This window comes from Pseudophryne corroboree, chromosome 10, assembly GCF_028390025.1.
Source record: "Pseudophryne corroboree isolate aPseCor3 chromosome 10, aPseCor3.hap2, whole genome shotgun sequence".
Classification (NCBI taxonomy): domain Eukaryota; kingdom Metazoa; phylum Chordata; class Amphibia; order Anura; family Myobatrachidae; genus Pseudophryne; species Pseudophryne corroboree.
The window spans coordinates 313,076,649-313,365,006 of NC_086453.1; the positions used below are offsets into that span (position 1 = coordinate 313,076,649).

The 288,358-nt window shown below is 48.2% G+C and overlaps 1 protein-coding gene and 1 pseudogene across 2 annotated transcripts; one reads left to right on the forward strand and one right to left on the reverse strand.

The window, feature by feature from the left end:
- Window positions 1-35,940: 35,940 nt before the first annotated feature.
- DDX6 (DEAD-box helicase 6) lies at window positions 35,941-133,270 on the reverse strand. 2 transcript variants are annotated; one of them, XM_063943486.1, is made up of 14 exons: window positions 133,128-133,270; window positions 103,863-104,338; window positions 79,544-79,607; window positions 63,304-63,408; window positions 63,088-63,217; window positions 62,789-62,935; window positions 61,938-62,032; window positions 44,456-44,578; window positions 42,815-42,943; window positions 41,799-41,915; window positions 40,827-40,890; window positions 40,627-40,728; window positions 40,258-40,434; window positions 35,941-39,503 (listed from the first exon to the last, which is right to left on the reverse strand). In XM_063943486.1, the coding sequence occupies exons 2-13, from the start codon at window positions 104,057-104,059 to the stop codon at window positions 40,265-40,267; spliced, it is 1,443 nt and encodes a 480-aa protein (XP_063799556.1). In that variant the 5' UTR covers window positions 104,060-104,338; window positions 133,128-133,270; the 3' UTR covers window positions 35,941-39,503; window positions 40,258-40,264. The 2 variants fall into 2 exon arrangements, with proteins under 2 accessions (XP_063799556.1, XP_063799555.1); XM_063943485.1 differs by lacking the exon at window positions 133,128-133,270 and adding an exon at window positions 132,818-133,073.
- Window positions 133,271-278,736: 145,466 nt separating this feature from the next.
- LOC134968432 (5S ribosomal RNA) lies at window positions 278,737-278,854 on the forward strand (annotated as a pseudogene).
- The last annotated feature ends 9,504 nt before the right edge of the window (window positions 278,855-288,358 follow it).

The following is a 288,358-nucleotide window of genomic DNA, read 5'->3' on the forward strand; positions in this document are numbered from 1 at the left end:
GTGTATGCTGGCTCCTCCCTCTATGCCCCTGCTTCCAGACTCAGTCTAGAAACTGTGCCGAAGGAGACTGACAAAGGATTTAAAAAAAAAAAAACACCTAGTGGTGAGATTCCAACCGGCACACACAAACAATCGGGAAAGCCATGCTAACCATAACTTGAACAGGAACCGCAACAGCTGAACCAACAATACTGAACCAAGTAACAGTGCAGGAAAACATGAAGCACTGGACGGGAGCCCAGTATCCTCTACAGACTATGAGAAAAGGATTTACTGGTCGGTAAGTAAAATCCTATTTCTCTGACGTCCTAAAGTGGATGCTGGGACTCCGTAAGGACCATGGGGAATAGCGGCTCCGCAGGAGACTGGGCACAACTAAAGAAAGCTTTAGGACTACCTGGTGTGCACTGGCTCCTCCCACTATGACCCTCCTCCAGACCTCAGTTAGAATCTTGTGCCCGGCTGAGCTGGATGCACACTAGGGGCTCTCCTGAGCTCCTAGAAAAGAAAGTATACTTTTAGGTTTTTTATTTTCAGTGAGATCTGCTGGCAACAGACTCACTGCTACGAGGAACTAAGGGGAGAAGAAGCGAACCTACCTGCTTGCAGCTAGCTTGGGCTTCTTAGGCTACTGGACACCATTAGCTCCAGAGGGATCGAACACAGGCCCAGCCTCGGTCGTCCGGTCCCGGAGCCGCGCCGCCGTCCCCCTTACAGAGCCAGAAGCAAGAAGATGGTCCTGGAAATCGGCGGCAGAAGACTTCGGTCTTCAACAAGGTAGCGCACAGCACTGCAGCTGTGCGCCATTGCTCCTCATGCACACCTCACACTCCGGTCACTGATGGGTGCAGGGCGCTGGGGGGGGGGGGGCCCTGAGCAGCAATATTAAACACCTTGCTGGCATAAAACTCACATAATATAGTCTTAGAGGCTATATATGTGAAAAATACCCCTGCCAGATATCCATAAAAAAGCGTGAGAAGTCCGCAGAAAAAGGGGCGGAGCTATCTCCCTCAGCACACTGGCGCCATTTTTCCCTCACAGCTCCGCTGGAAGGATCGCTCCCAGGCTCTCCCCTGCAGTTTCAAGACTACAAAGGGTAAAAAAGAGAGGGGGGGGGCACTAAATTTAGACGCAGTAGTATACATATAAGCAGCTATAAGGGAAAATCACTCAGTTATAGTGTTAATCCCTGTGTTATATAGCGCTCTGGTGTGTGCTGGCATACTCTCTCTCTGTCTCCCCAAAGGGCTTTGTGGGGTCCTGTCCTCAGTCAGAGCATTCCCTGTGTGTGTGCGGTGTGTCGGTACGGCTGTGTCGACATGTTTGATGAGGAGGCTTATGCGGAGGCGGAGTAGATGCCGATAAATGTGATGTCACCCCCTGCGGGGCCGACACCTGAGTGGATGGACTTGTGGAAGGAATTACGTGAAAGTGTCAACTCCTTACATAAAAGGTTTGACGACATAGCAGATGTGGGACAGCCGGCTTCTCAGCTCGTGCCTGCCCAACTGTCTCAAAAGCCATCAGGGGCTCTAAAACGCCCGCTACCTCAGATGGTAGACACAGATGTCGACACGGATACTGAATCCAGTGTCGACGACGATGAGACTAATGTAACTTCCAATAGGGCCACACGTTACATGATTGAGGCAATTAAAAATGTGTTGCACATTTCTGATGTTACCCCAGGTACCACAAAAAAGGGTATTATGTTTGGGGAGAAAAAACTACCAGTGGTTTTTCCCCCATCTGATGAATTAAATGAGGTGTGTGAAGAAGCGTGGGCTTCCCCCGATAAGAAACTGGTAATTTCTAAAAAGTTACTAATGGCGTACCCTTTCCCGCCAGAGGATAGGTCACGTTGGGAAACATCCCCTAGGGTGGATAAAGCGCTCACACGCCTGTCAAAGAAGGTGGCACTACCGTCTCCGGATACGGCCGCCCTGAAGGAGCCTGCTGATAGGAAGCAGGAGGCTATCCTGAAGTCTGTATATACACACTCAGGTATTATTTTAAGACCGGCTATTGCTTCAGCATGGATGTGCAGTGCTGCAGCTGCGTGGTCAGATTCCCTGTCGGAAAATATTGATACCCTTGACAGGGACACTATATTGCTAACCATAGAGCATATTAAAGACGCAGTCTTATACATGAGAGATGCACATAGGGATATTTGCCGGCTGGCATCTAAAATAAGTGCTTTGTCCATTTCTGCCAGGAGAGGGTTATGGACTCGGCAGTGGACAGGGGATGCAGATTCTAAAAGGCATATGGAAGTTTTGCCTTATAAAGGTGGGGATGGTCTCTCGGACCTCGTTTCCACAGCGACAGCTGGGAAGTCAGCTTTTCTACCCCATGTTCCCTCACAGCCAAAGAAAGCACCGTATTATCAGGTACAGTCCTTTCGGCCCCAAAAAGGCAAGCGGGTTAAAGGCGCGTCCTTTCTGCCCAGAGGCAGAGGTAGAGGGAAAAAGCTGCAGCATACAGCCAGTTCCCAGGAACAAAAGTCCTCCCCCGTTTCCTCTAAATCCACCGCATGACGCTGGGGCTCCACAGGCGGAGCCAGGTACGGTGGGGGCCCGTCTCAAGAACTTCAGCAATCAGTGGGCTCGCTCACGGGTAGATCCCTGGATTCTTCAAGTGGTATCTCAGGGGTACAAGCTGGAATTCGAGACGTCTCCCCCTCGCCGTTTCCTCAAATCTGCCTTGCCAACAACTCCCTCAGACAGGGAGGCTGTGCTAGAGGCAATTCACAAGCTGTATTCCCAGCAGGTAATAGTCAAGGTGCCCCTCCTTCAACAAGGACGGGGTTACTATTCCACAATGTTTGTGGTACCGAAACCGGACGGTTCGGTGAGACCCATTTTAAATTTGAAATCCTTGAACACTTATATAAAAAAAATTCAAGTTCAAGATGGAATCGCTCAGGGCGGTTATTTCAAGCCTGGACGAGGGGGATTACATGGTATCACTGGACATCAAGGATGCTTACCTGCATGTCCCCATTTACCATCCTCACCAGGAGTACCTCAGATTTGTGGTACAGGATTGTCATTACCAATTCCAGACGTTGCCGTTTGGTCTGTCCACGGCACCGAGGGTATTTACCAAGGTAATGGCCGAAATGATGATACTCCTTCGAAAAAAGGGAGTTTTAATTATCCCGTACTTGGACGATCTCCTGATAAAGGCGAGGTCCAGGGAGCAGTTGTTGGTCGGGGTAGCACTATCTCGGGAGGTGCTACAACAGCACGGTTGGATTCTAAATATTCCAAATTCACAGCTGGTCCCTACGACACTTCTACTGTTCCTGGGGATGGTTCTGGACACAGAACAGAAAAAAGTGTTTCTCCCGGAGGAGAAAGCCAAGGAGCTGTCATCTCTAGTCAGAGGCCTCCTGAAACCAAAACAGGTGTCGGTGCATCACTGCACGCGAGTCCTGGGAAAAATAGTAGCTTCCTACGAAGCAATCCCATTCGGCAGGTTCCATGCAAGGACCTTTCAGTGGGACCTGTTGGACAAGTGGTCCGGATCGCATCTTCAGATGCATCGGCTGATAACCCTGTCTCCAAGGACCAGGGTGTCTCTGCTGTGGTGGCTGCAGAGTGCTCATCTTCAAGAGGGCCGCAGATTCGGCATACAGGACTGGGTCCTGGTGACCACGGATGACAGCCTTCGAGGCTGGGGGGCAGTCACACAGGGAAGAAACTTCCAGGGACTATGGTCAAGTCAGGAGACTTCCCTACACATAAATATTCTGGAACTGAGGGCCATTTACAATGCCCTAAGTCAGGCAAGACCCCTGCTTCAAAACCAGCCGGTACTGATTCAGTCAGACAACGTCACGGCAGTCGCCCATGTAAACCGACAGGGCGGCACAAGAAGCAGGATGGCGATGGCAGACGCCACAAGGATTCTCCGATGGGCGGAAAATCACGTGTTAGCACTGTCAGCAGTGTTCATTCCGGGAGTGGACAACTGGGAAGCAAACTTCCTCAGCAGGCACGACCTCCACCCGGGAGAGTGGGGACTTCATCCAGAAGTCTTCCAGCTGATTGTGAACCGTTGGGAACGGCCACAGGTGGACATGATGGCGTCCCGCCTAAACAAAAAGCTAGAAAGATATTGCGCCAGGTCGAGAGACCCTCAGGCAATAGCTGTGGACGCTCTAGTGACACCGTGGGTGTACCAGTCGGTTTATGTGTTCCCTCCTCTTCCTCTCATACCCAAGGTACTGAGGATAATAAGAAAAAGAGGAGTAAGAACTATACTCATTGTTCCGGATTGGCCAAGAAGAGCTTGGTACCCGGAACTTCAAGAACTGATCTCAGAGGACCCATGGCCTCTGCCGCTCAGACAGGACCTGCTGCAGCAGGGGCCCTGTCTGTTCCAAGACTTACCGCGGCTGCGTTTGACGGCATGGCGGTTGAACGCCGGATCCTGAAGGAAAAGGGCATTCCGGAGGAAGTCATCCCTACGCTGATTAAAGCTAGGAAAGAAGTGACCGCAAACCATTATCACCGCATATGGCGAAAATATGTTGCGTGGTGTGAGGCCAGGAAGGCCCCAACGGAAGAATTTCAGCTGGGCCGTTTTCTGCACTTCCTACAGTCAGGGGTGACTATGGGCCTAAAATTGGGTTCCATTAAGGTCCAGATTTCGGCTCTGTCGATTTTCTTCCAGAAAGAACTGGCTTCACTGCCTGAAGTTCAGACATTTGTTAAGGGAGTGCTGCATATTCAGCCCCCTTTTGTGCCTCCAGTGGCACCTTGGGATCTCAACGTGGTGTTGGATTTCCTAAAGTCGCATTGGTTTGAGCCACTTAAAACCGTGGATTTGAAATATCTCACGTGGAAAGTGGTCATGCTGTTAGCCTTGGCTTCGGCCAGGCGTGTGTCAGAATTGGCGGCTTTGTCATGTAAAAGCCCTTATCTGATTTTCCATATGGATAGGGCAGAATTGAGGACTCGTCCCCAGTTTCTCCCTAAGGTGGTATCAGCTTTTCATTTGAACCAACCTATTGTAGTGCCTGCGGCTACTAAAGGCTTGGAGGATTCCAAGTTGTTGGACGTAGTCAGGGCCCTGAAAATTTATGTTTCCAGGACAGCTAGTGTCAGGAAAACTGACTCGCTATTTATCCTGTATGCACCCAACAAGCTGGGTGCTCCTGCTTCAAAGCAGACTATTGCTCGCTGGATCTGTAGTACGATTCAGCTTGCACATTCTGCGGCTGGACTGCCGCATCCTAGATCAGTGAAAGCCCATTCCACGAGGAAGGTGGGCTCTTCTTGGGCGGCTGCCCGAGGGGTCTCGGCTTTACAACTTTGCCGAGCACCTACTTGGTCGGGGTCAAACACATTTGCAAAATTCTACAAGTTTGATACCCTGGCTGGGGAGGACCTAGAGTTTGCTCCTTCGGTGCTGCAGAGTTATCCGCACTCTCCCGCCCGTTTGGGAGCTTTGGTATAATCCCCATGGTCCTTACGGAGTCCCAGCATCCACTTAGGACGTCAGAGAAAATAAGATTTTACTCACCGGTAAATCTATTTCTCGTAGTCCGTAGTGGATGCTGGGCGCCCATCCCAAGTGCGGATTGTCTGCAATACTTGTATATAGTTATTGTTTAACTAAAGGGTTATTGTTGAGCCATCTGTTGAGAGGCTCAGTTATATTTCATACTGTTAACTGGGTATAGTATCACGAGTTATACGGTGTGATTGGTGTGGCTGGTATGAGTCTTACCCGGGATTCAAAATCCTTCCTTATTGTGTCAGCTCTTCCGGGCACAGTATCCTAACTGAGGTCTGGAGGAGGGTCATAGTGGGAGGAGCCAGTGCACACCAGGTAGTCCTAAAGCTTTCTTTAGTTGTGCCCAGTCTCCTGCGGAGCCGCTATTCCCCATGGTCCTTACGGAGTCTCAGCATCCACTACGGACTACGAGAAATAGATTTACTGGTGAGTAAAATCTTATTTTTCTCTTTCATTCTAGAGGATACTGGGGTTCACATTAGTACCATGGGAATGTACCAAAGCTCCCAAACCGGGTGGGAGAGTGCTGAGGTTACTGCAGAACTGATTGACCAAACTGAAGGTCCTCAGCGGCTAAAGTATCGAACTTGTAGAACTTAACAAACGTGTTCAAACCTGACCAAGTAGCTGTGCGGCGGAGCTGTAAAGCCGAGACACCCCGGGCAGCCGCCCAGGAAGAACCCACCGACCTAGTAGAGTGGGCTTGTACAGATCTTGGAACTGGCAAACCTCCCACAGAATAAACATGCTGGATAGTAAGCCTGATCCAGCGAGCAATAGACTGGTTTGAAGCAGGACACCCAATTTTATTGGGATCATAAAGAACAAACAGCGAATCAGATTTTCTGTGACGAGCTGTCCGCTTCACATAGATCTTCAAATCCCTCACATCCAAGGACTTTGAAGTAGCAGAGGTGTCGGTAACCACCAGAACCACAGTAGGTTAGTTGATATGAAACGCAGACACCATCTTTGGAAGAAATTGCTGACAATTTCTGAGTTCAGCTCTATCTTCATGAAAAATCAAATAGGGGCTTTTGTGAGACAACGCCCCCCAGCTCCGACACAGCCAAGGCCAACAGTGTGACGACCTTCCACGTAAGAAACTTGACATCAACGTCCCGTAAAGCCTCAAATCATTCCGATTGCAGGAACTGCAACACTATGCTGAGATACCAAGGTGCCGTTGGAGGCATAAAGGGCGGTTGGATGTGCAGAACACCCTTCAAAAATGTCAACCTCCGGGAGAGAAGCCAATTGTTTCTGGAAGAAAATGGATAAGGCTGAAATCTGGACTTTTAAAAGGAGCCCAAACGTAGGCCCACATCCACTCCTGACCACAGAAAAAGGAGAAAACGTCCCAGTTGAAATTCTACTGCAGGAAATTTCCAGGTCTCACACCAAGAGATGTATTTTTTCCAAATACGGTGGTAATGTTTAGACGTTACCCCCTTTCTGGCTTAGATCAAGGTTGGAATAACCCTATCCGGGATCCCTTTCCGGGCTAGAATTTGATGTTCAACCTCCATGCCATCAAACGTAGCCGCGGTAAGTCATGATAGACGAACGGCCCCTGTTGTAGAAGATCCTCGCGAAGAGGTAGAGGCCACGGGTCCTCTAGGAGCATCTCCAGTAGATCCACGTTCCAGGCCGTTGGCAGTCCGGAGCAATGAGAATAGCTTGAACCTTTTCCCTTTTTATTCTTTTGAGAATTCTTGGGATCAATGGAAGTGGTGGAAACACGTACACCACCTGGTAGTCCCATGGAGTCACCAGAGTGTCCACCGCCACTGCTTGTGGGTCTCTCAACCTGGAACAATAATGCTTGAGCTTCTTTTTGAGATGAGAGGCCATCATGTCGATTTGTGGAATTCCCCACAGACGTGTCAAGCACCAGAACACCTCCGGGTGCAGGCCCCACTCCGCTGGGTGGAGGTTGTGTCTGCTGAGGAAGTCCGTTTCCCAGTTGTCCACTCCCATAATGAAGGCTACCGACAACGCCACAGCATGCCATTCTGCCCAGAGGAGAATCCTTGTTACCTCTGACATTGCTGCTCTGCTCTTCGTTACGCCCTGACGGTTTATGTACGTTACCGCCGTCACATTGTCCGACTGACCCTGAATTGCATGATCCTGAAGATGTGATGCCTGTAGCAGGGCGTTGTATATGGACCTTCGTTCCAGAATGTTGATCGGAAGAATGGTTTCCTGACCACCATTTTCCTTGGAACTATTCCCCTTGGGAATAGCTAACCCCTACCTTTGATGCTTGCGTCTGTGGTTAGCAGAATCCAATTTTGAATCCCGAACCTTCGGCCCTTGTCAGGTGAGAAGTCTGAAGCCACCACCAAATAGAAATCCTGGCTTTTGGCGACAGACGTATCCTCTGGTGCATGTGAAGATGCAATCCGGACCATTTGTCCAACAGATCCAGCTGGAAGGGCCTTGCGTGAAACCTTCCGTATTGCAGTGCCTCGTAAGAGGCTATCATCTTCCCCAGGAGGCGAATGCATAGATGCACCGATATCCGGGTCGGTCTTAGAACATCCCGCACCATCGACTGAATTACCAATGCCTTTTCCAATGGAAGGAATACCTTCTGTGCCTCTGTATAATATCCAGAATCATCCCCAGGAATGGAAACCTCTGTGTTGGTTCCAGGTGAGATTTTGGCAGGTTCAGAATCCACAAGTGATCCTGGAGTAGTCGTGTTGAGATGCCAATGTTGTCTAACAACCTCTCCCTGGATGGTGCTTTAATCAGCAGATCGTCCAAGTACAGTATTATGTTCACTCCTTGCTTGCGGAGGAGAAACATCTCTGCCATTACCTTGGTGAACACCCTCGGTGCCGTGGAGAGCAGGGTCTGGAACTGGTAGTGACAGCCCTGTAATGCAAACCTTCGATAAGCCTGATGAGACGGCCAAATCGGAATATGAAGGTACGCATCCTTGATATCCAGAGACACTAGGAATTCCCCTCCTCCAGACCTGAGATCACCGCACTCAGAGACTCCATAATGAATTTGAACACTCGTAAATACGGTTTCAACGACTTGAGGATCAAAAAATAGGATTATAATACCTACCGGTAAATCCTTTTCTCTTAGTCCGTAGAGGATGCTTCAAGAACCATGGGGTATAGACGGGATCCGCAGGAGACATGGGCACACTATAAGACTTTGAATGGCTGTGAACTGGCTCCTCCCTCTATGCCCCTCCTCCAGACACCAGTTATAGGAACTGTGCCCAGGGAGATGGACATTTCGAGGAAAAGGATTTATTTAATTATTTTAAACTAAGGTGAGATACATACCAGCTCACACCACTAACACGCCGTACAACATGGCATTCAACAAAAACGCATGCAACGGCATGACCAACAACAGTCACAGATTGACTGAACTCAACCCAACATGAGCGTAACTATAACCAAACTGCAAATACAGCCCGCACTGAGACGGGCGCCCAGCATCCTATACGGACTAAGAGAAAAGGATTTACCAGTAGGTATTAAAATCCTATTTTCTCATACGTACTAGAGGATGCTGGCGATGCTCCAAGAACCATGGGGTTTATACCAAAGTTCTAGAACGGGCGGGAGAGTGCAAATGACTCTGCAGCACCAATTGACCAAACAAGAGGTCCTCCTCAGCCAGGGTATCAAACTTGTAAAACTTTGCAAAGGTGTTTGAACCCGACCAAGTAGCAGCTCGGCAAAGTTGTAACGCCGAGACTCCCTGGGCAGCCGCCCAGGATGAGCCCACCTTTCTGGTGGTATGGCCTTTCATCGATTTCGGTAACGGCAATCCTGCCGTAGAATGAGCCTGCTGAATTGTATTAGAAAACCAGTGCGCAATAGTCTGCTTAGAAGCAGGAGCCCCAATCTTGTTGGGAGCCCACATGACAAACAGAGCCTCTGTTTTCCTAATCTGCGCCGTTCTGGCGACATAGATCTTCAAAGCTCTGACCACATCGAGAGACTTTGACTCCGCCAAGGCATCAGTAGCCACTGGCACCACAATTGGCTGGTTAACATGAAATGATGAAACCACTTTTGGCAGAAATTGCTGACGAGTTCTCAACTCCGCTCTATCAGCATGGAAAATCAAAAAGGGGCTTTTGTGAGACAAAGCCGCCAACTCAGACACTCGCCTTGCAGACGCCAAGGCCAATAACATGACCACTTTCCAAGTAAGAAATTTGAACTCAACCTTGCGCAAAGGTTCAAACCAATGTGACTGCAAGAATTGCAACACCACATTAAGGTCCCATGGTGCCACTGGTGGCACAAAGGGAGGTTGGATGTGCAGCACGCCTTTTACGAAGGTCTGAACTTCTGGAAGGGAAGCCAATTCTTTTTGGAAAAAAATCGACAAGGCCGAAATCTGTACTTTAATAGAGCCTAACTTTAGGCCCGCATCCACACCTGCTTGTAGGAAATGGAGCAAACGCCCCAGGTGAAATTCTTCCATAGGAGCCTTCTTGGATTCACACCAAGACACATATTTTCTCCAAATACAGTGGTAATGCTTTGCAGTTACTTCTTTTCTAGCCTGAAGAAGTGTAGGAATGACTTCACTGGGAATACCCTTTCAGGCTAGGATTTGGCGTTCAACCGCCACGCCGTCAAATGCAGCCGCGGTAAGTCCTGATACACGCACGGCCCCTGTTGTAACAGGTCCTCCCGAAGAGGAAGAGGCCAGGGATCTTCTATGAGCAACTCCTGAAGATCTGGATACCAGGCCCATCTTTGCCAATCCGGAACAATGAGGATCACCTGAACCCTTGTTCTTCTTATAATTTTTATCACCTTTGGAATGAGTGGAAGTGGAGGGAACACATAGACCGACTGAAACACCCACGGTGTCACTAGGGCGTCAACCGCTATCACTTGAGGGTCCCTTGACCTGGAACAATATGTCTGAAGTTTCTTGTTGAGGCGGGACGCCATCATGTCCACTTGAGGAACTCTCCAATGACTTATCACTTCTGCAAAGACCTCTTGATGAAGACCCCACTCTCCTGGATGGAGAGCGTGCCTGCTGAGGAAGTCTGCTTCCCAGTTGTCCACTCCCGGAATGAAGCCCGCTGACAGAGTGCTGGCATGTCTTTCCGCAAAGCAAGAATCTTCATGGCCTCGGCCATCGCCGCTCTGCTCTTTGTTCCGTCTTGGTGGTTTATGTATGCCACTGCTGTCACGTCTGACTGAATCAAAACCGGCAGACCTCGAAGATGTTCTGCTTACAGTATGCCTTTGTAGATGGCTCTTAATTCCAGAATGTTTATGTGTAGACAAGCTTCCTGGCTTGACCACTTTCCCTGAAAGTTTCTTCCCTGTGTGACTGCTCCCCAGCCTCGGAGGCTTGCATCTGTGGTCACCAGGATCCAATCCTGAATCCCGAACCTGCGTTCCTCCAGAAGGTGAGAACTATGCAGCCACCACAGAAGGGAAATTCTGGTCCTGGGAGATAGAATTATTTACCGGTGCATGTCCAGGTGAGACCCGGACCACTGGTCCAGCAGGTTCCAATGAAACACCCTGGCATGGAACCTGCCATACGGAATGGCCTCGTAGGCTGCCACCATCTTCCCCAGCAACCGAGTGCAGTGAAGAACTGACACCTTTGCCGGTTTCAGAATCTGTTTTACCATGTTCTGTATTTACAGAGCTTTTTCCACTGGAAGAAAAACGCTCTGCAATTCTGTATCCAGAATCATACCCAGGAACGACAGCCGTGTCGTTGGATCAAACTGTGATTTTGGCAAATTTAGGAGCCAACCGTGTTGTTGCAGAATCGTCAGTGAAAGGGCAACATTCTTCAACAATTGCTCCTTGGACCTTGCCTTTATGAGGAGATCATCCAAGTACGGGATAATTGTGATTCCCTGCTTGCGCAGGAGAACCATAATTTCCGCCATTACTTTGGTGAAAATCCTCGGAGCCGTGGACAGACCAAACGGCAACGTCTGAAATTGGTAATGACAATCCTGCACAGCAAACCTCAGGTAAGCCTGATGTGGAGGATATATGGGGACATATAAGTATGCATCTTTTATGTCGACCGACACCATAAAATCCCCCTCCTCCAGACTGGAGATCACTGCTTGTAGAGACTCCATCTTGAACTTGAATTTCTTTAGAAAGAAATTGAGGGATTTTAGGTTTAGAATTGGTCTGACTGAGCCATCCGGCTTCGGGACCACGAACAGGCTCGAATAAAAACCTTCCCCCTGTTGAGACGGGGGTACCGTGACAATCCCTTGATTTTGACACAACTTTAGTATCGCAGTTCTTACCATCTCCCTTTCTGGAAGAGAAGCTGGCAAGGCACGTCTTGAAACTCTAACTTATACCCCTGGGTTACTATGTCTACTATCCAGGGATCCAGGTCCGAGTGCACCCAGACCTGACTGAAGAGTTTGAGACGTGCCCCCACTGGTGCGGACTCTCGCAGAGCAGCCCCAGCATCATGCGGTGGATTTGGTAGAAGCCGGAGAGGACTTCTGCTCCTGGGAACTTGCCACAGCCTGTGACCTTTTTCCCCGACCTCTCCCCCTCGCAGCAAGGAAGGAGGACCCACGTCCTTTTTTTAATCTATTGGGCCGAAAGGACTGCATCTGATAGTGAGGCGATTTCTTCTGCTGTGCAGGAACATAAGGTAAAAATGAAGACTTACCCGCGGTAGCCGTAGACACCAGGTCAGTGGGGCCGTCGCCAAACAAAACCCTACCGTTTAATGGTAGAGCCTCCATCGCCTTCTTAGAGTCAGCATCAGCATTCCATTGATGTAACCACAACGCTCTCCTTGCTGAGTCCGCCATGGCATTGGCCCTTGAACCCAAAAGGCCAATATCCCTTAGAGCTTCTTTTAAATATGCTGCAGCGTCCCCGATGTGACCCAGAGTCAAAAGTACACTATCCCTGTCTAGGGAATCTACCTCAGATGACAAGTTATCTGCCCACTTTTCAATAGCGCTACTCACCCATGCCGCAGCAACGGCAGGCCTGAGTAGCGACCCTGTAGTGACATAAATGGATTTTAGTGTATTTTCCTGCTTACGATCCGCAGGATCCTTTTGGGCTGCCGTGTCAGGGGATGGAAGCGCCACCTTTTAGGATAGACGCGATAAAGCTTTGTCCACCGTGGGGATGGACTCCCACCTTTTCCTGTCCCCAGAGGGGATCGGATATGCCACTGGAATTCTTTTGGGAACCTGAATCTTTTTGTCAGGATTTTCCCAAGCCTTTTCAAAAAGTGTGTTCAGTTCATGAGAGGGAGGAAACATTGCCTCAGGTTTCTTTCCTTTATACATACAGACCCTAGTATCGGGGACAGCAGGGTCCTCAGTGATATGTAGTACGTCTTTTATCACCACAATCATGTACTGAATACTCTTAGCCAGTTTTGGATGTAATCTGGCATCACTATAGTTGACACTGGAATCAGAGTCCGTGTCGGTATCTGTATCTACTATCTGGGAAAATGCACATTTCTGTGACCCCGAAGGGGTCTGGGTCTGTGACAAAGCATCTTCCATGGATTTCCTCCATGTTTGGTTCTTAAACTCAGATTTATCAAATCTCTTAGTCAACTTAGTCACGTTTAAAACACTCAACATATTCACCCAATCATCCGTCGGCGGTGCTGACACGGTCACTCTCACAGCATTTTCTATCCCCACTCCAGCCTCCTCCTGGGAAGAGCATTCAGCCTCAGACATGTCGACACACACGTACCGACACCCACAACCAGACTGGGGCTATAGGAGACAGACCCACAATAAAGCCTAAAACAAAACAAAAGTACATTAACTGCTGAAAAAGCGCCTCAGCAGAAGATTGACATAAGATTAAAGTGTGTATTAAAAACCCATTTCAGAAATCCTGCGCTAGCCAGACAACTATGGGGTATATGCAATTGCGGTCGAATTCCCGAAATTGTCGAAAAACTGGACTTTTTCGCCCAAAAAAAAAAAAAATCGACAATGCAATTCAGTACTTTCCGTCAAAAAAAACGGACTTTCAAAATTCGACTTTTTGAAATTCGACATTTGTCAAATTCGACATTTCTGCAATGGTACAAATGCAGCAATTCGCCAAAAGTATATTCTATTGAAGTTTGGAAATTCGACAACAGTGCTTTTAGACAGTATATTCGTCATTTTCAATCCGCCACACTTTGGTGGGGGAATCTAATAAAAAAAATTTAAAACATGTTTTTTTTGGTGTTTTTTTTTATTGGTAATAGCATATCTATTTATATTAGAAGGGATTAGGTACTTGGTTTGTCTATTTTGGAGGCACAAGTATTATTTATATATTTATAAAAATATTATTATTTTTTTAAATGGAATGGTAAAATCCCGAAAAAAAATGGCGTGGGGTCCCCCCTCCAAAGCATAATCAGCCTCGGGCTCTTCGAGCCGGTCCTGGTTCTAAAAATCCGGGGGGGAAAATGACAGGGGATCCCCCGTTTTTTTAAAACCAGCACCGGGCTCTGCGCCAGGTGCTGGTGCAAAAAATACGGGGGACAAAAAGCGTAGGGGTCCCCCGTATTTTTTACATCAGCATCGGGCTCCACTAGCTGGACAGATAATGCCACAGCCGGGGGTCACTTTTATACAGCGCCCTGCGGCCGTGGCATTAAATATCCAACTAGTCACCCCTGGCTGGGGTACCCTGGGGGAGTGGGGACCCCTTCAATCAAGGGGTCCCCCCCCCAGCCACCCAAGGGCCAGGGGTGAAGCCCGAGGCTGTCCCCCCCATCCAAGGGCTGCGGATGGGGGGCTGATAGCCTTGAGAAATTTGAAAGAATATTGTTTTTTCCAGTAGTACTACAAGTCCCAGCAAGCCTCCCCCGCAAGCTGGTACTTGGAGAACCACAAGTACCAGCATGCGGGAGTGTAGTTCTACTGGAAAAAAATACCTAAATAAAAACAGGACACGCACACCGTGATAGTAAAACTTTATTACACACATGTCGACACACATACTTACCTATGTTCACACGCCGACCTCTGTCCACTTGTCCAAGTAGAATCCACGTGTACCTGTGAATAAAATTATACTCACCTCAATCCAGTGTCCAGATTATAATCCTCGTACTTGGCAAAACAACAAAACGAACACCCGGACCAAACGGACTGAAAGGGGTCCCATGTTTACACATGGGACCCCTTTCCACGAATGCCGGGACCCCACGTAATTGCTGTCACAGAAGGTCCCTTCAGCCAATCAGGAAGCGCTACTTCGTGGCACTCACCTGATTGGCTGTATGCGCGTCTACTGTCAGACAGCGCATCGCACAGCTCCCTCCATTAGTTTCAATGGTGGGAACTTTGCGGGTAGCAGTGGGGTTACCCGCGGTCAGCCGCTGACCGCGGGTGACCTCACCGCTGACGCAAAGTTCCCACCATTGAATATAATGGAGACTTTGCGATGCGCTGTCTGACAGCTCAGACGCGCATACAGCCAATCAGCAGAGTGCCAGGACGTTGCGCTCGCTGATTGGCTGAAGAGACCTTTCTGTGACAGCAGTCACGGGGGGGTCTCTGCATTCGGGGAAAGGGGTCCCATGGGACCCCTTTCAGTCCGTTTGGTTCGGGTGTTCGTTTTTTTTTTTTGCCAAGTACAAGGATTATTTTAAAAGATCCGGACACTGGATTGAGGTGAGTATAATTTTTTTCACAGGTACCCCGGATTCTTCAGTGACGAGGGGGGCATGGCAGTCGGCGGGTCAACATAGGTAAGTATGTATGTGTCGGCATGTATGAAATAAAGTTTTACTTTCATGGTGTGTGTCTCCTGTTTTTATTTGGGTATTTTTTTTCCAGTAGAACTACAGGTACCAGGGACTTGTAGTACTACTGGAAAAAACAATATTCTTTCAAATTTCTCAAGGCTATCAGCCCCCCATCCGCAGCCCTTGGATGGGGGGGGGGGACAGCCTCGGGCTTCACCCCTGGCCCTTGGGTGGCTGGGGGGGACCCCTTGATTGAAGGGGTCCCCACTCCCCCAGGGTACCCCGGCCAGGGGTGACTAGTTGGATATTTAATGCCACAGCCGCAGGGCGCTGTATAAAAGTGACCCCCGGCTGTGGCATTATCTGTCCAACTAGTGGAGCCCGATGCTGGTGTAAAAAATACGGGGGACCCCTATTCTTTTTGTCCCCCGTATTTTAACCCGAGGCTGGTTATGCTTTGGAGGGGGGACCCCACGCAATTTTTTTTCGGGTTTTTTCCAGTTTTTAGAAAATCGGATCAAAATCCGTCAAATCGGCCGTTTTTCGACAGCGGGACTGTCGAATCCGTTTTTTATTGAATATGGTAAATTTCGGCACCCACTTGCCGGAATTTGACGGTCGAATTGTGTCGAATTAAAAAACGGGCGAAAAATTGCCGCGATTCGCCGCTAATTGCATATACCCCTACGTGTAATATTGTGTGGCAAAGAATTAACAAGAGAAAAAGGAGGCTGCGCTGAATTTCAGAAATATATTATATAGAGAGAGCCAACGTGTCAGTTATAAAATAAACAGATTTATTGAGAAACTGTAGAATGTAATGACATTAAAAACAATAAAACATGAATAAATATTGCTTGGTCACTTGTCTCAAAGTGTAAACACAATTTAAGGACTTATATCATGTGGCAGCTGTAGTGTGTAATGCTGAAGTCCGTGTTCCGTAGCTGGAAATGAGTGCTGCTGGTTATGCACAGCAGTGAACAAAAGGTGCAATTATTGAGCTCCAGTAGTAGATTGAATGTGTGTGGCCAGTGAACATTCAGTAATTGGTACCTCTCCGATGGGCTGGTATCCACAATAAAGCCTGTAAGAGGGACACACAGAGAGTTCTGCCATCTCACACCCAGCGCCTATCCCGGTACTGAGGCCAGTAAAGTGACTGCCCAGACCTGTTAGCGCTTTTTATATAAATCAATCAGCACCAAATTACTTGCCCCCCCCCCCCCCCCCGTTTTTCACCCTGTTACTTGTACAGCAGTGTGGAGGACAGGGCCAGCGTCTCTGCAGCTTCTGAGGAGAGAAAATGGCGCTGGTCAGAGCTGTGCGGCTAAGCCCCGCCCACTACATGGCGCGCTTCAGCCCCGCTCAAATTATGTTTATACTGGCGGGGGTCCCTTAACTAGTGCCCGGAGCACTGTTACCACTCATGCCAGTCTGATTTGAGGTCTCATGCTGCCCAGGGTGTCCCCCCTGCGCCCTGTAGTGCTGTGATATGTGTGAGAGCATGGCGCGCAGCGCGGCCGCTGTGCGGTACCTCTTCTGCCGTCATTGAAGTCTTCTGTTATTTTCATACTCACCCGGCTTCTATCTTCCGGCTTTGTGAGGGGGTGACGGCGCGGCTCCAGGAACAAGCAGCTAGGCGTACCGTAGTGATCGAACCCTCTGGAGCTAATGGTGTCCAGTAGCCTAAGAAGCAGGGCCCTTGAACTCTTAAGAAGTAGGTCTGCTTCTCTCCCCTCACTCCCACGATGCAGGGAGCCTGTAGCCAGCAGGTCCCCCTGAAAATAACAAACCTAAATAAAGTCTTTTTCTGAGAAACTCTGGAGAGCTCCTCAGTGTGCATCCAGTCTCACTGGGCACAGAATCTAACTGGAGTCTGGAGGAGGGGCATAGAGGGAGGAGCCAGTTCACACCCATTCAAAGTCTTATAGTGTGCCCATGTCTCCTGTGGATCCCGTCTATACCCCATGGTTCTTGAAGCATCCCCAGCATCCTCTAGGACGTATGAGAAAATAGGATTTTAATACCTATCGGTAAATCCTACAGGCACCACAATAGGTTGGTTCATGTGAAACGATGAAACCACCTTAGGCAGAAATTGTTGACGAGTTCTCAATTCCGCTCTGTCCACATGGAAAATCAGATAGTGGCTTTTGTGAGACAAAGCCGCCAATTCGGACACCTGCCTTGCAGACGCGAAGGCCAATAGCATGACTACTTTCCAAGTGAGAAATTTCAACTCAACCTTTTGTAAAGGTTCAAACCAATGTGACGTAAGGAACTGTAACACCACGTTAAGGTCCCATGGTGCCACTGGGGGCACAAAGGGAGGTTGGATGCGCAGCACACCCTTCACAAAAGTCTGTACTTCTGGAAGTGAGGCCAATTCCCTTTGAAAGAAAATTGATAAGGTCGAAACCTGCACTTTAATGAAGCCTAACTTCAGGCCCGCATCCACACCTGCTTGCAAATAGTGGAGAAAACGACCCAGCTGAAATTCTTCCGTAGGAGCCTTCTTGGATTCACACCAAGACACATATTTTCTCCAAATACGGTGATAATGCTTCGCCGTTACCTCCTTTCTAGCTTTAAGTAGAGCGGGGATAACTTCCCCCGGAATACCCTTTCTAGGTGGATTTGGCGTTCAACCGCCATGCCGTCAAACGCAACTGCGGTAAGTCCTGGAACACGCACGGCCCCTGCTGTAATAGGTCCTCTCTTAGAGGAAGAGGCCAGGGATCTCCTGTGAGTAATTCCTGAAGATCCGGATACCAGGCCCTCCGTGGCCAATCTGGAACAACGAGTATCGCCTGAATTCTTGTTCTTCTTATGATCCTTATCACCTTTGGGATGAGTGGAAGTGGAGGGAACACATAGACCGACTGAAACACCCACGGTGTCACCAGTGCGTCCACTGCTATTACTTGAGGGTCCCTCGACCTGGAACAATATGTCTGAAGCTTCTTGTTGAGGCGAGACACCATCATGTCTATTTGAGGAAGTCCCCAACGACTTGTCACTTCTGCAAAGACCTCTTGATGAAGACCCCACTCTCCTGGATGGAGATCGTGTCTGCTGAGGAAATCTGCTTCCCAGTTGTCCACTCCTGGAATGAAGACCGCTGACAGAGCGCTTGCATGTTTTTCAGCCCAGCGAAGAATCTTGGTGGCCTCCACCATCGCCGCTCTACTCTTTGTTCCGCCCTGGCGGTTTATGTGTGCCACGGCTGTAATGTTATCCGACTGAATCAGGACGGGCAGGTCGCGAAGAAGATGTTCCGCTTGCTGAAGGCCGTTGTAGATGGCCCTTAACTCCAGCACGTTTATGTGCAGACAAGCTTCCTGACTTGACCATTTTCCCTGGAAATTTTGTCCCTGTGTGACTGCTCCCCAACCCTCGGAGACTCGCTTTCGTGGTCACCAAAACCCAATCCTGGATCCCGAACCTGCGACCCTCTAGAAGGTGAGAACTTTGGGGCCACCACAGGAGAGAAACCCTGGCCCTGAGGGACAGGCTTATCTTCCCGGGAATGTGCAGATGGGACCCGGACCACTTGTTCAGCAGGTCCCACTGAAAAGTTCTTGCATGGAATCTGCCAAACTGAATGGCCTCGTAGGCCGCCACCATTTTCCCCAGCACTCGAGTGCAGTGATGAATCGACACTCTTGGCAGTTTCAGAAGTTCCTTGACCATGTTCTGGAGTTCCTGAGCCTTTTCCAACGGGAGAAAGATCCTCTGCAGTTCCGTGTCCAGAATCATGCCCAAAAACGACAACCGAGTTGTCGGAATCAACTACGACTTTGGTAAATTTAGGAGCCAGCCATGTTGTTGCAGCACCTTCAGGGAGAGCGCAACGTTTTTTAGTAACTGCTCCTTTGATCTCGCCTTTATCAGGAGATCGTCCAAGTATGGGATAATTGTGACCCCTTGCTTGCGCAGGATCACCATCATTTCCGCCATTACTTTGGTGAAAATCCTCGGGGCCGTGGAAAGACCAAACGGCAACGTCTGAAATTGGTAGTGACAATCCTGAACAGCGAACCTCAGGAACGCCTGATGAGGAGGCTATATGGGGACATGTAGGTATGCATCCTTTATGTCGACTGACACCATAAAATCCCCCCCTCCCCTCCAGACTGGAGATCACAGCTCGGAGAGATTCCATCTTGAATTTGAATCTTTTTAAATACAGGTTGAGGGATTTTAAGTTCAGAATTCGTCTGACCGAGCCATCCGGCTTCGGGACCACGAACAGGGTTGAATAAAACCCTTTCCCTTGTTGTAACGGGGGAACCGAGACAATGACTTGCTGTTGACACAGCTTTTGTATTGCAGCACACACTACCTCTCTCTCTGGTCTAGAAACTGGTAAGGCCGATTTGAAAAATCGGTGTGGAGGCACGTCTTGGAACTCCAGTTTGTATCCCTGGGTCACAATTTCCAGCACCCAAGGATCCAGGCCCGAGCGAACCCAGACTTGACCGAAGAGCTGAAGACGTGCCCCCACCGGTGCGGACTCCCGCAGCGGAGCCCCAGCGTCATGCGGTGGATTTGGTAGAAGCCGGGGAGGACTTCTGCTCCTGGGACCTTGCCACAGCCGGCAATCTTTTTCCTCTTCCCTTACCTCTGGCCGCGAGGAATGAAGATCCACATCCTTTCCTGAATTTATGAGACCGAAAGGACTGCATTTGGTATTGAGGCGTTTTCTTTTGCTGTGGAGGGACAAAAGGCAAAAAAGAAGACTTACCCGCGGTAGCTGTAGAAACCAGGTCCGCGAGGCCCCCACCAAACAAAACTTCACCTTTGAAGGGCAGAGCCTCCATAGCCTTTTTAGAGTCATCATCACCATTCCATTGATGAGTCCACAATGCCCTCCTAGCCGAGATTGCCATGATATTGGCCCTTGATCCCAAGAGGCCAATATCTCTCGCCGCCTCCCTTAGATATATATGTCAGATGTCAAGTTATCTGCCCACCTTTCAATAGCGCTACTCACCCATGCCGATGCCACGGCCGGCCTGAGCAGCGTACCCATAGGAACATAAATAGATTTTAAGGTAGTTTCCTGCTTACTAACCTGCGAGGGAAAAGGATACGCCATAGCAATTCTCCTGGGAATCTGCAGTCTCTTGTCAGGAGACTCCCAAGCTTTTTCAAAAAGAGCGTTCAGTTCGTGAGAGGGAGAAAACATGACCTCAGGTTTCTTTTCCTTAAACATACAGACCCTTGTGTCAGGGACAGTGGGGTCTTCTGTGATATGTAACACATCTTTAATTGCCACAATCATGTACTGAATATTCTTAGCCACATTAGGATGTAACTTGGCATCATTATAGTCGACACTGGAGTCGGAATCCGTGTCGGTATCTGTGTCTGGTATCTGGGTAAATGAACGTTTTTGTGACCCTGAGGGGGTCTGAGATTGTAACAAAACATCTCCCATGGATTGTCTCCATGCTTGGTTCTGAGACTCAGAATTGTCTATCCTCTTATGCAATAAAGCCACACTTGCATTTAAAACACTCCACATATCTACCCAATCAGCAGTCGGCAGGTCCGACGGAGTCACTCCCACATTCTGTTCAGCTCCCACACCAGCCTCCTCCTGGGAAGAGCCTTCTACCTCAGACATGTCGACACACGCGTACCGACACCCCCAACACACTGGGCTATGGGGATAGACCCACAGTAAGGTCCTTCAGAGAGACAGAAAAGGAGTTTGCCAGCTCACACCCAGCGCCTCACCGGTCTGAAAAAATTAAATAATGCCCCAGACCTGTAAGCGCTTTTATACCAAGTAATCAACACCAAATTCTCGTGCCCCCTCCCCTCGTTTCGTGCACCCTGTTACTTGTGTACAGCAGTGAAGGGCCAGGAGCAGAGTCTCTGCAGCAAGCTGTGGAGAAAATGGCGCTGGTTAGAGCTGAAGGAGGAAGCCCCGCCCCCTACATGGCGCGCTTCAGTCCCGCTTTTTATTTATACTGGCGGGGGTCTGTATACATTGCCTATGCAATGTATACTGTCATACCAGTCTCAAAAGCGAAGTTTTATTGCTGCCCAGGGCGCCCCCCCCCCTTCGCCCTGCACCCATATAGTGCCGCTTGTGTGAGGGAGCAATGGCGCGCTGCGCGGTACCTCAGGAAGATCTGAAGTCTTCTGCTGCCTTTGAAGTCTTCTTGCTTCTACTACTCACCCAGCTTCTCTCTTCAGGCTCTGTGAGGGGGACGGCGGCGCGGCTCCGGGAACAAGCAGCTAGGTGCACCAAGTGATCAGACCCTCTGGAGCTAATAGTGTCCAGTAGCCTAAGAAGCAGAGCCTTTGAACTCACAGAAGTAGGTCTGCTTCTCTCCCCTCAGTCCCACGAAGCAGGGAGCCTGTTGCCAGCAGTGCTCCCTGAAAATAATAAACCTAACAAAAGTATTTTTTAGAAAAACTCAGTAGAGCTCCCCTAGTGTGCAACCAGTCTCCTCTGGGCACAGAATCTAGAGGGAGGAGCCAGTTCACACCCATTTAAAGTCTTAAAGTGCCCATGTCTCCTGCGGATCCCGTCTAGACCCCATAGTCCTTTTGGAGTCCCCAGCATCCTCTAGGATGAAGGAGAAATAGGATTTTAATACCTACCGGTAAATCCTTTTCTCCTAGTCCTTAGAGGATGCTGGGGTCCACTTCAGTACCATGGGGGGTATAGACGGTTCCGCAGGAGCCATGGGCACTTTAAGACTTTTCAAGGGTGTAAACTGGCTCCTCCCTCTATGCCCCTCCTCCAGACCTCAGTTATAGGAACTGTGCCCAGGGAGACGGACATTGAGGAAAGGATTTACTTTTATACTAATGGTGAGATTCATACCAGCTCACACCTCAACCATGCTGCACAACATGGCATTCAACATGACACACGCCAACAGGCATGAACCATTTACAGCAACATGCTGAAAACAAATGAAACACAACTTGTGTAACTATAAAGAACAAATTGCAGGTAAAGTACGCACTGGGTCGGGTGCCGAGCATACTCTACGAACTAGGAGAAAAGGATTTACCGGTAGGTATTAAAATCCTATTTTCTCATATGTCCTAGAGGATGCTGGGGTCCACTTCTGTACCATAGGGTTATACCAAAGCTCCAGTATGGGCGGGAGAGTGCGGATGACCCTGCAGTACCGATTGACCGAACTTGAGGTACTCATTGGCCAAGGTGTCAAACTTATAAAATTTAGCAAATGTGTTTGACCCTGACCAAGTAGCTGCTCGGCAAAGTTGTAAAGCCGAGACGGCCTGGGCAGCCGTCCAGGATTAGCCCACTTTCCTAGTAGAATGAGCCTTCACCGACTTCGGTACTGGCAAGCCTGCCGTAGAATGAGCGTGCTGAATTGTCCCTCTGATCCAGCTCGCAATAGTCTTCTTAGAAGCAGAACACCCAATCTTGTTGGGAGCATACAGGACAAACAGAGCCTCTGTTTTCCGTAATCGAGCTGTTCTTTAAAGCTCTAACCACATCTAGAGACTGTGACTCAGTGAAAGTGTCAGTAGCTACTGGCACCACAATAGGTTGGTTTATGTGGAAGGACAAAACCACCTTTGGAAGAAATTGTTGACGAGTTCTGAACTCTGCCCTATCTTCATGGAAGATCAGGTAAGGGCTCTTGTGAGACAAGGCCCCCAACTCAGACACCCGCCTTGCGGATGCCAAGGTCAAAAGCATCACCACTTTCCAAGTGAGAAACTTCAATTCTATCTCCTGCAGAGGTTCAAACCAATCCGATTGAAGGAACTGCAACACCACATTAAGGTCCCATGGTGCCACTGGAGGCACAAATGGAGGCTGGATGTGCAGAACCCCTTTCACGAATGTCTGAACTTCTTGAAAGGAGGCCAATTGTTTTTGAAAGAAAACTGATAAGGCTGAAATCTGGACCTTGATTGACCCCAATCTTAGGCCCGCATCCACACCAGCCTGCAGAAAATGGAGAAAACGTCCCAACTGAAACTCTTCCGTAGGAGCCTTCTTGGATTCACACCAAGACACATAGTTTCTCCAAATACGGTCGTAATGTTTAGACGTTACTCCTTTCCTGGCCTGAATAAGAGTGAGGATGACTTCCTTGGGAATACCCTTTCGGGCTAGGACCCGACGCTCAACAGCCATGCCGTCAAACGTAGCCACGGTAAGTTTTGATACACACACGGCCCCTGCTGTAGTAGGTCCTCTCGAGGAGGAAGAGGCCGAGAATCTTCTATGAGCAACTGCTGAAGATCTGGATACCAAGCCCTCCTTGGCCAGTCTGGGGCAATGAAGATTGCTCAAACTCTTGTTCTTAGTATTTTGAGAACTTTTGGAATCAGTGGAAGTGGAGAGAAAACATATACCGACCGAAACACCCACTGGGTCACCAGTGCATCCAATGCTATTGCTTGAGGGTCTCTCGACCTGGAACAATATCTCTGAAGCTTCTTGTTTAGACGAGATGCCATCATGTCTACTTGAGGAACTCCCCAAAGACTTGTCACCTCTGTGAAGACTTCTTGGTGGAGGCCCCACTCTCCTGGATGGAGATCGTGTTTGCTGAGGAAGTCTGCTTCCCAGTTGTCCACTCCCGGAATGAAAATTGCTGACAGAGCTCTAACATGTCTTTCTGCCCAGAGGAGAATCCTTGTCACCTCTGCCATTGCCGCTCTGCTTTTCGTTCCGCCTTGCCTGTTTATGTACGCGACTGCTGTTACATTGTCCGACTGGATCTGCACGGGATCTTGAAGATGTACCACTTGTAGAATGCCGTTGTAAATGGCTCTCAATTCCAGAACGTTTATGTGAAGGCAGGCTTCCTGACTTGACCATTTTCCTTGGAAGCTTTCCCCCTGTGTGACAGCTCCCCAGCCTCAGAGACTTGCATCCGTGATTATTAGGACCCAGTCGTGAATCCCAAACCTGCGTCCCTCTAGTAGGTGAGAACTGTGTAGCCACCACAGGAGCGAAATTCTGGCTTTGGGGGACAGGATTATTTTCCGGTGCATGTGTAGGTGGGATCCGGACCACTTGTCCAACAGGTCCCACTGGAATACTCTGGCATGAAATTGGCCAAACTGTATGGCCTCAAAGGCCGCTACCATTTTCCCCAACAACCGAATTGACACGCTTGTTGGTTTCAATATTTATTTGACCATTTTCTGGATTTCCAGTGCCTTTTCCACTGGAAGAAATACTCTCCGTACTTCTGTGTCCAGAATCATCCCTAAAAAGGACAATCTTGTCGTCGGTTCCAACTGCGACTTTTGAAAATTCATTATCCAACCGTGTTGTTGGAGTATTGACAGGGAGAGTGCGATGTTCTGCATCAACTGTTCCCTGGATCTCGCTTTTTTTATCAGATCGTCCAGATAAGGAATTATATTGACTCCTTTTTAACGAAGGAGGACCATCATCTCCGCCATCACCTTGGTGAATACCCTCGGTGCCGTGGAGAGTCCGAACGGCAACGTCTAAATCTGGTAATGGCAATCCTGTACTGCGAATCTCAGATAAGCTTGGTAAGAAGGATAAATGGGAACATGCAAGTAAGCATCTTTTATGTCTACTGACACCATGAAGTCCCCCTCTTCCAGACTGGAAATCACTACCCTCAGGGATTCCAACTTGAACTTGAACCTTTTCAGGTAGAGATTCAGATAAATCGGTCTGACCGAGCCGTCCGGTTTCGGAACTACGAAGAGGCTTGAATAAAAAACCTTCTCCTTACTGTGCTAAGGGTACCAGGACAATGACCTGATCCTGACAATTTTTGAATTGCCGTTGTTACTGCCTCTCTTCCCGAAAAAGAAGCTGGCAAGGTCAATTTAAAAAAATCGGCATGGGGGGGGACGTCTTGAAACTCTAGTTTGTACCCATGGGACACTATTTGTAAGACCCATTGGTCCAGGCCAGATTAAATCCAGATTTGGCTGAAAAGTTTCAGACGTGCTCCCACCCGAGCGGACTCCCGCAAGGGAGCCCCAGTGTTATGCTGCAGATTTGGCAGAAGGGGTGGACTTCTGCTCCTGCGATACTGGAGACGCTGCAGATTTCTTTCCTTTTCCCCTTCCCCTACCTGCAAAAAAGGGGGGAACCTTTGGCCTTTTTGTATTTGTTGGGCCGAAAGGACTGTATGTGAGAGTGATGTGTCTTCTTCGTCGGTGTAGGAGCATAAGGCACGAATGTCGACTTACCTGCGGTAATCGCCGAGACTAACGCATCCAGCCCATCACCAAACAAGGCCTCACCTTTATACAGGAGAGCCTCCATATTTATTTTGGAATCTGCATCAGCATTCCACTGGCGAATCCACAACGCTCTCCGAGCCAATACTGCCATGGTAGCGGTTCTTGATCCCAAGAAACCAATATATTTCATGGTTTCTAGTACGTTCGCAGCAGCGTCTTTGATATGACCTAATGTTAGGAGTATCTCGTCTCCATCTATTGTGTCAATGTCTAATGACAAGTTGTCTGACCACTTTTCAATAGCACTACTCACCCACTCACAGACAATGGTAGGCCTGAGTAGTGTCCCATTGGCCACATCAATAGATCACCTCACTCACTTGCGGTCTGTTGGCTCCTTAAGTGAAGCCATTCCAGGCGCAGGGAGAAACAACTTTTCTCTTTTATGACAGGGCCCTGTCTAAAATGCGGGCGACGCCCACCTTTTTTGGAAAAATGTAAGCTGCCTGAATTCCTTTTGGGGATCTGAAATTTCTTTTCAGGTTATATCAGACTCCCTCCAAGAGACTGTTCAACTCGTGAGGTGGAGGGAAAATTACATTACTTCTTTACTAAAGTAAACCCTCTCCTTGTGGTAAAAGAGGGGGCTTCGTAACTTCTAACACCTCCTTTATAGCTAAAACATGTTTTGAATGCTTTTTGCCAACTTAGGACCTATTCCCCTGGAATCACTAATGTCGACACAGGAATCAGAGTCCATGTTGGTATCAGTTTGTACTACTTGTTTGTATGTGACCCAGAGGGTGGATGAAAGGCAGAACTATTAAAAAATAACTTCTTCAACAGATTATTTTGTTTTCTGTATGAGATTCAGTCCAACCTCTTACTGATAGGATTCACACTATCATGTAACCTTTCACCCAGTCAGGCTCTTGGTGTCATATTACACCTGTCTCTCTAACATGGCTCCCACACAGGAAGAGCTCCCTGCCACAGACATGTCACACACGTGCACAACCACACCACAGACTTATAGGGGACAGACCCACAGTAAAATCTGTCAGAGGGACACAGACAGGATATGCCAGTTCACAACCCAGCGCCAGTAAGACAATGTCTGTGAACACAAAATGCCCACTGACATGCAGTGTTTATTATACTAATCACACAATTATATAGCACCAAATTCACTGTGGCCCCCCCGTTTTGCACCCTGATACTTGTTCAGTAGTGTAGGAGGACCAGCGTTGTCTCTGCAGCCTGAGGAGAGAGAAAATGGAGCTGAGCAGTGTGCTGGCTGACTGAGGAAGCTCCAATCTTCAATGGTGTGTTTCTCCTCAGCTTTTAGGAGGTAATTTTTTTATACTGGCGGGGGTAGGACTGTGCCTCAGCAACTTATGCCCCTTATTTATGCCAGTTTCCATAGGTTTCATGCAGCCCCCCCCCCCCCCCAGTGCCTGTGTATGTGTGGGCAACATGGCGCACTGCGCTCCTGCCAGCCGCGCGGTACCTTTAGTCGTCACTTTCTTGATTGAAGATCTGTCTTCTAACACTCACCTGTCTTCTGACTCTGAACTCCCCGGAGCCCAGCACCACCTATTTTGACTAACTTTTCTTGAGATATGGACTATGTGTGCTTACGATTTTTGGCTTATGTGAGATGTCATTGACATGTGAGATGAACTAGATAGTACACCAATCTAGCAAGGATTGACTTGCCAGCACTGTCTATCTTTTCTTTCGATGCCGACCTGGCGTGACCGCAAGGCGACTTTCACCTTGCGATCTGCACTAACTTTTCTTGCGATTTTGACTATATAGTCAAAATCGAAAGAAAATATCTCACCGTGTGTACACACCCTAAGACAACATCCCCCTTAGATAAGGAATCTAACCCCTCAATCAGGTTACCTGACCATTTTGCAATGGCTTTACTGATCCACACACATGCAATAGTGGGTCTCTGGGCCACCCCAGGAGCTGTGTACAATGATTTGAGTGTAGGCTCAATTTTACGACCAGCAGTGTCTTTCAGGGAGGCTGCGCCAGGAGCAGGCAATATAATTTTACATGACAGCCTACAGACTGATGCGTCCACTATCGGTGGATTTTCCCATTTTTTCCTATCCTCCATAGGAAGAGATGAGAGCAACCTTTAAGGGATCTGAAACTTATCAGGATTAACCCATGGTTCTGCAAACAGGGTATTCGATTCCTTTGACGCAGGAAAAGTTATTGAGGACTTTTTTTTACATTAAAATAAGATTCCTCACAGTCCTCTGACACCTTATCAGGAATATGCAGAACATCTGATAGCCCCTATAAGAACCTCTATTCTCTGTGACAGAGCTGCATCCCCCCCTTCTGAGTCCACCTCCCCCTCCTCCATGTCTGACCTGTCAGCGTCAGACTGCATGATATATGCCAGAGATCGTTTTTGCGGACAAATGGGAGGGGCTTTAGATGCTGTTTTGGGGACTGAGTCTCTGTTCATAAACTCATCCAGTCTCTTATTGCGGGACAATTTTGTAGAAAGTTGAGATCATGCCCTTGAGAATTAACCCATTCCGGTTCAGCCCCGCTAGTCTGTGAACCCCGAGTACCCAGTAGTGAGCCCCCTGGTGAAGAGGAACACTCTGCAGTACAAGACACTCTTTGCCTGACAAAATGAAACAGCACGCACAGAGGAAAGGTTAAGCACAATTAACCAACAAAGCTGTTCAGGGACACCGATGCTTGGAGCCAGCCCACACCGCGCCCTTATCGCTGATGCCAAGCTTAGCATGGTCGCAGACTAAGTACCCTGATAGGGGACTTAGTACACTAGTAATCGCTCCTCCCCTGCTATGACCCCCCTGGTATCGCTGAGGTGATTTGGAGTCACACTGGAGGAACTGCACATCCCTGTCAGCCAGCATGTGTGTCCACTGCAGAGGGAAAATGGCGCTGGTGAGCTGCTGGATCCTCTCAGTGAACTCCCTTTCAATGGCGTGCGCTCTTCCCGCTTTTTTTTTATTTTTATACTGGCTGAGGAATCTAGTGCTTAAAATGGAGAAAACCGTTTTAAGGCTGTTGTGCCAGTATGGGTACTGTGTACGGAGATTCATGCCGCCCCGTTTAGAAGCAGTGCGTCTCCGTACCCTCATGCCACCGTAATGGCCGGCACCCCGCTAGCTGGGACGCCGGCTCAGTACTCACCACTCTTCTGGCTGTTAGGGGTGGCGGCGTGCTGCGGGATTGTACGCTTGCCGTGATGGGCTTGTGAATAGGTCCCTCAGGAGCTCAGTGTCCTGTCAGCGGGTAAAGTAAAGGGACCATTACCCCTTCAAGAGGTTGGGTCCCCCCCCATTTTCTAAGTTGAGTCTGGTAGGAGGGGCATGGAGAGGAGCCAGCCCACACTATCAAATTCTTAAAGTGCCCATGGCTCCTAGTGGACCAGTCTATAGCCCATGGTACTAAATAGACCCCAGTATCCTCTAGGACGCAAGAAAAATAAAATGTATTAACTTTCTGTACACAGGCATTTTTTTTGGTGGTGATTTAGAAGTCATCGTTCAAAATGTGTTACGAGCACCGCGTAGAGTATTTTCTGCCATTTCTCATTCCTGAACGTGCAAGCAACAGAAAAAAATAGGGATTTTTGTTTACTTACCGTAAAATCTCTTTCTCTGATTCCATCTGGGGGACGCTGCGCACTTACTAATGGGTTAGAGTGTGTGGGAAGGGAGTTTGGCACAGAACCTATAGAAATCAACTCCTCCCCCCTAACCCCTCCCATCTACATCCTGTTCAGGAATTACCTCAGTTAACGTTTAGCAAAGCCGAAAGAGGCAGAACAGACCATAACCAATAAACTAGATAAAAAGACGGGAGGGATCGCAGCGTCCCCCAGATGGAATCAGAGAAAGAGATTTTACGGTAAGTAAACAAAAATCCCTATTTCTCTTTCATCCATCTGGGGGACGCTGCGCACTTACTGATGGGATTTCCCAAAGCAAGCTAATTAGAGGAGGGAGAACCAGACGGCATAGCTGTCTGTAAAATTTGACGCCCATAGAGGCAGTCTCCAAACCAAAAGTATGAAAATGGTAAAACTTTGTGAAAATATGCACAGACGACCAGGTCGTCACTCTGCACAACTGCTCAACAGATACACCTCTGTGAACAGTCCAGGAGGCTCCAACAGCCCTAGTTCAATGAGCTCTCAGAGGTCCAGGAACAGGAACAGTATAAGGTACATAGGCCTGCCGAATAGCAGAGGTCATCGAACAAGCCACTGTGTTCTTAGAGGCCGGTCAGCCACATCTGGATGCAATCAATCAAAATCAAAATATCTGTACGGCGAATAGACGCCATACGAGACAATAAATGTGTAAGGTCTTAACAACTTCCAATAATGCCAAATGACTATCCTCTCCGGAAGAATTTGGAACAAACGCCGGAAGTACAATGTCCCGATTCAGGTGGAAAACCGACACAATCTTTGGCAAAAAAAAGAAGGTTTCGTACGCAAGACCACTCGCTCATCATGAAAAAACAAAAACAAAGCGCCGCTAACTCTGAAGAGAAAGCGCCGCTAACTCTGAAAAATTTCTGTCCAAATTAATGGCTAAAAGAAAAACCACCTTAAGAGTAAGGAACCGCAATTCTACAGATTCCAGTGGTTCAAACGTAACTTCTGAAAAGCCTTAAGAACTAACTTTAAATCCAGGGAGGAACCGGAAGAACAAACGGAGGGTGAAACCTAAGCACCTCGTGAAGGAACGTCTAGGTGAGAGAGCCAAAGATGTTGCCCTTTAAAGGGAAGAAAGATGAAGAACATTAGTCAGACCATCCTGAAGGTAAGACAACAGGCGAGATAAGCGAAAGATGTTCGGCGACAACCCACGTTCTTCACCCCAAGCAATATAGATATGCCATACCCCGTGAGAAATTAGAGAAGTGACTGGTTTCCTAGCTTGGAGCATAGTGCTCACCACCAGTAGAGATGAGCCTTTATTTCTTAGAATGCTAGATTCAAGAACCATACCGTCAAAGTCAGACGATTTAAATTGTGGTGGCGACAAGGTGCTTGTAGAATAAAATCTGGTCGCAGATGTAGACGGAACGGTTTCTTGGTCACCCTGCTGTGCAGAAGAGTGTACCACTGGCGACGAGGCCAGGCCGGAGTCACGAGAATGACCGGTAGACCTTCTCTCCAGATGCGCTGAAGTAGGTGTGGGAGTAGAGGAATTGGCGGGAACACATCCCAGTTGAAAACACTGTGGAGATGTCAAAGCATCGATCAGTGCTGACTTATGATCCTGATCTCGTGAGCCGTACAGAGGTAGTTTTCTATTGAGACGAGATGTCTGCAGGTCATTGTCGGAAGTACCCCACAGCGACATCAGGGTAAGAAAGGCCTCTTGAGGAAGCTCCTCTTCCGCCATATGGACCACCTGACGGCGTAAGAAATCTGCTTCCCAGTTTTCCACTCCCGGGATGCGAACTGCGGAGATGGTCGTAACCCAATGTTCCGCCCACTGGAGAATATGGGAGACTTCAGTCACAACTTTTTAGCTTCGACTTCAGCCTTGTCTGTTTATGTAAGCTATCGCCTTGGAGTTGTCTGATTGAAATCGTACTGGATGACCCCAAGCGCTGATTCATAACTGAAGCAGACTATACCGGAGTGCTTTCAATTCCAAAATGTTGATTGGCCCCGTCAATACCTGGCTGTGCCAGAGGCCCTGGAAGTGCTGAAATTGAAACACCGCCCCCCAACCCGTGAGGCTGGCATCTGTGGTGACCGTCATCCAAGACCAAATTGTGAATGGCACCCCCTTGGTCAGACTGTGGCTGTAAAGTCACCAATGTAGAGACTGATGAGTCTGAACTGACAAATGGAACAATTGCAAGTCCAGATGTAGTCCCATTTGAGTCCAACAGATGAGAATCTGAGCCTGAAGGGGTGAAGCATGTAATCTGGCATATGGCACTGCCTCGGTTGCCACCATCTTTCCCAACAGCAGCATACATCTGAGAACTTGAACCCATCGGCAATTGTAACAGGGATCTGATTGTGGATTGTAGATCCTGAACATTGTCCTGAGGAACTTTCTGGCTTGTGTCAAACAAGACACCTAGAAAAAAACCATCTTTTGAGAGGGAAGCAGCGAAGATTTTTGGGAAATTCACTATCCACGTGAATGAATGTAGGGTGTTTGTTGTGAGCTTCAATTGCTGGTGAAGAAGTGTCTGTGATGGAGAAAATTTCTAGTCTTGCCCGGATTTGAACACGGGATGTACACATTGCAGACGGACACTGTAACCACTATGCCACCGCTGACCACTCTTCAGCAACAGGTCATCTAAGTAAGGAGTAATGTTGACTCCCTGAGACCTGAGTATCACAGCTATGCGGGCCATGAGTTTCATAAACACCCAAGGGCCTATGGATGGGCCGAACGGGAGATCTCAGAAGATCTGGTGACCTGTCCAAATGGGAACATGTAGGTATGCGTCCTTTATGTATAAGGAAGTAAAAAATTCAGCCGGTTCCATGGAGGCGATGATTTAACGAATGGATTCCATTTTGAATTTCTGTACAGAGAGATACAGATTTAGGCATTTTAGATTTAAAATGGGCCGAAACGAACCGTCCGGTTTGTTAAAAAGAAAAAGACTTGAGTAAAAGCCCTGACTCTGTTGTTTGGGAACTGGAAGAATTACTCTGTAGTATAAAAGCGCGGAAGTTGCGTTAGGAGGGATCGCATGGGAGATAAATGGGACTGGTTCCTCGAGGTCCCAACATATATCTTCGGAATCCGACCCGTCACCCACCGATCTTGTTTTAACAACGGTCATACTTTCCTGAACTGAAGTAACCGAGCCCCAACCACCAAAGATCCCTCCGGAGGACCCGGACAATCCTGCAGCAGGCTTGTTGGTAGGTGTAAGGCTGGTTTATATTCTTCTTGGGCTCTGAGGGTGATTCGAACCCGGGTCTGTCTGTTTGCAGATAGGGGCCTTAGCCTCCTGAGCCACTCGGCTCCACTCTACGAGATGACTGGGTTCCTCTGCCTCAGAATGGTCCTCCGCATGGAAATTGTGAAGAGGCCCGAACGACCTGGAGAATTCACCTAGCTTTAGTACGAAAGGTCCGAAACTTTGTTTGATTCGGTTTCTGAGGAGCAGAACAACCGGAAGAAAGGGCTATTGTCCCCCAGTGTATTGATTTTTGTAAGTTCCGAGCCAAAGAGAAACCCTCCTTCAAAAGAGAACAGCTGTTAAAGTCTGCTTTGAATGCGAGACAGTTTTTTTTTTTTTTTTTAACTAATTGTATAGCTTTGGATGGGTCGTCCGGTTGCATTTCAGACACCCCTGTGCAAGCCAAACATCTACGCTGTAAGGACCCAAGCTCCGGCGGGAATTGGACATAGAGAAATATCAAATAAGGCGAATATGGATTTAAGATTTGCCCATGTCTCCCTATCTGTAGGATCCCTCAAGGTCTCCTGGCTGCACCAAAGGATTAACCTTTGCTATCGCCAGATGTTGTAATAGGGGCATCTACCATCGGAGCTGTTTTCCAGGATCTTGTATCCTCTTCTGCACAGGGATACCGAAATCTCAATTAATTTATTTTGTAGGAATTTGAATAAGGAGAGTCTGGCTTCAGCCAGGCCTCTATTAAATCTCTGCAAAATGCGTATATGGAAGGAGTTCGACGTATGACATGTATCAATAATTTGACTCCTGAGCTTGTAGAGGATTCTTGAGCTGAGTCAGAGAGACACCTGCCCATCTTTCTTGCTGTAACATCAACCACATTCCTGGCCCACAGAGGTATTAACAGATCTACAGAACTACCCCGCTGCTCCGTCACAGGTGTTTTAGAGCATGCATTACAGAGGGGACCTGGATCCGTGTTAGCTCTTACAAGTGTGGAGCCGCACTGTGAAACAGGCCAAATAAACAACTGAGCCTGCTTCTTTTGGTAAATGTGTCCGGCTTATTGCCATAAATAATTCTTACAATTAGCTAATAGTAACCCAAATAGTAGTGAAAAATGCAATAGAGAAGTAAGTAGAAATCCCCTCTAATAAATGCCTTGTAAACATATGAACTCCCCTGTAGAAATAACAGGGTGAGTAAATGAATAACAGTGACTCCCCAAAAATAAATTAAGTGACTGTCACTGCACTACAGGCTATATAATTAAGTAACTATAAACAAGCACAGGTTAACTATAATACTTGCTGTGAGCCAATCCTGGCTGGGATCTCCAGTGTGCTGTGTTCCCGTATTATGCTGTATGCTGCGCAGCATCTCCCGCTGTGTAACTCTACCACAAGCGTGGAGAAGATGGCGCCGGTAAATCACGCCCGCCTAACAAGGAAAATGGAGGCAGACCGTTACTAACTAGTCGAGCGGGGAGAACAAGGCGGGAAGCGCTGACTTCTCCTTCTGTAACACTGCTACGGCTAGCCGTCCAAATCCACTTCAACAAGGGGACCTTCTTCCTCCCTCTGTATTGGGAGCGTGGCTCCTAATAAGGTACAGGCGGGAGCGGAAAGAGTTTACATCTCCGTCAGAACCGCTCTGTCTGTATAAGATCCCGCTGCCTCACCTCTGTGTACAGCAGCGGTAAATCACCGTGGCAGCGTGTCTCATGTAAGCGGTCTCTGTCAGACCGCATCTCCCATGCTTAACATACAGTCGCCAGCGGAGGGGAGGGGGGGGGACTAAACAGACAGCATTTGTATAAATATTAATGCAAGTAATTTAATAGTCCAACTCTGCCCAGGCAGGTTGTGGCTGTCCTACCTGAATAGTGCCTCCTCGGATCTCTGCCCGGAAGAAAACAGAAAAAGCCCCAGTGACCTCAGTATGGTGGCTTCCCAGAGGCTATTTAGAGTGGGAAATCTGGCTTAAACAGCCTCCTCTAGCTAACCCCACTCTACCTATACTTGTCACCTGTAAACAGGGACTAAGTATCCAACAAAACTCAAATAAAAGGAAAAGAAAACCTAACTAAAAACTATAGGCATAGAAACTGTGCCTGTACTCCTCAGGCACAAAACTAAAACTGAGGTAATTCCTGAACAGGATGTAGATGGGAGGGGTTAGAGGGGGGAGGAGTTGATTTCTATAGGTTCTGTGCCAAACTCCCTTCCCACACACTCTAACCCATTAGTAAGTGCGCAGCGTCCCCCAGATGGATGAAAGAGAAATACCCGTTTTACTAAACGCAGGTGGTGACCATCCCAAGTATAAAAACTGGTCTATACTCCTAGAACAGTCATGCATTCAAATAGCAGAGCATTGTAAACAGTGTTAAGTTTGTTTAACTTTCAGGGAAATGCAATAACTTATAATACTATGGTTCGGGCCGCTGAATGCAATCAATAACCCCTGCGATGTGTACTCTAGTTGCATATTGACGCAGACACGCTATGCGCACGATACAGCGACACGTGTGCCTGAATACACCTCTATACCCAAACAAGAATGGAATGCAACACCAGTTGTATATGTCATGTTGTGGTCCAACGCAGCAACAAATATTTACTAAAAATGATATACACAGAAATAAAACAATATCACAGAGAAGAGCTACAACCAATAGTACATATGTTTGTTCGCCTGCGCCTCCCGGATCCGGTCCTGTCAGTCTGAGCAAGATGACCTTCAGAGTATTAGACAGAAGCCAGCCAGGAGGCCTTGCTTTTATACCATGGTCCAAAACACAATACAAAGGGAACTGTAAGCTCTTCTTCTATAGGTCAAGGGGCAGGTCATTTACAGTACATGAGGGGGTCATAGGTTGGTTTGAATAGGTGGGCGATGCTTGGTCCAGGTGTACTTGCAGAGGTCCGCCACTGGGTTCCTGCCGAATATCACGAGTACAGTAATTTCAGTAAGTTATGAATATTGTATTCCTGCGCATATGTATGCACAGGAGCATGCTATAATCTGCAAACTGCGATCGGAATGTAGCCCTTGAAATACTTTACATCTGGATACCAAACACTTTTATGTCCTAACCTAGTTCTGTCCCCTCACATTCTGTAAAGCTGAATCTCTCGGTTGTTCCATTTCTAAGTAAATGTAACTTGCTGGTGTGGTGTGTGTAAATTATGCACTATGTGGATGAAATAAAAGATATGTCTTTATGGCTTTTCTATGCGAATGCTACCGTATTTACTCATACCACGCGCTAATACGCAGGGCTTCGTGAGCCAATGTACGCAGCGTACGGGTATGCACGCACGGCAGACCACGCGCACAGAGTCCACTCTGTGTGATGTTTGCACGTGGTAAGTGTAATATTTTCAACTTCGACAACAGTGTATGATGTATATATGCCAGGGTTCTAAACAAATCAAAAATTTTACAAAAATATAGGCATGGTCTTCAGCTGCCTATTATGAAAGTCCAGAAAATTAGGTAAAAATATATAAAAAAAAAGTCAACACAAATAAGTGATTTCCAGTGGGATTTTATTAGGATGAACAAAACAAACCGAACAATCCAGATTGTACCATTTCTCTCATACATATCTGACTGATATTACAGTCCCAATCAATGACATGGAAGGAAATAAAAACAAAAAACTTCCCACTGGGCCATTTTCAAATGACGTTCAAGATGAAAGCAGCTTAGTCGCCCCACTGTCACCATTGTATTCACTTCCACTGCACAAACTTGGTGGCTGCAACTAAGCTGTCGCCTACATAGGTGTGTAGGCTAGAAAATGGCATCATGAACCTTTTAGTGCACCAGTCTCAGGGACTACAGCATCATAAGGTTACGTTGCTAAGATCAGGGTAGTCAAACATCTGTCTGCAAACAGACACTGCACTGCTTTGCATCATGGTAATAGTTTGACATCCAAACTGTTATTTCCCCCCCACCCCCAATTTAAGGATACAAACTAATGTTGTACCAACCCCCCTCTTCTTGGCCCATTTAGATCTGCCATTAAACATACAAGAAACACCTTTGTTTTTCTAGAAATAAACCTAATTTAGGAAACTGTCTCCCACGCCTTCCTGTGGGAATAGAAAAAGGTACTCCATGAAATAAAAATACTGTATCCAGTGCAGTCTCTCACTTAGCTGGGGAAACTGCAGTCTTCATCAAGGAACAAAAATATACTCATTTTCAGATTAGAGATATTACTTATGGAATTGATCCCAGTATGTTCAACGGCAGATGCTAACCCTACCCAACCCCTTAAAACAATGGAACAGAATGAGATGTTGAACCCGTTTCATGCCAGAGGCACTCACCAACTCCCGTTCCTCTGACATAAAACAGTAATACCGGATATATTTGTCTGCTTTCTAAAGCAGCTTTAAGTAATTTTTAAATTTGTGCAAAAGGAAAGATGCTCCCATCTCATTCTTAAAAAAATAAGTGTAAACATGTATCCTTGTTCCCATACCCAATTTGGAGAAAAACCAGAATAAGTCACATGAAATATTCAGGCTGTACTTCGAGCATTCCAGTAACACTGTTTTAGGAAGCTCCGCTGGCAGCTCCGGAGACACCTATATAAAGTCCTGCCAGCATTTTCAGTCATTCACTTCACTAGCAGATATGATAGGCCAAATTTTGGAAGACTGCTATTCAAATGAACTAAGCCAAGTAGGCATTTTGTACATAAGGGGCAAAAATATTATATTTAGGTATTTTTAGAGCATCTTTCAGTTTGCCTTTATGATAATTCTTAAACACCTGCACCGCACCTAGACAAAGGTAGCCAATTCTAAAATGGCTGCCAATATATTGCCATAGTCCTCAATAGGTGAAACCCTTGTGTGCAAATGGAGGAGTGTAGAGATCAGTACCTCCAGTGTATAGGGTCTTAGTTTATACAAGGGTGAGGGGAAGGGGGAAAAAAAAAAAAAAAAAAGTGTTCATAGGAGGATCATGAATGTAGCACCAGCACAGCACTGCCGTTCAGAGTTGCAGTGGTACATAATTGCACTATGGCAGGTGCAGCTTGGATAGAACTGGGCAAGAGTTTATTGCACCATGATCCAAACATAAGAGAAAATATTTAAGAGCAATACCTTCAGTAGCAGAGCAATAGAGCAGGTCTCTGTTAAATAGAATTAAATAATTCACCCCATTAACAAAAAAAACAAAACAAAAAAAGCCAATTGTGCTCTTGCACTACTGAAGTTTCAGATTTTGAGAATGTCTTACACAGCAGCTGTACATACAAGCCTGTGGTTCTACGTGCACCTGGATGTGCAATACTAAAGGCCAGATCCACTTCCAGCACAAATCTTTAACCAAGGAATGGGGGGATACACCACTATGGCAAGCTGAGGCACAATGTGCCATTTGTATAGAATACTGCACGCTCCAGGTGACTTAAGTTGTAGGGACAATTAAACTAAATGAACTAGTGATGGCTCCTCACTCATTTTGCCTGTAGATAAGGCCAAGCATCTAGCATACTGGGAGAGGGTCAGTTCAAAGCAACACTTACAGAAACAAGCGTTTCCATTAATGGGTGATGTACAACATTCTATCTTTAGTGACTGAAGAGCTTGCCAACCCATCATTTGTTTGTTTCTTTTACACTTCTTTAAATTCAAGGTCTTATGAAGTTATTGGGCTGAGAATCACTTCATATGACCAACTGAAGGGGGGCAGGAGAAACATATATTTTACAATAATTTTTTTTTTGCTCTTTACCACCCCCTTTTTAGACTGCTATTCTGTAATGTGTTGCTACAAACTGAACCTCTCTCAACTTTAGCTGCGATCCTAACCAAACAGAAACCTTCAGCAAACCATCATTAAAGAAACTAAAACAAAAAATACCCCCTTTTTTCCCACCCCCAAACAAAAATATTTACATTTTTTTTGTACAAGTATACACATCAAATTCCTTAGAATTACCCCCATTACCCCTCATGCAAGGGACACTTTTGTAAGAGGGGGCATGGCTTTGGAATACGTCTGAACAAAGGTTGCTGAAAATTGTTAATTAAAAAAAAAAAAAAAAGTAGAACACCTTAGTGTTTTTCTGGAAACAAATATCACTCAAACCAGCAACTGCCACCCAGATGGGGAGAATTAGAAGGAAAAAAAAAAAAAAAAAAAAGAAAAAAAAAATGTCTGGAACTTGCACTTAAGCCTCCCAAATTTTCTGACACTGGCTCTTTTTTGCTTGTGTAATTACAGTTATACATATTTACAAACTATGGGAACCCCCGAAGTTGCAATCATTTGCATTCCAGATGAAAAATAATAAAAGGAAATAATGTACATATGGAAGCGTTTCACAGCTAGCAGTTTCAATTTAAAAAGCACCAGCTTTAGTGACTTGCAGATTTACATGTGGTTTAAAAACAAAAATTAAGCAAGGGTGTGAATCTATTGTTTCTCATCTTATTAGGGCTGCAGTGGAAAAAATCTTGAATGGTCTTGTAGCATAAGGCACTTCGCACAAGTAAAATAGTTTGCTTTATGGGAAAAAAAAAAAAATCACATCATTAAGACATGAACTCCATACTGCCACAAGAGGACGCACAGGAATAATGATATAAGCTAGCATTGTACTGCTTGCAACTTTCTAATAGAAGGGACAGCCATAAACAGAGTATTGCACTGCTGACTCCGTTGCAGAAAAAAAAATAAAAAAATATGAAAAACCATAGCCCAATAGTGCAAGGGTCCTCAAGAGAGTTGGTTAGAAGTCTCCAGTATGCTTGCTGCCTTCTCCCATGGGAATAAAATGTGAGAAAGCAATTAAGTGCAACTACAGTACATAAAATCCTGTGACTGCACAGGGAAACCAGTTGGGGTTCAGTAATTATTTGAGATGCGGGGCACGGTGTGGAAAAAAAAAAAAGTTTTGAGGGAGGCAAAAAACGTGCACATCCTTAGGCTTCAAACTATGCTGGTCAGTGTTCCAGAAGGCAGAACATATAAAAATGAAGGGAGGCAGGCAAGTAGGGGAGAGAAACCCTCATCGAGAAAATTATGCATTGTCAGGATCTTATCTTCTGGGGGTCGTTGAAAGCCTGAAAAAGAAAGGAATCCTATCAAATCAACCAAATTAAAACTCAAAGCATATATTCATAAAAACATTAGCAGCCGTGCAAGAGAGGAAGGGAGTAAAGGTTTAAGGGTTCGGGGGAGATTAAATTTTCAATTGAGATCGTCGCCTGTTCTCCTGTCAATTGATGCTGTTTATTGCGCCCATTAGTGCCTGGTTTAGCCACATAAAGCAGCTACACTAATAGGCGCGATCACAAAGTGTTTGGGTGCCCAAACGGGTCACTCTTCTCGCATTTCAGCTTCCCAGCAAGGGGAGAGACGGATGGCTGCAAGCTGAAATATGTCCCCGTGGCTCAGCACACCAGAACAGAGCAACAATTGAATTGCTCCGTTGGGCATCATCTAGTGGCGGCCGCAGGGTGAAAATTGATTTCCCCTATATAAAAACTATACATATTAAAACCTTCTATGAAGGAAAGTGCCCTGCTCCTCCTACATCAACCAGTCTATGAGTTTTTATGCTCGTCAAATACACATCTGGTAATTGCTTCCAATATGAGACTCATGCCCAATAAACAAATGTGATCATCTTCCAACCACATTTATAAGCCATATTTATAGGAGTGGCCATGCTGTAGTAATCCAGGACAAGCGGGGAGAGGGGGTTATCATGTGTAACAAGGATACAAAGATTTTGAAATTAAGAAACACTCTGGAGATAGGAGGTAAGGGCAGGAAAGGAGAAAAGAAAGGAGCTATGAAGCACAAGGTACTGACATTCAGATTAATGCTTCTCTCCGGATTCGCTGTGATATTCTGCCACGTATAAGCTTTTATCGATGCTGCTGGGGATGGGCTTGATCTCTGTTCCCAGCTGTTCTTCAATACTTTTAAGGTTAAATCTGTCGTCGTAAGTGATCAGGTTTATGGCAAGGCCAAGGTGGCCAAAGCGACCTGTAAGACAGGAAGGAAAACGTTTAGACATGCACCGTTAAGAACACACAGTAATACTACTTTCAAACATCCAGCATGTGTTTGTGGCCTGTAACCCATAATCCAAGCCTGGAAAGGCTCTACATAACCAGGTTCCACAGAAGGGTAGATGTAGGTCTGCTGGGTGAGAGACTAGCATTTTAGGAGGTTTACCTGATCTGCCTATACGATGTAGATAGGTCTCTGCCAGCTTTGGAAAGTCAAAGTTTATCACCACATTCACAGCTTGGATATCAATACCACGGGTAAACAAATCTACGGTGAAGAAAAAAAAAAGAAAAGAAAAAAAAAAAACTCAGCTTGTGAGAGACACAGAGTGCAGTAGAGAACAGGATGCAGGAGAGGACTCTTACCAGTGCAAACAAGGTTACGGCACAAGCCATTTCTGAAATCGTGGAACACTCTGTTCCTGTGCTCCTGTAAACAAAATAAGTTCATCTTGTTTTAACCACTTTCAAGAATAAAAAGTATGGATCTGATTTTTAAATTAATCCACATTAAGGGCCTTAATGCAATTCTGTGCCTCTATCACAAAAGATGCTATAACGATTCACTGACACTTATTGGTATTTCAATTACAATCTATCCAGCCCTAAACAAACATCAAACTTTCAGCCAAAGCTGGTTGACCCTTTGTTCCATCACCAACTTAGGCTGTGCCCAGCATTACATTCTAGGTTAATGGAACAGAGGTAAAGGCAATTACTTAGGACAGGAATTTGCTCAGGCTCCAAAGGCAACACATTACTCTGCACATCCTCATGCCAAACGCCAGCACCCATGTAAGATGCAGGATACTAAAGTGCAATATTTAAGGAGGAAATGCTCAAGTGTGCACTTTCCTTGGGGGGTGGAAACTGTACTGATACCGGCATATCACCTGCCCCTTGTTAAAAAGTTGCAGCAGCATTCAGAGTAGGGGAGGCAATTGCCTATCAAGGATTCATAATTGATGGTTTTTAGCCAATGTCAAATACTTTTGCCATCGATGGGGAGAACCAGATTGTGTCCCTCCATCAATGGCACAGAATAACCCACTTTATTTTTATACAAAGTGTCGGGACACTGAGCTCCATTCTTCTTGCATAAAAATTTTGCACTGAAAATCAGATCCTTTGCAGAGCGGATCACGCTGTGTTTTTCCCCTCCTCTGGAAAAACCAGTTAGGTTTTCAGTTTTCGTGGAAAACCTTGTCACACCAGCCACATTTGGCCTTAGTCTGAAGTTAGGTAATGACTTAGGTGCAGTGTCAGAAGTGTCCATTTTCCGGAAAACCATTAAAAGTCAGTTACGCAGGACTATTAACCAGTTTACACTGTACTAACCTGTCTCATCTTTGCATGTATATAGAAGCAGGAATAACCCAATTGAGAGATTTTCTTGGCCAAAAGCTCCACCCGCTGAGAGGAGTTGCAGAATATTATTGATTGATTTATCTGGAGCTGGAAATAAAAATGTACAACCCTTAAACCAAGAACAAATATGCTATGTCACAGATTTTAAAGCCATCCACAGTATTCCCTTCATCATACTGGTTCTTACTTTGCCCTAGTCCAAACGGTCACAATTTAGATGTGCATTTGTAATCTGTTTAAGCAAATCTGTTTTATCCATACAACTGCGTAACACTAGATTTACGGGGAGACTACATGCAAGATACACCACATCTGGTGGTAAAACATTTTCTTCGTATCACTTTACTGTAACACATTGTAGGTGTATGGGAACAGGACAGTATTTCAATAAAATACTAGTGATGCTTAAAGCAGAAGGCGCTTTCCGCAATTTGCAGTAATGCTGATAATTGTTAGCACCTCCTAGCCACCTACTACTGAAGCACTACATGTCACATTGGCTACAGCAATTTTATCACAATTTCCAGGCAAACTTTAACACAAGTAAGCAAGGGATTCCCCATTCTTTGCTTAGTAGGTACAATATAGTGCATGTCTATTGTCATGAAAGTAGCATAGTATAAACTAATTCTGAAAGTTACAAAAAGGTTTAAAACCAAGCTTCTTCGGGTGTCTGATATAGGAATCTTACCAACAAGAACTGCCAGGTTATACTGCATTTGTAATGTTAAGTGCCTATTAGACAAGAAAGTGAACAGAATACAAAAGCTACTGAAGTTGCAGAGTGTCAACAGGAAACATGTTAAAGTTACCTTCTAAATGCTTTTGAACATACATTCACACTTTCCCTTGCAGTACTAATAAGCAAATTTCCGAGCCTCACGTACTAATAAGCAAATTTCCGAGCCTCACGAAAGATGTTATCAGATGTTATGAAGTGAAACTGTAGAATGTGTGACTACAGGAAAGACTGCAGTGATACTTACCCTTGAGAAGAGTGTGTTTAGGCAGTGAACTTTTTGCCTCTCTGTTACATAGGCATAGTATTGCGTTACTCCCTTCAGTGTGAGCTCCTCCATCAGGTTAATTTCATATGGTTTTTGCAAGTGAGAGGACTAAACAAATAATGAAAGTTAAAAAAAAAAAAAATTACTGAAGAATTTTATAAACTAAAGTTTACATTTTATATGTACAAGAGCTGTTTAAGTAAAACCCCTAAAATGTTGCCAACTGCAATCTGCCATCTAACAGCAAGCACAGCATAGAAAGGCGGCTTACCATACTATCCCCTTAAACTGGGTCACTCACGAATTACACAGGTTCTGTGGCTGATGAAAACCAGGTGAAATGCAGGCTTGAATTAAGCCAGCCACAGAACCCGTGCAATTCATGAATTTACAGGTTTATAAAGATCATATGGTAAGCTTAGGCTTAGAGCCTTAACCACTTACCTAGCTAATATTTAATTGAATAAGGTTAAGACCATTATATTCTATAACAATTGTACAGGTTGAGTCTCCCTTATCCAAAATGCTTGGGACCAGAGGTATTTTGGATATGGGATTTTTCCGTATTTTGGAATAATTGCCTAACATAATGAGATATCATGGTGATGGGACCTAAATCTAAGCACAGAATGCATTTATGTTACATATACACCTTATACACACAGCCTGAAGGTAATTTTAGCCAATATTTTTATAACTTTGTGCATTAAACAAAGTGTGTCTACATTCACACAGTTCATTTATGTTTCATATACACCTCATATACACAGCCTGAGGGTCATTCAATACAATATTTTTAATAACTTTGTGTATTAAACAAAGTTTGTGTACATTGAGCCATCAAAAAACAAAGGTTTCACTATCTCACTCTCACTCAAAAAAGTCCGTATTTCGGAATATTCCGTATTTCGGAATATTTGGATATGGGATACTCAACCTGTATTTAATTTAACATAATTTTTTTTTAGAATCATCGATTAAAACATTGATGGGCGAAATGATACGATACTCAAACCAACATTTTCCCAGCAGCTGGTTCTTTATGCAGTCGCAGGGTGTACACCAGCAAAGTAAGGAGGACCTCCATTACATTTCCCCAGCAGATGCTAATATCTGCAGCCACAGAGTGAGGGGCGCCCCTTGGCTGCCCGATCAGCTGTGATTGGCAGCACAGCAGAAACTGGGGGAGGAAACCAGGTAGACGAGGGACGTCCCTCAGAGTGGCAGCTGCTGGAAGAACTCTTCCAGCAGCTGTACAGCTGGCTGATGGGTTGAATCAGATGCGACCATGTCAGGGAAATCCCAAGCCTGGTGAGGTTGCATCAGATGCAACCAGGTCACACAAGTGGTTAAATATGGTGGTAGTTTAAGTGTTTGCTGCAGTTTTATTTCTTCCACACCGACTGCAAGTTCTGTAGGCCAAAGTTTCGAAATAGATTCACCTGTACATTTAGATTATATTGAAGTGAGGGACTGTGAAGTTAGTCTACAGGAAAACAATGCATAACCAAGGAATTAAAACTTTTAATATACTGAAGTGCTTGTACTGAAAGATTCCTGAAGATTTGTTAAGAATCAGGTCATAGCATTCCTGCATTAGACAGGAGGCAAAAATCTTACCATAAACTTCTGTACACTAAGTGGAAACGTGGCTGAATAAAGGAGAATCTGTCGGTTTTTAGGTAGCGTAATAATTATGTCCTCCATTATCTGCACAAAATCTTGAGACAGCAGTTTATCCGCCTGCAATACAGTAAAGAGATGTATTTTAGTCAGCAGTTATCAGATGTGGTGACACAACGAAAAACGTTCTGATTGAAACAGATAAGTTAAACCTGCAAGAAAAAGTTTCAGTATTAATACCAATCAATGCTGGCAGAGCAGTTGCCACAGAGCACAGAAGGTTTTATGTACTTATTATATTGGTTATGTACCACTTTGAAATCAGTCTGTTCTACTTACACAGGGGATATAATGGTCGCCCGGCACAATTGTTTATCAAAAGCGCCATGTCGGACCGCCCATGAGTGTCCCACAGAACACGTAGAATTGGCTGTAACCGTACTCAGAACTGCTAGGTCAGCTAGTGTATAAGCCTGTGAAACAGTCATACAAAGCCAACAAGCCAAAGTTTGTTTGTTAGCAAGCCAACCCCTCGCGAAATAGAGCGCATCATATTTTCTGAAGGAGCTGGTACGATCCACATAAATCCAAAAAGCACGGACCACATCCAGGGACGAGTCACCTGCATATAGGTCGGGGGATTGTAATGGCAAAACCACAACCTTTGTTACGATGGAACCTGGATACCACTTTAGGAAGATAGTCAGCACGGGTTCGGAGGACAGCTGTCCAGATGAAAAATTAAAAAAAGGGAGTGCGATGTCAAATATTCCACAGGCAGAGGCAGTAGCAAGGAGGAAACGTGCTTTCGCTGTCAGCCACTTAAGGTCTACGTGAGAATCCACCGTAGGGAACACCTCCCACTTAGCACACTATCCAGCTGGGAGAGGATAAAAAGATTAAAGTCTTTTGGAAGCTGGAACCATTTGCTAGGAGTAAGCCATGCTTCATGCATGAGTTCAGTAAGCTGATCAGACTGAGGGAATTCAGCTTTAACCACCTTTTGCCATTTAAATACCAGAGCCTTAGTCGCCGGTTCCTCATACTCTGTCAAAATCGATTTAACTGCAGTCCACGGTAGAATGTCGTTCCTCCTCCCCAGATGAGGATTCAGGGAGACATCTGCATCATCAACTTTCTCAGATGACGCGTCAGAATCTAAAAACTGCGTAGACTGAGGATGGCACAACCCACATATGCGCTTTGGCTGCTAACTGCTTGTCATCCTGCAACATTTGCTGAAAGGCAGCAGATATCTAAGCTAGATTCGGAACAGAGTGGGAAAAAGCATTCATCCATGATGGATGTATAGTGGGAACGGACAACGCAGGTTGCAACTGCTGTGGAAACCCCATTGTAGGAGGGGAAGTGGGAGCTGACAGGCGGTCTACTAGCAGCATTATGACCTGAGAGAAGGACACCCAAGGTGGTTCCTGGACAGAGGCTGGGGAGGTGGGTTATAACAATTAGCACACAGACCATCTTGCACAGGATCCTGAGAGGATAAGCCAGCTGAACAGGATCTGCAGGTAACCACACAGAAGTCCCAGTTTCCTTATTACCTATGCCTTTGGAAGACATGGTAATAGCAGTACAATAAGCACACAGTAAGTATATAGCTAAAAAAATGCAATGCGACAACCCTCACGAATACAAGTAAATGTGAGGCACTGTTGAACCCCTATACACCAGGTATTTTGGGTTAAGAAAGGGGTAAGCATGTATAGATATAACCGACAGTAGAAAGTCAAACCATATACACAGAGCTAGCGCAAGTCACATGAGCGTGCTATTGGAGCACCAGTGGTGCCCCCCGTGATCACTGGACCACTTATCAGTGTTGCGACACCGGCAGGAGGTTAACTGAGCCGCAGCACGGGCATCCTGCAGGGCACCTAGCGCTGCCTGCTCTGAAGAAAGTTGTACTAAAATTTAAAAAAAAATAAAAATAAAGCTTGGGGATGGTAAATCTTTTTCTATAAGTCCGTAGAGGATGTTGGGGACACCAAAAGAACCATGGGATATAGACTGATCTGCAGGAGACATGGGCACTTTAAGACTTTCAAAGGGGGCGTGACCTGGCTCCTCCCTCTATATCCCTCCCCAGACTGCGTTTGGAACTGTGCACGGAGAGATGGACAATTTTGAGGAAAGGAATGAACAAAGTGAGCATCATACCAGCTCACGCCATAAACATGTCGAACATGGCATTCAACTGAACACATGCCAACGGACATGAACAAAACTCAGCAACAAGCTGAAGAAACCAAAACACAACCTGTGTGTAACCAGAACTAAACTGCAGACACAGTACGCACTGGGACGGGCGTCCAACACCCTCTACGGATTTATAGAAAAGGATTTACCGGTAGGTATTAAAATCCTGTTTTCTATTATGTCCTTGAGGATGTTGGGGACACCAAAAGAACCATGGGATTATACCAAAGCTCTATAATGGGCAGGAGAGTGCAGATGACTCTGCAGCACCGATTGACCAAACTTTAGGTCTTCATCGGCCAAGGTATCAAACTTGTAAAACTTCGCAAACATGTTCGACACCGACCAAGTAGCAGCTCGGCAAAGTTGTAATGCCGAGACACCCCGGGCAGCCACCCAGGACGAGCCCACCTTCCTAGTGGAATGGGCTTTTACAGATTTAGGTAACTGCAAACTTGCCGAGGAATGAGCCTGCTGAATCGTGTGACATATCCAGCGGGCAATGGTCTGCTTGGAAGCAGGATACCCAAGTTTATTGGGGAGCATATAGCAGACACAGACACTCTGTTTTTTTAACTGGAGCCGTTCTGGCAACGTCAATTTTCAAAGCTCTGACGACATCCAGATACTTTTCCTCAGCCAAAGTGCCAGTAGCCACTGGCACCACAATAGGTTGGTTAATATGAAAAGAGGAAACAACCTTTGGCAGAAATTGTTGCAGAGTTCTCAATTCTGCCCTATCTTCATGGAAGATCAAATAAGGGATCTTGTGAGACAAGGCCGCCAATTCAGACACTCGCCTTGCGGATGCCAATACTAACAAAATGACAACCTTCCAAGTGAGGAATTTCAACTCCACTTTACTTAAAGACTCAAACCAATGTGATTTTAGGAATGTCAAAACCACATTAAGGTCCCAAGGTGCCACAAAAGGAGGTTGGATGTGCAGGACCCCTTTTACAAAGGTCTGCACCTCAGGAAGTGAGGCCAATTGTTTCTGAAAGAAAATTGACAAAGCAGAAATCTGCACTTTTATGGAGCCTAATTTAAGGCCCACATCCACTCCATTTTGTAGAAAATGGAGAAAACATCCAAGGTCAAACTTCTCCACTGGAGCTTTCTTGGACTCGCACCAGGAAACATATTTCCTCCAAATACAGTGATAGTGTTTCGACGTGACACCCTTCCTAGCAAGGATAAGAGTGGGGATGACTTCATCGGGAATACCCTTACGGGTTAAAATCTGGTGTTCAACCGCCATGCCGTCAAACGTACCCGCTGTAAGTCTTGATAGACGAACGGCCCCTGCCGCAGCAGATCCTCGCGAAGAGGAAGAGGCCATGGATCTTCGACTAACAACTCCTGAAGATCCGGGTACCAAATTCTCCATGGCCAGTCTGGAACTACAAGGAGCGCTGGAATCTGATTTTCTTAGGATGCTCAGAACCTTTGGAATGAGAGGAAGCGGAGGGAAAACGTACACCGACGGATACACCCAAGGTGACGTCAGTGCATCCACTGCCGCCGCCTGAGGGTCCCTGGACCGGGAACAATACTTTAGTAGTTTTTTTGTTGTGGCGGGACGCCATCATGTCTATGTGGTGAACCCCCCATAGATTCGTTAGTAGGGAGAAGACCTTGTGATGGAGGCTCCACTCTCCTGGATGTAGATAGTGTCTGCTGAGGAAGTCTGCTTCCCAGTTGTCCACTCCCGGAAGGAAAATTGCAGACAGAGCGCTTACTCGAGTCTCTGCCCAGCGAAGAATCTTTGTGGCGTCTGCCATTGCTGTTCTGCTCTTTGTGCCGCCTTGGCGGTTTATGTACGCTACTGCTGTCACCTTGTCCGAGTGGATCAGGACAGGCCGGTTTCGAAGAAGATGCTCCGCTTGTAGAAGGCAGTTGTAAATGGCCCTCAACTCCAGCACGTTTATGTGAAGAAGAGTATCCTGACTTGACCATCTTCCTTGGAAGGTCACCCCTTGTGTGACTGCTCCCCAACCCCGGAGACTTGCATCAATGGTCACTAGGATCCAGAATCTGCGTCCGTCTAAGAGGAGAGCAGTGTAGCCACCACAGGAGTGAGATCCTGGTGTTGGGGGATAGAACTATCCTCCGGTGCATATGAAGGTGGGATCTGGACCATTTGTCCAACAGGTCCCACTGAAACACTCGGAACCATGCCGCCATCATCTTCCCTAGCAATCGAATGCATTGATGAATGGAGACAGTTGGTGGTTTCAGAATGAGTTTTACCAAACTCTGAATTTCCAGTGCTTTCTCCGGAGGGAGGAACACTCAGCTGGACCATGTCCAGAATGATACCCAAAAATGCCAACCGGGTTGTTGGAATTAAGTGTGATTTCGGCAGGTTCAAGAGCCAGCCGTGCTGTTGTAGAAGCGACAGACAGTGCAATGTCCTCTACCAGTTTTTCCTTGGACCTCGCCTTTATCAGGAGATTGTCCAAGTACGGGATAATTGTAACTCCTCTTTCTGAGGAGAACCATCATTTCTACCATGACTTTTGTGAAAATCCTCGGAGCCGTGGCTAGGCCACACGGCAACGTCTGAAATTGGTAATGAGTATCCTGGATTGCAAACCAGAGATAACTCTGATGAGGGGGATAAATGGGAACATGAAGGTAGGCATCCTTTATGTCCAAAGACACCATGAATTCCCCCTCCTCCAGGCTGGAGATCACCACTCGGAGACTCCATCTTGAATTTGAATTTCTTTAGGAAAAAATTGAGAGATTTTAGGTTGAGGATTGGTCGCACCGAGCCATCCGGCTTCGGCACTACAAATAGGCTTGAATAAAACCCTTCCCCTTATTGCGCCCGGGGGATCAGGATCACAACCTGATTTTGACATAATTTTTGTATTGCACCACAGACTAGAGCTCTGTCTGGAAGCGAAACTGGTAAGGGTGATTTGAAAAAACGGCGGCGGGGGGGGGGTCTTGAAATTCCAGTTAGTACCCTTTGGTCACAATTCGTAACACCCAAGGGTCCATGTACGAGCGAATCCAAACCGGACTGAAAAGCCTTAGATGTGCCCCCACCGGTGCGGTCTCCTGTAGGGGAGACCCGGCGTCATGCGGTGGATTTGGCGGAAGCCGGGGAGGACTTCTGCTCTTGTGAACTCGAGGAAGCGGGAGTTCTCTTGCCCCTTCCTCTACCTCTGGTAGCGAGGAAGAAGTTACCTCGGACTTTTCTATATTTGTTGGGCCGAAAGGACTGCATTTCATAGTGCGGTTTCTTCTGTTGCGCAGGAGCATTAGGTAAATAAGTAGACTTACCCACAGTGGCCGCTGATACTAAATCAGTAAGGCCGTTACCAAACAGTTCCCCACCCTTAAAGGGAAGGGACTCAATGTTTTTCTTGGAATCCGCGTCAGCATTCCATTGACGAGTCCATAGCGCACGCCTAGCCGCAATAGACATAGCATTAGCCTTAGCCCCCAGGAGGCCAGCATCTCTTGCAGCCTCTTTCAAGTATGCAGCCGCGTCCCTGATATAACCAAGCGTCACTAGGATGCTATCCCTATCCAGAGTATCTAAATCAGCAGATAAACTTTCAGCCCATTTTTCAATGGCGCTACTAACCCACGCTGACGCAATAAGCAGTCTAAGCTGCGTCCCCGTGGTAGTAAATATAGCTTTTAAAGTACCCTCCTGCTTACGATCAGCCGGCTCCTTAAGAGTCGTCGACTGAGCTGCAGGGAGCACTACCTGTTTTGACAAGCGTGCTAGGGCTTTGTCTACTGTGGGTGGTGTTTCCCACTTATCCCCATCAGCTGCGGAAAAGGGGTATACCACCTTGATCCTATTAGGGATGAGAAATATCTTATCAGGTGTATTCCTAATGCCATCAAAAAGGTCATTTAGTTCAAAACAAGGAGGAAAAGAAACAGAGCGTCTCATTTCCTTATAAAAAAGGACCCTCGTTTCTGGTGTAAATACGTAATGTGTCTTTGACAGCCACAATCATATATTGAATACTCTTAGCCAATTTAGGATCTAATCTGGAATCAGCATAATCGGCACCAGTATCAGAGTCCGTGTCGGTATCTGTGTCATCTAATTGGTCAACACCACGTTTCAGTGACCCTTGTAATAAAGAGTCATCTACTGATTTCTTCCAAATCTGCAGTTGAGTCAGATTCAGTAAACTTTTGATTTAACAGTGTAACATTAGCATTTAAAGCATTTAAAGCAGTTAACCAATCAGCCGTCGGCTTTGCCGACAGGACCCCCAAAACATTTGGCGTCCCCAATAAATTATCCCCCTGAGAGGAAAATTCTGCCTCAGACATGTCTCCCAAACAGCACCCAAAGAAAAGCCTGTGAGGGAACAAAAGGAAAGGAGCCAGCTCACACCCCAGCGCCAAAGTGCAGGTCTGAAAACGTCCTCAAGTGTCACAGAGCTGCAGCGCTATATATCTGTATAGAAATAATCTGCCCCCCCTCGTTTTTATAGCCCCTGGTACTTGTCTGCTGTGAGGAAGGACCAGCGCTGCTGCTTGGAGGAGGAAATGGCGCCGAGTGAGCCTGGAGGAAGAAGCCCCGCCCCCAACATGGCGCGCTTCTTCCCGCTTATTTTTACATGTTTATCCTGGTGGGGGTTTGCGGGCAATGCCAGTCTGGGAGCCTGGCGCGCACTGAGCAAATTATGCTGCGAGGTACCTCTATATGCCGTCTTTGTTGAAGAGAAGATGTCTTTTCCTCACATACTCACCTGTCTTCTGACTTCTGGCTTGAAGAGGGGGGACGGCAAGCTGTGGGAGTGAGCATCCAGGAGAGCCCGGCGTTCATCTCCCCTCAGGAGCTGAAAGCATCCAGTCAGCAGCAGCAGAGCCCTGAAACTCATTAGAAGTGGGTCTAGACTGCTCTCCCTTCTTTCCCACAAAGCAGGGAGTCTGTAGCCAGCAGATCTCCCCAAAATAAAAAACCTAACATTAAGTCTTTTCAGAGAAACTCTAAGAGCTCCCCCGAGTGCCTCCATCTCGCAGAGCACATTTTCTAAACTGAGTCTGGGGAGGGATATAGAGGGAGGAGCCAGGTCACGCCCCCTTTGAAAGTCTTAAAGTGCCCATGTCTCCTGCGGGTCCGTCTATATCCCATGGTTCTTTTGGTGTCCCCAACATCCTCAAGGACGTAATAGAAAAGGTGCATATGACTACTGCCAGCACCAAACAAAAACGGTCTGGCTTTTGGCTGGGGGCTGGTTGTATAGTGGAGGAGGGTGTATAGGGAAGGAGGGACCAAAGCATCCTGGGACTACAGAGCTTTGACTGTTTGGTGACCGGTCCTCACCAATCACCTACACCTCACGGTAGTCCCCGTGGAGACTATGGACCCTGAAGAAAATAATTACCTGATCAAACAGACAATTAGACAGTATATGCCCAAAACATTAGCTATGGTCACAATACGCTTTTCCTTCATAATCAAAGGACCACTGAAGCCCAAAACAAAGTTCAGATTGAAGCATGAAGGTACTATGTTTATTTACCTTTAAAACAAAGGTATACAGAAATGTCACTATACTACAAGTCGTTGAATCCTCACAAACCTCTTCAGGACAAGAAAATGTGACCTGTCAAAAGCAGATTCTGCAGTCATTAGCATTTAAATAACTGGCCTTGTGTATGATTCGAGCTATTCTCCCAATGCCCACAGCAGCAATGCCTTGTGCCCAAAGACCACTTTGCCAATAAGAGTAATGGCTATATGCAAGGAATGTAACGAGTTGTAGTTTTCTGTGCAGTGAAGCTCGGAAAGCACATGACTAGCTTGTTCTACTAGTCACAGCACATAACAGGCTTCCTTGTAGTAGCTAGGAGTAGTTATAAGGTAGTTATCACTCAGCATATTGCTTCAGTCAGTCACCTGGCTCCCATGTTAGTCACTTCAGTGAGCAACCTTTACAAACAAAGCAGACAAATGTTTTTAGGTTGCCATTCTTGCAGTTAGCTGGATGAACAAAACCAGCCAGATTAAAAAGATTATAAAGTCTCAAATGAAACCACAATAAGATGTTCGCAAACAAGGCCAGAGCTCATGATAACCCTTGTTTAATTAAGTAGATTAAATGCTCAACAGAAACCAGTTTACAAGTTATTGCTCAAGTTTTTCCAGGATTAAAATAAGATTTTACTACCGGTAAATCTATTTCTCGTAGTCCGTAGTGGATGCTGGGGACTCCGTAAGGACCATGGGGAATAGGCGGGCTCTGCAGGAGACAGGGCACTTTAAGAAAGAATTTGGATACTGGTGTGCTCTGGCTCCTCCCTCTGTCCCTCCTCCAGACCTCCGTTAGAGAAACTGTGCCCGGAAGAGCTGACAGTACAAGGAAAGGATTTTGGAATCCAGGGCAAGACTCATACCAGCCACACCAATCACACCGTATAACTTGTGATAAACTTACCCAGTTAACAGTATGAACAACAACAGAGCATCAGATCAACCCTGATGCAACTATAACAGAACCCTTATTTAAGCAATAACTATATACAAGCATTGCAGAAGAAGTTCGCACTTGGGACGGGCGCCCAGCATCCACTACGGACTACGAGAAATAGATTTACCGGTAAGTAAAATCTTATTTTCTCTAACGTCCTAGTGGATGCTGGGGACTCCGTAAGACCATGGGGATTATACCAAAGCTCCCAAACGGGCGGGAGAGTGCGGATGACTCCGCAGCACCGTATGAGCAAACACAAGGTCCTCCTCAGCCAGGGTATCAAACCTGTAGAACTTTGCAAAAGTGTTTGAACCCGACCAAGTAGCTGCTCGGCAAAGCTGTAATGCCGAGACCCCTCGGGCAGCCGCCCAAGAGCCCACCTTCCTTGTGGAATGGGCTTTTACTGATTTTGGCAGCGGCAATCCAGCCACAGAATGAGCCTGCTGAATCGTGTTACAGATCCAGCGAGCAATAGTTTGCTTTGAAGCAGGAGCACCCAGCTTGTTGGGTGCATACAGGATAAACAGCGACTCAGTTTTCCTGACTCTAGCCGTTCTGGCCACATAAACCTTCAAAGCCCTGACGGCGGCATCTTGACCGCATCCCCATCTAGTAACTCGGAATCCTCCAAGTCACGAGTAGCCACAGGCACCACAATAGGTTGGTTCATATGAAAAGATGACACCACTTTTGGCAGAAATTGCGGACGGGTCAGCAATTCTGCCCTGTCCATATGGAAAACCAGATAGGGGCTTTTATGTGACAAAGCCGCTAATTCTGACACACGCCTAGCTGAAGCTAAGGCTAATAGCATGACCACCTTCCACGTGAGAAATTTTAACTCCACGGTTTTAAGTGGCTCAAACCAGTGTGACTTCAGGAAACAACACCACGTTAAGATCCCAAGGTGCCACTGGAGGCACAAAAGGGGGCTGAATATACAGCACTCCCTTTACAAACATCTGAACTTCAGGTAGAGAAGCCAGTTCTTTTTGAAAGAAAATGGATAGGGCCGAAATCTGGACCTTAATGGAACCCAATTTTAGGCCCAAAGTCACTCCCGACTGTAGGAAGTAAAGGAAACTACCCAGCTGGAATTCCTCCGTAGGGGCATTCCTGTCCTCACACCAAGCAACATATTTTCGCCATATACGGTGATAATGTTTAGCAGTCACGTCCTTCCTAGCCTTTATCAGCGTAGGAATAACCTCATCCGGAATGCCTTTTTCTGCTAGGATAGGATCCGGCGTTCAACCGCCATGCCGTCAAACGCAGCCGCGGTAAGTCTTGGAACAGACAGGGCCCCTGTTGCAACAAGTCCTGTCTTAGAGGCAGAAGCCATGGGTCCTCTGTGAGCATTTCATGCAGCTCTGGAAACCAAGTCCTTCTTGGCCAATCCGGAACAATGAGTATTGTTCTCACTCTTCTTCTGATGATTCTCAGCCCCTTGGGTATGAGAGGAAGAGGAGGAAATACATAGACCGACTGGAACACCCACGGTGTCACTAGTGCGTCTACAGCCATCGCCTGAGGGTCTCTCGACCTGGCACAATACCTCTTTAGCTTTTTGTTGAGGCGGGATGCCATCATGTCTACTTGTGGCAGTTCCCACCGACTTGCAATCTGCATGAAGACTTCTTGATGAAGTCCCCACTCTCCCGGATGGAGGTCGTGCCTGCTGAGGAAGTCTGCTTCCCAGTTGTCCACTCCCGGAATGAACACTGCTGACAGTGCTCTTACGTGATTCTCCGCACAGCGAAGAATTCTGGTGGCTTCCGCCATCGCCACCCTGCTCTTTGTGCCGCCTTGGCGGTTTACATGAGCCACTGTGGTGATGTTGTCTGACTGAATCAGCACCGATCGGTCGCGAAGCAGGGTCTCCGCTTGACGTAGGGCGTTGTATATGGCCCTTAGTTCCAGGATATTGATGTCTCCTGACTTGACCACAGACCTTGGAAATTTCTTCCGTGTGACTGCTCCCCACCCTCGGAGGCTTGCATCCGTGGTCACCAGGACCCAGTGTCCTGAATGCCGAATCTGCGGCCCTCGAGGAGGTGAGCACTCTGCAGCCACCACAGGAGAGACACCCTGGCCCTGGGGGATAGGGTGATCAGCCGATGCATTTGTAGATGTGAACCGGACCACTTATCCAACCCATTGAAAGGTCCTCGCATGGAACCAGCCGAAGGGAATGGCCTCGTATGATGCCACCATCTTTCCCAGGACTCGCGTGCAGTGATGCACCAACACCTGTTTTGGTTTTAATAGGTCTCTGACCAGTGTCATGAGCTCCTGAGCCTTCTCCATCGGGAGATAAACCCTCTTCTGGCCTGTGTCCAGAATCATGCCCAGGAAGGGCAGACGAGTCGTAGGAATCAACTGCGACTTTGGAATATTTAGAATCCAGCCGTGCTGTTGTAACACTTCCCGAGAGCGTGCTACGCTGATCAGCAACTGCTCTCTGGACCTCGCCTTTATGAGGAGATCGTCCAAGTATAGGATAATTGTGACTCCTTGCCGTCGCAGGAGCATCATCATTTCCACCATTACCTTGGTAAATATTCTCGGTGCCGTGGAGAGACCAAACGGCAACGTCTGGAATTGGTAATGACAATCCTGTACCACAAATCTGAGGTACTCCTGATGAGGTGGATAAATGGGGACATGAAGGTAAGCATCCTTTATGTCCAGAGACACCATAAAATCCCCCCTTCCAGGCTTGCGATGACCGCTCTGAGCGATTCCATCTTGAACTTGAACCTTTTCAGGTATATGTTCAGGGATTTTAAATTCAATATGGGTCTGACCGAACCGTCCGGTTTCGGTAGCACAAACATGGTCGAATAGTAACCCCTTCCTTGTTGAAGGAGGGGAACCTTGACCACCATCTGCTGAAGATACAATTTGTGAAGTGCAGCTAACACTATTTCCCTCTCTAAGGGGGAAGCTGGCAGGGCCGATTTGAGGTAACGGTGAGGGGGCATCTCTTCGAATTCCAGCTTGTATCCCTGAGACACAATCTCTATAGCCCAGGGATCCACCTGGGAGTGAACCCACTTGTGGCTGAAATTTCGGAGACGCGCCCCCACCGGGCCTAGCTCCACCTGTGGAGCCCCAGCGTCATGCGGCGGATTTAGTGGAAGCCAGGGAGGACTTCTGTTCCTGGGAACTAGCTGTATTGTGCAGCTTCTTTCCTCTACCCCTGCCTCTGGCAAGAAAGGACGCACCTCGGACTTTCTTGCCTTTTTGTGATCGAAAGGACTGCATCTGGTAATACGGTGCTTTCTTAGGTTGTGAGGGAACATATGGTAAAAAATTTGACTTTCCAGCCGTAGCTGTGGAGACCAGGTCCGAGAGACCCTCCCCAAACAACTCCTCACCCTTGAAAGGTAAAACCTCCATGTGCCTTTTTGAGTCGGCATCGCCTGTCCATTGCCGAGTCCACAGGACCCTTCTGGCAGAAATCGACATTGCATTTATTCTAGAGCCTAGTAGGCTAATGTCTCTTTGAGCATCTCTCATATACAGGACAGCGTCTTTTATATGCCCCAGGGTCAGCAATATAGTATCCTTGTCCAAGGTATCAAGTTCCTCAGATAAGGTATCTGTCCATGCTGCTACAGCACTACACATCCAGGCCGACGCAATCGCCTGCCTTAGTAAGGTACCTGAATGTGTATAAATGGACTTCAGGGTACCCTCCTGCTTTCTATCCGCAGCATCTTTTAGGGTGGCCGTATCCTGTGACGGCAGGGCTACCCTCTAGGGCTACCCTCTTGGATAAGCGTGTTAAAGCTTTGTCTACCCTAGGGGAGGATTCCCAGCGTAACCTGTCAGTTGGCGGGAAAGGATACGCCATAAGAATCCGTTTGGAAATCTGCAGTTTTTTATCTGGAGATTCCCAAGCCTTTACACATAACTCATTTAGCTCATGTGAAGGGGGAAAGGTCACCTCTTGCCTTTTTTCCCCATACATATAAACCCTCTCGTCAGGGACTGGGGTTTCCTCTGTGATGTGCAACACATCCTTCATTGCTATAATCATATAACGGATGGCTTTAGCCAATTTAGGCTGTAACTTTGCATCATCGCAATCGACACTGGAGTCAGAATCCGTGTCGTTATCTGTGTCAACAATTTGGGATAGTGGGCGATTCTGAGACCCTGACGGCCTCTGCGACATAGGATCAGGCATGGGCTGAGACCCCGGCTGTCCTAAGGCTTCAGCTTTATCCAACCTTTTATGCAAGGAAGTAACATTATCATTTAAAACCTTCCACATATCCATCCAATCGGGTGTCGGCGGCGACCCCACATTCATTTGGTCCCGCTCTGCTTCCACATAGCCTTCCTCGTCAAACATGCCGACACACCACACACACACAGGGGATGTTCTTTTTGAAGACCGTTCCCCCACAAGGCCTTTTGGAGAGACAGAGTATGCCAGCACACACCCCAGCGCTATATGTCCCAGGAATCACACAGTAACTTTGTGTTAACCCAGTAGCTGCTGTATATACTGTTTTTGCACCTAATTTATGTGCCCCCCCCCCCCCCCCTCTCTTTTTACCCTCTTCTACCGTGTTTCTGCAGGGGAGAGCCTGGGGAGCATCCTCTCAGCGGAGCTGTGGAGAGAAAATGGCGCTGGTGAGTGCTGAGGAAGAAGCCCCGCCCCCTCAGCGGCGGACTTCTGTCCCGCGTTTCTGTGTAAAAATATGGCGGGGGCCCATGCATCTATACAGTGCCGAACTGTATATATGCCCACTTTTGCCAAGAGGTCTCTAATAGCTGCCCAGGGCACCCCCCCCTGCGTCCTGCACCCTACAGTGACCGGAGTATGCGGGTGTAGTGTGGGAGCAATGGCGCACAGCTGCAGTGCTGTGCGCTACCTCAGTATGAAGACTGGAGTCTTCTGCCGCCGATTTCGAAGTCTTCTTGCTTCTTTCACCGGCTTCTGTCTTCCGGCTCTGCGAGGGGGACGGCGGCGCGGCTCCGGGATCGGACGACAAAGGGTGAGATCCTGTGTACGATCCCTCTGGAGCTAATGGTGTCCAGTAGCCTAAGAAGCAGGACCTATCTTCAGTGAGTAGGGCTGCTTCTCTCCCCTCAGTCCCACGTAGCAGAGAGTCTGTTGCCAGCAGATCTCTCTGAAAATAAAAAAACCTAACAAAATACTTTCTTTTATAGCAAGCTCAGGAGAGCTCACTAAGTTGCACCCAGCTCGTCCGGGCACAGATTCAAACGGAGGTCTGGAGGAGGGACAGAGGGAGGAGCCAGAGCACACCAGTATCCAAATTCTTTCTTAAAGTGCCCTGTCTCCTGCAGCGCCCGTCTATTCCCCATGGTCCTTACGGAGTCCCCAGCATCCACTAGGATGTTAGAGAAAATAAAATATAAAAAAAGTTGCACCAATTGTACATAAGGAACACGTCTGCGGCAAGTCTTGTATATTAGGCTATTATAGAATTTAGGACTTATGGAAAACTAAAAGTCTGCATTGTTCCTTTACCATTTGAAAAAACGTAAAATCTTCCTGGTGGGGGGTTGCAGAAAATGCCATCTTCATCCAATTACGCAGCTCAACTATGTGAGGGTGTGGCCGTCTGCTTATTAGCACTTAGCAGCAGCCCTCCCCAGAAAACAACAAAACCCAAAACATGTTTCTTATAACAAATGGCACAGTTCAGGGTTTTCCATTTGTTCGTTTTCAGCAGTTTCCCTAAAGTCAGATCAATAATCCTAAAAAAAACAAAACCCAACAAGCTATAACAATATAATGGAATACAATGTTATCCAAGCCTTGGATAAGACTCTACCACCGTGCTACAGTAGAGCAAGTAAATTGCTAGTAAAAACTGGATAAAATCAGTGTCTGAATGTGGACTAACAGGGACATGTACTAAGCAGTGATAAAAGTGGAGACGTGAGCCAGTGGAGAAGTGCCCATGGCAACCAATCAGCTGCTCTGTATACTTATAGTTGTGAGAGGCAGAGAGGTTCTTGCATTAGGAGGTGCAGGCCCTGACATGCCATATGGAGCATCATGGGGTTGCTCTAAGGTAGGTAGCTCTTAGCTTCGATATATTTAAGTAAGGAGCCATTATCATGTGGCTCCTTGCTGGTTAATCATAGACCCAGATTGGGGTAATGGAGGTGAGGGGTGTGGTGCCTCTGGACTGGCTGACTTTAGTGTGGCATACCTTTACATTCTATTAACACTTTTCACATACCAATTTCTTTAACACTATTTCTCCATTTTAATTGCATCTCATTTTTGTATCACCTTTATAGCTTCGGCTTCCTAACACTAATTTATTAACACTATAGTTTTTTCACTGGAATGCTGTCCTGGGCTTTCTGGCTTATGCTGGTGCTTTGGGGTGCCACACCCTGCACCTAGATATAATGCTAGGGACCCCAAATATACAAAGACGCCTTGATGCGGCTTTGGAGCTTATTCATACATTTGCACAAATATATGTAACCGAGATCTCTGAATTCTAATATTGTGTGGGATTTACATCTGGTTACTGTTATCATTCAGTGTGCTGGGGGAAACAAAATGCCTTTTTTTTTTCTTGCTTAGAAATACCCCTCCCTTTCAAGCACCTGAATGATATCACTAAGCCAAATGGGCATCTGCCACACTATATATACTTTTATAGTATGCAAATTACAAATGTTAGGTCAATGGTGATTGGTTGCCACAGGAAACTTCTCCACTGGCTCACTTCTCCCCTTTTATCACTGCTTAATACATTCCCACTTAATTACAGCAACTAACATACTGCAGTCAACGAACACTTCCATTATTTCCTGTAAACATGACAGCGCTGCACCAGTCTTAAAAGATGCACTCGCTTGTTTGCAGGGGGGTGGGGTGGAATTGTGCTGGGCATGGGCGTCCCTCTGCATGTCAGAGGAAAGTGTTGTAGGTGTGCGTTTTTTCCGCACTTCTACAACCCATGCTGAATTAGGCCCATAATGTACAAGGTACTTGGGATTGTGTTTTGGCATGGCCAAGTCAGTCATGTGCTAAATGGGGCTATTTGGTGCGAGTTGAGGATCAGTGTATGTGGACACATTCATGTGACTGAGCAACTGTGGTGATACAGAAGCCTCTTGTCACCCCATTTTTTTTTTTTACAGTCTTAAGAAAGTGCAGAACAACGATCACTGAAGGTAATTGCTACATCAGATGGAAATTCCATGGAAGACAGAGCTACCCCCCACAAACACTAGCTGACTTCTTGTTCTTAAGCAGAAAAGTTCCACCTTGTGGATTAACTGTGATGCTGTTATGTCCACATCCTACAGAACCAAATACCACAGGCACCTTTAGTTCAGTCCAACACATGATCTTGGGAGTTACTGGCATCTCTGTTGAGTGTAAGAATCCATCTAGCTTCTGGAACAATATATTTGTACATGACCTGTTTCACTTCAGTTTTCAGGCACTGAAAATATCAAGGGGCCGATTTAGGAGTTATTTGTGGCCGCCACCATATGGCACCCAAAAGCAACAATTCACTCAATGCACCCAGCAGCCATGGAGGACAGGCAGCTGAAGTGGCAAATTAAGACAACCAGAATAACTGAACCCCCTCTTCCCCCCCCCCCACAAGACGGAAAGCATGAATGACTCCCCTCTAGTCTCGAAACCTTCAAGTGTTCTCTGAAAACTCACCTCTTCAGGCAAGCGCCTCAAATTCCAGACCCACCCGCATAACCGTCAATGCCTCCCTATCTCATTACATCCCCTCTGCACAGTGCACACAACCTCACATTTTATCTTTCTTCACTTTCACACCCTCCATATGACCATATCATACAGCCCATTAAGAACCTTTGCAATATGGTGCACTATTATGCAATAGGCAGCATCTGTGTATAAATGCCTTATTCCTTATAGATTGTAAACTTGCGAGCAGGGTCCTCCTACTTGTCTGTCTTTACCCAGTTTTGTTCTATTACTGTTGTTCTAACTGTAAAGTGCAACAAAATATGATGCGCTATATAAGAAACTTAATAAATAAATCTTACATGACCTCTGGGATGGCCAGTGGTTAATTAGCCATGGGAGAGACCTTTATCTCTACCTCCTGAGCAGTGAGAAGAAGTGTGAAAAGACAGGTTTAGGTGCCCAAATGGGATTTTGGGAGCACTAACCAGGCCTTTAGACTGGATTAGCCACTATTTACAGCTAAACCCAGTCTATTTGGGCGCTTTAAAAGTAATGGTAGGCCAATCAGAGCAATAAATTGAAGTGCTCTGATGGGCGCCCCAAAAAATATTTATACTACCCAAGAAACCAAAACCCCATAATGGAGAGGTGGGTCTCCACAAAACCAAATCCTTAAAAAGTTGTCCTGACCACTTACCCGTTTCATTGTTAGTCCTAGACTCCTCTTAACAAGCCCATGCAGACTACCAGGCTCTGCACAAAAGCTGGTGGAGTCCATACAAAGTCTAAAGACACTCAGATAAGGAGTTTATTACTGAGACTTCAGCAGAGGTGGTGGAACATGTCCCTCATTGACCCCATGGATGTATGCAGTGAACTGTAATCTCAGTAAGACACAGCCAAAGATTTATCCCATGTTGGTTCTGCCGAACCAGCAACAAAATCTGCAGGCATACACAGGATCTGCAATCATCTTAACACTGCACACAAGGTGCTTGAATGCGACTGTTGGAAGCAGTCTCACCAACTTCATTCTCCAGAAAGATCTACACATACAGAGGTGAAAGTGTTGTTACTAACACATAACATGTTCAAAGATCCATGCAATAGTTACCTCATCCAAAACCATCATCTGAATGTGGTCTACTTTAGCTACGCCTTTTTTTATAAGATCCAGAATTCTCCCGGGGGTTGCAATCACCACATGAACTACAAAAGGAAAGTAGTGTTAGAAGACGTCTTCAAGCAGCACATTATTATGGGGGAAGGGGAAATAAAAGGTTATATACTACAACACCTAGCTCCACAATCATTACCAGCAGTCCAGCCAAGTATTTATAGGGGGCATTTCAATTCTTACATAGGAATTCAGCTGCTGGCCAATTACTCCCAGAGACTGCCATCAATTTCCATTATTCTCTACTTAGAACAGTCTACACATCTTTGGTAAATTCCTACAAAAACAATATTTTACAGCTGTATTTCATTACAAGCCATTGTTTTACTTTGCTTACCATAAGCAATCTCAATTCAGTTTTAGAAAATTATAATCCTCACAACACAATAGTACTGGGCCAATGTCAAGGGATGTGATCTATTTGGGGCAGGTCTAGACACAAGGAGGAATGTAAACCAAGAGAAGGCAGGTAGGAAATACCCCTCCTTCCCTAACTCTGCTCAGGGTATGTACACAGCGGTCAGAGACTAAGATAGGCATATTGCATTACACTTATCTATGATTAATAAACCTTTGTTATAATCCCTTAAGATAAAGGAAAACACAGTAACTGCGTCATTTTGAAGGATGTTATTTTCATATAAAATGTATAATCATTATGTATATATTGTCACTAAGAGAAACAAATAAAGGAACATTCACAAACATCTGACTCCAGTATAACTTGCTAAATATAGTATCACACGTTAACCCAAAGCTAACATTTTAAGCTGAAAGAAAACTATTACCTGTATCATCCAGCCTCATTATATCATCTCTCAGGTTGGTGCCTCCCGTTGTTGCCATGACTTTAACCCCACCCATGTGCTTGCTGACTTGGATGCAGATCTGACTGACCTGAAGTGCAAGCTCTCGAGTGGGTACAATCACCATTGCTGTAGACAGAGCAGGAATGAAAACACAGATTAAAGTATTACATGGCACAAAACCAGTCTGGAGAATAATGTTTTTGTAGCTCTCTACAACATGCACTTCTGTTTAGTAAGTCGCAACTTGTTCACGAAACACTACTGTGACCGTTCCTAACCTTGTATGCAGTCCTTCTTTAGGTCAAGCCGTTCAAGTAAGGGAATGAGGTAGGCTCCACTCTTGCCAGTTCCATTCTTTGCTCTAGCCAAGATATCCCTACCAGACAATGCAATGGGAATGCTTTCCTCCTGTAGAGGAGATTGGCAGAAACAAAACACGCTGTAATAAAAGTGGTGCATTCAGCTTTCTGTGGGGAGAGGGGTTTATAACCTACCTGAATTGGAGATGGTTTTTCCCATCCCATTTCAAAAATTCCCATGAGCAGCTCTCTTTTTAGACAGTAATCTTCAAACTCATTGCCTTTTGTTGAGGTGACATCCTGTAGGGAACACGGAGAGTCAACAAGTGAAAACCATGCAGCTGCACATGGCCAGCCAATGAGAAGTCGGACCAACCAGCAGAATGATGGCTGGCAGTTCGCAAACTCATCTTAATAGGCTTCTCTCAAAAGAAAGTTTTTAAACCAATTGTGAAAGGGCTCTAAACTGCTAATTTACCTTCTTGTAACCAATTTAAAAGCCACGTAATTTTTTTTTTTAAAGCAAATAAATTTTAGCACCAAACTTAAAAAAACAAACAAAAAAAAAAAAAAAACACGAGATTTATGGTAAGAACTTACCGTTGTTAAATCTTTCTGCGAGGTACACTGGGTTCCACAGGGAATAACATTGGGGTGTAGAGTAGGATCTTGATCGGAGGCACCAACAGGCTCAAAGCTTTGACTGTTCCCAGAATGCATAGCACCATCTCCTCTATAACCCCGCCTCCGTGCACAGGAGCTCAGTTTTGTTAACCAGTCCAATGCAGTAGCAGGTAAAAGACGACAACCATTAGTAGCCATGTACACCACATTCTCACGACAGGAGAAGGTATCAGCGGCTAATGCCATACAAACCCAAAGAAGCCAAGTGAGTCAGGGTGGGCGCCCTGTGGAACCCAGTGTACCTCGCAGAAAGATTTAACGGTAAGTTCTTACCATAAATCTCCTTTTCTGCAGCGGGGTACACTGGGTTCCACAGGGAACATCGGGGATGTCCTAAAGCAGTTCAAGGGAGGGGACGCACTGTAGCGGGCGTAAGAACCTGATGTCCAAAGGAAGCATCCAGGGAGGCGGATGTATTGAAGGCATAGAACCTTAAGAATGTGTTCACCGAGGACCACGTAGCCGCCTTGCGCAATTGTTCAGCGGACGCACCACGGCAGGCCGCCCAAGAAGGTCCAGACCGAGTAGAATGGGCCTTGATAGTAGCAGGAACTGGACGACCAGCCTGTACATAAGCATGTGCAATCACCATTCTAATCCATATGGCCAGGGTCTGCTTGTGAGCAGGCCAGCCACGTTTGTGAAAGCCAAACCGTACAAAGAGAATCAGACTTCCTAATGGGAGCTGTCCTCTTTACATAGATACGGAGAGCCCGTACCACATCCAAAGACCGCTCTCTGGAAGACAATTCAGGAGAGACAAAGGCCGGAACCACAATCTCCTGATTAAGGTGGAAAGACGACACCACCTTAGGTAGGTATCCGGGACGTGTCCTAAGAACCGCCTGGTCACGGTGAAAAATCAGATAGGGGGACCTACAAGACAAGGCACCCAAATCAGACACCCGTCTAGCAGAGGCAATAGCCAGTAGAAACCATACCTTAAGAGAAAGCCATTTAAGGTCTGCTGATTCAAGAGGCTCAAATGGAGACCCTTGTAATGCCTCCAGAACCACCGACAAATCCCAAGGAGCCACAGGCGGGACGTAAGGAGGTTGAATCCGTAACACACCCTGAGTGAATGTATGATCAGGGAGAGTTGCAATTTTTCTCTGAAACCAAACAGACAAGGCAGAAATATGACCCTTGATGGAGGCCAGACGAAGGCCCAAGTCCAGGCCCTGTTGCAGAAAGGCCAAAAGTTTGGCCGTACTAAACTTGTAAGCATCATGATTGTTAGATGCACACCAAGCAAAGTAAGAATTCCAGACCCTATGATAAATCAGAGCAGAAGCTGGTTTCCAGGCCTTCAACATAGTTTGAATGACCGCCTCAGAAAAAACCTTTGGCCCTCAGGACCGAAGCTTCAAGAGCCACGCCGTCAAAGCCAACCGGGCCAAATCCAGATATACACAAGGGCCCTGAACGAGGAGATCCGGGCGCTGCGGAAGTAGAAGGGGGCACTCTATCGAGAGACCCTGAAGGTCTGAGAACCAATGCAGTCTGGGCCAATCAGAAGCAGGAGTCCTCCTCCTTGCTTGAACTTCCTTATTACCCTGGGCAGAAGTGACACCGGAGGGAACACGTAGGGCGGCTGAAAGTTCCATGGAATTGCCAGTGCGTCCACGAACGCTGCTTGAGGATCATTTGTTCTTGCTCAGAAGACCGGAACCTTGCAATTGTGTCGAGACGCCATCAGGTCTACATCTGGGAGACCCCACTTGTCCACTAGGAGTTGAAATACTTCTGGATGGAGGCTCCACTCTCCGGCGTGTACGTCCTGATGACTGAGGAAGTTCGCTTTCCAGTTTAGGACCCCCGGAATGAACACTGCCAATATGGCCGGTAGATGGCGTTCTGCCCACTGAAGAATCCTTGATACTTCCCTCATTGCCATGCGGCTTTGAGTGCCGCCTTGATGATTTATGTACGCCACTGTTGTGGCGTTGTCCGAATGTATTTGAACAGGTCTGTTCTGTAGTAAATGCTGGGCCAAGTTCAGTGCTTTGAACACTGCCCGCAGTTCCAGAATGTTTATATCGGGAGGAGAGACTCCTCCCTGGTCCACCGACCCTGAAGGAAGTGTTGCCCCAACCTCTCAGACTGGCATACGTCGACAGAAGGACCCAGTTGGAGATCCAGAGAGGACGACCCCTGCTCAAACGCTGGTCCTGCAGCCACCAACTCGGTGACAGACGGACCTCCGGAGATAAGGAGATCATGTGAGACCCGAGTCGGTGAGGCAGGCCATCCCACTTAGCAAGAATCAGTTTCTGCAGAGGGCGGGAATGGAATGGAGCGTACGCCACCATGTCGAAAGCAGACACCATGAGACCTAGTACTTGCATTGCCAAGTGTATCGACACTTGCGGATGAGATAGGAAGCATTGAATCCTGTCCTGAAGTTTCAGGACCTTCTCCTGAAACAAGAACAACCGCTGGTTGTGAATGTCCAACAACGCCCCCAGGTGCACCATGCTCTGAGCAGGGAACGGGGAAGATTTCTTCCAGTTGATGAGCCACCCATGGGCTTGCAGAAAATGGAGCGTCAAATCCAGATGACGAAGGAGAATTTCTGGGGAATTTGCTAGGATTAACAAGTCCAGATACGGGAAGATCCTGACCCCTTGACGGCGGAGTACAGCCGCCATGACCTTCGTGAAGACTCGCGGAGCCGTGGTCAAACCAAAAAGGTAAAGCCCGAAATTGATAATGGAGGTTGCCCACAGCAAACCTCAGGTACTGCTGATGTGACATTGCAATAGGAATATGCAGGTAAGCATCCTGTATGTCCAGGGAGACCATATAGTGCCCAGGCTCCAAGGCTAGACCAATAGAGCGAAGAGTTTCCATACGAAACTTGGAGACTCACCAATTTGTTCAAGGACTTGAGTTTGCGAATGGGCCGAGAGGACCAATTCGGTTTTCGGGACTAGGAACAGCAGTGAATAGTACCCCTTTCCTCTCTGAGCCAAAAGGCACCTGTACTACCACTCCTGTATCCAGGAGGGACGTACCACTGAAGAGTTTTTGCCTTCACTTGATCCGAAGGGACGTCTGTCAGACAAAATCGATGAGGGGGACGATTCTTGAAGTATATGGCGTAACCTCGAGCGACGACTTCCCGTACCCAGGTGTCGGAAGTGGTCTTCAACCATTCCTGGGTAGACCCTAGAAGTCGGCCTCCCACCCTGGGATCCCCGCCCCGTCATGCAGCAGGCTTGTCAGTTTTGGAAGCTGGCTGACAGGCACGTTTAGGTTTGGGCTTAGTGGTTTTGGAAGTGCGAGCCTGTTTCGGGTACGCCTGACCTTTTGCTTTACCTGAAGGACGAAAGGAAGTACTCTTAGCCTTCGGCACCAAAAGGAGCAGTACTAGGTAGACACGCTGTTTTAGCAGAAGCTAAGTCAGCCACTATTTTGTTGAGGTCCTCTCCAAAAAGAATGTCCCTTAAAAAGGGAGCACCTCCAGGGTTTTCTTAGAGTCCAGATCCACAGACCAGGACCATAACCATAGAATCCGGCGAGCAAAAATGGACGTAGAAGCTGCATTGGCCGCCAGAATACTGGCGTCAGAAGCCGCCTCCTTAATGTAATGAGAGGCTGTAACAATATACGACAGACATTGTCTAGCATTATCAGACAAGTTGGAAGTCAGCTCCGCTTCCACCTCCTGAGCCCACACTTCAATAGCTTCTGCACCCAAGTAGCTGCAATAGTGGGCCGATGCACAGCTCCTGCTAGGGTGTAAATCGCCTTTAAGCAACCCTCCACACGCTTATCCGTCGGCTCTTTCAGAGAAGTGATGGTAGTTACGGGTAGAGCTGAGGAAACCACCAGCCACGCCATTTGCGAATCCACAGGCGGGGGGCGTTTCCCAATTTTTACTTAGCTACGCAGCGTGGGGATAGCGAGCCAGCATTTTCTTGTGAGGTGTGAATTTCCCAGGATTCCAGACATATGTCAACTAAATGGTCAGAGTGAGGCAAAACTTGTTTAACAACCTTCTGACGTTTAAATCTGTCCGGTTTCTTATACCCCTTTTCCACTACCTTTAAAAACACGGATAAATGCGCGGGGGCGGGCATTTACCAGTGTTTTTTTCCTAGTGGAAAAGGGTACCACTGCAAATTCCCGGATCAAGTGATCCGGGAATCCTACCCGGGTAGCTTGCCGGATTGAACAAGTGTTTAACCCAGTAAGCTGTGTAGTGTGAACTGGAGCAGTGTCGATGCGACACAGCTCCCGTTCACAGTGAATGGAAGAGTGGCGCTGGGAGATCATGTGATCTTCCAGCACCTCCCCTGCCATGTCAGCAGCAGCGTCACCAACCCAGCAATATGCCAGGTTGGTGAGCGCTGTGGGAAAGGGGGCTGTAGCACGGGTCGCAGCCGTGTCAGGCTCCCGGCTGCGACCCGTGCTACAGATGGAAAAGGGGTATTAGAGGTAGCATCAGGCTCTGGGTCATCAGTAATTTGAAAAAATTAGTCCGATAGCCTCCAGTAAGTCAGGAACATCCACCTGTGAGACAGATACCCCACCAGAAGTATCTGGATCGTATCTGTGGGATCAGTATACACGCCATCCTCAGACGAGGTGTCTGGGACGTGGGTGGATTGTGAGGAAGTAATGGCCCGCTTAGAGGACCCCTTGGTCTTAGGTGGGCAAGAGATAGATTTCTGTTTTGTCAGTGATTGGGTCAATTGCTGTAACTGAGTGGACAGGTGATCTGCCCATGGTGGATTAACCACCGGGACAATATGCAGTTGTACCGGCATATGAGGTCCCATAAGGGGCGCAAGTCTAGTTACCAGCATACTTAACGTGGAGAAAGTAGCCCAAGGTGGGTCATTATGAACCCCCGTTGCTATGGTCCCACTGGGGGGTAGGGAACCCCCAGAACCTGAACCCTCTGCTGCTATGTTTTCCTCTAACGTGTCCGCAGCATCACCACCACACAATGCGGGATCAGCCACAGCCCCGTCGCCCTTTGTAGCTGACATACCTGTAAGCTCAAATCACGGGCAACACAGTACAATGTCAGCAGTTTTATACCTTATCAAGAATCACCTGTGCAGTGTATTAGCACAAACAGAATTCAAGAGGTATATGGTGACTGAAAACACAGAAAAATACTCCAGTATATCCTGTGAAACTCCCATATTAAATAATAGCCCTGCCGCACTTAGACCCCTCAGGGTACAGAATATAGGGATAGCAATCGGAGTGAGATACACGGAATGGAAGTCACGCAGCCGCTATATATGCACACACACAGTCACATGTACAATGCAGAAAATAAGAATTTACTTGCCGATAATTCTATTTCTCGGAGTCCGTAGTGGATGCTGGGGTTCCTGAAAGGACCATGGGGAATAGCGGCTCCGCAGGAGACAGGACACAAAAAGTAAAGCTTTTCCAGATCAGGTGGTGTGCACTGGCTCCTCCCCCCATGACCCTCCTCCAGACTCCAGTTAGGTACTGTGCCCGGACGAGCGTACACAATAAGGGAGGATCTTGAATCCCGGGTAAGACTCATACCAGCCACACCAATCACACCGTACAACTTGTGATCTAAACCCAGTTAACAGTATGATAACAGAGGAGCCTCTGAAAGATGGCTCCCTAAACAATAACCCGAATTAGTTAACAATAACTATGTACAAGTATTGCAGATAATCCGCACTTGGGATGGGCGCCCAGCATCCACTACGGACTCCGAGAAAAAGAATTATCGGTAAGTAAATTCTTATTTTCTCTATCGTCCTAGTGGATGCTGGGGTTCCTGAAAGGACCATGGGGATTATACCAAAGCTCCCAAACGGGCGGGAGAGTGCGGATGACTCTGCAGCACCGAATGAGAGAACTCCAGGTCCTCTTTTGCCAGGGTATCAAATTTGTAGAATTTTACAAACGTGTTCTCCCCTGACCACGTAGCTGCTCGGCAGAGTTGTAATGCCGAGACCCCTCGGGCAGCCGCCCAAGATGAGCCCACCTTCCTTGTGGAACGGGCCTTAACAGATTTAGGCTGTGGCAGGCCTGTCACAGAATGTGCAAGTTGAATTGTGTTACAAATCCAACGAGCAATCGACTGCTTAGAAGCAGGCGCACCCAACTTGTTGGGTGCATACAGTATAAACAGCGAGTCAGATTTTCTGACTCCAGCCGTCCTTGAAATGTATATTTTTAAAGCTCTGACAACGTCCAACAACTTGGAGTCCTCCAAGTCGCTTGTAGCCGCAGGCACTACAATAGGCTGGTTCAGGTGAAACGCTGATACCACCTTAGGGAGAAAATGCGGACGCGTCCACAGCTCTGCCCTATCCGAATGGAAAATTAAATAAGGGCTTTTATAAGATAAAGCCGCCAGTTCAGATACTCTCCTGGCGGAAGCCAGGGCCAGTAACATAGTCACTTTCCATGTGAGATATTTCAAATCCACATTTTTTTAGTGGTTCAAACCAATGGGATTTGAGGAAATCTAAAACTACATTTAGATCCCACGGTGCCACCGGAGGCACCACAGGAGGCTGTATATGCAGTACTCCTTTGACAAAAGTCTGGACCTCAGGGACTGAGGCCAATTCTTTTTGGAAGAATATTGACAGGGCCGAAATTTGAACCTTAATAGATCCCAATTTGAGACCCATAGACAATCCTGATTGCAGGAAATGTAGGAAACGACCCAGTTGAAATTCCTCCGTCGGAGCACTCAGAACCTCGCACCACGCAACATATTTCCGCCAAATGCGGTGATAATGCTTCGCGGTGACTTCCTTTCTTGCCTTAATCAAGGTAGGAATGACTTCTTCTGGAATGCCTTTTCCTTTTAGGATCTGGCGTTCAACCGCCATGCCGTCAAACGCAGCCGCGGTAAGTCTTGAAAGAGGCAGGGACCCTGTTGAAGCAGGTCCCTTCTCAGAGGTAGAGGCCACGGATCGTCCGTGACCATCTCTTGAAGTTCCGGGTACCAAGACCTTCTTGGCCAATCCGGAGCCACTAGTATCGTTCTTACTCCGCTTTGCCGTATGATTCTCAATACCTTTGGTATGAGAGGCAGAGGAGGAAACACATACACCGACTGGTACACCCAAGGTGTTACCAGCGCGTCCACAGCTATTGCCTGCGGATCTCTTGACCTGGCGCAATACCTGTCCAGTTTTTTGTTGAGGCGAGACGCCATCATGTCCACCATTGGTCTTTCCCAACGGTTTATTAGCATGTGGAAAACTTCTGGATGAAGTCCCCACTCTCCCGGGTGAAGATCGTGTCTGCTGAGGAAGTCTGCTTCCCAGTTGTCCACGCCCGGGATGAACACTGCTGACAGTGCTATCACGTGATTCTCCGCCCAGCGAAGGATCCTGGCAGCTTCTGCCATTGCACTCCTGCTTCTTGTGCCGCCCTGTCTGTTTACATGGGCGACTGCCGTGATGTTGTCCGACTGGATCAACACCGGTCTTCCTTGAAGCAGAGGTTCCGCCTGGCTTAGAGCATTGTAGATTGCTCTTAGTTCCAGAATGTTTATGTGAAGAGACTTTTCCAGGCTCGACCACACTCCCTGGAAGTTTCTTCCTTGTGTGACTGCTCCCCAGCCTCTCAGGCTGGCGTCCGTGGTCACCAGGATCCAATCCTGTATGCCGAATCTGCGGCCCTCCAATAGATGAGCCCTCTGCAACCACCACAGAAGAGATACCCTTGTCCTTGGAGACAGGGTTATCCGCAGGTGCATCTGAAGATGCGACCCTGACCATTTGTCCAACAGATCCCTTTGGAAAATTCTTGCATGGAATCTGCCGAATGGAATTGCTTCGTAAGAAGCCACCATTTTTCCCAGGACTCTTGTGCATTGATGTACAGACACCTTTCCTGGTTTTAGGAGGTTCCTGACCAGGTCGGATAACTCCTTGGCTTTTTCCTCGGGAAGAAAAACCTTTTTCTGAACCGTGTCCAGAATCATCCCTAGGAACAGCAGACGAGTTGTCGGCATTAATTGGGATTTTGGAATATTCAGAATCCATCCGTGCTGCTTTAGCACCTCTTGAGATAGTGCTAATCCCATCTCTAGCTGTTCTCTGGACCTTGCCCTTATTAGGAGATCGTCCAAGTATGGGATAATTAATACGCCTTTTCTTCGAAGAAGAATCATCATCTCGGCCATTACCTTTGTAAAGACCCGAGGTGCCGTGGACAAACCAATTGGCAGCGTCTGAAACTGATAGTGACAGTTTTGTACAACGAACCTGAGGTACCCCTGGTGTGAGGGGTAAATTGGAACGTGGAGATACGCATCCTTGATGTCCAAGGATACCATAAAGTCCCCTTCTTCCAGGTTCGCTATCACTGCTCTGAGTGACTCCATCTTGAACTTGAACTTCTTTATGTACAGGTTCAAGGACTTCAGATTTAGAATAGGCCTTACCGAGCCATCCGGCTTCGGTACCACAAATAGAGTGGAATAATACCCCTTCCCTTGTTGTAGAAGAGGTACCTTGACTATCACCTGCTGAGAGTACAGCTTGTGAATGGCTTCCAAAACCGTCTCCCTTTCGGAGGGGGACGTTGGTAAAGCAGACTTCAGGAAACTAAAATTAAAAAGAAGACCTTGGCGCACCGCGAGTGAAAGGAAAAGTCAGAAAGGAATGGTCAGACTATTAATTGCTTTATTTGCACATTTAAGATATTTATGGTAGTAAAATCAAAATAAAAACAAAATAAAAATAGCACGTTTTATCTAAACATTATCTAATGCACACAACAATATGATAATAACAATCTATTGTTTTTTATGGATGGTGGAATCAGTGTGTCAATACCTAAACTCGTCCCAAAAAGGGGTGTAGGGAAAAAGTCCCGAGACCTGCTTATCCCATGTAGATGAATGTCCTTTTAGGAAAGCAATTATGAAATTTAGAGGTCTTCCTATAATAATATGTCACCGTGTATTGCCTCGTCCCAGCTGTATTGCTTATTAGCTGATGGATCTCCTGGGAGGATCACGATTTTATGCACCCTTATCCACTGCAACTATTTGTGCTGTATCGGGACCTCCCGGCACTCTGCCTTATTCCACGCCACACATGTGAGTTTAGTGCTTATCGTGTAACAGTACCTCTGTGTCGGGAGTGCCCAGGGTTCTCCGTTTCCTCCTTTCCCGGGTCCGTACCTGTGGGACCTCCGGTGGGGCCGGACAGCCGATTCCCAGAGCTCCGATACCGCTTGTATCGTCTGGCCCGCAAGCGTGGAACGCAGGCCAGTCGCTTCCGGTTTCGCGGCTTCCGGGGTACACGTCTTGTTCAGCAGATCAGTGGCAAGAGGAATGTGCTCCAGTTCCTAAGGTTGACGTCCAATAATCCAACGCGTTTCTCCCGTTTAGGGCTTCGTCAGGGATGGATTGCTTGTAGAAATGGGTGCCTTAAGTACCCGGTGCTTCCCAGTGATTGGACTTCTTAATTGTAGTCCCATTTAACTCCTTGTTTGCCGGAGTAAAATCCGTCATTATATTCAATGACTAAATTCAACTTATCAGATTTATAAAATTAAATTAAAAATATATAAAATATTATATAAAATATTCATTACAATTTCAAGATTAATAATAACTAATGTTAGGAAGTGTCTGACCAGTAAAAGTAAGAGAAAAGAGAGATGAAAAGACAAGGGGAAGAAGAAAGAGGGGGAGGGGGGGATGGTTTTGTCCCTTCGTTTTATATACATGAGGGCGGAGCCATGCTCTATTTAGGTCTATTATAACAGTCGTCTGGACAGAATTTTTTTTTTTTTTTTTTTTAATCCAGAAAACTTGCTAAATCGAAGTCGATATTTAGACCTTTTGGGGTGATGGTATCTATTTGGTAGATCCATTTCGCTTCTTCCTTTGATATTTGGGCCACTGTGTCCCCACCTCTCCAGTTGTTACTTATTTTCTTTATGCCAATAAATCTTAGACATGTGGGATCACTATTGTGATTATTTGCAAAGTGTATTGGGACGCTGTGGGTTTCCATTTTGTTTCTAATATTTCTGATGTGCTCAGAAATACGGTTCTTCAAGGGCCTGATGGTTCGTCCTACATACTGTAATCCACACGGACATTCTAGAAGGTACACTACTCCTTTTGTATCACACGTTATCTCCTCTTCTATTTTAAATTCTTTTTTATTTGACCTAGAACAGAAAGTGGGAATGTTCTTGGTGCTGGTGTGGTTGGTGATTTTACAATTTTACAATTCCCACTTTCTGTTCTAGGTCAAATAAAAAAGAATCAGCACATCAGAAATATTAGAAACAAAATGGAAACCCACAGCGTCCCAATACACTTTGCAAATAATCACAATAGTGATCCCACATGTCTAAGATTTATTGGCATAAAGAAAATAAGTAACAACTGGAGAGGTGGGGACACAGTGGCCCAAATATCAAAGGAAGAAGCGAAATGGATCTACCAAATAGATACCATCACCCCAAAAGGTCTAAATATCGACTTCGATTTAGCAAGTTTTCTGGATTAAAAAAAAAAAAAAATTCTGTCCAGACGACTGTTATAATAGACCTAAATAGAGCATGGCTCCGCCCTCATGTATATAAAACGAAGGGACAAAACCATCCCCCCCTCCCCCTCTTTCTTCTTCCCCTTGTCTTTTCATCTCTCTTTTCTCTTACTTTTACTGGTCAGACACTTCCTAACATTAGTTATTATTAATCTTGAAATTGTAATGAATATTTTATATAATATTTTATATATTATTTTTAATTTAATTTTATAAATCTGATAAGTTGAATTTAGTCATTGAATATAATGACGGATTTTACTCCGGCAAACAAGGAGTTAAATGGGACTACAATTAAGAAGTCCAATCACTGGGAAGCACCGGGTACTTAAGGCACCCATTTCTACAAGCAATCCATCCCTGACGAAGCCCTAAACGGGAGAAACGCGTTGGATTATTGGACGTCAACCTTAGGAACTGGAGCACATTCCTCTTGCCACTGATCTGCTGAACAAGACGTGTACCCCGGAAGCCGCGAAACCGGAAGCGACTGGCCTGCGTTCCACGCTTGCGGGCCAGACGATACAAGCGGTATCGGAGCTCTGGGAATCGGCTGTCCGGCCCCACCGGAGGTCCCACAGGTACGGACCCGGGAAAGGAGGAAACGGAGAACCCTGGGCACTCCCGACACAGAGGTACTGTTACACGATAAGCACTAAACTCACATGTGTGGCGTGGAATAAGGCAGAGTGCCGGGAGGTCCCGATACAGCACAAATAGTTGCAGTGGATAAGGGTGCATAAAATCGTGATCCTCCCAGGAGATCCATCAGCTAATAAGCAATACAGCTGGGACGAGGCAATACACGGTGACATATTATTATAGGAAGACCTCTAAATTTCATAATTGCTTTCCTAAAAGGACAATCATCTACATGGGATAAGCAGGTCTCGGGACTTTTTCCCTACACCCCTTTTTGGGACGAGTTTAGGTATTGACACACTGATTCCACCATCCATAAAAAACAATAGATTGTTATTATCATATTGTTGTGTGCATTAGATAATGTTTAGATAAAACGTGCTATTTTTATTTTGTTTTTATTTTGATTTTACTACCATAAATATCTTAAATGTGCAAATAAAGCAATTAATAGTCTGACCATTCCTTTCTGACTTTTCCTTTCACTCGCGGTGCGCCAAGGTCTTCTTTTTAATTTTTGACTCAGTCCATACTAGTAAGGGTACTAGTTCACCTATTGGCTGCACCACTTTCCTACCTGGCTGTAACAGCCTTCTCCTATACCCTCTTTATTTCTCCTTTCTTCCACTTTTTCTCCCATGCAAAAGAGGTCGCGCAGGTAGTACTTGTCTTTACAGACTTCAGGAAACGGCGAGGTGGATCTGTCTCTAATTCCAACCTGTACCCCTGAGATATTATCTGCAGGATCCAGGGATCTACCTGCGAGTGAGCCCACTGCGCGCTGTAATTTTTGAGACGACCGCCCACCGTCCCCGCTTGAGAAGCCCCAGCGTCATGCTGAGGCTTTTGTAGAAGCCGGGGAGGGCTTCTGTTCCCGGGAAGGAGCTGCCTGTTGCTGTCTCTTCCCTCGACCTCTGCCTCGTGGCAGATATGAATAGCCCTTTGCTCTCTTATTTTTAAAGGAACGAAAAGGCTGCGGTTGAAAAGTCGGTGTCTTTTTCTGTTGGGGAGTGACTTGAGGTAGAAAGGTGGATTTCCCGGCTGTAGCCGTGGCCACCAAATCTGATAGACCGACTCCAAATAACTCCTCCCCTTTATACGGCAAAACTTCCATATGCCTTTTTGAATCCGCATCGCCTGTCCACTGTCGCGTCCATAAAGCTCTTCTGGCCGAAATGGACATAGCACTTACCCGTGATGCCAGTGTGCAGATATCCCTCTGTGCATCACGCATATAAAGAAATGCATCCTTTATTTGTTCTAACGACAGTAAAATATTGTCCCTGTCCAGGGTATCAATATTTTCAATCAGGGACTCTGACCAAACTACCCCAGCACTGCACATCCAGGCAGTCGCTATAGCTGGTCGTAGTATAACACCTGCATGTGTGTATATACTTTTTTGGATATTTTCCATCCTCCTATCTGATGGATCTTTAAGTGCGGCCGTCTCAGGAGAGGGTAACGCCACTTGTTTAGATAAGCGTGTTAGCGCCTTGTCCACCCTAGGAGGTGTTTCCCAGCGCTCCCTAACCTCTGGCGGGAAAGGGTATAATGCCAATAATTTCTTTGAAATTATCAGCTTTTTATCAGGGGCAACCCACGCTTCATCACACACGTCATTTAATTCTTCTGATTCAGGAAAAACTATAGGTAGTTTTTTCACACCCCACATAATACCCTGTTTAGTGGTACCTGTAGTATCAGCTAAAAGTAACGCCTCCTTCATTGCCAAAATCATATAACGTGTGGCCCTACTGGAAAATACGGTTGATTCGTCACCGTCACCACTGGAATCAGTGCCTGTGTCTGGGTCTGTGTCGACCGACTGAGGCAAAGGGCGTTTCACAGCCCCTGACGGTGTTTGAGGCGCCTGGACAGGCACTAATTGATTGTCCGGCCGCCTCATGTCGTCAAACGACTGCTTAAGCGAGTTGACGCTATCCCGTAATTCCACAAATAAAGGCATCCATTCTGGTGTCGACCCCCTAGGAGGTGACATCCCCATATTTGGCAATTGCTCCGCCTCCACACCAATATCGTCCTCATACATGTCGACACACACGTACCGACACACAGCAGACACACAGGGAATGCTCTACACGAAGACAGGACCCACTAGCCCTTTGGGGAGACAGAGGGAGAGTCTGCCAGCACACACCAAAAAAGCGCTATATATGACAGGGATAGCCTTATAATAAGTGCTCCCTTATAGCTGCTTTATATATATCAAAATATTGCCATTAAATTTGCCCCCCCTCTCTGTTTTACCCTGTTTCTGTAGTGCAGTGCAGGGGAGAGACCTGGGAGCCGTCCTGACCAGCGGAGCTGTGAGAGGAAATGGCGCCGTGTGCTGAGGAGATAGGCCCCGCCCCTTTTCCGGCGGGCTCGTCTCCCGCTATTTTGTGAATCCAGGCAGGGGTTAAATATCTCCATATAGCCTCTGGGGGCTATATGTGAGGTATTTTTAGCCTTTTAATAGGTTTTCATTTGCCTCCCAGGGCGCCCCCCCCCAGCGCCCTGCACCCTCAGTGACTGCGTGTGAAGTGTGCTGAGAGGAAAATGGCGCACAGCTGCAGTGCTGTGCGCTACCTTTAGAAGACTGCAGGAGTCTTCAGCCGCCGATTCTGGACCTCTTACTTCAGCATCTGCAAGGGGGCCGGCGGCGCGGCTCCGGTGACCATCCAGGCTGTACCTGTGATCGTCCCTCTGGAGCTGATGTCCAGTAGCCAAGAAGCCAATCCATCCTGCACGCAGGTGAGTTCACTTCTTCTCCCCTCTGTCCCTCGTTGCAGTGATCCTGTTGCCAGCAGGAATCCCTGTAAAATAAAAAACCTAAGCTAAACTTTCTCTAAGCAGCTCTTTATGAGAGCCACCTAGAATTGCACCCTTCTCGGCCGGGCACAAAAATCTAACTGGAGTCTGGAGGAGGGTCATGGAGGGAGGAGCCAGTGCACACCACCTGATCTGGAAAAGCTTTACTTTTTGTGCCCTGTCTCCTGCGGAGCCGCTATTCCCCATGGTCCTTTCAGGAACCCCAGCATCCACTAGGACGATAGAGAAATTATGACATGCAATAAAACTGCACTGGACTAGCAATACAAAGTAATACTAAGTACAGCTATACAATCAATAGATATATCAATGCACAGTAAAACACTGGATGTATATCACAGGGAACTCGTACTACATAACCCTGACTAAAAGCAGTTTCCTTAACTAACAGTGTCAGACATGTAGAATACTTAAGTGTCTTGTAAAAAGCACAGCGCTGACATGCAGGCGGCTTTACAGAGGAGGATTTGCCCAAGTAGTCCCAGTATCAGCTCAGCATGTGAAAATGGCGCCCAAACGCTGACAGGGAGTGAGGGGGGAGAGAGATGCAGCTCCAGGGTGGGAACATTTAATATAAATGGCGCCCTGGGGCAGGGGCTACAGGTCAGAGCCTTATCCCCTTGCTGGACTTCACCACCGGGTACTGTGGGCCATATAACAAACGTTTTTTGCCAAAACCAACCTGTGCCCTTGCGGTCTAGTGGTGTACCTGTACTGCCAGTGTCCACGTCAGCACGCGCGGCCCGCCTCCCACGCCGGATCGCTTTTTCCAGCGGGTCCCACCTGGGGAACCCTCTTACCTCCTCAGAGTGCGTCCACGCGATCCTGGAGACTGCGGTGGTGTGTGCGCCTGTATGTTGAAACCAGAGCCTCCGCTGTAAGTACCTAACAGCCAGGGCGCGGGAGTATACAGCGCCGCTGGGGGAGGAGATGGAGCTGCAGCAGGAGATGTCCGACTGACATCTAGCACTTAGTGTTCTCTGCTGCAGCCCTTGAACTCATCAATTTTCATTTAAAAAAGCTCTTCTGAGGGCTACTTGGAGCAGCCCTGCCTGCACTGCAGGCACAAACTACAAAACTGAGCAGTGCACGGAGGCGGGGTTATAGAGGAGGTGGCGCTATGCATTCTGGGAACAGTCAAAGCTTTTAGCCTGTTGGTGCCTCGGATCAAGATCCTACTTTACACCCCAATGTTATTCCCTGTGGTAGCCAGTGTATCCCACTGCAGAAAAAATCCAATGGGGTGACGCAAGTATAATTTTGGGTCCATATTAGTTTTTGAGCAAACAATTTTTAAACTTGTAGCTCAGAATAATAGCTTGTCCCACTCAGTCAGTGATAACTGAATACACTAAAAGGCTAAATCTTGGTCCCTCACTATACCTGCTCAAATACGGCTTTAAAGGATACATACGTCGCTACAGCTCACTCATTCGAATATCCCATGCACGCTACACAATTGTTGCTCCGATCAGGTGCAAGTGCCACGGGTGCCCACATGAGGATGTGCGTAAAGTCTGACTTAGGCAGCTGTATCTGCATTAAGCATCTAGACACTATTTGGTCACAGCAAAGAGCACACAGCTACTCACGCCCAGTTGGCAAAAGAACCGAATATCATTTGTCACTTTAGACAGGAGATTGGGTATGCAAAAGCAATGGAATTTTCCTCTAAATCAGCAACATCTCTACTTTGTAGGCATTAGAAACAGAAGGAAGCCATATATTACCGAAGTCTTGATTCGAAGATCTTTTGGAGGGAGCTTTAAGGTCTTCTTCCAGTCATCACCAGGTCTACAAGCAAAGAACACTGACATAAAACCACAAGTAATGCCAGAAATTTTGGTCTTAATGCACCACAACGTTCCAGGTTTTAGGTATATCCATGGCTCTGCACAGATGGTTAAATCAAACTGACCGAGGTGCTAATTAAGCCACCTGTTACCAAGCTTGAATATACTTGAAACCTGGACCGTTGGGGTGTCTTGAGGACCACGTTTGAGAACCACCGAGACAGTTCTTGCAAAAGTAGCAGTAGGATCTCATGTTGTCAACACTGACACAAAGTTCTAATAAGAATTAACTTACCGATAATTCTATTTCTCATAGTCCGTAGTGGATGCTGGGGACTCCGTAAGGACCATGGGGAATAGCGGCTCCGCAGGAGACTGGGCACATCTAAAGAAAGCTTTAGGACTATCTGGTGTGCACTGGCTCCTCCCCCTATGACCCTCCTCCAAGCCTCAGTTAGGATACTGTGCCCGGACGAGCGTACACAATAAGGAAGGATTTTGAATCCCGGGTAAGACTCATACCAGCCACACCAATCACACCGTATAACCTGTGATCTGAACCCAGTTAACAGCATGATAACAGAGGAGCCTCTGAAAGATGGCTCAACAATAATAACCCGATTTTTGTAACAATAACTATGTACAAGTATTGCAGACAATCCGCACTTGGGATGGGCGCCCAGCATCCACTACGGACTATGAGAAATAGAATTATCGGTAAGTAAATTCTTATTTTCTCTAACGTCCTAAGTGGATGCTGGGGACTCCGTAAGGACCATGGGGATTATACCAAAGCTCCCAAACGGGCGGGAGAGTGCGGATGACTCTGCAGCACCGAATGAGAGAACTCCAGGTCCTCCTCAGCCAGGATATCAATTTTGTATAATTTTACAAACGCATTTGCTCCTGACCAAGTAGCTGCTCGGCAAAGTTGTAAAGCAGAGACCCCTCGGGCAGCCGCCCAAGATGAGCCCACCTTCCTTGTGGAGTGGGCATTTACAGATTTTTGGCTGTGGCAGGCCTGCCACAGAATGTGCAAGCTGAATTGTACTACAAATCCAACGAGCAATAGTCTGCTTAGAAGCAGGAGCACCCAGCTTGTTGGGTGCATACAGGATAAACAGCGAGTCAGATTTCCTGACTCCAGCCCTCCTGGAAACATATTTTCAGGGCCCTGACAACGTCTAGCAACTTGGAGTCCTCCAAGTCCCTAGTAGCCGCAGGCACCACAAATAGGTTGGTTCAGGTGAAACGCTGAAACCACCTTAGGGAGAAACTGAGGACGAGTCCTCAATTCCGCCCTGTCCGAATGGAACATCAGATAAGGGCTTTTTCAGGATAAAGCCGCCAATTCTGACACGCGCCTGGCCCAGGCCAGGGCCAACAGCATGACCACTTTCCATGTGAGATATTTTAACTCCACAGATTTAAGTGGTTCAAACCAATGTGACTTTTGGAACCCAAAACTACATTGAGATCCCAAAGTGCCACTGGAGGCACAAAAGGAGGCTGTATATGCAGTACCCCTTTTACAAACGTCTGAACTTCAGGGACTGAAGCTAGTTCTTTTTTGGAAGAAAATTGACAGGGCCGAAATTTGAACCTTAATGGACCCCAATTTCAGGCCCATAGACACTCCTGTTTGCAGGAAATGTAGGAATCAACCCAGTTGAATTTCCACCGTCGGGCCTTACTGGCCTCGCACCACGCAACATATTTTCGCCAATTGCGGTGATAATGTTTTTGCGGTTACATCCTTCCTGGCTTTGATCAGGATAGGGATGACTTCATCCGGAATGCCTTTTTTCCTTCAGGATCCGGCGTTCAACCGCCATGCCGTCAAACGCAGCCGCGGTAAGTCTTGGAACAGACAGGGTCCTTGCTGGAGCAGGTCCCTTCTTAGAGGTAGAGGCCACGGATCCTCCGTGAGCATCTCTTGAAGTTCCGGTTACCAAATCCTTCTTGGCCAATCCGGAGCCACGAATATAGAGCTTACTCCTCTCCATCTTATCAATCTCAGTACCTTGGGTATGAGAGGCAGAGGAGGGAACACATACCCTGACTGGTACACCCACGGTGTTACCAGAGCGTCTACAGCTATTGCCTGAGGGTCCCTGGACCTGGCGCAATACCTGTCGAGTTTTTCCCAACGGTTTATAATCATGTGGAAGACTTCTGGGTGAAGTCCCCACTCTCCCGGGTGGAGGTCGTGCTGAGGAAGTCTGCTTCCCAGTTGTCCACTCCCAGAATGAATACTGCTGACAGTGCTATCACATGATTTTCCGCCCAGCGAAGAATCCTTGCAGCTTCTGCCATTGCCCTCCTGCTTCTTGTGCCACCCTGTCTGTTTACGTGGGTGACTGCCGTGATGTTGTCCGACTGGATCAATACCGGCTGACCTTGAAGCAGAGGTCTTGCTAAGCTTAGAGCATTGTAAATGTCCCTTAGCTTCAGGATATTTATGTGAAGTGATGTCTCCAGGCTTGACCATAAGTCCTGGATATTCCTTCCCTGTGTGACTGCTCCCCAGCCTCGAGCACTCTGCAACCACCACAGGAGGGACACCCTTGTCCTTGGTGACAGGGTTATCCGCTGATGCATCTGAAGATGCGACCCGGACCATTTGTCCAGCAGGTCCCACTGGAAAGTTCTTGCGTGGAATCTGCCGAATGGGATTGCTTCGTAGGAAGCCACCATTTTACCCAGAACCCTTGTGCATTGATGCACTGAGACTTGGCTCGGTTTTAGGAGGTTCCTGACTAGCTTGGATAACTCCCTGGCTTTCTCCTCCGGGAGAAACACCTTTTTCTGGACTGTGTCCAGGATCATCCCTAGGAACAGCAGACAAGTCGTCGGAACCAGCTGCGATTTTGGAATATTGAGAATCCAACCGTGCTGCAGCAACACTACCTGAGATAGTGCTACACCGACCTCCAACTGTTCCCTGGATCTTACCCTTATCAGGGAATCGTCCAAGTAAGGGATAACTAAAATTCCCTTCCTTTGAAGGAATATCATCATTTCGGCCATTACCTTGGTAAAGACCCGGGGTGCCGTGGACCATCCATACGGCAGCGTCTGAACTGATAGTGACAGTTCTGTACCATAAACCTGAGGTACCCTTGGTGAGAAGGGTAAATTTTGACATGAAGGTAAGCATCCTTGATGTCCCGAGACATCATGTAGTCCCCTTCTTCCAGGTTCGCAATCACTGCTCTGAGAGACTCAATCTTGAATTTGAACCTCTGTATGTAAGTGTTCAAAGATTTTAGATTTAGAATCGGTCTCACCGAGCCGTCCGGCTTCGGTACCACAACAGTGTGGAATAATACCCCGTTCCCTGTTGCAGGAGGGGTACCTTGATTATCACCTGCTGGGAATACAGCTTGTGAATGGCTTCCAAAACTGTCTCCCTGTCAGAAGGAGACATCGGTAAAGCCGACTTTAGGAAACGGCGAGGGGGAGACGTCTCGAATTCTAATTTGTACCCCTGAGATATCACCTGAAGGATCCAGGGGTCTACTTGCGAGTGAGCCCACTGCGCGCTGAAATTCATTGAGACGGGCCCCCCCACCGTGCCTGATTCTGCTTGTAAAGCCCCAGCGTATACTGAGGGCTTGGCAGAGGCGAGAGAGGGTTTCTGTTCCTGGGAACTGGCCGATTTCTGCAGCCTTTTTCCTCTCCCTCTGTCACGGGGCAGAAATGAGTAACCTTTTGCCCGCTTATCCACGAAAAGACTGCGCCTGATAATACGGCGTCTTCTCATGTTGAGAGGCGACCTGGGGTACAAACGTGGATTTCCCAGCTGTTGCCGTGGCCACCAGGTCTGAAAGACCGACCCCAAATAACTCCTCCCCTTAATAAGGCAATACTTCCAAATGCCGTTTGGAATACGCATCACCTGACCACTGACGTGTCCATAACCCTCTACTGGTAGATATGGACAACGCACTTAGACTTGATGCCAGTCGGCAAATATTCCGCTGTGCATCACGCATATATAGAAATGCATCTTTCAAATGCTCTATAGGCAAAAATATACTGTCCCTATATAGGGTATCAATATTTATAGTCAGGGAATCCGACCACGCCAACCCAGCACTGCACATCCAGGCTGAGGCGATTGCTGGTCGCAGTATAACACCAGTATGTGTGTAAATACATTTTAGGATACCCTCCTGCTTTCTATCAGCAGGATCCTTAAGGGCGGCCATCTCAGGAGAGGATAGAACCCTTACAAGCGTGTGAGCGCTTTATCCACCCTAGGGGGTGTTTCCCAACGCACCCTAACCTCTGGCGGGAAAGGATATAATGCCAATAACATTTTAGAAATTATCAGTTGTTATCGGGGGAAACCTACGCATCATCACACACCTCATTTAATTTCTCAGATTCAGGAAAACTACAGGTAGTTTTTCCTCACCGAACATAATACCCCTTTTTGGTGGTACTCGTATTATCAGAAATGTGTAAAACATTTTTCATTGCCTCAATCATGTAACGTGTGGCCCTACTGGAAGTCACATTTGTCTCTTCACCGTCGACACTGGAGTCAGTATCCGTGTCGGCGTCTATATCTGCCATCTGAGGTAACGGGCGCTTTAGAGCCCCTGACGGCCTATGAGATGTCTGGACAGGCACAAGCTGAGTAGCCGGCTGTCTCATGTCAACCACTGTCTTTTATACAGAGCTGACACATAATTCCTTCCAACAGTTCATCCACTCAGGTGTCGACCCCCTAGGGGGTGACATCACTATTACAGGCAATCTGCTCCGTCTCCACATCATTTTTCTCCTCCTACATGTCGACACAGAAGTACCGACATACAGCACACACACAGGGAATGCTCTGATAGAGGACAGGACCCACTAGCCCTTTGGGGAGACAGAGGGAGAGTTTGCCAGCACACACCAGAGCGCTATATATATATATATATATATATATATATATATATATATATATATATATATATATATATATATATATATATATATATATATATATATATATATATATATATATATATATATATATATATATATATATATATATACACAGGGATAACCTTATATAAGTGTTTTTCCCCTTATAGCTGCTGTATAGTTTATATACTGCGCCTAATTTGTGCCCCCCTCTCTTTTTTAACCCTTTCTGTAGTGTAGTGACTGCAGGGGAGAGCCAGGGAGCTTCCCTCCAACGGAGCTGTGAGGGAAAATGGCGCCAGTGTGCTGAGGAGATAAGGCCGCCGAGAAGGGGGCGGAGCCTATCACCCTTTTTTTATGTATTTTGGCAGGGGTTAAATGCATCCATATAGCCCAGGAGCTATATGTGATGCATTTTTTTGCCATCCAAGGTGTTTATTATTGCGTCTCAGGGCGCCCCCCCCAGCGCCCTGCACCCTCAGTGACCGGAGTGTGAAGTGTGCTGAGAGCAATGGCGCACAGCTGCAGTGCTGTGCGCTACCTTGTTGAAGACAGGACGTCTTCTGCCACCGATTTTCCGGACCTCTTCTGCCTTCTGGCTCTGTAAGGGGGCCGGCGGCGCGGCTCTGGGACCCATCCAAGCTGGGCCTGTGATCGTCCCTCTGGAGCTAATGTCCAGTAGCCTAAGAAGCCCAATCCACTCTGCACGCAGGTGAGTTCGCTTCTTCTCCCCTTAGTCCCTCGATGCAGTGAGCCTGTTGCCAGCAGGTCTCACTGAAAATAAAAAACCTAAACTAAAACTTTCACTAAGAAGCTCAGGAGAGCCCCTAGTGTGCACCCTTCTCGTTCGGGCACAGAGATCTAACTGAGGCTTGGAGGAGGGTCATAGGGGGAGGAGCCAGTGCACACCAGATAGTCCTAAAGCTTTCTTTAGATGTGCCCAGTCTCCTGCGGAGCCGCTATTCCCCATGGTCCTTACGGAGTCCCCAGCATCCACTTAGGACGTTAGAGAAAAATAAGAATTTACTTACCGATAATTCTATTTCTCATAGTCCGTAGTGGATGCTGGGGACTCCGTCAGGACCATGGGGAATAGCGGGCTCCGCAGGAGACAGGGCACATCTAAAAAAGCTTTTAGGTCACATGGTGCGTACTGGCTCCTCCCCCCATGACCCTCCTCCAAGCCTCAGTTAGGTACTGTGCCCGGACGAGCGTACACAATAAGGAAGGATCTTGAATCCCGGGTAAGACTCATACCAGCCACACCAATCACACCGTACAACTTGTGATCTGAACCCAGTTAACAGTATGATAACAAAACGAAGTAGCCTCTGAAAAGATGGCTCACAACAACAGTAATAACCCGATTTTGTAACAATAACTATGTACAAGCATTGCAGACAATCCGCACTTGGGATGGGCGCCCAGCATCCACTACGGACTATGAGAAATAGAATTATCGGTAAGTAAATTCTTATTTTCTCTAACGTCCTAGTGGATGCTGGGGACTCCGTCAGGACCATGGGGATTATACCAAAGCTCCCAAACGGGCGGGAGAGTGCGGATGACTCTGCAGCACCGAATGAGAAAACTCCAGGTCCTCTTTAGCCAGAGTATCAAATTTGTAAAATTTTACAAACGTGTTCTCCCCTGACCACGTAGCTGCTCGGCAAAGTTGTAATGCCGAGACCCCTCGGGCAGCCGCCCAAGATGAGCCCACCTTCCTTGTGGAGTGGGCCTTTACAGATTTAGGCTGTGGCACGCCTGCCACAGAATGTGCAAGTTGGATTGTGCTACAGATCCAACGTGCAATCGTCTGTTTAGACGCAGGAGCACCCATCTTGTTGGGTGCATACAATGTAAACAACGAGTCAGATTTTCTGACTCCAGCTGTCCTTGAAATATATATTTTTAATGCTCTGACAACGTCCAGTAACTTGGAGTCCTCCAAGTCGCTAGTAGCCGCAGGCACCACAATAGGCTGGTTCAAGTGAAATGCCGAAACCACCTTAGGGAGAAATTGAGGACGTGTCCTCAATTCTGCCCTGTCCGAATGGAATATCAGATATGGGCTCTTGTATGACAAAGCTGCCAACTCTGAAACTCTCCTGGCTGAAGCCAGGGCCAACAGCATGGTTACCTTCCATGTAAGGTATTTTAATTCTACCGATTTTAACGGCTCAAACCAATGAGATTTGAGAAAATTTAGAACCACGTTCAAATCCCACGGTGCCACTGGAGGCACTATTGGGGGTTGTATATGTAGTACACCTTTGACAAAAGTTTGTACTTCAGGCACTGACGCCAATTCCTTCTGGAAGAAAATTGATAAGGCCGAAATTTGAACTTTAATGGACCCCAATTTTAGGCCCATAGACAATCCTGCTTGCAGGAAATGTAAGAATCGACCCAATTGAAATTCTTCCGTTGGAGCCTTCTTGGCCTCATACCACGCAACATATTTCCGCCAAATGTGGTGATAATGTTGTACAGTCACTTCCTTTCTAGCCTTAATCAAGGTAGGAATAACTTCCTCTGGAATGCCCTTTTCTTTTAGAATCCGGCGTTCAACCGCCATGCCGTCAAATGCAGACGCGGTAAGTCTTGGAACATACAAGGTCCCTGCTGAAGCAGATCCCTTCTTAGAGGTAGAGGCCACGGATCCTCCGTGAGCATCTCTTGAAGTTCCGGATACCAAGTTCTTCTTGGCCAGTCCGGAGCCACCAGTATTGTTCTTACTCCTCTTTTCCGTATAATTCTCAGTACCTTTGGTATGAGAGGCAGAGGAGGGAACACATACACTGACTGGTACACCCACGGTGTTACCAGAGCGTCCACAGCTATTGCCTGAGGGTCTCTTGACGTGGCGCAATACCTGTCCAATTTTTTGTTGAGGCGAGACGCCATCATGTCCACCTTTGGTTTTTCCCAACGGTTCACAATCATGTGGAAAACTTCTGGATGAAGTCCCCACTCTCCCGGGTGAAGGTCGTGTCTGCTGAGGAAATCTGCTTCCCAGTTGTCCACTCCCGGGATGAACACTGCTGACAGTGCTATGACATGATTCTCCGCCCAGCGCAGAATCCTTGCAGCTTCTGCCATTGCACTCCTGCTTCTCGTGCCGCCTTGTCGGTTTACGTGGGCGACTGCCGTGATGTTGTCGGACTGGATCAACACCGGCTGACCCTGAAGCAGCGGTTTTGCCAGACTTAGAGCATTGTAGATCGCTCTTAGCTCCAGTATATTTATGTGAAGAGACGTCTCCAGGTTTGACCACACGCCCTGGAAGTTTCTTCCCTTTGTGACTGCTCCCCAACCTCGTAGGCTGGCATCCGTAGTCACCAGGACCCAGTCCTGTATGCCGAATCTGCGGCCCACTAACAGATGGGCAGTCTGCAACCACCACAGGAGAGACAACCTTGTTCTCGGTGACAGTGTTATCCGCTGATGCATGTGTAGATGCGATCCGGACCATTTGTCCAGCAGATCCCACTGAAATGTCCGTGCATGGAATCTGCCGAATGGAATCGCTTCGTACGAAGCCACCATCTTTCCCAGGACTCTTGTGCATTGATGTACTGACACAGTTCCTGGTTTTAGGAGGTTCCTGACAAGTTCGGATAACTCCCTTGCTTTCTCTTCCGGGAGAAATACCTTTTTCTGAACCGTGTCCAGAATCATACCCAGGAACAGCAGATGCGTTGTCGGGGTCAATTGAGATTTTGGAAGATTTAGAATCCACCCGTGTTGCTGAAGCACTACTTGTGTTAGCGCCACACCGACTTCCAGCTGTTCTCTGGACTTTGCCCTTATCAGGAGATCGTCCAAGTAAGGGATAATTAATACGCCTTTTCTTCGTAGAAGAACCATCATTTCGGTCATTACCTTGGTAAAGACCCGAGGGGCCGTGGACAAACCAAACGGCAGCGTTTGAAACTGATAATGACAGTCTTGTATCACGAACCTGAGATACCCTTGGTGTGAGGGGTAAATCGGGACATGTAGATAAGCATCTTTTATGTCCAAGGACACCATGAAGTCTCCTTCTTCCAGATTCGCTATCACTGCCCTGAGTGACTCCATCTTGAACTTGAATTTCTGTATGTACAGGTTCAAGGATTTCAGATTTAGAATAGGCCTTACCGAACCGTCCGGTTTCGGTACCACAAATAGAGTGGAATAATACCCCTTTCCCTGTTGTAGGAGGGGTACCTTGACTATCACCTGCTGAGAATACAGCTTGTGAATGGCTTCCAAAACCGACGTCCTTTCTGAGGGAGACGTTGGTAAAGCAGACTTTAGGAACCGGCGAGGGGGAAACCTTTCGAACTCCAGCATGTAACCCTGAGATATTATCTGCAGGACCCACGGGTCCACTTGTGAGTGAGCCCATTGATTGCTGAAAATCTTGAGTCGACCCCCCACCGTTCCTGAGTCCGCTTGTAAAGCCCCAGCGTCATGCTGATGGCTTTGTAGAAGCCGGGGCGGGCTTCTGTTCCTGGGCAGGGGCTGCGTGCTGCCCTTTCTTACCCTTTCCTCTGCCTCTCGGCAGATAAGACTGTCCTTTTGGTCGCTTTTTATAGGAGCGAAAGGACTGCGGCTGAAAAGACGGTGTCTTTTTCTGTTGTGAAGGGGTCTGAGGTAAAAAGGTGGATTTGCCGGCAGTTGCCGTGGTCACCAGGTCCGAAAGACCGACCCCAAACAATTCCTCTCCTTTATATGGCAATACTTCCATATGCCTCTTGGAATCCGCATCACCTGACCACTGTCGCGTCCATAAACTTCTTCTGGCAGATATGGACATCGCGCTTACTCTTGATGCTAGAGTACAAACATCCCTCTGAGCATCTCGCATATAAAGAAAAGCATCCTTTAATTGCTCTAGAGTCAATAAAATACTGTCCCTATCCAGGGTCTCAATATTTTCAGTCAGAGAATCCAACCACACTACCCCAGCACTGCACATCCAGGCTGAGGCTATTGCCGGTCGCAGTATAACACCAGTATGTGCGTATATACTCTTCAGTGTAGTTTCCAGCCTCCTATCTGCTGGATCCTTGAGGGCGGCCGTATCAGGAGACGGCAACGCCACTTGCTTTGATAAACGTGTGAGCGCCTTATCCACCCTAGGGGGTGTTTCCCAGCGTGCCCTAACCTCTGGTGGGAAAGGGTATAATGCCAATAACTTCTTTGAAATTAGCAATTTTCTATCGGGGGTAACCCACGCTTTATCACACACATCATTCAATTCCTCTGATTCTGGGAAAAATACAGGTAGTTTTTTCACCCCCCACATAATACCCCTTTTTGAGGTACCAGCAGTATCAGAGATCTGCAACGCCTCCTTCATTGCCGTGATCATAACACGTGTGGCCCTATTGGAAAATACGTTTGTTTCTTCACCGTCGACACTAGATTCATCTGTATCGGTACCCGTGTCGACTGAGGTAAAGGACGTTTTACAGCCCCTGACGGTGTCTGAGACGCCCGAACCGGTACTAACTGGTTTGCCGGGCGTCTTATTTCGTCAACTGACTTTTGTAGTGTGCTGACATTATCACGTAATTCCATAACTAAAGCCATCCATTCCGGTGTCGACTCCCTAGGGGGTGACATTACCATCATCGGCAATTGCTCTGCCTCCACACCAACATCGTCCTCATACATGTCGACACACACGTACCGACACACAGCAGCCACACAGGGAATGCTCTAATCGAAGACAGGACCCCTTAGCCCTTTGGGGAGACAGAGGGAGAGTTTGCCAGCACACACCAAAAGCGCTATAAAATAAGATTTTACTTACCGATAAATCTATTTCTCAGAGTCTGTAGTGGATGCTGGGGTTCCTGAAAGGACCATGGGGAATAGCGGCTCCGCAGGAGACAGGGCACAAAAAGTAAAGCTTTTCCAGATCAGGTGGTGTGCACTGGCTCCTCCCCCTATGACCCTCCTCCAGACTCCAGTTAGGTACTGTGCCCGGACGAGCGTACACAATAAGGGAGGATTTTGAATCCCGGGTAAGACTCATACCAGCCACACCAATCACACCGTACAACTTGTGATCTAAACCCAGTTAACAGTATGATAACAGCGGAGCCTCTGAAAGATGGCTTCCTTCAACAATAACCCGAATTAGTTAACAATAACTATGTACAATTATTGCAGATAATCCGCACTTGGGATGGGCGCCCAGCATCCACTACGGACTCCGAGAAATAGATTTATCGGTAAGTAAAATCTTATTTTCTCTATCGTCCTAGTGGATGCTGGGGTTCCTGAAAGGACCATGGGGATTATACCAAAGCTCCCAAACGGGCGGGAGAGTGCGGATGACTCTGCAGCACCGAATGAGAGAACTCCAGGTCCTCCTTAGCCAGAGTATCAAATTTGTAAAATTTTACAAACGTGTTCTCCCCTGACCACGTAGCTGCTCGGCAGAGTTGTAATGCCGAGACCCCTCGGGCAGCCGCCCAAGATGAGCCCACCTTCCTTGTGGAGTGGGCCTTTACAGATTTAGGCTGTGGCAGGCCTGCCACAGAATGTGCAAGTTGGATTGTGCTACAGATCCAACGAGCAATCGTCTGCTTAGACGCAGGAGCACCCATCTTGTTGGGTGCATACAATATAAACAACGAGTCAGATTTTCTGACTCCAGCTGTCCTTGCAATATATATTTTTAATGCTCTGTAACTTTGAGTTACAACTTTGAGTCCTCCAAGTCACTTGTAGCCGCAGGCACTACAATAGGCTGGTTCAGATGAAATGCTGACACCACCTTAGGGAGAAAATGCGGACGAGTCCGCAGTTCTGCCCTGTCCGAATGGAAAATCAGATATGGGCTTTTGTAAGATAAAGCTGCCAGTTCTGACACTCTCCTGGCCGAAGCCAGGGCTAGAAGCATGGTCACTTTCCATGTGAGATATTTCAAATCCACCTTCTTTAGTGGTTCAAACCAATGAGATTTTAGGAAGTCCAAAACCACATTGAGATCCCACGGTGCCACTGGAGGCACCACAGGAGGCTGTATATGCAGCACTCCCTTAACAAAGGTCTGGACTTCAGGGACTGAAGCCAATTCTTTTTGAAAGAAAATCGACAGGGCCGAAATTTGAACCTTAATAGATCCCAATTTGAGACCCATAGACAATCCTGATTGCAGGAAATGTAGGAATCGACCCAGTTGAAATTCCTCCGTCGGAGCACTCCGATCTTCGCACCACGCAACATATTTTCGCCAAATTCGGTGATAATGTTGCACGGTTACTTCCTTCCTTGCTTTAATCAAAGTAGGAATGACTTCTTCCGGCATGCCTTTTTCCTTTAGGATCCGGCGTTCAACCGCCATGCCGTCAAACGCCGCCGCGGTAAGTCTTGAAACAGACAGGGACCCTGCTGAAGCAAGTCCCTCCTTAGAGGTAGAGGCCACGGATCTTCCGTGATCATCTCTTGAAGTTCCGGGTACCAAGTCCTTCTTGGCCAAACCGGAACCACTAGTATCGTTCTCACGCCTCTTTGCCGTATAATTCTCAATACTTTTGGTATGAGAGGCAGAGGAGGAAACACATACACCGACTGGTACACCCAAGGCGTTACCAGCGCGTCCACAGCTATTGCCTGCGGATCTCTTGACCTGGCGCAATACCTGCCCAGTTGAAGTCCCCACTCTCCCGGGTGAAGATCGTGTCTGCTGAGGAAGTCTGCTTCCCAGTTGTCCACTCCCGGGATGAACACTGCTGACAGTGCTATCACATGATTCTCTGCCCAGCGAAGAATCCTTGCAGCTTCTGCCATTGCACTCCTGCTTCTTGTGCCGCCCTGTCTGTTCACATGGGCGACTGCCGTGATGTTGTCCGACTGGATCAACACCGGTTTTCCTTGAAGCAGAGGTTCTGCCTGGCTTAGAGCATTGTATATTGCTCTTAGTTCCAGAATGTTTATGTGAAGAGACGTTTCCAGGCTCGTCCATACTCCCTGGAAGTTTCTTCCTTGTGTGACTGCTCCCCAGCCTCTCAGGCTGGCGTCCGTGGTCACCAGGATCCAATCCTGTATGCCGAATCTGCGGCCCTCCAATAGATGAGGACTCTGCAACCACCACAGAAGAGACACCCTTGTCCTTGGAGACAGGGTTATCCGTAGGTGCATCTGAAGATGCGACCCTGACCATTTGTCCAACAGATCCCTTACCCTTGTCCTTGGAGACAGGGTTATCCGTAGGTGCATCTGAAGATGCGACCCTGACCATTTGTCCAACAGATCCCTTTGGAAAATTCTTGCGTGGAATCTGCCGAATGGAATTGCTTCGTAAGAAGCCACCATTTTTCCCAGGACTCTTGTGCATTGATGTACAGACACCTTTCCTGGTTTTAGGAGGTTCCTGACAAGCTCGGATAACTCCTTGGCTTTTTCCTCCGGGAGAAAAACCTTTTTCTGAACCGTGTCCAGAATCATCCCTAGGAACAGCAGACGAGTTGTCGGCATTAACTGGGATTTTGGAATATTCAGAATCCACCCGTGCTGTTTTAGCACTTCTTGAGACAGTGCTAATCCCATCTCTAGCTGTTCTCTGGACCTTGCCCTTATTAGGAGATCGTCCAAGTATGGGATAATTAATACGCCTTTTCTTCGAAGAAGAATCATCATCTCGGCCATTACCTTTGTAAAGACCCGAGGTGCCGTGGACAATCCGAACGGCAGCGTCTGAAACTGATAGTGACAGTTTTGTACAACGAACCTGAGGTACCCCTGGTGTGAGGGGTAAATTGGAACGTGGAGATACGCATCCTTGATGTCCAAGGATACCATAAAGTCCCCCTCTTCCAGGTTCGCTATCACTGCTCTGAGTGACTCCATCTTGAACTTGAACTTCTTTATGTACAGGTTCAAGGACTTCAGATTTAGAATAGGCCTTACCGAGCCATCCGGCTTCGGTACCACAAAAAGAGTGGAATAATACCCCTTCCCTTGTTGCAGAAGAGGTACCTTGACTATCACCTGCTGAGAGTACAGCTTGTGAATGGCTTCCAAAACCGTCTCCCTTTCGGAGGGGGACGTTGGTAAAGCAGACTTCAGGAAACGGCGAGGTGGATCTGTCTCTAATTCCAACCTGTACCCCTGAGATATTATCTGCAGGATCCAGGGATCTACTTGCGAGTGAGCCCACTGCGCGCTGTAATTTTTGAGACGACCCCCCACCGTCCCCGAGTCCGCTTGAGAAGCCCCAGCGTCATGCTGAGGCTTTTGTAGAAGCCGGGGAGGGCTTCTGATCCTGGGAAGGAGCTGCCTGTTGCTGTCTCTTCCCTCGACCTCTGCCTCGTGGCAGATATGAATAGCCCTATGCTCTCTTATTTTTAAAGGAACGAAAGGGCTGCGGTTGAAAGGTCGGTGCCTTTTTCTGTTGGGGAGTGACTTGAGGTAGAAAGGTGGATTTCCCGGCTGTAGCCGTGGCCACCAAATCTGATAGACCGACTCCAAATAACTCCTCCCCTTTATACTGCAAAACTTCCATATGCCGTTTTGAATCCGCATCGCCTGTCCACTGTCGCGTCCATAAAGCTCTTCTGGCCGAAATGGACATAGCACTTACCCGTGATGCCAGTGTGCAGATATCCCTCTGTGCATCACGCATATAAAGAAATGCATCCTTTATTTGTTCTAACGACAGTAAAATATTGTCCCTGTCCAGGGTATCAATATTTTCAATCAGGGACTCTGACCAAACTACCCCAGCACTGCACATCCAGGCAGTCGCTATAGCTGGTCGTAGTATAACACCTGCATGTGTGTATATACTTTTTTGGATATTTTCCATCCTCCTATCTGATGGATCTTTAAGTGCGGCCGTCTCAGGAGAGGGTAACGCCACTTGTTTAGATAAGCGTGTTAGCGCCTTGTCCACCCTAGGAGGTGTTTCCCAGCGCTCCCTAACCTCTGGCGGGAAAGGGTATAATGCCAGTAATTTCTTTGAAATTATCAGCTTTTTATCAGGGGCAACCCACGCTTCATTACACACGTCATTTAGTTCTTCTGATTCAGGAAAAACTATAGGTAGTTTTCACACCCCACATAATACCCTGTTTAGTGGTACCTGTAGTATCAGCTAAATGTAACGCCTCCTTCATTGCCAAAATCATATAACGTGTGGCCCTACTGGAAAATACGGTTGATTCGTCACCGTCACCACTGGAGTCATCGCCTGTGTCTGGGTCTGTGTCGACCGACTGAGGCAAAGGGCGTTTCACAGCCCCTGACGGTGTTTGAGTCGCCTGGACAGGCACTAATTGATTGTCCGGCCGTCTCATGTCGTCAAACGACTGCTTTAGCGTGTTGACACTATCCCGTAGTTCCATAAATAAAGGCATCCATTCTGGTGTCGACTCCCTAGGGGGTGACATCCTCATATTTGGCAATTGCTCCGCCTCCACGCCAATATCGTCCTCATACATGTCGACACACACGTACCGACACACAGGGAATGCTCCTAACGAAGATAGGACCCACTAGCCCTTTGGGGAGACAGAGGGAGAGTTTGCCAGCACACACCAAAAGCGCTATATATGACAGGGATAGCCTTATAATAAGTGCTCCCTTATAGCTGCTTTATATATATCAAAATATTGCCATTAAATTTGCCCCCCCTCTCTGTTTTATCAGGGATAGCCTTATAATAAGTGCTCCCTTATAGCTGCTTTGTTATATCAAAATATCGCCATAAATTTGCCCCCCCTCTCTGTTTTACCCTGTTTCTGTAGTGCAGTGTAGGGGAGAGACTTGGGAGCCGTCCTGACCAGCGGAGCTGTGAGAGGAAATGGCGCCGTGTGCTGAGGAGATAGGCCCCGCCCCTTTTCTGGCGGGCTCGTCTCCCGCTATTTAGAGAAATCAGGCAGGGGTTAAATATCTCCATATAGCCTCTGGGGGCTATATGTGAGGTATTTTTAGCCTTTATATAGGTTACATTTGCCTCCCAGGGCGCCCCCCTCCCAGCGCCCTGCACCCTCAGTGACTGCCGTGTGAAGTGTGCTGAGAGGAAAATGGCGCACAGCTGCAGTGCTGTGCGCTACCTTTAGAAGACTGCAGGAGTCTTCAGCCGCCGATTCTGGACCTCTTCTGACTTCAGCATCTGCAAGGGGGCCGGCGGCGCGGCTCCGGTGACCATCCAGGCTGTACCTGTGATCGTCCCTCTGGAGCTTGATGTCCAGTAGCCAAGAAGCCAATCCATCCTGCACGCAGGTGAGTTGACTCCTTCTCCCCTCAGTCCCTCGCTGCAGGAATCACTGTAAAATAAAAAACCTAGCTAAACTTTTTCTAAGCAGCTCTTTAGGAGAGCCACCTAGATTGCACCCTTCTCGGCCGGGCACAAAAATCTAACTGGAGTCTGGAGGAGGGTCATAGGGGGAGGAGCCAGTGCACACCACCTGATCTGGAAAAGCTTTACTTTTTGTGCCCTGTCTCCTGCGGAGCCGCTATTCCCCATGGTCCTTTCAGGAACCCCAGCATCCACTAGGACGATAGAGAAATGTATATAAACAACCCTAGAAGGTGTTGTTTACTATATATGCGCTCTTAATATATAAATATCGCCAATTTATGCCCCCCTTCTCTTTGTTACCCTGTTTCTGTAGTGCAGTGCAGGGGAGAGTCCTGGGAGCCTTCACCAGCGGAGCTGAGCAGGAAAATGGCGCTGAGTGCTGAGGAGAATAAGCTCCGCCCCTTTTTCGGCGGGCTTTTTCTCCCGGTTTTTAAGAAACTGGCCTGGGTTAAAATACATACATATAGCCTTAATGGCTATATGTGATGTATTTATTTTGCCACTAAAGGTAATTATATTGCTGCCCAGGGCGCCCCCAGCAGCGCCCTGCACCCTCCGTGACTGAGTCAGTGAGCCGTGTGACAACAATGGCGCACAGCTGCAGTGCTGTGCGCTACCTTCATGAAGACTGTGGAGTCTTCTGCCGCCTGTTTTCCGGACCTCCGTTCTGCTGTCTCTTCAGCGTCTGTAAGGGGGATCGGCGGCGCGGCTCCGGGACGAACCCCAGGCTGACCTGTGTTCCGACTCCCTCTGGAGCTAAGTGTCCAGTAGCCTAAGACTCCAATCCATCCTGCACGCAGGTGAGTTGGAAATCTCTCCCCTAAGTCCCTCGATGCAGTGATCCTGTTGCCAGCAGGAATCACTGAGATTGAAACCTAAAAAAATAAGAATTTACTTACCGATAATTCTATTTCTCGGAGTCCGTAGTGGATGCTGGGGTTCCTGAAAGGACCATGGGGAATAGCGGCTCCGCAGGAGACCGGGCACAAAAAGTAAAGCTTTAGGATCAGGTGGTGTGCACTGGCTCCTCCCCCTATGACCCTCCTCCAAGCCAGTTAGATACTGTGCCCGGACGAGCGTACATAATAAGGAAGGATTTTGAATCCCGGGTAAGACTCATACCAGCCACACCAATCACACTGTACAACCTGTGATCTGAACCCAGTTAACAGTATGATAACAGCGGAGCCTCTGAAAAGATGGCTCACAACAATAATAACCCGATTTTTGTAACTATGTACAAGTATTGCAGATAATCCGCACTTGGGATGGGCGCCCAGCATCCACTACGGACTCCGAGAAATAGAATTATCGGTAAGTAAATTCTTATTTTCTCTATCGTCCTAGTGGATGCTGGGGTTCCTGAAAGGACCATGGGGATAATACCAAAGCTCCCAAACGGGCGGGAGAGTGCGGATGACTCTGCAGCACCGAATGAGAGAACTCCAGGTCCTCCTTAGCCAGGGTATCAAATTTGTAGGATTTTACAAACGTGTTTGCCCCTGACTAAATAACCGCTCGGCAAAGTTGTAAAAGCCGAGACCCCTCGGGCAGCCGCCCAAGATGAGCCCACCTTCCTTGTGGAATGGGCATTTACATATTTTGGCTGTGGCAGGCCTGCCACAGAATGTGCAAGCTGAATTGTATTACACATCCAACTAGCAATAGTCTGCTTAGAAGCAAAAGCACCCAGTTTGTTGGGTGCATACAGGATAACAGCAAGTCAGTTTTCCTGACTCCAGCCGTCCTGGAACATATTTTCAGGGCCCTGACAACATCTAGCAACTTGGAGTCCTCCAAGTCCCTAGTAGGTGCAAGGCACCACAATAAGCTGGTTCAGGTGAAACACTGACACCACCTTAGGGAGAGAACTGGGGACGAGTCCGCAGCTCTGCCCTGTCCGAATGGACAAACAGATATGGGCTTTTTTGAGAAAAAACCACCAATTTGACACTCGCCTGGTCCAGGCCAGGGCCAAGATCATGGTCACTTTTCATGTGAGATGCTTCAAATCCACAGATTTGACTGGTTTTAAACCAATGTGATTTGAGGAATCCCAGAACTACGTTGAGATCCCACAGTGCCACTGGAGGCACAAAAGGGGGTTGTATATGCAATACTCCCTTGACAAAATTCTGGACTTCAGGAACTGAAGCCAATTCTTTCTGGAAGAAAATCGACAGGGCCGAAATTTGAACCTTAATGGACCCCAATTTGAGGCCCATAGACACTCCTGTTTTCAGGAAATGCAGGAAACGACCGAGTTGAAATTTCTTTGTGGGGCCTTCCTGGCCTCACACCACGCAACATATTTTCGCCACATGTGGTGATAATGTTGTGCGGTCACCTCCTTTCTGGCTTTGACCAGGGTAGGAATGACCTCTTCCGGAATGCCTTTTTCCCTTAGGATCCGGCGTTCCACCGCCATGCCGACAAACGCAGCTGCGGTAAGTCTTGGAACAGACATGGTACTTGCTGATGCAAGTCCCTTCTTAGCGGCAGAGGCCATAAAACCTCTGTAAGCATCTCTTGAAGTTCCGGGTACCAAGTCCTTCTTGGCCAATCCGGAGCCATGAGTATAGTTCTTACTCCTCTACGTCTTATAATTCTCAGCACCTTAGGTATGAGAAGCAGAGGAGGGAACACATACACCGACTGGTACACCCACGGTGTTACCAGAACGTCCACAGCTATTGCCTGAGGGTCTCTTGACCTGGCGCAATACCTGTCCCGTTTTTTGTTCAGACGGGACGCCATCATGTCCACCTTTGGTATTTCCCAACGGTTTACAATCATGTGGAAAAAACTTCCCGATGAAGTTTCCACTCTCCCGGGTGGAGGTCGTGCCTGCTGAGGAAGTCTGCTTCCCAGTTTCCATTCCCGGGATGAAACACTGCTGACAGTGCTATCACATGATTTTCCGCCCAGCGAAAAGTCCTTGCAGTTTTTGCCATTGCCCTCCTGCTTCTTGTGTCGCCCTGTCTGTTTACGTGGGCGACTGCCGTGATATTTTTCCCACTGGATCAATACCGGCTGACCTTGAAGCAGAGGTCTTGCTAAGCTTAGAGCATTATAAATTTACCCTTAGCTCCAGTATATTTATGTGGAGAAAAGTCTCCAGACTTGATCACACTCCCTGGAAATTTTTTCCTTGTGTGACTGCTCCCCAGCCTCTCGGGCTGGGCTCCGTGGTCACCAGCATCCAATCCTGAATGCCAAATCTGCGGCCCTCTAGAAGATGGGCACTCTATAACCACCACAGGAGAGACACCCTTGTCCTTGGATATAGGGTTATCCGCTGATGCATCTGAAGATGCGATCCGGACCATTTGTCCAGCAGATCCCCCTGAAAAGTTCTTGCGTGAAATCTGCCGAATGGAATTTCTTCGTAGGAAGCCACCATTTTTACCAGGACCCTTGTGCAATGATGCACTGTTTTTAGGAGGTTCCTGACTAGCTCGGATAACTCCCTGGCTTTCTCTTCCGGGAGAAACACCTTTTTCTGGACTGTGTCCAGAATCATCCCTAGGCACAGCAGACGTGTCGTCGGGATCAGCTGCGATTTTGGAATATTTAGAATCCACCCGTGCTGTTGTAGCAGTATCCGAGATAGTGCTACTCCGACCTCCAACTGTTCCCTGGACTATGCCCTTATCAGGAGATCGTCCAAGTAAGGGATAATTAAGACGCCTTTTCTTCGAAGAAGAATCATCATTTCGGCCATTACCTTGGTAAAGACCCGGGGTGCCGTGGACAATCCAAACGGCAGCGTCTAAAACTGATAGTGACAGTTCTGCACCACGAACCTGAGGTACCCTTAGTGAGAAGGGCAAATTTGGGACATAGAGGTAAGCATCCCTGATGTCCCCGGACACTATATAGTCCCCTTCTTCCTGGTTCGTTATCACTGCTCTGAGTGACTCCATCTTGATTTGAACCTTTGTAAGTGTTCAAAAAAATTTTTTTAGAATAAGTCTCACCTAGCCTTCTGGCTTCAGTACCACAATATAGTGTGGAATAATACCCCTTTTCCTTGTAGTAGGAGGGGTAATTTAATTATCACCTGCTGGGAATACAGCTTGTGAATTTTTTCCCATACTGCCTCCTTGTCGGAGGGAGACCTTGGTAAATCAGACTTCAGGAGCCTGCGAAGAGGAAACGTCTCTACATTCCAATCTGTACCCCTGGGATACTACTTGTAGGATCCAGGGGTCCTGTACAGTCTCAGCGCCATGCTGAGAACTTGTCAGAAGCGGTGGAACGCTTCTGTTCCTGGGAATGGGCTGCCTGCTGCAGTCTTCTTCCCTTTCCTCTATCCCTGGGCAGATATGATCTTATAGGGACGAAAAGACTGAGGTTGAAAAGACGGTGTCTTTTTCTGCAGAGATGTGACTTAGGGTAAAAACGGTGGATTTTCCAGCAGTTGCCGTGGCCACCAGGTCCGATGGACCGACCCCAAAAAACTCCTCTTCCTTTATACGGCAATACACCTTTGTGCCGTTTGGAATCTGCATCACCTGACCACTGTCGTGTCCATAACATCTTCTGGCAGATATGGACATCGCATTTACTCTTGATGCCAGAGTGCAAATATCCCTCTGTGCATCTCGCATATATAGAAATGCATCCTTTAAATGCTCTATAGTCAATAAAATACTGTCCCTGTCAAGGGTATCAATATTTTTAGTCAGGGAATCCGACCAAGCCACCCCAGCTCTGCACATCCAGGCTGAGGCGATCGCTGGTCGCAGTATAACACCAGTATGTGTGTATATACTTTTTATGATATTTTCCAGCCTCCTGTCAGCTGGTCCTTGAGGACGGCCCTATCTATAGACGGTACCGCCACTTGTTTTGATAAGCGTGTGAGCGCCTTATCCACCCTAAGGGGTGTTTCCCAACGCGCCCTAACTTCTGGCGGGAAAGGGTATACCGCCCATAATTTTCTATCGGGGGGAACCCACGCATCATCACACACTTTATTTAATTTATCTGATTCAGGAAAAACTACGGTAGTTTTTTCACATCCCACATAATACCCTCTTTTGTGGTACTTGTAGTATCAGAAATATGTAACACCTCCTTCATTGCCTTTAACGTGTGGCCCTAATAAGGAATACGTTTGTTTATTCACCGTCGACACTGGATTCAGTGTCCCTGTCTGTGTCGACCGACTAAAGTAAACGGGCGTTTTAAAACCCCTGACGGTGTTTTTGAGACGTCTGGACCGGTACTAATTGTTTGTCGGCCGTCTCATGTCGTCAACCGACCTTGCAGCGTGTTGACATTATCACGTAATTCCCTAAATAAGCCATCCATTCCGGTGTCGACTCCCTAGAGAGTGACATCACCATTACAGGCAATTGCTCCGCCTCCTCACCAACATCGTCCTCATACATGTCGACACACACGTACCGACACACAGCACACACACAGGGAATGCTCTGATAGAGGACAGGACCCACTAGCCCTTTGGAGAGACAGAGGGAGAGTTTGCCAGCACACACCAAAAACGCTATAATTATACAGGGACAACCTTATATAAGTGTTTTCCCTTATAGCATCTGTTTTATATATTTCTAACGCCAAATGAGTGCCCCCCCCTCTCTGTTTTAACCCTGTTTCTGTAGTGCAGTGCAGGGGAGAGCCTGGGAGCCTTCCCTCCAGCCTTTCTGTGAGTGAAAATGGCGCTGTGTGCTGAGGAGATAGGCCCCGCCCCTTTTTCGGCGGCCTCATCTCCCGCTTTTAACGGATTCTGGCAGGGGTTAAATATCTCCATATAGCCTCCGGAGGCTATATGTGAGGTATTTTTAGCCAAAATAGGTTTTCATTTGCCTCCCAGGGCGCCCCCACTCCCAGCGCCCTGCACCCTCAGTGACTGCCGTGTGAAGTGTGCTGAGAGGAAAATGGCGCACAGCTGCAGTGCTGTGCGCTACCTTTAGAAGACTGAGGAGTCTTCTGCCACCGATTCTGGACCTCTTCTTACTTCAGCATCTGCAAGGGGGCCGGCGGCAAGGCTCCGGTGACCATCCAGGCTGTACCTGTGATCGTCCCTCTGGAGCTGATGTCCAGTAGCCAAGAAGCCAATCCATCCTGCACGCAGGTGAGTTCACTTCTTCTCCCCTAAGTCCCTCGTTGCAGTGATCCTGTTGCCAGCAGGACTCACTGTAAAATAAAAAACCTAAGCTAAACTTTTTCTAAGCAGCTCTTTAGGAGAGCCACCTAGATTGCACCCTTCTCGGCCGGGCACAAAAATCTAACTGGCTTGGAGGAGGGTCATAGGGGGAGGAGCCAGTGCACACCACCTGATCCTAAAGCTTTACTTTTTGTGCCCTGTCTCCTGCGGAGCCGCTATTCCCCATGGTCCTTTCAGGAACCCCAGCATCCACTAGGACGATCGAGAAAAACTTTTCTAAACAGCTCTTTAGGAGAGCCACCTAGATTGCACCCTCTCGGACGGGCACAAAAACCTAACTGAGGCTTGGAGGAGGGTCATGGGGGGAGGAGCCAGTACGCACCATGTGACCTAAAAGCTTTTTTAGATGTGCCCTGTCTCCTGCGGAGCCCGCTATTCCCCATGGTCCTGACGGAGTCCCCAGCATCCACTAGGACGTTAGAGAAAAGCTGTTAAGTTGCATTATCACAAATTGAATAATTTTAGCAAGAGATTGGTCTAGTCAGCACTGTCCTAATACTGCTCGCCGCTTGGGGAAACGCTTTTTGCAGGTCTCCTAACAGAATCTATTCCCACTAGATATTCCCTCATGGTGGGTAAACATCTGACAGACCATCAACGTACCCGCCGTCATGTCAACTGAACGGCAATCAAGGCAAGTGTGAAGACTTGCTGGCATCGTTCAGACCTACTGATGGGGTACACAACTGATGACAGGCTTATAATATATAGGCAGATATATCTTCCAGTGTGTACCCAGCTTTACAGTTGCTTGCAAAGGTGAATGACCAATTTATCCATAAGATGTTCAGCTAATCAATATGACCGGCTTGTGTTCTTTTATTCCAGGTTTCCTAATCCATATAGTTAGACAATTTCTGGCTTTAATATGCAGTAAGATTTCAGTCCCACTAGTATTTCCCTGTTACAGAGACATGGTACGAATAATATAGAACAATTCAGCAACTCTAGACTCCAAAATAAGTTACTCTAATCACAAGATAAGTGTTCACCTTGTATAAACCCTTAATATCTGTAAAACACACATATTGCCTATTCACATTTACCAAGCTCATATGCCTGGCACTAGATGAAAACCAGCAGGGAAGAAATCTTGAAATGTCAAAGGAGCCAGTCAGACGGCCATTAGCATTTTACACGGCTGATAGCTCCACATTTAGCCTCTCAAAGCTGCTAATGTTGTCATCTTGGGGGCCTGAACTACGGACTTTAAACACTTTTCTCACACTCCTGGTGGCTGCAAGAACAAAAGTGTGTGCACCACCGGTAATGGGCATCTGATAGGAGCAGCAATTGAATAGTTCAGATAGTCAACCATTACTATAGATGGCCAGCAGTGGGTGTGCACATTAAGGGGGGGGGGGGGTTGAATTGTTTTGTGGGCAGCAATAATTAATAAGCGCCCTAATTCCCCACTAAGCAACTTTCAGGAAAGACCTCAAGGTCAATGTCTAATTACAAAGTTACATTTCCTTTTTACTGGGTAAGTAGAGAATGCACCGCCATAATATAAACAAAAAACCTAGAAAAACTGTATATAGATTTCTTGCTTACTACGTGTTTAACAGTTGGAGAACAAAAACACACAACAAAAGTAGTTACAAATAAGATTGCAAATAAAGGGTGATTTAAAATGAACACTATATGCTGGTGGGAAATGACTGACTGCGCTATAGCAGCCACATACGGTAGGGCGAACACCTTTGCAACTTTATGGGGTGCAAGGGAAAACTTGTTATGCAGAACGCCACATAGTGCTGAGGTGACTTCTTCCCCCTCCCCCCCCAAGAGTTTATTAGAAGGGAAAGACAACAATGTGCAATACTCACTTAATACCGCTGCCCATACTCTGTGCTTGCTGCTGACTTCCATTATTGATTGTGCTGGCATTTTTCAGCTGGTTTATCTGCTGTGTCTGTGTTCCCCCACTTCCAGGCCCCGCATTGGGTTTCACCGGGCCCCTCAATTGCCCATTTTGACTGGACAGACCCATTAAAACAGGGTTCTCTGTTCTTGTGGTGCTCATTTTGTTTTCTATTAAAGTGTCCCTTTGAAAGTTTTCTTCAACTTCACAAGGTTTGAAAGTCAGTACAGAGACTGTAATAACAGTTTATAGGACTCTTCAAAATGAAGAGATAAAGTCTTGCTCATTAAATGAGTCCTTGTTATTGCAACGTAAACAAGTGCTTGTTCTTGCTAAAAGTCTTTGAACTGTGAAGTCACTTGTTCTGATGCACCAAATCAACCTTCTTTATAAAAAAAAAGCCCTCAGACATAGATTTCACTTATGTTCTATCAGTGCTCTCTAGAAGAGAAGAAACAACAATTACAACATGTATAAGAAGCTGCAAATAAATGTAGACAGTGAATTCAGTTTTGAAAACTATGACAACTGCTTCATGGATGTCTTTCTGCAGCTGAGGCAAGCCTTCATTCGGAGTACGGCTGCATACACCGGTGTGTGCATTATGGCTTCACTTACTCACTGTACATGAAAAAGCCTGAATAAATACACCGCTAATAAGAATTTACTTACCGATAATTCTATTTCTCGTAGTCCGTAGTGGATGCTGGGGACTCCGTAAGGACCATGGGGAATAGCGGCTCCGCAGGAGACTGGGCACAAAAGTAAAGCTTTAGAACTACCTGGTGTGCACTGGCTCCTCCCCCTATGACCCTCCTCCAAGCCTCAGTTAGGATACTGTGCCCGGACGAGCGTACACAATAAGGAAGGATTTTGAATCCCAGGTAAGACTCATACCAGCCACACCAATCACACCATATAACTTGTGATCTAAACCCAGTTAACAGCATGATAACAGAGGAGCCTCTAGAAAAGATGGCTCACTACAGCATTAACCCGATTTTTTGGTAACAATAACTATGTACCAGTATTGCAGACAATCCGCACTTGGGATGGGCGCCCAGCATCCACTACGGACTACGAGAAATAGAATTATCGGTAAGTAAATTCTTATTTTCTTTAACGTCCTAAGTGGATGCTGGGGACTCCGTAAGGACCATGGGGATTATACCAAAGCTCCAAAACGGGCGGGAGAGTGCGGATGACTCTGCAGCACCAAATGAGAGAACTCCAGGTCCTCCTCAGCCAGGGTATCAAATTTGTAGAATTTTACAAACGTATTTGCTCCTGACCAAGTAGCTGCTCGGCAAAGTTGTAAAGCCGAGACCCCTCGGGCAGCCGCCCAAGATGAGCCCACCTTCCTTGTGGAATGGGCTTTTACAGATTTTGGCTGTGGCAGGCCTGCCACAGAATGTGCAAGCTGAATTGTACTACAAATCCAACGAGCAATAGTCTGCTTAGAAGCAGGAGCACCCATCTTGTTGGGTGCATACAGAATAAACAACGAGTCAGATTTTCTGACTCCAGCCGTCCTGGAAACCTATATTTCCAGGGCTCTGACAACGTCTAGCAACTTGGAGTCCTGCAAGTCCCTAGTAGCCGCAGGCACCACAATAGGTTGATTCAGGTGAAACGCTGAAAACCACCTTAGGGAGAAACTGAGGACAAGTCCTCAATTCCGCCCTGTCCGAATGGAAAATCAGATGAGGGCTTTTACAGGATAAAGCCGCCAATTCTGACACGCACCTGGCCCAGGCCAGGGCCAACAGCATAACCACTTTCCATGTGAGATATTTTAACTCCACATATTTAAGTGGTTCAAACCAATGTGACTTTTGGAACCCAAAAACTACATTTAGATCCCAAGGTGCCACTGGAGGCACAAAAGGAGGCTGTATATATAGTACCCCTTTCACAAACGTCTGAACTTCAGGGACTGAAGCTAGTTCTTTTTGGAAGAAAATTGACAGGGACGAAATTTGAACCTTAATGGACCCCCATTTCAGGGCCATAGACACTCCTGTTTGCAGGAAATGTAGGAATCGACCTAGTTGAAAATTCCTCCGTCGGGGCCTTACTGGCCTCGCACCACGCAACATATTTTCGCCAAATGCGGTGATAATGTTTTGCGGTTATATCTTTCCTGGCTTTGATCAGGATAGGGATGACTTCATCCGGAATGCCTTTTTCCTTCAGGATCCGGCGTTCAACCGCCCTGCCGTTAAACGCAGCCGCGGTAACTCTTGGAAAAGACAGGGTCCTTGCTGGAGCAGGTCCCTTCTAAGAGGTAGAGGCCACGGATCCTCCGTGAGCATCTCTTGAAGTTCCGGTTACCAAGTCCTTCTTGGCCCATCCGGAGCCACGAATATAGTGCTTACTCCTCTCCATCTTATAATTCTCAGTACCTTGGTTATGAGAGGCAGAGGAGGGAACACATACACTGACTGGTACACCCACTGTTACCAGAGCGTCTACAGCTATTGCCTGAGGGTCCCTTGACCTGGCGCAATACTTGTCGAGTTTTATAAACATGTGGAAGACTTCTGGGTGAAGTCCCCACTCTCCCGGGTGGAGGTCGTGTCTGCTGAGGAAGTCTGCTTCCCAGTTGTCCACTCCCGGAATGAATACTGCTGACAGTGCTATCACATGATTTTCCGCCCAGCGAAAAAATAAGAATTTACTTACCGATAATTCTATTTCTCGGAGTCCGTAGTGGATGCTGGGGTTCCTGAAAGGACCATGGGGAATAGCGGCTCCGCAGGAGACAGGGCACAAAAAAGTAAAGCTTTTACCAGATCAGGTGGTGTGCACTGGCTCCTCCCCCTATGACCCTCCTCCAGACTTCAGTTAGGTACTGTGCCCGGACGAGCGTACACAATAAGGGAGGCAATTTGAATCCCGGGTAAGACTCATACCAGCCACACCAATCACACCGTACAACTTGTGATCTAAACCCAGTTAACAGTATGATAACAGAAAGAGCCTCTTAAAGATGGCTCCTTAACAATATAACCCGAATTTGTTAACAATAACTATGTACAGTATTGCAGATAATCCGCACTTGGGATGGGCGCCCAGCATCCACTACGGACTCCGAGAAATAGAATTATCGGTAAGTAAATTCTTATTTTCTCTATCGTCCTAAGTGGATGCTGGGGTTCCTGAAAGGACCATGGGGATTATACCAAAGCTCCCAAACGGGCGGGAGAGTGCGGATGACTCTGCAGCACCGAATGAGAGAATTCCAAGTCCTCTTTTGCCAGGGTATCAAATTTGTAGAATTTTACAAACGTGTTTTCCCCCGACCACGTAGCTGCTCGACAGAATTGTAATGCCGAGACCCCTCGGGCAGCCGCCCAAGATGAGCCCACCTTCCTTGTGGAATGGGCCTTAACAGATTTAGGCTGTGGCAGGCCTGCCACAGAATGAGCAAGTTGAATTGTGTTACAAATCCAACGAGCAATCGTCTGCTTAGAAGCAGGGGCACCCAACTTGTTGGGTGCATATAGTATCAACAGCGAGTCAGATTTTCTGACTTCAGCCGTCCTTGAAATGTATATTTTTAAGGCTCTGACAACGTCCAACAACTTGGAGTCCTCCAAGTCGCCAGTGGCCGCAGGCACCACAATAGGTTGGTTCAGGTGAAACGCTGATACCACCTTAGGGAGAAAATGCGGACGAGTCCTCAGTTCTGCCCTATCCGAATGGAAGATTAGATAAGGGCTTTTATAAGATAAAGCCGCCAATTCAGATACTCTCCTGGCGGAAGCCAGGGCCAGTAACATAGTCACTTTCCATGTGAGATATTTAAAATCCACCTTTTTCAATGGTTCAAACCAATGGGATTTGAGGAAATCTAAAACTACATTTAGATCCCACGGTGCCACCGGAGGCACCACAGGAGGCTGTATATGCAGTACTCCTTTAACAAAAGTCTGTACCTCAGGAACTGAGGCCAATTCTTTTTGGAAGAATATTGACAGGGCCGAAATTTGAACCTTAATAGATCTCAATTTGAGACCCATAGACAATCCTGATTGTAGGAAATGTAGGAAACGACCCAGTTGAAATTCCTCCGTCGGAACACTCCGATCCTCGCACCACGCGACATATTTTCGCCAAATGCGGTGATAATGTTTCGCGGTGACTTCCTTCCTTGCCTTAATCAAGGTAGGAATGACTTCTTCTGGAATGCCTTTCCCTTTTAGGATCTGGCGTTCAACCGCCATGCCGTCAAACGCAGCCGCGGTAAGTCTTGAAAGAGACAGGGACCCTGTTGTAGCAGGTCCCTTCTCAGAAGTAGAGGGCACGGGTCGTCCGTGACCAACTCTTGAAGTTCCGGGTACCAAGTCCTTCTTGGCCAATCCGGAGCCACTAGTATTGTTCTTACTCCTCCTCACCGTATAATCTTCAATACCTTTGGTATGAGAGGCAGAGGAGGAAACACATATACTGATTTGTACACCCAAGGTGTTACCAGTGCGTCCACAGCTATTGCCTGTGGATCTCTTGACCTGGCGCAATACTTGTCCAGTTTCTTGTTGAGGCGAGACGCCATCATGTCTACCATTGGTCTTTCCCAACAGTTTATTAGCATGTGGAAGACTTCTGGATGAAGACCCCCCTCTCCCGGGTGAATATCGTGTTTGCTGAGGAAGTCTGCTTCCCAGTTGTCCACGCCCGGGAAGAACACTGCTGACAGTGCTATTACGTGATTCTCCGCCCAGCGAAGAATCTTGGCAGCTTCTGCCATTGCACTCCTGCTTCTTGTGCCGCCCTGTCTGTTTACATGGGCGACCGCCGTGATGTTGTCCGACTGAATCAACACCGGTTTTCCTTGCAGGAGTGGTTCCGCCTGGCTTAGAGCATTTTAGATTGCTCTTAGTACCAGAATGTTTATGTGAAGAGACTTTTCCAGGTTCGTCCATACCCCCTGGAAGTTTCTTCCTTGTGTGACTGCTCCCCAACCTCTCAGGCTGGCGTCCGTGGTCACCAGGATCAAATCCTGTATGCCGAATCTGCGGCCCTCCAATAGATGAGCCTTTTGCAACCACCACAGAAGATATACCCTTGTCCTTGGCGACAGGGTTATTCGCAGGTGCATCTGAGGATGCGACCCTGACCATTTGTCCAACAGATCCCTTTGGAAAATTCTTGCATGGAATCTGCCGAATGGAATTGCTTCGTAAAAAGCCACCATTTTTCCCAGGACTCTTGTGCATTGATGTACAGACACCTTTCCTGGTTTTAGGAGGTTCCTGACAGGTCGGATAACTCCTTGGCTTTTTCCTCGGGAAGAAAAACCTTTTTCTGAACCGTGTCCAGAATCATCCCTAGGAACAGCAGACGTATCGTCGGAAAACAGCTGCGATTCTTGGAATATTTAGAATCCAGTCGTGCCGTCGAAGAACTACTTTAGATAGTGCTCTTCCGACCTCCAACTGTTCTCTGGAACTTGCCCTTTTTAGGTCGTGCAAGTAAGGGATAATTTAGATGCCTTTTTTCTTTGAAGAAACATCTTTTCGGCCATTACCGTGGTAAAAAGGCCCGGGGTGCCGTGGATAATTCAAACGGCATCGTCTGAAACTGATATTGACAGTTCTGTACCACGAACCAGAGGTACCCTTGATGAGAAGGACAAAATTTGGACATGGAGGTAATCCTTGATGTCCAGGGACACCATATAGTCCCCTTTTTTCCGGTTCGCTATCACTGCTCTGAGTGACTTTATCTCGATTTGAACCTTTTATGTAAGTGTTCAAAACATTTTAGATTTAGACTATGTGTCACCAAGCCGTCTGGCTTCAGTACCACAATATAGTGTGGAAAAATAATACCCTTTTCCTTGTCGTAGGAGGGGTACTTTGATTATCACCTGCTGGATATACAGCTTGTGAATTGTTTCCAATGCTGCCTCCCTGTCGGAGGGAGCCGTTGGTAAAGCAGACTTCAGGAACCTGCGAGGAGAAGATGTCTCGACTCTCCAATCTTTACCCCTGGGATAATACTCGTACGATCTAGGGGTCAACTTGCGAGTGATCCCACTGCGCCCTGAGACTCTTGAGACTACCCCCCCACCTTGAGTCCGCTTGCACGGCCCCAGCGTCATGCTGAGGACTTGGCAGACGCGGTGGAGGGCTTCTTTTCCTGGGAAAGGGCTGCCTGCTGCAGTCTACTTCCCTTACCTCTATGTCTGGGCAGATATGACTGGCCTTTTGCCTGCATGCCCTCATGGGAAAGGAAAGATTGAGGCTGAAAAGACGGTGTCTTTTTTAGCTGAGATGTAACTTGGGGTAAAAAAGGTTGGATTTCCCAGCTGTTGCTGTGGTCCCCAGGTCCGATGGACCGACCCCCAAATAACTCCTTCCCTTTATACAGCAATACTTCCATCTGCCGTATGGGATCTGTATCACCTGACCACTGTCGTGTCCCTGACATCTTCTGGGAGATATGGACAACGCACTTATCTTGATGCCAGAGAGCAAATATCCCTCTGTGCATCTCACATACATATATATAGAATGCATCCTATTAAATGCTCTACATGAATAAAATATTTTCAGTCAGGGAATCCGACCAAGCCAACCCAGCACTGCATCTCCAGGCTGATGGCGATCGCTGGTCGCAGTATAACCACCGTATGTGTGTATATACTTTTTAGGATATTTTTCCAGCTTCCTATCAGCTGGCTCCTTGAGGGCGGCCGTATCTGGAGACGGTAACGCCACTTGATAAGCGTGTGAGCGCCTTATCACCCTAAGGGGTGTTTCCCAACGTACCCTAATTTCTGGCGGGAAAGGGTATAACGCCAATATTTGCTATCGGGGTAACCCTACGCATCATCACACACTTCAATTTATTTTATCTGATTCAGGAAAAACTACAGGTAGTTTTTTCCACTCCCACATAATACCCTTTCTTGTGGTACTTGTAGTATCAGAAACACGTAACACCTCCTTCATTGCCCTTAACGTGTGGCCCTAATGAGAAATACGTTTGTTTATTCACCGTCGACACTGTATTCAGTGTCCGTGTCTGTGTCTGTGTCGACCGACTGAGGTAAATGGGCGTTTTTAAAACCCCTGACGGTGTTTCTGAGACGCCTGGACCGGTCCTAATAGATTGTCGGCCGTCTCATGTCGTCAACCGACCTTGCAGCGTGTTGACATTCTCACGTAATTCTCTAAATAAGCCATCCATTCCGGTGTCGACTCCCTAGAGAGTGACATCACCATTACAGGCAATTTCTCCGCCTCCTCACCAACATCGTCCTCATACATGTCGACACACACGTACCGACCCACAGCACACACACCGGGAATGCTCTGACAGAGGACAGGACCCACTAGCCCTTTGGGGAGACAGAGGGAGAGTCTGCCAGCACACACCAAAACCGCTATAATTATATAGGGACAACCTTATATAAGTGTTTCTCCCTTATAGCATCTTTTATATATATACAATATCGCCAAAATCAGTGCCCCCCCCTCTCTGTTTTAACCCTGTTTCTGTAGTGCAGTGCAGGGGAGAGCCTGGGAGCCTTCTCTCCAGCTTTTCTGTGAGAGAAAATGGCGCTGTGTGCTGAGGAGATAGGCCCCGCCCCTTTTACGGCGGGCTCGTCTCCCGCTATTTTTGAAGTTAGGCAGGGGTTAAATATCTCCATATAGCCTCTGTGGGCTATATGTGAGGTATTTTTTGCCTCTAATAAGGTTTTTATTTGCCTCTCAGAGCGCCCCCCCCAGCGCTCTGCACCCTCAGTGACTGTTGTGTGAAGTGTGCTGAGAGGAAAATGGCGCACAGCTGCAGTGCTGTGCGCTACCTTTATGAAGACTCAGGAGTCTTCAGCCGCCGATTTTGGACCTCTTCTCTCTTCAGCGTCTGCAAGGGGGCCGGCGGCGCGGCTCCGGTGACCATCCAGGCTGTACCTGTGATCGTCCCTCTGGAGCTAGTGTCCAGTAGCCAAGCAGCAAATCCACTCTGCACGCAGGTGAGTTCACTACTTCTCCCCTAAGTCCCTCGTTGCAGTGATCCTGTTGCCAGCAGGACTCACTGTAAAGTAAAAAACCTAAGCTAAACTTTCTCTAAGCAGCTCTTTAGGAGAGCCACCTAGATTGCACCCTTCTCGTTCGGGCACAAAATCTAACTGAAGTCTGGAGGAGGGTCATAGGGGGAGGAGCCAGTGCACACCACCTGATCTGGTAAAAGCTTTACTTTTTTGTGCCCTGTCTCCTGCGGAGCCGCTATTCCCCATGGTCCTTTCAGGAACCCCAGCATCCACTTAGGACGATAGAGAAATCCTTGCAGCTTCTGTCATTGCCCTTCTGCTTCTTGTGTCACCCTGTCTGTTTACGTGGGTGACTGCCGTGATGTTGTCCGAATGGATCAACTCCGGGTGACCTTGAAGCAGAGGTCTTGCTGAGCTTAGAGCATTGTAAATGGCCCTTAGCTTTATGTGAAGTGATGTCTCCAGGCTTGACCATAAGCTCTGGAAATTCCTTCCCTGTGTGACTGCTCCCCAGCCTTGCAGGCTGGCATCCGTGGTCACCAGGACCCAGTCCTGAATGTGCGGCCCTCTAGAAGATGAGCACTCTGCAACCACCACAGGAGAGATACCCTTGTGCTTGGTGACAGGGTTATCCGCTGATGCATCTGAAGATGCGACCCAGACCATTTGTCCAGCAGGTCCCACTGGAAAGTTCTTGCGTGGAATCTGCCGCATGGGATTGCTTCATAGGAAGCCACCATTTTTCCCAGAACCATCTCATTGATGTACTGAGACTTGGCTCGGTTATAGGAGGTTCCCGACTAGCTCGGATAACTCCCTGACTTTTTCCTCCGGGAGAAACACCTTTTTCTGAACTGTGTCCAGGATCATCCCTAAGAACAGAAGACGAGTCGTCGGAATCAGCTGCGATTTTGGAATATTGAGAATCCAATCGTGCTGCCGCAACACTACCTGAGATAGTGCTACACCGACCTCCAACTGTTCCCTGGATCTTACCCTTATCAGGGAATCGTCCAAGTAAGGGATAACTAAAATTCTTCGAAGGAGTATCATTTCGGCCATTACCTTGGTAAAGACCCGGGGTGCCGTGGACCATCCATACGGCAGCGTCTGAAACTGATAGTGACAGTTCTGTACCATAAACCTGAGGTACCCTTGGTGAGAAGGGTAAATTTGGACATGAAGGTAAGCATCCTTGATGTCCCGAGACATCATGTAGTCCTCTTCTTCCAGGTTCGCAATCACTGCTCTGAGTGACTCAATCTTGAATTTGAACCTCTGTATGTAAGTGTTCAAAGATTTTAGATTTAGAATCGGTCTCACCGAGCCGTCCGGCTTCGGTACCACAACAGTGTGGAATAATACCCCGTTCCCTGTTGCAGGAGGGGTACCTTGATTATCACCTGCTGGGAATACAGCTTGTGAATGGCTTCCAAAACGGTCTCCCTGTCAGAAGGAGACATCGGTAAAGCCGACTTTAGGAAACGGCGAGGGGGAGACGTCTCGATTTCCAATTTGTACCCCTGAGATATCACCTGAAGGATCCAGGGGTCTACTTGCGAGTGAGCCCACTGCGCGCTGAAATTCATTGAGACGGGCCCCCACCGTGCCCGATTCTGCATGTAAAGCCCCAGCGTCATACTGAGGGCTTGGCAGAGGCGGGAGAGGGTTTCTGTTCCTGGGAACTGGCTGATTTCTGCAGCCTTTTTTCTCTCCCTCTGTCACGGGGCAGAAATTAGGAACCTTTTGCCCGCTTGCCCACGAAAAGACTGCACCTGATAATACGGCGTCTTCTCATGTTGAGAGGCGACCTGGGGTACAAACGTGGATTTCCCAGCTGTTGCCGTGGCCACCAGGTCTGAAAGACCGACCCCAAATAACTCCTCCCCTTAATAAGGCAATACTTCCAAATGCCGTTTGGAATACTCATCACCTGACCACTGTCGTGTCCATAACCCTCTACTGGTAGAAATGGACAACGCACTTAGACTTGATGCCAGTCGGCAAATATTCCGCTGTGCATCACGCATATATAGAAATGCATCTTTTAAATGCTCTATAGGCAATAATATACTGTCCCTATCTAGGGTATCAATATTTTCAGTCAGGGAATCCGACCACGCCAACCCAGCACTGCACATCCAGGCTGAGGCGATTGCTGGTCGCAGTATAACACCAGTATGTGTGTAAATACCTTTTAGGATGCCCTCCTGCTTTCTATCAGCAGGATCCTTAAGGGCGGCCATCTCAGGAGAGGGTAGAGCCCTTGTTCTTACAAGCGTGTGAGCGCTTTATCCACCCTAGGGGGTGTTTCCCAACGCACCCTAACCTCTGGCGGGAAAGGATATAATGCCAATAACATTTTAGAAATTATCAGTTGTTATCGGGGGAAAACCACGCATCATCACACACCTCATTTAATTTCTCAGATTCAGGAAAACTACAGGTAGTTTTTCCTCACCGAACATAATACCCCTTTTTGGTGGTACTCGTATTATCAGAAATGTGTAAAACATTTTTCATTGCCTCAATCATGTAACGTGTGGCCCTACTGGAAGTTACATTTGTCTCTTCACCGTCGACACTGGAGTCAGTATCCGTGTCGGCGTCTATATCTGCCATCTGAGGTAACGGGCGCTTTAGAGCCCCTGACGGCCTATGAGACGTCTGGACAGGCACAAGCTGAGTAGCCGGCTGTCTCATGTCAACCACTGTCTTTTATACAGAGCTGACACTGTTACGTAATTCCTTCCAACAGTTCATCCAGTCAGGTGTCGACCCCCTAGGGGGTGACATCACTATTACAGGCAATCTGCTCCGTCTCCACATCATTTTTCTCCTCATACATGTCGACACCAACGTACCGACATACAGCACACACACAGGGAATGCTCTGATAGAGGACAGGACCCCACTAGCCCTTTGGGGAGACAGAGGGATTGTTTGCCAGCACACACCAGAGCGCTATATATATATATATATATATATATATATATATATATATATATATATATATATATATATATATATATATATACACAGGGATAACCTTATATAAGTGTTTTTCCCCTTATAGCTGCTGTATCTTTAATACTGCGCGTAATTAGTGCCCCCCCTCTCTTTTTTTAACCCTTTCTGTAGTGTAGTGACTGCAGGGGAGAGCCAGGGAGCTTCCCTCCAACGGAGCTGTGAGGGAAAATGACGCCAGTGTGCTGAGGAGATAGGCTCCGCCCCCTTATCGGCGGCCTTATTTCCCGTTTTTCTATGTATTCTGGCAGGGGTTAAATTCATCCATATAGCCCAGGAGCTATATGTGATGCATTTTTTGCCATCCAAGGTGTTTTTATTGCGTCTCAGGGCGCCCCCCCCAGCGCCCTGCACCCTCAGTGACCAGAGTGTGAAGGGTGCTGAGAGCAATGGCGCACAGCTGCAGTGCTGTGCGCTACCTTGTTAAAGACAGGACGTCTTCTGCCGCCGATTTTCCGGACCTTTTCTGTCTTCTGGCTCTGTAAGGGGGCCGGCGGCGCGACTCTGGGACCCATCCATGGCTGGGCCTGTGATCGTCCCTCTGGAGCTAATGTCCAGTAGCCTAAGAAGCCCAATCCACTCTGCACGCAGGTGAGTTCGCTTCTTCTCCCCTTAGTCCCTCGATGCAGTGAGCCTGTTGCCAGCAGGTCTCACTGAAAATAAAAAACCTAAAACTAAACTTTTCACTAAGCAGCTCAGGAGAGCCACCTAGTGTGCACCCTTCTCGTTCGGGCACAAAAATCTAACTGAGGCTTGGAGGAGGGTCATAGGGGGAGGAGCCAGTGCACACCAGGTAGTTCTAAAGCTTTACTTTTGTGCCCAGTCTCCTGCGGAGCCGCTATTCCCCATGGTCCTTACGGAGTCCCCAGCATCCACTTAGGACGTTAGAGAAATATAGTGAATGTAATCAGCATTTTTAAACAGGATTCTCACAAAATACAAAAATGCAGAAGTAAAAGACATCTCAGGACCACACTTCCATTAACTTGAATTGGTTATTAACTGTATTGAGAGGTGCCAAACAGTGAGACAGTAACGTGCCAGAAACCTCTTCATAGCAGCCGATTCAAAGGATTTTTTTTGAGGCCGCAAACTAGAGAGTGCCTAACGGCAGCAATTAAATTTTTCTGGCGCCCGGCGGACACGGAGTACACATTCTTTTCTCGCAGCTTCCTGAGGTACGAGAAAAAAAATAAAAATGTCCAAACCTGGTACTTTGGGTGCGACATACGCAATGTACATGGGCGCCCAAACAAATGAATAGTGACAATTGTTTGGGCATCTAAACAGTCCCGTTTAGACTGGTTTTTTAGATGCCCAAAACAATTGAATCCCCCCCGAAATAGACTTTTAGAACAATTGTGTACAGAGCCTTTATCAACAAATTGATGATTTACTTTTCCTTATTACATTGACCTACTTAAACCCAATTCTTAGTCACTGCTCAATGATATGGTCTTTGTTGGGCCTGAATGAGCTAATACACAACAAACTAGCAGAATGTTCTCATGTGATCACACATTCACAACAGCAACTGGGGAGCCACCCTAAGTCGTCACTGGCAAGGAGAACGCCAACTACAAGGCGCCTTAGCCACTGATGTACAACAGTCATTAACAGACGTGCCTTACAGGTGGAGATAAGTCTTTATTTGCATAGTTGCAATGTATATATACAGTAGGAGTGCAAATATTTACACACTACCGACCATGACAGTGTAGGTTATGTGGCAACACATGCATGAATAATTAGGGTCCAGAAGCTGCTAAGCAATTCTGAGCAAGCTGCAACACCCAGTGTGCTGAGAACAAACTGTTTATCATATAGTTTCACCCTTGAACTTTCTATGTCAAGTACGCAATTTTATTTAAAACAAGCTTTAAAATTGGTATTCATTTCTATTTGTGGCAGGGATAAGTCTTGTTCATTTTAACAGAAGCATAACACACAAACTGACCTTAGATACATACTAGGATGGCGACAGCTTCCAGCCTTCTAGAGGGCAGTACTAGCAAGGGTACATGCACATTGTTTTACATCAACCAATGATGGCATACATGCCAGTGTCGATGAAATGTGCTACCACCTTGCTTTGGTTAGTTCCCAGCAACAATTGTGGGTTACCTCAGACAATGATCTGATTTTAATAGTCCCAAATAACTAGTACAACATTGTTTAGTATCCAAGATTATTAGTAGTCCCATCTACCCATGACTATTCCCATTAATACCCCTTTTCCACCATCTGCATGGCTGTCGTTACCGAGGACCTCCCTCGCCTGTACATATTCAGATGAGGGAGGGGGAACGCGCATTGTTAACGATATTGAGTGTACACACTGGACGAGATTGTGAAAGATCTCAGAGATCGGACCTTCTGAGCGAGATCTTTCATTTTCTCGTCTAGTGTGTATGGGGCTAAATCCACAGACAGAGATCCAGGGTTGATGTGCATTCAAAAACCCGGAATTTTGGGGACAGTGGAAAAGGGGTGTAAGTTGTAAGCAAACACCTGCCTTCAGTTCCATAGTGCATTGTCTAACATGTACATGTGGACAATATACAGTGACAGACTGATCAGTCAGGTGGAATAAGATTACCACAGCAAACATGCAGTTTGTCATTACATACTGTAATGCCACTAAATTTGACAGCAATTTTAAACCTAATTGGATTAAGCAAAACACTTCATTAGAAAGCCATGCACAATTTTAACTAGACCCTGAGGAGTATCAGATACTGCAGCTCCACAAACTTATACAGACCCCAAAGTACAATTGATATTAAAAAAAAAAATAAGATTTTAAACCTACCGGTAAATCTTTCTCCTAGTCCGTAGAGGATGCTGGGGACTCTGTAAGGACCATGGGGTACAGACGGGCTCCGCAGGAGACATGGGCACTATAAAGAACTTTAGAATGGGTGTGCACTGGCTCCTCCCTCTATGCCTCTCCTCCAGACCTCAGTTAGAGAAACTGTGCCCAGAGGAGACTGAGTACGAGGAAAAGATTTTTGTTAATCTAAGGGCAAGATTCATACCAGCCCACACCATCCACACCGTATAACATGGAATATACGCAACCAGTTAACCGTATGAATAAAACCGTATCAGCCCACGACTGATCTCAACTGTAACATAACCCTTATGTAAGCAACAACTATATACAAGCCTTGCAGATTTTGTCCGCAATGGGACGGGCGCCCAGCATCCTCTACGGACTAGGAGAAAAAGATTTACCGGTAGGTTTAAAATCTTATTTTCTCTTACGTCCTAGAGGATGCTGGGGACTCCGTAAGGACCATGGGGATTATACCAAAGCTCCAGACCAGGCGGGAGAGTGCGGATGACTCTGCAGCACCGATTGAGCAAACACGAGGTCCTCAGCCAGGGTATCAAACTTGTAGAATTTTGAAAAAGTGTTTGAACCCGACCAAGTCGCCGCTCGGCAAAGCTGTAATGCAGAGACGCCTCGGGCAGCCGCCCAAGAAGAGCCCACCTTCCTAGTGGAAAGGGCATTTACCGAATTTGTTAACGGCAATCCAGCCGTAGAATGAGCCTGCTGAATCGCGTTACATATCCAGCGAGCAATAGTCTGCTTAGAAGCAGGAGCGCCAACCTTGTTGGCTGCATACAGGACAAACAGTGCCTCTGTTTTCCTAACCCGAGCCGTCCTGGCTACGTAAATTTTTAAGGCCCTGACTACATCCAGGGACTTGGAATCCTCCAAGTCACTCGTAGCCACCGGCACCACAATAGGTTAGTTCATATGAAACGATGAAACCACCTTGGGCAAAAATTGAGGACGAGTCCTCAACTCTGCTCTATCCACATGGAAAATCAGATAGGGGCTTTTGTGAGACAAAGCCGCCAATTCAGACACCTGCCTTGCAGATGCCAAGGTCAACAACATGACCACCTTCCAAGTGAGAAATTTTAATTCCACTGTTTGAAGGGGCTCAAATCAGTGGGATTTCAGGAACTGTAACACCACGTTAAGGTCCCATGGTGCTACTGGAGGCACAAAAGGCGGCTGTTTGTGCAGCACTCCCTTTACAAAAGTCTGGACTTCTGGGAGAGAAGCCAATTCCTTCTGAAAGAAAATTGACAGGGACGAAATCTGTACCTTAATGGAGCCTAATTTAAGGCCCATATCCACTCCTGTCTGCAGAAAGTGGAGAAAACAGCCCAGATGGAAATCTTCCGTAGGAGCATTCTTAGATTCACACCAAGATACATACTTTCTCCAGATATGGTGATAATGTTTCGCAGTCACCTCCTTCCTAGCCTTTATCAGAGTAGGGATGACTTCTTCCGGAATGCCGTTCCCAGCTAGGATTCGGTGTTCAACCGCCAAATGTAACCGCGGTAAGTCTTGGACCATGCAGGGCCCCTGTTGCAACAGGTTCTCTGAGAGGAAGAGGCCACGGATCTTCTGTGAGCATTTCCTGAAGATCTGAATACCAGGCCCTTCTAGGCCAATCTGGAACAATGAGTATTGTCTGCACTCTTTTTCATCTTATGATTCTCAATATCTTTGAGATGAGTGGAAGAGGAGGGAACACAGACCGGCTGAAACACCCACGGTGTCACCAGGGCGTCTACTGCTACCGCCTGAGGGTCCCTTGACCTGGCACAATACCTCCGAAGCTTCTTGTTGAGGCGTGACGCCATCATGTCTATTTGAGGAAGTCCCCAACGACTTATCTCTGCAAAAACTTCTTGATGAAGTCCCCACTCTCCTGGATGGAGATCGTGTCTGCTGAGGAAGTCTGCTTCCCAGTTGTCCACTCCCGGAATGAAGACTGCTGCCAAAGCGCTTACGTGATTTTCCGCCCAGCGAAGAATCCTGGTGGCTTCCGCCATTGTCACTCTGCTCCTTGTCCCGCCTTGGCGGTTTACATGAGCCACGGCTGTGACGTCTGAATCAGAACCGGTAGGTTGCGAAGAAGATTCTCCGCTTGACGCAGGCCGTTGTATATGGCCCTCAATTCCAGTACGTTGATGTGTAGACAAGCCTCCTGGTTTGACCATATCCCCTGAAAGTTTCTTCCTTGTGTGACTGCTCCCCCTCCTCAGAGGCTCGCGTCCGTGGTCACCAGAACCCAGTCTTGAATGCCGAACCTGCGACCCTCTAGAAGGTGAGCACTCTGCAGCCACCACAGGAGAGACACCCTGGCCCTGGGGGACAGGCTTACTTTCTGATGAATTTGAAGATGGGACCTGGACCACTTGTCCAGAATGTCCCACTGAAACGTCCTCGCATGAAACCTGCCGAAGGGGATGGCCTCGTAGGTCGCCACCATTTTCCCCAGTACTCGAGTGCATTGATGGACTGACACTCTTTTCGGTTTTAACAGGTCTCTGACCTTGTTCTGGAGTTCCTGGGCTTTTTCCATTGGGAGAAAAACCCTCTTGTTCCGTGTCCAGAATCATGCCTAAGAAAGATAGCAGAGTCGTTGGAACCAACTGTGACTTTGGTAGATTTAGAATCCAGCCATGTTGGTGCAGCACACTCAGGGAGAGCGACACGTTTTTCAGCCATGTTGCTGCAGCACTCTCAGGGAGAGCGACACGTTTTTCAGCAACTGATCTCCCGATCTCGCTTTTATCAGGAGATCGTCCAAGTACGGAATAATGGTGCTCCTGCGCCAGCAGGGAGTCACAATCATTTCCGCCATTACCTTGGTAAAAATCCTTGGTGCCGTGGAAAGCCCAAACGGCAACGTCTGAAATTGGTAATGACAGTCCTGTACAGAAAATCTCAGGTACGCCTTATGAGGGGGATATATGGGGACATGAAGGTATGCATCCTTTATGTCTAGTGACACCATAAAATCCCCCCCTTCCAAGCTGGAGATAGCCGCCCTGAGCGATTCCATCTTGAATTTTAACCTTTTTAAGTACAGGTTTAGTTATTTTAAATTTAGAATGGGTCTGACCGAGCCATCCGGTTTTGGGACCACAAATAGGGTTGAATAGTACCCCTTCCCCTGTTGACCTAGGTGAACCTCGACCACTTGTTGTTGCCAGTTTTTGAATTGCAGCTAAAACTATCCCCCTTTCTGGGGACGAAGCTGGTAAGGCCGATTTGAAAAACCGGCGAGGAGGCACGTCTTCGAATTCCAGCTTGTAACCCTGGGATACATTTTCCATTGCCCAAAGATCCACGTCTGACTGAATCCAGACGTGGCTGAAGAGTCAAAGACGTGCCCCCACCGGCGCGGACTCCCTCAGTGGAGCCCCAGTGTCATGCGGTGGATTTAATAGAAGCCGGGGAGGACTTCTGCTCCTGGGAACTAGCCGTAGCAGGCAGTTTTTTCCCTCTACCCTTACCTCTGGCGAGGAAGGAAGAGCCCCGACCTCTTCTGGACTTATGCGACCGAAAAGACTGCATCTGATATTGCAGCGTTTACTTTTGCTGTGGAGAAACATAAGGCAAAAAGGTAGATTTACCCGCGGTAGCTGTGGAAACCAGGTCCGCGATACCTTCCCCAAATAAACCCTCACCTTTGTAAGGTAAAACTTCCATATGTTTCTTTGAGTCGGCATCACCCGTCCATTGGCGGGTCCACAGGGCTCACCTAGCCGAAATTGCCATGGCGTTGGTTCTCGAACCTAACAGACCAACATCTCTGAGCGTCTCATATATAAGACTGCGTCTTTTATGTGACCTAATGTCAATAAAATGGTATCCCTATCTAGGGTATCAATGTCAGCTGACAAGGTATCCGTCCAAGCTGCTACAGCGCTACAAACCCAAGCCGACACTATTGCCGGTCTGAGCAAGGCCCCCGTATGTGTATAAATTGATTTTAAGGTAGTTTCCTGTCTGCGATCCGCAGGGTCCTTGAGGGCTGCCGTGTCTGGAGACTGTAGCGCCACCTTTTTGGACAAGCGCGTTAACGTATTGTCCACCCTGGGTGAGGATTCCCACCGTAACCTGTCCTGCGCAGGGAAAGGATACACCATAAGAATTCTTTTGGGAATCTGCAGTTTGTCTGGAGTTTCCCAAGGAGTTTCCCAAGCCTTTTCAAATAACTTGTTCAGCTCATGAGATGGGGGAAGAGTTACCTCAGGTTTCTTTTCTTTAAACAAGTGTACCCTCTTGTCAGGGACAGAGGGGTCATCTGTGATATGCAAAACATGTTTTATTGCAATAATCATATAATGAATACTTTTGGCCACCCTTGGGTGTAACCTCACATCATCGTAGTCGACACTGGAGTCAGAATCCATGTCGGTATCAGTGTCTGCTATTTGGGATAGGGGACGTTTTTGAGACCCTGAAGGGCCCTGTGACACAGTCAAAGCCATTGATTGACTCCCTGTATTATCCCTGGACTCTGCTTTGTCTAATCGCTTATGTAATAAAGCCACATGTGCATTTAAAACATTCCACATGTCCAACCAATCAGGTGTCGGCGTTGCCGATGGAGACACCACAATCATCTGCTCCACCTCCTCTGTAGATGAGCCTTCCGCTTCAGACATGCCGACACACGCGTACCGACACCCCCACACACTCAGGGATAGATCTATATGGAGACAGTTCCCCAATAAGGCCCCTTGGAGAGACAGAGAGAGAGTATGCCAGCACACACCCAGCGCCAACTGACACTGGAAACACACTTCCCAGATAAACAGCGCTTTTATATAAAAATATATCTATACACTCACTGCGCCAATTAAAAGTGCCCCCCCTTTTTTGCCCTCTGTCACAGTGTTCAGCAGGGGAGAGTCCGGGGAGCCAGCTTCTCTGCAGTGTGCTGTGGAGAAAATGGCGCTGGTTAGTGCTGTAGGATCAAGCTCCGCACCCTCAGTGGCAGGCTTCGGTCCCGCTCAAAATTACAATACTGGCGGGGGATTATAATATATACTGCCTCCGCAGCCTATATACATGGTAGCCAGTCCCTAGAGGTTTTATATTGCTGCCCAGGACGCCCGCCCTGCACCCATCAGTGCCCGCTGTGTGTGGGAGCAATGGCGCTGCGCGTTACCTCAGAGAAGATCTGAAGTCTTCTGCCGCCTGTTAAGGCTTCTTTCTTCTTATACTCACCCGGCTTCTATCTTACGGCTCTGTGAGGACGGTGGTGCGGCTGCGGGACGAACGGCGAGGGTGAGACCTGCGTTCTGACCCTCTGGAGCTAATGGTGTCCAGTAGCCTAAGAAGCAGAGCCTATCCTTTAAGTAGGTCTGCTTCTCTCCCCTCAGTCCCACGATGCAGGGAGCCTGTTGCCAGCAGTGCTCCCTGAAAATAAAAAACCTAACAAAATTATTTTTCAGAGAAACTCAGGAGAGCTCCCCTGTAATGCACCCAGTCTCCTCTGGGAACAGGATCTAACTGAGGTCTGGAGGAGGGGCATAGAGGGAGGAGCCAGTGCACACCCATCTAAAGTTCTTTGTAGTGCCCATGTTTCCTGCGGAGCCCATCTATACCCCATGGTCCTTACGGAGTCCCCAGAATCCTCTAGGACGTAAGAGAAGAAAAAAAAGGCAGACTACAGGAGAATTTTATTTCCTCTACAACCACCACCATGGTTAATTTTCATTTCACACAGTGCAAGTCATTAACAGAAGGGGGAGATTTAAGTGCTTTATGAGTACCCAAACGTTAAGGGCACACACCCATCAGTATCAGGTTTAGCAGCACAAAGCTGCTAAACACATCTAAGGTACCGCTTTAAGCAACCAAACCCCAGATTTGATACCCAAAGTATCGACTTAACACAAATTCCAGCTCTGAAATGTCTCTCCCCCTAAGGCTATTTAGGCCGAATGGAGCAACATTTGAATTGCTCCATTGGGCTACATCTAGCAGCAGTTGCAGCATAAAACAATTGATCGCCCCCAAAGAGTCCTACGTAAAAAAAGAAAAAAAAAAAAAACACCAGCACCCCTGGCCATTATTTAATACAGGTACTCAGTGGGCGATATTCAATTGATATATTGTGCCCGATCTCCCATTTAAAGTGACGGGAGATAATGGGGCAATATTCAATTGTCCCCCGTTATCATGCCCATAGTAGTCAGGTGGTACCGCATAAAGCGGATAAACCAGACTGAAGCAATGGTTGCAATCACGAAAAGTGCTATTTGGGCACCCAAACGTGTCACTTTATGCGCATTTCAGCTCGCCATCCACAGGGGGGAGCGAGCTGAAATGCTGATATCGCGCCCGTCAGCAGAACCAATTGAATAGCAGCTGGTGGGTGCGAAAGGGGACGGAAACAATCGAATTCCACCCAATGAAAAGCAAACTTGCCAGATCAAAATCTGGTCTGGTTGCAAAAGAACTATAAATCCAATTGTGGACAATGAAGACAGGCCAGCAGCACCACTGTTACCTGAAACGGTCACATCAATGGGGAAGTTACAGGATAAATTCAGATGGGAGTGGCATCAACATCAACGCAGCCATTACTACACAGGGGAGATGGTGGCCATAGGGAACAGTTTACAGACATCAGGTGATGCCAGCACAATTGTAAAAAATAGGATTTTAAATACCTACCGGTAAATCCTTTTCTCATAGTCCATAAGGGATATTGGGGACAGATAAGTAAGATGGGGAATAGACAGGTCCAAAGGAGCCAATGCACTTAAAATTTCTTCAACTGGGTGTGCTGGCTCCTCCCCTCTATGCCTCCTCCTACAGCTCAGTTAGAGGTAAAACAGTGCCCGAAGGAGAATGACATACATGAGAGAAGGAACATAAGTGTGGTGAGATTTACACACCAGCAAATCAAAACATAACCTGGCCAGCAACAGCTGACAACAGTAACAGCTGAACAGGAACACATAACAGAGAACCTGCAGAAGTCACCGCACAGAGGCAGGCGCCCATAACCCCTATGGACGAGGAAAAAAAAAAAAAAAAAGGATTTACCAGTAGGTATTTAAAATCCTATTTTCTCTAGCGTCCATAAGGTATATTGCTTCCAGAACGGGCGGGAATGTGCGGAGACATCTGCAGCACCACCTGCCCAAACTGGGTATCAAATTTGTAGAACTTCACAAACGTGTTCTTCCCCGACCAGGTAGCAGCTCAGCATAGTTGGAGGGCAGAGACTCCACAGGCAGCCTCCCAGGAAGACCCCACCAATCTCGTAGAGTGGGCCTTCAGAGACTGTGAAACAGTTAAGGCTGCCGACACATGGGCCTGTTGGATAGTAAGCCAAATCAAACGGGCAACAGACTGCTTTGAATTAGGGCAACCCTTTTTGCGGGCATCATACAGCACGAACAAGGAATCAGTCTTTCTGATCCGAGCCGTCCTCTTGACAGATTTTCAAAGCTCCCACAGCATCCAATGCCTCCGGAAGAGCAGAAGTGTCAGAATCGGGCGGAATCACAATAGGTTGATTCAAGTGAAACGCGGAGACCACCTTCAGCAGGAACTGCGGTCTAGTCCTGAGCTCCGCTCTGTTCTCGTAAAAGACCAAGGAGGGACTTTTACACGATAAGGCCCCTAATTCTGAGATACGTCTAGCAGAAGCCACGTCCAGTAACGTCACAGTCTTTCACGTGAGGTACTTTCCTACCGTCATCAGAGGTTCAAACCAGGAAGACTGTAGAAAGCGTAACCACATCCAAATCCCAAGGTGCCATAAGTGGCACAAACGGAGGTTGTATGTGAAGCACCCCTTGCAAGGTCTGATCTTCTGGCAGGAGAGCCAACTTCTTCTGGAAGAAGACAGAAAGAGCTGAAATATGGATCTTAATGGACCCAAGACGAAGGCCTTTATCCACTCCAGCCTGCAGGAAATGAAGGACTCTCCCAAAGTGGAATTCCGCAGATGGATATGTGCGTTCCTCGCACCAAGAGACATATCTCCGCCAGATATGATAGCGTTTTGACGTCACAGGTTTCCTGGCTTGCACCATAGTGGCAATGACCTTTGTGGAAAGCCCTTTGTGAGCTAGGATGTTCCGCTCAACTTCCATGCCGTCAAACGAAGCCACCGTAAGTTCGGGTAAACAGTCCTTGCTGAAGATCTCTTCTTCGCGGCAGAGGCTAAGGGTCCTCTACGGACATGTCCAAATGAGCCGTGTACCACGCTCTTCGGGGCCAATCCGGGTCTATAAAGATTGCCTGGACTCCTTGATGCCTGTTCCTCTTGAGTACCCTGGGGATCAACAGAATCGGAGGAAATAGGTAGACCAGCTGGTAAGGCCAAGGCGTTGTCAGCGCATCCACTGCGCTCGCCTGAGGGTCTCTGGTTCGCGAGCAATAGCAACGAAGCTTCTTGTTGAGGCGAGAGGCCATCATTTCGATCTGTGGGCATCCCCACCTGTCGATAAGCTGTTGAAACACCTGAGGGTGTAGTCCCCACTCCCCTGGGTGGAGATCGTGGCAACCGAGGAAGTCAGCTTTCCAGTTGTCCACCCCCATAATGAAGATTGCGGACAGTGCTCTTGCTTTCTTTCTGCACAAGAGAAGTAATATTGACACTTCTAGCTTGCAGGCTCTGCTTTTTGTCCCTCCTTGTCGATTGATGAATGCCACAGCCGTGGCGTTGTCCCACTGAACCTGGATCACCCGCTCCCGGAGTAGAGGGGTGGCCTGAATCAGAGCATTGTAGATGACCCGAAGTTCCAGGATGTTGATCAGAAGGAGGGCTTCTTGGGCAGACCACCTAGCCTGGAATTGTGCCCCCTGGGTGACAGCTCCCCATCCTCTCAGACTCACATCCATCGTGAAGAGGATCCAATCCTGAATCCCAAAGCGTCGACCTCCCAGCAGGTTGGAAGACTGTAGCCACCACAGGAGTGAAATCCTGGCCTGGGGTGACAACCGAATCATCCAGTGCATCTGAAGATGGGAACCGGACCACTTGTTCAGGATGTCCAATTGGAACAGTCTGGCATGAAACCTTCCGAGCTGTATCGCCTCACACGAGGCCACCATCTTTCCCAACAATTTTATGCAAAGATGAATGGATACTCGAGCAGGTCAGAGCACCATGCGAACCATTTCTTGAAGTGTTCTCACTTTTTCCTCTGGGAGGAACACTTTCTGTTCTACAGTATCCAGGAGCATCCCCAGGAACAGGAGCCACTGAGACTGTTCCAGGTGGGACTTCTGCAGATTGAGGATCCACCCGTGGTGAGACAGAAGTTGGATAGTGCGATCTATATGGAGCAATAGAAGCTCCCTGGAACTCGCTTTTATCAAGAGATCGCTGAGCCCGCTATCGTGTAGCTCCGCCACCCGCCATGGCGCCGGAGCTACTTTTGAATATTTATACTGGCTATGTCTCCTAATATGTAGCCTCACATAACTGCTTGGTACGTTTTTATTAGCCAGTCTCACGCAGGGGCTACAGCAGGTCTCCCCCAAGAGGGACCCGTACACCCCCCCCCCCCCCCCCCCCCCCAAATCCACCCCACCCGCACAGGCAAGCTGTTGCCCAAACAGCATACCGAAATAAATAAAATATTAAAAGAATTTAAAGAAAAACGCTGGAGCTTGCAGACTGTGCATCCTCTCCTGAGGGTAATTTTTCTAAACTGACCTGAAAGAGGAGGCATAAAGGGGAGGAGCCATCATATCCAGTTGAAGAAATTTAAAGTGCACTGGCTCCTTCGGACCAGTCTATACCCCATCGTACTAATCTGTCCCCAATATCCCTTACGGATGCTCGATAAATGTACAACCGTAATATTAGCATTGGAATTTTGTGTCTATACAAAATATATTGCAAAGTTACTTCTAGTCAAGCAGCATAATGAAATTGAATTGTGGGTGCCCACCGGAGCAATTCAATTGTGTCATCGTCCGTCCCCCAACTCTGACCACGAGTGCTGCGTGCGAGCCCTTTGATACTGGGGTTAGCTGTCTAAAGTACTGTTTTGGGTGCCAAAACTACAGACTTATCGCACATTTAAGCTTGCCAACCCGGGACACTGGGAGCTTAATTGTATCCCTTGCGGTTATTCGCACCCGAACTAGGGATCAATTGTATTGCTCCATTGGACGCCATCTAGTGGCAACTGCAGGCAAGAACAATTGAATCGCTCCCCTACAAAATATCAGCTTTCTAGGCAGAAAACTTTCAGTCCAAAACACCTATGTAAATGTTCAAGCAGGTAAACAAGGAATCAGCTGTTCCTACATATGAAGCGATTCAAATGCAAGCATGGTAACAGTTCTGAAGAAACCACATCACTGCAGATACGCAGGATTTTTCCTACGCAGGTACATCAAAACTAGGGAGGACAAATTCCACTATTCAACTGCAGAGAAGCAGTGAAAAAATATTTACTGTGCAGTGGAGAAGGCACCCAACAATTACGTTGTCACAGCCATGCACAAAGATGTTGCTAAAAGCTACAGTGCTCCATTATACAACATTTCCCAGGATGGTTGATGACCTAATGCACTGTCTCCTCCATCCTGCTACACACAAAGTTTTCCCTCTTCCAATCTAGGACCCTCTCCCTCACCCCCATCAAAGTTATTATGCCTGGTGATCACACTGATCTGTAGCCCCCTGTGCTGCAGACAAATGGGGGGAATTCAATTGTTTTATGCACCTGCACCCACTAGATGGCACCCAACAGAGCAATTCAATTGTTGCTCCGTTCGTGCGTGAACAGCTGCCAGTGCTGGCATTTAAGCTTGCAGCTCCCCCACCCGTGCTGGTGAGCTGAAAATAGGCAAGAGTGACCTGTTTGGGCACCCAAACCGCACTTTAAGCGTCGCGGCCCAGCACGTATTTTAACACTACTAAACACTGAGTGTCTGGGGGAGTGATCAGCCTGAAAAACATTTAAATATCACCCCCCCTTTCTCCCATCACTTTAGACCAGGCATGGCCAAACTGCAGCCCTCCAGCTGTTGTGAAACTACATATCCCAGCATGCCCTTACAGTTTTGCTGTCAGAGAATGCTGGGATGTGTAGTTTGGAGGGCCGCAGTTTGGACATGCCTGCTTTAGATGGTAGATCGGGTGCGATAAACCATTGAATCTACCCCATTGCATCCATCCGACTAAACCATAAATTCCCTGCAACACCCAGTGATGCCCCAGTAACTGCAGAATCAGCTGTTTAACTTGTATGAAATCAGGATATGTTCCAAAAAAATTATGGGGAGAATCTTCCACTATATGAATGAGTAGGAAAGGTATACGTTTTAATATGACTAGTGTAAGGTAACTACAAATAAATTGTTTTTACAGAACCAATCACATTACGAACCTGTACTCTTAAAATCCCCTGCCCAATTGGTGCTTACCACCTAAGGGGCGAATTCAATTGTTTGTGCTGGCAGCTGACCATGCCAGGCACCCAATGGAGCAATTCAATTGTTGCGCCATTCGGGCGCAAACAGCTGCAAGTGCCAGCATTCCTGCTCACAAACCCCCATACTGACTAGCAAAAAGTGACCTGTTTGGGTGATTCTCATTGTGGCCGGCTAAACCAGGCAGGGCACAATCAGTGCCAAAACACAACATACAATTGAATAGCACCCCTGATCTCCCGTCACTTTAGACGGGAGATCAGGCGCGCATAAACAATCAAATTGTCCCTTAAGTATCCTACCATATACATACTCTAGTACAGGGTCTATTTTGTCACTGTACAGGCAGCCTATAAGTAAGTTTTTTTGGGATTGTGAGGAAACTAGAATACAGAGCATACAAACTCTACATAAATACAGCACTGTCTGGGAACCTATGATTCCATACTAACCACTATGCTACCATGCTTCCCCAACATATGGTAGGCATTACATACAGTAGGTACTAATTTCTGTGTAAAGATCTGTTCAAAGGATTTTAACCTATATTTTATTTATTATTATCCTTTAGTTATATGGCGCCACAAGGGTTCCGCAGCGCCCATATATTTTATATGTATAAAACTGGCAGTTTAGCCCAGTGAAAAAAATGTTGGATGTCCGCGAGTAACCCAATTTCTCTTATATTCTTAAGGCCCATACACAATGGGCGATTTTGAGCTGAAAGTAGTTCACTTTTGGTATTTTGAGCTGCTTTCAGCTCAAAGTGCCCAGTGTGTATGCCCCGGAGACGAGCGCTGATGCGCGCTCCCACTTCATCACCAGTGGCCGCCATTCATCTGCTGATATTACCAGTAGATGAACGGCGGGGTGAACAGCTTTCCATAGCGTCCTGCTATGGAAAGCCGTTCAACCCCGCTGACATCGCTGGGCAGGGGGGAAAAGCGCCCAATGTGTATGCACTGAGCGATTTTCAGCCCAGCGATGTCAGCCATCATCGCTATGCATACATGCTGGGCAAAAACACCCAGTGTGTATGCACCTTTAGTCATATAGGAGAGAATACAAAATGTTAGCATTAGTCTTTGCAAGGCATTAAAAGTTAATGCTTCGCTTTTAGTGAATCAGCCACCCCTCAAACCGAATTGTGGGAGGCCCATCCTAGGTACTCAAGTTATATATTGTAATCTGACCAAATCATTCATACAGAGCAATTCAATTGGTTTGTGTGCCCCATCTCCCGTCAAACTGACAAGAGATTGCGGGGTGCAATTCCTTTTTTTAACGTGAATACGAATAATATTAATTCACCTTATTGAATTTGTTATATACATTTGAAGTCCCTAATAACTGGTTAAATTTTAGCAGCTCAGAGCCAGATGATGACACTGCAAGAGGAAGCAACAACAGAGGCCCTGCTGAGGCCTACCCAAGAGTTCACAAGGAAAGGGCTCTGACTACCCTGCAACATCCTGCTCAGGTCATTACTAGCATTTGGGTATCTCTCAGAGCCACAGGGAAAACAGGACATAAAATTAATGATCTGATTTTAACACATTTAATTCTATGGGGCCGATTCAATTGTTACGGACACCACTACAATTAACAAAAGTCCGAAAGCACAATTAAGTTGTTTTTGGTGCCCGTTATCGCACCTAATTAGCCATGGTATACTCGTGTATAGCAGGTAAACCCATCTAAACTCCTGGTTAGGGCGCCCAAACCACGGGCTTTTGGCACAATTCTGTTCGTTGCCACAGCGGCAAGCGCACCTGGACGGAGCAACAATTGAATTGCACCATCTAGTGTCAGCTGTGGGGGAACACAGTTGTAATTGCCCCCTAAAACTTTTGGGGTCGTTTTTGAAATGTCATTAGCTTTTAAGGCCCAGGAACGACCGAAAGGTCAGATTTCTTTCCACACCTCTGGCTTACTCCCATCACTGCAGGCAAACCAAGCCTGTCATGCAAACATAACACCAATTAAAATTAAGGTGGTGTTCAAATGTTTGCGCTGTCAGTGCCAGACGGAACAATTCAATTGCCGCTCCAGTCCAGGGGGCGAACAGCTGCCCTCGCCAGCATTTCTGCTTGCAGCCCCCCTTGCTGGCAAGCAAGGGTCCTCTTGCTGGTTGCACCCAGCCCATTTGACAGGTTTAGCATTTTTACATGTGGAAAGCTGAAATTGCAGGGCGCAAACAGCGTGCATGGGGGGGATTGAATAGCGCTCCCTGATCTCCCGTCACTTTAGACATGAGATCAAGTGCACATAAACAACTGAATTGCCTCACAATGATCATTCTATATTGGACAAGCTTGGTTTAAGATAATACCCCTTTTCCACTACCTTTAAAAACCCTGGTAAATGCGCGGGAGCGCGCATTTACCAGTGTTTTTTCCTAGTGGAAATAGCCTCCCCAGCAAATTCCCGGATCAAGTTCCGGAATTTGTTCAACCCAGCAAGCCGTGTAGTGTGAACGGAAGCCGTGTCACTCCCATTCACAGTGAATGGAAGGGCGGTGCTGGGAGATCATGTGATCTCCCAGTGCCGCGTCACCATATGCCGGGTTGGTGAGCGCTGTGGGAAAGGGGGCTATAGCACAGGTCACAGCTGTATCAGGCTCCCGGGCTGCGACCCGTGCTACAGGTGGAAAAGGGGTATTATTAAAGATGTGGGGGGGAGGGGGGGGGGGGGGGGGAAGAGATGGACGACGCATGACAATTTTTGGCAAGGGATGCAATACCACAATGCAGGCTCGTCTTCCATCGCTGGGGCTACCGTGACGCACTGATATGTGCCCAGCTAGACTTGGCACTGATGCCTGGTAGCACATCATACTGAGCTGTGGCCCACTACATTGTAACAGTGTTGACCAAGAGTTTACCCAACAGCCTGGATTGCTAAAAATAATGCATCTGTGGATTGTAAGCTTGCGAGCAGGGCATTCCTACCTCTATATGTCTGTCTTTGCCCAGTTTTGTACTATAACTGTCGTTTTAATTGTAAAGGGCAACGGAATATGCTGCACTACATAAGAAACTGCTAATAATTTGAGCACTCAACATGGCCCCCCCCCCCCCCGAAAAAAAGCACTTGCAAAACTATACTGTGGAAGATCACGTATAGGTGTAAACAAATAAGCTGACACTTGTTTACATATCTATTACACACAGCAGTTTAGGGGTAACATCTGATTGCATCACGCGTGATTCACTGACACTAATCCCATCCACATATATCTTACACACAGCAAGGTGACCCAATACAGCCTGTATCTATAGGACTTTACACCTGTAGGCCTGGCAGTATCTACAGCTAAACTACACGTACGTACGTACATAGGAGAGAGAGAGAATGAATATATATATATTTTATACAGTGCTAAGAAGTGTCAGCACTTGCTATCAGACAGCTCACCGCTACCAGAGTCAGCAATAGGTAAATAAGCCAGCCTGTCCCTTATATGGAGACAGAGGCCTAGCTGCCACCCGAAGCCTATCTGCAGCCTGCCCACCCCAGTACTGCATACCCCGCACAGCCAGGCCCCATCCCTGCCATCTGCTCCCCGCTTCCTTGTACACAAGGCCCCAGCCCGTCACCCCGCCCGCTCCCTCAACCCCCGGATCCTCCTCACACAACGCACCCCGAACACGATTGATTCCTCCCCGCCGTGTTCTCCTCTTCTGCCGGCCACGTCTCGCTGCTGCGTCTTTCTGTATAGCGTTATATAGTATTATCACTACTAGTTATTATTATAATTATTATTATTCTGTTTGTTTCCTCTCCGTGCGTTTTTCTGAGTCGAAGCTGTAAAATGGCGGCCTCCGTCCTTCCTTCCTCCTATAAACCCTCCCCGCGCCGCGCGTCCGGATCCCTCCGCCGTGCAACGGGACGCTCGCTGAGGAGAGAGTGGAGGTGTGAGGGGGCCCGTGTCCCTGCGCGCGGACTATTACCTGCTGCTGTTGCAGCCGCACACACAGCTGCGATACTTCCGGCGGGATGGGTGCAGTGAGGAGTGGGCGGCGAGGTGGGGTGGGGGAATGGGCTGTTGCGCTCCGACAGAGGGACGTGCGTGTTCTTCTTGCCGACCGTTGGTCCCCTCCATAGCCGTGCGAGAGCAATGGCGGCGGGCTAGGTGCGCAGCAGTAATTACGTGGGACAGTCAGTGTCTTTGTTATGTTTATCGCAGGCACCAAAGCAGCTGCTCTGTTCTTTATCATTATACTTTGGAGAAACATAATAGTACCTTGCCTACTGTAGCTCTCCTTTCCTCATATCTTATTGCTATACACATTTTTCTGGATTTATCTATTATTATATTACTAGGTGGTTCATCGCGCCCTACGGGCGCTCTTCACACCGTCGCAAGGGACTACGCCCCCTTAAGCCTTGCACGGCCTTTGGGCATGCAATATGTTGATTATATGGAGTATTACCTCCACACATAATTGTGTGATTGGTTAAATAGTGCGCGGACAAAGGGTGTGTGATAGTTAAGGGGCCGTAGCCCCTTGCGACTGTGTGAACAGCGCACGCAGGGCGTGATGAATCACCTAGTATGGTGGAGGGGGGCTGGGGGTGTCGCTGCTGGGGGAGGGGTGGTTGCGGGAGTGCTTAGGGTGGTAGAGGGGCGGACTGCGGATGGAGGAGGGTGAAGGGAGGGGTGGATGGGGGAGGAGGCTGGAGGTGCTGTGGATGGGGGAGTGTCGGGTGTGGGATAGACGCGGATGGGGAGGGTGTCCACTGGAGCGGGGGGGAGTCATGAGCCACCGTGGTAGGTGGGTAGCGGGGGTGCAGTTGGTGGGGGTGGGCCGGGTGCGGTGGTTGGGGGAAGGGCGGATGCAGGGGTGCCACGGTGGGGGTGGTGGCCTGGAGCCACCGTGGGTGGGGGAGGGTGTGGTGGTGGTGCGGGATTGCATGAGGTGCATCCAGGTGGTGCACCGCAGAGGTGACAGTATAGGGGACACAGGCACAGCATAGGTGACACATGGCGCCACAAGGTCATGACCGGCAGAGCCGGGACACAGCAACAGAGCTCTCCCGGAGACAGGCAGCGCAGAGCCGGGCCATGTGTTGTGCACGGCAGGAAAGGGGAGAGCAGCAGCGCACTGCCGGGCTCCTGCAACCCTCCGCTGATGCATCGGCGCTACTTACTGAAGTCCAGCCGGTAGTCTCATGTGTGCTGTAGAGCAGCATGCAGCTGCGCCAGCCGCGGTGACACGCTACGGTGCTCCCTCCATGGCACGGCTTCTGGGCAGCGGGAGCAGCTCGGCAGAGGCTAAACGGTGTTCCAGAGCGCCACAACACGTGCATGTTACTCTGGTGGCGGAGGTGCGGGCCCTACACACAGCCGCAGCAGCGCTATCGACACTGCCGCTAATACCAAGTTGTAAAGTGACCTCTGACGTCACCAGAGGGCGGATCTATGCTAGCGCTAACCCAATGAGAGCTCCTAGCCACGCCCAGCGTTAGCCACACATCACTCTGGGCTATTATGTAGGAAATGCACGACGAAGGGGCGTCCGATGGTGAAGGGGGCGTAGTCCCTTGCGATGGTGGAGGGGGTCTGGAGGCGCTGCGGTTGGAGGAGGGGTGGGTTTGGGGGTGCCTCAGGTGGGGTAAGGGGTCCGGAGGTGGCGCGGGTGGGGGAAGGGTTGGTGCGGGGGTGCCGCGGATGGGGGAGGAGTTCTGGAGACGCTGCGGTTGGTGTAGGGGCAGGTGCGGGGGTGCCACGGGTGGGGTAGGAGATTACGAAGGTGGGGGAGGGGCGTGGGTGCGGCGGATGGGGAAGAGGTCTGGAGATGCTGCGGTTGGAGGAGGGGCGGGGGTGCCGCGGGTGGGTGAGGAGGTATGGAGATGCTGCGGTTGGGGGAGGGGGGGTGGTGCCACGGGTGGGGTAGGTGGGGCGGGTGGGGGAGGGACGTGGGTGCGGCGGATGGGGGAAGAGGTCTGGAGATGCGGATGGAGGAGGGGCGGGTGGGTGAGGAGGTATGGAGGCGCTGCGGGTTGGTGGAGGGGCAGGTGCGGGGGTACCACGGGTGGGGTAGGAGGTTCTGGAGGTGGGGCGGGTGTGGGAGGGACATGGGTGCGGCGGATGAGGGAGGAGGTCTGTATACGCTGTGGGTGGTGGAGGGGCGGGTGCGGGGGTGCCGCGGGTGGGGGAGGAGGTATGGAGACGCTGCGGTTGGTGGAGGGGCGGGTGTGGGGGTGCCACGGGTGGGGTAGGAGGTTCTGGAGGTGGGGCGGGTGGGGGAGGGACATGGGTGCAGCGGATGGGGGAGGAGGTCTGTAGACGCTGCGGTTGGTGGTGGGACGGGTGCGGGCGTGCTGCGGGTGGGGTAGGTGGTTCGGAGGTGGCGCGGGTGGGGGAGGGGTGGATGCGGGGTGGCACGGATAGAGAAAATCTACATTGTACCAGAGAGTACTGCCCTAGATACACACATGTAGCTGCAAACACATGTACACGCCCCATATGTCACCCTGTCCCCCTAGCTGCAGGATATAAGTAATAGCCATCCTCATCTAGTGGCAGGGCCCCCTGCGCAGCCATTGTGTCAGCAACAGGCAGAGAATGATGGAGCAGCTCATTGTGCAGGGCCGAGGCCGGACCTGGGCGCTCCCTTCGTGCAGCTGCAGGTCCGGCTGCACCAGGCCGGGAGACGGGGGCAGGGATGGCGATGGGCCGCAGGCATCGGGGTGGGGGTTGCCTGCTCTCGCTGTGCGCTGTGCTCTCCTGAGCGGAGGCTACCGCCTCCTGCTGCACAGCGCCCAGCGTACACACCTCAGCAGGCAAGCCAGGAGAGGAGGAAGGCGGCGAGCGGCGCTTACCAGCTCCCGACACCACACCGCGGATCACCCGTGAGACGAACGGGTGAGGAGGACGGGGCGGTGCAGGGTGGTCGGTGCTCCCAGCACCACACGCCGCTGATCACCCGTGAGACGAACGGGTGAGGAGGACGGGGCGGTGCAGGGGAGTCAGTCTCCTTGGTCGGGGCGAGAGCCAGACAGTAATTGGAGGCAGGGTGATGGGGGTTTGTGTGGTGTCTGTAACCTATTAGGCCAGATCTGTGACTCCGCCCAGCATTGTGACTCCGCCCAGCGTTAGCAAATGAGTCACAAAGTCACAGATCTGGGCTAATATATAGGAGATTTAAATATAAATTGTTCTTTCTCTGACGTCCTAAGTGGATGCTGGGGACTCCGTCAGGACCATGGGGATTAGCGGCTCCGCAGGAGACAGGGCACAAAAGTAAAAGCTTTAGGATCAGGTGGTGTGCACTGGCTCCTCCCCCCATGACCCTCCTCCAAGCCTCAGTTAGATTTTTGTGCCCGGCCGAGAAGGGTGCAATCTAGGTGGCTCTCCTAAAGAGCTGCTTAGAGTAAAAGTTTTGTTAGGTTTTTTATTTTCAGTGAGTCCTGCTGGCAACAGGCTCACTGCATCGAGGGACTTAGGGGAGAGAAGTGAACTCACCTGCGTGTAGGATGGATTGGCTTCTTAGGCTACTGGACACCATTAGCTCCAGAGGGAGTCGGAACACAGGTCTCACCCTGGGGTTCGTCCCGGAGCCGCGCCGCCGACCCCCTTGCAGATGCCGAAAAGTGAAGAGGTCCAGAAACCGGCGGCAGAAGACTTTTCAGTCTTCATAAGGTAGCGCACAGCACTGCAGCTGTGCGCCATTGTTGTCAGCACACTTCATAGCAGCGGTCACTGAGGGTGCAGGGCGCTGGGGGGGGCGCCCTGGGCAGCAATGATAGTACCTTATTCTGGCTAAAAATACATCACATATAGCCCCTGGGGGCTATATGGATGTATTTAACCCCTGCCAGGTCTCAGAAAAACGGGAGAAGAAGCCCGCCGAAAAGGGGGCGGGGCCTATTCTCCTCAGCACACAGCGCCATTTTCCCTCACAGAAATGCTGGTGGGAAGGCTCCCAGGCTCTCCCCTGCACTGCACTACAGAAACAGGGTTAAAACAGAGAGGGGGGGCACTTATTTGGCGATATGACTATATATATTAAAATGCTATAAGGGAAAAACACTTTTCTCTATCGTCCTAGTGGATGCTGGGGTTCCTGAAAGGACCATGGGGAATAGCGGCTCCGCAGGAGACAGGGCACAAAAGTAAAGCTTTCCGATCAGGTGGTGTGCACTGGCTCCTCCCCCTATGACCCTCCTCCAAGCCAGTTAGATTTTTGTGCCCGGCCGAGAAGGGTGCAATCTAGGTGGCTCTCCTAAAGAGCTGCTTAGAAAAGTTTAGCTTAGGTTTTTTATTTTACAGTGAGTCCTGCTGGCAACAGGATCACTGCAACGAGGGACTTAGGGGAGAAGAAGTGAACTCACCTGCGTGCAGGATGGATTGGCTTCTTGGCTACTGGACACCAGCTCCAGAGGGACGATCACAGGTACAGCCTGGATGGTCACCGGAGCCTTGCCGCCGGCCCCCTTGCAGATGCTGAAGTAAGAAGAGGTCCAGAATCGGCGGCAGAAGACTCCTCAGTCTTCTAAAGGTAGCGCACAGCACTGCAGCTGTGCGCCATTTTCCTCTCAGCACACTTCACACGGCAGTCACTGAGGGTGCAGGGCGCTGGGAGGGGGGCGCCCTGGGAGGCAAATGAATACCTATTTTGGCTAAAAATACCTCACATATAGCCTCCGGAGGCTATATGGAGATATTTAACCCCTGCCAGAATCCGTTAAGAGCGGGAGACGAGGCCGCCGATAAAGGGGCGGGGCCTATCTCCTCAGCACACAGCGCCATTTTCCCTCACAGAAAGGCTGGAGGGAAGGCTCCCAGGCTCTCCCCTGCACTGCACTACAGAAACAGGGTTAAAACAGAGAGGGGGGGCACTAATTTGGCGTTAGAAATATATAAAAAAGATGCTATAAGGGAAAACACTTATATAAGGTTGTCCCTATATAATTATAGCGTTTTTGGTGTGTGCTGGCAAACTCTCCCTCTGTCTCTCCAAAGGGCTAGTGGGTCCTGTCCTCTATCAGAGCATTCCCTGTGTGTGTGCTGTGTGTCGGTACGTGTGTGTCGACATGTAGGAGGACGATGTTGGTGAGGAGGCGGAGCAATTGCCTGTAATGGTGATGTCACTCTCTAGGGAGTCGACACCGGAATGGATGGCTTATTTAGGGAATTACGTGATAATGTCAACACGCTGCAAGGTCGGTTGACGACATGAGACGGCCGACAAACAATTAGTACCGGTCCAGACGTCTCAAAAACACCGTCAGGGGTTTTAAAACGCCCGTTTACTTTAGTCGGTCGACACAGACACAGACAGGGACACTGAATCCAGTGTCGACGGTGAATAAACAAACGTATTCCTTATTAGGGCCACACGTTAAAGGCAATGAAGGAGGTGTTACATATTTCTGATACTACAAGTACCACAAAAGAGGGTATTATGTGGGATGTGAAAAAACTACCATAGTTTTTCCTGAATCAGATAAATTAAATAAAGTGTGTGATGATGCGTGGGTTCCCCCCGATAGAAAGTTATGGGCGGTATACCCTTTCCCGCCAGAAGTTAGGGCGCGTTGGGAAACACCCCTTAGGGTGGATAAGGCGCTCACACGCTTATCAAAACAAGTGGCGGTACCGTCTATAGATAGGGCCGTCCTCAAGGACCAGCTGACAGGAGGCTGGAAAATATCATAAAAAGTATATACACACATACTGGTGTTATACTGCGACCAGCGATCGCCTCAGCCTGGATGTGCAGAGCTGGGGTGGCTTGGTCGGATTCCCTGACTAAAAATATTGATACCCTTGACAGGGACAGTATTTTATTGACTATAGAGCATTTAAAGGATGCATTTCTATATATGCGAGATGCACAGAGGGATATTTGCACTCTGGCATCAAGAGTAAGTGCGATGTCCATATCTGCCAGAAGATGTTATGGACACGACAGTGGTCAGGTGATGCAGATTCCAAACGGCACAAAGGTGTATTGCCGTATAAAGGAAGAGGAGTTATTTGGGGTCGGTCCATCGGACCTGGTGGCCACGGCAACTGCTGGAAAATCCACCGTTGTTTACCCTAAGTCACATCTCTGCAGAAAAAGACACCGTCTTTTCAGCCTCAGTCCTTTCGTCCCTATAAGATCATATCTGCCCAGGGATAGAGGAAAGGGAAGAAGACTGCAGCAGGCAGCCCATTCTCAGGAACAGAAGCGTTCCACCGCTTCTGACAAGTTCTCAGCATGGCGCTGAGACCGTACAGGACCCCTGGATCCTACAAGTAGTATCCCAGGGGTACAGATTGGAATGTCGAGACGTTTCCCCTTCGCAGGCTCCTGAAGTCTGCTTTACCAAGGTCTCCCTCCGACAAGGAGGCAGTATGGGAAAAAATTCACAAGCTGTATTCCCAGCAGGTGATAATTAAATTACCCCTCCTACTACAAGAAAAGGGGTATTATTCCACACTATATTGTGGTACTGAAGCCAGAAGGCTAGGTGAGATTTATTCTAAAAAAATTTTTTGAACACTTACAAAGGTTCAAATCAAGATGGAGTCACTCAGAGCAGTGATAACGAACCAGGAAGAAGGGGACTATATAGTGTCCCGGGACATCAGGGATGCTTACCTCTATGTCCCAAATTGGTCCTTCTCACTAAGGGTACCTCAGGTTCGTGGTGCAGAACTGTCACTATCAGTTTCAGACGCTGCCGTTTGGATTGTCCACGGCACCCCGGGTCTTTACCAAGGTAATGGCCGAAATGATGATTCTTCTTCGAAGAAAAGGCGTCTTAATTATCCCTTACTTGGACGATCTCCTGATAAGGGCATAGTCCAGGGAACAGTTGGAGCTCGGAGTAGCACTATCTCGGATACTGCTACAACAGCACGGGTGGATTCTAAATATTCCAAAATCGCAGCTGATCCCGACGACACGTCTGCTGTGCCTAGGGATGATTCTGGACACAGTCCAGAAAAAGGTGTTTCTCCCGGAAGAGAAAGCCAGGGAGTTATCCGAGCTAGTCAGGAACCTCCTAAAAACAGTGCAGCATTGCACAAGAGTCCTGGTAAAAATGGTGGCTTCCTACGAAGCAAATTCCATTCGGCAGATTTCACGCAAGAACTTTTCAGTGGGATCTGCTGGACAAATGGTCCGGATCGCATCTTCAGATGCATCAGCGGATAACCCTATATCCAAGGACAAGGGTGTCTCTCCTGTGGTGGTTATAGAGTGCTCATCTTCTAGAGGGCCGCAGATTCGGCATTCAGGATTGGATGCTGGTAACCACGGAGCCCAGCCCGAGAGGCTGGGGAGCAGTCACACAAGGAAAAAATTTCCAGGGAGTGTGATCAAGTCTGGAGACTTTTCTCCACATAAATATACTGGAGCTAAGGGTAAATTTATAATGCTCTAAGCTTAGCAAGACCTCTGCTTCAAGGTCAGCCGGTATTGATCCAGTGGGAAAAACATCACGGCAGTCGCCCACGTAAACAGACAGGGCGACACAAGAAGCAGGAGGGCAATGGCAAAAACTGCAAGGACTTTTCGCTGGGCGGAAAATCATGTGATAGCACTGTCAGCAGTTTTTCATCCCGGGAATGGAAACTGGAAAGCAGACTTCCTCAGCAGGCACGACCTCCACCCGGGAGAGTGGAAACTTCATCGGGAAGTTTTTTCCACATGATTGTAAACCGTTGGGAAATACCAAAGGTGGACATGATGGCGTCCCGTCTGAACAAAAAACGGGACAGGTATTGCGCCAGGTCAAGAGACCCTCAGGCAATAGCTGTGGACGTTCTGGTAACACCGTGGGTGTACCAGTCGGTGTATGTGTTCCCTCCTCTGTTTCTCATACCTAAGGTGCTGAGAATTATAAGACGTAGAGGAGTAAGAACTATACTCATGGCTCCGGATTGGCCAAGAAGGACTTGGTACCCGGAACTTCAAGAGATGCTTACAGAGGTCTTATGGCCTCTGCCGCTAAGAAGGGACTTGCTTCAGCAAGTACCATGTCTGTTCCAAGACTTACCGCAGCTGCGTTTGTCGGCATGGCGGTGGAAGGCCGGATCCTAAGGGAAAAAGGCATTCCGGAAGAGGTCATTCCTACCCTGGTCAAAGCCAGAAAGGTGGTGACCGCACAACATTATCACCACATGTGGCGAAAATATGTTGCGTGGTGTGAGGCCAGGAAGGCCCCACAAAGAAATTTCAACTCGGTCGTTTCCTGCATTTCCTGCAAACAGGAGTGTCTATGGACCTCAAATTGGGGTCCCTTAAGGTTCAAATTTCGGCCCTGTCGATTTTCTTCCAGAAAGAATTGGCTTCAGTTCCTGAAGTCCAGAAGTTTGTCAAGGGAGTATTGCATATACAACCCCCTTTTTGTGCCTCCAGTGGCACTGTGGGATCTCAACGTAGTTCTGGGATTCCTCAAATCACATTGGTTTAAAACCAGTCAAATCTGTGGATTTGAAGCATCTCACATGAAAAGTGACCGTGCTCTTGGCCCTGGCCTGGACCAGGCGAGTGTCAAAATTGGTGGTTTTTTCTCAAAAAAGCCCATATCTGTTTGTCCATTCGGACAGGGCAGAGCTGCGGACTCGTCCCCAGTTCTCTCCCTAAGGTGGTGTCAGTGTTTCACCTGAACCAGCTTATTGTGGTGCCTTGCACCTACTAGGGACTTGGAGGACTCCAAGTTGCTAGATGTTGTCAGGGCCCTGAAAATATGTTCCAGGACGGCTGGAGTCAGGAAAACTGACTTGCTGTTATCCTGTATGCACCCAACAAACTGGGTGCTCTTGCTTCTAAGCAGACTATTGCTAGTTGGATGTGTAATACAATTCAGCTTGCACATTCTGTGGCAGGCCTGCCACAGCCAAAATATGTAAATGCCCATTCCACAAGGAAGGTGGGCTCATCTTGGGCGGCTGCCCGAGGGGTCTCGGCTTTACAACTTTGCCGAGCAGCTACTTGGTCAGGGGCAAACACGTTTGCTAAATTCTACAAATTTGATACCCTGGCTAAGGAGGACCTGGAGTTCTCTCATTCGGTGCTGCAGAGTCATCCGCACTCTCCCGCCCGTTTGGGAGCTTTGGTATAATCCCCATGGTCCTTTCAGGAACCCCAGCATCCACTAGGACGATAGAGAAAATAAGAATTTACTTACCGATAATTCTATTTCTCGGAGTCCGTAGTGGATGCTGGGCGCCCATCCCAAGTGCGGATTATCTGCAATACTTGTACATAGTTACAAAAATCGGGTTATTATTGTTGTGAGCCATCTTTTCAGAGGCTCCGCTGTTATCATACTGTTAACTGGGTTTAGATCACAAGTTGTACGGTGTGATTGGTGTGGCTGGTATGAGTCTTACCCGGGATTCAAAAATTCCTCCCTTATTGTGTACGCTCGTCCGGGCACAGTACCTAACTGGCTTGGAGGAGGGTCATAGGGGGAGGAGCCAGTGCACACCACCTGATCGGAAAGCTTTACTTTTGTGCCCTGTCTCCTGCGGAGCCGCTATTCCCCATGGTCCTTTCAGGAACCCCAGCATCCACTACGGACTCCGAGAAATAGAATTATCGGTAAGTAAATTCTTATTATATAAAGGTTGTCCCTGTATAATATAGCGTTTTTGGTGTGTGCTGGCAAACTCTCCCTCTGTCTCCCCAAAGGGCTAGTGGGGTCCTGTCCTCTATCAGAGCATTCCCTGTGTGTGTGCTGTGTGTCGGTACGTGTGTGTCGACATGTATGAGGACGATGTTGGTGAGGAGGCGGAGCAATTGCCTGTAATGGTGATGTCACTCTCTAGGGAGTCGACACCGGAATGGATGGCTTATTTAAGGAATTACGTGATAATGTCAATACGCTGCAAGGTCGGTTGACGACATGAGACGGCCGGCAAACCAATTAGTACCTGTCCAGGCGTCTCAAACACCGTCAGGGGCGTTAAAACGTCCTTTTACCTCAGTCGGTCGACACAGACACGGACACTGACTCCAGTGTCGACGGTGAAGAAACAAACGTATTTTTCTTTTAGGGCCACACGTTACTTGTTAAGGGCAATGAAGGAGATGTTACATATTTCTGATACTACAAGTACCACAAAAAAGGGTATTATGTGGAGTGTGAAAAAACTACATGTGGTTTTTCCTGAATCAGATAAATTAAATGAAGTGTGTGATGATGCGTGGGTTTCCCCCGATAGAAAATTATTGGCGGTATACCCTTTCCCGCCAGAAGTTATGGCGCGTTGGGAAACACCCCTTAGGGTGGATAAGGCGCTCACACGCTTATCAGATACGGCCGCCCTCAAGGAGCCAACTGATAGGAGGCTGGAAAATATCCTAAAAAGTATATACACACATACTGGTGTTATACTGCGACCAGCGATCGCCTCAGCCTGGATGGGCAGCGCTGGGGTGGCTTGGTCGGATTCCCTGACTGGAAATATTGATACCCTTGACAGGGACAGTATTTTATTGACTATAGAGCATTTAAAGGATGCATTTCTATATATGCGAGATGCACAGAGGGATATTTGCACTCTGGCATCAAGAGTAAGTGCGATGTCCATATCTGCCAGAAGATGTTTATGGACACGACAGTGGTCAGGTGATGCAGATTCCAAACGGCACATGGAAGTATTGCCGTATAAAGGGGAGGAGTTATTTGGGGTCGGTTCATCGGACCTGGTGGCCACGGCAACAGCTGGAAAATCCACCTTTTTTACCCCAAGTCACATCTCAGCAGAAAAAGACATCGTCTTTTCAGCCTCAGTCCTTTCGTCCCCATAAGGGCAAGCGGGCAAAAGGCCAGTCATATCTGCCCAGGGATAGAGGTAAGGGAAGAAGACTGCAGCAGGCAGCCCATTCCCAGGAACAGAAGCCTTCCACCGCTTCTGCCAAGTCCTCAGCATGACGCTGGGGCCGTACAAACAGGTGCGGTGGGGGGTCGTCTCAAGAGTTTCAGCACGCAGTGGGCTCACTCGCAAGTGGACCCCTGGATCCTACAAGTAGTATCCCAGGGGTACAGATTGGAAATTCGAGACGTCTCCCCCTCGCAGGTTCCTGAAGTTTGCTTTACCAACGTCTCCCTCCGACAGGGAGGCAGTATTGGAAACAATTCACAAGCTGTATTCCCAGCAGGTGATAATCAAAGTACCCCTCCTACAACAAGGAAAGGGGTATTATTCCACACTATATTGTGGTACTGAAGCCAGACGGCTCGGTGAGACCTATTCTAAATCTGAAATATTTGAACACTTACATACAAAGGTTCAAATCAAGATGGAGTCACTCAGAGCAGTGATAGCGAACCAGGAAGAAGGGGACTATATGGTGTCCCTGGACATCAAGGATGCTTACCTCCATGTCCCAATTTGCCCTTCTCACCAAGGGTACCTCAGGTTCGTGGTACAAAACTGTCACTATCAGTTTCAGACGCTGCCGTTTGGATTGTCCACGGCACCCCGGGTCTTTACCAAGGTAATGGCCGAAATGATGATTCTTCTTCAAAGAAAAGGCGTCTTAATTATCCCTTACTTGGACGATCTCCTGATAAGGGCAAGGTCCAGAGAACAGTTGGAGGTCGGAGTAGCACTATCTCAAGTAGTTCTACGACAGCACGGGTGGATTCTAAATATTCCAAAATCGCAGCTGTCTCCGACGACACGTCTGCTGTTCCTAGGGATGATTCTGGACACAGTCCAGAAAAAGGTGTTTCTCCCGGAGGAGAAAGCCAGGGAGTTATCCGAGCTAGTCAGGAACCTCCTAAAACCAGGAAAAGTGTCAGTGCATCATTGCACAAGGGTCCTGGGAAAAATGGTGGCTTCTTACGAAGCGATTCCATTCGGCAGATTTCACGCAAGAAATTTTCAGTGGGATCTGCTGGAAAAATGGTCCGGATCGCATCTTCAGATGCATCAGCGGATAACCCTGCCTCCAAGGACAAGGGTGTCTCTTCTGTAGTGGCTGCAGAGTGCTCATCTACTAAAGGGCCACAGATTCGGCATTCAGGACTGGGTCCTGGTGACCACGGATGCCAGCCTGAAAGGCTGGGGAGCAGTCACACAAGGAAAAAATTTCCAGGGAGTGTGATCAAGTCTGGAGACTTCTCTCCACATAAATATACTGGAGCTAAGAGCAATTTACAATGCTCTAAGCTTAGCAAGACCTCTGCTTCAAGGTCAGCCGGTATTGATCCAGTGGGACAACATCACGGCAGTCGCCCACGTAAACAGACAGGGCGGCACAAGAAGCAGGAGGACAATGGCAGAAACTGCAAGGATTCTTCGCTGGGCGGAAAATCATGTGATAGCACTGTCAGCAGTGTTCATTCCGGGAGTGGACAACTGGGAAGCAGACTTCCTCAGCACGACCTCCACCCGGGAGAGTGGGGACTTCATCGGGAAGTCTTCCACATGATTGTGAACTGTTGGGAAAGACCAAAGGTGGACATGATGGCGTCCCGCCTGAACAAAAAACTGGACAGGTATTGCGCCAGGTCAAGAGACCCTCAGGCAATAGCTGTGGACGTTCTGGTAACACCGTGGGTGTACCAGTCGGTGTATGTGTTCCCTCCTCTGCTTCTCATACCTAAGGTACTGAGAATTATAAGACGTAGAGGAGTAAGAACTATACTCGTGGCTCCGGATTGGCCAAGAAGGACTTGGTACCCGGAACTTCAAGAGATGCTCACAGAGGACTCATGGCCTCTGCCGCTAAGAAGGGACTTGCTTCAGCAAGTACCATGTCTGTTCCAAGACTTACCGCGGCTGCGTTTGATGGCATGGCGGTTGAACGCCGGATCCTAAGGGAAAAAGGCATTCCGGAAGAGGTCATTCCTACCCTGGTCAAAGCCAGGAAGGAGGTGACCGCACAACATTATCACCACATGTGGCGAAAATATGTTGCGTGGTGTGAGGCCAGGAAGGCCCCACGAAGAAATTTCAACTCGGTCGATTCCTGCATTTCCTGCAAACAGGAGTGTCTATGGGCCTCAAATTGGGGTCCATTAAGGTTCAAATTTCGGCCCTGTCGATTTTCTTCCAGAAAGAATTGGCTTCAGTTCCTGAAGTCCAGAAGTTTGTCAAGGGAGTACTGCATATACAACCCCCTTTTGTGCCTCCAGTGGCACTGTGGGATCTCAACGTAGTTCTGGGATTCCTCAAATCACATTGGTTTAAACCGCTCAAATCTGTGGATTTGAAATATCTCACATGGAAAGTGACCATGATGTTGGCCCTGGCCTCGGCCAGGCGAGTGTCAGAATTGGCGGCTTTGTCTCACAAAAGCCCATATCTGATTGTCCATTCGGACAGGGCAGAGCTGCGGACTCGTCCCCAGTTTCTCCCTAAGGTGGTGTCAGCGTTTCACCTGAACCAGCTTATTGTGGTACCTGCGGCTACTAGGGACTTGGAGGACTCCAAGTTGCTAGATGTTGTCAGGGCCCTGAAAATATAGGTTTCCAGGACGGCTGGAGTCAGGAAAACTGACTTGCTGTTATCCTGTATGCACCCAACAAACTGGGTGCTCTTGCTTCTAAGCAGACGATTGCTAGTTGGATGTGTAGTACAATTCAGCTTGCACATTCTGTGGCAGGCCTGCCACAGCCAAAATATGTAAATGCCCATTCCACAAGGAAGGTGGGCTCATCTTGGGCGGCTGCCCGAGGGGTCTCGGCTTTACAACTTTGCCGAGCTGCTACTTGGTCAGGGGCACACCCTGGCTGAGGAGGACCTGGAGTTCTCTCACTCGGTGCTGCAGAGTCATCCGCACTCTCCCGCCCGTTTGGGAGCTTTGGTATAATCCCCATGGTCCTGACGGAGTCCCCAGCATCCACTTAGGACGTCAGAGAAAATAAGAATTTACTTACCGATAATTCTATTTCTCGTAGTCCGTAGTGGATGCTGGGCGCCCATCCCAAGTGCGGATTGTCTGCAATACTTGTACATAGTTATTGTTACAAAAATCGGGTTATTATTGTTGTGAGCCATCTTTTCAGAGGCTCCGCTGTTATCATGCTGTTAACTGGGTTCAGATCACAGGTTGTACAGTGTGATTGGTGTGGCTGGTATGAGTCTTACCCGGGATTCAAAATCCTTCCTTATTGTGTACGCTCGTCCGGGCACAGTATCCTAACTGAGGCTTGGAGGAGGGTCATGGGGGGAGGAGCCAGTGCACACCACCTGATCCTAAAGCTTTTACTTTTGTGCCCTGTCTCCTGCGGAGCCGCTATTCCCCATGGTCCTGACGGAGTCCCCAGCATCCACTACGGACTACGAGAAATAGAATTATCGGTAAGTAAATTCTTATTTTTCACACCCCTGCTTCGACCTCAGTTATTGCTGGGTCACGGCTCGGTGTGAAAGGGTTGCAAACAAAATAACCCGGGTCCGGTTACTCGGGAATAGTTTGCAGTGTTGCTCCCACACTGCTATGGACCCGGGTTACGGGGCAGTGTGAATGGGAAACCCGGGTCATCATACCTAGGATGGGTTAACAGCATATGGGGAGCTTCATTCCCGGCGCTTGGAGATCATGTCATCTCCAAGTGCTGGTAGACCAATTTAGGGATGGCCATCGGTGTGGTAACCAGCGATAGCTGCCAGCTATGTAATGGATGACCATCAATGGCTTTCATTGACTGGCCCGTGAGCCACTCAGAAAATGGAGGGGGAGGGGGGGCGCAGAGGTATGCTCTGTGGTTCGGCACCTTTTAAAAAAAAAAAAATACATTTGGTTATGCCATGCCATCGATGGAGGGAAAACATTTAGTTCTCCCCCATTGATGGCACACGTATTCTACATTGACCAAAATACATTGATTATGACCAGTTCCACTGCACATGTGTGCAATGTAAATGGGGCACAAATGGGAATAATCTGGGTCGGAGCTGTGGTCTGAAAGGGGTTAACCCAGATTAGCACCATGTTCCGAATTCAGGTTCAGATTCTGTATTTTGGTTTGAAAGGGGTATGACTGTGCACTCTACTTCCATGCTATTTCGTCTATTACCACATTGCCGCCATCTTAGATTGGCCCTGGTAATCACCTCTTGCAGCCTGTCCATAATATCCACCTGTGTCTGACCCTCTCAAAATAACCAATCTCTTACTGGAACCAGGGGTTAAAGTGTGTGTGTGGGGGGGGGGGGGGGGGAGGTGGGACGACGACAAGGTGGACGAGTTCCACCACCTGTAATGGTAGTGAGAGAAGGGAAAGGGGAGACATGATAGAAACTTTCAAATATATAAAGGGTCTTAACAAAGTTCAGGAGGGAAACATTCTTCAAAGGAAAAGAAGTATTAGAACTCGAGGGCATACATTGAAACTGGAGGGGGGGGGGTTCAGGGGAAATTTAAGGAAAAATTACTTCACAGAAAGGGTAGTGGATAAGTGGAATAGCCTCCCATCAGAGGTGGTAGAGGCTAAGACTGTAGGGCAATTTAAACATGCTTGGGACAGGCATATGAATATCCTTACAAAGAATCAAGGTTAAAAAAGGGTTGAGATTGCCTAAAGGATAAAATAAAAAAGGGGTAGACTAGATGGGCCAAGTGGTTCTTATCTGCCGTCAAATTCTATGTTTCTATGTAGTGGGAACTAGTTCCACCACTCCATAAGGAGACTTTAGGAAATAGCGATCATAATATGATCACATTCGATATCCACTTCCAAAACCAACAATATAAGGGTCTAACTAAGACTTTTTAACTTTAGAAAACCTAATTTCATATTGCTGAAACAAGCAATGAAGGACATAAAATAAGAATTTACTCACCGGTAATTCTATTTCTCGTAGTCCGTAGTGGATGCTGGGAACTCCGTAAGGACCATGGGGAATAGCGGGCTCCGAAGGAGGCTGGGCACTCTCGAAAGATTTATGACTACCTGGTGTGCACTGGCTCCTCCTACTATGACCCTCCTCCAAGCCTCAGTTAGGACACCGTGCCCGGACGAGCAGACATAATAAGGAAGGATTTAGAATCCCGGGTAAGACTCTTACCAGCCACACCAATCACACCGTACAACTCGTGATACTATATCCAGTTTGACAGTATGAAAACAACTGAGCCTCTCAACAGATGGCTCAACAATAACCCTTTAGTTAACAGTAACTATGTACAAGTATTGCAGACAATCCGCACTTGGGAAGGGCGCCCAGCATCCACTACGGACTACGAGAAATAGAATTACCGGTGAGTAAATTCTTATTTTCTCTAACGTCCTAGTGGATGCTGGGAACTCCGTAAGGACCATGGGGATTATACCAAAACTCCCAAACGGGCGGGAGAGTGCGGATGACTCTGTAGCACCGAATGAGAGAACTCCAGGTCCTCCTCAGCCAGGGTATCAAATTTGTAGAATTTTGCAAACGTATTTGCCCCTGACCAAGTAGCTGCTCGGCAAAGTTGTAAAGCCGAGACCCCTCGGGCAGCCGCCCAAGATGAGCCCACCTTCCTTGTGGAATGGGCCTTTACAGATTTTGGCTGTGGTATGCCTGCCACAGAATGTGCAAGCTGAATTGTACTACAAATCCAGCGAGCAGTAGACTGCTTAGAAGCAGGAGCACCCAGCTTGTTGGGTGCATACAGGATAAACAGCGAGTCAGATTTTCTGACTCCAGCCGTCCTTCAAACATATATTTTCAGGGCCCTGACAACGTCTAGCAACTTGGAGTCCTCCAATTCACTAGTAGCCGCCGGCACCACAATAGGCTGGTTCAGGTGAAACGCTGACACCACCTTAGGGAGAAATTGGGGACGAGTCCTCAACTCTGCCCTATCCATATGGAAAATCAGATAAGGGCTTTTACATGATAAAGCCGCCAATTCTGACACTCGCCTGGCTGAAGCCAAGGCTAATAACATGACCACTTTCCACGTGAGATATTTCAGATCCACGGTTTTAAGTGGCTCAAACCAATGTGATTTTAAGAAACTCAACATCACGTTGAGATCCCAAGGTGCCACTGGAGGCACAAACGGGGGCTGAATATGCAGCACTCCTTTTACAAAAGTCTGAACTTCAGGTACTGAAGCTAGTTCTTTTTGAAAGAAAATCGACAGAGCCGAGATCTGTACTTTAATGGAGCCTAGTTTTAGGCCCATATCCACTCCTGCTTGCAGGAAATGCAGAAATCGACCTAGTTGAAATTCCTCTGTTGGGGCCTTATTGGCCTCGCACCATGCAACATATTTTCGCCATATACGGTGATAATGCGTTGCCGTAACATCTTTCCTGGCCTTAATAAGCGTAGGAATGACTTCTTCCGGAATACCCTTTTCCTTCAGGATCCGGTGTTCAACCGCCATGCCGTCAAATGCAGCCGCGGTAAGTCTTGGAACAGACAGGGCCCCTGCTGTAGCAGGTCCTGTCTGAGCGGTAGAGGCCACGGGTCCTCTGATAGCATCTCTTGAAGTTCCGGGTACCACGCTCGCCTTGGCCAATCCGGAACCACGAGAATTGTGTTTACTCCTCGCTTTCTTATTATTCTCAATACCTTTGGTATGAGAGGCAGAGGAGGGAACACAGAAACCGACTGGTACACCCACGGTGTCACTAGAGCGTCCACAGCTATCGCCTGAGGGTCCCTTGACCTGGCGCAATATCTTTTTAACTTTTTGTTGAGGCGGGACGCCATCATGTCCACCTGTGGTTTTTCCCAACGGTTTACCAGCATCTGGAAGACTTCTGGATGAAGTCCCCACTCTCCCGGGTGGAGGTCGTGTCTGCTGAGGAAGTCTGCTTCCCAGTTGTCCACTCCCGGAATGAACACTGCTGACAGTGCTAGTACATGATTCTCCGCCCATCGGAGAATTCTTGTGGCTTCTGCCATCGCCATCCTGCTTCTTGTGCCGCCCTGTCGATTTACATGGGCGACTGCCGTGATGTTGTCTGACTGGATCAGCACCGGCTGGTGTAGGAGCAGGGATTTTGCTTGACTTAGGGCATTGTAGATGGCCCTTAGTTCCAGAATATTTATGTGAAGGGAAGTCTCCTGACTCGACCATAGTCCTTGGAAGTTTCTTCCCTGTGTGACTGCCCCCCAGCCTCGAAGGCTGGCATCCGTGGTCACCAGGACCCAGTCCTGTATGCCGAACCTGCGGCCCTCTAGAAGATGGGCACTCTGCAGCCACCACAGTAGAGACACCCTGGTTCTTGGAGACAGGGTTATTAAGCGATGCATCTGAAGATGCGATCCGGACCACTGGTCCAACAGGTCCCACTGAAAGATTCTGGCATGGAACCTGTCGAAGGGAATTGCTTCGTAAGAAGCCACCATCTTTCCCAGGACCCGCGTGCAGCGATGCACTGATACCTGTTTTGGTTTCAGGAGGTCTCTGACTAGAGATGACAACTCCCTGGCTTTCTCCTCCGGGAGAAACACTTTTCTCTGGACTGTATCCAGAATCATACCCAGGAACAGTAGCCGTGTCGTCGGAACCAGCTGTGACTTTGGGATATTCAGAATCCAGCCGTGCTGGTGCAGTACTTCCTGAGATAGTGCTACTCCCACCAACAACTGTTCCTTGGACCTCGCTTTTATTAGGAGATCGTCCAAGTACGGGATAATTAAAACTCCCTTTCTTCGAAGGAGTATCATCATTTCCGCCATAACCTTGGTAAATACCCTCGGTGCCGTGGACAGTCCAAACGGCAGCGTCTGGAATTGGTAATGGCAATCCTGTACCACAAATCTGAGGTACTCATGGTGAGGATGGTAAATGGGGACATGTAGGTAAGCATCCTTGATGTCCAGGGATACCATGTAATCCCCCTCGTCCAGGCTTGCAATAACCGCCCTGAGCGATTCCATCTTGAACTTGAATTTCTTTATGTACGTGTTCAAGGATTTCAAATTTAGAATGGGTCTCACCGAACCGTCCGGTTTCGGTACCACAAATAGTGTGGAATAATAACCCCGGCCTTGTTGAAGTAGGGGTACCTTGACTATCACCTGCTGGGAATACAGCTTGTGAATTGCCGCTAGCACCGCCTCCCTGTCTGAGGGAGCAATCGGCAAGGCAGATTTTAGGAACCGGTGGGCTGGGGACCCCTCGAATTCCAGCTTGTACCCCTGAGATACTATTTGCAGAATCCAGGGATCCACCTGTGAGCGAACCCACTGATCGCTGAAATTTTTGAGGCGACCCCCCACCGTACCTGGCTCCGCCTGTGGAGCCCCACCGTCATGCGGCGGACTTGGAAGAAGAAGCGGGGGAGGACTTTTGCTCCTGGGAACCTGCTGTTTGTTGCAGCCTTTTTCCCCTACCTCTGCCTCTGGACAGAAAAGACCCGCCTTTTCCACGCCTGTTTTTCTGGGTCCGAAAGGACTGAACCTGATAAAACGGCGCCTTCTTAGGCTGTGAGGGGACATGGGGTAAAAATGCTGACTTCCCAGACGTTGCTGTGGAAACTAGGTCCGAGAGACCATCCCCAAATAATTCCTCACCCTTATATGGTAACACTTCCATGTGCTTTTTTGAATCTGCCTCTCCTGTCCACTGGCGAGTCCATAAGCCTCTCCTAGCAGAAATGGACAATGCACTTACTTTAGATGCCAGTCGGCAGATTTCCCTCTGTGCATCTCTCATATATAAGACTGAGTCTTTTATATGGTCTATGGTTAACAGGATCGTGTCTCTGTCTAATCTCCTATATATTTGCCTTAATCTGTGACTCTGTGCTCGTAACGCTGGGCGGAGTCACAGAGCTGGGCGGAGTCAACTGCAACAGCTGCAGGGAGCTACCCCATACCCAGTGCCAGCAGCAGTCAGGTGCAAGACCCTACCTTACAGTATAGGAGGTGAGGATGGCCACTAGCTGCCGGCTGCTGTGCCTGTCCCCCCCCCCAATCACCTGTGACAGCGGGCTGTGTGCTGGGCAGAGCGGGACCCGAAAAGGGGGCGGAGCTACGGCGTCACGAGGGGGCGGAGCTACACGGAATAGAGGGGCGGAGCTACACGGGACCAGACAGCTGAACAGTGGTGGAATCAGCATTGCAGTGACGGCCAGCCAGACTTGGTCAGTGGAGGGTGAGAGAGAAATGTGTGTGTGTGTGTGTGTGTGTGTGTGTGTGTGTGTGTGTGTGTGTATGGTGGGGTGTGTGTGTTTGTATATATGTGTGAATTGTGTGTGTGTGAGGTATGTCTGTGTGTGCGCACTTTATGGACGCCACTGCTGGGGGGGCCATTACATGCAAGGACGCTACTAATATAGGGGGGGCATTACGTATAAGGACGCTACTACTATAGGGGGGGCATTACGTATAAGGACGCTACTACTATGGGGGGGCATTACGTATAAGGACGCTACTACTATGGGGGGCATTACGTATAAGGACGCTACTACTATAGGGGGGCATTACGTATAAGGACGCTACTACTATGGGGGGGCATTACGTATAAGGACGCTACTACTATAGGGGGGGCATTACGTATAAGGACGCTACTACTATGGGGGGGCATTACGTATAAGGACGCTACTACTATGGGGGGGCATTACGTATAAGGACGCTACTACTATGGGGGGCATTACGTATAAGGACGCTACTACTATAGGGGGGCATTACGTATAAGGACGCTACTACTATGGGGGGCATTACGTATAAGGACGCTACTACTATAGGGGGGGCATTACGTATAAGGACGCTACTACTATGGGGGGGCATTACGTATAAGGACGCTACTACTATGGGGGGGCATTACGTATAAGGACGCTACTACTATAGGGGGGGCATTACGTATAAGGACGCTACTACTATGGGGGGCATTACGTATAAGGACGCTACTACTATAGGGGGGGCATTACGTATAAGGACGCTACTACTATGGGGGGGCATTACGTATAAGGACGCTACTACTATCGGGGGCATTACGTATAAGGACGCTACTACTATAGGGGGGCATTACGTATAAGGACGCTACTACTATGGGGGGCATTACGTATAAGGACGCTACTACTATAGGGGGGGCATTACGTATAAGGACGCTACTACTATGGGGGGGCATTACGTATAAGGACGCTACTACTATAGGGGGACATTACGTATAAGGAGGCTACTAATACTGGGGGGCATTATGTATAAGGACTCTATTACTTCTGGGGGGCATTATGTATAAGGACGGTGCTACTACTACTGGGAGGGCATTACATGTAAGGATGCTACTACTACTGGGGGGGCATTATGTATAAGGACGGTACTACTACTGGGGGCACATTATGTATAAGGATGCTACTACTACAGGGGTGGCATTACATATAAGGACGCTACTATTACTGTTGGGGGGCATTACATATAACTGCTACTACTACTGGGGGGGCATTACGTATAAGGATGCTACTATTACTGTTGTGGGGCATTACATATAACTGCTACTACTACTGGGGGGGGCATTATGTATAAGGACACTACTACTATTGGGGGGGCATTATGTATTAGGATGCTACTACTACTGGGGGGGCATTATGTATAAGGATGCTACTACTACTGGGGGGGCATTATGTATAAGGATGCTACTACTACTGGGGGGGCATTATGTATAAGGACGCTACTATTACTGTTGGGGAGCATTACATATAACTGCTACTACTACTGGGGGGGCATTATGTATAAGGACACTACTACTATTGGGGGGGCATTACGTATATGGACGCTACTACTACGGGTGGGGCATTACGTATAAGGACGCTACTACGGGTGGGGCATTACGTATAAGATGAATAAGATTGTGCTACATTGTGGCGTAATTTTAAATGGGGGTACTATTGTGTGGCCATGCCCCTTAGTTGTGAGACCACACCACTTTTCCCGATGCACAACAAAGGAATATGGGAGGGCGCAAAATTCATAGTTTGCAGGGGGGCACCGAACACCCTAGCACCGGCCCTGGCCACCAGTAGCAAAAGTACACCACGGCCACTGACACTATCTGCAGGGAGGGGAACAGCGCTGATATGGAGGGTACTTGCAGGCAGCGAGTCGCCGCCCGCAGCTCCTCTCCCACCTACACACCATACCTGCCGCCTGACACCCACACCCCAGGGAGAGGGCGCTAGCTCAGGCACCGCTAGATCAGCATCTGCAGCATACAGACAAGGGCTGCCATGCTCAGCGGCAAGCGGTGCGGAGCATGTGCAGCGGGACAGCGCCAGGACGGGACACGCACTAATCAACATTGCTGCTGGGCCGGAGCTCCCTCCGTCTGCAGCCTAAGGACGCGCGCCGCACCTCTCCAGGGAAACACCATGCCTGCCCGCCCACAGGGCTCCGGACGCTTACCTATGCTCCGCGATCACAGCAGCTGACGCTGCCATGCAGGATGGAGGAATGACGCCCGTCAGACGGGGCGGACAGTGTGCGGCGGAACGGGGCCAGGAAGGAATGCTGACCACGACCCATTGCTGCTGGGTCTGAGCTCCCTCCCTCTGCAGTCACCATCTCACAGCAGCAGCCTGGAGGTTAGTGGCCACCACGACCCGCACATCCTTACCTCACACATACCTCACACATACCTCACATATACCTCACACATACCTCACATACCTCACACATGAGAGCAAAGGTACACACACTGTGACATCACACCTGTAGCCCACCCCTATATCTGCTAAGTACTCCCCGTCACTATGCCCTGTCACCCTCATCCTGCTCTCTAACTGCCTGTCTGTGTACTGGCCTTCACCCCTCTCACACCATCACCAACCCTCACTAACTACCACAGAGACGACTTCCGGTTCCGGCATGGGAGAGTGAGCAGCTTCTCCTCGCGGCTCCGCTCTCAACACTGACCCCTTACCGCAAACACGCTGTCAGCATCGGGGAAACACCGCTCCCGGTCCCCTCGACGGACAGAGGAGACTATGGAGAAATTTTTAGCGTCACCAGCCGCCCCGAAGACGCTCCTTCCGCCACAGCCACCGAGACAGGAGAAGCGCAGGGGGGAACACAACATGGCGCCGGACGCCGATACAGCCCCTGGAACTCCGGTCAGTAAAAAACCCATTGCAGCGGCGGCTAGCACGGGGGACTCTAAATCTAGTATACCTACACACTCCTCTGCACATGAGGACATGGTACTGGCGTTGCAGGAGGCAATGGCGCCATTATTGCAAAAAGCTGTGGTGGACATAACAACACAGATAAAAAACTTGGCTGGCAGGATGACTGAAGCTGAGCAGCGCATTAGTGACAACACTGACAATGTAACAGGGCTACAGAAAACTATCTCCGCTCTGGTTCTAGATAATAAACGTCTATCAGAGAAGATAGATAGCATCGAAAACAGAACCAGAAGAAATAATTTAAGAATCATTGGCCTGCCTGAAACACTTAAAGGGGCCGCCTTAGAGCACTTTGTCCATACTACACTCCCCGCTCTGTTAAAGATAGACAGGGACTGTGCTGACATGGTGATTGAAAGAGTGCACCGTTTGGGAGATCTGGCCAGAGACTCTTCTCAACGTCCAAGAGTGGTGATCTTTAAGACATTGAACTATCTGCATACATTGGCGATTTGGAAGGCGTCCCGCAAATATAACCCTATTTTATGGGAAGGGCATTCTCTACGTATTTTCCAAGACTTTTCTGTCGAGCTATCGAGACTGCGACGTGCCTTTTCCCCAATCTGTTCCATGCTTGCTAAATCTAACCGAAGATTCATGATGCTATTCCCGGCGCGCCTACGCATCTACACTGGTGCAGAATTTTCCGAGTTTACCACACCTGCTGACGCGGAGGCATTTCTCAAAGAGGAAGCTGAGGGGAGAAATAATATGGATCTGTCCCAGGCCCCAGATGACTGAGTCAAGTCAGGCTGCATTTGTCTATAAGGGGCGATAACGAGAAATCAAACAAACCAACAAACAAACTGTCCCCTGAGTAATAACGCACCAGTAAAATTTACTGCTCATATGCTGACACATTATTGTTCCTTTACGTTGTTATCTAAAGCAATATGTTGTATCCCTGAGTTTCAATGTGCTTAAGTCCGTGCCCTGAGTAGATAGGGACAAATGGTTAATAGTTACAAGGGGTGGTGTTCTGAGCGGAGACCGAGCCGTAGGGTCTTATTTTCATTGTCGTTACTACAGAATTCAGCCCTCGGAGCACTGGCTGCACGAGGCCTGGATTCCCACTGGAAGTCTAAGTGGAAGATGAATAGTTGCTGCTCATGGTGGCTTGTATCTGTTTTTCTTATGTTCTTTATCGGTTTATATGTTTTTATTTTTAATGTCTGCTTGTCCCTCATGTGTGATCCCTCCCCATCCCTTCCTAGACTAGGTTTAAAAGTGCTGGTGTTTAGAGTGATGATTCCCTACCTGTGTTATGATGTCTCTTAAGGTTGGGTCTCTTAATGTACGGGGTATACACACTCCTGCCAAAAGGCGGCGTCTCTTGACATATTTAAATAAACATATGATAGATGTAATCTGCCTGCAAGAAACACATCTACAGCCCGAAGAGGTTAAAAAATTGAACATGATGGGCTGGGGAGTATTGGGTTCTTCATCCTATAATAATAAATCACGGGGTGTGGTGATATTAGCTAAGAAATCCCTAAATATTAATGTGTCTAATATGGATTCTGATACGGAGGGCAGGGTTTTAATAGTGAAGCTAGATTTCCGAGGTGTGGTCTTTCATATATGCAATATCTATGCACCAAATGTATATAGCAAAACCTTCTTCACCTCCCTGATAGCAAGATTGCATGTTTTGGATCCTGCCACATTGGTAGTCTGCGGTGACTTTAACTTACTCTCATCTTCCTTCCTGGACAGGACTCCCCCTCCGAAACGAGAAATGATACTGCCTAAAATTGGTATACCTTTTTTTTCTTAAGACACTTAACTTAATAGACACTTGGAGGGCTACGCACCCTATAGAGAGGGAATATTCATGCCTCTCTCTGACTCATAACACGTGGTCAAGAATTGATTATATCCTGGTAGCGGAACAGTTTTTTCCGAGAATAGAATCGGTGGAAATGGAGCCCCCTGTTGTAGCGGATCATGGTTTGGTTCACATGGTGGTGAGTTTTGGAAAGACGGGGAGCTCTGTTCCCACTTGGAGATTCCCTTCCCACTTAGTGCAATCTCAATATCTGAAGTCTCAACTGGAGACTTGGTGGGGGGAGTATCTGAGTGAGAATGAGGCATATGCGAGTTCCAATCCCACAGTCTTCTGGCAGGCTGCCAAGACTGTAATTAGGGGTAAATTGATTGCCTATGTGTCTTCCCTTAAAAAACAACGTAATGCCTCCTACCTAGAACTGCAAGCTAATCTATCTAATGCCTTTCAGACCTATAAATTATCCCCTTCCCCAGAACATAAAACTTCCTACCTATCAGCCAAATTGCATTTCAGTGAATTATTACAAAAAAGTGGTGATCACCACCACTTTCAAGTTAACGCTAAGTTTTATAAATTTGGTAATAAAACAGGACGGCTTTTGACTAACCTGTTACAGGGTTCAAGGGGCCAGTCTGTGGTCCACCCGCTGTTACAAGCGGATGGATCTCTCACCACTTCAGATAAACAAATTGCAGAAGTCATGAAGTCCTTCTATGAAACCCTCTATTCTGTACCAGCAGAGAATCCTGATCTAACCTCCTCTCCTACTACTACTGACCCCCCTCTTCCCTCCCCCTCTTCTCAATTTCCCTTTGCCTATTGGGACTCGCTCTCACTTCCTCAGCTCCCTGACTCTCTTTGTTCATCCTTAACTGCACCCATTACCACTGCAGAAATCTTATTAGCTATAAAACAATTGAAACTTGCCAAGTCCCCAGGACCTGACGGCTATACTAACGAATTTTACAAGATGTTGGACTCACAGGTTGCCCAACCCTTAGCTGCATGCTTTAATCATATAATCAGTACTGGGTCTCTTCCTCTTCACTTCTCGGATGCCTTTATTAAAATTTTACCGAAAGCAGGCAGAAATCTAGCCCTCCCCGGGTCATACAGACCTATTTCGCTGCTAAATTCTGATTATAAGCTTTTTACAAAAATTTTAGCTGAAAGATTGAAACCCATTTTGCCCCTTATAATCCACAAAGACCAAACGGGGTTTATAACTGGGAGGCATTCAGTAGTGAACGTGCGAAGAGTCCTAGCTGCAATACATCAAGCTACTGTCGTAACCCCATCTTCTTCCCCTTCAATTCTAATCACGTTAGATGCGGAAAAGGCCTTCGATCTTGTATTATGGCCTCACCTGTTCCGCACTTTAGAAAAATTTGGCTTCCCTACTCAATTCATTGATATTATCCGCCTGTTCTACTCTACTCCTAACTCCCAGGTAGTCTGCAATGGACTCTTTTCTCCTGCATTCACTCTACAAAGAGGCACGAGACAAGGATGCCCTTTATCGCCCCTTTTGTTTGCCATTGCAATAGAACCATTAGCAGTGGCAATAAGATCGTCCCCTTTAATAACTGGTATAGGAGTAGGAGCTGAGGAACTGAGGGTGAGCTTGTTTGCAGATGACACTCTTATCTTTCTATCTAATCCTCAACGCTCTTTGCCAGCTCTACTACATCTGCTACACTCTTTTGGCTTGGTTTCAGGATACCGAGTCAATTTGTCCAAATCAGAGATACTACCTCTGGGTAAGATACCCCCTGACTTGCAGACCGATCCTTCCTTCCCCTTTTCAATTGCATTGTCACAGATTAAATATTTGGGCATACAAATTTGTTCTGATTTAAAAAAGCTATACTCGGCTAATTTTCACCCTATAATAGCAAAATTAGCAACGAAAATGGAGGCATGGAGAGACCTTCCTCTATCCCTTCTGGGCCGTCTAACTGTTATACATTCAATTCTCTTCCCTAAGCTGTTCTATTGTATGCAGATGTTGCCTACTGTGTTGGTAAAGTCTGACATGCAAAAAATAGATGCCTTATTTTCCAAATTTCTCTGGCAGGGCAAGCGCCCCAGGATTTCGAAGGCCAAACTTATACTGCCCAGGAAGGAGGGGGGGATGGGTTATCCCGATTTAAAGATGTATTCACACGCTGTTATCTTTAGATACATCCAAGATTGGATATTATCCAAATCTCATTACACTGACCTATCTCTCGATATGGAAGTTTTCGCACCCTATTCACCTAGTGCCCTTCTACAATCACCACCCTCCCTTATACCCACAGAAATACGCACTCATATCTTATTTGCAGATACACACAAGACTTGGATCGCAGTTAATAAACATTGCAACAGTGACTCATACACTACGTCCTTCATCCCCTTATGGGGTAATCCCTCCTTTTCCCCATCGCTAACAAATCCTTGGTTTAAAATGTGGCGTTCCAAGGGGCTGGATCTATCTTACAAGGTCTTTGACCCGGGAGGCCATCTGGCTTCTTTTGAAACGTTAGCTAATCACTTCTCGTTACCTAACTCACATCTATTCATGTTCCTACAAGTCCGCCATTTCTTGATGAAAAAGAAAGTAACCCCCTTCCTACTACATACAACACAAATCACAATAGCCCAGATCGATTCTTTGGAGAAATTGTTCTACTTTCTTTTAAACACTAACTATAAAGTGAAACATTTATACGCCCTGCTTATTACCTTTAATAGCCGTAAACAATGGGAGATATTGGTATCAAAATGGAAAACAGATATTCCTCTACTGACCACATTACTAGATTTGACAGCTTCCTCCTCCCTCTCTCTGAAAATATTAAAATCTGCTTATTTGCAAGAGGTACATATTCGCACTATACATAGGGCATATATCACCCCATATCAACGTAGACATATGGTCAAGGGAGAACTTGGTGAATGTGGAAAATGTACAGCTGTTAAAGCAGATTTTATGCATTGTATGTGGGATTGCTACAAACTTAGGCAGTTTTGGTGTAAAGTCATACGATTTACTAATGATATGCTTCATCTCCATCTCTGTCCAGACCCAGCTGCCTGTCTGGGTATTAATTTCTCCAATTGGGACCTGGGCAGGAATAAGAAAAATATCTTACCTTTATTAATCACTCTACTAGCGGTGTGTAAGAAATGTATATTGCTCCACTGGATTAAAAAAACTGCTCCTAGACTGGGAGACGTTAAATGCAAACTTTTACAATTATTGTATTATGAAAGGAAATATGTTTGCCAGGACCTTGCGCATGGAGTCAGATCATTCTTTACTAAATGGGCTCCATTCATAAATACTCTTGACTTGGAGACTCAGCAACATATAACTAAAGTTTTCAACGACTATGAGCCTATCCAACCAAAAAGGCGACAAAAGTAGATTAATACGCTTGCACTGGTATAGACTGTACCTTACAACATAAGTCTAGGATACCTCTCTCCCCCCTCCCTCCCCTCCCTTTCCCCTTTGTCTTACCATCACCCTTCTGTCTTTTTTTTTTTTTTTTTCTGTCCAATTGGTATATTATGTTTTATACTGTAACATTTCAACTGTTATGGATGGTCAGACGATGGAGCGATCACAATTCAGGCTCCTGCTAAACCACATGGGAACATATAATGATACGCGGAATGACGGTGTCCTACGCATATATTTCCTTTATTAATGGTTACCTTTATTGTGATCTCACGCCCACCAGGGCTGTAATGGTTATTGTACAATGTCTGATTGTTCTGCAATGTTTACTCTCTGATGTATATGGAAAATTCGAATAAATAAATATTAAAAAAAAAAAAAAAAAACTACCACAGAGACTATGTGCACTGATATCTGCCCCTCCACCACCTGCAGCGCCCCTGGACCCCTCCCCATCCCCCGCAAACCCCCGCACCTGCCCCTCCACCACCCGTGGCACCCCCACCCACTGCGCCTTCGGACCCCCTACCCCACCCGCAGTGTCTTCCAAACCCCTCCCCCATCTGCAGCAGCCCCTCCCCCATCCGCCACACCCCGCATCTGGCTCTCCCCCGCCCGCTGCACCTTTGGATCCCCTACCCCACCCACGCAGCAGGCCCTTCCCAATCCGCATCGCCTACACCATTCGCAACAGCACCGCACCCGCCACTCCCCCACCCACGTTACCACCGCATCCACCCCTCCCCCACCCACCGCGCCCCCTGGACACCTCCCCCATCCACTGCACACCCGCACCCACCCCTTCCCCATCTGCAGCGCCTTCGGAACCCCTCCTCCATCCGCAACAGCCCTGCAGCTGCCATCCCCCACCTGCGACACCCCTGCTCCTACCCCACCCACAGCGCCTTCATACCCCCTCCTCCATCCGCGGTCCCCACTCCCCAAACCCCTTCCTGTTGCAAGGGACTACGCCCCCTTCACCATCGGACGCCCTATCATTGTGCAATATTCAAACACTAACAAAACTAAGAATGCAGGTAATACTCCATATATTGAACCCCAGAAAGGCGTGCAGGGGTTAAGGGGGCGTAGCCCCTTTCGACGGTGTGAAGAGCGCCCGTAGGGCGCGATGAAGCACCTAGTGTGTCAATATTTTCTGACAGTTTATCTGACCATGCAGCGGCAGCACTGCACATCCAAGCTGACGCAATAGCTGGCCTAAGTATAATGCCTGTGTGTGTATATACAGACTTCAGGATCGCCTCCTGCTTTCTATCAGCAGGTTCCTTGAGGGCGGCCGTATCCGGAGACGGTAGTGCCACCTTTTTAGACAAACGTGTGAGCGCTTTATCCACTCTAGGGGGTGTTTCCCAACGTGACCTATCCTCTGGCGGGAAAGGGAACGCCATTAGTACCTTCTTAGGAATTACCAATTTCTTATCAGGGAAAGCACACGCTTCTTCACACACTTCATTAAATTCATCTGATGGGGGAAAAACTACGGGTAGTTTTTTCTCTCCAAACATAATACCCTTTTTAGTGGTACCTGTAGTTATATCAGAAATGTTTAACACCTCTTTCATTGCCTCAATCATGCAGTGAATGGCCTTAGTGGGCATCAGGTTTGACTCATCGTCGTCGACACTGGTGTCAGTATCAGTGTCGACATCTGGGTCTGCTTGAGGTAGCGGGCGTTTTAGAGCCCCTGACGACCCATGCGACGCCTGGGCAGGCACGAGCTGAGAAGTCGGCTGTCCCACATTTGGCATGTCGTCGATTTTTTTATATAAGGAGTCTATACGTGCACTCATTACTTTCCATAAGCCCATCCACTCAGGTGTCTGCCCCGCAGGGGGTGACATCCCTTCTAAAGGCATCTGCTCTGCCTCCACATCATTATCCTCATCAAACATGTCGACACAGCCGTACCGACACACCGCACACACACAAGGAATGCTCCGAATGAGGACAGGACCCACAAAAGCCCTTTGGGGGGACAGAGTGAGAGTATGCCAGCACACACCAGAGCGATATATAATGCAGGGACTAACTGAGTTATGTCCCCTATAGCTGCTTTTTATATTATATATATATATAATGCGCCCAAATTTAGTGCCCCCCCCTCTCTGTTTTTACCCTGTTCTGTAGTGTAGACTGCAGGGGAGAGCCAGGGAGCTTCCTTCCAGCGGATCTGTGAAGGAGAAATGGCGCCAGTGTGTCTGAGGGAGATAGCTCCGCCCCTTTTCCGCGGCCTATTCTCCCGCTTTTTTCTGGATTCTGGCAGGGGTATTTACCACATATATAGCCTCTGGGGCTATATATTGTGGTATTTTTGCCAGCCAAGGTGTTTTTATTGCTGCTCAGGGCGCCCCCCCCCCCAAGCGCCCTGCACCCTCAGTGACCGGAGTGTGAAGTGTGCATGAGGAGCAATGGCGCACAGCTGCAGTGCTGTGCGCTACCTTGGTGAAGACTGATGTCTTCTGCCGCCGTTTTTCCGGACCTCTTCTTGCTTCTGGCTCTGTAAGGGGGACGGCGGCGCGGCTCCGGGACCGAACACCAAGGACTGGGCCTGCGGTCGATCCCTCTGGAGCTAATGGTGTCCAGTAGCCTAAGAAGCCCAATCCGGCTGCAAGCAGACGAGTTCGCTTCTTCTCCCCTTAGTCCCTCGCTGCAGTGAGCCTGTTACCAGCAGGTCTCACTGAAAATAAAAAACCTAAAACTATACTTTGTTTCTAAGGGCTCAGGAGAGCCCCTAGTGTGCATCCAACCTCGGCCGGGCACGAAATCTAACTGAGGCTTGGAGGAGGGTCATAGTGGGAGGAGCCAGTGCACACCAGGTAGTCATAAATCTTTCTAGAGTGCCCAGCCTCCTTCGGAGCCCGCTATTCCCCATGGTCCTTACGGAGTTCCCAGCATCCACTAGGACGTTAGAGAAATTGGGAAAATGTATTTCATGGTAAGAATATGGCTGAAATGTGGGATGTTTTTACAACTGCACTCAATAAGTACACTAAATTGTATATTCCCAAGGTCAACAAAAACAGGAGTAGTAAATTTAAGCCAATGTGGCTTAATAAGAAGATCAAGGAACAAATGGATAAAAAAAGACGTGCTTTCAAAGCATTTAAGTCTGACAGGACGGTGGAATCATTCCAGTTCTACAAGAAATGTAACAAAAATGCAAAAAAGAAATCAGAGCAGCTAAAATAGAAAACGAAAAACAAATTGCAAAGGAGAGTAAAACAAACCCCAAAAACTTCTTCAAGTATATAAATGGTAAAAGGTTAAAAAAGGAGAATATTGGGCCTTTAATGGGAGAGTTGGATGTCTTGATTAATGATGATAGGGAAAAAGCAGATTTATTGAATACATTCTTTGTATCAGTATTCACAAGAGAGGACAGGTTGACAAGAGTAGAGAACAACATAAGCTATAATAATGACCCGTTGCTAGGTACTTGGTTAAATGAGGAAGTAGTCCGGGAGAGACTAAGTAAAATGAAGATAAATAAATCTCCTGTCCCGGATGGGCTTCACACCAGGGTTCTTATGAAACAACGCAGAGGTATCGAGACCCCTTTATCTGATTTTCAGAGAGTTAATTACATCAGGAATGATACCGAAGGACTGGCGTATAGCAGAGGTAGTCCCAATATTTAAAAAGAGTATTAAAGCTCATTCCGGTAACTATAGACCGGTAAGTTTGACAGCTATAGTGGGGAAAATACTAGAAGGTATATTGAGGGATACCATACTAGAGTACTTGGATACCTCCAAGGTTATTACAAGGAATCAGCATGGTTTTGTGAAGGACAGGTCATGTCAAAATAACTTAATAAGTTTCTACGAGAAAGTGGGCGATAATATTGATCTGAGTAAAGCAGTGGATGTGGTCTTTTCTTTTTCATCCACTAGGGGTCACTGGAGTACTCTTGGGATATGGACGGCTTCCGCAGGAACAGGGCACTGAATATTTAAATTTAGAACTCTCCACCCCTCCATATCCCAGAGTACCTCAGTGTTTTTTCTGTGCTCATCGGAGCAACAGGGCTGGTGTGGGGCTCCCACACTTAGTGAATATTTTTTTTATTTTTACAACTTAAGCACATCCCTTCCCAGTTTCTGTAAAAACGTGGGTCCGGGATAGTGCCGCTGCACGGAGCAGCGCATGGCGTGTCGGTCCTCACAAAGAGCACCCTCACAGCCACACGCAGCTCACAAGACTGCTGCTACAGCTGGACGGAGCTTACAGATAGAAGCCCCGTCACAGCCATCGCTTCTGGAGTCAGGTATGCTGGGGGGACGGGGTGGTCAGCGCACGCTGCCGCCCCGCTGTGTGGGAACAATGGGGGTCATTCCGAGTTGTTCGCTCGTTATTTTTTTCTCGCAACGGAGCGATTAGTCGCTAATGCGCATGCGCAATGTCCGCACTGCGACTGCGCCAAGTAAATTTGCTATGCAGTTAGGTATTTTACTCACGGCATTACAAGGTTTTTTCTTCGTTCTGGTGATAGTAATGTGATTGACAGAAGGTGGGTGTTTCTGGGCGGAAACTGGCCGTTTTATAGGTGTGTGTGAAAAAACGCTGCCGTTTCTGGGAAAAACGCGGGAGTGTCTTAAGAAACGGGGGAGTGTCTGGGCGAACGCTGTGTGTGTTTGTGACGTCAAACCAGGAACGAAACTGACTGAACTGATCGCAGTTGCCGAGTAAGTGTGGAGCTACTCAGAAACTGCTAAGAAGTGTCTATTCGCAATTCTGCTAATCTTTCGTTCGCAATTTTGCTAAGCTAAGATTCACTCCCAGTAGGCGGCGGCTTAGCGTGTGCAAAGCTGCTAAAAGCAGCTTGCGAGCGAACAACTCGGAATGAGGGCCAATGTTCAGAGCCGGCGCTGCTGCGCCCGCACCCGCCTCTCCTAACTGGCCGCCCCGGCAACCGATCCGATCAGCGCCACGCTCCTCCGCCGCTAAGACCCCGCCGGCCGCCGCTGCAGGACCGCTCTCCATTACAGCGCTCCCCGGCTCCCTGCACCCGATCGCGGATACCCGCTCCCCGGTAACTCCCACTCAGACAGCGGTACACGGGCCACAGGGGAGGGAGCAGAAGGGGGGGAAGATACACTTTAGCGGAGGGCTGCAAAAAGGGGGTGACAGCATTAATGACATAGGCTGTTAAGCCTATATTAATGGGTTTGCTGCACTTGTTAAATATACCCTGCGCTGTGAGGCATGGGGGCCATTTTAACCATGCTTCCTGTCTTCCTGTTGTGATTCCAGAACGTGCCTGTCCTACATCTCTACTCCACCGGAGGCGCAGGGGTGTTAGTGGGAATTTGGGATCAGGTTTCATATAGTAGTGGCCACGTGCACTGCTCTTGGCCAGATATATAGATATAGAGACACCTTCGTACTATTTTACTGAGTCGTGCAAGTTGTCTGTCTTTGTGTATTGTATTGTCTGTCTGCATAATGAGTAAGGCACCAGCAAAACCAAAAAAAGCAGTTTCCCTGCCATGTCTGTAACAATACCACATGTACAGTATGTTTTGTGGATTCAGCTACAAATACAATTTCTGCTCCGGTTTCAAAACCGGTTTCATCCCCGGACCCGCCATGGGCTACGCTAGCGGATGTCATGGCTGGATTGCAATCAGAATTGGCCGCCGCTCGACAGGAGCTGGAAGCAGCAAGATCTGAGTCTAGGGTGAGACCGCTAGAACTACCGGAGGGGTCTCAGCCTTGCCAAAAGTCCAAGTCCATTTTGGGTAGTAGGGATAAATTTCATTTGTCTTATGATTTACCAGTTTCTGCTATGTTGCATTCTGACGATTCTATGCCAGACCTCAGTGCGCAAGAGAGGGCGAAGTAGACCAGCAGTCAGATAGTGAAGATTTTGACAGCCCAGGCATTGATAATCTCATCAGAGCGGTGCATCAGTCTCTGAAGTTTACGGAAACTGAGGAGCCTCTGACAAATGATGAAGTCGTCTTTGCTAAACGGCAGAGGACTCCGATGTGTTTTCCTGTTTCGGGATCTCTTATTAAGATGTTACTGGAAACGCGACAGAATCCAGATAAATGGTTTTCTATACCTCGCAGATTTAAGTCTAGTTACCCATTTCCAGAGGCTGTGACAGCTACATGGGAGAATCCGCCATTGGTGGATTCGTCTGTGTCTAAACTTACTAAGAAATTAACCATACCAGTACCAACTGCTACTACGCTTAAAGACCCTTCAGACCGTAAAATAGAAGCTATGCTAAAATCCATGTATATAGCAGCAGGAGTGTTGCTTAGACCTGGGTTGGTTGGCATTTGGGTTACTAAGGCGCTGATGGTATGGATAACAGAACTCAAGTCTGCCCTACATGGATCACCTTATACTTCTCGCTGATCAAATCTGGGAAGCTGCTGATTATCTATGTACAGCTTCTACTGACGTCTGACAGCTCACTTCTCGCCTTTTATCGTCGCTAGTTACAGCACGACGAGCACTCTGGCTGCGCTCTTGGCAAGCGGAGGTCAAAAGAGGTATAGAGGCATTACCTTACGGTGGCGAGAAGTTGTTTGGTCCTGAATTGGACAAATGGATTGCTGAGGCCACGGGAGGTAAGTCTGTTTTCTTACCATTGCCTCCAACGGTACCTAGACGTAAATACTCGGGCCCGGCGTTCAAATCCTTTCGGCCTCAGCCCTTTTGAGGCCGTGGTAGAGGACCAGCCATGCCCGGTAGACGAGGTCGAGGGCGTGGTTTCCAACAAACCAACGCCAGTCGTCAAGGCGCTAAGGTCACCGACAAGCCAGTGACATGACGGACTCCCAGCCCATCTTGGATCTCCAATTGTGGGAGCACGCCTTCAGACGTTCCATTTGGCGTGGTTCCAGACGTCCACAGATGGGTGGATCCGCAATTTAGTGTTAAAAGGTTACAAGTTAGAGTTCGACTGTCTCCCGCCACTGCGGTTTTTCAAGACCGGACTGCCTGTGTCGGACGACAAGAGGGCGGTTCTGCAAATTGCCATTCAGTCTCTGCTGGAGTCAGCAGTTTTGATTCCGGTCCCTGTACACCAACAAGGTCAGGGTTATTATTCCAGTCTGTTTGTAGGTACCAAAGCCGGATGGCTCGGTCAGGCCAATATTGAACTTGAAGGGCCTCGATCAGTACGTCACTTACTACAGATTCAAGATGGAATCTCTGCAGTCAGTAATTGCAGGTTTAGAGCCACAGGATTTCATGATTGCGCTGGATCTCAAGGATGCGTACTTACACATTCCGATTTGGCCACCTCATCAGAGGTTCTTGCGGTTTGTAAGTACATATCATTCGTCATCTGGTACGATTAGTGCTCAAGCCACGCACAGTCTTGGTACATTTGTGCATTCGCCTCTTAGGCACCATGGTGGCGGCTTTCGAATCGCTTCAGTTCGGAAGATTTCACTCACGTCCTTTTCAACTGGATGTGCGCGCACAGTGGTCGGGCTCGCATCTGCAGGTTCACCACAGGGTGAGGTTGTCGCCACGGGCCAGAGTATCTCTACTCTGGTGGCTCAAAGTACACAATCTAACCGCAGGGAAACGGTTCGGTGCCTGGAATTGGATAATTCTAACGATGGACGCGAGTCTCAGAGGTTGGGGAGCTGTAGTTCAAAATGATCAGCTCCAGTGTCTCTGGGCGGATCACGAAAGATTGCTGTCTATAACTGTCCTGGAACTCTGGGCAATTTACAATGCGCTACGAAAAGCAGTGCACATGCTTCGGTCTCAGACTGTCCAGGTGCAGTCAGACAACGCGACGGCAGTCGCGTACATCTACAAACAAGGAGGAAAGAGAAGCCGCATGGCAATGCGGGAAGTAGCTCGAATCCTCAATTGGGCCGAGCATCACCAAGTGATATTGTCGGCAGTCCGGGAGTGGACAACTGGGAAGCGGATTCTCTCAGCCTTCGGGATTTTCATCCAGGAGAATGGGCATTGAATCCAGAGGTGTTTCACATGTCGGTCCAGAGGTGGGGTTACCCTCAAGTGGACCTGATGGCATCTCGCCACAATCACCAAACGCCCCAGTATGTGTCCAGATCGCGAGATCCAAAGGCAGTGGTGGTGGATGCTCTCACAATCGCGTGGCCGCACAGCCTCGTGTATCTGGTTCCACCGTTTCCGCTGCTCCCTCTGTTGCTAAAACAAATCAAAAGAGAGTCCGTCACAGTCATACTAGTGGCGCCTCATTGGCCTCGGAGAGCTTGGTTCTCAGATCTCCGCGGACTACTCGCAGACGATCCTTGGCCGCTCCCACTACGTCCGGACCTGTTACAACAGGGTCTGTACCTTTACCCCGATTTAGCGCGGCTGCATTTGATGGGGTAACTGTTGAGTCCGCCCTCTTAAGAGGAGAGGGCATTCCAGATTCGGTTATACCAACCATGTTACGAGCTAGGAAGCCGGTTACGGCAGCTCATTATTACAGTATTTGGCGTGCCTATATAGGTTGGTGTGAAGCTCGGAAGTTTCCGACATCATCTTTCAAGTTATTCCGTCTTTTGTTATTTCTACAGACGGGGTTAGATGAAGGACTGCGTTTATCTACACTAAAAGTGCAGGTATCTGCTTTGTCAATTTACTTTCAAAGACGATTGGCTCTATTGCCGTCTGTACACACTTTTCTGCAAAGGTGTCCTAAGAGTACAGCCTCCATTCATTCCACCTACAGCGCCATGGGACTTGAATCTGGTTTTAGATTTCTTACAGTCTTCATATTTTGAACCCTTACAACAAGTGGATATTAAGTTTCTCACTTGGAAAACAATTTTGCTCCTAACCTTAGCTTAGCGTGTTTCAGATTTGGGTGCCTTGTCATGCAAGCCACCGTATTTGGTGTTTCATGATGACACAGCGGAACTTCGGACGAATCCCGCTTTCTTACCAATCAATCAACCAATAGTAGTTCCTGTCTTAACAGGAGATTCAGGAACTTTAGATGTGGTACCGCACTGCGCGTTTATGTATCCCGAACGTCTACAGTTCGTAAGACGGATACGTTGTTTGTTCTCTATGATGCTGCCAAGATGGGTTGGCCAGCTTCTAAGCAGACCTTATCAAGATGGATAAAACTGACCATACGTCAGGCTTACCTTCATGCTAGGTTACAGCTGCCTACATCAGTAACAGCTCATTCCACACATTCTGTGGGAACTTCAAGCTTCTACGACGCAGCTTTGCCGTGCGGCTACATGGTCTTCAGTGCACACGTTTGTGCGCTTTTAACAGTTTCATACGTTTGCGGCATCAGCATCTAGCTTTGGCCGCCTAGTGTTACAGGTGCCAAACAGCTCTCCTGCCCACGGGGGAAGCTTTGGTACGTCCCAAGAGTACTCCAGTGACCCCTAGTGGATGAAAAAGAAAATAGGATTTTGGTACTTACCAGGTAAATCCTTTTCTTTGAATCCATAGGGGGCACTGGACGCCCACCCAGAGTAGTTTTACCTGGTTTGTGGTAAGTTCAGGGGATCTTATGGTAACACACTCTCACCGACTGGTTCAAATTATCAAGTTCTATCGGTTATGGTGTCAACTGTTTAGTTGTCAGTAACGTTATGTGTCAACTTTATTGTTGTCCGTTATGTTATATGTAATTCTCCATTGTCAACCTCTCTAGCTCCTGTTCGGCTCAGTAAAAAACACTGAGGTACTCTGGGATATGGAGGGGTGGAGAGTTCTAAATTTAAATTTTCAGTGCCCTGTTCCTGCGGAAGCCGTCCATATCCCAAGAGTACTCCAGTGCCCCCTATGGATTCAAAGAAAAGGATTTACCTGGTAAGTACCAAAATCCTATTTTTGGACTTTGCTAAGGCCTTTGACAAAGTCCCACATAAGAGACTAATTTTCAAATTAAGAGAGCTTGGGGTAGGAAACACTATTTGTACTTGGGATGGGATGTTCTCTGAATGGACCCCAGTACTCAGTAGAATACCGCAGGGATCAGTACTTGGGCCATTGCTGTTTAACATATTCATTAATGACCTAGGAGAGGGACTAGAAAGCACAATGTCAATTTTCACTGACGATACTAAATTGTGTAGAGTAATTAATTCAGACAAGGATGTTGAATCTCTACAGAATGACTTATCTAGACTTGAGGTCTGGGCGGATAAATGGAGAATGATGTTCAATATAGACACATGTAAAGTTATTAACTTTGGGACTAAAAACAATCAGACAACATATAAACTAAATGGGGAAAATGTAGGGATAACGGTAGTTGGGAAAGATTTAAAAATGCAGCAACAAAAGCAAATAAGGTGTTAGCTTTCATAAAACGGGGAATGGAGACAAGGGATGAGAGTGTAATCCTGCCACTGTATAAATCATTGGTGCAGCCACAGCTGGAATATTGTATACAGTTCTGGGCACCTCACTATAAAAAAGATATCTTGGAACTCGAAAAGGGTTCAGAGGCGAGCCACCAAACTGGTTAAGGGGTTAGAGGCACTGAATTATGAGGAAAGACTTAAAAGGTTAGATATGTTTATACTGGAAAAGAGGCGATTGAGAGGGGACATTATCAATATTTATAAATACATAAATGGACAATACAAGGATTTATCAAATGACTTGTTTATCAAAAAATCGCTACGTAGGACACGAGGACACCCCCTGAGGTTAGAAGAAAAAAAAATTCATAGACGACGGAGAAAAGGGTTCTTCACAGTAAGAGCAGTAAGGATTTGGAATTCTCTGCCAGAGAAGGTAGTATTGGTGGATTCAATCAATAAGTTTAAAAATAGATTAGATAGATTCCTAGCTGAAAAAAATATCCAGAGATACAGCATTTAATTATAAAATGATAATACAGGTTGACTCGATGGACATTTGTCTTTTTTCAACCTCAACAACTATGTAACATTGCCCTGCACACTAATTCCAACAGAAAAGCCAGCCCCATCACCTGCATCAATTGATGATGCAGGTGGCGCTTGTGTTACTGATGAGCTGCAGCCACCTCCCCCTTCCTCAGGGCCTGGTGGCTGCATGGTCCTCCATCTACAACCCACCCCTCCTGGTACTCACATACACTGTTGGACAGCATTCATCCCCTCCTCAGGTCCCAGTGGCTTCCTTTTCCGGCACGGCATATGTGATGTCATGCTGTCACCGCTACTGAAGTAAAGAAGATCAATGAAGAGGAGCAGGCTTTGTGCCTCTTGAAGATAAGATGAGAGTTGGCTGGAGGGAAAAGAGAGGTGGGGAAGCTGCAGGAGGGATACGGGGAATTGAGCAGCTGAAGGGACACATGAGGCAAAGATGTGTATAAGCACCACTTCTGTGGGCATTATGTGTATAAGCGGCACTATGTGTAAGGGGCAGAACTACTGTGAAAAAGATTTATGTAGACTTACCATGGTTAAATCTCTTTCTGCGAGGTACACTGGATTCCACAGGGAATACACCGGAGTGTAGAGTTGGATCTAGATCTGTGGCACCAACAGGCTAAAGCTTTGACTGTTCCCAGAATGCATTGCACCGCCTCCTCTATAACCCCGCCTCCAGGCACTGGAGCTCAGTTTCGTTAACCAGTCCAATGCAGTAGCAGGTAAAATAGAGATGGTAGATGTTAGTCACATAGAACCACATTCTCATGACAGGAGAAGGGACTAGCGGCTGGGCAGTACGGATGGTGTAATGGTTAGCATTACTGCCTCACAGCACTGAGGTCATGGGTTCGATTCTCACCATGGCCCTAACTGTGTGGAGTTTGTATATTCTCCCCGTACTTGCGTGGGTTTCCTCCGGGTTCTCCGGTTTCCTCCCACAATCCAAAAATATACTGATAGGTTAATTGGATCCCAACAAAAATTAACCCTAACATGAATGTGTCTGTGTGTACATGTGATAGGGAATATAGATTGTAAGCTCCACTGGGGCAGGGACTGATGTGAATGGCCAAATATTCTCTGTAAAGCGCTGCGGAATATGTGTGCGCTATATAAAAAACTGGTAATAAATAAATAAATAATAAATAAATAATGTCATACAAACCCAAAGAAGCTAAGTGCGTCCCTGTGGAATCCAGTGTACCTTACAGAAAGAGATTTAACCATGGTAAGTCTACCATAAATCTCCTTTTCTGCAGCGGGGTACACTGGGATTTCACAGGGAATACATCTAGGATACCCTAAAGCAGTTCCTCATGGGAGGGGATGCACCGTAGCGGTCACAAGAACCTGGGAGGCGGAAGTATTGAAGGCATAGAACCCAGTGAACGTATTTACTGAGGACCACGTAGCCGTCTTGCACAATTGTTCAGCGGACGCGCCACAACAGGCCGCCCATGAAGGTCCAACAGACCGAGTAGAATGGGCTATGATAGCAGCAGGAGCTGGAAGACCAGCCTGTGCATAGGCTTGTGCAATCACCATTCTAATCCATCTGGCCAAGGTTTGCTTATTCGTAGGCCAGCCATGTTTGTGAAAACCAAAAAGTACAAAAAGGATATCTGACCTCCTGAGGGAGGCAGTCCTCTCTATGTAAATACGGAGAGCCTGTACCACATCCAAAGACCGCTCTTTGGAGGACAAACCAGAAGAAATAAAGGCCGAAACCACAATCTCTTGGTTAAGATGAAAAGATGATACCACCTTAGGTAGATAACCAGGGCGAGTTCGAAGAACTGCCTGGTCACGGTGAGAAATCAGAAAGGGTGGACGACAGGACAATGCGCCTAAGTCCAACACCCTCCTAGCAGAGGCAATAGCCAATAAAATTACGACTTTAAGTGCAAGACATTTAAGATCCACAGACTCAAGAGGTTCAAATGGAGACTCTTGTAGTGCATTTAAGACAACAGACAGATCCCATGGAGCCGCAGGAGGGACATAGGGAGGCTGAATCTGTAAAACGCCCTGAGTGAAAGTATGAACGTCAGGAATAGATTCAATTTTACTCTGAAACCACAATGACAAGGCAGATATATGAACCTTGAGGGAGGCCAGATGAAGGCCTAAATCTAGGCCTTGTTGCAGAAAAGCTAGAAGTTCTAAACGAATAGGCATCATAGTTCTTAGCAGCACACCATGTGAAGTAAGAGCTCCAGATCCTGTAATAAAGCCATGCAGAAGCCAGTTTGCGAGCCTTCAACATAGTTTGAATAACGACCTCAGAGAATCCCTTGGCCCTCAGGAGTGAAGCTTCAAGAGCCACGCCGTCAAAGCCAGTCTGGCCAGATCCAGATAGACACAAGAGGCCTGAACGAGGAGATCTGGGCATTGAGGAAGTAGAAGAGGATGCTCTATTGATAGACCCTGCAGGTCTGAGAACAAATGCCGTCTGGGCCTCGCTGGAGCAACTAGAAGTAGTATTCCTCTTTCTTGCTTGAACTTCCATAGTATCCTGGGCAGAACTGACACTGGAGGGAACACGTATGGCAGCCGAAAGTTCCATGGAATTGCCAGTGCGTCCACGAATGCTGCTTGAGGATCCCTTGTTTTTGATCCGAAGTCCGGAACCTTGTGATTGTGTCGAGACGCCATCAGGTCTACATCTGGTAGGCCCCACTTGTCCACTAGGAGTTGAAAGACTTCCAGATGAAGACTCCACTCTCTGGCATGAACATCCTGACGACTGAGGAAATCCGCTTCCCAGTTGAGGACTCCGGGGATGAACCCTGCCGATATTGCTGGCAGATGGCGTTCCACCCAACGGAGGATTTTTGATACTTCCATCATTGCCATGTGGCTTTGAGTGCTGCCTTGATGATTTATGTACGCCACCGTGGTAGCGCTGTCTGATTGTACCTGAACAGGCCTGTTCTGTACTAGGGGCAGGGCCAGTGTCAACACATTGAACACCACCCGCAATTCCAGAATGTTTATCGGGAGGAGAGACTCCTCCCTGGTCAACCGACCCTGGAAAGAGTGATGCTCCAACACCGCGCCTCAACCCCGCAGACTGGCATCCATTGTCAGGAGGACCCAGTTGAAGATCCAGAAGGGACGGCCCCTGCTCAACTGTTGATCCTGTAGCCACCAGCTCAGTGACAGACTAACCTCCGGAGTCAAGGAGACCATTTGAGACCTGATCTGATGAGGCAGACGGTCCCACTTGGAAAGGACTAACCTCTGCAGAGGGCGGGAATGAAATTAAGTGTACTCTACCATGTCGAAAGCCGACACCATGAGGCCTAGTGCTTGCATCGCCGAGTGTATCAACACTCTTGGGCGAGAAAGGAAATATCTGATCCTGTCCTGAAGTTTCAGGACTTTCTCTGGAGACAAAAACAATCATTGGTTGTGTGTGTCCAGTAGTGCCCCCAGGTGCACCATACTCCGAGCAGGGACCAACGAGGACTTTTTCCAGTTGATGAGCCACCCGTGGGCTTGTAGGAATTGGACCGTCAGTTCCAGATGATTGAGGTGAACCTCTTGGGAGTTCGCCAGGATCAGCAAGTTGACCAGATAAGGCAGGATCCTGAATCCCTGACGGCGGAGAAGAGCCGTCATCACGGCCATGACCTTGGTGAAGATCCGAGCGGCCATGGCCAATCTGAAAGGCAGTGCCTGGAATTGATAATGTAGGTTGCCAATATCAAACCGCAGATATTGCTGATGGTATGTGGCAATAGGTATGTGCAGGTAAGCATCCTGTATGTCCAGGGATACCATATAGTCTTCGGGTTCCATGGTCAGCACTATAGAGCACAGAGTTTCCATACGGAATTTGGATACTCTCACAAACTTGTTCAAGGATTTGAGGTTAAGTATAGGCCGGAAGGACCCATTTGGCTTTGGAACTAGAAATAGGGTCGAATAATATCCCCTTCCTCTTTGAGACAGAGGTAATGGCACTACCACTTCTGTATCCAGGAGGGATTGTACAACCAAGTGTTGAGCTTGCGCTTTTAATGGATCTGCAGGGATAACCATTGTGCAAAACTGGTGAGGGGGACGTCTCTTGAAAGAGATTGCATACCTGTGAGAGACAACTTCCCGCACCCAGGCATCCAAAGTGGTCTTTAACCAGGCCTAGGCAAACTGCAGAAGTCGTCCTCCCACCCTGGGGTCCCCCAGGGGGAGGCCTGCCCCATCATGCGGCAGGCTTGTCTTGTATGGAAGCAGGCTGACGGGCGGCCCAGGATTGTTTAGTTTTAGGTTTAGTGGTTTTGGAAGTACGAGACTGTCACAGATACGCCTGACCCTTTGCTTTCCCTGGAGAAAGAAAGGTGGTACTCTTAGCATTCGGAGCAGAAGAATTAGTATTTGGGAGACACGCAGTCTTGGCAGAAGCCAAGTCAGTTACAACCTGTCACGATCCGGGTATCTGGACGCCATTACTTACCCTTTAGATGCCTCCTGAGGCTGGCTCAGCGTTCCAGGACCGGATCCCATCTGTTATACTGATGTCCACATTCCTGCCTCCTCTCCTGTCACTCTGAGACGTGGTCACCGCAACGCCTGTTACATCCGGAATGGCGTCTCCCGCGGCCTCCGCCGCTGTTCCTGAGTTTCTACATGCAGAATGTCAGAGTGGTGATTACATCAGCCGCGGCCTCCGCTGTGCCCGCGTGGTTAAATGTGCGCTTGTCAGTCTGGCGTCTCCTGTCTCCGGTGGCCGGCGCCGCCATTACTGTTTTGATTCTCACATGGATTACAAACCAAACTTCTCTCCAAGTGTCTGCATGGGCGCAGCCATCTTGGATTCTGTCATCTGTTCATTTCCACCAATCTGCTGTCTGCATTGTTAATCTGCATAATTGCCTAGCCAATCCCTTCCTTGCTGCAGGTATAAGTAATCTGTGCCTGAGCAAGGAAGGCGTCAGTGCTTTGGTTGTCAAACCTAGTTCCAGTTTGTCTCTCTCCTGTGGTTGTTTTCCAGGTTCCAGCTCCTATCTCCACACTTCCACTAAAGAGACCCGCACCAGCATTTCCACCTGCGGTGTAGCCTGACTCTCCTATCCATTTGGATTCATCTGCTTCCAGCTACAGATCCACCTGCTTTCAGCATCCAGCTTCCAGCAGAGGTCAGCTCTTCTTAAAGTGCCGGTACCCTTTTCTGCAGATTATCATTTATCACCGACATTATTATTTCACCGCTCTCAAGCTCCAAACATCACTTCATATTTCATCGCTCTCAAGCTACATTTATCATTTAACTGGTTCCAGCCAGTATCCACTCCGTGCCAACATCAGTCTGGTTCCAGCCAGCACCCACAGCAGCCGTTTTATCCACAGCAGCCCAGCTTTTCCTGGAACACCAGCTGGTACGATCCTGGGCTATCTCCATTGCTACAGTCGGGCCTGGTAAGGACTTTCCAACTAGAAGATTATAAGAACTATCTCACACTACCAGAGCCCTGTGGCCCTTGCCACCCTGTAGTACCCAGGAACTGTATTTATCCTCTGCTGATTTTTATGTTTTCTTTTACTGCTGCTGTGTTACGGAGTTTGTCATAAATAAACATAATTGACTTTTACCCTAGTTGTCGTGTTCACGCCTTCGGGCAGTTCTTCTACATGTTACTTACATGTCTAGGGGTCTGATACAACCTCCCAGGTTCCGTTACATCTCAGCCCCTACAACTGAGGCTGCCTCCCGTCAGCTCAGGCCCTCAGTTGTGACAGTAAGCACTGACCATATGAATCCAGCCGGAGACCAGGATCAAGCGGCCAGGCCGATGCAAGAACTGGCAGCCCGACTTGAACATCAGGAGGCTGCACAGGGCCACATCATCCGCTGTCTCCAGGATCTCTCTACTCGGCTGGATGGGATTCAGACAACCCTCCGTGGATCAGACGCGTCCGGTGCGTCAACCACAGTGACTCCAGCTATAACCCCACCCACCTTACCCATTTCTGCTCCACGTCTTCATCTTCCAACGCCAGCAAAATTTGACGGATCTCCAAGATTCTGCAGGGGATTTCTCAACCAGTGTGAGATTCAGTTTGAGCTACAACCTGGCAATTTTCCCAGTGACCGTACAAAAATTGCCTACATTATCTCTCTTCTCAGTGGCTCAGCCCTTGATTGGGCATCACCGTTATGGGAGAGGTCCGACACCCTGCTATCCTCCTACACTGCATTTGTGTCAACATTCAGGCGTATCTTCGACGAGCCCGGCCGGGTAACTTCAGCTTCATCTGAGATTCTCCGTTTACGCCAGGGATCACGTACTGTAGGACAATATCTTATACAGTTCCAGATCCTGGCATCCGAACTGGCATGGAACGACGAGGCCCTGTATGCTGCATTCTGGCATGGCTTATCTGAGCGTATTAAAGATGAGTTAGCTACCAGAGACTTACCTTCCAAGTTAGATGAGCTAATCTCACTCTGCACGAAAGTTGATTTACGTTTCAGAGAAAGAGTAACTGAGCGTGGAAGATCATCTGCTCCAAAATCTTCTGCTCCTCCTCCTCGCCAACTGTCACCATCTAAAGATGAGCCCATGCAACTTGGCCGTTCTCGTCTAACTCCTGCTGAGCGCCGAAGACGTCTCTCTGAGTCTCTTTGTCTTTATTGTGCAGCTCCGTCTCACACTATCAATGCCTGTCCCAACCGTCTGGGAAAACTCCAAATCCTAGCTCGCCAAGGAGAGGGCCGGCTAGGAGTAATGATCTCCTCTCCATCTCCTCATGATTGTAATCTCCCAGTCTCGCTTCAAGTTGCTCAACGTTATCGGAACGTCATTGCCCTCCTTGATTCCGGAGCAGCTGGGAACTTTATTACTGAAGCCTATGTTAAACGGTGGTCCCTACCCACCGAGAGACTTCCTTCGTCCATCTCCTTAACTGCCGTGGATGGCAGCAAGATTTTTGATGCAGTTATTTCTCTAAGGACTCTACCAGTTCGTCTGAGAGTGGGAGTTCTTCATTCCAAATTTATTTCTTTTTTAGTGATTCCAAGAGCCACACATCCTGTGGTCCTGGGCCTTCCATGGTTCCATCTTCACAATCCATCTATTGATTGGACGACTACGCAGATTCTGGCATGGGGTCCCTCCTGTGCTGAGACATGTTTGTTTAAAGTATTGCCTGTCTGTTCTTCCTCCCCCAGGTCGTCTGATGTTCCACCTCCTCCATATCAAGATTTCACGGATGTGTTCAGTAAAGCTTCTGCTGATATCCTTCCTCCTCATAGAGAATGGGACTGCCCGATTGATCTCGTTCCAGGGAAGGTTCCACCTCGAGGCCGAACTTACCCGTTGTCTCTGCCTGAGATGCATTCTATGGAGGAATACATTAAAGAGAACCTAGCAAAGGGGTTCATTCGACCTTCCTCTTCTCCAGCCGGCGCAGGCTTCTTTTTCGTAAAGAAAAAAGATGGTGGTCTGCGGCCGTGCATCGACTACAGAGGTCTGAACGACATTACCATCAAGAACCGCTATCCACTACCTCTGATTACTGAGCTCTTTGATAGAGTTAGCGGAGCTACCATCTTCACAAAGCTGGACTTGAGAGGTGCATACAATCTCATCCGGATCCGTGAGGGTGACGAGTGGAAGACCGCCTTTAACACCCGTGACGGACATTATGAGTACCTCGTCATGCCCTTCGGATTGAGCAATGCTCCAGCTGTCTTCCAGCATTTTGTCAATGAGATCTTCAGAGACATTTTATACCGTCATGTCGTGGTCTATCTAGATGATATCCTCATTTTTGCCAACAATTTAGAGGAACATCGTTTTTGGGTAAAAGAGGTTCTGTCCCGTCTCCGTGTCACTCATCTCTATTGCAAATTAGAGAAATGCGTCTTTGAAGTCAAGTCCATTCCGTTTCTAGGTTACATTGTGTCCGGTTCCGGACTAGAGATGGATCCTGAGAAACTACAAGCAATCCAGAATTGGCCGATACCCTTAACCCTCAAAGGGGTCCAGAGGTTCTTAGGGTTCGCCAATTATTACAGAAAGTTTATACGAGACTTTTCCACCATTGTGGCGCCTATTACTGCTTTAACTAAGAAGGGTGCTAACCCGTCCAAGTGGTCTGAAGAAGCTACGCAAGCTTTTCATCTCTTAAAACAACGGTTCATCTCTGCACCAGTTCTGAAACAGCCCGACATCGACTCTCCTTTCATCTTAGAGGTGGATGCCTCCTCCGTTGGAGTAGGAGCGGTGTTATCTCAGAGGGCTAAAGATGGCCATTTACATCCTTGCAGTTTCTTCTCCCAGAAGTTTTCCCCAGCGGAGCGCAACTATGCCATTGGCGACCAGGAGTTGCTAGCCATCAAGCTCGCTTTAGAGGAGTGGAGATATCTGTTGGAGGGAGCTTCTCATTCAATCACCATACTTACAGACCACAAGAACCTTTTATATCTGAAAGGCGCACAATGTCTCAACCCTCGTCAGGCCAGATGGGCACTTTTCTTTTCCAGGTTCGACTTTAAACTCCAGTTCTGTCCGGGCTCTCAGAATCGCAAGGCCGATGCCCTTTCCCGCTCATGGGAGCAAGAAAATGAGTCAGAGTCTTCAGACAAGCATCCTATTATCAATCCGTTGGCATTCTCCACGGTAGGGATGGACTCTACGCCCCCACTAGGGAAAAGTTTTGTGAAGCCGGTACTGAGGAAGAAGCTCATGCATTGGGCCCATGCTTCCCATTTTGCTGGACATACAGGTATCCAAAAAACCCTGGAGTTTATCTCTAGGTCCTATTGGTGGCCAACTCTGAGAAAGGACGTCATGGAGTTTATTGCATCTTGCCCAAAGTGTGCCCAACATAAAGTATCCCGCCAGTCGCCTGCGGGGCAACTGGTTCCACTATCCGTTCCCCGTTGACCATGGACCCATTTGTCGATGGATTTCATTACAGACTTACCCATGTGCAACAAGTTCAATACCATCTGGGTGGTAGTTGACCGGTTCACCAAGATGGCACACTTCATTCCTCTCACCGGTCTTCCGTCAGCTTCCAAGTTGGCTCAAGTGTTCATACAAGAGATCTTCCGACTCCACGGTCTGCCTGAAGAAATTATCTCAGATCGAGGAGTTCAATTCACAGCCAAATTCTGGCGAAGTTTATGTCAAGTCCTCCAAGTCAAACTAAAGTTTTCCACGGCTTACCATCCTCAGACCAATGGTCAAACTGAGAGGGTGAATCAGGACTTGGAGGCCTTCCTCCGCATCTATGTGTCTTCCTCTCAAGATGACTGGGTTCAATTACTTCCCTGGGCCGAGTTCTGTCATAACAATCAGTATCATTCCTCATCTTCTTCAACACCATTCTTCACTAACTTTGGATTCCACCCTAAAGTCCCTGAATTCCAACCGCTCCCAGCAACTTCTGTTCCAGCAGTGGATATCACCTTGCTTCAGTTTGCAAACAACTGGAAGAGTGTACGAGCAGCTCTGCTCAAGGCATCGTTCAGGTATAAGAAGTTTGCGGACAAGAAGCGTAGAGCGGTTCCTGCTCTCAAGGTGGGTGATCGGGTATGGTTATCCACGAAGAATTTGAGGTTAAGAGTTCCCAGTATGAAGTTTGCACCTCGCTACATTGGTCCTTTCAAAATTGAGCAAGTCATCAATCCTGTTGCTTACAGACTTCAGTTACCTCCCTTCTTAAAAATACCCAGGACATTCCATGTTTCCCTGTTGAAACCGCTGATCCTGAATCGGTTTCATTCCTCACTTCCTCCAACTCCGAAAGTCCAAACTCAACGAGGCGTTGAGTATGAAGTGGCCAAGATCCTGGACTCATATCACCGTTACGGTCAACTACAGTATCTTATTGACTGGAAGGGTTACGGCCCTGAGGAACGCTCATGGACCAATGCTTCTGATGTCCATGCTCCTGCCTTGGTCCGGAAATTCCATTCCAAGTTTCCTCAAAAGCCAAAGAAGTGTCCTGGGGCCACTCCTAAAGGGGGGGGTGCTGTCACGATCCGGGTATCTGGACGCCATTACTTACCCTTTAGATGCCTCCTGAGGCTGGCTCAGCGTTCCAGGACCGGATCCCATCTGTTATACTGATGTCCACATTCCTGCCTCCTCTCCTGTCACTCTGAGACGTGGTCACCGCAACGCCTGTTACATCCGGAATGGCGTCTCCCGCGGCCTCCGCCGCTGTTCCTGAGTTTCTACATGCAGAATGTCAGAGTGGTGATTACATCAGCCGCGGCCTCCGCTGTGCCCGCGTGGTTAAATGTGCGCTTGTCAGTCTGGCGTCTCCTGTCTCCTGTGGCCGGCGCCGCCATTACTGTTTTGATTCTCACATGGATTACAAACCAAACTTCCCTCCAAGTGTCTGCATGGGCGCAGCCATCTTGGATTCTGTCATCTGTTCATTTCCACCAATCTGCTGTCTGCATTGTTAATCTGCATAATTGCCTAGCCAATCCCTTCCTTGCTGCAGGTATAAGTAATCTGTGCCTGAGCAAGGAAGGCGTCAGTGCTTTGGTTGTCAAACCTAGTTCCAGTTTGTCTCTCTCCTGTGGTTGTTTTCCAGGTTCCAGCTCCTATCTCCACACTTCCACTAAAGAGACCCGCACCAGCATTTCCACCTGCGGTGTAGCCTGACTCTCCTATCCATTTGGATTCATCTGCTTCCAGCTACAGATCCACCTGCTTTCAGCATCCAGCTTCCAGCAGAGGTCAGCTCTTCTTAAAGTGCCGGTACCCTTTTCTGCAGATTATCATTTCTCACCGGCATTATTATTTCACCGCTCTCAAGCTCCAAACATCACTTCATATTTCATCGCTCTCAAGCTACATTTATCATTTAACTGGTTCCAGCCAGTATCCACTCCGTGCCAACATCAGTCTGGTTCCAGCCAGTACCACAGCAGCCGTTTTATCCACAGCAGCCCAGCTTTTCCTGGAACACCAGCTGGTACGATCCTGGGCTATCTCCATTGCTACAGTCGGGCCTGGTAAGGACTTTCCAACTAGAAGATTATAAGAACTATCTCACACTACCAGAGCCCTGTGGCCCTTGCCACCCTGTAGTACCCAGGAACTGTATTTATCCCCTGCTGATTTTTATGTTTTCTTTTACTGCTGCTGTGTTACGGAGTTTGTCATAAATAAACATCATTGACTTTTACCCTGGTTGTCGTGTTCACGCCTTCGGGCAGTTCTTCTACATGTTACTTACATGTCTAGGGGTCTGATACAACCTCCCAGGTTCCGTTACATCTCAGCCCCTACAACTGAGGCTGCCTCCCGTCAGCTCAGGCCCTCAGTTGTGACACAACCTTGTTCAGATCCTCCCCAAATAGGATGTCTCCCTTTAAAAGGGAGCACCTCCAAGGTATTTTTGGAGTCCAGGTCCACCTTCCAGGACCTCAACCACATAATTCTACGAGCCAGGATAGACGTAGTAGATGCTTTGGCTGCCATTACACCTGCCTCAGAGGCCGCCTCCTGAATATATTGGTTGGCTGTGGTAATGAAAGACAGATATTGTCTGGCAGTGTCAGAAAAATCCTGAGGCAGCTCATCCTCAATTGCCTGAACCCATGCTTCAATTCCTTTCGCAGCCTAGGAGGCTGCCATAGTGGGTCTATGTACCGCACCAGTAAGAGAGTAAATAGACTTCAGGCATCCCTCCACATGCTTATCTGTCAGTTCCTTCAGTGAGGTGACAGTGGTGACAGGCAGGGTAGATGACACCACAAGACGGGTGACATGAGAGCCCACCGGCACTGGAGTTTCCCTCTTGTTACTCAACTACGCAGGGATAGGATAACGAGCTAGCATCGGGAAAACGTATTTCCTGGCGACGACCAGGATTCCTGACAAATGTCATTTAAGTGGTCAGAATGTGGTAAGACTACCTTAGCAACCTTCTGACGTTTGAATTTATCAGGTTTCTTGGACACAGTAGTAGGCTCAATGTCATCATCTGTTTGAAGAATTAGCTTAATAGCCTCCACTAGGTCAGGAACATTAACCTGGGTTGTAGATTCCTCATCAGAAGCAACTGTATAAGTGTCTGACGGATCAGTATATTCCTCATCTGAAGAATTAACCGAAATATTAGTGGATTGTGAGGAAGAAATGGCCCACTTAGATGACCCCTTGGCCCCAGAGGGGCATGGGGTAGACTTTTGTCTAACCAAGGACTGATTTAATTGTTGTAATTGGGTAGATAGAGTATCTGCCCAGGGTGGATTAACTACAGCGACAATATGTGGCTGCAATGGCACTGGAGGTCCCACAGGGGGCGCAAGACGTGTCACAAGAGTACTCAGCATACTTGAGAACGCTGCCCAAGGTGGTTCCTGATTGGCCACAGGTGCTGCAGGTTGACTGAGTGTATGGCACTCAGCGCCTGAACCAGCAGCTAAAACTTCCCCCTCAGGTAAATCCGTGGCGCCAGTACTGCAGGATCCAGAAGTATCTGCGGATTTCCTGCCCTGTGTAGCAGACATTATAAGGAATGTAGCCTTAGGGCATAACAGTACAATGTAGCCAGACAAACACAATACCTGCAAAAATCCCCTATGTTATGTGACGGGTGTAGTATTTTATGCTGGTGGTCGGGCTCCCGGCGGCCAGCATACCGGCGCTGGAATCCTGACCGCCGGCATACCAACACCTGGGCAAGCGCAAATGAGCCCGTTGCGGGCTCGCTATGCTCGCCACGCTCTGGGCACGGTGGCGCGCTACGCGCACCATGCTATCTATCCTCCCTCCAGGAGGGTCGTGAACCCCCAAGAGGGAGAAAAGCTGTCGGTATGCCGGCATTCGGGATTCCGGCGCCGGTATGCTGGCTGTCGGGAGCCCGGCCGCCGGCAAACTGAAGACCACCCATGAGACAGTAAACACAGGACACAAAACAGAGGATTTAAGCGGTATGAGGTTACTGATACACAGTAAAAAAAATACCAAATTGTATATTCTGTGCAACACTATATATATATATATATATATATATATATATATATATATATATATATATATATATATATGGGACCCTGATGCACCTAGCCCCTCATGGTACAGAATATAGAGACAGCAATATGTGATACAGGTGAATGGAATCCCACACAACAGCTACAGGCACACTCAGTCACATGTACAATGCGGAGGTTATTACAGATAAACAATAAAACTGCACTGAACTAGTAATTTACATATAAATATGTATGAGTATAGATATAACAATGCACAGTAGATACTGGTTGTATATCACAGAATACTTGTACCGAATATTCAGATTTCAGTACACATGTTCTTAAATAACACTATCTAAAATGACATGTAGAATACTTAAGTGCCTGTAAAAGCACAGTGCTGATGAGACAGGCGGCTTTACAGAGGAGACAGAGACCTGCAGTCCCGGAGATCAGCCCAGCTAGTAATGAAGATGGCGCCAAAATCTCTGTCAGGGGTTGAGGGAGAGTGAAATGCAGCTCCAGGGCGGGAACATCAGCAGTAGATGGCGCCCGGAGCTGGGGGAGGGGCTACAGGTCAGCTCCTTATCCCCTATGCTGGGTCTCACCACCGGGTACTGTGGAGCCTATATCAAATGGATTTTAGTGAAATCCGACCTGTGCTCCCTTGCGCTGGTGGATATAGTGGGGTCCCTGTGCAGTACAGTATCCACGCCAGCGGCGCGGTCCATCTCCTGGGGGCACGACTGGACCGTGATTAACCGGCGGGACCCTCTTACCTCCTCCCTGATGTGCAGCCACGTGATCCTGGAGATCGTTAGCGGTGGTGTGCCTGATGACCGGTGCGCCTCCACTGCATGTACCCGGGAACCCGGCCACGGGAGTATGCAGCGCTGCTGGGGAGGTGATGGAGCCGCAGCACAGAATGTCAGACTGAAATAAATAGTGCTGCGGCCCTTGAAGTCTTCTTAAAAAGCTCTTTTCAGGGCTGCCTAGCGCAGCCCCACCTGTTAGTGACCTGAACTACAGGCCCCAACTTACAAACTGAGCTCCAGTGCCTGGAAGCGGGGTTATAGAGGAGTCCATGCAATGCATCCTGGGAACAGTCAAAGCTTTAGCCTGTTGGTGCCTTGGATCAAGATCCAACTCTACTCCCCGATGTATTCCCTGTGGAATCCCAGTGTACCCTGCTGCAGAAATTGTGTATAAGGGGCACTACTGTGGGCATTGCATATAAGGGACACTACTGTGTGGCATAATGTTTATAAAGGGTTACGTGGCCGGGCACGGGATCCCGGCTGTCAGCATACCGACACTGGTAGGGGGGGCGAGCGCAACGAAGACTTGCCACTGGACCACGGGCTCACTGAACTTGCCACGCTGGTGGCTCGGTGGCTCGCCACAGGTTCTATTCCCACTCTATGGGTGTCGTGGACACACACGAGTGGGAATAGCCCCTATTAGCTGGTATTGTGTCTGGTGGGATTGTGAGTCTTCAGGATCTCAGCGTCGGTATGCTGACCGTCGGGATCCCATACGCCGGCCACATAGCCGCTTCCCGAATAAAGGGCACTACTGAGTGATGTAACCATAGTAAGGGGCATTACTATGCGGTGTAATATGAATCAGGGATACTACATACATTGTAATGTGAAAAAGACTGTGCTACTGTTTGGTGTCATTTGAATTGGGAGTACTATGTTGTGACCACACTACTTCTTTGTGAGATCAATGTCCTTTTATAAATTATGGGAAGAAGGGCACTAATTTATAGTTTGCAGGGGAGTGCCGTAAACACTAGCACTGGCCCTGGCTCCGCTTAATGTGTGTGTGTGGAGAAGTTGGGGGAAGGGGGGTAGGTGGCGTGGTAAATGAGTTCCACCACCTCACCAGGACCACTTTAAGCCCTGACTGGAACAATGGGTGACTATTGGCATCCATACAATTAAGGATAAAATCAATTTAATTGGCTTTCAGTATGGAAATAAGCACATTTCATTGCTGTCACCACATGGGGCACAACTCCAGGAGAATTCTCTGAATATACCACAGGCTCCTCTCCCCCACCCAATGTGTTTACACAGGAACTGAGGGTCAAAGTGAAACTGAGGAAAGTAGGCAGGCGTAGTTTTTTGATTCTCTGCTCTAACCTATAGGACTAAGTTGTCACTAGGATAGGTATGGACATCCAGTTTTGATGGTGTAACACCATCCATTTTTGTCTTGTGATGGTACTGTTTTTACCATTTGATGGCAGCTTTCTGATGTCAGTGGCCATCAGTTGAAGCGAAAGCGATGGCCAGTTGATTTTAAAATACAGCTGAATTCAACTTTAACATTGAGAATAGCAAAGGTCGCCGTTGAGCATGCGCAATTCATAGCAATGTTTTTATTTAATTTAATACTTTCTCTAACGTCCTTGAGGATGCTGGGACTCCGTAAGGACCATGGGGGGGGGATAGACAGGCTCCGCAGGAGATAGGGCACTTTAAGAAAGCTTTGGACTCTGGGTGTGCACTGGCTCCTCCCTCTATGCCCCTCCTCCAGACCTCAGTTTTACACTGTGCCCAGAGCAAGATGGGTGCACTGCAGAGAGCTCTCCAGAGTTCTCTGCCTAGAAGCATTTTTGTTTGGATTTTTTTTCTACCTTTTACTACTTTTTCACAGGGAGCACTGCTGGCAACAGGCTCCCTGCATCGATGGACCAGCGCCATTTTCTCTCCACAGCACTGCTGAGAGGAAGCTGCCCGGACTCTCCCCTGCTTACACACGGTGAAAGGGTGCTTAAAAGAGAGGGGGGGGCACATAATTGGCGGTTTACATATTATACAGCGCTGCTGGGGAAAAACATTTTGTGTTGGTCTCCAGGGTTATTGCGCTGGGGTGTGTGCTGGCATACTCTCTCTCTGTCTCTCCAAAGGGCCTTGACAGGGATACTGTCTTCAGGAAAGGGGTTCCCTGTGTGTGTGTGAAGTGTTTCGGTACGCGTGTGTCGACATGTTTGACGAGGAAGGCTCGCTTAATGTGGAGGGGGAGTGCTTGAATGTCAGGTCGCCGTCGGCAACGCCGACACCGGAATGGGTGGATATGCTGAATGTCTTGAATGCAAATGTCAATCTATTGCATAAAAGATTAGACAAGGCAGAAGCTAGGGATCAGTCAGGTAGCCAGTCCATGCCTGTCCCTGGGGCGCCAGGTCCTTCGGGGTCTCAGAAGTGCACCATATCGCAGATCGATGACACAGATACCGACAAAGATACTGACTCTAGTGTCGACTATGAAGATGCAAAATTACAGCTGAAGGTGGCTAAGGGTATACGGTACATGATTATTGCCATTAAAGAGGTTTTGCATATTACTGAGGAACCCCCTGTCCCTGACACGAGGGTACACATGTATAAAGGGAAAAAGCCTGAAGTCACTTTTCCATCCTCATTTGAATTAAGTGACTTGTGCGAAAAGGCTTGGGAATCTCCGGATAGGAGACCACAAGTTCCCAAAAGGATTCTCATGGCGTATCCTTTTCCACAAACTGATGGGATACGCTGGGAATCTTCGCCAAAAGTTGACAAGGCGCTGACACGTTTGTCCAAAAAGGTGGCAGTGCCTTCTCAGGATACGGCTTCCCTCAAGGAACCTGCTGATCGCAGGCAGGAAATTACCTTAAAGCACATTTACAATCATTCCGGTACTATTGCTCGACCGGCTATGGCGTCGGCCTGGGTTTGTAGTGCGGTTGTGGCATGGGCAGATTCCTTATCTACGGAAATTGACACCTTAGATAGGGATGCCATTCAAATTACCATAGAACATATCAGAGATGCTGCCTTGTATATGAGGGATGCTCAGAGAGACATTTGTTTATTAAGCTCCAGAATAAATGCTATGTCTATTTCTGCTAGGCGGCTCTTGTGGACCCGACAGTGGACGGGAGATGCCGATTCAAAGCGGCATATGGAGTCCTTGCCTTACAAAGGGGTGGAGTTGTTTGGAGACGGCCTCTCGGATCTTGTCTCTACGGCTATGGCTGGTAAGTCAAATTTCTTACCTTTTGTCCCCCCGCAGCATACAAAAAAGGCACCTCATTATCAAATGCAGTCCTTTCGTTCCAATAAAAACAAGAAGGTACGTGGATCATCCTTTGTTGCCAGAGGGAAAGGCAGGGGAAAAAAGCTGCACACAGCTAGTTCCAAGAGCAGAAGTCCTCCCCTGCGTCTGCAAAGTCCACCGCATGACGCTGGGGCTTTCCGAGGGGAGGCAGATCTGGTGGGGGCTCGTCTTCGGTTTTTCAGCCACGTCTGGGTTCACTCGCAGGTGGATCCCTGGGCATTAGAGATTGTTTCTCAGGGATACAGGCTGGAATTCGAAGACTTGCCTCCTCGCCGATTTTTCAAATCGGCTCTGCCGGCTTCCCCGTCAGAGAGGGAGCTAGTGTTGGCAGCAATCCAAAAATTGTATATTCAACAGGTGATTGTCACAGTTCCTCATCTCCAGCAAGGAGAGGGATATTACTCAACCCTGTTTGTGGTCCCGAAACCGGACGGTTCGGTCAGACCCATTTTAAACCTGAAATCTCTGAACCTGTACTTGAAGAGGTTCAGGTTCAAAATGGAATCACTCAGGGCGGTCATCGCCAGCCTGGAGGGGGGGATTGGATGGTGTCCCTGGACATAAGAGATGCTTACCTTCATGTTCCGATATTCCCCCCGCATCAGGCGTTCCTGAGATTTGCAGTGCAGGACTGTCACTACCAATTTCAGACGTTGCCGTTTGGGCTTTCCACGGCCCCGAGAATTTTCACCAAGGTAATGGCGGAAATGATGGTGCTCCTGCGCAGGCAGGGGGTCACAATTATCCCATACTTGGACGATCTCCTCATAAAGGCGAGATCTCGGAAGAGGTTGCTGGACAGCGTTTCTCTGTCCATGAAGACGTTGCAGATACACGGCTGGATTCTCAATATACCGAAGTCCCAGCTAGTCCCTACAACGCTTCTGACCTTTTTGGGGCTGATTCTGGACACAGACCAGAAAAAGGTTTTTCTTCCGATCGAAAAGGTTCAGGAACTCATAGCCATGGTCAGGAACCTATTAAAACCAAAAAAGGTATCAGTGCATCATTGCACGCGGGTCCTGGGGAAGATGGTGGCTTCTTACGAGGCCATCCCTTTCGGCAGGTTCCATGCGAGGACTTTTCAATGGGACCTCTTGGACAAGTGGTCCGGGTCCCATTTACAAATGCATCAAAGGATCACCCTGTCTCCCAGGACCAGGGTATCTCTCCTGTGGTGGCTGAACAGTGCTCACCTACTAGAAGGTCGCAGGTTCGGCATTCAGGACTGGGTCCTGGTGACCACGGACGCAAGCCTCTGAGGCTGGGGAGCAGTGACACTGGGAAGAAATTTCCAAGGTCTCTGGTCAAGCCTAGAGTCTTGTCTCCACATCAACGTCCTGGAGTTGAGGGCCATATACAACACCCTGCGTCAAGCGGAGGAATTGCTTCGGAGAAAACCGGTTCTGATTCAGTCAGACAATGTCACGGCAGTGGCTCATATAAACCGCCAAGGCGGAACAAGGAGCAGAATGGCCATGGCAGAAGCGACCAGGATTCTACGCTGGGCGGAAGGCCATGTAAGCGCGCTGTCAGCTGTGTTCATCCCGGGGGTGGACAACTGGGAGGCGGACTTCCTCAGCAGGCACGACCTGCATCCGGGAAAGTGGGGACTTCATCAAGAAGTCTTCGCACAGATCACGGATCGTTGGGGACTGCCTCAAATCGACATGATGGCATCCCGTCTCAACAAAAAGCTAAAGCAGTATTGCGCCAGGTCAAGGGACCCTCAGGCGGTAGCGGTAGACGCTCTGGTGACACCTTGGGTGTTCAGATCGGTCTATGTGTTTCCTCCTCTTCCTCTCATACCCAAGGTGTTGAGAATAATACGAAGAAGCAGGGTCAGAACAATACTCATTGTTCCGGATTGGCCACGGAGGACTTGGTATCCGGAGCTGCAAGAGTTGCTCACAGGGGATCCGTGGCCTCTTCCTCTAAGGCAGGACCTGCTGCGGCAGGGGCCCTGTCTGTTCCAAGACTTACCGCGGCTGCGTTTGACGGCATGGCGGTTGAACGCCGGATCCTAGCGGAAAAAGGGATTCCGGAGGAAGTCATTCCTACCCTGATCAAGGCTAGGAAAGACGTGACGTTAAAACATTATCACCGTATATGGCGGAAATATGTTTCTTGGTGTGAGGCCAGAGCTGCTCCTACGGAGGAGTTCCATTTGGGCCGTTTACTTCACTTCCTTCAAACAGGAGTGACTTTGGGCCTAAAATTAGGGTCCATAAAGGTCCAGATTTCGGCCTTATCCATTTTCTTTCAAAGAGAATTGGCCTCTATTCCTGAAGTACAGACCTTTGTGAAGGGAGTGCTGCATATTCAGCCTCCCTTTGTGCCTCCGGTGGCGCCTTGGTATCTTAGCGTGGTGTTACGTTTCCTCAAGTCACCTTGGTTTGAACCACTCAAAACTGTGGAGTTGAAATACCTCCCGTGGAAAGTGGTCATGTTGTTGGCGTTAGCTTCGGCAAGACGTGTTTCTGAATTGGCGGCTTTATCACATAAAAGCCCATACTTGGTTTTTCACGTGGAGAGGGCAGAGTTGAGGACTCGCCCTCACTTTCTGCCAATAGTGGTCTCATCTTTTCATGTGAACCAACCTATTGTCGTGCCTGTGGCTACATGGGACTTGGAGGATTCCGAGTTCCTGGATGTAGTCAGGGCTTTGAAGATTTATGTGACCAGAACGGCTAGAATCAGGAAGACTGAAGCTTTGTTCGTTCTGTATGCGGCCAACAAGGTTGGCGCTCCTGCTTCAAAGCAGACTATTGCTCGCTGGATCTGTAACACGATTCAGCAGGCGCATTCTATGGCAGGATTGCCGTTACCGAAATCGGTTAAGGCCCACTCCACTAGGAAAGTGGGCTCTTCTTGGGCGGCTGCCCGAGGGGTCTCGGCATTACAGTTGTGCCGAGCAGCTACTTGGTCGGGGACAAACACCTTTGCAAAGTTCTATAAGTTTGATACCCTGGCTGAGGAGGACCTCCTGTTTGCTCAATCGGTGCTGCAGAGTCATCCGCACTCTCCCGCCCGTTTGGGAGCTTTGGTATAATCCCCATGGTCCTTACGGAGTCCCAGCATCCTCAAGGACATTAGAGAAAATAAGATTTTACTTACCGGTAAATCTATTTCTCGTAGTCCGTAGAGGATGCTGGGCGCCCGTCCCAAGTGCGGACTTCTTCTGCAAGACTTGTATATAGTTATTGCTTACATAAGGGTTATGTTATATTTTTTCGGTGGAACCGTGGCTATGTTGTTGTTCATACTGTTAACTGGGTAAGTTTATCACAAGTTATACGGTGTGATTGGTGTGGCTGGTATGAATCTCGCCCTTAGATTTACAAAAAATCCTTTCCTCGTACTGTCCATCTCCTCTGGGCACAGTTTCCCTAACTGAGGTCTGGAGGAGGGGCATAGAGGGAGGAGCCAGTGCACACCCAGAGTCCAAAGCTTTCTTAAAGTGCCCTATCTCCTGCGGAGCCCGTCTATTCCCCCCATGGTCCTTACGGAGTCCCAGCATCCTCTACGGACTACGAGAAATAGATTTACCGGTAAGTAAAATCTTATTTTTTCATGCAATGGTTAGTTTTCATGACCCATGGCCATTCTCGACGTTAATATCGAATGACTGGAAAGCCACATTCGAATGGTAACATGGTTAAAAAAACTACCATCACAAAAAAAAACATTGATGATGTTAAACCAGAGGAATGCAATGTCCATACCTACTTAGAGAAGATTAGTTATACATAGATACATATACATAGAAGTATGTATTTTGCATAAATTACACTTTTTGAAAAATTGAGAAATGACAAACTATAGTCCACGGAGTAAATTTACTAAGGTGGACTTTTTTTTAGAACTGGTGATGTTGCTCATAGCAACCAATTAGATTCTACTTAGCATTTATCTAGCTGCTTCTAGAAGATAATAGAATCTGATTGGTTGCTATGGGCAGCTTTGCCAGTTCTAGAAAACTCGCTATATAAAAACTTGTTATCAGGGTCTCACTGTGATGCATAGGGCTGGAGAGCCCTAGGACACTGCTTTCCCCCCATATGTGTGCAATTAACAACTGGACGTCCCACCTCAGCATCACAGAAAAGTATCCTTAAATGTCACTAGTACCCCAGGTTGAGAATCGCTGACATAGGACCATATTCAGCATGGATTGTAGATGTGTGAAAAATCGCACACCTACGATCCATTACTCTGACATGTGGGGGGGCGCCCACCACAGTGCAAGTTTGCCCGCATGCCGGATGCAGCCCGCCCCCCCTCCCTGCACACATGCAAAAGCGGCGGCGATGCTTTTGCATGTTTAGAGTAGCCCTCTGCCTACGCAGCCCTGCTGCAAATACAGATGGCTACCCGCCATGTTTTGGGTCGCAGGGGCTGCATGTGACATCACGCAGCCGCCCGCCCCGCAAACGGTCCAGACACGCCGGAGTTGTCAGGACTGTGCCCCCCAACGCCATCACGATGCCCCTAAACGTCGCCGCAAAGTCTCCTCCAGCCACGCATGCGCGCACTTCACAGGGCATCAGCATGCGATTGCTACCGCAATCGCATGCTGGCATCTCATTCTAGTCAGAATGCAGCATGAGAAAATTCTTAGATTTTGCTTGTGTGAATGAGCCCTTATCCAGTTTATGAATCAGTTCTTGTCCAACTCCTAGTATGTACTCCAAAGTATACTCCTCCTTCCAGATATAACAATACCATATCTTAGTGTATTTTACTCAATATCTTATTTATAAAGTCCAGAAAGTTAGGTGCTGGGAAGAAGGTGGAGGAAAGCTGCCCTTAACTAATACCTCTTTCAGACTGCCTGATGTGGGTCACACACGGACCCCAGACATGGTGTGTCTGTGTGCTACCGCCTCAGGCACCCCACTGCCGCTGACTGAAACCCAGCATATTGCCGGGTTGGTGGCGTTGGTGGGGGCGACGCTTGGAGATCACATGATCTCCAAGCGCCGCCCGTACACACACACAGTGAACGGGAAACGGGTCGCATTGACCAAGCTCCCGTTCACACCGCACAGTGAGCCGGGTTGATGATGTGTTCAACCCTGCTCATGACCAGGGTTGAAATACCAGGTCACTCGACCCGGTATTTCAACCCTTGCACCTTTCAGACCGCACCTGAACATGGGTTATACGCGCTCATGTGCCCATAACCCGTGTTTATAGGTGGCGGTCTGAAAGAGGTATAAGTAATATCCCTGGGTCACAATTATACCAGCGAGCTTCCTAGTAAACTCCAAAGCATATATTTTGATTACAACATAAACGTAAACACATTTTACCATGACTCTGTCCATGGCCCTGTCTCTTTCCTCCTCTTGGCTTCCAAGCTGCTTGAGCAAATTGTCTGTTTTCCTCTTTTCTCGAACGTCCTAAGTGGATGCTGGGGACTCCGTAAGGACCATGGGGAACAGCGGCTCCGCAGGAGACTGGGCACATCTAAAGAAAGCTTTAGGACTATCTGGTGTGCACTGGCTCCTCCCCCTATGACCCTCCTCCAAGCCTCAGTTAGATCTCTGTGCCCGAACGAGAAGGGTGCACACTAGGGGCTCTCCTGAGCTTCTTAGTGAAAGTTTTAGTTTAGGTTTTTTATTTTCAGTGAGACCTGCTGGCAACAGGCCCACTGCATCGAGGGACTAAGGGGAGAAGAAGCGAACTCACCTGCGTGCAGAGTGGATTGGGCTTCTTAGGCTACTGGACATTAGCTCCAGAGGGACCGATCACAGGCCCAGCTTGGATGGGTCCCAGAGCCGCGCCGCCGGCCCCCTTACAGAGCCAGAAGGCAGAAGATGTCCGGAAAATCGGCGGCAGAAGACGTCCTGTCTTCAACAAGGTAGCGCACAGCACTGCAGCTGTGCGCCATTGCTCTCAGCACACTTCACACTTCGGTCACTGAGGGTGCAGGGCGCTGGGGGGGAGCGCCCTGAGACGCAATAAAAACACCTTAGATGGCAAAAAAATGCATCACATATAGCTCCTGGGCTATATGGATGCATTTAACCCCTGCCAGAATACATAGAAAAACAGGAGATAAGGCCGCCGATAAGGGGGCGGAGCCTATCTCCTCAGCACACTGGCGCCATTTTCCCTCACAGCTCCGTTGGAGGGAAGCTCCCTGGCTCTCCCCTGCAGTCACTACACTACAGAAAGGGTTAAAAAAGAGAGGGGGGGCACTAATTAGGCGCAGTATTAACTATACAGCAGCTATAAGGGGAAAAACACTTTATAAGGTTATCCCTGTATATATATATAGCGCTCTGGTGTGTGCTGGCAAACTCTCCCTCTGTCTCCCCAAAGGGCTAGTGGGGTCCTGTCCTCTATCAGAGCATTCCCTGTGTGTGTGCTGTATGTCGGTACTTTTGTGTCGACATGTATGAGGAGAAAAATAATGTGGAGACGGAGCAGATTGCCTGTAATAGTGATGTCACCCCCTAGGGGGTCGACACCTGAGTGGATGAACTGTTGGAAGAAATTACGTGACAGTGTCAGCTCTGTATAAAAGACAGTGGTTGACATGAGACAGCCGGCTACTCAGCTTGTGCCTGTCCAGACGTCTCATAGGCCGTCAGGGGCTCTAAAGCGCCCGTTACCTCAGATGGCAGATATAGACACCGACACGGATACTGACTCCAGTGTCGACGGTGAAGAGACAAATGTGACTTCCAGTAGGGCCACAAGTTACATGATTGAGGCAATGAAAAATGTTTTACACATTTCTGATAATACGAGTACCACCAAAAAGGGGTATTATGTTCGGTGAGGAAAAACTACCTGTAGTTTTCCTGAATCTGAGAAATCAAATGAGGTGTGTGATGATGCGTGGGTTTCCCCCGATAACAACTGATAATTTCTAAAATGTTATTGGCATTATATCCTTTCCCGCCAGAGGTTAGGGTGCGTTGGGAAACACCCCCTAGGGTGGATAAAGCGCTCACACGCTTGTAAGGGCTCTACCCTCGCCTGAGATGGCCGCCCTTAAGGATCCTGCTGATAGAAAGCAGGAGGGTATCCTAAAAGGTATTTACACACATACTGGTGTTATACTGCGACCAGCAATCGCCTCAGCCTGGATGTGCAGTGCTGGGTTGGCGTGGTCGGATTCCCTGACTGAAAATATTGATACCCTAGATAGGGACAGTATATTTTTGCCTATAGAGCATTTAAAAGATGCATTTCTATATATGCGTGATGCACAGCGGAATATTTGCCGACTGGCATCAAGTCTAAGTGCGTTGTCCATTTCTACCAGTAGAGGGTTATGGACACGTCAGTGGTCAGGTGATGCGTATTCCAAACGGTATTTGGAAGTATTGCTTTATTAAGGGGAGGAGTTATTTGGGGTCGGTCTTTCAGACCTGGTGGCCACGGCAACAGCTGGGAAATCCACGTTTGTACCCCAGGTCGCCTCTCAACATGGAAGACGCCGTATTATCAGGCGCAGTCTTTTCGTGGACAAGCGGGCAAAAGGTTCCTCATTTCTGCCCCGTGACAAAAAGGCTGCAGAAATCAGCCAGTTCCCAGGAACAGAAACCCTCTCCCGCCTCTGCCAAGCCCTCAGTATACGCGGGGGCTTTACAAGCAGAATCAGGCACGGTGGGGGGCCCGTCTCAATGAATTTTAGCGCGCAGTGGGCTCACTCGCAAGTAGACCCCTGGATCCTTCAGGTGATATCTCAGGGGTACAAATTAGAATTCGAGACGTCTCCCCCTCGCCGTTTCCTAAAGTCGGCTTTACCGATGTCTCCTTCTGACAGGGAGACAGTTTTGGAAGCCATTCACAAGCTGTATTCCCAGCAGGTGATAATCAAGATACCCCTCCTGCAACAGGGAACGGGGTATTATTCCACACTGTTGTGGTACCGAAGCCGGACGGCTCGGTGAGACCGATTCTAAATCTAAAATCTTTGAACACTTACATACAGAGGTTCAAATTCAAGATTGAGTCACTCAGAGCAGTGATTGCGAACCTGGAAGAAGGGGACTACATGATGTCTCGGGACATCAAGGATGCTTACCTTCATGTCAAAATTTACCCTTCTCACCAAGGGTACCTCAGGTTTATGGTACAGAACTGTCACTATCAGTTCAGACGCTGCCGTATGGATGGTCCACGGCACCCCGGGTCTTTACCAAGGTAATGGCCGAAATGATAATATTCCTTCGAAGGAAGGGAATTTTAGTTATCCCTTACTTGGACAATTCCCTGATAAGGGTAAGATCCAGGGAACAGTTGGAGGTTGGTGTAGCACTATCTCAGGTAGTGTTGCGGAAGCACGATTGGATTTTCAATATTCCAAAATCGCAGCTGGTTCCGACGACGTGTCTTCTGTTCCTAGGGATGATCCTGGACACAGTCCAGAAAAAGGTGTTTCTCCCGGAGGAGAAAGCCAGGGAGTTATCCGAGCTAGTCAGGAACCTCCTAAAACCGAGCCAAGTCTCAGTGCATCAGTGCACAAGGGTTCTGGGTAAAAGGGTGGCTTCCTACGAAGCAATCCCATTCGACAGATTCCACGCAAGAACTTTCCAGTGGGACCTGCTGGACAAATGGTCCGGGTCGCATCTTCAGATGCATCAGCGGATAACGCTGTCACCAAGGACAAGGGTGTCCCTCCTGTGGTGGTTGCAGAGTGCTCATCTTCCAGAGGGCCGCAGATTAGGCATTCAGGACTGGGTCCTGGTGACCACGGATGCCAGCCTGCGAGGCTGGAGAGCAGTCACACAGGGAAGGAATATCCAGGGCTTATGGTCAAGCCTGGAGACATCACTTCACATAAATATCCTGAAGCTAAGGGACATTTACAATGCTCTAAGCTTAGCAAGACCTCTGCTTCAAGGTCAGTTGGTGTTGATCCAGTAGGACAACATCACGGCAGTCACCCACGTAAACAGACAGGGTGACACAAGAAGCAGGAGGGCAATGGCAGAAGCTGCAAGGATTCTTCGCTGGGCGGAAAATCATGTGATAGCACTGTCAGCAGTATTCATTCCGGGAGTGGACAACTGGGAAGCAGACTTCCTCAGCACGACCTCCACCCGGGAGAGTGGGGACTTCACCCAGAAGTCTTCCACATGATTATAAACCGTTGGGAAAAACTCGACAGGTATTGCGCCAGGTCAAGGGACCCTCAGGCAATAGCTGTAGACGCTCTGGTAACACCGTGGGTGTACCAGTCAGTGTATGTGTTCCCTCCTCTGCCTCTCATACCCAAGGTACTGAGATTGATAAGATGGAGAGGAGTAAGCACTATATTCGTGGCTCCGGATTGGCCAAGAAGGACTTGGTAACCGGAACTTCAAGAGATGCTCACGGAGGATCCGTGGCCTCTACCTCTAAGAAGGGACCTGCTCCAGCAAGGACCCTGTCTGTTCCAAGACTTACCGCGGCTGCGTTTGACGGCATGGCGGTTTTGAACGCCGGATCCTGAAGGAAAAAAGGCATTCCGGATGAAGTCATCCCTATCCTGATCAAAGCCAGGAAGGATGTAACCGCAAAACATTTTCTCTGACGTCCTAGTGGATGCTGGGAACTCCGTAAGGACCATGGGGAATAGCGGGCTCCGAAGGAGGCTGGGCACTCTAGAAAGATCTTAGACTTCCTGGTGTGCACTGGCTCCTCCCACTATGACCCTCCTCCAAGCCTCAGTTAGATTTCGTGCCCGGCCGAGGTTGGATGCACACTAGGGGCTCTCCTGAGCTCTTAGAAAGTAATAGTCTTAGATTTTTTTATTTTCAGTGAGACCTGCTGGCAACAGGCTCACTGCAGCGAGGGACTAAGGGGAGAAGAAGCGAACTCGCCTGCTTGCAGCCGGATTGGGATTCTTAGGCTACTGGACACCATTAGCTCCAGAGGGATCGACCGCAGGCCCAGCCTTGATGTTCGGTCCCGGAGCCGCGCCGCCGTCCCCCTTACAGAGCCAGAAGCAAGAAGATGGTCCGGAAAATAGGCGGCATGAAGACTCTGTCTTCACCAAGGTAGCGCACAGCACTGCAGCTGTGCGCCATTGCTCCTCTCACACACTTCACACTCCGGTCACTGAGGGTGCAGGGCGCTGGGGGGGGCGCCCTGAGGCAGCAATAAAAACACCTTGGCTGGCTAAAATACCTCAATATATAGCCCCAGGGGCTATATATGAGGTAAATACCCCTGCCAGAATTCCATAAAAAACGGGAGAATAGGCCGCGAAAAAGGGGCGGAGCCTATCTCCTCAGCACACTGGCGCCATTTTCCCTCACAGCTCCGCTGGAAGGAAGCTCCCTAGCTCTCCCCTGCAGTCTACAAAGGGTTAATAAAGAGAGGGGGGGCACTAAATTTAGGCGCAATATACATTATATATAAAAACAGCAGCTATAGGGGACATAACTCAGTTAGTCCCTGCATTATATAGCGCTCTGGTGTGTGCTGGCATACTCTCACTCTGTCCCCCCAAAGGGCTTTTGTGGGTCCTGTCCTCGTTTAGAGCATTCCCTGTGTGTCTGCGGTGTGTCGGTATGGCTGTGTCGACATGTTGAATGAGGAGACTTATATGGTGACGGAACAGAGGCCGATATATGTGATGTCGCCCCCTGTGGGGCCGACACCAGAGTGGATGGATAGTTGAAATGGTATTAACCGACAGTGTCAACTCCTTACATAAAAGGGTGGATGACGTAACAGCTGTGGGACAGCCGGCTTCGCAGCCCGCGCCTGCCCAGGCGTCTCAAAGGCCATCAGGGGCTCAAAAACGCCCGCTCTCTCAGATGGCAGACACAGATGTCGACACGGAGTCTGACTCCAGTGTCGACAAGGTGGAGACATATACAAAATCCACTAGGAACATCCGTGACTTGATCCCGGCAATAAAAAATGTGTTATACATTTCTGACTTTAACCCAAGCACCTCTAAAAATGGGTTTTAGGTTTGGGGAGAAAAAACAGGCAGTGTTTTGTTCCCCCATCAGATGAATAAATGAAGTGTGTGAAAAGCGTGGGTTCCCCCGTTAAGAAACTGGTAATTTATAAAAAGTTACTGATGGCGTACCCTTTCCCGCCAGGTGGATAAGTTACGCTGGGAGATATCCCCTAGGGTGGATAAGGCGCTCACACGTTTGTCAAAAAAGGTGGCACTGCCGTCTTAGGATACGGTCACTTTAATAGGTACCTGTTGAAAAAAAAAAAAAAAACAGGAGGCTATCCTGAAGTCTGTATTTACACACTCAGGTACTAGACTGAGACCTGCAGATAGTGCTGCTGCAGCGTGGTCGGTGACCCTGTCAAACAGGGATACTAGTTGGCAAACATAAAAACATATTAAAGACGTCGTCTTATATATGGGGGATGCACAGAGGGATATTTTGCCGGCTGGCATCCAAAATAAATGTAATGTCCATTCTGTCAGAAGGGTATTAGAGACCTGTCACTGGACAGGTGATGCTGACTTAAAAAGCGCATAGAGAGCCTTATAAGGGTGAGGAATTATTTGGGGATGGTCTCTGGGACCTCGTATCCACAGCAACTGCTGGGAAGAAATAATTTTACCTCAGGTTTCCTCACAGACAAAGGTACAGTCCTTTCGGCTTCAGAAAAGCAAGCGGGTCAAATGGCGCTTCCTTTCTGTACAGAGACAAGGGTAGAGGGAAAAAGCTGCACCAGTCAGCCTGTTCCCAGAATCAAGATTCTTCCCCCGCCTCCTGTGAGTCCACACCATGACGCGGGTGCTCCACAGGTGTAGCCAGGTACGGTGGGGGGCCGTCTCAAAAAATTTCAGCAATTAGTGGGCTCGCTCACAGGTGGATCCCTGTTTCTTTCAAGTAGTATTTCAGGGGTACAAGCTGGAATTCGAGATGTCTCCCCCCAGCCGTTTCCTAAAATATGCCTTGCTGACAACTCCCTCAGGCAGGGAGGCTGTGCTAGAGGCAATTAATAAGCGGTATTCCCAGCAGGTAATACTCAAGGTGCCCCTACTTCAACAAGGACGGGGTTACTATTCCACACGGGTTGGGGTACCGAAACCGCATGGTTCGGTGTGACCCATTTTATATTTAAAATCCTTGAACACATACATAAAAAAATTCAAGTTCAAGATGGAATCGCTCAGGGCGGTTATTGCAAGCCTGGACGAGGGGGATTACATGGTATCCCGGGACATCAAGGATGCTTACCTGCATGTCCCCATTTACCATCCTCGCCAGGAGTACCTCAGATTTGTGGTACAGGATTACCATTACCAAGTCCAGACACTGCCGTTTGGACTGTACATGGCACCGAGGGTGTTTTATCAAGGTAATGGCCGAAATGATGATACTCCTTCGAAAAAAAGGGAGTTGTAATTATCCCGTACTTGGACAATCTCGTTATAAGGGCGAGGTCCAAGGAGCAGTTGGTAGTCGGGGTAGCACTATTTTGGAAAGTGCTACAACAGCATGGTTGGATTCTAAACAGTCCAAAGTCACAGCTGGTTCCTATGACACGTCTACTGTTCCTGGGGATGGTTCTGGACATAAACCAGAAATAGTGTTTCTCCCGGAGGAGAAAGCCAAGGAGTTGTCATCTCTAGTCAGAGACCTCCTGAAGCCAAAATAGGTAGCGGTGCATCATTGCACGCGAGTCCTGGGAAAAATGGTAGCTTCCTACGAAGCAATCCCATTAGGCAGGTTCCATACAAGAACTTTTCAGAGGGACCTGTTGGACTAGTGGTCCGGATCGCATCTTCCGATGCATAGGCTGATAACCCTGTCTCCAAGAACCAGGGTATCTCTACTGTGGTGGCTGCAGAGTGCCCATCTTCAAGAGGGCCGCAGGTTCGGCATACAGGACTAGGTCCTAGTGACCATGGATTCCAGCCTTTGAGGCTGGGAGGCAGTCACACAGGGAAGAAATTTCCAGGGACTTTGGTCAAGTCAGGTTATTTCCCTACACATAAATATTCTGGACCTGAGGGCCATTTACAATGCCCTGAGGCCAGCAAGGCCTCTGCTTCAAAACCAGCCGGTACTGATCCAATCAGACAACATCACGGCAGTCGCCCATGTAAACCAACAGGGCAGCACAAGAAGCAGGATGGCGATGGCAGAAGCCACAAGGATTCTCCGATAGGCGGAAAATCATGTGTTAGCACTGTCAGCAGTGTTCATTCCAGGAGTGGACAACTGGGAAGCAGATCTTCTCAACAGACACGACCTCCACCCGGGAGAATGGGGACTTCCTCCAGAAGTCTTCCAATAGGATTGTACACCATTGGGAAAGGCCACAGGTGGACATGATGGCGTCCCGCCTCAACAAAAAGCTATAAAAGATATTGCACCGGGTCAAGGGACCCTCAGGCGATAGCTATGGACGCTCTGGTAACACCGTGGGTGTACCAGTCGGTTTATGTGTTCTCCCCTCTGCCTCTCATACCAAAGGTACTGAGAATAATAAGAAGGCGAGGAGTAAGCACGATACTCGTGGATGGCCAAGAAGAGCTTGGTACCCAGAACTTCAAGAATTTATATCAGAGGACCCATGGCCTCTGCCACTCAGACAGGACCTGCGGCAGCAGGGGCCCTGTCTGTTCCAAGACTTACCGCGGCTGCGTTTGACGGCATGGCGGTTGAACGCCGGATCCTGAAGGAAAAGGGCATTCCGGAGGAAGTCATTCCTACGCTTACTAAAGCCAGGAAAGAGGTTACAGCAACTCATTATCACCGCATATGGCGAAAATATGTTGCATGGTGTGAGGCCGAAAGGGCCCCAACAGAGGAATTTCAACTAGGTCGATTTCTGCATTTCCTGCAAGCAGGAGTGACTATGGGCCTTAAATTGGGTTCCATTAAGGTACAGATCTCGGCTCTGTCGATTTTCTTTCAAAAAGAACTAGCTTCAGTACCTGAAGTTCAGACATTTATAAAAGGAGTGCTGCATAGTCAGCCCCCGTTTGTGCCTCCTGTGGCACCTTGGGATCTCAACGTGGTGTTGAGTTTCTTAAAATCACATTGGTTTGAACCACTAAAAACCGTGGATCTGAAATATCTCACGTGGAAGGTGGTTATGTTATTGGCCTTGGCTTCTGCCAGGCGAGTATCAAAATTGGCGGCTTTGTCTTGTAAAAGCCCTTATTTGATTTTCCATATGGATAGGGCAGAATTGAGGACTCGTCCCCAGTTTCTCCCAAAGGTGGTGTCAGCGTTTCACCTGAACCAGCCTATTGTGGTGCCTGCGGCTACTAGGGACCTGGAGGACTCCAAGTTGCTAGACGTTGTCAGGGCACTGAAAATATATGTTTCCAGAACGGCTAGAGTCAGAAAATCTGACTCGCTGTTTATCCTATATGCACCTAACAAGCTGGGTGCTCCTGCTTCTAAGCAGACTATTGCTCGTTGGATTTGTAGTACAATTCAGCTTGCACATACTGTGGCAGGCCTGCCACAGCCAAAATCTGTCAATGCCCATTCCACAAGGAAGGTGGGCTCATCTTGGGCGGCTGCCCGAGGGGTCTCGGCTTTACAACTTTGCCGAGCAGCTACTTGGTCAGGGGCAAACACGTTTGCAAAATTCTACAAATTTGATACCCTGGCTGAGGAGGACCTGGAGTTCTCTCATTCGGTGCTGCAGAGTCATCCGCACTCTCCCGCCCGTTTGGGAGCTTTGGTATAATCCCCATGGTCCTTACGGAGTTCCCAGCATCCACTAGGACGTCAGAGAAAATAAGAATTTACTCACCGGTAATTCTATTTCTCGTAGTCCGTAGTGGATGCTGGGCGCCCATCCCAAGTGCGGTTTATCTGCAATACTTGTACATAGTTATTGTTAACTAAATCGGGTTATTGTTGAGCCATCTGTTGAGAGGCTCTATTGTTTCATACTGTTAACTGTGTTTCATATCACGAGTTGTACGGTGTGATTGGTGTGGCTGGTATGAGTCTTACCCGGGATTCAAAATCCTTCCTTATTGTGTACGCTCGTCCGGGCACAGTACCTAACTGAGGCTTGGAGGAGGGTCATAGTGGGAGGAGCCAGTGCACACCAGGTAGTCTAAGATCTTTCTAGAGTGCCCAGCCTCCTTCGGAGCCCGCTATTCCCCATGGTCCTTACGGAGTTCCCAGCATCCACTACGGACTACGAGAAATAGAATTACCGGTGAGTAAATTCTTATTATCACCGCATTTGGCGAAAATATGTTGCGTGGTGCGAGGCCAGTAATGCCCGACGGAGGAAATTCAACTGGGTCGATTCCTACATTTCCTGCAAACAGGAGTGTCTATGGGCCTGAAATTGGGGTCCATTAAGGTTCAAATTTCGGCCCTGTCAATTTTCTTCCAAAAAGAACTAGCTTCAGTCCCTGAAGTTCAGACGTTTGTAAAAGGGGTACTGCATATACAGCCTCCTTTTGTGCCTCCAGTGGCACTTTGGGATCTCAATGTAGTTTTTGGGGTTCCAAAAGTCACATTGGTTTGAACCACTTAAATCTGTGGAGTTAAAATATCTCACATGGAAAGTGGTCATGCTGTTGGCCCTGGCCTGGGCCAGGCGCGTGTCAGAATTGGCGGCTTTATCCTGTAAAAGCCCTTATCTGATTTTCCATTCGGACAGGGCGGAATTGAGGACTCGTCCTTAGTTTCTCCCTAAGGTGGTTTCAGCGTTTTCACCTGAACCAACCTATTGTGGTGCCTGCGGCTACTAGGGACTTGGAGGACTCCAAGTTGCTAGACGTTGTCAGGGCCCTGAAAATATATGTTTCCAGGACGGCTGGAGTCAGAAAAACTGACTCGCTGTTTATCCTGTATGCACCCAACAAGCTGGGTGCTCCTGCTTCTAAGCAGACTATTGCTCGTTGGATTTGTAGTACAATTCAGCTTGCACATTCTGTGGCAGGCCTGCCACAGCCAAAAATCTGTAAATGCCCACTCCACAAGGAAGGGGGCTCATCTTGGGCGGCTGCCCGAGGGGTCTCGGCTTTACAACTTTGCCGAGCAGCTACTTGGTCAGGAGCAAATACGTTTGTAAAATTCTACAAAATTGATACCCTGGCTGAGGAGGACCTGGAGTTCTCTCATTTGGTGCTGCAGAGTCATCCGCACTCTCCCGCCCGTTTGGGAGCTTTGGTATAGTCCCCATGGTCCTTACGGAGTCCCCAGCATCCACTTAGGACGTTAGAGAAAATAAGAATTTACTTACCGATAATTCTATTTCTCGTAGTCCGTAGTGGATGCTGGGCGCCCATCCCAAGTGCGGATTGTCTGCAATACTGGTACATAGTTATTGTTACCAAAAAATCGGGTTATTGCTGTAGTGAGCCATCTTTTCTAGAGGCTCCTCTGTTATCATGCTGTTAACTGGGTTCAGATCACAAGTTGTACGGTGTGATTGGTGTGGCTGGTATGAGTCTTACCCGGGATTCAAAATCCTTCCTTATTGTGTACGCTCGTCCGGGCACAGTATCCTAACTGAGGCTTGGAGGAGGGTCATAGGGGGAGGAGCCAGTGCACACCAGATAGTCCTAAAGCTTTCTTTAGATGTGCCCATTCTCCTGCGGAGCCGCTATTCCCCATGGTCCTTACGGAGTCCGCAGCATCCACTACGGACTACGAGAAAAAGAATTATCGGTAAGTAAATTCTTATTTTTTCCTCCCACTCCCTCCTTAACTCACTTTAACTTTCATCCTCAGCAACTACCCTCACTAGAGTCACTAATGATCCTGTTACTGCCAAGGTCATTACGTATTCTTGAACCCCTCTGTTGTTTTTGACACCGTGGAACACTCGCTCCTCCTGAAAATCCTTCACTCCTTTGGTGTGCGACTGTGCGTGACACTGCCTTCTCCTAACTGTCCTCCTACCTTGATGACCACTCTTACTCTGTCTCATAACTCCACCTCTCCCCTATTCTGCTGTCTGTTGGCACCCCTCAAGGATCTTTTCTTGGCCCTGTCCTTATACACGTCCTCCTCGGTGTCCATATAACCTCGTTTGGACCTTCACAATACCATCTCTATGATGATTTCCATCTCTGACCTCACACCTTCTCTTTTCTTCTGTGTCTCCAGCTGTCTTTCTGCTATTTCCACCTCCATGTCCTAGTGCTCTCAAACGTAACATGTATAAAGCTGGGTACACTCTTGTCCAATCCTCGGCAGTTCAGACTGTTTATACAGGGTGAGGCATGGAATACAGTTTATATTCAATTGGTTTTGAATAGGATATTGTCATTTCTTGGCGTACAGCAGTCTTCAGTTCATTAATGGTTCTTGGTTGATGTTTGTAGACCTCAGCTATCAGATGGCCCCTTTGGCTGTGTAGAGGCCTCTCATGAAGCTGATGAGTATTGTTTTCGGCCCACTAACGAAAATTCTGCTTGTTAACATTTCCAGACAAATAAAAGTGAGCTTCATCAAGAAATTGCAGCGATAACGCCAGAAATGACCCGCAGAGTAATGCACGACTTCAGGAATTGACTACAAATGTATATCAGGAATGAAGGCCACCATCTGAATGATATTATATTCAAAACCAATCTAAAATACACTGTATTCCATGCACTTTTAGATTACGTACTAACATTTTGAATAGGATTTACCATGGCTTTTCTCTAACGTCCTAAGTGGATGCTGGGGACTCCGTAAGGACCATGGGGATTAGCGGCTCCGCAGGAGACTGGGCACAACTAAAGAAAGCTTTTCGACTACCTGGTGTGCACTGGCTCCTCCCACTAAGACCCTCCTCCAGACCTCTGTTAGAATCCTGTGCCCGGCTGAGCTGGATGCACACTAGGGGCTCTCCTGAGCTCCTAGAGAGAAAGTATATTTTAGGTTTTTTATTTTACAGTGAGATCTGCTGGCAACAGACTCACTGCAGCGAGGGACTAAGGGGAGAAGAAGCGAACCTACCTAACTGGTGGTAGCTTGGGCTTCTTAGGCTACTGGACACCATTAGCTCCAGAGGGATCGACCGCATGGAACCGGCCATTGGTGTTCGGTCCCGGAGCCGCGCCGCCGGCCCCCTTACAGAGCCAGAAGCAAGAAGAATCTGGAAAATCGGCGGCAGAAGACATCAGTCTTCACCAAGGTAGCGCACAGCACTGCAGCTGTGCGCCATTGCTCCTCATGTACACCTCACACTCCGGTCACTGATGGGTGCAAGGCGCTGGGGGGGGCGCCCTGAGGGCAATATATGACACCTTGGCTGGCAAATCTACATCATATATAGTCCTAGAGGCTATATAGATGTAAAATTACCCCTGCCAGTATTCCAGAAAAAGCGGGAGAAAGTCAGTTGAAAAAGGGGCGGGGCTTCTCCCTCAGCACACTGGCGCCATTTTCTCTTCACAGTGCAGCTGGAAGATAGCTCCCCAGGCTCTCCCCTGTAGTTTTCAGGCTCAAAGGGTTAACAAGAGAGGGGGGGCACTAAATTTAGGTGCAATATATGTATACAAGCAGCTATTTGGGGAAAAATCACTCAGTTATAGTGTTAATCCCTGCATTATATAGCGCTCTGGTGTGTGCTGGCATACTCTCTCTCGGTCTCCCCAAAGGACTTTGTGGGGTCCTGTCCTCAGTCAGAGCATTCCCTGTGTGTGTGCAGTGTGTCGGTACGGCTGTGTCGACATGTTGGATGAGGAAGGTTACGTGGAGGCGGAGCAGAGGCCGATAAATGGGATGTCGCCCCCTGTGGGGCCGACACCAGAGTGGATGGATAGGTGGAAGGTATTAACCGACAGTGTCAACTCCTTACATAAAAGGCTGGATGACGTAACAGCTGTGGGACAGCCGGCTTCTCAGCCCGCGCCTGCCCAGGCGTCTCAAAGGCCATCAGGGGCTCAAAAAAACGCCTGTTACCTCAGATGGCAGACACAGATGTCGACACGGAGTCTGACTCCAGTGTCGACGAGGTTGAGACATATACACAATCCACTAGGAACATCCGTTACATGATCTCAGCAATGAAAAATGTGTTACGCATTTTCTGACATGAACCCAAGTACCACATAAAAGGGGTTTTATTTTTGGGGAGAAAAAGCAGCCAGTGTTTTGTTCCCCCATCAGATGAATGAATGAAGTGTGTAAAGAAGCGTGGTTTCCCCCTATAAGAAACTGGTAATTTCTAAAAAGTTACTGATGGCGTACCCTTTCCCAACAGAGGATAGGTCACGTTGGGAGATATCCCTTAGGGTGGATAAGGCGCTCACACGTTTGTCAAAAGGTGGCACTGCCGTCTTAGGATACGGCCACCTTGAAGGAACCTGCTGATAAAAAGCAGGAGGCGATCCTGAAGTCTGTATTTACACACTCAGGTTATATACTGAAACCTGCAATTGCCTCAGCATAAATAGTGCTGCTGCAGCGTGGTCTGATACCCTGTCAGAAAATATTAATACTAAGACAGGGATAATATTTTGCTAACATTGAGCATATTTAAGACGTTGTCTTATATATAAAGGATGCACAGAGGGATATTTGCCGGCTGGCATCCAGAATTAATGCAATGTCCATTCTGCCAGGAGGGTATTAGAAACCCGGCAGTGGACAGGTGATGCTGCCTTTAAAAGGCACATGGAGATTCTGCCTTATAAGGGTGAGGAATTGTTTGGGGATGGTCTCTGGGACCTCGTATCCACAGCAACAGCTGGGAAGAATTTTTTTTACCTCAGGTTTCCTCACAAAAGCCTAAGAAAGCACCGTATTTTCAGGTACAGTCCTTTCGGCTTCAGAAAAGCAAGCGGGTCAAAGGCGCTTCCTTTCTGCACAGAGACAAGGGAAGAAGGAAAAAACTGCACCAGTCAGCCAGTTCCCAGGATCAAATATCTTCCCTCGCTTCCTCTGAGTCCACCGCATGACGCTGGGGCTCCACAGGTGGAGACAGGTGCGGTGGGGGGCGCGTCTCGGGAACTGCAGGGACCAGTGGGCTTGCACAGGTGGATCCCTAGGTTCTGCAAGTAGTATCACAGGGATACAGGCTGGAGTTCGAGACGACTCCCCCTCGCCGTTGCCTCACATCAGCCTTGCCTGCTGCCCTCGGAGAAAGGTAGTACTGGCGGCAATTCACAAGCTGTACTTCCAGCAGGTGAAATCAAGGTACCCCTCCTTCAACAAGGCCGGGGTTACTATTCCAAAATGATTGTGGTACCGAAACCAGACGGTTCGGTGAGACCCATTCTAAAATTGAAATCCTTGAACACTTATATACGAAGGTTCAAGTTCAAAATGGAATCGCTCAGGGCGATTATTGCAAGCCTGGAAAATTTCAGGGTATCACTGGACATCAAGGATACTTACCTGCATGTCCCTATTTACCCTCTTCACCAGGTGTACCTCAAAATTGGGGTACAGGATTGTCATTACCAATTCCAGACGTTGCCGTTGGTCTGTCCCCGGCACCGAGGGTATTTACCAAGGTAATGGCCGAAGTACTTATCCCGTACTTGGACGATCTCCTTATAAAGGCGAGGTCCAGGGAGCAGTTGTTCGTCGGAGTAGCACTATCTCGGGAAGTGCTACAACAGCACGGCTGGATTCTGAATATTCCAAAGTCGCAGCTGGTTCCTACGACGCGTCTACTGTTCCTGGCTATGGTTCTGGACACAGAACAGGATAAAAAGGGTTTCTCCCGGAGGAGAAGTCCAAGGAGTTGGCGTCTCTAGACAGAGACCTCCTAATACAAATACAGGTATCGGTGCATCAATGCACGCGAGCCTTGGGAAAGATGGTAGCTTCTTACGAAGAATTTCCATTCGCCAAGTCCCATGCAAGGATCTTCCAGTGGGATCTGTTGGACAAGTGGTCCGGGTCGCATCCTCAGATGCATCGGCGGATAACCCTGTCTCCAAGGGCCAGGGTGTCGCTGTGGTGGTGACTGCAGAGTGCTCATCTTCTAGGGGGCCGCAGATTCGGCATACAGGACTGGGTCCTGGTGACCACGGATGCCAGCCTTCAAGGCTGGGGGGCAGTCACACAGGGAAGAAACTTCCAAGGCCTATGGAAAAGTCAGGAGACTTCCCTACACATAAATGTTCTGGAACTATGGGCCATTTACAATGCCCTAAGTCAGGCTAGACCCCTGCTTCAACACCGACCGGTGCTGATCCAGTCAGACAACATCACGGCGGTCGCTCATGTAAACCGACAGGGCGGCACAAGAAGCAGGATGGCGATGGCAGAAGCCACAAGGATTCTCCGATGGGCGGAAAATCATGTGTTAGCACTGTCAGCAGTGTTCATTCCCGGAGTGGACAACTGAGAAGCAGACTTTCTCTCAGACACGACCTCCACCCGGGAGAGTGGGGACTTCATCCAGAAGTCTTCCAAATGATTGTACACCATGGGGAAAGGCCACAGGTGGACAGGATGGCGTCCCGCCTCAACAAAAAGCTACAAAGATATTGCGCCAGGTCAAAGGACCCTCAGGCGATAGCTGTGGACGCTCTGGTAACACCGTGGGTGTACCAGTCGGTGTATATGTTCCCTTCTCTGCCTCTCATACCCAGGGTAATGAGAATAATTAGAAGGAGAGGAGTAAGAACTATACTCATTGTTTCGGGTGGCCAAGAAGAGCTTGGTACCCAGAACTCCAAGAAATGATCTCAGAGGACCCATGGCCTCTGCCGCTCAGACAGGACCTGCTGCAGCAGGGGCCCTGTCTGTTCCAAGACTTACCGCTGCTGTGTTTGACGGCATGGCGGTTGAACGCCGGATCCTGAAGGAAAAGGGCATTCCGGAGTTATCCCTACGCTATTTAAAGCTAGGAAAGAAGTGAACGCAAACCATTATCACCGCATATGGCGGAAATATGTTGCGTGCTGTGAGGCCAGTAAGGCCCCAAAGGAGGAATTTCAGCTAGGTCGAATTCTGCACTTCCTACAAGTCAGAGGTGACTATGGGCCTAAAATTGGGTTCCATTAAGGTCCAGATTTCGGCTCTATCGATTTTCTTCCAAAATCGAACTGGCTTCACTACCTGAAGTTCAGACTTTGTTAAGGGAGTGCTGCATAGTCAGCCCCCGTTTGTGCCTCCAGTGGCACCGTGGGATCTCAACGTAGTGTTGGATTTCCTGAAGTCGCATTGAGTTGAGCCACTTAAATCCGTGGAGCTACAATACCTCACGTGGAAAGTGGTCATGCTGTGGGCCTTGGCGTCGGCCAGGCGTGTATCAGAATTGGCGGCTTTGTCAAAAGCCCTTATCTGTATTTTATATGAATAAGGCGGAATTGAGGACTCGTTCCCAATTCCTTCCTAAGGTGGTAGCAGTTTTTCATGTGAACCAACCTATTGTGGTGCCTGCGGCTACTTGGGACTTGGAGGATTCCAAGTTTCTGGACGTAGTCAGGGCCCTGAAAAGTATATGTTTCCAGGACGGCTGGAGTCAGGAAAACTGACTCGCTATTTATCCTGTATGCACCCAACAAGCTGGGTGCTCCTGCTTCTAAGCAGACTATTGCTCGCTGGATCTGTAGCACGATTCAACTTGCACATTCTGCGGCTGGACTGCCGCACCCTAAATCTGTGAAAGCCCATTCCACGAGGAAAGTGGGCTCTTCTTGGGCGGCTGCCTGAGGGGTCTCGGCTTTACAAATTTGCCGAGCTGTTACTTGGTCGGGTTCAAACACTCTTGTAAGAGTCTACAAGTTTGATACCCTGGCTGAGGAGGACCTAGAGTTTGCTCATTCGGTGCTGCAGAGTCATCCGCACTCTCCCGCCCGTTTGGGAGCTTTGGTATAATCCCCATGGTCCTTACGGAGTCCCCAGCATCCACTTAGGACGTTAGAGAAAATAAGATTTTACTCACCGGTAAATCTATTTCTCGTAGTCCGTAGTGGATGCTGGGCGCCCATCCCAAGTGCGGATTGTCTGCAATACTTGTATATAGTTATTGCCTAACCAAAGGGTTATTGTTGTTGAGCCATCTGTTGAGAGGCTCAGTTGTTATCATACTGTTAACTGGGTATAGTATCACGAGTTATACGGTGTGATTGGTGTGGCTGGTATGAGTCTTACCCGGGATTCAAAATCCTTCCTTATTGTGTCAGCTCTTCCGGGCACAGTATCCTAACTGAGGTCTGGAGGAGGGTCTTAGTGGGAGGAGCCAGTGCACACCAGGTAGTCCTAAAGCTTTCTTTAGTTGTGCCCAGTCTCCTGCGGAGCCGCTAATCCCCATGGTCCTTACGGAGTCCCCAGCATCCACTACGGACTACGAGAAATAGATTTACCGGTGAGTAAAATCTTATTTCTCTATCGTCCTAGTGGATGCTGGGGTTCCTGAAAGGACCATGGGGAATAGCGGCTCCGCAGGAGACAGGGCACAAAAGTAAAGCTTTCCGATCAGGTGGTGTGCACTGGCTCCTCCCCCTATGACCCTCCTCCAAGCCAGTTAGATTTTTGTGCCCGGCCGAGAAGGGTGCAATCTAGGTGGCTCTCCTAAAGAGCTGCTTAGAAAAGTTTAGCTTAGGTTTTTTATTTTACAGTGAGTCCTGCTGGCAACAGGATCACTGCAACGAGGGACTTAGGGGAGAAGAAGTGAACTCACCTGCGTGCAGGATGGATTGGCTTCTTGGCTACTGGACATCAGCTCCAGAGGGACGATCACAGGTACAGCCTGGATGGTCACCGGAGCCTTGCCGCCGGCCCCCTTGCAGATGCTGAAGTAAGAAGAGGTCCAGAATCGGCGGCAGAAGACTCCTCAGTCTTCTAAAGGTAGCGCACAGCACTGCAGCTGTGCGCCATTTTCCTCTCAGCACACTTCACACGGCAGTCACTGAGGGTGCAGGGCGCTGGGAGGGGGGCGCCCTGGGAGGCAAATGAATACCTATTTTGGCTAAAAATACCTCACATATAGCCTCCGGAGGCTATATGGAGATATTTAACCCCTGCCAGAATCCGTTAAGAGCGGGAGACGAGGCCGCCGAAAAAGGGGCGGGGCCTATCTCCTCAGCACACAGCGCCATTTTCCCTCACAGAAAGGCTGGAGGGAAGGCTCCCAGGCTCTCCCCTGCACTGCACTACAGAAACAGGGTTAAAACAGAGAGGGGGGGCACTAATTTGGCGTTAGAAATATATAAAAAAGATGCTATAAGGGAAAACACTTATATAAGGTTGTCCCTATATAATTTCTCTATCGTCCTAGTGGATGCTGGGGTTCCTGAAAGGACCATGGGGAATAGCGGCTCCGCAGGAGACAGGGCACAAAAGTAAAGCTTTCCGATCAGGTGGTGTGCACTGGCTCCTCCCCCTATGACCCTCCTCTAAGCCAGTTAGATTTTTGTGCCCGGCCGAGAAGGGTGCAATCTAGGTGGCTCTCCTAAAGAGCTGCTTAGAAAAGTTTAGCTTAGGTTTTTTATTTTACAGTGAGTCCTGCTGGCAACAGGATCACTGCAACGAGGGACTTAGGGGAGAAGAAGTGAACTCACCTGCGTGCAGGATGGATTGGCTTCTTGGCTACTGGACATCAGCTCCAGAGGGACGATCACAGGTACAGCCTGGATGGTCACCGGAGCCTTGCCGCCGGCCCCCTTGCAGATGCTGAAGTAAGAAGAGGTCCAGAATCGGCGGCAGAAGACTCCTCAGTCTTCTAAAGGTAGCGCACAGCACTGCAGCTGTGCGCCATTTTCCTCTCAGCACACTTCACACGGCAGTCACTGAGGGTGCAGGGCGCTGGGAGGGGGGCGCCCTGGGAGGCAAATGAATACCTATTTTGGCTAAAAATACCTCACATATAGCCTCCGGAGGCTATATGGAGATATTTAACCCCTGCCAGAATCCGTTAAGAGCGGGAGACGAGGCCGCCGAAAAAGGGGCGGGGCCTATCTCCTCAGCACACAGCGCCATTTTCCCTCACAGAAAGGCTGGAGGGAAGGCTCCCAGGCTCTCCCCTGCACTGCACTACAGAAACAGGGTTAAAACAGAGAGGGGGGGCACTAAATTGGCGTTAGAAATATATAAAAAAGATGCTATAAGGGAAAACACTTATATAAGGTTGTCCCTATATAATTATAGCGTTTTTGGTGTGTGCTGGTAAACTCTCCCTCTGTCTCTCCAAAGGGCTAGTGGGTCCTGTCCTCTATCAGAGCATTCCCTGTGTGTGTGCTGTGTGTCGGTACGTGTGTGTCGACATGTATGAGGACGATGTTGGTGAGGAGGCGGAGCAATTGCCTGTAATGGTGATGTCACTCTCTAGGGAGTCGACACCGGAATGGATGGCTTATTTAGGAAATTACGTGATAATGTCAACACGCTGCAAGGTCGGTTGACGACATGAGACGGCCGACAAACAATTAGTACCGGTCCAGACGTCTCAAAAACACCGTCAGGGGTTTTAAAACGCCCGTTTACTTTAGTCGGTCGACACAGACACAGACAGGGACACTGAATCCAGTGTCGACGGTGAATAAACAAACGTATTCCTTATTAGGGCCACACGTTAAAGGCAATGAAGGAGGTGTTACATATTTCTGATACTACAAGTACCACAAAAGAGGGTATTATGTGGGATGTGAAAAAACTACCGTAGTTTTTCCTGAATCAGATAAATTAAATAAAGTGTGTGATGATGCGTGGGTTCCCCCCGATAGAAAATTATGGGCGGTATACCCTTTCCCGCCAGAAGTTAGGGCGCGTTGGGAAACACCCCTTAGGGTGGATAAGGCGCTCACACGCTTATCAAAACAAGTGGCGGTACCGTCTATAGATAGGGCCGTCCTCAAGGACCAGCTGACAGGAGGCTGGAAAAATATCATAAAAAGTATATACACACATACTGGTGTTATACTGCGACCAGCGATCGCCTCAGCCTGGATGTGCAGAGCTGGGGTGGCTTGGTCGGATTCCCTGACTAAAAATATTGATACCCTTGACAGGGACAGTATTTTATTGACTATAGAGCATTTAAAGGATGCATTTCTATATATGCGAGATGCACAGAGGGATATTTGCACTCTGGCATCAAGAGTAAATGCGATGTCCATATCTGCCAGAAGATGTTATGGACACGACAGTGGTCAGGTGATGCAGATTCCAAACGGCACAAAGGTGTATTGCCGTATAAAGGAAGAGGAGTTATTTGGGGTCGGTCCATCGGACCTGGTGGCCACGGCAACTGCTGGAAAATCCGCCGTTTTTACCCTAAGTCACATCTCTGCAGAAAAAGACACCGTCTTTTCAGCCTCAGTCCTTTCGTCCCTATAAGATCATATCTGCCCAGGGATAGAGGAAAGGGAAGAAGACTGCAGCAGGCAGCCCATTCCCAGGAACAGAAGCGTTCCACCGCTTCTGACAAGTTCTCAGCATGGCGCTGAGACCGTACAGGACCCCTGGATCCTACAAGTAGTATCCCAGGGGTACAGATTGGAATGTCGAGACGTTTCCCCTTCGCAGGCTCCTGAAGTCTGCTTTACCAAGGTCTCCCTCCGACAAGGAGGCAGTATGGGAAAAAATTCACAAGCTGTATTCCCAGCAGGTGATAATTAAATTACCCCTCCTACTACAAGAAAAGGGGTATTATTCCACACTATATTGTGGTACTGAAGCCAGAAGGCTAGGTGAGACTTATTCTAAAAAAATTTTTGAACACTTACAAAGGTTCAAATCAAGATGGAGTCACTCAGAGCAGTGATAACGAACCAGGAAGAAGGGGACTATATAGTGTCCCGGGACATCAGGGATGCTTACCTCTATGTCCCAAATTTGCCCTTCTCACTAAGGGTACCTCAGGTTCGTGGTGCAGAACTGTCACTATCAGTTTCAGACGCTGCCGTTTGGATTGTCCACGGCACCCCGGGTCTTTACCAAGGTAATGGCCGAAATGATGATTCTTCTTCGAAGAAAAGGCGTCTTAATTATCCCTTACTTGGACGATCTCCTGATAAGGGCATAGTCCAGGGAACAGTTGGAGGTCGGAGTAGCACTATCTCGGATACTGCTACAACAGCACGGGTGGATTCTAAATATTCCAAAATCGCAGCTGATCCCGACGACACGTCTGCTGTGCCTAGGGATGATTCTGGACACAGTCCAGAAAAAGGTGTTTCTCCCGGAAGAGAAAGCCAGGGAGTTATCCGAGCTAGTCAGGAACCTCCTAAAAACAGTGCATCATTGCACAAGGGTCCTGGTAAAAATGGTGGCTTCCTACGAAGCAATTCCATTCGGCAGATTTCACGCAAGAACTTTTCAGTGGGATCTGCTGGACAAATGGTCCGGATCGCATCTTCAGATGCATCAGCGGATAACCCTATATCCAAGGACAAGGGTGTCTCTCCTGTGGTGGTTATAGAGTGCTCATCTTCTAGAGGGCCGCAGATTCGGCATTCAGGATTGGATGCTGGTGACCACGGAGCCCAGCCCGAGAGGCTGGGGAGCAGTCACACAAGGAAAAAATTTCCAGGGAGTGTGATCAAGTCTGGAGACTTTTCTCCACATAAATATACTGGAGCTAAGGGTAAATTTATAATGCTCTAAGCTTAGCAAGACCTCTGCTTCAAGGTCAGCCGGTATTGATCCAGTGGGAAAAACATCACGGCAGTCGCCCACGTAAACAGACAGGGCGACACAAGAAGCAGGAGGGCAATGGCAAAAACTGCAAGGACTTTTCGCTGGGCGAAAAATCATGTGATAGCACTGTCAGCAGTGTTTCATCCCGGGAATGGAAACTGGGAAGCAGACTTCCTCAGCAGGCACGACCTCCACCCGGGAGAGTGGAAACTTCATCGGGAAGTTTTTTCCACATGATTGTAAACCGTTGGGAAATACCAAAGGTGGACATGATGGCGTCCCGTCTGAACAAAAAACGGGACAGGTATTGCGCCAGGTCAAGAGACCCTCAGGCAATAGCTGTGGACGTTCTGGTAACACCGTGGGTGTACCAGTCGGTGTATGTGTTCCCTCCTCTGCTTCTCATACCTAAGGTGCTGAGAATTATAAGACGTAGAGGAGTAAGAACTATACTCATGGCTCCGGATTGGCCAAGAAGGACTTGGTACCCGGAACTTCAAGAGATGCTTACAGAGGTCTTATGGCCTCTGCCGCTAAGAAGGGACTTGCTTCAGCAAGTACCAGGTCTGTTCCAAGACTTACCGCAGCTGCGTTTGTCGGCATGGCGGTGGAAAGCCGGATCCTAAGGGAAAAGGCATTCCGGAAGAGGTCATTCCTACCCTGGTAAAAGCCAGAAAGGAGGTGACCGCACAACATTATCACCACATGTGGCGAAAATATGTTGCGTGGTGTGAGGCCAGGAAGGCCCCACAAAGAAATTTCAACTCGGTCGTTTCCTGCATTTCCTGCAAACAGGAGTGTCTATGGGCCTCAAATTGGGGTCCATTAAGGTTCAAATTTCGGCCCTGTCGATTTTCTTCCAGAAAGAATTGGCTTCAGTTCCTGAAGTCCAGAAGTTTGTCAAGGGAGTATTGCATATACAACCCCCTTTTGTGCCTCCAGTGGCACTGTGGGATCTCAACGTAGTTCTGGGATTCCTCAAATCACATTGGTTTAAAACCAGTCAAATCTGTGGATTTGAAGCATCTCACATGAAAAGTGACCATGCTCTTGGCCCTGGCCTGGACCAGGCAAGTGTCAAATTGGTGGTTTTTTCTCAAAAAAGCCCATATCTGTTTGTCCATTCGGACAGGGCAGAGCTGCGGACTCGTCCCCAGTTCTCTCCCTAAGGTGGTGTCAGTGTTTCACCTGAACCAGCTTATTGTGGTGCCTTGCACCTACTAGGGACTTGGAGGACTCCAAGTTGCTAGATGTTGTCAGGGCCCTGAAAATATGTTCCAGGACGGCTGGAGTCAGGAAAACTGACTTGCTGTTATCCTGTATGCACCCAACAAACTGGGTGCTCTTGCTTCTAAGCAGACTATTGCTAGTTGGATGTGTAATACAATTCAGCTTGCACATTCTGTGGCAGGCCTGCCACAGCCAAAATATGTAAATGCCCATTCCACAAGGAAGGTGGGCTCATCTTGGGCGGCTGCCCGAGGGGTCTCGGCTTTACAACTTTGCCGAGCAGCTACTTGGTCAGGGGCAAACACGTTTGCTAAATTCTACAAATTTGATACCCTGGCTAAGGAGGACCTGGAGTTCTCTCATTCGGTGCTGCAGAGTCATCCGCACTCTCCCGCCCGTTTGGGAGCTTTGGTATAATCCCCATGGTCCTTTCAGGAACCCCAGCATCCACTAGGACGATAGAGAAAATAAGAATTTACTTACCGATAATTCTATTTCTCGGAGTCCGTAGTGGATGCTGGGCGCCCATCCCAAGTGCGGATTATCTGCAATACTTGTACATAGTTACAAAAATCGGGTTATTATTGTTGTGAGCCATCTTTTCAGAGGCTCCGCTGTTATCATACTGTTAACTGGGTTTAGATCACAAGTTGTACGGTGTGATTGGTGTGGCTGGTATGAGTCTTACCCGGGATTCAAAATTCCTCCCTTATTGTGTACGCTCGTCCGGGCACAGTACCTAACTGGCTTGGAGGAGGGTCATAGGGGGAGGAGCCAGTGCACACCACCTGATCGGAAAGCTTTACTTTTGTGCCCTGTCTCCTGCGGAGCCGCTATTCCCCATGGTCCTTTCAGGAACCCCAGCATCCACTACGGACTCCGAGAAATAGAATTATCGGTAAGTAAATTCTTATTTATAGCGTTTTTGGTGTGTGCTGGTAAACTCTCCCTCTGTCTCTCCAAAGGGCTAGTGGGTCCTGTCCTCTATCAGAGCATTCCCTGTGTGTGTGCTGTGTGTCGGTACGTGTGTGTCGACATGTATGAGGACGATGTTGGTGAGGAGGCGGAGCAATTGCCTGTAATGGTGATGTCACTCTCTAGGGAGTCGACACCGGAATGGATGGCTTATTTAGGGAATTACGTGATAATGTCAACACGCTGCAAGGTCGGTTGACGACATGAGACGGCCGACAAACAATTAGTACCGGTCCAGACGTCTCAAAAACACCGTCAGGGGTTTTAAAACGCCCGTTTACTTTAGTCGGTCGACACAGACACAGACAGGGACACTGAATCCAGTGTCGACGGTGAATAAACAAACGTATTCCTTATTAGGGCCACACGTTAAAGGCAATGAAGGAGGTGTTACATATTTCTGATACTACAAGTACCACAAAAGAGGGTATTATGTGGGATGTGAAAAAACTACCGTAGTTTTTCCTGAATCAGATAAATTAAATAAAGTGTGTGATGATGCGTGGGTTCCCCCCGATAGAAAATTATGGGCGGTATACCCTTTCCCGCCAGAAGTTAGGGCGCGTTGGGAAACACCCCTTAGGGTGGATAAGGCGCTCACACGCTTATCAAAACAAGTGGCGGTACCGTCTATAGATAGGGCCGTCCTCAAGGACCAGCTGACAGGAGGCTGGAAAATATCATAAAAAGTATATACACACATACTGGTGTTATACTGCGACCAGCGATCGCCTCAGCCTGGATGTGCAGAGCTGGGGTGGCTTGGTCGGATTCCCTGACTAAAAATATTGATACCCTTGACAGGGACAGTATTTTATTGACTATAGAGCATTTAAAGGATGCATTTCTATATATGCGAGATGCACAGAGGGATATTTGCACTCTGGCATCAAGAGTAAATGCGATGTCCATATCTGCCAGAAGATGTTATGGACACGACAGTGGTCAGGTGATGCAGATTCCAAACGGCACAAAGGTGTATTGCCGTATAAAGGAAGAGGAGTTATTTGGGGTCGGTCCATCGGACCTGGTGGCCACGGCAACTGCTGGAAAATCCGCCGTTTTTACCCTAAGTCACATCTCTGCAGAAAAAGACACCGTCTTTTCAGCCTCAGTCCTTTCGTCCCTATAAGATCATATCTGCCCAGGGATAGAGGAAAGGGAAGAAGACTGCAGCAGGCAGCCCATTCCCAGGAACAGAAGCGTTCCACCGCTTCTGACAAGTTCTCAGCATGGCGCTGAGACCGTACAGGACCCCTGGATCCTACAAGTAGTATCCCAGGGGTACAGATTGGAATGTCGAGACGTTTCCCCTTCGCAGGCTCCTGAAGTCTGCTTTACCAAGGTCTCCCTCCGACAAGGAGGCAGTATGGGAAAAAATTCACAAGCTGTATTCCCAGCAGGTGATAATTAAATTACCCCTCCTACTACAAGAAAAGGGGTATTATTCCACACTATATTGTGGTACTGAAGCCAGAAGGCTAGGTGAGGCTTATTCTAAAAAAATTTTTGAACACTTACAAAGGTTCAAATCAAGATGGAGTCACTCAGAGCAGTGATAACGAACAGGAAGAAGGGGACTATATAGTGTCCCGGGACATCAGGGATGCTTACCTCTATGTCCCAAATTTGCCCTTCTCACTAAGGGTACCTCAGGTTCGTGGTGCAGAACTGTCACTATCAGTTTCAGACGCTGCCGTTTGGATTGTCCACGGCACCCCGGGTCTTTACCAAGGTAATGGCCGAAATGATGATTCTTCTTCGAAGAAAAGGCGTCTTAATTATCCCTTACTTGGACGATCTCCTGATAAGGGCATAGTCCAGGGAACAGTTGGAGGTCGGAGTAGCACTATCTCGGATACTGCTACAACAGCACGGGTGGATTCTAAATATTCCAAAATCGCAGCTGATCCCGACGACACGTCTGCTGTGCCTAGGGATGATTCTGGACACAGTCCAGAAAAAGGTGTTTCTCCCGGAAGAGAAAGCCAGGGAGTTATCCGAGCTAGTCAGGAACCTCCTAAAAACAGTGCATCATTGCACAAGGGTCCTGGTAAAAATGGTGGCTTCCTACGAAGCAATTCCATTCGGCAGATTTCACGCAAGAACTTTTCAGTGGGATCTGCTGGACAAATGGTCCGGATCGCATCTTCAGATGCATCAGCGGATAACCCTATATCCAAGGACAAGGGTGTCTCTCCTGTGGTGGTTATAGAGTGCTCATCTTCTAGAGGGCCGCAGATTCGGCATTCAGGATTGGATGCTGGTGACCACGGAGCCCAGCCCGAGAGGCTGGGGAGCAGTCACACAAGGAAAAAAATTTTCCAGGGAGTGTGATCAAGTCTGGAGACTTTTCTCCACATAAATATACTGGAGCTAAGGGTAAATTTATAATGCTCTAAGCTTAGCAAGACCTCTGCTTCAAGGTCAGCCGGTATTGATCCAGTGGGAAAAACATCACGGCAGTCGCCCACGTAAACAGACAGGGCGACACAAGAAGCAGGAGGGCAATGGCAAAAACTGCAAGGACTTTTCGCTGGGCGGAAAATCATGTGATAGCACTGTCAGCAGTGTTTCATCCCGGGAATGGAAACTGGGAAGCAGACTTCCTCAGCAGGCACGACCTCCCCCCGTTGAGTGGAAACTTCATCGGGAAGTTTTTTCCACATGATTGTAAACCGTTGGGAAATACCAAAGGTGGACATGATGGCGTCCCGTCTGGACAAAAAACGGGACAGGTATTGCGCCAGGTCAAGAGACCCTCAGGCAATAGCTGTGGACGTTCTGGTAACACCGTGGGTGTACCAGTCGGTGTATGTGTTCCCTCCTCTGCTTCTCATACCTAAGGTGCTGAGAATTATAAGATGTAGAGGAGTAAGAACTATACTCATGGCTCCGGATTGGCCAAGAAGGACTTGGTACCCGGAACTTCAAGAGATGCTTACAGAGGTCTTATGGCCTCTGCCGCTAAGAAGGGACTTGCTTCAGCAAGTACCACGTCTGTTCCAAGACTTACCGCGGCTGCGTTTGTCGGCATGGCGGTGGAAAGCCGGATCCTAAGGGAAAAAGGCATTCCAGAAGAGGTCATTCCTACCCTGGTCAAAGCCAGAAAGGAGGTGACCGCACAACATTATCACCACATGTGGCGAAAATATGTTGCGTGGTGTGAGGCCAGGAAGGCCCCACAAAGAAATTTCAACTCGGTCGTTTCCTGCATTTCCTGCAAACAGGAGTGTCTATGGGCCTCAAATTGGGGTCCATTAAGGTTCAAATTTCGGCCCTGTCGATTTTCTTCCAGAAAGAATTGGCTTCAGTTCCTGAAGTCCAGAAGTTTGTCAAGGGAGTATTGCATATACAACCCCCTTTTGTGCCTCCAGTGGCACTGTGGGATCTCAACGTAGTTCTGGGATTCCTCAAATCACATTGGTTTAAAACCAGTCAAATCTGTGGATTTGAAGCATCTCACATGAAAAGTGACCATGCTCTTGGCCCTGGCCTGGACCAGGCGAGTGTCAAATTGGTGGTTTTTTCTCAAAAAAGCCCATATCTGTTTGTCCATTCGGACAGGGCAGAGCTGCGGACTCGTCCCCAGTTCTCTCCCTAAGGTGGTGTCAGTGTTTCACCTGAACCAGCTTATTGGGGTGCCTTGCACCTACTAGGGACTTGGAGGACTCCAAGTTGCTAGATGTTGTCAGGGCCCTGAAAATATGTTCCAGGACGGCTGGAGTCAGGAAAACTGACTTGCTGTTATCCTGTATGCACCCAACAAACTGGGTGCTCTTGCTTCTAAGCAGACTATTGCTAGTTGGATGTGTAATACAATTCAGCTTGCACATTCTGTGGCAGGCCTGCCACAGCCAAAATATGTAAATGCCCATTCCACAAGGAAGGTGGGCTCATCTTGGGCGGCTGCCCGAGGGGTCTCGGCTTTACAACTTTGCCGAGCAGCTACTTGGTCAGGGGCAAACACGTTTGCTAAATTCTACAAATTTGATACCCTGGCTAAGGAGGACCTGGAGTTCTCTCATTCGGTGCTGCAGAGTCATCCGCACTCTCCCGCCCGTTTGGGAGCTTTGGTATAATCCCCATGGTCCTTTCAGGAACCCCAGCATCCACTAGGACGATAGAGAAAATAAGAATTTACTTACCGATAATTCTATTTCTCGGAGTCCGTAGTGGATGCTGGGCGCCCATCCCAAGTGCGGATTATCTGCAATACTTGTACATAGTTACAAAAATCGGGTTATTATTGTTGTGAGCCATCTTTTCAGAGGCTCCGCTGTTATCATACTGTTAACTGGGTTTAGATCACAAGTTGTACGGTGTGATTGGTGTGGCTGGTATGAGTCTTACCCGGGATTCAAAATTCCTCCCTTATTGTGTACGCTCGTCCGGGCACAGTACCTAACTGGCTTGGAGGAGGGTCATAGGGGGAGGAGCCAGTGCACACCACCTGATCGGAAAGCTTTACTTTTGTGCCCTGTCTCCTGCGGAGCCGCTATTCCCCATGGTCCTTTCAGGAACCCCAGCATCCACTACGGACTCCGAGAAATAGAATTATCGGTAAGTAAATTCTTATTTTTTTGTTAACCTTTAAAATCAGGGAGTTTGTTTTTTGCCTCATCCTTTACAATCCTACTGCAGAACTGCTTGCAGATTATTCTACCTCCAATCCACGCCTATACATTTGTCCATTTTTTCAGCATTAATGATAATGTGGTGGGGAGGAGGAGGAATTTATTAATAACAATGGTGAAGGGTGGGGAGCTTGAGATTATTATTAACTGATGTGAATGATGTTTCCCATATTTAAAATATAGTGGAGTCTCCTCAAAAACTCAATAGCCAGCCCTGGATCCCTCAGCCTGATCTGGTAATGGCATTCTGATCAGTGTTGGGATTCCAGCGTCAGTATTCCAACATCTGGAATCCCAACTGGCGGGATCCTGACCAGATCCCGAATATTCTGCTAAGTGTAATGATAAAATACTGTACAACTTGAAATGACCATGTGTGAGGCAGGATCACTGGGCTAAAACTGTATGGAGGAGGGTAGTGGGTGGCTGGCAGATTTGGTATAGATGGCAGATACCGTAAAATCTACAGGCCGATATCCATTAGCTTCAGCCCTCTTCCTTTGTTTTGTGTTGCCCAGCCTGCCAATATTTAACTCGAAGCCCCACCTCTCTTTTATTTATGAAACCAACTAATGAAATGCCCCTGATCCTGGTGGAATTGTTCCTTATTAAAAAAAAATATATATTTTAGTTCTATTTTCTTTAAAAAAATGCTTATATATTTCTCTTACGTCCTAGAGGATGCTGGGGACTTTGTAAGGACCATGGGGGTATAGACGGGCTCCACATGAGATATGGGCACTCTAAAGACTTTAGATGGGTGTGCACTGGCTCCTCCCTCTATGCCCCTCCTCCAGACCTCAGTTAGATCCTGTGCCCAGAGGAGACTGGATGCACTGCAGGGGAGCTCTACTGAGTTTCTCTGAAAAAGACTTTTGTTAGGTTTTTTATTTTCAGGGAGCACTGCTGGCTACAGGCTCCCTGCATCGTGGGACTGAGGAGAGAGAAGCAGACCTACTTAACTGATAGGCCCTGCTTCTTAGGCTACTGGACACCATTAGCTCCAGACGGTTGGAATGCAGGTCTCATCCTCGCTGTTCGTCTTGGAGCCGCACCGCCGTCCTCCTCACAGAGCCGGAAGATAGAAGCCGGGTGAGTATAAGAAGAAAGAAGACTTCAAAGGCGGCAGAAGACTTCAGATCTTCACTGAGGTACCGCACAGCCATTGCTCCCACATTCACACACACTGACAGCACTAAATGGGTGCAGGGCGCAGGGGGGGGCGCCCTGGGCAGCAATAATAAACCTCAAGGGACACTGGCTGACATATATATACTGCGGAGGCAGTATATTAAATAAACCCCCGCTAGTATAAAGAATTTGAGCGGGACCGAAGCCCGCCGTTGAGGGGGCGGAGCTTGATCTTCCAGCACTAACCAGCGCCATTTTCTCCACAGCACGCTGCAGAGAAGCTGCTCCCCGGACTCTCCCCTGCTGAACACAAGTACAGAGGGCAAAAAGGAGGGGGGGGGGCACATTTATTTGGCACAGTGAGTGTATTATTGATATATAAAAGCACTGTACAGACTGGGATTTTGTCTCAGTGTCCAGTGGCGCTGGGTGTGTGCTGGCATACTCTCTCTCTGTCTCTCCATAGGGCCTTATTGGGGGATTGTCTCCATATATATATATATATATATATATTCCAGTGTGTGTGGGGGTGTCGGTACGTGTGTGTCGGCATGTCTGAAGCGGAAGGCTCGTCTAAGGAGGAGATAAAGCAGATGATTGTGGTGTCTCCGTCGGCACAGTCGACACCTGATTGGATGGATATGTGGAATGTTTTAAATGCAAATGTGTCTTTATTACATAAAAGATTGGACAAAGCAGAGTCCAGAGAAAAAGCAGGGAGTCAATCCGTGGCTTTGACTGTGTCACAAGGCCCTTCAGGGTCTCATAAACGTCCCCTGTCCCAGGTAGCAGACACTGATACCGACACGGATTCTGACTCCAGTGTCGACTACGATAATGCCAGGTTACACCCAAGGGTGGCCAAAAGTATTCATTATATGATTATTGCAATAAAAGATGTTTTGCATATCACAGAGGACCCCTCGGTGCCTGACACGAGGGTGCGCATGTTTAAGGAGAAGAAACCTGAGGTAACCTTTCCCCCATCTCATGAGCTGAACGCTTTATTTGAAAAAGCTTGGGAAACTCCGGACAAGAAACTGCAGATTCCCAAGAGAATTCTTATGGCGTATCCTTTCCCCGCACAGGACAGGTTACGGTGGGAGGTGGACAAGGCTTTGACGCGCTTGTCCAAAAAGGTGGCGCTACCGTCTCCAGACACGGCAGCCCTCAAGGATACTGCTGATCGCAGACAGGAGACTACCTTAAAATCAATTTATACACATATGGGTGCCTTGCTCAGACCGGCAGTAGCGTCGGCATGGGTATGTAGCGCAATAGCAGCATGGGCAGACAACTTGTCATCTGACATTGACACCCTAGATAAGGATAGCATTTTATTGACCTTGGGTCATATTAAAGACGCAGCGTTATATATGAGAGACGATGCGAGAGACGTTGGGCTGTTGGGTTCAAGAGCCAATGCCATGGCAATTTCTGCTAGGCGAGCCCTGTGGACCCGCTAATGGACGGGTGATGCCGATTCAAAGAGACATATGGAAACTTTGCCTTACAAGGGTGAGGTTTTATTTGGGGAGGGCCTCGCGGACCTGGTTTCCACAGCTACCGCGGGTAAATCTTCTTTTTTGCCTTATGTTCCCCCACAGCAAAAGAAAACACCTCAATATCAGATGCAGTCCTTTCGGTCGCATAAGTCCAGAAGAGGTCGGGGCTCGTCCTTCCTCGCCAGAGGTAAGGGTAGAGGGAAAAGAATGCCTGCTACGGCTAGTTCCCAGGAACAGAAGTCCTCCCCGGCTTCTACAAAATCCACCGCATGACGCTGGGGCTCCACTGCGGGAGTCCGCGCCGGTGGGGGCACGTCTTTGACTCTTCAGCCAGGTCTGGGTTCTGTCAGATTTGGATCCTTGGGCGATAGAAATTGTATCTCAAGGCTACAAACTGGAATTCGAAGAAGTGCCTCCTCGCCGATTTTTCAAGTCGGCTTTGCCAGCTTCTCCCCCAGAGAGGGAAATAGTTTTAGCTGCAATACAAAAGCTGTGTCGACAGCAGGTGATTATCAAGGTTCCCCTAATACAACAGGGGAAAGGGTACTATTCGACCATATTGGTGGTCCCGAAACCGGATGGCTCGATCAGACACATTCTGAATCTAAAATCCCCAAACCTGTATCTAAAGAGGTTCAAATTCAAGATGGAATCTCTCCGAGCAGTGATCTCCAGCCTGGAAGGGGGGGATTTTATGGTATCACTAGACATAAAGGATGCATACCTTCATGTCCCCATTTATCCTCCTCATCAGGCGTACTTGAGATTCGCTGTACAGGACTGTCATTACCAGTTTCAGACGTTGCCGTTTGGGCTGTCCACGGCCCCGAGGATTTTAACCAAGGTAATGGCGGAAATGATGGTGCTCATACGCAGGCAAGGAGTCACAATTATCCCATACTTGGACGATCCCCTGATAAAAGCGAGATCGAGAGATCAGTTGATGAAAAGCGTGTCACTCTCCCTGAGAGTGCTGCAGCAACACGGCTGGATCCTAAATCTGCCAAAGTCGCAGTTGATTCCAACGACTCGGCTATCATTTTTAGGCATGATTCTGGACACGGAAAAGAAGAGGGTTTTTCTCCCAACGGAAAAAGCCCAGGAACTCCAGAGCATGGTCAGAGACCTGTTAAAGCCAAAAAGGGTGTCAGTTCATCAATGCACTCGAGTACTGGGAAAGATGGTGGTGGCCTACGAGGCCATCCCCTTCGGCAGGTTCCATGCGAGTACATTTCAGCGGGACCTTCTGGACAAGTGGTCGGGGTCCCATCTACAAATACAACAGAAAGTAAGCTTGTCCCCCAGGGCCAGGGTGTCTCTCCTGTGGTGGCTGCAGAGTGCTCACCTTCTAGAGGGTCGCAGGTTCGGCATTCAAGACTCGGTTCTGGTAACCATGGACGCGAGCCTCTGAGGATGGGGAGCAGTCACACAAGGAAGACATTTTCAGGGACTATGGTCAAGCCAGGAGGCTTGTCTACACATCAACGTGCTGGAATTAAGGGCCATATACAACAACCTACGACAAGCGGAGACTCTTCTTCGCGACCTACTGGTTCTGATTCAATCGGGCAACGTCACAGCAGTGGCTCATGTAAACCGCCAAGGCGGGACAAGGAGCAGAGTGGCAATGGCGGAAGCCACCAGGATTCTTCGCTGGGTGGAAAATCACGTAAGCGCGCTGTCAGCAGTCTTCATTCCGGGAGTGGACAACTGGGAAGCAGACTTCCTCAGCAGACACGATCTCCATCCAGGAGAGTGGGGTCTTCATCAAGAAGTTTTTGCAGAGATAACAAGTCGTTGGGGGCTTCCTCAAATAGACATGATGGCGTCACGCCTCAACAAGAAACTTTGGAGGTATTGTTCCAGGTCAAGGGACCCTCAGGCTGTAGCGGTAGACGCCCTGGTGACACCGTGGGTGTTTCCGTCGGTCTATGTCTTCCCTCCTCTTCCACTCATCTCAAAAATACTGAGAATCATAAGACGAAAAAGAGTCCAGACAATACTCATTGTTCCGGATTGGCCTCGAAGTGCCTGGTATTCAGATCTTCAGGAAATGCTCACAGAAGATCCGTGGCCTCTTCCTCCCAGGGAGGACCTGTTGCAGCAGGGGCCCTGCGTGTTCCAAGACTTACCGCAGTTACGTTTGACGGCATGGCGGTTGAACGCCAAATCCTAGCTAGATAAGGTATTCCAGGGGAAGTCATCCCTACTCTGATAAAAGCTAGGAAGGAGGTGACGGCGAAACATTATCACCGTATCTGGAGGAAATATGTATCTTGGTGTGAAGCCAAGAATGCTCCTACGGAAGATTTCCACCTGGGCCGTTTTCTCCACTTTCTGCAGACAGGAGTGGATATGGGCCTAAAGTTAGGCTCCATTAAGGTGCAGATTTTGGCCCTGTCAATATTCTTTCAGAAGGAATTGGCTTCTCTCCCAGAAGTCCAGACTTTTGTAAAGGGAGTGCTGCACATCCAGCCTCCTTTTGTGGCTCCAGTGGCGCCATGGGACCTTAACGTGGTGTTACAGTTCCTTAAGTCACACTGGTTTGAACCTCTTCAAACAGTTGAGTTAAAATTTCTCACTTGGAAAGTGGTCATGTTGTTAGCCTTGGCATCTGCGAGGCGGGTGTCCGAATTGGCGGCTTTGTCTCACAAAAGCCCCTATCTGATTTTCCATGTGGATAGAGCAGAGTTGAGGACTCGTCCTCAATTTCTGCCTAAGGTGGTTTCATCGTTTCATATGAACCAACCTATTGTGGTGCCTGTGGCTACGGGTGACTTGGAGGATTCCAAGTCTCTTGATGTAGTCTGGGCCTTAAAAGTTTATGTAGCCAGGACGGCTAGGGTTAGGAAAACAGAGGCACTGTTTGTCCTTTAGGCAGCCAACAAGGTTGGCGCTCCTGCTTCTAAGCAGACTATTGCCCGCTGGATCTGTAACACGATTCAGCAGGCTCATTCTACGGCTGGATTGCCTTTACCAAATTCGGTAAAGGCCCATTCCGCTAGGAAGGTGGACTCTTCTTGGGTGGCTGCCCGAGGTGTCTCGGCATTACAACTTTGCAGAGCAGCTATTTGGTCGGGTTCAAACACTTTTGCTAAATTCTATAAGTTGATACCTTGGCTGATGAGGACCTCATGTTTGCTCAATCGGTGCTGCAGAGTCATCCGCACTCTCCCGCCTGGTCTGGAGCTTTGGTATAATCCCCATGGCCCTTGCGGAGTCCCCAGCATCCTCTAGGACGTAAGAGAAAATAAGATTTTAAACCTACCGGTAAATCTTTTTCTCCTGATCCGTAGAGGATGCTGGGCGCCCGTCCCAGTGCGGACTAAATTCTGCAAGGCTTGTATATAGTTATTGCTTACATAAGGGCTATGTTACAGTTTTGATCAGTCTCTGGCTGATGCTGTTTTGTTTCATACTGTTAACTGGTTTGTATATTCCATGTTGTACGGTGTGGATGGTGTGGGCTGGTATGTATCTTGCCCTTAGATTAACAAAAATCCTTTCCTCGTACTGTCCGTCTCCTCTGGGCACAGTTCTTTAACTGAGGTCTGGAGGAGGGGCATAGAGGGAGGAGCCAGTGCACACCCATCTAAAGTCTTTAGAGTGCCCATGTCTCCTGCGGAGCCCGTCTATACCCCCATGGTCCTTACGGAGTCCCCAGCATCCTCTACGGACTAGGAGAAAAATATTTACCGGTAGGTTTAAAATCTTATTTTTTTTTCATCTGGATGAGAGACAAGTCAGTCTGTCCCGAATTAGTCATGATCCCACTGTGCATGTATAGAAATATTACAGACTGTGAATTGAACACTATACTTGTTTTTTTTTTATAGTTGTATTAATTAACTGTCTTTGCTGCCACCTGGTGGAAACATAAGCAAACATTATAGTTCTTTCTAACCTACCTACTTGTGTGTTTGATATTTCACCTAGTTACTAGATTGGAATTCTAGAAGACTGCTGGTATCATGGGGTCTACTTCAAACTGGCAGTCTGAAGCCCTTTGCGGAGTGCGCACGCGCACCCCGGGAGCCCAGTGAGATGCTAACAGCATCTCAGGGCTGCAATCACCTCTTCCTGATTGACAGGCAGAGGTGGTCGTTGGGCTGGAGGGGGCGTGCCAACTGCATTAGATTGCCGTTGGCGGGGCGTGGTCCAGACAGCGCAGGCGTGTCCGGACTGTTGCGGGGGCGGGCCGTGCCAATTAGCCACCTGCCAGCGCGCAGGAACTGCACTGGCAGGGAGCTACTCACCGGGTGAAAAAGCATCGCCACCGTGCAATGCTTTTGCATCCGTGCAGGGTTGGGGGGTGCTGAGCCAGACATGCTGGGCATTCCCCTGCATGTCTGAGAAACTGATCGTAGCTATGTGTACACATGTAAAGCTGGCCATACACCAACTGATTTATTGTAGATCTGGCTGGTTGGAATGAAAATCTGGTAATGGATGAGAGCAAATGACAAATGACCATTAGCTTCCAAATACTGGAAAACAGACAAAAATGGTCAATCAGACAAATTGGTTAAATCCACGTCCGTTTTTGTCACTTTTCTCTAACGTCCTAGTGGATGCTGGGGACTCCGAAAGGACCATGGGGAATAGCGGCTCCGCAGGAGACTGGGCACAAAGTAAAAACTTTAGGACTAGCTGGTGTGCACTGGCTCCTCCCCCTATGACCCTCCTCCAAGCCTCAGTTAGGATTTTGTGCCCGAACGAGAAGGGTGCAATCTAGGTGGCTCTCCTGAGCTGCTTAGAGTAAAAGTTTAAATAGGTTTTTTATTTTCAGTGAGACCTGCTGGCAACAGGCTCACTGCATCGAGGGACTAAGGGGAGAAGAAGCGAACTCACCTGCGTGCAGAGTGGATTGGGCTTCTTAGGCTACTGGACATTAGCTCCAGAGGGACGATCACAGGCCCAGCCATGGATGGGTCCCGGAGCCGCGCCGCCGGCCCCCTTACAGATGCTGAAGCAAGAAGAGGTCCATAAATCGGCGGCAGTAGACTTTCCTGTCTTCATAAGGTAGCGCACAGCACTGCAGCTGTGCGCCATTGCTCTCAGCACACTTCACACTTCGGTCACTGAGGGTGCAGGGCGCTGGGGGGGGGGCGCCCTGGGAAGCAATGAATTTACCTTATTTGGCAAAAAATACATCACATATAGCTCCTGGGCTATATGGATGTATTTAACCCCTGCCAGTTTTCCAGAAAAAAGCGGGAGAAGAGCCCGCCGTGAAGGGGGCGGGGCCTATCTCCTCAGCACACAGCGCCATTTTTCCCACACAGCTCCGCTGGTAGGAAGGCTCCCAGAATCTCCCCTGCATCCTGCAACTACAGAAACAGGGTAAAAAAGAGAGGGGGCCACTTATTTGGCAAAATAACAGATATAAGCAGCTATAAGGGATAGACACTTATTGTAAGGTTGTCCCTATACATATATAGCGCTCTGGTGTGTGCTGGCAAACTCTCCCTCTGTCTCCCCAAGGGGCTAAGTGGGTCCTGTCCTCTATCAGAGCATTCCCTGTGTGTGTGCTGGGTGTCGGTACGTGTGTGTCGACATGTATGAGGAGGAAAATGATGTGGAGGCGGAGCAATTGCCTATAATGGTGATGTCACCCCCTAGGGAGTCGACACCTGAATGGATGGCCGTAATTAAGGAATTACGTGACAGTGTCGGCACGTTACAGAAAACTGTTGACGACATGAGACAGCCGGCAGCTCAGTTAGTGCCTGTCCAGGCGTCTCAAACACCGTCAGGGGCTATTAAACGCCCGTTACCTCAGTGGGTCGACACGGACACAGACACTGACTCCAGTGTCGACGGTGAAGAAACAAACGTATTTTCCAGTAGGGCCACACGTTACATGATCACGGCAATGAAGGAGGTTTTGCACATCTCTGATACTGCAAGTACCACAAAAAGGGGTATTATGTGGGGTGTGAAAAAACTACCCGTAGTTTTTCCTGAATCAGATGAATTGAATGAAGTGTGTGATGAAGCGTGGGTTACCCCCGACAAAAAACTGCTAATTTCTAAAAAATTATTGGCACTATATCCCTTCCCACCAGAGGTTAGGGCTCGTTGGGAAACACCCCCTAGGGTGGATAAGGCGCTCACACGCTTATCAAAACAAGTGGCGTTACCGTCTCCAGAAACGTCCGCCCTTAAGGAGCCAGCAGATAGGAGGCTGGAAAATATCCTTAAAAGTATATACACACATACTGGTGTTATACTGCGACCAGCAATCGCCTCAGCCTGGATGTGCAGTGCTGGGGTGGCTTGGTCGGATTCCCTGACTGAAAATATTGATACCCTGGACAGGGACAATATATTATTGACTATAGAGCATTTAAAGGATGCATTCCTATATATGCGAGATGCACAGAGAGACATTTGCACTCTGGCATCAAGAGTAAGTGCGATGTCCATTTCTGCCAGAAGAGGATTATGGACGCGACAGTGGTCAGGGGATGCGGATTCCAAACGGCATATGGAAGTATTGCCGTATAAAGGGGAGGAGTTATTTGGGGGCGGTCTATCGGACCTGGTGGCCACGGCAACGGCTGGGAAATCCACCTTTTTACCCCAAGTCACCTCGCAGCAGAAAAAGATACCGTCTTTTCAGGCTCAGTCCTTTCGTCCCCATAAGGGCAAGCGGGCAAAAGGCCACTCATATCTGCCCCGGGGCAGAGGAAGGGGAAAAAGACTGCAACAGACAGCTTCTTCCCACGAACAGAAGCCTTCCCCCGTTTCTGCCAAGTCCTCAGCATGACGCTGGGGCCTTACAAGCGGACTCAGGCACGGTGGGGGCCCGTCTCAAGAATTTCAGCGCGCAGTGGGCTCACTCGCAAGTGGACCCCTGGATCCTGCAGGTAGTATCTCAGGGGTACAAATTGGAATTCGAGACGTCTCCCCCTCGCCGGTTCCTGAAGTCTGCTTTACCAACGTCTACCCCCGACAGGGAGGCGGTATTGGAAGCCATTCACAAGCTGTATTCCCAGCAAGTGATAATCAAGGTACCCCTCCTACAACAGGGAAAGGGGTATTACTCCACGCTGTTTGTGGTACCGAAGCCGGACGGCTCGGTGAGACCCATTTTAAATCTGAAAGCCTTGAACACTTCCATAAAAAGGTTCAAGTTCAAGATGGAGTCACTCAGAGCAGTGATAGCGAACCTGGAAGAAGGGGACTACATGGTGTCTCTGGACATCAAGGATGCTTACCTCCATGTCCCAATTTGCCCTTCTCACCAAGGGTACCTCAGGTTTGTGGTACAGAACTGTCACTATCAATTTCAGACGCTGCCGTTTGGATTGTCCACGGCACCCCGGGTCTTTACCAAGGTAATGGCCGAAATGATGATTCTTCTTCGAAGAAAAGGCGTCTTAATTATCCCTTACTTGGACGATCTCCTGATAAGGGCACGGTCCAGAGAACAGTTAGAGGTCGGAGTAGCACTATCTCAAATAGTACTACGACAGCACGGATGGATTCTAAATATTCCAAAATCGCAGCTGATTCCGACGACACGTCTGCTGTTCCTAGGGATGATTCTGGACACAGTACAGAAAAAGGTGTTTCTCCCGGAAGAGAAAGCCAGGGAGTTATCCGACCTAGTCAGGAAACTCCTAAGACCAGGCCAGGTGTCAGTGCATCAGTGCACAAGGGTCCTGGGAAAGATGGTGGCTTCTTACGAAGCGATTCCATTCGGCAGATTCCACGCAAGAACTTTTCAGTTGGATCTGCTAGACAAATGGTCCGGATCGCATCTTCAAATGCATCAGCGGATAACCCTGTCTCCAAGGACAAGGGTGTCTCTCCTGTGGTGGTTACAGAGTGCTCATCTCCTAGAGGGCCGCAGATTCGGCATTCAGGATTGGGTCCTGGTGACCACGGATGCCAGCCTGAGAGGCTGGGGAGCAGTCACACAGGGAAAAAATTTCCAGGGCTTGTGGTCAAGCATGGAAACGTCACTTCACATAAATATCCTGGAACTAAGGGCCATTTACAATGCCCTAAGGCAGGCAAGGCCTCTGCTTCAGGGTCAGCCTGTATTGATCCAGTCGGACAACATCACGGCAGTCGCCCACGTAAACAGACAGGGCGGCACAAGAAGCAGGAGGGCAATGACGGAAGTGGCAAGGATTCTTCGCTGGGCGGAAAATCATGTGATAGCACTGCCAGCAGTGTTCATTCCGGGAGTGGACAACTGGGAAGCAGACTTCCTCAGCAGACACGATCTTCACCCGGGGGAGTGGGGACTTCACCCAGAAGTCTTCCACATGATTGTAAACTGTTGGGAAAAACCAAAGGTGGACATGATGGCGTCTCGCCTCAACAAAAAACTGAACAGATATTGCTCCAGGTCAAGGGACCCTCAGGCAATAGCTGTGGACGCTCTGGTAACACCGTGGGTGTACCGGTCAGTGTATGTGTTCCCTCCTCTTCCTCTCATACCAAAAGTACTGAGAATCATAAGAAGGAGAGGAGTAAAGACTATACTCGTGGCTCCGGATTGGCCAAGAAGGACTTGGTACCCGGAAATTCAAGAGATGCTCACGGAAGACCCGTGGCCTCTACCTCTAAGACAGGACCTGCTCCAGCAGGGACCATGTCTGTTCCAAGACTTACCGCGGCTGCGTTTGACGGCATGGCGGTTGAACGCCGGATCCTGAAGGGAAAAGGCATTCCGGATGAAGTCATCCCTACCCTGATCAAAGCCAGGAAGGATGTAACCGTACAACATTATCACCGTATTTGGCGTAAATATGTTGCGTGGTGCGAGGCCAGGAAGGCCCCTACGGAGGAATTTCAACTGGGTCGATTCCTGCATTTCCTGCAAACAGGACTGTCTATGGGCCTCAAATTAGGGTCCATTAAGGTTCAAATTTCGGCCCTGTCGATATTCTTCCAAAAAGAGCTAGCTTCTGTTCCTGAAGTTCAGACGTTTGTCAAGGGAGTACTGCATATACAGCCTCCTTTTGTGCCTCCAGTGGCACCTTGGGATCTCAATGTAGTGTTGGGATTCCTAAAATCACATTGGTTTGAACCACTCACCACTGTGGACTTGAAATATCTCACATGGAAAGTGGTAATGCTGTTAGCCCTGGCTTCAGCCAGGCGTGTATCAGAATTGGCGGCTTTATCCTATAAAAGCCCTTACCTAATTTTTCATACGGACAGGGCAGAATTGAGGACTCGTCCTCAATTTCTCCCTAAGGTGGTTTCAGCATTTCACTTAAACCAACCTATTGTGGTGCCTGCGGCTACTAGGGACTTGGAGGATTCCAAGTTGCTGGACGTAGTCAGGGCCCTGAAAATATATGTTTCCAGGACGGCTGGAGTCAGAAAATCTGACTCGCTGTTTATCCTGTATGCACCCAACAAGCTGGGTGCTCCTGCTTCTAAGCAGACGATTGCTCGTTGGATTTGTAGTACAATTCAGCTTGCACATTCTGTGGCAGGCCTGCCACAGCCAAAATCTGTAAAAGCCCATTCCACACGGAAAGTGGGCTCATCTTGGGCGGCTGCCCGAGGGGTCTCGGCTTTACAACTTTGCCGAGCAGCTACTTGGTCAGGGGCAAACACGTTTGCTAAATTCTACAAATTTGATACCCTGGCTGAGGAGGACCTGGAGTTCTCTCATTCGGTGCTGCAGAGTCATCCGCACTCTCCCGCCCGTTTGGGAGCTTTGGTATAATCCCCATGGTCCTTTCGGAGTCCCCAGCATCCACTAGGACGTTAGAGAAAATAAGAATTTACTTACCGATAATTCTATTTCTCATAGTCCGTAGTGGATGCTGGGCGCCCATCCCAAGTGCGGATTGTCTGCATTACTTGTACATAGTTATTGTTACAAAAATCGGGTTATTGTTGTTGTGAGCCATCTTTTCAGAGGCTCCTTCTGTTATCATGCTGTTAACTGGGTTCAGATCACAAGTTGTACGGTGTGATTGGTGTGGCTGGTAATGAGTCTTACCCGGGATTCAAAATCCTTCCTTATTGTGTACGCTCGTTCGGGCACAGTATCCTAACTGAGGCTTGGAGGAGGGTCATAGGGGGAGGAGCCAGTGCACACCAGCTAGTCCTAAAGTTTTTACTTTGTGCCCAGTCTCCTGCGGAGCCGCTATTCCCCATGGTCCTTTCGGAGTCCCCAGCATCCACTACGGACTATGAGAAATAGAATTATCGGTAAGTAAATTCTTATTTTACGGCATTATGGCCATCTGTCATTTCTGCTCATCCATTACCAGGTTTTCATTCCAACCGTCCAGATCTGACAATAAATCTTTAGGTGTATGGGCAGGGCTGTCAGGGCGTTCTGATCTGATGGGTCCGACGGCACTTATGATCCCAACTACAAACTGCTTCTGATACTGGAAAGTGGCAAGGATCATCTGTGTCACCGGGCCCATTGTCAGCCTATGCACCAGGCCTCCCACGCTCAGACAGAAGCCCCTCTGTTAGGCTATCCTATTGGATCAGCTCTTCAGTTTCAACTGTTGCTGACATGAGCAGTTAAAACGGTCATCAGGCATATGATAGATTTATACGTTTCCTATACATACATACATACATACATACATACAGTGGCGTAACTACCGTGGGTACAGGAAGTGCAGCTGCTATGGGGCCCAAGCTGCTTCCACGGCCTCCTGCTCCCCCCACACCCAGTCATGGGTCATGAGAACGGCTACTGCAGATAGCACCCCCTCCCCCCCCAGCTTATGGGGCCATTACTTAAACTTTCCATTCCACAACTCTGTGTGTGTGCAAGAGCAGGGGCGGATCCAGAAGAAAATGATAGGGGGGGCACCATGGAAGGGGCAAGTACATTTGCTACGGTGCATGTGAGGTGCAGGGTGCAGTGTGCAGGGGGCAGCGTTTGAGGGGCAGGGGGCAGCATGTGAGGGTCAGGGTGCAGGGGGCAGTGTGTGAGGTGCTGGGTACAGGGGGCAGTGTGTGAGGGGCAGGGGGCAGCGTGTGAGGGGCAGGGTATAGGGGGCAGTGTGTGAGAGGCAGGGTGTGAGGGGCAGGGGGCAGCGTGTGAGGTGCAGGGGGCAGGAGGCAGCGTGTTGGGGACAGGGTGTGAGAGGCAGGGTGCAGTGTGTGAGGGGCAGGGGGCAGCGTGTGAGGGGCAGGGGGCAGGGTGTGAGGGGCAGGGGGCAGCATGTGAGGGGCAGGAGGCAGTGTGTGAGCTGCAGGGGGAAGGAGGCAGCGTGTGGGGGACAGGGTGTGAGAGGCAGGGTGCAGTGTGTGAGGGGCAGGGGGCTTTGTGTGTGAGGGGCAGGGGGCAGGGTGTGAGGGGCAGGGGGCAGCATGTCAGGGGCAGGAGGCAGCGTGTGAGGTGCAGGGGGAAGGAGGCAGCGTGTGAGGGACAGGGTGTGAGAGGCAGGGTGCAGTGTGTGAGGGGCAGGGGGCTGTGTGTGTCAGTGTGTGAGTGTGGGGTTGAAGAGAACTCTCATATGTGGGCTGCAGCCAGGGAAGTGAGTAGTGAGCTGGTCACAGGGGCTGCCTCTCAGCAGCAAAGCTGGCCAGCCCCCCTCCTGCTTACCTAAGCCTGCTTCCTGGCACCAGTGTCCAGGCTCAGCAGCTGAGGTCGGAAGCTGTTTCTCAGCCATCATACCCGCCGCACTCCGCAGCAGCTCCGGTCTTCAATGTGAGGCGCTCCATGGTAGGTTGGACTAGTACCAGCAGAATGCCGCCCACTATGCAAATACTCCAGCAGCAGCAGCGCAGTGAGAGGCTGCCAGCCTGGATATGTGGGATGCCCAGCCCCTCACTGCTCTGGCTGCGGCTGGAGTACTTGCATAGTGGGCGGGCGGCAGTGCTAAAAGTGGTCCTAGAGAGGTGGTGGAACTCAACCCCCTCCCCACGGCGCCCAAGTAATAAAGGTATTGCACGTGCACCGCAAAAAAGGGCGTGGTCTCCAAAAGAATGGGGCGTGGTCACACAATAGTAATAATGCCCACAGTAGTAGCACCCCGTAATACACATAATGCCCACCACAGTAGCGCTTCTTATACAATGCCCACAGTTGTAGCGCTCGTTATGCAATGTCCACTGTACTGATAGTGCCCCTTATATAGACCCCGTAGAGGTGGTGCCCCTTATGCAATGCCCGTGTTGCCCCCAGTAGTAATGTTGCCTGTAGTAATGCCCCCAGTCATTTAGCGCCCTAGTAGTTATGCCCCCAGTGGTAATGCCCCTGCAGTTATGACCCCAGTAGCTTACCCCCCCCCCCTTTAGTTTAACCTCCCAGTGGTAATGCCCCCAGTAGTTTGCCTGCTTGTAGTTTAGCCACCAGTAGTAATGTCCCCCTGTAGTTTGCCCCATTGTAGTTTGCCCCTGTAGTTATGTCCCCCTTGTAGTTTAGGCCCCAGTAGTAATGCCCCCAGTAGTAATGCCCCTGTAGCTACGCCGCCAGTAGTAATGTCCCTGTAGTTACGCCGCCAGTAGTATTGCCCTCCTGTAGTTTGCCCCCAGTAGTTAGCCCCTTTGTAGTTTGCCCCCTTGTAGCTTATCCCCAGTAGTTTGCCCCCAGTAGATGCCCCCCAGTAATAATGTCCCCCAGTAGTTTGCCCCAGTAGATGCCCCCCAGTAATAATTTCCTCCAGTAGTTTGCCCCCAGTAGTAATGCCCCCCAGGAGTTTGCCCCAATAGATGACCCCCCAGTAGTAATGCCCCAGTAGATGCCCCCCAGTAATAATGCCCCCCAGTAGTTTGCCCCAGTAGTAATGCCCCCAATAGATGACCCCCCCAGTAGTAATGCCCCCAGTAGATGCCCCCCAGTAGTAATGCCCCCCCCCAGTAGTAATGCCCCTTGTTGATGCCCCCCCAGTAGTAATGTCCCCCCGCAGTTTGCCCCCAGTAGATGCCCCCGCTGCACTAAGAAAGAAAAAAAACATCATACTTACCGAGCCCCGTTCCCGCTTCCAGACCGCTGCAGTCCTCTCTTGGCGTCCTCTCCTCAGCACTATGAGAGAGACGTCATGATTGATGTCTCTCCCATAGCGCACGCCGCACAGTGACAGCGCCGAAAGCCGGAGCTCAGTACTGAGCTCCTGTCTCCGGCTTTAGGTGAGGAGAGACAGGCACCCGCTGGTAACACAATCTCAGCGGGCTCCTGTCATCTCCCTGTGCAGCGCCGGGACGGGGACGGGACGGAGGGAGTGCCCCCCCCCCTGGATCCGCCACTGTGCAAGAGGGATTCATTTCAGCCCTGTCATGCTTCCCTCATTTGTGTTTCCAGTTTTTCTCTAACGTCCTAGAGGATGCTGGGGACTCCGTAAGGACCATGGGGAATAGACGGGCTCCGCAGGAGATAGGGCACTTTAAGAAAGCTTTGGATTCTGGGTGTGCACTGGCTCCTCCCTCTATGTCCCTCCTCCAGACCTCAGTTTTACACTGTGCCCAGAGGATGAAGGGCGCACTGCAGGGAGCTCTCTTGAGTTCTTTGCTACAGAAAGCATTTTTGTTTGGATTTTTACTTTTTCACAGGGAGCACTGCTGGCAACAGGCTCCCTGCATCGAGGGACTGAGGAGAGAGGGGCAGACCTACTTAACTGATAGGATCTGCTTCCTCGGCTACTGGACACCATTAGCTTCAGAGGGGGTGAACACAGGTTCGTCCTGGGCGTCCACCCCCGGAGCCACGCCGCCGTTCTCCTCACAGAGCCAGAAGAACAGAAGCAAGAAGACGTCTCAGGCGGCAGAAGCCTTCAGCTTCACAGAGGTAACGCACAGCACTGCAGCTGTGCGTCATTGCTCCACATCACCTCACACACTCCGGTCACTGTATGGGTGCAGGGCGCAGGGGGGGGCGCCCTGGGCAGCAATAATAACACCTCTTAAATGGCAAATAGGTATATACATGTACAGCTGGGCACTGTACATGTATATAATTGAGCCCCCGCCATTTTACACGATTTTGAGCGGGACAGAATCCCGCCGCCGAGGGGGCGGGGCTTCTCCCTCAGCACTCACCAGCGCCATTTCTCTCTCCACAGAGCGCTGAGAGGAAGCTCCCCGGACTCTCCCCTGCATACACATGGTGAAGGGAGTTTAAAAAGAGAGTGGGGGGGGGGGGGGGGCACATAATTGGCGGAATAAAGTATAATACAGCGCTGCTGGGGAAAAGCATTCTGTGTTGGTCTCCAGGTTGTTGCGCTGGGGTGTGTGCTGGCATACTCTCTCTCTGTCTCTCCAAAGGGCCTTTCAGGGGATCAGGGGATACTGTCTTCAGAAAAAGTTTCCCTGGGTGTGTGCAGTGTGTCGGTACGTGTGTGTCGACATGTTTGATGAGGAAGGCTCGCTTAATGTGGAGGGGGAGTGCTTGGATGTCAGGTCGCCGTCGGCAACGCCGACACCGGACTGGGTGGATATGCTGAATGTCTTGAATGCAAATGTAAATCTCCTGCATAATAGATTAGACAAGGCTGAAGCTAGGGATCAGTCAGGTAGCCAGTCCGTGCCTGTCCCTGTGGTGCCAGGACCTTCAGGGTCTCAAAAGTGCCCCATATCCCAGGTCGCTGACACAGATACCGACACAGATACTGACTCTAGTGTCGACTATGAGGATGCAAAATTGCAGCCGAAGGTGGCAAAAGGTATTAGGTACATGATTATTGCCATAAAAGAGGTTTTGCATATCACGGAGGAACCCCCTGTCCCTGACACGAGGGTTCACATGTATAAAGGGAAAAAGCCTGAGGTCACATTTCCGTCCTCATTTGAGCTAAGCGAATTATGCGAAAAGGCTTGGGAATCCCCGGATAGGAGACTTCATGTTCCCAAAAGGATTCTCATGGCGTATCCTTTTCCACAGAAGGATCGGATATGATGGGAATCTGCGCCTAAAGTAGACAAGGCGCTGACACGCTTATCCAAGAAGGTGGCACTGCCTTCTCCAGATACTGCTTCCCTCAAGGATCCTGCTGATCGCAAGCAGGAAATTACCATGAAGCACATTTACACACATTCAGGAACTATAGTTAGGCCGGCCATGGTGTCGGCCTGGGTTTGTAGTGCTGTCGTGGCATGGGCAGACTCCTTATCTACGGAGATGGACACCTTAGATAGGGATACCATTCTAATGACCATGGAGCATATCAGAGATGCTGCCTTGTATATGAGGGATGCTCAGAGAGACATTTGTTTACTAAGCTCTAGAATAAACGCTATGTCTATTTCTGCTAGGCGGCTCTTGTGGACCCGACAGTGGACGGGAGACGCCGACTCAAAGCGGCATATGGAGTCATTGCCTTACAAGGGGGAGGAGTTGTTTGGAGAAGGCCTCTCGGACCTAGTCTCTACTGCTACAGCCGGTAAATCGAATTTTTTACCTTATGTTCCCCCGCAGCATTCTAAGAAGGTACCACATTATCAAATGCAGTCCTTTCGTTCCAATAAAAACAAGAAGGTACGAGGATCGTCCTTCGTTGCCAGAGGTAAAGGCAAGGGGAAAAAGCTGCACTCAGCTAGTTCCCAGGAGCAGAAGTCCTCCCCTACTTCCGCAAAGTCCACAGCATGACGCTGGTTGCTTTCAGGGGGGGGGGGGGGGGGGGGTCAGATCAAGTGGGGGCACGTCTTCGTCTTTTCAGCCACGTCTGGGTTCAATCACAGGTGGATCCCTGGGCAATAGAGATTGTTTCCCAGGGATACAGACTGGAATTCGAAGACATGCCTCCTCGCCGGTTTTTCAAATTGTCTCTGCCGGCTTCCCCGTCAGAGAGGGAGCTAGTGTTAGCGGCAATTCACAAATTGTACATTCAACAGGTGATAATCACGGTTCCTCATCTCCAGCAAGGAGAGGGTTTTTATTCATCCCTGTTTGTGGTACCGAAACCGGACGGTTCGGTCAGACCCATTCTAAATCTAAAATCCCTGAACCTGTACTTGAAGAGGTTCAAGTTCAAAATGGTATCACTCAGAATGGTCATCGCCAGCCTGGAGGGAGGGGATTGGATGGTGTCCCTGGACATAAAGGATGCGTACCTTCATGTTCCGATTTTCCCCCCTCACCAGGCGTTTCTGAGATTTGCAGTACAGGATTGTCACTACCAATTTCAGACGTTGCCGTTTGGTCTTTCCACGGCCCCGAGAATTTTCACCAAGGTAATGGCGGAAATGATAGTGCTCCTGCGCAAGCAGGGAGTCACAATTATCCCGTACTTGGACGATCTCCTTATAAAGGCGAGATCTCGGGAGAAGTTACTGGACAGCGTGTCTCTGTCCGTGCAGACGTTGCAGAAGCACGGCTGGATTCTCAATTTACCGAAATCCCAGCTAGTACCTGCAACGCGTCTGACCTTTTTGGGCCTGATTCTAGACACAGACCAAAAAAGAGTTTTTCTTCCGGTGGAGAAGGCTCAGGAGCTCATAGCCCTGGTCAGGAACCTTTTAAAGCCAAAAAAGGTTTCGGTGCATCATTGCACAAAGGTTCTGGGGAAGATGGTGGCTTCATACGAGGCCATCCCCTTCGGCAGGTTCCATGCGAGGACTTTCCAATGGGACCTATTGGACAAATGGTCCGGGTCCCATCTACATATGCAGAAACGGATCACCCTGTCTCCCAGGGCCAGGGTATCTCTCCTGTGGTGGCTGCACAGTGCTCACCACCTAGAGGGTCGCAGGTTCGGCATTCAGGACTGGATCCTGGTGAACACGGACGCGAGCCTCCGAGGTTGGGGGGCTGTCGCACTGGGAAGATATTTCCAAGGTCTCTGGTCGAGCCTAGAGACTTGTCTCCACATCAATGTCCTGGAGTTAAGGGCCATTTACAACGCCCTACGCCAGGCGGAGGAATGGCTTCAGAACAAACCGGTTCTGATTCAGTCCGACAATATCACGGCAGTGGCTCATGTAAACCGCCAAGGCGGCACAAGGAGCAGAGTGGCCATGGCAGAAGCGACCAGGATTCTGCGCTGGGCGGAAGGCCATGTAAGCGCACTATCAGCAGTGTTCATCCCGGGGGTGGACAACTGGGAGGCGGACTTCCTCCGCAGGCACGACCTGCATCCGGGAAAGTGGGGACTTCATCAAGAAGTCTTCGCACAGATCGTGGATCGGTGGGGACTGCCTCAAATAGACATGATGGCGTCCCGTCTCAACAAAAAGCTGAAGAGGTATTGCGCGAGGTCAAGAGACCCTCAGGCGGTAGCGGTAGACGCTCTGGTGACACCATGGGTGTTCAGATCGGTCTATGTGTTTCCTCCTCTGCCTCTCATACCCAAGGTGTTGAGATTAATAAGACTAAGAAGGGTCAGAACAATTCTCATTGTTCCAGATTGGCCAAGGAGGACTTGGTATCCGGAGCTGCAAGAGTTGCTCACAGAAGATCCGTGGCCTCTTCCTCTAAGGCAGGACCTGCTGCAGCAGGGCCCCCGTCTGTTCCAAGACTTATGGCGGCTGCGTTTGACGGCATGGCGGTTGAACGCCGGATCCTAGCTGAAAAAGGGATTCCGGAGGAGGTCATTCCTACCCTGATCAAGGCTAGGAAGGATGTGACATCGAAACATTATCACCGTATATGGCGTAAATATGTTTCTTGGTGTGAGGCCAGAGCTGCTCCTACGGAGGAGTTCCATTTGGGCCGTCTGCTTCACTTCCTTCAAACCGGAGTGAATTTGGGCCTAAAATTAGGGTCCACAAAGGTCCAAATTTCGGCCTTATCCATTTTCTTTCAAAGAGAATTGGCTTCTCTTCCTGAAGTACAGACTTTTGTGAAGGGAGTGCTGCATATTCAGCCTCCCTTTGTACCTCCGGTGGCGCCTTGGGATCTTAACGTATTAAGTTTCCTCAAGTCACCTTGGTTTGAACCACTCAAAACAGTGGAGTTGAAATACCTCACTTGGAAAGTGGTCATGTTGTTGGCCTTAGCTTCTGCAAGGCGTGTTTCGGAATTAGCGGCTTTATCATATAAAAGCCCATACCTGATTTTTCACGTGGATAGGGCAGAGTTGAGGACTCGTCCTCAATTTCTGCCCAAGGTGGCCTCATATTTTCATATGAACCAACCTATTGTCGTGCCTGTGGCTACACGGGACTTGGAGGACTCCGAGTCCCTGGATGTGGTCAGGGCTTTGAAGATTTACGTGACCAGAACAGCTAGGATCAGGAAGACTGAAGCTCTGTTTGTTCTGTATTCGGCCAACAAGGTTGGCGCTCCTGCTTCAAAGCAGACAATTGCTCGCTGGATCTGTAACACGATTCAGCAGGCGCATTCTACGGCAGGATTGCCATTGCCTAAATCGGTTAAGGCCCATTCCACTAGGAAGGTGGGCTCTTCTTGGGCGGCTGCCCGAGGGGTCTCGGCACTACAACTGTGCCGAGCTGCTACTTGGTCGGGGTCAAACACCTTTGCAAAGTTCTATAAGTTTGATACCCTGGCTAAGGAGGACCTCCTGTTTGCTCAATCGGTGCTGCAGAGTCATCCGCAGTCTCCCGCCCGTTTGGGAGCTTTGGTATAATCCCCATGGTCCTTACGGAGTCCCCAGCATCCTCTAGGACGTTAGAGAAAATAGGATTTTACTTACCGGTAAATTATTTCTCGTAGTCCGTAGAGGATGCTGGGCGCCCGTCCCAAGTGCGGACTTCTTCTGCAAGACTTGTATATAGTTATTGCTTACATAAGGGTTATGTTATAGTTGGTCGGTCTTGAACCGAGGCTATGTTACTTGTTCATACTGTTAACTGGGTAGTTTATCACAAGTTATACGGTGTGATTGGTGTGGCTGGTATGAATCTCGCCCTTAGGTTACATAAATCCTTTCCTCGTACTGTTCATATCCTCTGGGTACAGTTTCTCTAACTGAGGTCTGGAGGAGGGACATAGAGGGAGGAGCCAGTGCACACCCAGAATCCAAAGCTTTCTTAAAGTGCCCTATCTCCTGCGGAGCCCGTCTATTCCCCATGGTCCTTACGGAGTCCCCAGCATCCTCTACGGACTACGAGAAATAGATTTACCGGTAAGTAAAATCCTATTATCTCTGAGCTTCACCATCTCCATAGGACCACTTTATGCCATGCTTATCTTAACTCTGTACCCAACAAGAAGAGATGGGCCCCCAAAAATATGAGTATACAGGGTCCCAAGATTTCTGTTGCCAGACTTGCCTAGGCTGGACATTGTCATAACTGGGTGTCCTGGTGCCCTGTGCCAGCCACGGCCCCCTGAGCGCATAATGTTATGTGGAGAGGGAGTGGTCACCATTGCTGGGGAACATAGCAATGGCCGGGGAATTCTCAGGATGCTGTAAGGGCTGTGGTGTGCTTGTCTGAAGCATGCTAAGGATGCTCTGGACAGCACTGCAGCGGACACTCTGATGGAAGGTTGCCATTCTAGGCACACGGCTAGCCAGATGTCCACAGGGCTTTGCCGGTCTGTGCAGCGGCCCTGCTTTACCACACCTAGTTACAGCCCTGAGTGTGACAGTATTTTTCCCACCGCGTACCACATTCCTCCAGCTCACCTCAGCATCCCGTCACACAGAATGGGCGGGGCGATGATGCAGATTGCGTCACCATAGCACCGCCCCCTGCTTTACAATGCCGGTAATGTGGGCATTGTAGAGTGGGGGCGAGGCTACGTTGATGTAACCACATCACCACGCCCCCGTACCACCTCCTCCATGCCCCTCCTATGTGACCAGGCTGCTCCCTCCCGGAGGGAGCAGCCTAAATGTATTAAGTATGGCTTACTGCGATCTGCAAATGAAGGACTCTTAGCAGTACCTAGAATCTCCCTGAATTCATCTGGGGGCCGAGCTTTTAGCCATGCAGCTCCGGCGAACTCGCTGCCCCACTCAGTGCGAGCGGCCCCCGCTCTGGAGTCCTTCAGAAACAGACTGAGACTCTCCTGGTACCTCACGCGTTTCACTAATGTCCCTTTAGTTCCTAAAGAAAACCACAACCCAAATGCTTAGTTCTCTTTTCTGTTACGCCTGTATTTTATTTTGTGTTGTAAATGTGAATGTAAAGCACTTTGTCCTATTGGGAGAAAGTAAATATTATTATTATTATTATTATTATTATCATTATTATTATTACTTTTCAGCGCATTACAGAAAGGACAGTAGGTCAGATTCTCATACATGTTTTTTTTATCACTTTATTAATTAAAGTAGAAAACATTCTATTGTAGACAAAGGGGGGTATCCAATTAGCCGCCATAGGGGGTCATTCAGACCTGATCGCTAGGCTGCGTTTTCATACAGCGGGTGATCAGGTGTAAACTGCGCATGCGTATACACTCGCCCAAGGTTCTAAAATATTACACTCTTCATTTACACCTGATGATGCGTATATTCGGTCGATATGTTTTCTGGGCAGGGTAGTAACAGGAAGATCATTTTCCATTTCTTGCAAATGAATCAGTGTGAGTGATCTGTGACATCCTGTTTTGCTTTGTAGTTCTGCAGACCGTACATTTCTGTTCTCCACTATGATTTCATGCTTCTCTGAGCAACTGCAGCATTTATTTTGGGGGGGAAAACACCAGAAAAGTGTTACATTTACATAACGTGAAATCACCTAAGATTCTATTTTTTACAAGCCATTCATTCGCTTCAGTGTACTAGTAAAGTGTAAGTGAAAGTTCAGTTCATTTGATACACCTGATGACTTCAGTGTGCAATGCCGATTCCACTATTCTGTTTGAGGGAGAATGTGAAAGCAACACCTTTGCAGCGGAGCGCGTATAAGGGAGGACTGATGATGATCAGCCCCCCCTGCAGCAGCTGATCTCCGCACTTGGTTTGTGCCATACATGTCTCTATCAAGATGACCCATGAAGTGCTCCTAAAGCTGCAAGGCAGTGCTGAAAGTAGGGTGGTACGGGTTGGTATTGAGTACCATTAAGAAATATGGTGGTGGTACCACCAGCCCACCGCTGGGGCAAAATATATAAGGGGCATTTTTGTGTGTTGGACATAAAATGGTGTCAGTGGCATAACTGTGTGTGGCATAATATTTAATAGACATTACAGTGTGTGGTATAATATGTAAGGCATTACAGTGTGTGGCATAATGTTTAATGGGCTTTACGGTGTGGCATAATGTGTAATGGGTGTTACGGTGTGTGGGCATTATGGTATGTGGCATATTGTGTAATAAGCAGTATGTGGCATATTGTGTAATAAGCATTACAGTGTGTGGCATATTACAGTAACAGAGTCCCCTTTTTACACATTACAGTAACAGAGTCCCCTTTTTACACATTACAGTAAGAGTTCCCCTTTTGTGTGTTTTTTAAAAGTGTGTGTGTGTGTGTGTGTGTGTGTGTGTGTGTGTGTGTCTCTCTCTCTCTCTCTCTCTCTCTCTCTCACCTGGGGACGAAGGGATGGGGGGGGGGGGTCATGATCCAGCATCCACAACATGCGGTCCGGGAGCTGGCAGCTGCGGTTTCGCTCCGATGCCCTACATAGCGGCAGCAGGAGACAGCCGGCAGCGCCAGAGGCGCTCAGGGACAGGGTAGGGAGAGCCCTCTTCACCGGCAGCAGGAGACAGCTGGCAGCACCAGAGGAGCTCAGGGACAGGGTAGGGGGAGCACTCTTCATCGGCAGCAGGAGACAGCCAGCGGCGCCAGCGGAGCTCAGGGACAGGGTAGGGAGAGCACTCTTCAGTGGCAGCAGAAGACAGCCGGCGGCGCCAGAGTAGCTCAGGTACGGGGTAGGGGGAGACCTCTTCAGCGGCAGCAGGAGACAGCCGGCGGCAGCCAGCGGAGCTCGGACGGGGTAGGGGGAGCACTCTTCAGTAGCAGCAGGAGACAGCCTGCGGCGCCAGCGGCGCTCAGGGACGGGGTAGGGAGAGCACTCTTCAGCGACAGCAGGAGACAGCCGGCGGTGCCAGCGGAGCTCAGGGACGGGGTAGGGGGAGCACTCTTCAGCGGCAGCGGGAGACAGCCGGTGGCACCAGAGTAGCTCAGGGACGGGGTAAGGGGAGTCCTTTACAGCAGCAGCAGCACGGAGCGGGACTCAGGGACGACGGCGACGGCGGGACAGGGGGTAGGTGTACATGGTGGCTACTACAGTGCTCCCACTCCCTTGTAGAGGCGGGACACAAGTGGCGGCGGCGGAACTTTAAGTAGTGACTGCCTGGCGTAAATGGACGTATGGTGGTGTGCTGCCAGATGGTGTGCCTTCAGTGCAGTTGTGCTGTGGGCAAGGCACCATCGACACATACCTAGTTACGGCCCTGGCAGAGAGAGTTAGATTTGGGTGGGTTATATCGTTTCTGTGCAGCGTAAATACTGGCTGCTTTATTTTTACACTGCAATTTAGGTTTCAGTTTGAACACACCCCGTCCCCACCCAAATCTAACTCTATCTACACATGTTACATCTGCTCCCCCTGCAGTGCACATGTGCTAACACATTTGCTGCTACGATCAGGTCTGAATTAGGCGCATTGTCTGGTGCAAAGTATCGCCAGGGGGGGCTATCGCGCTGCCTCCAGCAGGCGACACAAAATCCGAAAATGGGACTATTTCACCCAAAAACATACAGGTTTCACTGAACCTGTGTGTTTTTGGGTGAAAATTCTCTTTTTAATGGATGAGCTAATTGAATAGCCCAAACGCAAAACCCGAAGAAACATCTGAGGTTTTTACACCCGATGTCTTTTCGGGGCTAATTGAATATCCCCCTGAGTCTGAGATGCATTAAAAGCATACTTGCCTACCTGACCCTCTCCATGAGGGAGAAAATGCTCTGTTCCTGGACTTTCCTGGTAATGTATGATTGCCATCACCTGTGGTGAAACACCTTTCTTATCAATGAACTAGCTCACCACAGGTGATGGCAATCATACATTACCAGGAAAGTCCAGGAACAGAGTATTTTCTCCCTCATGGAGAGGGTCAGGTAGGCAAGTATGATTAAAAGAACATGATGCACATGCATACTCCCCAACATGACCCTCTCCAGGAGGGACACAATGCTCTGCTCCTGGACTTTCCTCTTAATGTATGATTGCCAGCACCTGTGTTGGACAGGTTAATGGATAAGAAAGGTGTTTCACCACAAGTGATGGCAATCATGCATTAAGAGGGAAGTCCAGGAGCAGAGCATTCTGTCCCTCCTGGAGAGGGTCATGTTGGGAGGTATGCACACGTAATATTATATGTATAAGTCTGTGACTGAGACACTTTTAAATATGGGGTAACGTTTGTGGACTTGATTATAAGAAGGACAGAGGACAACTGGACAGGACTCAGAAGCCTTTAAACTCATGAATAATGGAAGTGGTAGGTCTACTTTACAATTAGGTTTTTTTAAGCTAGCTCTGTTTAATATGGAAAAGGCACCTTAGAGGCCGGGTAATACAAAGATTTATTTAATAAATTCTCTAAGTAAGTGGACGATCCCATGGTCACAGTGTCATCGGTTGCAAAGACTGAAGCATAGGCCCTCATTCCGAGTTGATCGGTCGCAAGGCGAATTTAGCAGAGTTACACACGCTAAGCCTACGCCTACTGGGAGTGTATCTTAGCTTCTTAAAATTGCGACCGATGTAATCGCAATATTGCGATTACAAACTACTTTGCAGTTTCTGAGTAACTTCAACCTTACTCTGCCTGTGCGATCAGTTCAGTGCTTGTCGTTCCTGGTTTGACGTCACAAACACACCCAGCGTTCGCTCAGACACTCCCCCGTTTCTCCAACCACTCCTGCGTTTTTTCCGGAAACGGTAGCGTTTTCAACCACACGCCCATAAAACGCCGTGTTTCCGCCCAGTAACACCCATTTCCTGTCAATCACATTACGATCGCCGGAGCGATGAAAAAGCCGTGAGTAAAAATACTATCTTCATTGTTAAATTACTTGGCGCAGTCGCAGTGCGAATATTGCGCATGCGTACTAAGCGGATTTTCATTGCGATGCGATGAAAAATACCGAGCGAACGACTCGGAATGAGGGCCTTAGTTTCTTCATTATCATAGGACATGGGGCAGATGTATTTAGCCTGGAGAAGGCATAAGGAAGTGATAAACCAGTGATAAGTACAAGGTGATAAATGCACCAGCCAATCAGCTTCTAACTGTTAATTTACATATTGGAGCTGATTGGCTGGTGCGTTTATCACCTTGCACTTAACACTGGTTTATCACTTTATTATGCCTTCCCCAGGCTTAATACATCTGCCCCATGGTTCTTGATGGTAGCTAATGGCAACTAAAGTAATCAGCTTTAGATATAGTTTATTAGAGTCCTTTATTAGAGGAAATTGTGTCTGCCACTTTAAGTTGTACAGGGGCAGATGTATTAAGCCTGGAGAAGGGATAAAGTAGTGATAAGTGCAAGGTGATAACGCACCAGCCAATCTGCTCCTAACTGTAAATTTACATATTGGAGCCATTGGCTGGTGCATTATCACCTTGCACTTATCACTGCTTTATCACTTCTCCAGGCTTAATACATCTGTCCCAAAGTAACTTAGTAGTGTAGTAACTTATGGAGACAGTAGCCAGTGCCGTTTCTAGCGGCGGGCGAGCCGTGCAACCGCACGGGGCGCCCGCCGCGGCACTTTGTGACTCCTTATCTCCTCTCCTCCTCGTGACGTCACGTCGCAAACGCGTCATTCCGCGAAACTCCGCCCCCCGAGCAGGAGCGCTCGGGGAGAGGGAGGAGAGGAGATAAGCCTGGAAGGAGGAGGCGGCCAGCGCGAGGGACGTGAGTCGGCGGGACCCGAAGAGCGGGAAGATGTAAGTATTATATCTATCTCTCTCTCTCTCCCCCTTCCTCCCCCCCCACTTGACACCTGCCTGCCGCACTGTGTAAAATGGGGGCACCTGCCTGCCGCACTGTGTAAAATGGGGGCACCTGCCTGCGTACTGTGTAAAATGGGGATACCTGCCTGCCGCACTGTGTAAAATGGGGGCACCTGCCTGCCGCACTGTGTAAAATTGGGGCACCTACCTGCGTACTGTGTAAAATGGGGATATCTGCCTGCCGTACTGTGTAAAATGGGGATACCTGCCTGCCGCACTGTGTAAAATGGGGGCACCTGCCTGCGTACTGTGTAAAATAGGGATATCTGCCTGCCGTACTGTGTAAAATGGGGAAACCTGCCTGCCACACTGTGTAAAATGGGGGCACCTGCCTGCGTACTGTGTAAAATGGGGATATCTGCCTGCTGTACTGTGTAAAATGGGGATACCTGCCTGCCGCACTGTGTAAAATGGGGGCACGTGCCTGCCGCGTTGTGTAAAATGGGGATACCTGCCTGCCGCACTGTGTAAAATGGGGGCACCTGCCTGCGTACTGTGTAAAATGGGGCTATCTGCCTGCCGTACTGTGTAAACTGGGGATACCTGCCTGCCGCACTGTGTAAAATGGGGGCACCTGCCTGCGTACTGTGTAAAATGGGGATATCGGCCTGCCGTACTGTGTAAAATGGGGATATCGGCCTGCCGTACTGTGTAAAATGGGGATACCTGCCTGCCGCACTGTGTAAAATGGGGACACCTGCCTGCGCACTGTGTAAAATGGGGACACCTGCCTGCCGCTAGAGATGAGCGGGTTCGGTTCCTCGGAATCCGAACCCGCCCGAACTTCAGCTTTTTTTACACGGATCCGAGCGACTCGGATCTTCCCGCCTTGCTCGGTTAACCCGAGCGCGCCCGAACGTCATCATGACGCTGTCGGATTCTCGCGAGGCTCGGATTCTATCGCGAGACTCGGATTCTATATAAGGAGCCGCGCGTCGCCGCCATTTTACACGTGCATTGAGATTGATAGTGAGAGGACGTGGCTGGCGTCCTCTCCGTTTAGAGAAGAAATAGATAGGAGAGTGAGAGTGAGACAGTGACACTTCATTTACTGGAGCTTAGGAGGAGTACTCAGACAGAGAGTGCAGAATTTTGCTGATAGTATTAGTTAGTTATACTAGTGACAGAGTGAGACAGTGACACTTCATTTACTGGAGCTTAGGAGGAGTACTCAGACAGAGAGTGCAGAATTTTGCTGATAGTATTAGTTAGTTATACTAGTGACTGACCAGTGACCACCAGTGCAGTTTTATATTATTTAATATAATCCGTTCTCTGCCTGAAAAAACGATACACAGTGACTCAGTCACATACCATATCTGTGCTCAGCCCAGTGTGCTGCAGCTGCTGCATCATCTATGTATAATATCTGACTGTGCTCACACAGCTTAATTGTGGGGGAGACTGGGGAGCAGTTAGGTTATAGCAGGAGCCAGGAGTACATATTAAAAAATTAAACAGTGCACACTTTTTTTCTGCAGGAGTGCCACTGCCAGTGTGACTGACCAGTGACCTGACCACCAGTATATAGTATACTATATTGTATTGTGAATGTCTGCCTGTAAAAGTTAAACACACGTCGTGTGACTTGTGTGGTGTTTTTTTATTCTATAAAATAAAAAACTCATTCTGCTGACAGACAGTGTCCAGCAGGTCCGTCATTATATAATATATACCTGTCCGGCTGCAGTAGTGATATATATATATTTTTTATATCATTATTTATCATCCAGTCGCAGCAGACACAGTACGGTAGTTCACGGCTGTAGCTACCTCTGTGTCGGCACTCGGCAGTCCATCCATAATTGTATACCACCTACCCGTGGTTTTTTTTTTCTTTCTTCTTTATACATACTACATCTCATTATCATCCAGTCTATATTAGCAGCAGACACAGTACAGTACGGTAGTCCACGGCTGTAGCTACCTCTGTGTCGGCACTCGGCAGTCCGTCCATAATTGTATACCACCTACCCGTGGTTTTTTTTTTCTTTCTTCTTTATACATACTACATCTCATTATCAACCAGTCTATATTAGCAGCAGACACAGTACGGTAGTCCACGGCTGTAGCTACCTCTGTGTCGGCACTCGGCAGTCCGTCCATAATTGTATACCACCTACCCGTGGTTTTTTTTTTCTTTATACATACTACATCTCATTATCATCCAGTCTATATTAGCAGCAGACACAGTACAGTACGGTAGTCCACGGCTGTAGCTACCTCTGTGTCGGCACTCGGCAGTCCGTCCATAATTGTATACCACCTACCCGTGGTTTTTTTTTTCTTTCTTCTTTATACATACTACATCTCATTATCAACCAGTCTATATTAGCAGCAGACACAGTACGGTAGTCCACGGCTGTAGCTACCTCTGTGTCGGCACTCGGCAGTCCATCCATAATTGTATACCACCTACCCGTGGTTTTTTTTTCTTTCTTCTTTATACATACTACATCTCATTATCATCCAGTCTATATTAGCAGCAGACACAGTACAGTACAATAGTCCACGGCTGTAGCTACCTCTGTGTCGGCACTCGGCAGTCCGTCCATAATTGTATACCACCTACCAGTGGTTTTTTTTTCTTTCTTCTTTATACATACTACATCTCATTATCATCCAGTCTATATTAGCAGCAGACACAGTACAGTACGGTAGTCCACGGCTGTAGCTACCTCTGTGTCGGCACTCGGCAGTCCGTCCATAATTGTATACCACCTACCCGTGGTTTTTTTTTCTTTCTTCTTTATACATACTACATCTCATTATCATCCAGTCTATATTAGCAGCAGACACAGTACAGTACGGTAGTCCACGGCTGTAGCTACCTCTGTGTCGGCACTCGGCAGTCCGTCCATAATTGTATACCACCTACCCGTGGTTTTTTTTTTCTTTCTTCTTTATACATACTACATCTCATTATCATCCAGTCTATATTAGCAGCAGACACAGTACAGTACGGTAGTCCACGGCTGTAGCTACCTCTGTGTCGGCACTCGGCAGTCCGTCCATAATTGTATACCACCTACCCGTGGTTTTTTTTTTCTTTCTTCTTTATACATACTACATCTCATTATCATCCAGTCTATATTAGCAGCAGACACAGTACAGTATGGTAGTCCACGGCTGTAGCTACCTCTGTGTCGGCACTCGGCAGTCCGTCCATAATTGTATACCACCTACCCGTGGTTTTTTTTTTCTTTCTTCTTTATACATACTACATCTCATTATCATCCAGTCTATATTAGCAGCAGACACAGTACAGTACGGTAGTCCACGGCTGTAGCTACCTCTGTGTCGGCACTCGGCAGTCCGTCCATAATTGTATACCACCTACCCGTGGTTTTTTTTTTCTTTCTTCTTTATACATACTACATCTCATTATCAACCAGTCTATATTAGCAGCAGACACAGTACGGTAGTCCACGGCTGTAGCTACCTCTGTGTCGGCACTCGGCAGTCCATCCATAATTGTATACTAGTATCCATCCATCTCCATTGTTTACCTGAGGTGCCTTTTAGTTGTGCCTATTAAAATATGGAGAACAAAAATGTTGAGGTTCCAAAATTAGGGAAAGATCAAGATCCACTTCCACCTCGTGCTGAAGCTGCTGCCACTAGTCATGGCCGAGACGATGAAATGCCAGCAACGTCGTCTGCCAAGGCCGATGCCCAATGTCATAGTACAGAGCATGTCAAATCCAAAACACCAAATATCAGTAAAAAAAGGACTCCAAAACCTAAAATAAAATTGTCGGAGGAGAAGCGTAAACTTGCCAATATGCCATTTACCACACGGAGTGGCAAGGAACGGCTGAGGCCCTGGCCTATGTTCATGGCTAGTGGTTCAGCTTCACATGAGGATGGAAGCACTCAGCCTCTCGCTAGAAAACTGAAAAGACTCAAGCTGGCAAAAGCACCGCAAAGAACTGTGCGTTCTTCGAAATCCCAAATCCACAAGGAGAGTCCAATTGTGTCGGTTGCGATGCCTGACCTTCCCAACACTGGACGTGAAGAGCATGCGCCTTCCACCATTTGCACGCCCCCTGCAAGTGCTGGAAGGAGCACCCGCAGTCCAGTTCCTGATAGTCAGATTGAAGATGAAGATGTTGAAGTACACCAGGATGAGGAGGATATGGGTGTTGCTGGCGCTGGGGAGGAAATTGACCAGGAGGATTCTGATGGTGAGGTGGTTTGTTTAAGTCAGGCACCCGGGGAGACACCTGTTGTCCGTGGGAGGAATATGGCCGTTGACATGCCTGGTGAAAATACCAAAAAAATCAGCTCTTCAGTGTGGAGGTATTTCAACAGAAAAGCGGACAACAGGTGTCAAGCCGTGTGTTGCCTTTGTCAAGCTGTAATAAGTAGGGGTAAGGACGTTAACCACCTCGGAACATCCTCCCTTATACGTCACCTGCAGCGCATTCATAATAAGTCAGTGACAAGTTCAAAAACTTTGGGCGACAGCGGAAGCAGTCCACTGACCAGTAAATCCCTTCCTCTTGTAACCAAGCTCACGCAAACCACCCCACCAACTCCCTCAGTGTCAATTTCCTCCTTCCCCATGAATGCCAATAGTCCTGCAGGCCATGTCACTGGCAATTCTGACGAGTCCTCTCCTGCCTGGGATTCCTCCGATGCATCCTTGCGTGTAACGCCTACTGCTGCTGGCGCTGCTGTTGTTGCTGCTTAGAGTCGATGGTCATCCCAGAGGGGAAGTCGTAAGCCCACTTGTACTACTTCCAGTAAGCAATTGACTGTCCAACAGTCCTTTGCGAGGAAGATGAAATATCACAGCAGTCATCCTGCTGCAAAGCGGATAACTGAGGCCTTGACAACTATGTTGGTGTTAGACGTGCGTCCGGTATCCGCCGTTAGTTCACAGGGAACTAGACAATTTATTGAGGCAGTGTGCCCCCGTTACCAAATACCATCTAGGTTCCACTTCTCTAGGCAGGCGATACCGAGAATGTACACGGACGTCAGAAAAAGACTCACCAGTGTCCTAAAAAATGCAGTTGTACCCAATGTCCACTTAACCACGGACATGTGGACAAGTGGAGCAGGGCAAGGTCAGGACTATATGACTGTGACAGCCCACTGGGTAGATGTATGGACTCCCGCCGCAAGAACAGCAGCGGCGGCACCAGTAGCAGCATCTCGCAAACGCCAACTCTTTCCTAGGCAGGCTACGCTTTGTATCACCGCTTTCCAGAATACGCACACAGCTGAAAACCTCTTACGGCAACTGAGGAAGATCATCGCGGAATGGCTTACCCCAATTGGACTCTCCTGTGGATTTGTGGCATCGGACAACGCCAGCAATATTGTGTGTGCATTAAATATGGGCAAATTCCAGCACGTCCCATGTTTTGCACATACCTTGAATTTGGTGGTGCAGAATTTTTTAAAAAACGACAGGGGCGTGCAAGAGATGCTGTCGGTGGCCAGAAGAATTGCGGGACACTTTCGGCGTACAGGCACCACATACAGAAGACTGGAGCACCACCAAAAACTACTGAACCTGCCCTGCCATCATCTGAAGCAAGAAGTGGTAACGAGGTGGAATTCAACCCTCTATATGCTTCAGAGGTTGGAGGAGCAGCAAAAGGCCATTCAAGCCTATACAATTGAGCACGATATAGGAGGTGGAATGCACCTGTCTCAAGCGCAGTGGAGAATGATTTCAACGTTGTGCAAGGTTTTGATGCCCTTTGAACTTGCCACACGTGAAGTCAGTTCAGACACTGCCAGCCTGAGTCAGGTCATTCCCCTCATCAGGCTTTTGCAGAAGAAGCTGGAGACATTGAAGGAGGAGCTAACACGGAGCGATTCCGCTAGGCATGTGGGACTTGTGGATGGAGCCCTTAATTCGCTTAACAAGGATTCACGGGTGGTCAATCTGTTGAAATCAGAGCACTACATTTTGGCCACCGTGCTCGATCCTAGATTTAAAGCCTACCTTGGATCTCTCTTTCCGGCAGACACAAGTCTGCTGGGGTTGAAAGACCTGCTGGTGAGAAAATTGTCAAGTCAAGCGGAACGCGACCTGTCAACATCTCCTCCTTCACATTCTCCCGCAACTGGGGGTGCGAGGAAAAGGCTCAGAATTCCGAGCCCACCCGCTGGCGGTGATGCAGGGCAGTCTGGAGCGACTGCTGATGCTGACATCTGGTCCGGACTGAAGGACCTGACAACGATTACGGACATGTCGTCTACTGTCACTGCATATGATTCTCTCACCATTGAAAGAATGGTGGAGGATTATATGAGTGACCGCATCCAAGTAGGCACGTCACACAGTCCGTACTTATACTGGCAGGAAAAAGAGGCAATTTGGAGGCCCTTGCACAAACTGGCTTTATTCTACCTAAGTTGCCCTCCCACAAGTGTGTACTCCGAAAGAGTGTTTAGTGCCGCCGCTCACCTTGTCAGCAATCGGCGTACGAGGTTACATCCAGAAAATGTGGAGAAGATGATGTTCATTAAAATGAATTATAATGGGGGCGTGGCCTGGCTGGCATCAGGAGAAGTCGGGTTCCTGCAGAGCTCCGGCCAGCAACACAATAAAATAAACCTCTGAGCTAACTTTGGGGGCCCACCTGCAAGGAAACAATCCCCTGAGCCCTGCTACATCACCCTGCACCCGGAGGTCGAGGCTGCGGAATCGGGGAGGCCCTGTGTTGCCCCCTGCGGATTGCGGCCTACCTCCGCCCCAGAAGCCGGGCCTCGATTTTGGTGTGGAGCCGTCGGTCCGTCGGACCTGGTGCGGCGATTCTGCGGACCCCTCCCCCACCTGAGCGGCGCTCCCTGGCACCCAAGAGCTCACCCATCAGCCACTGACCCTCACAGGAGACCGGCGACCGGACAATCTGCGGGAGGTGAGAGCCGGGACGAGTGTGACTGGCGGCCGGCGGCCATCTTGTGGTTGGCGCCGCCCGGACTTTAAGCTCTGCTTTGCCGATCCCTGGCCTCTCTGGGCGCCTGCCCTCCGACCCCCACCCCATACATCCTCGCAAGAACAGATCTCCCCCCCCCCACTGGTGGGGATCAACGACCCGGGGACCTCCGGAGGATCCGTGTTTCATTTACAGGCGGCGGCCATCTTGTGACTGGCACAACTCTCTCCTCACTCCATAGCTAGAAATGGCTGTAGCTCTAGCTCCCTCTTGTGGCGACTTTTAGATTAGACAACTCACAGCCACTATAAATATATTTCTATACTCCTGCCTATTCTCATGTCTCCTGTTTAGCGGCTGGAGGGGAGTTATCATATTACACCTTGAAACAACAGGTGCAAACTTTAACAGCCCTGCCGCCATCTGCCCGGAGGCTTTCACCCTGCAGAGAGCTGACCCTGCACCCCTGCTGGAATAGGCGCTGCTGCGATCACCTATATCTCGGAAGCTCCACCTGCTCCACCCATAAACCCATGCCGGCCTCTACACCTGTGTGACATTTCTCCTCGCCCATGTGCGCTGTTCACGGACTGATGCCTACCGGTCCTGAGCTATTACTCGTTGAGATGTAACCTGTTATACTTCCGCTTCTTTTTTCCTCTCCATGTGACCTCATTATAGCCTGCTCCTTGCGTGAGGCGACTCCTACTGTATAAATCGGTTCTCCGTTGCCCGCTTATTTTTATGGAAAAATTTCTCATACCCACCCCGATGTCAATTGCTGACCCCGCCTCTACAACCCGAGGCGATACTGTGTGGATACACTCGTCTGATTCAGATTGCTCTATCACCCGTTCCAGGTCCTTACAAAAACGCAAGTCTGCTCCGGCCAATAAGCCTCCCAAAATGAAACCTGCGGATATTGCGGCGGTGCTGGGCCCTCTACTAGATGAAAAACTGGCGGGCCTTAGAGAAGCTATTGACTCTACTCTATCCAAATTAACTCAACACTCTGGCCGCTTAGATGACGTCGAACAGAGGGTGTCTACCCTGGAGGATGATTTGCATGCAGCACAACTCACCATTAATTCACAGCAAAGCGACATTTCGGATCTGACCCAGAAGCTAGATGATTTGGAGAATCGCGGACGCAGAAGTAATCTCCGGGTGGTGGGTATCCCCGAATCGGTCAAAGGCTATGAGTTACTTGATCTTCTCTCTAACTGGATACCGCAACAACTGGCCATGGATCTCAAAGGTGCCCCTCTGGCTATTGAGCGGGCACATAGAATAGGCCCTGAACGTAAAACGAACTCTGGTCGCCCTCGCCCGGTGATCATGAAAATCCTTAATTATGCCGACAAAGCTCGACTCTTAGACCACTACCGGAAGACGGATAGCTTAACCTACAACGGAGATCGGCTCTTGATATTTCAGGATTTTTCCACCATTGTCGCTGCTAAACGCAAGGAGTTTGCCCCGTTGTGCAAGCAACTGTTTAATGCCAAAATCAAATTCTCTCTCCTGTACCCGGCCCGGCTGCGGGTCTTCGAGGACGGCAAGCCGCTGTTCTTCGATGACATAACACTCGCCAAGGCCCACTTCTCGAGTTTACCCACTTGACTGTTGCACTGTTATTATTGCTTGCATGCATGTTTTTCTCTCTTTTTTTTCTCCATCTGCAGGTCACGTGGAGAGGAATAATTGCGCAGCTCTGTGTATACAATGAGCTGTAAATTTTCTTGTTTTTCTTGTTTGTTTTCTATGTTACTGTTTAATATTGTTGGTTGCACCTGCCAGACCTGCCGACCCCGATCCTCCATGGGTCAACCCCTTCCCGCTCGCTGGGACGGGCAGGGGCCCTACTTTACCTCTAGTATATTTTTTCTTGCATTCCCAACCATCGGTATAGGCTGATATAGCTGACCCTGCTCCTACTCCCCCCGCCGCCGCGGAAGATACCCCACTCCTTGCCTTCAATATAGTATCATGGAATGTGGAGGGCCTTAACGCTCCAGTGAAGCGTAAGAAAGTGCTCTCCCACCTCCACCGTTTGACCCCTCACATCACCTTCTTACAGGAAACACATTGGCTGGACGATCCCCGTAATACTCTACGTGCCCCCTGGATCGGGGATTGTATCTCGGCCCCTTACTCTAATAAGACCAGGGGAGTTGCCATCCTTTTTCACAAGTCCCTACAATATTCGATACGCAGAAAATTTCTCGATCCTAATGGGAGATTTATTTTGCTAGATGTGATTATTGATAATGTCTTGTATACTCTCCTTAATCTATATGCCCCAAATGTCTCTCAACAGGATTTTTTTGCAGTTGTCCTACAGAAACTTTCCTCTTGGGGGAGCTCTAATCTAATCCTAGGAGGAGATTTCAACACGGTCATCGATCCGTCCATGGACAGGTCTGGGGTGAGTACTTCATCCTCCAAATCCGGCTATGATCTTCTTTCTTCCCTCTGTTCACAACTTGCTCTCTCTGACCCTTGGCGTATCCATCACCCTCTTCTTCGTGATTACTCTTTCTACTCTCACCCCCACTCCACACACTCCCGTATTGATTATATTTTCTTATCCCGACACCTCTTTCCTAAAGTCACTCACACATCGATTCAAAATATTATTATCTCAGACCATGCCCCTATTATGATTTCTCTTAAGCTTGCGTTGCCCCAATGCTTTTCCAAATGCTGGCGATTCCCTGCTTATCTTACTCACTCTGAGGATTTTCTCCTACACCTTAGACACACTTGGCACACCTACGTTTCTGATAATTTGACCCAGGCGGAGGATGTCTCACTGTTCTGGAGCGCCTCTAAAGCTGTTATCCGGGGCCACATTATCTCATACGTAAATTCCAAACGCAAAGCATTTAACTCCCGCCTCCATGAACTGAGCTCCCTTCTCACCTCAACTTATAGAACGTATAAGCGTTCCGACACTCCCGCACATAAAGAGGCTTACCTGACTGCTAAACAAGTATATGATACCTTCCTAACAGAGCAGGCCCAGACACGATATGATTACCAGCGGAACAAATTTTTTAGATGGGGTAATAAATCGGGCAGACTCTTGGCAAACCTCGCTCGGGGACCCCGGACGCGCACATGGGTTGAGGTGGTTAAATCTTCAGACACTATTATATCAGATCCGACAGCCATTTGCGCCGAATTTATGCAGTTTTACAAATCCCTATATACAGCAGAGCCAGATAACGTGGAGACAGGTAAATCCTTTCTGTATGACGCTCAGCTTCCTGTCCTCTCTCGAGATGACAGGGACCTTCTCGAGATGTCTATAACTGAGGAAGAGATACTCACAACTATCAAATCTTTACCAAACGGCAAGAGCCCAGGCCCTGATGGCTTTGGGGCTGAATATTATAAATTACTTAATGCTGAACTCACACCCACTCTAGCCAAATTATATAATCATATCTTTACCTCCGGAACTATACCCTTATACTTCAATGAGGCACGGATAATCGTAATACCCAAGCCGGGTAAAGATCCCTCCCTTGTGGGTTCTTATCGCCCTATCTCACTTCTTAACCAAGACTTCAAATTGCTTACCAAACTAATGGCCAACCGTCTACAGTCTTGTCTGCCTCATCTCATTTCCCCAGCCCAATTAGGCTTTATTAAAGGCAGACAATCTGTACAAGGTATTAGATCGGCGATAGCTGCTATTTCCCATACCCGCCTTCATAATTTGGAAGACAATATTCTTATCAATCTAGACGCCGAAAAGGCCTTCGATAAAATCGCTTGGCCACACCTTTTTAGAGTGCTCTCCCATCAGCAATTTGGCACTAATTTCTGTAGTCTAATGCGGACCCTCTGCACTGCTCCGATGGCCCAGGTGGTAGTTAATAATGTGGCCTCCTCTTCCTTTTTTCTTGAGAGAGGCACCAGACAAGGATGCCCTCTCTCCCCTCTGCTTTTTAATTTGGCCTTGGAACCTTTTATTCGTTATATCCAACTACTACCTGGGTTTAGAGGCATTGTTATTGGGGATCGCGAACTCAAAGTTATAGCCTTCGCAGATGACCTACTTATATGTACCTGTGACCCTAAACGCTCCCTTCCTGTATTGGTAGAGGCAATTGACAGATTTTCGTCTTTTGCTGGCTTCTCCATTAACTTTGCCAAGTCTGAAGCCCTGGCCATATTTGGCCAGGCGAGACTGGGTTGGATTAGACCCTTCCCGTTTAGATGGGCCCCCTCGCATATCACCTTTTTAGGAGTGGCTCTACCACAACATCTCTCCACCCTCTATGCACGTAATATTACCCCGATCATACATAAAATACAGACTGAACTTAGCCTATGGCAAAACCTTCCCCTTAATATGTTAGGGAGATGCAACCTGTTTAAAATGGCAAGCTTCCCGAAACTCCTGTATATTCTCCAAATGACTCCCATTCTTCTCACTAACTCCGACTTTTCTTTACTTAATACCTTGCTTTCCAAGTTTATATGGAACCGTAAGCGCCCCAGGATAAGCCTAAAAAAAATGACGCAATCGGTGCGCCAAGGGGGTGTAAACCTACCAAACATTAAACAATACAATCTAGCGTGCTTACTACGTTTCGCTATGGATTGGCTCAGTGGCAACGATGTATTCACAGATACCAAGTTAGAATCTCAGCTTTGTGCTCCTCTCTCTCTTGCTTACCTCCTACATGCCCGGCCCTCTCAAATAAAATCTTCCCAATTTGATAACCCGCTATTGTCTTCCACTATTAAGGCGTGGAAAATGGCTAGGAAAGCCCTTGGTCTCAAATATTATTACTCAGTATCTCTACCTTTGCTTGGAAACCTGGAGTTCCAAAATGGTACTGCCTCTTTGCCTTTTGGTGCTTGGTGCTCCTCTGGTTTAAAGACTCTACGTAATCTGATGACACCTACTCACACTCCTTTGCCATTCCAGGAGGCTATTGAGAAATATGCAATTTCACCCCTGCATGGATTTTACTACTCCCAGGCTATACATTATCTTACATCAGTTCTCCCTCACCTCACGGGAAAAGACTTTGTTAACCCCTTAGACTCCCTTTTACGCTCCAACACATACTCCATATCTTCTATCTATGCGCGCATCCGCACTGAACTGGACCCCCACACTGATTTTCCTGATCTGGCTAAATGGATCTCCCAAGTTCCTACACTCACAGTAGACACCCTACTAGATACTTTTTTTATGACCCTTAAACTAATACCGGCTAGTATATATCAGGAAATGGCCTATAAACTGCTACACAGGGCATATATTTCGCCCAAACAAGGTTTTCTAATGGGTATATCAGATAGGGCCGGATGTAATAAATGCTCAACGGTAGAAGCTGACCTTTTCCATTGTCTCTGGGCCTGCCCTGTCATCCAAAAATTCTGGCATACCTTACACCACTATGGCACCTCAACGCTAGGCATCCCCTTTCAATGCACTGCTCCCTGGGCCCTCTTTGGTCATCTGTCGGACCAACCTGGAATTCCACGCACTGATAAAAAATTGATAGTGCTACTTTCAGCAGTGGGGAAAAAAGCTATATTGCAACAGTGGATCCATCCTACCTCTCCTACTCTCCCTATGGCTACTTCTAGGTTACTCTTCTTATTTAATATGGACTGGCTGGAGGCCTCTATCCACAAGGAAACCCTGACTCCTGCACTCTTTAAGTGCTGGGATAAATACATTTGTACCCTCCCTGCCCACACTAAACTAGCAATACATAAATGTTTCCAATCTAACTTTTGGTACTCTCTCCGACAACTTGATAACCAAGCTTCTCTAACTGACTGAGCCTCCTATCTTCCCCTCCCCCTCTTCTTCTTCATCCGTACTTCCCTCTCCACACACTTCTTCTTTTCTTTCCCCTTTCTTCTTATTTCTCCTGTTTCTTCCCTGGCGGATTGGTTGGACACTTCTATGGACGGATCGGTGGCCTGTGGCTCTTGGTAGGTGTTTTTGCCTATTTTTGTTCTAACGTTTTTGTGATGTTCTTTTTTACCTCCCCTTTTTTTTTTTTTTTTTGTTATTTGAACTGCCGGAATTGAGTGTCAGTTTTTAGTCAGTCATATTCAGTCCCATTCTCAATATATTATAGCCTGACCGCCGCTCTTCTGGTGGTTTACAGTTTGTTCTTGTTGATTATTTTATTATTGGAAAATTTCCTCCACCTACTCATATATGCTGTGTACTTTTACCTTTCTTATTTGCCTACTTTGATGCAGATATGTTTGATATGTATGCGGTTTTTTCCTTACTTCTGTACCATGTTTTGGAGGTATTTAATAAACATATTTGGAAAAAAAAAAATTAATTATAATCAATTCCTCCGTGGAGACATTGACCAGCAGCAATTGCCTCCACAAAGTACACAGGGAGCTGAGATGGTGGATTCCAGTGGGGACGAATTGATAATCTGTGAGGAGGGGGATGTACACGGTGATATATCGGAGGATGATGATGAGGTGGACATCTTGCCTCTGTAGAGCCAGTTTGTGCAAGGAGAGATTAATTGCTTCTTTTTTGGTGGGGGTCCAAACCAACCCGTCATTTCAGTCACAGTCGTGTGGCAGACCCTGTCACTGAAATGATGGGTTGGTTAAAGTGTGCATGTCCTGTTTATACAACATAAGGGTGGGTGGGAGGGCCCAAGGACAATTCCATCTTGCACCTCTTTTTTCTTTAATTTTTCTTTGCGTCATGTGCTGTTTGGGGAGGGTTTTTTGGAAGGGACATCCTGCGTGACACTGCAGTGCCACTCCTAGATGGGCCCGGTGTTTGTGTCGGCCACTAGGGTCGCTTATCTTACTCAAACAGTCAGCTACCTCATTGCGCCTCTTTTTTTCTTTGCGTCATGTGCTGTTTGGGGAGGGTTTTTTGGAAGGGCCATCCTGCATGACACTGCAGTGCCACTCCTAGATGGGCCCGGTGTTTGTGTCGGCCACTAGGGTCGCTTATCTTACTCACACAGTCAGCTACCTCATTGCGCCTCTTTTTTTCTTTGCGTCATGTGCTGTTTGGGGAGGGTTTTTTGGAAGGGCCATCCTGCGTGACACTGCAGTGCCACTCCTAGATGGGCCCGGTGTTTGTGTCGGCCACTAGGGTCGCTTATCTTACTCACACAGTCAGCTACCTCATTGCGCCTCTTTTTTTCTTTGCGTCATGTGCTGTTTGGGGAGGGTTTTTTGGAAGGGCCATCCTGCGTGACACTGCAGTGCCACTCCTAGATGGGCCCGGTGTTTGTGTCGGCCACTAGGGTCGCTTATCTTACTCACACAGTCAGCTACCTCATTGCGCCTCTTTTTTTCTTTGCGTCATGTGCTGTTTGGGGAGGGTTTTTTGGAAGGGCCATCCTGCGTGACACTGCAGTGCCACTCCTAGATGGGCCTGGTGTTTGTGTCGGCCACTAGGGTCGCTTATCTTACTCACACAGTCAGCTACCTCATTGCGCCTCTTTTTTTCTTTGCGTCATGTACTGTTTGGGGAGGGTTTTTTGGAAGGGCCATCCTGCGTGACACTGCAGTGCCACTCCTAGATGGGCCCGGTGTTTGTGTCGGCCACTAGGGTCGCTTATCTTACTCACACAGCGACCTCGGTGCAAATTTTAGGACTAAAAATAATATTGTGAGGTGTGAGGTATTCAGAATAGACTGAAAATGAGTGTAAATTATGGTTTTTGAGGTTAATAATACTTTGGGATCAAAATGACCCCCAAATTCTATGATTTAAGCTGTTTTTTAGGGTTTTTTGAAAAAAAACACCCGAATCCAAAACACACCCGAATCCGACAAAAAAAATTTGGTGAGGTTTTGCCAAAACGCGGTCGAACCCAAAACACGGCCGCGGAACCGAACCCAAAACCAAAACACAAAACCCGAAAAATTTCCGGCGCTCATCTCTACCTGCCGCACTGTGTAAAATGGGGACACCTGCCTGCCGCACTTTGTAAAATGGGGACACCTGCCTGCCGCACTGTGTAAAATGGGGACACCTGCCTGCCGCGCTGTGTAATATGGGGACACTTGCCTGCTGTAATGTGTAAAAAGGGGACTTTTTTTTTTTTTTTTTTCCTGTGGTGGGTGTGATGATATCAGATGAGGCCGCGCCCACTTTAATGAGACCACGCCCATTTTAATCAGGCTACACACCCTTGTCGGGAGCGCGCGCGCCTCCTTTTTATTTTTATGGCTATATGGGGGGGTACTCAATTTTTTTTTATACCAATGGGGGGGGGGGGGGGGGGCACATTTTGAAATCTCACACTGGGAGCCAAATTGTCTAGAAACGGCCCTGACAGTAGCTTATGTAAGTAATGATCCATTTGTAATTTTTGGGTTCCGGAGGGGCTACTTTTCCCCCTGTAAGGCTGAAGTGGTAATCTGGGAGCAGCGCAGTTAAAATCAATGAAAACTTAAAAAAGGGAAACCTATGTCTTTTCCAAACTTACTAATAATGTAACTGTAATTATACAGTATAATGTCATTCAGGGGTGTGAGTTCATACCAGGAGCCTGAGGGGCGATATCAGTGGTGTATCTATAATGGATGCAGTGTGTCTGGTGCACACGAGCCCCTTGGTTCAGAAGCGCCCCACTGGCACACACTGCACCCATTTTTTCTATACTTACCTTTCTGGTGTCCATCGGTCTCCGTGTGTGGGCCCCCTCCTCTCCCGTAGCCTGCAGCGCTGTTGGTGCTCTTAGCACTAGAGACTCTGGCACAATGCCAGAGTCTACAACGCTGGGGCAGGTCTCCGGAAAAATGGCCATTTTCCCGGACACCTGCGCAAGTGCTGCTGCCGGCTACAGCAGAGGAGGTGGCCCACACACGGAGACTGTACACAGGTCCCCTCTTCTGTAGATACGGCACTGGGGGATATAGTTGTTGATGCTCCACCCCTCCGCTCACATTCACTACCAACACCCTGTCCCAGCAGTACCCAGACATGCACAATGAGCCCAGGACCCCAGTCCCTACATTCCCATCTCTCTGTATGGGCCCGGGACCCCAGTCCCTACATTCCCATCTCTCTGTATGGGCCCGGGCTTGTTAGAGGGGCCCAGCCCGGTTCATCTGCTAATGGGGACATGCTACCTTTGTGTGGCTGCCTGTGCCCCCTGTACAGCTGCAAGGAGGAGGGGACATTAGGGTGGGGACAGTGCACTCAAGAGGAAGTCTGTCTCCCCTTAGGTGCTGGCTGCTGTGAGAGGGTTCCCTACCTACTGCAGATCACATTCACTTCCACCACTCCAGAAGCAGCCAGACAGGGAGGACTATGGCAGTGATGTGCTTTGGGGTAAGGCAGGTATGGCAGAGCTTTTTCCTGTCTGTGTGTAAATCTGGCTCTGGTGCTAGCCAGTGCCTCCTGCGCCATTTACCTCACCGCACGTCCCTGGACCATGGCACATGCCCCCTGCTTATTCCTGCTCTGGGGCGCATAAAGCAGATCCTGGAGCAATGAAGGAGGTCAGTGTGCCGTGCCCCCATCAGTGCTGGTGCCCGAAGGTGACTGCCTTCCATTGTCTCCTGTATTTACACCCCTGATGTAATTATTGTCATAAACTGCTTATAATCAATATAGTTACAGTAACAGTATCTAGCTTCTCTTGGCAAGACAGGTCATATTAATATAAAAACTAATACAGAACAGTACATGTGACTGTCCAGTGGTGAATTTCCCATTAGGCCTTTCAAGAACGTGTCTAGGGACGGCACTTGGGTACTTGTGTTGGTACTGTCAGCCCAAAATGTACCAGTAACTGCTAAATATTTCCACTCTACTGCATAGTTCCCTACCCTCCCTCATTCTGCAGGAGACTCCCTGAAATAGTAGCAATCTCCCTGACTCCCTGAATAGACCAGCAATCTCCCTGATTGCACCTTACCCCTATTATGTAGCTGTTACATTCTTGAAGGGGGGGGGGGGGGGGGAATACATCAAAGATCATACATTCATATGGGCTCATCAGTACCATTTCCCTGCATTGGTTATAAGGCACAATTGACCTGATCGTAGCAGCATATTTGTTAGCAGTTGGGCAAAACCATGGGGGTAATTCCAAGTTGATCGCAGCAGGAATTTTGTTAGCAGTTGGGCAAAACCATGTGCACTGCAGGGGAGGCAGATTTAACATGTACAGAGAGAGTTAGATTTGGGTGGGGTGTCTTCAAACTGAAATCTTAATTGCAGTGTAAAAATAAAGCAGCCAGTATTTACCCTGCACAGAAACAAAATAACCCACCCAAATCTAACTCTCTCTGAAAATGTTATATCTGCCCCCTCTCCCCCCCCCCCCCCCCCCCCCCCCCCTCTGCAGTGCACATGGTTTTGCCCAACTGCTAACAAATTTGCTGCTGCGATCAACTCTGAATTACCCCCAATGATCCCTATGGCTACATGCATTTTAAATAAGGTTTCTCGTGGCCACTTACAGCAGCCGTGGCCAACCTGTGGCTCTTGAGCCGCATGCGGCTCTTTCTTTATTCAAATGTGGCTCCTGACATGACCACAACAGATCCGTAAACTGCTGCACTCCAGCCAGACAGGCAGCAGCATTACGGGGGCTGAGAACTGAGGGAGCCGGATACTAGAGGTGAGACACCCACTGGCAAACCGAGGACACATAAGGGGCTGCTGCAATGGCACAAGGTGTGTGTGGGGGAGCTGTAGTGACACATGAGGGTCCTGGCAGGAGTGACACAGGAGAGTGCTGGCAGGAATGACTCATGGGGGAGCTGGATGGAGTGACATGGGTGTGTGCTAGCAGGAGTGACACTTGAGGGAGCTGGCTGGAGTGACATATGGGGGAATTGAAGTGTGTTATGTGAATCTGGCTTTTTCAATATATTTTATGTGGATCTTTCTTCCTCAATTATTTTATGTGGAAGTGGCTTTTTAAAGTGTATTTTATGTTGGGTCTGGCTTTTTAAATGTATTTTATACCAGGGGAGTGGCCTAGCAGGCACAAGGAAACACCCCATTTTTGTATGCTTGCCTTCGTCTCGATGCCGGCTCTTTGACGTACCTAATAAGATTTTTTGCTCTTTGCCTTTGACTGGTTGGCCACCCCTGACTTACAGTATATGGAGCTTCTTGTAAAACACAATACACAAACAAATCCTGTAAAATATAAGAGTCTTTTCTTCCACTAGTAGATCTTACTAACTTTGGGGCTCGTTTATATTTGGATGTAAGTCATTTTCATGACAGGCCTCTCAGATGTAGAAGTATATATGTCCGCACTGATAGGTGTTACTGTCACAATCTCCCTGAAATGCTTTTTAAAAGTATGCAAGTATGTTGTAGTCTACTGTACCATGGGGGTCATTCCGACTTGATCGGAGCTGTGCTAAATTTAGCACCGCTACGATCTTCTTCCCGCCCCGCATGTCAGTCCGGCCCCCCCCCCCCTCTCAGAAGTGCAAAGGCATCACACAGCGGCGATGCCTTTGCACTTCAAGAGTAGCTGCCGGCCAGCACAGCTTTAGCGTGCTGGCCGGGAGCTACTCATCGCTCCCTGGCCCGCAGCGGCTGCATGTGATGTCACGCAGCCGCCGTTCCGCCCCCTCCCGCCCAGTGATCGCCTCTGCCTGTCAAACAGCCAGAGGCGATCGTATCCCTGCTACGGCCTTCGACCGCCTGGCATGCGCCGGCGCTCTACGGCGCATGCGCAGTAGGGACCTGTTCGCTCTGCTGCGTTAAAACACAGTGAGCGAACGGGTCAGAATGACCCCCCATATGCCATCTTTTTGAATGGAGTGTAAATGGGTAGGACATGCACATACTGCCCCCATAAGCTGTCCTACTTAGTAAATAAGTATACATACAGTAAATAAATAAAAATGTCATAGTTGCCTTTTTATTAATCGATTAAAACTGTCTAACATCAAATGAGAGCTTATAACCAATCAATGAAAATAATAAAATTAGGCAAGGTGGGGGAGGGTGGCTGTTATTGTTGTGCCTAGGGGCGCCCTCAACCCCTAAATCTGCTCCTGTGAATGTCATGTAAAGGGAAATAACCAGGTAATGTAAATCACGGTGGTAAACAAAGCAGAACTGAAATCTCTAGTAGGAGAAATGAGTATTGTGGCAAATTGTCTGAAGGCCCCTGTGTAATCCTGTGTTAAACCATACGTCTCATAATCTACAGATTTTTGTATATTGTTATTTATACCCCTTTCACATCTCCAATGCCGGATCCCACCCAGGAATTGGAAACGGGTCATTCCCGGGTGGGATCCGGCATTGGAGACTCTCCTACCTCTTTCTGACAGCTTCCAGACCCGTCAATATGCCGGGTCGGTAGCCATAGCGTCGGGGGGCAGAGCCGGCAGCTGGGGCGGAGGTGGAGGCGGCACTGGGAGATGCTTATAGCCCGGGTTGAATTACCACCAGGGGACCAGGGAAATCCGACATGGCGCTTTCACACCGCACACTGACCCGTGTCGACCAGGCAATATGCCGGGTCGATACCGGGTTATTTGTGCGGTGTGAAAGGGGTATAAGTAGCTTTAGTCATTGAATACTTTATGCTATTTTTTTATAAATATGATTTCTTTTTATTAACAGTGGTTTAATTGTGTTGCCTGCGAGGTCTGCCATGGAGGTTCTTTTCAGGAACACCTGCAGTCAGGCATAGCGCACTCTGCTCCTGTAGTAGCCATCTTTTCCATGGGTCTGGGACTCAGGGTCGACAACAAAAAGGTCGACACACCTTAGGTCGATGCCAATTGGTCGACACACCTTACGTCAACATGGACAAAAGGTCGACATGGACAAAGGTCGACATGGATAAAGGTCGACATGAGTTTTTTATGTTTTTTTGGTGTCATTTTCTTCGTAGAGTGACCGGGAACCCCAATTAGTGCACCGCGTCCCCTCGCATGGCTCGCTTCGCTCGCCGTGCTTTGGGCATGGTGCCTTCGCTCCGCACAGATTACCGTTCCAATCGTAGTCCACGTGGATCGTTAAGTATGAAAAGGTTCGAGAAAAAAAAAACATAAAAAACTTATGTCGACCTTTTTCCATGTTGGCCTTGTTCCTGTCGACCTTTTGTCCATGTCGACCTTTTGTCCATGTCGACCTAAGGTGTGTCAACCAATTGGCGTCGACCTAAGGTGTGTCGACCTTTTTGTTGTCGACCTGGAGTCCGGATACCCTTTTCCATAGGTCTCTTATGCTTGCGGTACTCAGGTCTATTGCCAAAACCCCACATGTCCCTGATAGCACCAGTCAGACAATGGGTGGTCATTCCGAGTTGTTCGCTCGCAAGCTGCTTTTAGCAGCTTTGCACACGCTAAGCCGCCGCCTACTGGGAGTGAATCTTAGCTTATCAAAATTGCAAACGAAAGATTTCCAATATTGCGAAAAGACTTCTCTGTGCAGTTTCTGAGTAGCTCGAGACTTACTCTGCCAGTGCGATCAGTTCAGTGCTTGTCGTTCCTGGTTTGACGTCACAAACACACCCAGCGTTCGCCCAGACACTCCTCCATTTCTCCAGCCACTCCCGCGTTTTTCCCAGAAACGGTAGCGTTTTTTCACACACTCCCATAAAACGGCCAGTTTCCGCCCAGAAACACCCACTTCCTGTCAATCACATTACGATCACCAGAACGAAGAAAAAACCTCGTAATGCCATGAGTAAAATACCTAACTGCATAGCAAATTTACTTGGCGCAGTCGCACTGCGGACATTGCGCATGCGCATTAGCGACTAATCACTCCGTTGCGAGAAAAAAATAACGAGCGAACAACTCGGAATGACCCACAATATTCAGAGAATTAGGTATAAGGACAGGAGTACAATTCACGCTAAGGCAAGTAAGCCAAGCTCACTGACCAGGACAGACCGTATCCAAATCACAGAAGGCATAGCGTAGACTTCAAGCAGACAAAATGCATGTCAGTGTTCCGGCAGCGCCATTAGAAAGTCATAGTCTAATCAGGGGAATCACATTGAATAAACAGTCTGCTGAACCTATCCCTCGCCAGTGACAGTTTGCAAGGCTTGGTCTTTTACAGGGAATGCTCACACCAACCTTACGTGCCTGAATTAATGGTCGCTTAAACGTTTGAGCATATGGAGTCTTATTGTATTGTCGCCCTTTTCCAGTTATGGCTAGGTTTGTCAAAATTAGCTAGGGGAATTGGCATGTTTTTGGTATGGTATTGCTACCAGTGACCCAAACCTTTTTTCAGACTCTGACCATTCCAACAAAAATAGTAGAATTTCTTGTCCATTATATTCAGGTTGGTCTTTTAAAATATCTAGGGAAATAGTGGCTATTTGCCTGGGTAAATATCTCCTATATAATAGCCCAGATCTGTGACTCAGTGCCCGTGTGTATAACGCTGGGCGTTTAGGAGCTCTAGAAAAATTCCCTTCCACAAGTGAAAGGAAAATGGAGGCGCTGATATAAGAATATTATTAATACACACGTCTATGACAACATATATAATTAATAATTTCTTATTTTATTTTAAGCAATAAAAACAATTTATTTATATTAATACCGGCCGGTAAATATATTGCAATGCTTTACATAATAAGTATACTTCTTAAAACTAAATAATATAAAACAAATGGATATAAAACAAATTCATCCCTAAAAAAGAAGAAAGAAATATTGATCCAAATGTCCTTAGATAATAGACACTTATCAGGGTATTTGGAATCTATTGCACCGATGTGTATGCCCAGTTCAATAGTAATAGTCTCTCTTCCCGTCCGCTGGTAGCAGTTCCTTTTAGTGCGGACCTATCTGGAAGTGGGATATATTCAAATATTGGGCTTTCTTATGTGCAATAGTGAAACTGGATATTCGTTTGTACAGCAGTCTCTTATTTATTAAGGTGCAGGGGAGGCACAATTTTGCTTGTTTATGCAAGTGGTGGTATTACTTGATAGCGGGAGGGCTGTATGGTAATAATTCCATTTATATGAGGTGTGAAATGAAGTGCTCACCTCGTCCTCTCCTCCGGAACATACACCACTTCAAAGCTTGGGTGCCGACGCTGCCTCCAGCGCTAGTCTCTCTCACAGCCGCTCCTTGGTCTGCTCCCTCTGAACTGCGGTGTCAGACTTTGGGCTGCACGCTGCTTGGAGTCACAGCTGTCTCCCGATAATTCCTCTCTGTGGCTGCAATATCAATCTCCACGATGCCCGTATGCCGCACGATGGTTTGCTATACCCAGCAATACTTCTCCTCCTGTGTCCACAGGCTTTTTAGCCGTAGGAGGCAAATGGATGTAATAAATGAAATGCCGGCTTTTGGTAGAGAATGTAATAAAGGTTTACGCGTTTCTCTGCCTTTGGATCAACTCGGCAGCTTCCAGGTTCTGAGGAAGCTGCCGAGTTGATCCAAAGGCAGAGAAACGCGTAAACCTTTATTACATTCTCTACCAAAAGCCGGCATTTCATTTATTACATCCATTTGCCTCCTACGGCTAAAAAGCCTGTGGACACAGGAGGAGAAGTATTGCTGGGTATAGCAAACCATCGTGCGGCATACGGGCATCGTGGAGATTGATATTGCAGCCACAGAGAGGAATTATCGGGAGACAGCTGTGACTCCAAGCAGCGTGCAGCCCAAAGTCTGACACCGCAGTTCAGAGGGAGCAGACCAAGGAGCGGCTGTGAGAGAGACTAGCGCTGGAGGCAGCGTCGGCACCCAAGCTTTGAAGTGGTGTATGTTCCGGAGGAGAGGACGAGGTGAGCACTTCATTACACACCTCATATAAATGGAATTATTACCATACAGCCCTCCCGCTATCAAGTAATACCACCACTTGCATAAACAAGCAAAATTGTGCCTCCCCTGCACCTTAATAAATAAGAGACTGCTGTACAAACGAATATCCAGTTTCACTATTGCACATAAGAAAGCCCAATATTTGAATATATCCCACTTCCAGATAGGTCCGCACTAAAAGGAACTGCTACCAGCGGACGGGAAGAGAGACTATTACTATTGAACTGGGCATACACATCGGTGCAATAGATTCCAAATACCCTGATAAGTGTCTATTATCTAAGGACATTTGGATCAATATTTCTTTCTTCTTTTTTAGGGATGAATTTGTTTTATATCCATTTGTTTTATATTATTTAGTTTTAAGAAGTATACTTATTATGTAAAGCATTGCAATATATTTACCGGCCGGTATTAATATAAATAAATTGTTTTTATTGCTTAAAATAAAATAAGAAATTATTAATTATATATGTTGTCATAGACGTGTGTATTAATAATATTCTTATATCAGCGCCTCCATTTTCCTTTCACTTGTGGAAGGGAATTTTTCTAGTCTTTTTTTGTCATTTTGTGGGAGGAGCATACCCGCTTTAGAGGCTGCAGATATCTGAATATTATCAGCCTGCGCTGGGTTACCTTTTGTCTTCTTTGATATATTCGTTTAGGAGCTCTCATTGGGTTAGCGGCAGGTCTATCACACCCAGTCCACAGCTGATTGGGCGAGAAACGCCCTCCCACACAGGTTACATGCAATGGGAGGCTCTGCCCTTTGGCTGCTGTGTGTTCCCAGAGCAGGATTAAAAATGGGGTTGATGGAGCTGCAGTTCCAGGCCCACACCCTAAAATAGGCCCACTACATCTGCAGCAACATACCCTCCAACAATATACACATAAAAATCGCTACAAATTCCAAAAAGGTTTGTGGTCACGGGTAAAGTGGCGTGGCCACGCCCCCTTTCCTATACTTTCAATGGAAGTTTGGAGAGCCAAAAATCAGTACAGACCATAAAAAAAGGTCCTGTACCTGCCAAAAAGGTCCAGCTGGAGGGTATGCCTCTGCATCTGCAGCAAGTCTCTGTGCTGTAGATATGGGGGAAAAAAAACATTTTACTGCAGCATCCTATGGGGTTCATTCCAATCCGTTCGCACACTGCATTTTTGTGCAGCCGTGCGATCGGGTCTCAAAAGCGCATGCGTGCAGCCAGCAATGCGCAGGCGCGTTGCTGCCCGGCGACGACGAAGACAACGAAGAAAGCGTTCGCAGCGGCGAACGCAAGAAGAGTGACAGGAAGAGGCCAGCTGGGCGTGTCAACTCACAGTTTTGAAGGAGTGTCCGGCCGAACGCAGGCATGCCTGGCCGTTTCCAGAGAGGGATCCTGACGTCACCTCCAGGCCGGCTCGTCGCAGCGGGTAAGTCCTGAGCTGTGCAGAGACTTCACAAACTTTTGTTTCTGCAGCTCTCTGCACAAGCGATCACTCCCCTGCACAGCGTTTACCTCCTCCCCTGTAGGCTGCGATTACCTGGTCGCAGCAGTCCTGGCCTGCGTGCGACCAGGTCGGAATGTGGGCCTATGTCCTGCTGCCAATCTGCTTGCCCCCTCCGGCATCAACAATCCCCACTCCCTAGCTGCCCAAGCATTCCGGCGCTAAGGGCTGATGTGAGCTGTAGTTTATTGAGTGCATCTTCTTCTCTGTAATGTGGCGTGTTGGGACACTGGCGCTAACAATAGTGACTGGCTGCTGTGCGAGTCTCCGGGAGAGCCACTGCCAAAGGGAGGACAGCAGCATAGCTGATTCCAGGAGGAGAAGCATTACCCGCCCCTCCCCCACTCGCAGTACCTCTGGACCCCATCCATGGCACCACCACTCCTGCCCCTCCCCCACCCGCGGTGGCTCCGGACCTCCCCCCCACCCGCAACACCCCCGCACCCAACCCTCTCCCACGCACTGCACCCGCCCCTCCCCCACCCGCAGCATCACCGCAACTGCCTCTCCCCCACTTGCGGCACCCCAGGATCTCCTGCCCCTTCCGCGTCTCCCCCGCACCTGCCACTCCCCCAACCACAGCACCTACTAGGTGACTCTTCAGGCCCTGCATGCACTGTTCCCCTTCCCGACCCCTTAACCATTGCACGCCCTTTGTACGTGCAATATTTAACCACTCACACAATTATGATTGGAGGTAATACTCCATATAATACAAATATTGCACGCCACAAGGCTGTGCAAGGGTTACGACGGTGTGAAGAGCGTTGCATGGTTTAGAAGAAAGGCAGAACCTACAATACACTTAATAGGCACATCCCCAGTGGCGGATTAATCATAGGCTTCATCAGGAGTACTCCAAGTGAGCCGATGGTTAGAATAGTGGTTCTCAAACTCGGCGCTCAGGAACCCACAAAGTTCACATTTTCCATGTCACCTGTGGGGTCCTAAAGACCGAGTTCGAGAACCTGTGGTTTAGAAGAAAGGCAGAACCTACAACAACTTAGGAGTCTACGTACTAAACCTTGGAGAGAGATAAAGTGGACAGAAATAAAGTACCAGCCAATCAGCTTCTTACTGTTATTTTTCAAACTCTGCCAGTCACATTGCAGTAAGTACTCCTGATTAGCTGATAGTATAAAAGAAAGGCAGTACCTACAACACTCTAAGTAGGCCTATCCCCAGAGATGAATTTGCCATAGGCTTCATCAGGCGTTCTCCTGGTGAGATGATGGCTCAGGGGACTGCTTATTTGTTTTTTAGATATTTGTGCCCTGTATCCAGGTATGGGCAGCCCTGTCTTATGAATGCTGGCTTTGGCTTATTCATTTTTGGCCCAACAGAGATATTCTTCCTGCCTGATGTTTCCTCCCCAGACCCCAGCCACCTTCCTGCTGAGCTGCAATGTAGATGGCTGTCTGTATTATATTGTGGCTAGAGATAGTGTTTGTAGGAACCCTGTTACATTTATGTTGTGCCCCACTTACATTTGATTTGGTCCTGCCAACAAGAAGCCACTTTCTTCATTTTTTTTCAATCGGCAACAGCACATCCCTCTAATGTTGGCCACACAATTTCATGTACAAAATCAATTTATTGGCATCGGGAACCACTGGCGTATCTATAATGGGTGCAGTGTGTGTGGTGCACACGGGCCCCTGGGTCCAAAGGGGGCCCACACCGCACACACTGCACCCATTTCTTCTATACTTACCTTTCCGGCGTCCATCGCCGACTGTGTGTGGGCCCTCTCCTCTCCCGTAGCCGTCACCACCGCTGCTAGCGTACTGAGCGCTAGAGACTCTGGGACAGTGCCAGAGTCTACAGCGCATGCGCAGGACTCCGGAAAAATGGCGCGGCGGCCATTTTTCGGAGTCCTGCGCATGTGCCAGAGTCTCAACGCTGAGAGCGCTAGCAGCGGTGGTGACGGCTACAAGAGAGGAGGGGGCCCACACACGGATCTGCACATGGGTTCCCTCCTCTCTAGAAACGCCGTTGTCTGGAACATTGGAAGAAGAATGCTTTATACCCCTTTCACACCAAAATCCCAGTTTCAATCTGTGTTATTGAACATTGTTTCAAGCCTTCACATCGCAGGATGGACCTGGGATATTGCTGGGTAGACCACCTTTCAGACTGCACCCATGCACATTCTGTCTGATCTGCCAGCAATTGGATGACATTCCGTGAACAAGCTCCCCGAGCGAAACGTACGTCGTCACTCTCGGTTCCGGTGTTCCGAACTTCCGGTCGGCGGACCGCGGACACCGGCGTCTCCCTGCTGGGCTCCACCACGGACCATTAGCGGCGGTGTCCAATGACCAAGGGGGGTATTCCACCCCTCCACCTAACAGTAGGACAAAACCTTTCTGTCTGATGCCCCATCGGATACAATACCTCCACTAAACTTCATATTTTGTTGCTCAAAAGTTTCTCAGATACTGGTGTAACTTTACACTCTTATATTTATTAATATTCTTACCAACAAAATTAACTTGAAATACAGATGAAACATGGCAGCAATGGGAATGCATCAGGCTTACTAGTAAGCCGCACCCTGGTCCAGGACTCATCCTCAATTCATTACTATTATTATTATTATTAATATATATTCTTTGTATATACATTTTTTATACACTTTAACACAATCTACACATGGTTCCCTAATAGGTTCATTCTCGCTCTTTTGATTTTTTGATCATTTACTCCCACTGGAACATCTAACACTTTTAGGCCAGCGCCTTGGGACCACTATTTTTTGACATATTGTATATTAATGAATTCCAATTTAATTTCCGTTTACATTGAATTTCGGGTACTCCCTCTCATTCTGTCTAAGTAAATTTGGTGGCTCTGCAATGCAATTTGTACACAGAGCACCATCTTTCCACGTGACAGGACAGTAGAAGAGTCCCTCTGCCTTCTTTCAGTCACAGTGTCGTTTTTCACCACCCTCTCATTTTTTTCATTCGATGTCCACACAGATGACTAAAAAGCAGAAGTGGTGTTCAACACAGACCTGATTCTCTTTTTTCTCTCTTTTTTTTCTCTCTTTTTTCTTTCCGACACCCTTTCACTTACACATGCTCCTACATAATTTTCTACATTTTTGATTTCTGTATACCAGTATCACACCAGCAGTTACGCAAGACTCCTGGCCGAATCTGGAGAATCTATATATACCCCAGATCAAACCCAAAATTAGCCTGCAGCTGATTCTCTATTCCCCCATTGACCTCCACTAACCACCGGTGCCATCCATATACTGACCCAAAGTCTACAACACTGTAAAAGACTACTTCTGTCATTTCTTTTGAAGTTTAGACCAGGGGGACCGGTGAAGATTACACCTCTGGAGAACATCAGGGAATATCAGGTGCCGCCAGTGTCTGGATTCAAAGAGCTCCCAAGTATTTCATCAAAAAAATTTGGGATCTTTCAGAACTAAATACTTGGTTCCGGGTATCATCACGCAGGATATATTCACCTGCGGTCAAACCACACTGAGTATGCCCAACCTCGTCTGATCTTGGAAGCCAAGCACTGTGGGCCAGGTCAGTACCTGGTTGGGAGACCACCAGAGAATACTTGGTACTGCAGGTATTTATATCCTAACTCAGAATACAGGACCCGGAGCCAAAGTATTGTTATCAATAATCACGATATCTATCACAGATTGTGGAAATTGATTTTTCACTAATTATCAGGGTGGAGCCCGGCTTGTTAGATAGAAAAATACCCCTTCTTCCAGTATACTGTTATTGTTATTTTTATTATAAGTATATTTCATTTCTTCGGAAGAAGGTAACCAATATATTGTTCATATTTTGATCGTATTTCTTCTAACATCAGAGACACACACATAATTTCGCCCACAGAGCCAGTAAGATTGATTTGTATCACCCGATTCAATCAATTATGTTAAAATCGGATAGATTAACCTTTCGATAATTGATATTACCCTTATCATTTCTTGTCCTTTTTGCCTTATAGCCCCTTTTTTTAGAGGAATACTAATAAAAGTTACATTTTAAATATTATAAGACCATATATTTCACAATAAAAGTGTGCCCCAGAAGAGACATGTAGTCTTTCTTCTCTCTTTTTTGGCTCCTGTACTATACAAGAACCATACATTTTCCTCCCCCAGCAATTGGATGACATCATCCGACTCTCTGGTCCTTTTAGTGTGACCCGGGTTGAATAAACCGGTTTGCGCCTTACCCACCACAGGCTAGCCGGGTCATTCCCAGGTTCGTCCCTGGTAGCGATCAGGGTCGGATTCCCTGGTAATGCAACCCGTGTAGACCCTTTCACCAGGGCCGTAACTAGGTGTGTGCCGATGGTGCCTTGCCCACAGCACAACTGCACTGAAGGCGCACCAACGGTACCACACCCCCACGTACAGGCGTTGTAGTCAGTGGTAGTTCCGCTGTGTGCCGGCGCCTGTCTCCCACCGCCCCCTCTGTAAGGGACGGGGAGTGGTGTGGCAGGCGCCATTTGTTGGTAGAGACTGAGTCTCCGTGCAGTGATGCTGTCTGTCAGACCCGCTTGCGGCTCTGCAATGGGGAGGGAGTGGGAGCGGTAGTGCAGGCGGCAGGTTTGTTACATGATCCGCCGCTGGAGCGCTGCTTAGACTGAGACCGCCGCTGTCAATGGAGAGAGCGGGAGCGCTACTACAGGCGGTAGCTGGGATCAGTGATCCGCCGCTGCACAGCCTGAGTGAGCCGGCGATGGGGAGGGGCAGGGAGCGCCAGTATATGAGGGATAGCGCCTGTGAAGCCTGGATGCCGGAGCGACCGCACAGGTGACCGAAGAAAACAATCTCTTCCCCCTCCCCCTCCCGTTCAGATGTCAAACATTGAGGAGGGTCAAAACCCTGCAGCTCTTATTGGACTGAATGTAAATCCCCGAGCACCATATTCCTGAATCCCAGGGGTATTATCGCAGCATGTGTACCTGTGTAGCAACTCACTCTCCAAAAAGAGCATCCCAATAGCAGAGAGGAATGAAGGAGAATAATGTCACTAAGTGGCATCTGCATGTGGTGTTACTTGGTGACTGCTGTTGGGCTCAGTACATTACTGCTCATGTGATGCACTCATACAATACTTGCTGTCCTTGTGATTTCAGTTCTATGATCTTATGATCTATGTTGATTCATTTTATTAGTCCGCTTCCTAGCGGTATAAACTGCAAATGTAAAGTTCACGGTAGTGGAACAAAGTTAACCCAGACAGTTCCAGGAGGAAAACTCATTGCTACCATGAACCAGTGTGATGAGCCATAGCGCATAACCACTTGTGCTAGTACTGTATATGACTAGTTCACGTCAAACAGTTTATGACAGAGCAGTAACATCGATCAGTCACTCAAAACAACGGCAACATTGATATCCAGAGAAAGAAATGGCAACAGGTAATAAACATTTATTAAAAGACTCTCTCTCTCTCTCTCTCTCTCTCTCTCTCTCTCTTTCTCTCTCTCTTCCTCCCTCATTCTCTCTCTCTCTCCCTGCCTAATGTGTTGAGCTCTGTTGCTGTAATATGTAACAAAGGGGGACTCTGCTGCCCAATGTGTATAAGAGGCACTCTTCGTGCCGTACTGTGTAAAAGGGGGACGCTACCTGCCTAATGTGTAAAAGGGGACTCTGCCTGCCGTACTGTGTAAAAGGGAGTTATGTGGCCATGCCCTTCCCCATGAAGCCATGCCCCTATATTTTTGGGCATTGGCCCTGTGTCGTATCTGGGGGGGGGGGGGGGCGATGCTGTTTCTTGCACACAGCGCTAAAATGTCTAGTTACGGCACTGCCTTTCACACCAAGCCAGAACCCAGGGTGCCCCGGCAATATCCAGGGTCATAATTTTGATGTGAAAGGGGTATTAGTCATACACCTACACACATAAAGATGTTGGTGAATGCATGAGGTGAGTTATTGTAGGCTAATTCTTCCCACGGAAGGAGTTCCAGAAAGTTATCTTAGTTTTAAACACTGTCATTACTGTTCCAGGATCTGCTATAGTCTGCCTGACAAGTGCACAGTCACATGACGGTAAGGACAATTTACAAAAGAAGAAAAGTTGTAATCTCTCTCAAAGTTGCAGATACCGGTGTGTTTTGGCGATTAATAAGGGGCAGATGTACTAAGCAGTGGGGGAAGTGAGCCAGTGGAGAAGCTGCCCATGGCAACCAATCAGCTGCTCTGTATAATTTTATTGTTACTTCATTACTGATTGGTTGCCATGGGCAACTTCTCCACTGGCTAACTTCTCCACTCTTTTCACTGCTTAGTACATCACCCTCTTAGTCACTAGATTTAAAGCGGCTATAATTTAAAAATGTAAAAACATCTGGTTTTGCCTCTTTTTTTAAAAAACAATATGAACCCCATTGTCCAACAGGCCCAGCCTAGTCAGCATCCGGCCCGGTTCACTCAGACAGGTATGCAGTCACACCTTCTTAGAAATAACCAGCAAAATACTGGAGTCGTTCTGACCAACCCTGGGCTGTGGATACCAGATACCAGGGTTATAAAATTAGCAGTTGCCCCATATTAACCAAATAATATATTTGTTTCTGCCACATGTATATTACATTTTAAAAAAGTGCTCCATATTTTACACAAATATAGGGTCACCCTTTAAAAAAAAAAGCGCCCCCTATTTAATAAAATAATATAAATGTAGCAACTTATTATGATATAAGTTATCAGTACGCCAAAATGACAGAACAACATAACAGTAATGCCAGCACCGTCTGCTGTGTGCACCCTACCCGAGCAACGCTTGAGTTGCTCCATCAGCTGCCATCTAGTGGCCGTCAGTGTGCAAAACACTTGAATTCCCCCATAGAGGTGAGGAGCAGCGTTAGCCTTTTGTTATATAGGATATAAATATGGTTACCTGTACACTTGATCCTTTCTTCATCCAATGTACTGCATTAGGAAATACAGAGTCCATTACATTTTGGCCCCAATCTCTACAATCAAAATCATTTATGAACATATTAAAATAAGGTAATTTTTCCAATTTGGTATAGTGAGCGTTTACCATATAATAACAGATGATCAGCCAGGCCTAAGTCAGGCTCAAACGAAAAAAGCAAGATGGCAGTTACATCGCCATGGTGATTACTTGGTCATGCGTTAATTTGATGGGAGAGCGCTAGACAAGTAAAAATAAGGACTTACATAGACCAAGTGGAGTTTCTTATTTATTAACTAACCAAATAAATAAATAGTACATATGAGGGCCACATATCAGCACCGAGATTCCCAGATACCGATCAGCGGACATCGATGATCAGCGATCCATCGATCTATCAGGGAAATTCAGCATGTTAAAAATCCCAGACTCATTGATCCCAGTATTTTTGGGGGGCAGAACCAGTGAATCTGAGATCTCCAACATATTGCATCCCCCCCCCCCCCCCCCCCCCCCAATGACCCATCTACAGCGTTGGCAGAACGGAACATTGGGGCAATACATCTCAGTTGTAAGGGCCCCATTACTTGAACGAAATAGTAAATGAGCAACACTATCATAATTACATTCAGTAGAGCATAAAACAAATTAACCAGGATCTGGTTCAGGAATAAAAACAACCCATACATAAAAGAAGTATAAATACAGAAAACTGCCGCTATCATACAAAACATAATTACCACTGTGCCGTAGTCAATCATTAATAAACAATAAAAAGATAAAATAAGACTTATTGCTTGGGAGGGCTATAAAAAAACTACAACTAAAATAAATGCACAAATTTTCTTAATATGATACAGAAACTGGTAACATTTAATAAAGATTTGGCAGGTGTTTTGCACATAAGAGGAAGTGAAACCTATAAACTAACCAGAATCAAATATAACTTGTACACACTAGCACTGTAACAAGTGCAGTGTGGAAACGTGTTTATAATGGTTGGTAAGGTATATTGAGGGTAATTCAGATCTGATCGAAGCTGTGCGTTATCCGCACAGCGAGGCGATCAGACACAAACTGCGCATGCACCGCAATGCACAGGCGCTTCGCACGGGTACAAAGCAGATCGCCGCTCAGCGACGGGTTTGTGTGAAGGATCAATTCGCACGGGCGATCGCAAGGAGATTGACAGGAAGAAGGCGTTTGTGGGGGTCAACTGACCATTTTCAGGGAGTGTTTGGGAAAACACAGGCGTGTCCATGTGTTTGCAGGGAGGGTTCCTGGCGTCAATTCCGGTCCCGGACAGGCTGATGTGATCGCAGCGGCTGAGTAAGTTCTGGGCTGCGCAGAGACTGCACAAAATCTGTTTGTACAGCTCTGCTACACATGCGTTCACACACTTGCACAGCGAAAATACACTCCCCCTGTAGGCGGCGACTATACGTTCGCAGGGCTGCAAAAATCTCTGCCCAGCGATCAGGTCTGAATTACCCCCATTGGTCTCCCTATAACAGGGAGACCAGGAGCATGGTGTCTCCTTGCTGCCAGCACAAGGCTAATACATAGTAACAAAGTAACATAGTAACATAGTTTCTGAGGTTGAAAAAAGACAATTTGTCCATCGAGTTCAACCTGTTGGTGATCTCCTACACTGTAATATTTTTAAGACTAATTTTAACTGTGGTGAATGTTTAGCCGTTATGTCAATTCCTCTTTTTATTACTATATTGCATGATTTACCCACCATAACCCTGTATGTCCTTATCCATTAGGAATTTATCTAGCCCATTCTTAAAAGTAGTGACCAAGTCCGCCAGTACTACTCTCTCAGGCAGGGAATTTCAAATACGTATTTATTATTTATTTATTTATTAACAGTATCTTATATAGCGCAGCAAATTCTGTTGCGCTTTACAATTGGATATAATAATGATATAACAAAACTGACTAATAACAAACAGCTTGCAAGCTTACAATCTTACAGTCCTTACTGTGAAGAAACCTTTCTGTCTATGTGTGCGAAATCTCCTCTCCTCTAACCTAAGTGGGTTTCCATTAGAGATGAGCGGGTTCGGTTCCTCGGAATCCGAACCCGCCCGAACTTCAGTTTTTTTTACACGGGGCCGAGCGACTCGGATCTTCCCGCCTTGCTCGGTTAACCCGAGCGCGCCCGAACGTCATCATCCCGCTGTCGGATTCTCGCGAGGCTCGGATTCTATCGCGAGACTCGGATTCTATATAAGGAGCCGCGCGTCGCCGCCATTTTCACACGTGCATTGAGATTGATAGGGAGAGGACGTGGCTGGCGTCCTCTCCGTTTAGAGTGACTAGAGTACTAGAGAGAGACACAAATTTTGGGGAGCATATAGGAGGAGTACTACTTGCTGCTGATAGTGTGACCAGTGACCAGTGCCACCAGTTTAATTAATCCGTTCTCTGCCTGAAAAAAAAACGATACACACTGCACAGTGTGACACAGTCACACATACCATATCTGTGCTCAGCCCAGTGTGCTGCATCATATACTGTATATCATTATCTGACTGCTGAGTGCTCACTGCTCACATAGCTTAATTGTGGGGGAGACTGGGGAGCAGTTATAGCAGGAGTACATTTAAGTACAGTGCACACTTTTGCTGCCAGAGTGCCACTGCCAGTGTGACTGACCAGTGACCACTGACCACCAGTATTGTGATTGTCTGCTGACCACCAGTATATTGTGATTGTCTGCCTGAAAAAGTTAAACACTCGTCGTGTGGTGTTTTTATAAACGCATTCTGCAGACAGTGTCCAGCAGGTCCGTCATTACATAATATATACCTGTCCGGCTGCAGTACTAGTGTGATATATATATATATTTTAATTTTATCTCATTATCATCCAGTCTATATTAGCAGCAGACACAGTACGGTAGTCCACGGCTGTAGCTACCTCTGGGTCGGCAGTCGCTCGTCCATCCATAATTGTATACCACCTACCCGTGGGTTTTTTTTTCTATCTTCTTGATACTAGTAGCTTACTTTAGGAGTCTGCAGTGCTGACAGACAGTGTCCAGCAGGTCCGTCATTACATAATATATACCTGTCCGGCTGCAGTACTAGTGTGATATATATATATATATTTTAATTTTATCTCATTATCATCCAGTCTATATTAGCAGCAGACACAGTACGGTAGTCCACGGCTGTAGCTACCTCTGTGTCGGCAGTCGCTCGTCCATCCATAATTGTATACCACCTACCCGTGTTTTTTTTTTCTATCTTCTTGATACTAGTAGCTTACTTTAGGAGTCTGCAGTGCTGACAGACAGTGTCCAGCAGGTCCGTCATTACATAATATATACCTGTCCGGCTGCAGTACTAGTGTGATATATAATATATATATATTTTAATTTTATCTCATTATCATCCAGTCTATATTAGCAGCAGACACAGTATTGTAGTCCACGGCTGTAGCTACCTCTGTGTCGGCAGTCGCTCGTCCATCCATAATTGTATACCACCTACCCGTGGTTTTTTTTTTCTTTCTATCTTCTTGATACTAGTAGCTTACTTTAGGAGTCTGCAGTGCTGACAGACAGTGTCCAGCAGGTCCGTCATTACATAATATATACCTGTCCGGCTGCAGTACTAGTGTGATATATAATATATATATATTTTAATTTTATCGCATTATCATCCAGTCTATATTAGCAGCAGACACAGTACGGTAGTCCACGGCTGTAGCTACCTCTGTGTCGGCAGTCGCTCGTCCATCCATAATTGTATACCACCTACCCGTGGTTTTTTTTTTCTATCTTCTTGATACTAGTAGCTTACTTTAGGAGTCTGCAGTGCTGACAGACAGTGTCCAGCAGGTCCGTCATTACATAATATATACCTGTCCGGCTGCAGTACTAGTGTGATATATATATATATATTTTAATTTTATCTCATTATCATCCAGTCTATATTAGCAGCAGACACAGTACGGTAGTCCACGGCTGTAGCTACCTCTGTGTCGGCAGTCGCTCGTCCATCCATAATTGTATACCACCTACCCGTGTTTTTTTTTTCTATCTTCTTGATACTAGTAGCTTACTTTAGGAGTCTGCAGTGCTGACAGACAGTGTCCAGCAGGTCCGTCATTACATAATATATACCTGTCCGGCTGCAGTACTAGTGTGATATATAATATATATATATTTTAATTTTATCTCATTATCATCCAGTCTATATTAGCAGCAGACACAGTACGGTAGTCCACGGCTGTAGCTACCTCTGTGTCGGCAGTCGCTCGTCCATCCATAATTGTATACCACCTACCCGTGGTTTTTTTTTTCTATCTTCTTGATACTAGTAGCTTACTTTAGGAGTCTGCAGTGCTGACAGACAGTGTCCAGCAGGTCCGTCATTACATAATATATACCTGTCCGGCTGCAGTACTAGTGTGATATATAATATATATATATTTTAATTTTATCTCATTATCATCCAGTCTATATTAGCAGCAGACACAGTATGGTAGTCCACGGCTGTAGCTACCTCTGTGTCGGCAGTCGCTCGTCCATCCATAATTGTATACCACCTACCCGTGGTTTTTTTTTTCTTTCTATCTTCTTGATACTAGTAGCTTACTTTAGGAGTCTGCAGTGCTGACAGACAGTGTCCAGCAGGTCCGTCATTACATAATATATACCTGTCCGGCTGCAGTACTAGTGTGATATATAATATATATATATTTTAATTTTATCGCATTATCATCCAGTCTATATTAGCAGCAGACACAGTACGGTAGTCCACGGCTGTAGCTACCTCTGTGTCGGCAGTCGCTCGTCCATCCATAATTGTATACCACCTACCCGTGTTATTTTTTTTTCTATCTTCTTGATACTAGTAGCTTACTTTAGGAGTCTGCAGTGCTGACAGACAGTGTCCAGCAGGTCCGTCATTACATAATATATACCTGTCCGGCTGCAGTACTAGTGTGATATATATATATTTTAATTTTATCTCATTATCATCCAGTCTATATTAGCAGCAGACACAGTACGGTAGTCCACGGCTGTAGCTACCTCTGTGTCGGCAGTCGCTCGTCCATTTATAATTGTATACCACCTACCCGTGGTTTTTTTTTTCTATCTTCTTGATACTAGTAGCTTACTTTAGGAGTCTGCAGTGCTGACAGACAGTGTCCAGCAGGTCCGTCATTACATAATATATACCTGTCCGGCTGCAGTACTAGTGTGATATATATATATATTTTAATTTTATCTCATTATCATCCAGTCTATATTAGCAGCAGACACAGTACGGTAGTCCACGGCTGTAGCTACCTCTGTGTCGGCAGTCGCTCGTCCATCCATAATTGTATACCACCTACCCGTGTTTTTTTTTTTCTATCTTCTTGATACTAGTAGCTTACTTTAGGAGTCTGCAGTGCTGACAGACAGTGTCCAGCAGGTCCGTCATTACATAATATATACCTGTCCGGCTGCAGTACTAGTGTGATATATAATATATATATATTTTAATTTTATCTCATTATCATCCAGTCTATATTAGCAGCAGACACAGTACGGTAGTCCACGGCTGTAGCTACCTCTGTGTCGGCAGTCGCTCGTCCATCCATAATTGTATACCACCTACCCGTGGTTTTTTTTTTTTCTATCTTCTTGATACTAGTAGCTTACTTTAGGAGTCTGCAGTGCTGACAGACAGTGTCCAGCAGGTCCGTCATTACATAATATATACCTGTCCGGCTGCAGTACTAGTGTGATATATAATATATATATATTTTAATTTTATCTCATTATCATCCAGTCTATATTAGCAGCAGACACAGTATGGTAGTCCACGGCTGTAGCTACCTCTGTGTCGGCAGTCGCTCGTCCATCCATAATTGTATACCACCTACCCGTGGTTTTTTTTTTCTTTCTATCTTCTTGATACTAGTAGCTTACTTTAGGAGTCTGCAGTGCTGACAGACAGTGTCCAGCAGGTCCGTCATTACATAATATATACCTGTCCGGCTGCAGTACTAGTGTGATATATAATATATATATATTTTAATTTTATCGCATTATCATCCAGTCTATATTAGCAGCAGACACAGTACGGTAGTCCACGGCTGTAGCTACCTCTGTGTCGGCAGTCGCTCGTCCATCCATAATTGTATACCACCTACCCGTGTTATTTTTTTTTTC

Coding starts and splice junctions, on each gene's coding strand:
- DDX6 (XM_063943486.1), bottom strand. CDS start 104,059: ATGAGCACCACAAGAACAGAGAACCCTGTTTTAATGGGTCTGTCCAGT. Junction 63,409..79,543: donor ATCTTCGAATCAAGACTTCG/GTAATATATGGC, acceptor TGTTCCCTACAG/GATGTCACCTCAACAAAAGG. Junction 62,033..62,788: donor AATGAGGCTGGATGATACAG/GTAATAGTTTTC, acceptor TTCCTTTTGTAG/TTCATGTGGTGATTGCAACC.